We start from the raw sequence: 239,298 nt of genomic DNA on the forward strand, positions 1-239,298 counted from the left end.
GTATGAAAGTGCGTTCGTAGTTCAATTAAAAAGAGGAATTTAATGCAAGATATGTCATTCGATAGTATGGGAAATAACAACATTCGAAATTGTTTAAACGCGTCAAAATAACAGTATTTCTTTTGCAACTGTTCCGTTGACAGGATCATATGATACAGCATATTTGTGCACACGTGTGAGAAGAAGGTACTCGTTCGAGTGTGCTGTAATCAATTACCAGCTTATCCGCACGATTCAATGAAACGTGTGCACATTAGGTGGTCACACAACTGGCCTTTACTTATAGATGATCGAAATTGTTTTTGCGAATTTACTTTATCTCGTCCCTCAGGAAATGGTTGCTGTTTCACGGAAAAGTAATCCTTGCAAAGGTTTAACTCAATCGGATAACGGGTAAAACGTGCCACAAAACCTTTGAAATTTCACAGGCGAAATTAAAAATTATCCATCCACCTGACTACGCGTACTATACGATACTACAAAAAATGAAATAGTGCAAAAGTTGCGAAGGTCGTAGCGCTACGCATTGGTATTTTCGTAAATTGTGTAGAGAGCAGTTGAATAGGAACGGAATACGCAACTGTCTGCAACAAAATTGTCAGCAAATGTGGGAAACAAAGGGGTGCCTTTTAAACGTGAATTTACAATGGTAATGTCGACGTTCCACACGCCCAGGATGCTATTATAATCCCAGTGACATTAACAACGCTATTGCCTAAAGCTCCGCCTCCGTTCTCACCTCCGTCTTCGCTGCCTACTTCGTTCGCTTTGCAATCCTCTTCCATATCCAATTCCATAAACTTCTATGTAACATTCTTACTTGCTTTACTTTTGATCAAAAATATAGTTCAAACCAAGGGCGTAGGAAAATGGGTCATCTAGATTTTAAATACAAGTACAAAATATTTGACTATCTATTCCGCGCGTTGGTCGAGAAAAAATTGTTCTTCACAAAATGGTACTATTCAGAAACTTTATTTTACATATGATGTTCGATCGTTTCTCCCACCGTGCGAGAAGGAAATACGTATCATCTTTCATAATCTTCTTATCGTGCTATTTTGGCTACGCCATCGGTGTATTTTTACCGATTTCTTCACCACACCCACCTCGATTCTTCTCTCCAGTCGTTGCCTCTTTTTTCTTATCTATTGTCCGAATTGCTCCACCTTCTCCCTTAGATCGTCGATACCTCGAACCTGGAAATTTCGACGGTGCAATCAACACGCTTGGACGAAGTTACGAGGACATAACGTTACGTATAGAACGTAAACGTAAAGTGTGGAGCGTAGCACGTAAGTCGTAAAAGCTGGTAGTTTGGTAGAACGCCATCCAATACGAATACAATCGCGTTCGAAGTACGCCTAGGCGTTCTTCCGTCGTTGTGCGCGTCTGTGGACCACATAAAGTTTCCCGAATGTAGAATGGCCGCGGTATTAGAATGTATCGCGAGGAAGGATATTCGGGTTTTATACTCGGGACGTCAGAAGTTAAAGGGTGTTCCGTGCGGAGGATCCTCGAGCTTTGTCAGGAATGCTTGGGCCTCGATCATCGCGCCAACGATAAAATAAAAATGAAACTTTTTAAGTCGAATTTACCGTAATTTCCTTTTTAATTAACATTCTAAAGTCTGATTATACATTTTTGGAAACGTATTCGATATATACCTTGAATCGTTGCAATAATATAAAAAAATACAAAACACCATAATAACTTTTCGATCATTTATTTTGGAGCCAAATCTTATTAGCCTTGTGGATGACTCAAAAGTGACGTAATAAAATTTCGCTTTGTCGTTTTGTGAATTTCAAATGAAATTTTCAAGCAACCCAAGTCCTCGTTGAGCGTTACGAACGATCTATTTCTTTCTTGCGTTAGACGAAGTATGGCGGGAAATGGATATGAAATAATAGAACACCTTTAACGGAAGAATAATCTCTATTTCATGTTAGCTCTTACCTGACGATGGAATAGTGAACCATTTTGAAGGGGATTGGACGTTATGATATTACATTGTCATTTTACGAGTTCGTGCTCGAATCGATGTGTAGCTTACATCCATCTACCACTTTCATCCCCCTTCGTCCTATATACTGCCTCCCTCGAAATTACTCTATCTTCTGAAGATGGTTACCCGGTTTCGTGTTGCAGGTTGCCTTGTGTATCCAATTACCGTTAAATTCCCAATGAATATTAATGCAACGCGCCTGCATTTCTTACGAATCAATTGCTTTCTGTGTACTTCTATCAAAATTCATACAGACATTACGCCTTTCATGTAAAGTCCTTTCGTTTCTATCGAGCGAGTAAACTATTACTTTAACAATATAAAAGTATCACCATTTTCTAGGAAAGTATCTTTATTTTTGGCTATTTGATTTAACAAATAGCATTTTTTTAAACGCTTCTCTCGAAGAACTTACACCAGGAAGTCTCGAGACTTCCTGTCAGAACCTGGGTCGTGAAAATCTCAAATATCCTTTCCAAACTTAGAGGGTACGTTATATTGGACTTTGCTCATAATAAAGTATTAAAAAAGAGAAGAACTTGACGGATTTCTTTTAAGTTTTTAATATCGAGATTTTAATATCGATATCCGCTTTACCTGGAGCATTCGAAGTGAAGTTTCCCGACTTTCGCTCTTATTGGTCATTTCTGGATTCCTAACCCTTTATTAATCACTGTCGAGAACTGTTTAAACCTTTCTTATTTCTTAACCTGATTACCTGTTTTTCTTTTATTTTTATGAATGCTTTCTTACTTTTATTTTTGCTCGTTCGATTTATAATACAATACTTTTTTACATTATTTACCACAATTTTCTGGAAATTCGATTTTGGATAAATGAGTCATTTATTTGAAATTCTTTTATACTTAGAATATTCTCAACCGTGATGTTTCGAGACAATATAGAGAAGATAATAACTCAATTTTAGTTTCAATATTTTTTCAAGGAAGAAAACGTGTCTTTTTCCAAACTTTGTAGGTTTTCTGTTGCCCCAGCCTCCCCTATCGTTCCAAATCCAATCTAAATCCGTTCGCAACGGCGGAAAAATCAAGAAACACCCGGTACATGTTTACACGCGCATGGTCGCAGGACTCGGAGGCAGGCAAAACAATAGAAGTAACGGGGTGGTTTTTGAAATGAGCGATGAAAGAGATGGAGGGGGTGGAGAGTAAGGTGGAGGAGGATTGAGGAGAGACAAAGGGAGAAGGGTAGCTGCAGAGAAGTAAAATAGCAATAAGAGAAATGCGAGGAAAGAAACGACGGGGGAGATTGAGGAAGGGCGAGATTCGGGGAATAAGAAAAGAATTCAGGAAGAGGTAAGAGGGTACGATATAGCGCTGAATCCCTAGGGCGTGTTGCAGTTACGATGGTACCGCGCCACGAGAGGGAAAAAGATACAAACGCTCAAGAATGTGTACTCATACGTGGTCGGGTACACGTGCGTGTTCATGAGCGCAAAGTTACTGCGAATGGAAAGCAGAGGGGGTCGTAAGATAGGTATAAAGCTTCTGGGCAGTATAGCGAGGATGGTACCTGAGGAACAAAGAAAGTTATACTTCGTTTACGATGATGCGGTTTACCGTAGATTCAGATTGGTCCTCGGCGAACGGAAATCGTGAAGTTGCAACGTACGGTGACTCTTCTTCGATATTTTCCCAAATTTTCATTTTATAGTTAGGATTCATATATCATGAGTGTGATTAAACATTGTGAATTTTTCGTCTTCCATTGCACCCTGTATAACGTTCGCTCTTCAATCATAGTATGAAATCAATAAAACTAAATGGAGACAGTTTTGTACAGAATTATATCAGCGTTACTGGAAAATAATTACATACTTCTGTACTTGATAGAAGTTTGAGAACGACTGGAAAGGTCTATAGAAGGCAACATAATTATTCTAAACAACGAATCCTTCAAATGGTCCACGACACCGAAACTTTGTTTCAAAATGTGAATGTCAGAAATGTTTCTGACGTACGAAATCTTTTAATCAATTTAGTTAATTGCCACTGTTCTTGGCCCGTGCATCGGAACGTTAAAAAAACCGTACGATCCCGAAGCGTCGACAGATATTAAAGTTCATCCCCTTCGAGCACCCCCGAGTCTTCTGAAAGTCGCTGGAAACTCAAAGGAGGAAGGAGGGGCCTTCCACGAAAGAAGCACGAGGGTGTTTCAAAGACAGAGGGTTGGTTTGTCAGGATACAAGCCTGGCACCCTTCAAAGAGAGGAGGGAAACTCGACGATTGCTCGGCCCAATTAAGGTGGCGCCTAGCGCTCGGCGATGAGTCGAGTAGTGCGTAGAAATAAAGCCACCACCAAGAAAAAAGAACGGTCGTTGAAGGGGGTGGGCAGGGAGGGAAAGCGTGCAAGAGGTAAGATCGTCCTCTGGTCGAACAACCGGCGTTGCCAGGCGACAGGAGCACAGGCAACCCTCGAAGATGTCATACGAAGTGCATGCAAAGAGGACGAACTTTTGACCTTTTAAGGGTGTCTCCTTGAACCGCAGCTCTAAGGCCTCTGCGAGGGGATGATCGCGTGGACATCCTCGGGGTTAATGCACCCGCTTCCCAGATTTCGGCGAAGCTTAGTCTCGAGAAAGAAGAACTAAGAATAACGAACGTATAATAAAATTTATTCAGGAATACAGGATAACGATTTTAATAAATGATAATTCCTTGTGTGTATAATTTTTACGCCCATAACAAATGAATATTCGCAAGTTTTAAAAGAGAAACAAGACTTAGTTTCGAAATTCAACTTGCAAGAATCTGTTCGAATAGAAGATAATTCCACGAAGTAAGTTAAGATCTTAACCCTGAAGAACGAAACTTGGAATGTATTTGAACCACGCCCAACATCGATTGTTCCATAGTTCTGGCCATCTATTTCAGAAACACCCTGTATGCACGAAGCTTGGATCGGTATTACGAGCTAAAAAGTAGTCAAAAAGCAAAGCGAAGAAGGGGGACAGGAGAACGCCGAGGAAGTTGCCGCCGGGATCAATGAGCAGGTGCATCTTTCTCCCAGTGCGGACAAAGAACACAAAATCCTTTCTTGCTATTTCGTAAGCTCCTCGCTAATAAGTCACCAAATGCTACTGGGTGAAATTCGTGCCCCTGGGCGAATGATTTCATCGTGTCAGTACCTAGGCAACATTCCAAAGGTTCTACATGGAACTTGATGCTTCCAAATTGTGACGATAAATCTCTACGATATGTTTACAAAAATAATGATAGTTTCACCTCGATTACACCACTATGGTTCTAAACGCTTTGCTAACAAACGATAGTGCCATCATCTTTAATTAAATGGAAGACAACCCAAAGGTTTGAAAAATAGTGTTACTTCAAATTACGAATTTTCATCGTGTGCAAACGTATGGGAGCCCTCGAACGCATAAATCAACGTGCATGCGTCTTTATAGCGTATTGAATTTGTATCGGGTCGCAGCTTGCGCCGGAGATCGCGATAAGGTCAGTTTTATTAACGAAGGGAATCGAGGAAACCGGGAAGAAAGAGTCGAAGAGGTTCGCCTCTGATTTCGGACACCTAACCCAGACCACACCTTGCGCGTTTGTTGCTGAGAGGCCGCAGGAAGGGTGGCCCCTTGTCCACCGGGAATTCTCCAGAAAGCTGCTGGCAGATGGCCAACAGATGTGTATCGTCTTGCCCTGATTGTAGGTCCAGACGAACTCGCCCGTGAAAGGTTGGATCGCAGTGCAACGATTCAGTCGCGCCACGATCCTTATCCAACCTATCTTTTCGTACGGACATCGACGATGCCGCGGGAGGGATATCCATCCTGCCGCATGATGATACCCTTTCCCTCGATGATATTTTTGATTAAAGGCATTGCCAGAGGTACGAAGTCCACCGAGCTACGATGAAGATCTCAGCATCGACGGGAAGGCACCATCTGACGTTGGACTTATATCGAACACTAGACTGAAAGTTGACTCTTATCGCGTAGGAGAAGCTGGAACAAAACAGTAGTAAGAAGAAATATGAATAAAATGGAGCCACAGTCTGACGTTGGACTTATATCGAACGCAAGTTTGAAATTGGGCTCTTATGGTGTAGGAGAATCTGAAACAAAATAGTACTAAGGACAAATATAAATAAAATAGAGGCAAAGTTTGACATTGGACTTATATCGAACATCACCTAACCCAGACTGAAAGTGGATTCTTATTGCATAGGAGTAGGTGGGACAAAACAATATTAAAAGGAAATATAAATAAAATGGAGCCACAGTTCAACATTGAACTTATATCGAAGGTAAATTCGAAAGTGAGCTCTTATGGGGCAAGAGAATGTGGAACAAAATAATACTAAGGAGAAATATAAATAAAATGGAGCCACAGTCTGACGTTGGACTTATATCGAAGGTAAATTCGAAAGTGAGCTCTTATGATGCAAAAGAATATGAAACAAAACAGTACTAAAGAGAAATATAAATAAAATTAAACATATTGTATATATAAATACTTAAGAAGATGAATCCTCATGCTAAAAGAAGCAATCAGTGTCATGTGAACGTACGAGTCACAAAATTATTGCCACCAGTATTAAAGCTGGGCATATTATTTATTCACGAATAACATTTTTATTTAACAATTACATATACTAATAATTGACAAGTAAACTTTGCATGTAATTTGGCAACGCAAGTTTTTGTAAATTGTTTTTGTATTTAATATGACGTGAATTTCCTGCTTTATTGTGTGGCCTCTGTTATGTAAATAAATAGAAATAGTCTAGAATGAGATTCCAAGTGAAAAAATGAACTGGCAATGCAGAATAAATATTTTCGTACAGTGATTCATTTTCAAGATAATTGAATTTGAAAATTTGTGGGATACGTCTGACCGCGTCTGATCATTACTGGGCATTTCTACTGAAACTGATGCCCAAGTTGCCTTTTTCCGATTCAAAGTTGATTTCGTCGAAAACAAAGTCTCGTATGTAAAATATTATTCTATATTTCTGACTTATTTTGTGACGTAGAATCATCTTCTTTCCCTTTCTACCATGATTATTGAAACTTTCTGTGTTTAAATTCTATTATCTAGAAAATGAAGCAGCGTATAAAAATATTTTACTCAACATTTTGGATTCATTTTTTTATTCAGAATCGCTCTGTACCAAACATTGCCACCTATTACAGGACACCTTGTATAATATTGCATAACTAGTATGGTAAAATCTCGATTATTCGAACTATTTGGGTAAACAGCTTATACGAGAATAATCGTGGTTCTTTGGAACATCAAGATTACATTTTTACGTATTGGAAGAAAACCTCGGGTGAAAATTTAGCCACTTTATTTCGTTTAACGTTTCTCTTATTCAATACATAGGCTGCCACGACACTCATGTCTGGGTGACATCTGAGTTTCCGCGACAGTCCTGTCACCTATTTCTGGGTGACAGTTTCAGTTACCGAATTAGATGTGAATTTATCAAATATTTATAAGAATCTTGGATAAAAGTAATAATTTATGACAAAAGTAACAGACCAGATTTATTGAAAATAAAATTATTCGGCGTAAAGTTATTGTATATGATATTCTTGGAAACGGTATAGTTGTAACGTTGACATTTCATTTACATTTATTGTTGCTTCCTTTATTTCTTAATACAGCTAACACTCGTCTAACACGATTGTTACTTTGAAAATCTCCTATAGTTGAACACTGTGTTATAAGAAACTACAAATCAGTAAAAAGAAATTTTGTTTAATATAATCATAAGTTTCGAAGATATTCTATTGAGTTGATTTAAATGGGACACCCTAGTTATTCAACATATTATTCGTGGTACAATTGAGCAGGGGCGATTCTTCATGAAAAAATGAATCCAGAAGAAAGAATACAATTTTTTCATACAAAACTTCGTTTTTAAGAAAATCCAGTTCGAAGATTGGAGTTCGTCTTGGGCATCAATGTAAGTAGAAATGACGAATAATAGTCGGCCGCATCAGACAAATCGTATTGAATTCTACGCGTATTCAATAAGTAAAACTATCTCAAAAACGAAGCTTCGTATGAAAAAATGTTATTCTACGTATTCGACTTACACTTCTGTGCTATATTTTTTAAACGAACAAATTCTGACTATATATTTTATTAAGAAGCATTCAGCGTTGGCAACTTTATTTCTCCATGTTTTCCAATATTGGGGATTTTCAAGAAGCAACGAAAACCAAAATTTAAAAACATGGAATGTAAAATACGTATGATAGTACAATAATTGTTATTATAAACAAATATGTGTACATGTGCATAGTAATTTACAGATTGTAGTGTCAAATAAATATATTTATACCTCGTATGTTTCCGAAAAACTTCCATTACATGCATGCATATCAGTGCTTCGCACATTTCCACCGAATAGATGGCCAGTTCCTAAACGAACGATGTTCTAACACATTGATAGAACCTAATCTGCCTAACCTGATCATTTCCTAGATTAAATTCCATCTATGCTATTCTCGATCATAGGTCATCCCATAAATAACACGTTCCTTATCTTCCTGTATATAAACTTTCTTATTTTAGGCGATACTTTTATAAAAATTTCTCCCTACATCTACGAAAGACACCAACTCTAAACCTGTGCGTTTGAAGCAATTAAATAGGTATTTTCCACTTGAACAATAGTTATAAATTAAGTGTCAACTTGATAGAAACTCGAGCTGAACCAAATTTTCTAGTTTTCCAAGTGATTTTTAAAATAAAATAGTGACACTTGGTATCTTTATCGTTTAAATAATGCCCAACTCCGCGAAGCACGAGCAAATAAACAGAATTAATTTCGTGGCTAAAATACCAGTGCCCACGCGTCAACGAACAGAATTAATTTCGCGGTTAAAAATACTGTTCTCCCCGACTTCCGATATGTTTGGCTACCTATTTCAGAAACACCCCGTACAAAGTGCTTGTCACTCTTCAATCAAGATAAAAGATCTGCCGAGGGTTCTATCACTTGATATGCCCGGTGTACGAAGTTCAGTGCACCGCTTACGTCTCTTCCACCCCTACGACAGATCCGCGCAATTACCCTTCGTTGTGCGTGCTGCACTAGGGTGAAATAACGATGAAGTATCTCAAACGACGTGTTCGTCACGGCACCGGTGCTCGACGAAGTGCGTGCACATCGTCGACACGTAGGCACCGTTTAGAAAATTCCTGTTCGTTTGTCGGCGTAGGCGTTCAAAAGGACGTTGACGCGCAGCGGCGCTGCAGCATCGACGATGTTCTTTATGCTCTTGCATGTCTCATCTTCTGAGGATTTTATGGAAATGCCGCGTGGCGCATATTAATATAACGAATATACCAGAGATCGGCGCGAGGAACCCGGACCGTAGACGTTTTTGCAATTTTCTCGCTTCTTTCTGCTGATTTTACACAAATTTTACATCCACAAAACGTGAAAAGAGGACCTTCACGTTGGAAAACCACGATTATGGTCGAAACGGTTGATGCAAGTTTGAACAAACATTCAGCAGACATTTTGTAAAAATCAGAATACAAAATATAGTTGTTGAATATATACGATTGGTCATTTTCTTGAGAAAGTAAGAAATAGTGGATTGTGTATCTTTTGTCTAACAAATATTTATTTATTTATATTTTGCAATTTTATTTTAATTATCGTTGGTCGACGAATTTTATGCAATAATTTGTATTTTTTGTGAATGAGATTTTTTCTCATTCGTTTGCGTAAACGGGTGATATAAATTAGGCTTGACGCCTTGGCGGTCATTGTCGCGTGTGCGTGATTTCAGCAGCCATTTTGTAAAAATCAGAATAAAAAATACAGTCATTTTCTTGAGAAAATAAGAAATAGTGGATAGTGAATTTTTTGCACAGCAAAAATATATTTATTTACATTTTGAAATTTTATGCAATAATTTGTATTTTTTGTGATTGAGATTAACGCTTAGACGGCCATTGTCACGTGTGCGTGATTTCATCAACGAGCCATCGTCGTCATATTGGTCAAAAACAAATTGAAAGGCGAGGAACAAAATGGCGGGTAAAAAAATGGTGACGAGGCAATAGCGGAGCAGGGGATGCGTAACGGGGTAGCAAAAAGGGGCGAGAAGATAAAGATGAAGCGGTGTTATGCCAACGTATACGTATTTGTGCACGTCCATCGAAGGTGTGTCGCGTTTGCATGATGCAGATAGCACGCTCGCGTTTCGTTTACTCGGATTCTTGTGGCCCTGTGTGCGTCTCGCAGTTTCAGCGGGTTTATCGCGAGCCCAACTGGCGTGCTTCCATAAATTACGCTCGTAAAAACTCTGCAGGTTTCCCCCGGCGAGTTTAAAGCTACTGCGGCAGCGTGAAGGTAACCCCGACAGGGAGAACCGGAATTAGGTCCTCCAGCGTGCGCGTACGAACAGATTAACCCGACCGGAAGTCGCTTTCGTCGGCCACGCGCATAGGGGAGGATTCCCTAAATCGGTCCACCCTTGCACGTTTATCTTTAATTCTAATAATTCTTCCAAACAGAAAGTTATATTTACATACTTGCTATTTATTCCATTCATAGAAGCTTTTTACTATTGTCGTATCTACATAGTAATGCTATAATTCAGTGCAAACGTCTGACAATTATTTCATTAGTGTTTGTAATGTCGTATAATTAGGTTGGTTTATTATTATTGGAAATTTACAAGGGAAACATTACGCAGTATTTTTTGATCATAAAGTGTGAGGAAAGGGAACAGAAATATATTGGATATGTGGAACATACGAAACAAAACTGGAGTTGTGTGTCAGAATGTGTATGATACCGTACAATGATTATCTTCAAATTATAAATAATAGTAAAACATAGTGTAAGTTACTATGTCTAGGTTCAATGATGTAGGGCACCCTCTATATTTGTACTTTTCGTTAGAAATATCACAATTTAAGAAAATTTTAGTAGGAGCAACATAAGAACCAGTAGATATATTTTAGAATTGTTTGATCAGAATTTTACAATTTAAGAAGTTTAAGAAAATTCTTCCAAACGTAATTTTTTCCAATCTCCTGGTATTTCTATACTATGACTAGGCCCAGTAGCGTAGAATACTCTATATATTATTATCTTTCATTAAAAATATAAAAATTTAAGACAGTTCTAATAAGAGCAGAATAAGAACCAGTAAAAATATTTTACAGTTGTTTGCTCGAAATTTTACAATCTAAGGAATTTAAGAAAATTCTTCCAAACGTAATTTTTTCCAATCTCCTACTATTTCGACGCTATGACTGGGCCCAGTGGCGTAGAATACCCGGTATATTAATATCTTCCATTAGAAATATCAAAATTTAAGTCCTAACTCGAACAAAATAATCAATGGAAATATATTCGAGCTGTTTACTGGGGATGTTAAAATTCGAGAAAATTGTAAAGGTGGACAAGTTTTGATAACTTCAATCTATATGTAGGTTGAAGGAAGGCGTCACTGGAGGTTACTTAATCAACGTTCCATCGATTCTGGCCAAAGGTTCGCCGCGCGAAAGCGATTGAATAACTTCTAGTGTAGTTGAGTTTTACTCCGTGTCGTTATGGCGGTTGGGAAAGAGTGGTCGCACGAATCCTTGCTCTCCTGCAGCCTCTAAAAATTTTATGCTCTTCCGTCTACTCTTGGGATCAGCGCAGGTAAAGGGACTCCGGCGCGGTAAAGATCCTTTACGATCGAACGAGCCACGTTTCATGCTCACTTTTAATTATCTCTTCGGCCAATTCTATTTCCTTGATTAGCGTTCAACCTCGAAGATGAATTATTTTTAAGCAAACAAAAGCTCGGGTCAATGTTCATCCACGAAGGCAACGATATCGACGCGTTACGGTATCAAACAAATTAATTAAAAAGTTAGTGGTTCGATTATTTTTGCAATTGTGAGTTTTGCATCCTGGACACCAGATTTTGGGGCTAATTTTTCTAATTATTAACAGTATGTACCTCCTGTAAAAATACAATCTGTGATCCACGATCGCTTCGATGCAAAACCAGCATTTTTATAAAACAAATGTCTCTGATTTTTGAAAATTTCTTATGCAAAGCGAGGACAGAAAAGGAAAGGAGGGAGTCTGCTAGTGGACTAATCAGTAAAGCTTCCTAGCAGGCCCTGCCTTAGACTACTGCGATATTGGGAAGTCGTTCGAGTGCTTGTGAGAGCGCGATCCCTCTGGTGGCAAGCACGGGAAGCGACGCCACATGCCCTTAAAGTCGGAACGTAGAGTTGAAATTTGGGACAAATTGCATTCTTTTTAAAATTTATCGAATGGCTCGTTGCAAATTAAATTTGATTTACATAGTTAGCCCTGACAGTATTGTTTCTAAATCGCATCGAAAGCTGTTTATTACATGTACAATGTGTGACGTGGAAATAATTGAATGGAACCGTGCGTTGGACGTCTAAAAGAGAAAAGCTTCTTCGGCGAGCGATAAACGATCGAGAGTAATCGATCGTTCGTAGGCAAGATACAAGGTGGGAGGCTCCGTTTCTATGGCGCGGTAATCGTATAGATTAATCAGCGGAACGAATGCTGCACGGCCGACCGAAATGCAAATTCGGCCACGGCAAATTAAATTAACCACAGCGACGGCGCCAGTCGTGCAATCCCGTCGCAAAAACGTCAGTCGAAATGCTCGAAACGTGTTGTCAGAAGCAATTAAACGTCAAAACGATGAACTACTGGCTCGGATTTCAGCCGTTATTTCTAGTGCCTCTGCAGATACGATTTTAATTAATTTGTTACAGGACATCGATACGTATGCAGAATCTAAGATTTTTACTGCATACATCTAGGAAATATGATGTTTGAAATTATTGAGATTTTATAAAAGAAAGACTATTTAAAATATCAGTTCGGCGCATCTTCCTAAGTTATATAAATTTTTTCATATAAATATACGTAATACGTTTGAAAAATAAAAAACGAGCAAAATTATTAACACGTCTATGAGACTGAATTTGCAAAATTTTCATCAACATTTGGATAAAATTGATGACAACGTTATTTCATATCCACGAAATCGTAAAAGGTTTCGAACGACTCCGCTGTAAAAGTTTCTAACAGTGCTGCGAAGGGCTATAAAAAATAATCCTAAGTTACGTTCGCGGTTCGAGAAAAATCCGTCTGTTCTTCTATAAATTGCGTTTTCATAATAACAACGTTGTTAGTTGCTAGTTTATGCGATATGAAATTCCAATAATCTTTATAAAACAGCTTCAAAAATTTTAATTGCCATATCCGAACTTCATCTAGGGAATTTTTCTGCATCTTTTCTGTCTATCGAATCTCCTACAATCCTACAATCTCTTTTTACTTCCTATTTTCCTATTAAATTGCATAAGTGTTTACTCGCGTCACTGACAGTGAATTAAAACAAAATAGTTCGGAGACGTGTTTCCATTCTCGTATTTGCCCCGGGGCGCCATCTTGCTTTAACACATTTTTCTTGTACCTTCCACGCTCTCGGAGACGTCATGCTGAGCATCATAACGTCGCAGACAGGGAAACTAAATTCATTAAAATTATTCTAAGTGCATTTTATCTTTTCCACTTACACAAATTCTGATATGAAGTCTCTGTTCTCGAAGGACGCGTAGTTCGGGGATTTTCAGCGACAGGAAGATTGAAATTCCACTTTCATTTTGCTGTGTTAGCCTTACGTGATCGTCCTAACAAAGTCGTTGCGGAGAAACAATAGCAAGTATTCGCGTGACGTTATTCACGGCCTCAGAATAGAACTGCCGCGCAATTTTGGCCACTGTCATTATTCATTGCCGTTACTATTAACGCAGACGTCGACCAGACAGAACGACTCTCATTTGTTTGGAGATTTCACGGGAATTCGCCGATCATTTTCGATACATCGCGTCGAATTCTCGTGCGTGACGTAATCGGAACGGTCGATGAACTTCTAAATGACAATAATACGGTAATAAATAATATTAAAATTGAGACAGTGGATGGAAAAAAATATGTGCCTTATTTAGTTTACAAAATGTATGTCATTATAATTAGGATCAATTTACTATCTTGTTTCTTTCATATTTTTTCAGTCAGAGAGAATCGTGAGAAATATTAAAAAATCAATAATTATACTTCGAAGTATCTTTTTCTGAATTATTGACTTTTCTCGTTCATTTTATTCGTTAATTCAAAATGCAAATAAGCTACTCGAAATTCTCAGAAATTCATTTTGATATATTTTTTAAATGCAATGTTAGATATATTACTCTTTCTAAACACACTTTCTGAACAAACATATATATAATCTGTTTTTTTGGAGTCTTTACTTTTAGCAAAAGCCACTTTAGCAGAATGCAATTTTACAAGCGTGGAATTGATCTTTTACTCCTACAAAGAAGAGGCATCCATTGATACTTATGACAGGGGATGTTTAAACCGTACAATTGCTCAAAATATTAACAGACCACGAACTGTTATTAATAATTATGCATTAATAATTATGAAAGTTAACTCTTATCGCGTAGGAGAAGCTGGAACAAAACAGTAGTAAGATAAAATACGAATAAAATGGAAACACAGTCTGACGTTGGACTTATATTGAAGGTAAACTTGAAAGTGGGCTCTTATGGTGCAGGAGAATGTGAAACAAAATACTACTAAGAAGAAATAGAAATAAAATGGAGGCAAATCCTGACGTTGGACTTATATCGAACAGCAGACTGAAAGTGGACTCTTATCGCGTAGGAGAAGGTGGGACAAAAGAATACTAAGGAGAAATATACATAGATAAAATGGAAGCAGGATCTGATATGGATTTGTATCGAACGCAAGTTTGAAAGTGGGTTCTTATGGCGTAGGAGAATCTGAGGCAAAATAGAACTAAAGACAAGTATAAATAAAATGGAGACAAAGTTTGACATTAGACTTATATCGAACACCACCTAACCCAGACAGAAAGTGGATTCTTATCGCATAGGAGTATATGGGACAAAACAATATTAAAGTGAAATATAAATAAAATTGAGCGACAGTCTGACGTTGGACTTATATCGAAGGTAAATTCGAAAGTGAACTCTTATGATGCAAAAGAATATGAAACAAAACAGTACTAAAGAGAAATATAAATAAAATTAAACATATTGTATATATAAATACTTAAGAATGTGAATCCCCACGCTAAAAGAAGCAAACAGTGTCATGTGAACGTACAAGTCACAAAATTATTGCCACCGTTTTATTTACGAATAACATTTTTATTTAACAATCCCAGTAATTGATAAGTAAACTTGCAAAGCAAGTTCTTGTAAATTGTTTTTATACTTGATACGTACACGTTTGAAAAATTATTTGGAATTAAATCGTACGTTAAAGGGTTAATAATCGTAGCGTTGGTATTTACGTACCGCCATAAATGGCGACTGAAAGCGTGCGTGGCAGGAGCCTCGATAAATCCAATATGGCCGACCTGTATATGTACCTACCTGCACGCCTTCCGCTAATCATCTTTTCAGCTCCGCAGCACGATGTTCCGGCAATAGATTGATAAAGCACCAGGCGAAGCAAGAAGTAACGGGCGAGGAAGAAAATCAGCAATTAAGTTTTCCGAGGCTAATCGATCGGTAGGAAGAAGCTCTAGGAACGGCCAGGGTATTTCGTCAGCGTGCAACCGCTCTCGTTCAATCGTCCACTTGGTCGGAGGCCGAGTCCCCGCAAGCGGAACGTCACGGAAATAGTATTACAGACTGCGTCGACGGCCGTTCGTCGGGATATTACGCAACCGGTCGCTCAGTCTGGGTTCGGTTCAGGTGTACATACGTGGGGATTCCTTGTGGCGCCGATCGTCTGGCGCACTATTCACCGCACACACGTACGCGGGTAATTGTGCACTGGCGGACTAGGCGACGACAGACGCGGGATCTGGCACACACGAGAAGCCTGCCACGGCATCCGTGGAATTCGTCGAGCGTGGCTCGACCAAGGTAATTCATCGATTCGTAATAGATCGGAATTGTATCGAAGAAACGCGAACGATCGACGATTATCCCATATGACTGGACATTTTCGTTTAATTCAGTGTTAACGGGGCACTGGTGTCTGGAATCGACGCTGAAGAAAATCGGGACACAGGATATAGGAAATAAATCAAACGAGTTGATATTTTTTAGTAAACATCGTGTGCATTTGCAATATATAAACACGAATGTTTTTTTGTAATAATGCAAAAAATCGAATTAAATCGTTATCGAGCACATCTGGAATTGCCCGATCGATGCTGAAGAAAATCAAGACATAGAATACAGCAAATAAATCAAATCAAAAGAGTAATTTTTTGGTATACATCGTGTGAATTTGCAATATATAAGCACGAATGTTTCTGTGTAATATTGCAAGAAATCAAATTAAAGCACTATCATAAAATACAATCCATAAAATGCAAAATGTGAACGATTAATGACTATTGCATTTGACTGGATATTTCCATTTAATTCAGTGTTAACGGGGCACTGATGTCTGCAATCGACGCTGAAGAAAATTGAGAGACAGGATACAGGAAATAAATCAAACGAGTTGATATTTTTTTATAAACATCGCATGCATTTGCAATATACAGCATTTTTATATTTGCAAAATATAAAAATTTTAATGGACGATTCTAGAGGTAAAAATAAAACGAAAATCAAGAATATTAATTTCTTGACTGAGGCTTCATTAAACAATTATTAATGTTTAAAGTTCCGACCGTACTGAATTTTTTTCTCGAAAATGCGCAAGATTTCGGAGGTATGTCTATTGACCAAAAATGATTGTAATTGACCCCCGCAACCGAAAATAATTTTTTCAGAGTTAATTAAAAATTTTTTTTTTCGTCGAAAAATTTAGGCACCTACCCTCTGTCGATTTTTCTTAAAAATTCCTTTTTCATTTTTAGTAATTTTGTTTGACGCCCTACAGAAAAGTTGTCTAATACTTTTTTGTAGGTACCTATGAACCCTACTTCAGAAAAAAGTTTCATTGAAATATATTCACTATTGTAGGAGTTATGGTCGTTTGAAAATTGGACCATTTTTATGTAGTTTTTCTCATGTTGCGAGGTCAGGGAGCAACTTTTCGAATATTTTTGCGATTTGTACATATTCTCCACCAAAATGCGCGTAGTTTGCTTTTTTAAACATTAAAATCGTCCAAACCGTTCAGAAGTTATGACGTTTTAAAGATTTGCATGAAATTTTAAGGAAGCATTTCTGGCCAGAAATATATTTTCAGTAAATAATTTTTTTCTCTAAATTGCGTAGGATTTCGAGGGTATGTGTATTAACCAAAAATGATTGTAATTGCCCCCTGCAACTGAAAATAATTTTTTTAGAACTATTTGAAAGTCTTTTTTTTCACCCATAATTTTCAGCACTTACTCGAATTTTTTTCTCGAAAGTGGGTAGGATTTCGGGGGTATATATAATGACCAGAAATGATTGTAATTGACCCCCGCAACCGAAAATAATTTTTCCAGAACGATTTGAAATTTTTGTATATGAACGAAAGTTTTTATATAATATTGCAAAAAATCGAATTAAATCGTTATTGTAAAATATGATGCATAGTGCAAAACGCGAACGATTACGTTTGAATTTTAGAATGACCAGAGATCGACGCAAAAGAAAATGGAAACCTGAAATGAAACGATTCAGGGTTGAATTAATTAATAAGTAAATTAAGCACGAGTTTAGGGCACCATAAGAAGGGAACTAGGAGATTCAATCTTGAAAGACAGAGTTCCTGATTTTAACGCGTGTTGAAATCGCGATTAATGGCTGGATTAAAGATCAAGGATCGGAATAACCAAGAACGATCCAGAAGAACAACTCACGATCGAGAACCAACGATACTCATAGTGTTAGGACACGCATGTTCTTGCACCTACAACTTTCTCTCGACTGAAACGTGCAACGCAGATTTACTCACAGAGACGGATCTAACAATTCACTATCAAGCTCTGTTTATAATCTGTTATTTACTATTTTTACTATACGTGTAAGCCTAATCGTAGCGAAGAACCGGAGGAAATGTGCTCTCATGGAATTTATTGACGTGCAAACAGACGAAATAAAATTCTATAGGAATTAATATTATTATTATTATTAACGTCAACGGGGAAATAATACTTTAAATAAAAAGATAAAATTAAAATATGGTCGTGGAAAAATTTAAGTATTTAAAAATACTTGTCATAGTAATTGAACTTGAGTTTATCTAATAAATTACATATAAATGATGATAATGATTTAGGAGAATATCCTGAATTATCTAAAAGAGTTTGCAGACACAATACGATTAAGTGGATCACCATAATGAGACGAAGGAAAATCACAGGTGTTCTGAACGATCTGGATGGAACATAAAGTTTAATTGATTCTAAAAGGAATACACACTCGATTAAGCCATCAATTGCTCTAAATGAGAACATAAGGTTAACGATCCACGTTCCTCGAAGGTTTTTAAGTTGAGGTGTGTCAATATTGGATTATCTTGTATGCTCCAATTTTCGAAAATCTTCGGTGCACATTTTGCAATAACAATATTTATAGTTAGGAAATAGTAGATCAAACAATTGATCCATGTTTCAACAAAAAACAATTTCAAGAATTTACATTTACACCTTGAATTTTCCAGACGAAAAATTCCACTCGAACAGATTTTCAAAAAATTATATTTTTTAAACGAATGGCAAACAGACACTTTTTCTTTTAATCAATAATAAATGTTAAATCGATAAATAAAAAATACGTATATCGTTAAATTCATAAGCAGATTTTTTTTGACTAAAAAAAATATTCTTTTAACGGGCATCGTACGAATTTCTCTTCGACGGATATTTCATTTTCTTTTCTACGTTTTCGTGTCACAGTAATGCGAAACGAACAGTATAGCATAGTTTTCCCTTTTCTAAACGCCACGATTACAACACGCCGCGTTATTGCGCGTACCACGTGTATCTAAATGAAGCAAAACGAGCGAACAATTTTAAATAATTTTTGCTGAGCCAGAGAAAGAGAAAACAACCTCGATGCATTCCAGACAAGGTAGTAACTGGATAAGTTCGCGCGACATGATTGAAATAGAACGGACAATTTACCAACGACATAGTAACCATTAATTCGAGAACCCGTTTTCCTTCGGTACCGCGTGATTTAAAGCAATCGATGGGCTCTTATCCGTCTAATCGCGTTGAAAATAACTCGCAAATATTCCCCGAGCCGTCAACTGACTGCCAATCCTATGTTAAACTTTAAAAAAAATCTATTTGCAACGAAACGTCTAAAATACCAACGTCGTTTTAAATCATAAACTATTTCCATTAACTTCTAACCGACGTATTAAAATGTGACTCTAACAGCTACAAATTATTTAAAAAGAAAGGCAAGAATTCATCTTATTTAAGATAATATGATAACAGCAAAACTACTTCAGCAAATTGATAGAACAAAAAAATTAAACTTGCATATTCGAGGGAAATTACCCTAATTACGATAGAAATTTTTTCTTCATTGCAGAGGATGATATAAATCTGAGATTTCGACTTTTGAATTTCGATATGCCAATCAACACGTTACAAATATCTCATGCGTATTGTGTTTTGTGTTGTTGGAGGGTGGCAAACTCTAGCTACGCCATTGCATGTTTTAAATTGCGTCTATAAATAATACGTGTCCGGAATAAATAGATAAAAACAATGTGACTTTTAACCTAGATCATGTTTAGGAAAAATATAAAAGATACGGTGTGAATTTGTTTGATAAATTTATAAAAAAATAGTTGAATATATTACCGTGTCGGAGAAACGCGGAACCAATATTTAAAAGATAATTTTACAGCGACGTTTTAGTGGTTTCGCCAAAAAAGAGCTGAAGAGTTGTCGAACGTATCGCAGCTGTTCATAAAATTCGGTGGCGCGTTTGAAACATTGCTGTAAGTTATAATATAAAATTCGGCAGGGACTCGCAAGACGGGCTAATAAATTAAAGTTTAAAAATGCGCGATATTTTTTACTCGACGTGCGGTGCACGGTGCGCGTCACAAAAATGCAACAAAGTGGCCAGAACTTGTTCGTGGCCACGCTTTAGACGCGGACCGGCCGACTTGGCCGTATAATTTCGTGAATGGAATCGACGCGATAGCGATCGCCGCGTTACCGAAACCATCATTTTTCCCCCTTGGCGCATGGGGGCTCTCATTAATTCACCGTTGTCCAATCGCCTCGGAATCGGAGAACACACCTGCCCCCTCGACATCCCCGCCGTCGGACTCACTACTGGGACCCTAATTGTAACTACAGAAATCATAATTTGCGGGTAGAACAGCGCGGCGCTTGCCATTTATAAATTACAGGCCTCGTCGACGCGTTGCACGATGCGAGCAACCGAGTATATAAGTACCCGAAACGCGTGTCGAGGACCATAACTCGCAAATCCGTACCTCCAAACCAGATTTATAAATCGCCATCTGACACGGGGCTACCTTTGGGCCGCCGTGTCGGCCGACGACGCCAGAAACGATCTTTTTGCGAGACAAACACGTTCAATTTTTTACGTAGTCCTTTCTCAAGGTCTATATGTAGAAGTATAAACTAGAAGATTACTAAATACTGAGACAATCTTTTTATTTTGGACTTTTACCAGGTCGTACAGTAATGATTCTTTAAATGAACATCGTTCTAGATCGTTGGTATGTTCATCTTTCGTACAGCAGAGATATTCATACAGCCCCTATCAGTTTTTTAAACGTCGCCTTTCGCTGGCACCTCCAGTTGAGAGGGACAGATATGTTTAACTTACGAATCGCGTTTGAGGTTCATTTTAAGAATCGTCACTGTACCTAAAAATGCTAGGATTGTGCAAATCCTCGATCAATCTTTTCATTTCGGACTTCAACCGGGTTGTACAGTAATGATTCTTAAAATGAACATGGTTCTAGGGTTGGAGTGTTCATTTTTCGTACAGTGGAGATATTTATACAGTATTGTTTTTTAAACGTCATCTTTCTCGACAAGTAGTTCACTGGCTGTTCCAGTTGGAAAGGATAGATATGTTCAACTTACGAATTGCGCCTGAAGTTCATTTTAAGAATCATCACCTGTACCTGTAAATACTAGGATTATGCATTTTAAGCAAGTGTGCAGACTTTTAAAAATTTTGTACAATTTATGAGCATGTAAGCTCTAAACTATCCCAACAATTTTAAATAATTGTAACAAAATGTGAGCAACTCTCAAATGTTAGAATAAAGGTACCAGATAAAGCAAAGAATTTTATAAATTTAGTAACAAGAAACACTTCTTCTGATCGAAATAGCTATGCATAAACCTATGGAAGGAACAGTGTTTGTCCCTGATTTTCCGTCTGAGAACAAAAAAGATGGCTTCGGCGTCGTTTAAGGCCGTATAGCCACGGATACTCAAGTTGGAAATATTTTCTACCCCGGATAATCGAGATTCTAACGTGCCTCGATTTACTGTTATTGAATACAAATGTGCGAGCAAACCGCACGATGGAACACGTCGTCGAAGTCGATAGCAATCAAGCAGGAAATCGTTAGGATTAAAACGCACGGTCCTGTAACCCAAGTGGATCGACCACGAAGGAAAGTGGAGAAAATAAAGAGGAAATGGACAGCGCGGACGAGCCACGAAGGATCGTACCGGGAAGGGCAGTGGAAAGGATGAAGAGCAGTCGCAGAAGGCTCGAGGTAAAGCTGCTACGAGACCGATAAAGCGTCAGACCCGTAATAAGAGCTGGCAGAAAGTTAACTGAACCATGAAGTCGAGCCTGAAGAGGGGCCACGACGCCAAGAGTTCCAGGAACGTCCTCTTGAAACTGACTATACTCGACCCGCTGTCTTGTCTTTCTTCGCCTTCCTCCTCTTCTGTCTTTATCCATCCCTGTTCCTCGTCTCTGACGTTCCACTCTCCTGACATCCCACCTTTGACGTCATTTTTTTTTAACCTTCTTACAACTTCTGGTCGCCAGAACAATATCAAACGATTAGGAGGACAAAATCCAATTAAAAAGCCCCTTGGTACGAGTTTCGCTTGATTATTAAGATGTGAACTGGTTGGAGTGGTCTTCGATCGGAGATGGGCACAATTTTACAAATTTTATTTGTTCGTTGCACAATATTTCATTCTGTAATTGGAAAGTTTAATCTCTGTCTCTAATCAACGAGAGGCGGACTTTATTCGAACGACAGACAAATAAAAATTCTATACAGCAATTTATCCGCACTGTTTATTCGTTTGGACGGTTGTATGGGTCAAGATTGTATTTGTTTAACGTGAAACACAATGGTATAATTTAGTTCTCGTTCATTAAAAATTATTTATTTGCTATTCGTTATTCGAAAGGTAGGATTTTATTCAAATAAAAATTCTATACAGCGATGCATCTTAAGCTTCCAATATGGTTGCCATCAACGCTCGTAAGGAAATTGCAATTCGTCCTGGATTTGCTCGAGGAATTAAAGTCAAAAGATTCAAAATAAAAGGTGTATTTGACCAAACTATTTCGAAATCTTGTAATAATTAAATTAAACTAATTATGTACGTTATTCCTTTAAAATAAAAAATTATTCGTACGCACTAATATCGTTATTTCTTCTCCTGTTTCAACTATCGAGAAAAGTAAACATTTCAGCGAATAAAACCGACAAGATTCACAAAAAAAATTAAATTAAATCGAACGAAATAAAAGGTTACATTGGGCCCACGTTTGAAATTTTTACTGTCTTCCAAAACAATCGATCAGTTTGATCCCAGTTGGCCAACGGAATATTATTCAGGGAGTTTCCCAACGCGACATCGTCAAAATGAAAGTCCGGGTATACTATTCACCATCGAGAAAATTCAAACTTCCTTACAAAGATAATTACAAAAATAATTCTACAGATTTCCAGAAGCAACGTAGAATTTTACGCTGTGCTCGCGCGGGTAGCGCATTTCGCATTTCGTTTAATCGTTCCCACTCCGCGGCCTTAAGTATTTTCCCTATTTCCATTTTCATTTACCACCGCCTGTTATCGCATTCCTTTTAACGTCAACGAATAAAAGTATTTTTACAGACGTCGAACCGACCACCGACTGCATTTTAACCCGTGAATAATTGCGCCGGTGAATCCCCCGCAAAAAAAAAGAGAAAGAACGAAGAAAAAAGCAAAACGAGCCGTGGGGAACCTCTGGCTCGCGGTATTAATTAAAAACAAACTGCAACGAAAAATCGTTTCTCCCTTCCATTTGTCCTTTTTACGATCTCGGAGGCACGGACATGGCAATGATTAATCGATAACTCTGTAGGTCGATTAAAATAGATCCCGAGGACAGGATTTCTGGGCGATGCGTGAGCGGAATCGCGATTTGGAAGGACGCCAAAATTGACTGGTTTCAGCTGCGTGAGCAACAAAAGGCCTTGTGCATCGTCGAAACACATCGGGGTGGATCGAAATAGGCAATTTGAGAACGTTAAGAGCTCGGAAAATCCACCGATTGGTCAAATTAATCGCGGCTCGTTCCTTTCGATTCTAAGTTCGTATCTTTCGTCGCCATATTTGTTATTCGTTACGACCGAGGCATTGAAAAAGAATTGGCTGCGATCGGGTCAGGTACATTCTATGGAAATAACAAATCGCGTGGGAGTCGAGTACGTGTGTACTTAATTAATAACATAGACACTCTTTTATCTTTGGAGAAACGTGGAAAGAACAGTTTATTCTAAAAACATCGCTTGTACATTTAAAACAACGAATTATCGTGGATTTTTAACTAATACAAATCTCTAACATGCTATTAATTAATTAATAACTTAGATCTAACACCTTTTCATTCTTGAAGAAACGTGGAAACAATAGTTTATTTTAAAAACTTCCTCGAGTTTTGTACATTTAAAACAACGAATTATCGTGGATTTTGAACTAATACAAATTTCTAACATGCTATTAATTAATTAATGACCTAAACCTAACACCTTTTCATCGTTGGAGAAACGTGGAAAGAATAGTTCATTTTAAAAACATCGCTTGTATATTTAAAACAACGAATGATCGTGGATTTTGAACTAATACAAATCTCTAACATGCTATTAATTAATAAATAACCTAGATCTAACACCTTTTCATCCTTGGAGAAACGTGGAAAGAATAGTTCATTTTAAAAACATCGCTTGTATATTTAAAATAACGAATTGTGGGTTTTGAACTAACACAAATTTTAAACAAATCAACTTTGCATACGAGAGAACGGACATTTTGAACGATATTTTAATTTGATATCGGTATTGATTAAGTCTCCCGCTAAATTTTATTTTCCTCTGCGTTTTAGCGATTTGCAATCGTACGAAATCAAAATTTTGGTAGAAAACTACTGTTTTGGTCTGTCAGTTAACCCGTTAGGATAATACTGGTGCAATAAATGAAAAATTTAATCCGTAAAGTGTAAAATATTTGTATATAAGAATAGATAATTTTGCTAAATAAACAAACGAACCTCGAGCTATTTTATGGTCGAAATTGTTTTTTCACGTGGTCGTAGATCCCGAAGAAGATCGACACCGGACACTTTATAAGGCTCACTCGGGCCGAGCTTGTGGTCCGTGCCTCGCTAATGATTTTAACTTTAGCCGTTTCTGCGAAACGGAACGTTAACCGAGTGCATAGATTGCAGCGACGCACCGGCGATTGCACGTTTGTCATTTTGCCAAAAATCCGTCGTCCTTACGTGCGGCAAAAGTTACGCACACATTTCCGGCGCGCTTGTGCGAGCAGAAATCGCAACCGGAGTGAGCGATCGTGCCAAGCAGAAGGTGCAACAAACGGAGTTTCAGCAAAATTAATGACGTCAATCGTAGAAACGGAAAGTTTAGGCGGTCGGTGACAATCGCGACGCGTTACGTGCAGAGAAACTGCGCACTGTTACGGAAACACATGACCCTAGGACTCGTTTATTTATCCATTTACGGGCGAACCTCTTTCATGCGGTACGGTGAACATAGCGAATCCAAGCACTTGAAAATACAGACCAAATCAAATCAACTGTTCAATTGTTGAACTTGATTATTCAAGTAAAGATAAATACCTCTGTTCACCGTCTTCAATAAAAAGTAATATAGTCCAATCTTTTTGTTGCAAATTTACACGTGTATGTATTTATATTTGCTCGAAATAGAAAAATAACAGTGTTTATATTGACTGATTTTTTAACGAATTAATTATCGTATTATATTTGAACAATAAACTTTGCTTGGAGAAGCTTAGACAAAGTTAAGAGTGCTAGTAATAATTCCAGAACTACCTATTTATTTAAATAACTTAGGGTGGTTTGGGTTAGGTGGTAGGGTTTATATTTTAAAGATGGTTGACATGGGTGATTTATTCGATTGATATTGACTCATTTTTAACAACTAAATTATAGTATTATATTTAAATAATGAAGTTTGCTTGGATACACTTAAAGCATTGGTGATAATTCTAGAAATATTTTATTTAAGTACCTTAGGGTGATTTGTAAGCATGTGATAAATGTTTCTGTGTTGCATTGTACTATTATTAGCAAATAAGGAAAAGCATCGCGAGGAGACGAAGAAAATTACTTTATAATGAAAAGGAAAAGGAAATAAAGAGAAGTTAATGGTAACATCGATTGACTGCGGTCTCGAATGCATCGTAACAGTTTCTAGGAAGAGATGCATCACGCGTCAGAAAGTAATTCTCGCGATTTCGCATCTTTCACATTCTATTGTCATTGTTCACCTTCACCACGCCTGCGTTACATCATGCCTCCATGGTTTGCAATTATTGTTTAACTGTAAATTAAGGAGTTCCACGGAATCAATTAAAAAGCAGTGGAAACTATAAAATGGTTGCCATTGCCACTGCTGAAAGACTTTGTAATCTGAGAATTCATCCTTGAGATATACAATAAAGTACAAAATTTAATCACTAGTAATATGTTACCTAAAAAATAATAATTTATTGCACATATTATTCTACGCTTACTGTGTCTTACAAAATATTTCATGCTTATTAATTTGCCAATTGTAAGAACCACAATTCGGTTGTATTTGTGTTTCAAAAAGTGGATTATCCTGTTTTCTAATTATTTACTTATTTATTCTAAACAAAATTACTTTTCCTGATCACTCAACCAATTTATAAATCCACCATTTGATAGATCTAATTAAAAGGAAGTACCTTTTGTATGAAAATTTGTTTCCTTTTTCGGGGGTTAATTTCAATCTCTTAGAATGAATTCAGATAGCAAAAAAAATTTTTTAAATTGCATATTATATTTAAATAACAAATGAAAGTAAAAAAAACAAACGAAGGTAAAATCAATGAAGTTCTCTGACACATGACAGTCGATTTTAAATTATAAATTCTGTTTTGTCGTGGCGATGGGAACGTCGTAAATACCTTCAGGAAGGAAACATTTCGCGCGCGTAGTAAACGGAGTTTCCCAATGACGCGAGTAGCGAAACGCGAAGTAGACGAAACGCGACGATGAATCATGGCCGTCGGCGTAGCGAACTCTTACTAGAAAGGTAATGTTAGCTCTGTAAACTACTAAAACCTTGGAACTAAAGGAGAAATACGACTGGTGCGCTGTTAAAAACTATGAATTACATCCCCGTGGCTGTTTAACGTGTCTCTGTATTCTCAAATTATAGTTACAGGTGAAAGAAAGTGCCGACTTAAGCGTCGTTGGCGCCCTAATGCACCCTTCAATCAGGGATGCACCAAACACGATCTCATTTTTCATTTACAATTGTAATTTAAAAGCAACCAATTCAGTAATTACACGGGTATCGTTGTACGATTACTTTGAAGTCACAGTCGAAAATAAACAATCACATTACAAATGTATTGCTCCACTCGCCTTTTAATATCTGTCTCACCTTACAAATGAAAAATGAGCGAAACCATGAATTTTTATGTTTAAAGTAACACGTATCCAACAGGGTATATTATTGTACAAATTACTGTCAAGCGTAAATACAGTCATTTAAATTTTTTAAAACCCTTTTTAAGCTTCGTGGTAACACGATCTAAATTAACCAAACAAACTAATAAAATTTTAATCATAACACGTCACTTGTGGAAACTCAACCAAACAAACGAATGAAATCGTAATTATAACATGCCACTTCTGGAAACTATGAATTACACACATACGAATGAAAAATAAATGTAACCAGTCTTCAAATCAGAAAAAATATTGATCGAACAGTCTTACGTGCAACATGACTCAATTGTTATTAAATTTCCCAGATCTATTTCCAAATATGGTACCTAAATATTTTAAATATTTTTACGAACGTAACTAGTCGTTGTTAATTAAAAGACAAGTGTTGTTTACTTTTTATTCGTCATTGATTCGATCTTAATTTTTATCCGGTGAAAGAAATTTGCTTGCTTCTGGTTGGCTTCCACTTAAAACAGGCTACGAGTGAAAGATAGATCTGCTGTCTTGTACCTTCAAATCCGGTAGTGCACTTAACTCGACGCTTCGTGCAATTGTATAATGATCTCGTAATACCTGTTTCTCTTCTATCGTTATTAACTTTCGTCCAGCACGCCTTAATTACATAAGATTCACCCGGATAGCTCGGTGAATTATGCGATACAGTAAGCTGAATTTAAAACTAATTGCACGTTATGAATTCTTCAAAGGCCGCACGGAATTATCATAACCAATTAATTTCATGCTCCGTACTTAAATTATGTTCATAAATTATTGTACACTCATTGAATTCGTACGACCGCATTAACAAAAGGCTCTATTATGTGTCGCGGGTTGGTGAATACCACAATGCAATTGGACAAGCATCGATGGTTTTTTTTTTAACCGAGGGGGGAAGAAATATGTGAAAGTATAATTGTGAAATTCTTTTGCAATCTATTTAATAATATTGGAATTATTATTATTTGTTTACACGAGTGGATACTCTAGAAAATTTATAGAATACATTTTGTACATATTCTCATATTTCATTATCATATTTACCTCAGTTTTTGACCACTTTCGTGATAAAATAGCACTGGATAAAATGTTTACGTATTGTGTTTAATGAACCACAAATTCGCGTTTATTTTCATTTTTGCAAATGTACACAAATAAGAGAAGAAAGGTTGTTTTCTTCAATACAGTCAAATGGAAACTTTTAAATATGTTGACTAAGACAATGACGTGAGTAGTATATTGAGGAATACGTTGAGATATTAAATAATCAGAGTGAAAGAAAAAGAAAACAAAGATAAGCTTTATGCAAAAAGAAAATGTGATGAATAGAAGCTATAAAAGTTATAACTCAAAAAAAACATGAACCAATGGACGAAGTACCTCAACGTTAAGTTTAAATAACCACAAAATTTAGCAAATTGTTATTTTCGTGATGAATAGTAAACAGACTTGGAATTTATTAAAAAGAAATGCTTTCTCCATCCCTATGGGCCGTATTATGTTTAATTAACTGCAAAATCGTGCTTATTTTCATTTTTGTTGATTGCAAATGTACACGAATAAGAGAAGAAACTTTCTTTTTACTATTACACAACTCAATTTACAATTAATTCCATTGGAGAATTATGTTGACTAAGACAATGACGTGAGTAGTATATTGAGGAATACGTTGAGATATTAAATAATCAGAGTGAAAGAAAAACAAAACAAAGATAAGCTTTATGCAAAAAGAAAATGTGATGAATAGAAGCTATAAAAGTTATAACTCAAAAAAAACATGAACCAATGGACGAAGTACCTCAACGTTAAGTTTAAATAACCACAAAATTTAGCAAATTGTTATTTTCGTGATGAATAGTAAACAGACTTGGAATTTATTAAAAAGAAATGCTTTCTCCATCCCTATGGGCCACGTCGATGTCTTCTTCGTGGCGAACACTCTATTTCGCTTTCGAATAGTTTATGGCTTGGACAAGGGCTGAATGGGGGCCTTGACATAAACCATACATCCTCGTGGCTGGGCGCCAAGCGAAAGCTAACGACTTGCAGTCGCTTAGTTATCGAGTGTCGGATGGCATGTTTGGAAAAGATTCGAGCGTCGCGTTGCTGAAGAATAGGGATTCTGTTCGTACAGGATCTGAACTCGGAGTGGGGGAGTGTACCTTCTGGCAGGAGGACTGCAAGGAATCGTATAACACTTATCACAGAACTCTCGAGAACGCGATGTGTGCTCGTTGTAAAATAAAAGTTTTCGAATCAGTGTCTCCGCGATGTTAAAAGTGTAAAAATACGACTGTGATCGAAGAAACCATCCAAGGAGACCATTTTTATTAAAATCGCTGCACGGTGCTTTGAAAATTACTGTGTTTAGTTCTCCCATGGTGTGGATCAGTGAATTAAAATTACTGATTTTAGTAATTTGGTCTAATAATAAATTTCTTCCAATAACTGCTTATTTTTTGTTGAGATACGAGAGTCGTTTTGAATTTGTTTTTCCTTACGTTTCGATGAAGAAAATTCTGCGTATGAAAGCACTATACACCCTGTATAATAGCAATATTTTAGAAGAATAATCTAAAAGTGAAAATAATAAAAAAATCTTGTACGAAGATTTGCTTGTAAACGATTTATTACAAAGTCAATATGTGATATGCGAACATCGTTAACACTAGATTTACGGAAGCCGTCAATTTGACGGATGTCAGTTCCATATTTAAAATTGCAGAGCGCGTAAATATTATTTTTTAACAACTTATGTTGAATTTGTTTGATGCAATGACATGAATACATATTCTAATTAAAAGAAAAATCGTATTTTAAGGTATCAATGAATATACGTGCGATCAATGCCCGTAAATCTAGTATTAATAATTTTTATACCGTTTCAAAATGATCACTACCTACATCGATTTGATACGGAACTTATTTCTCCGTATATTTTTAACGATTCCCATAAATAAATATCCAAGAAACAAGAAACACCGTGAAAGTAGAAACAAAGTAAACACGTGCAACATGCTGCATAATAAAGCTCTCAATATATTAAGATCACGTTAAATACTTACTTATAACTTATTAATAAAGCAATCACAAGCAAACTTCGTATAACATTTTTTTATTATTTCTAGATTATTCTCCTAAAATATTGCCGTTAGATTAGGGGATATTGTTGGAAATTCCGACACTTTCCCCCTAAACATAGGGCACGACGAGAGGCAAGGCGTCGCGTAAGCAAGCGGGCCCCAGCGACGAGCGCCAGGCCCGGTCATAAACCACCCCCGAAGGCCCTTGAAAGGCCTTCGTCAAGAGGACTGCATGGGGACTTTGGCCAGACCGGGAAATATTCTTCGTTCGGAGTTATTAACGGCGACACATAGTGCGCAGCACAGCAATATAACGATATTATTATTATATTTTTAGTCCTCTTTCTTACATATCTTGTATAATATTAAAATAAGTTTCTTATCGGAAAACATTCGATCAATTTTATTTATATGTTAGCGTCAACGTATTTTGGGAGTGTTTCGAACGTGGTTAGGCCTTTGTTATTCGCCATAGGATGATGGCTTGCACGTGGCTCGAAAGAATGTTTGTATGAATGGAACCCGAGACTCTCGTCGATGGAAAAAACACATGGGAAAGTTTCGAAGGGGACCCTCTGGCAAAAAGACTAATTTACTTCACAGTATTTATCTCAGAATCTTTAATACAATCTGGTTTCGATATATTTTTAACAAATAAACTAAGAATTTATAAGAAATTTATTTTAATAATATCTCAATAATCATATGTTTTAGGCCATATATACTAGAATATTTTTTTAACGATTTATCGAAATTTAATAGCATAACCAAAAGAGAACAAGGACGAACGCACACTTCTAGTTTATAACTATTTGATAAAACTGCATTACATAAGTTAAAATAAGACGATCATTTAAATTTGAAAATGTTTATAATAACTAATGTGGCATTTGTTTAAAATGTACAAACGACTACTCCTCGGTAGTATAGTGGTCAGTATCCCCGCCTGTCACGCGGGAGACCGGGGTTCGATTCCCCGCCGGGGAGAGGATTATTTTTTTCTTTTTTTTACATTTTATTTTACTGTAACTCCATTATTTAATTTTAACACGGGCATAATTGACTGCCCATAACACTGCGTTCCCATATTTTATAATTATTTCTCTTCTGTATATATGTATTGCGTATCTCATGTGATAAGATATCAATCAATGAAATAGAATAAAATACTTATTTAATGCGATATTAAACTTTAAATAAAAGAAACGAAGATGTCTGCTTTCAATTATCGCACTTTTGAGTCGATTTTCTGCCTTTGGGGACTGGCCTATAGAATAGTTTATGGTTGCAGGCTTGTAAAACGTTTCGAGTGGTGGACGAGAGTTGGAAAGACATTTGTCAGTGACCCGTAGACCCCGTGTCGAATTTCGATAATAGTTATGCTGTCAGAATGGCCTCGAATTATAACCGCAACGAGTGTAAAACTGCCACGAATAAAAAGGATGACAATATTGTAAAAAATGTCGATTTAATAATTCTTTCAAACCTTGTATTCCTAATTATCTGTTACCCTTTCCATTGCTGACTTAATTCCATTTTTATTTACGTTACTGTTCATAACTTCGTAGAACCGGAAGTCACAGTCGATAGTTCATAAGAGTACTATATATGAAACTACAATATTTATCTTTCTTCTAAATCAATCATAAATAAAATTAACGATGACAACATTTTAGAAGATTTTATGCATCTACTACAGTTTTAACTGAGAAATAAAATACTATAAAAACCTTTCGCGTAATTATGAACGTTTTATTAATTGTGGTACTCGAATAAAGCATTTACGAGGTATAACAAATAATATAGTAAAGAATAATAACGAAAATACAGCCGGCAGGTCTTAAATGGGGGGGGAAAAGAAGTCAACGAGTCAAAAACTTAGATAAAACGTGAAATATTGCGATAGAGATACGTACGAAGATAAAAAAACATGTGCAACGATATTCGTAACTTGTTCATAGTATATCACACTCTCAATTTGGTTAGTTTAACCTTGTTGTTATCGTTTTCTGTTACAACCATTCATTAAGTATTTTGAACGGTGTTATTCGCGCCTGATTAACTGTTTATTATTCATAACTTATTACACGCTTGAAAGGAGGAAGTCCCGTTCATAAGGAAAGAGAGCATCGTTGACGACCCGTTTCCTTTCTTCGAAGCGTATAAAAAGAACGTCTCCAAACGGAAGTGAGTTTTCCATTCGATCGATCATTGCTACCAATAAAATATATCGCGTGCACGAAGATTGCGAAACGACAGGTTAGAAATCGTGCATTTCTTGTTAACTGACAACGAAATTAATTGATGCATCGATTACTCGCTTCGTGAAATCTAAAATTATAGAAATTAAAGATGCGTTCAACGTACTTCCTATCGCGATCGTAACGAGTTTCAACGTGCTTTCGTTTCTAAATAAATCGTTTTTAAGAATGTCTGTTTTGTGGAGCGATTCGGAGGTTATGCAGTCTTCAAGTATAGGTTTCTAATAATTATGAGATATTAAGCGATTCAAAAGTTGAATCAGAGGATGACTAGTAATTTTAAGCAACCTGTCTGTAATTAACTATAATCGCGTGTAATAGACTCTTATCAGTCTATAATTTATAGTTAATGAATCTAATATTCGCACCTATTAGCTCTATTACTTAGTCGATGCTTTTAGTTGGGGATTTTTTATTCTTAATTGACTTTCGATTTTTTTTATCGATTCTTTTGGTCAAGAATCTAGACCATCGTTCCCTAATACGAGAATTTCGATTTTCAGTTTGTTCGCCGCGAATTTCGAATAGATTTTGTTTCTTTTTTCTAAAATAGAAACAATTATTTGCGATTTATAGAATTTCCCTTGAAATAAATATTTTGAATATTCAGGACATTACGTATTAAGCATGCCCAAAGATATTAACACATTAACGACGGAGCATTTTTATTAAAACTTTGCTATAGGATGATTTTAATAATGTAGAATTCTTTCAACATGTGTATACTAAAAATGTGATAAGTGTTTTTGTAATTAATATAGTTTATTAAAATTTTCAGAAGTTATACGTGGATAATAGAATTTTTTTATTGTATTGTCGGAGGAATTACTATAAAAACACACATTTGTCGAAAAACGGAAATACTCGTTTCTCGTCGGTAATGTGTTAACATATTAAAATATTTAGTACCAAATACGAGGAAATCTAAGATGCGATATCTTTTGTTTCGACTCGTTCGCGCCTTGTTGCGAATTTCTCGGCGCGAGCACGAGCGGATAAAACTAGATTGTCCCGTAAATACTCAACAACCATCCTCGAAGTGTTTACTTTATTCTAGCAATGGTAAAATTCGATGACGAATCGTGTGAACGGCCGAAACCGTAAACATTCGCGATCTCCGAACGGGACGCTAGTTTTAAAGGTCGAGAATGTTTACGTAAAAACGATCGTTGTCACGAACGATCGACTCGATCCGATGGCCTCGATCGATGGCCAAACGCGAGCATCTATGACGTATATATAGGCGTCTAGCATTTCGACAGGTGGGCCAATGGGAACAATTGTCCCCACTTTTTGACTGTCGCGAAAGACGCTAAGAGTCGAAGCTAATTGCCAATAGAGGTGGAGAAATATCGATCGTTATCGATATAGCTTCTGCTGTCGAAAGGTATCGATGTATTTTTAACGATTATCGATGGTTCTGCTACTTTATTATTACTTATTATTAGACAGGATTTTTATGCAAATTCATATTTTTGTTGATAGATTTAATGAAATGGGAGCTTTGTGGTCTCAACCCCTAATTATAATGATTCTTATATTTTTGTATATTAAGTGCATACTGTAGTTTTTTGGAAATTAAAATTTTCTATAAATGCATAAACATCCGTAATCTACTTATTATGAATTGTATAATACATGTTAGTTTACATATTTCCATTTGTTAATGTACAGTTAACTATTAACTTTAACGCTCACATTTTTTCTAATCCATTAAAAATGATTAGTTTTTTTTACTTTTTTTTAATTTATTTCTAGGCTACGTAACAATGTGTTTTTTGTTAACACTTTGACGGCCGCTGTCACGTATACGTGACTATGCGACCTAGCAGACGTTGGCCACTGTCACGTATGCGTGATCTACTGTATCAGTCACCATTTCATCATACATTCAACTTATTACGTTTGTTGAGGTTACATTTATAATAATATTCCTAGCATCTTCGTGTATCTCACTTAAGTCTACAATATCAGTGACGGACAACGGTCTTCGCGCGATACGTGCGGCCATTAAAGTGTTAATTACTATATTGTATCTCATGTTTTAATACAGAATTTTTAACGTAGCGTAGATAATGAAGGAAAACGATTTTTAAGGGGTGATTCATAAAATAAATATTGAAGAGCACTTGACGTGCAGTGGAGACGAAAAGGGAGACACGATGGACGTCAGTGATGTCGTAACAGTTTTTGCAAATGGTGTTTAATGGGGGTTGATGTCATGCGTTACTCATTGCGAGCGTAGTAGGTGAAACAAGTTCGGCGGGAGACGCGTATTGTCATAAATGCTAGATTAGCCGCTGATGTCATAAACGCATAGCGTGGAGGGGTCTTCCGAGCTCGAGCACGCGTTTCCTTCCCATTATCCTTGATGATTCAGAGAACCTATTCGTTTTCGTTTCTTTCGAACATGGCCCCGCTTGTTCTCGCCTATAGGTCAAACCGTGAAGCGTCAGCAACGTTGGATTTACAAATCTCTCGTCGAAGTAACCCTTATGTCACTAATGTTTTCCATACTTTTCTGGACATTTGTACTTTGATAGACAATCAATTATCGAAATACAAAATGAAACACACGAATATGGAATTATAAGACGCTAACGCTACTTGTATTATGAAAATCTGTATTTGTCTCGCAAATATTAAACGTAAACAGATAATTAGAATCACACGTTTTGTTTATACTATGAGTGTAAAGAAGTGAAAAGAAGTTTTGGAAACAGTTTCTATAATAGTTTAACTATAGATAACTTTGGGAAGTCCACAATTGTCGAAATTAAACATTGTAGACCAAAATTATTTGAATTTACAGACATTGTTTTTATGAGGGCTTTATAGGGTGCCTGATTTCGAGATTAATATTTTTAATATTTGTATTCTTCATTTTTATTTTCTGGTTTCCCATGTCAATTTTGAATCGAAAGTTAATCCCAATATTTTCTTTTATTTTACTATATCGAATGGTTGATTGTTTAGGTAAGATCCTCAAGTATGATGGTCCGTTGATGATTATATACGACGTTTCCTTTTTGGGAAATTTGAATCCTGATGTTGGAGACTATTTTGGGCAAACTTTCCGAATTCTTTTATATCTCTTTTATATTACAGTTAAATCGTTTGCAAATAGGAAAATTTTCCAAGTGTTTTTACTCCTAGAATAGTGTCATTAATCCTCAGAAAAATGGCTTTAATTACTGAATCTTAAGTTTCTTTTATAAGGTCTATGATAACAGAGTGTTCATTGATCATTTTCACCATGTAAAATGTTTTAAAATAGGAAAACTTGCCAAGTGTTTTACCTCCTAGAAAGGTTTCGTTAATCCCAAGAAAAATGGCGGACTCATTATTGAATTTTAAGTCCCGTTTATAGGGCCTACGATTTTAAAGCGTTCATTGATCATTTCAACCATATAAAAAGTTTTAAAATAGAAAAACTTGTCAAGTGTTCTACCTTCTAGAATAATTTCTTTAACCTCAAGAAAAATGGCGGTCTCATTACTGAATCTTGAGTCCCGATAATAAGGCCCCTGATTTCAGAGCATTCATTGATCATTTCCACCATGTAAAAAGTTTTAAAACAGGAAAATTTGCCAAATGTTTTACTTCCTAGAATAGTTTCGTTGATCCCAAGAAAAATGGCGGACTCATTATTGAATTTTAAGTCCCGTTTATAGGGCCTACGATTTTAAAGCGTTCATTGATCATTTCAACCATGTAAAAAGTTTTGAAATAAGAAAACTGACCAAGTGTTTTACCTCCTACAATAGTTTCGTTTAATCTTTAAAAAAATGGCGGACTCATTACTAAACCTTGAGCCCCATTTATAAGGCCCCCGATTTCAGAGCATTCATTGACCATTTCCACCATGTAAAAGGTTTTGAAATAGGAAAACTGATCAAGTGTTTTACCTTCTAGGATAGTTTCATTAATCCCAAGAAAAATGGCGGCCTTATTATTGAATCTTAAGTCCCGTTTATAGGGCCTACGATTTTAAAGCGTTCATTGATCATTTCAACCATGTAAAAAGTTTTGAAATAAGAAAACTGACCAAGTGTTTTACCTCCTACAATAGTTTCGTTTAATCTTTAAAAAAATGGCGGACTCATTACTAAACCTTGAATCCTATTTATAAGGCCCACGATTTCAGAGCGTTCATTAATCATTTCGACCAAGTAAAAAGTTTTGGACAAACGCCATCGATATTATTCAATTTTTGCAAGCATAAAATTGCATTTTCACATCGTTTCCGACTTTTCGATGTCCAATGAGGAAAATGAAATTCCCCCAACACGACTTTTCGTCTAGTTTTTCCGAAACAGGCGGACCAATAACGACCGATCGTACGGGAAACACAGTTCGAACGCAGGGAAAGAGCTTTCCGGGGCTGTAAGCGGAGGAGGGGCCAAGATAACGAAAGAAGAGACGCGTTCCCCGCAATTTTGAAGTCAGGCTGGCAGCGTGCCATACCCTCTCGCGGCATCTCAGCGCCGGGAGAGCGTGGGAGTGGAATTCCCTGATTGTTACGAGCCTTATTTTGGGAGCGGACGGCCACAGCCGCCCGGAAGCGGGACTTACGAATTTGGAGCGGTGGCCCATTTTTTAACGCCGCTCCTACGCTCGGCCTGGCTCAACCGAATTCACCGGGCGATTCTTGGAACCGGTCCTCCCGCACCTTCAGAGTCGCCTTTCCCGTCTTGGCTTCGGTTTCCTCGAACTTTAGTTCCCTTCTGTCTCCCACGAATCGCAGCTTTTCGTCTGGACCAAGCTTTTATTTATCTTATAAAACGATTCGTGAGGAGAAGGTAATTTTTCTTCGAATTAGTTTCGAAATTAACTTACGAAATATCCTCTTCGAAGGGACGTTCGAAAGAAGATCTAATTAATCAATTTGTGCAACAAACGATGCATTGGTATTGACAAACTTAAACTGATCTTTTTCATTTGTGGGAAATTTAAATCTTTAAAAAACTAGAAAATGTACTTAATATGCGAAAATATAAGGAAATGAAAGTGAGATACGAATTATTATATTTAGGGGTTGAGACAACCCTCTACAAAGCTCCCATTTCGTTAATTCTATTAATAAAAATCCGCAGTCTAATAATAACTGAGAATATTTTAAATTCAACCTATAAAATAGTACTGTACAAAAAAATAGTATGAAGTTTCCTGAGATTTGTAATAATATTTTCCGAAATTAATGCAACCTAATGATTCAATTCGATTATATTTTCTGATAACCGAGGTCTCCAAGATCACCATTGCATGAGTAATAGTTAAATAAACAAACTCTAACCTACGTTTGATAACCTCGAGTGTTTAGTATAAACATACAAACTTTCAGCTTCCAATATGAATTTCTAACACTTAATATAATTCCAACTTGACGTTATCAGAGTCCAATTGTTCCCAAAGTTGGAGTTATTGATAAGTCAACAGTTTTAAAAATTCGTGGAGAATCAATGAATATTGCACAAACAAGAGACCTGGTGCAATAAAATTTTATAATTTTATAAAGTTTTAAAACATTTTCTCTCTCTTTAAATATTGTATAACGTCGCTGCATAATAAGGAAAGGAGATATTCGAGGCAAACACAATAATAACCCACTGTTCACGGTTCAAGCTAGTTCACGCGACACAGGGTTAAACAATCCTAGAAATCTAACTAACAAAGGGAGGTCATGACCTGTCAATCTGGGATTTGAACGAAATTTGGCAGAGTTGTAGGGGGCTGGTGTCCAAACGCAATCTGTAAAATACTAGACGTTTATAGCTAGTCGTTTGTTTAAAAAATGGCTTTAAAGTGTAAAGTTTCGAATTCGTCGGAACGACGTTTTTTTTTTTTAAGTTGTAGGTATCGACGAGTGGAATGCAAAAGTCGAATACATTTTTGTCGTAACATCAATAGTTTAAACAAAAATTTGAGTTTTTGTAACTCCGCGGATGGTTCGTGGCGTGCTCTCCTTTTTATCGCGTGTAACTTGGGCCAAATATTTGACAAGATTAAGACTAAACTTGGCAAATGTTGTGACGTTCGAACAGTGCTCGAAGGGAGCTAACGAGCACTCGCGTTTTCGGTGACTCGAAATCTGTGTACTTTGAAGGTGTACGCTTTTGGAGCTTCTCAGACGAACGAAGAGCAAATCATTGTAAATAATAGCGCGGCCAGGATGATTAGTTCCGAAAATAAGGATTGTCCGCGTCGACGGTTTCGGAATCGGCGCGAAAAGGACCTGGCATGTTTTCAGCTGACGTTAATCGCCGGTTACTCCGCGTCAACTGACCACCGAAATATTTTTCTGGATCTATTTTAAAACGTGCTCGATCTCCCTATAGTCGAGTAAGCTTCATTAAAGAGAAATTAAATTTTCGATTCAATTTCATTGTAACCTCGTCGATTAGCAAATAGAATCACGTTTAACGACTGCGAAAACGAAGATTTATTCTTGGAATTTCGTTACGGTAATCGTTGTGTCAATAACCGGGTATCCATTTCGAACATTTGCTCGTTGAAATATCGCAAAACCGCTTTGGATTATTTGGGCAATTCTGCCCTAATTTATGGTTGCACAGTAAACATGTGTGCACGGAGTTTTCGGTACTAAAATTTCAAACTTATTTGCACGTTTATTTACCAGCAGAATTATTGCCACGCTTCGTGCATTGTATTTTCTAAGTATTTTACAAAAATTTTCAAACATTTTTCTTTTGCTCCTTTCACTACAGAATGTTTTCTCGGTGCGTTTAAAATTTCTTTTTTTTTGCCACGGTGATACTTGACCATTACTTTTTCTTTATTTTGACGTTTTTAATAGCGATGAAAGCTCCTCCCCATTATTTTATCAATTTTTCTATGAGATTTTCCATTTTTCGTGAAATTACAATATTTCTCGCTTCTGCATTTCATTTTATACTTTCGTCCGCCATTGTTGTATAATATTATAATACAATGTGATTAATATAAATTCGTTAACTATAACGAAAATTTCCACCAGTCAATTATTCAAACCAAAATTATTCAGAACAAAAGCACCCTGTCTTTACAGAAAACAGACAATGCTAATAATTTTCTAAAATCGAAGAACCACATCCTATGTTACATTTACTTGTTTACAGTAACCATTTCTACCCTCTTGCTAATTATTTAATTAACCCTTTCTTTTTAAACTATATTTTGTGGCTCACTGTACGTTCGTTAGTAGTTGTATGAATTGCATACACGTTGTTAATAAAACAAAAAATTTTAGGCGACGTCCGTTCGGTGAAAATGAGTTCAAACACGGCCCCTTTCGGACGAATAATAATTTAAAAATTTCTGAATAGAAATCTCTCGCGTGGTCGTTTAATTTTTCGCGTAAATCCGCGATTTCTTTAACGAGGTTAGTAAATGTCCGGAGTGGAAAAGATCGCGGAAAACAACGCTACTATCTAATTCAAAATAGTCCGATCGAGGCCGTGTTTGGACTCATTTTTATCAGGAAGGTCTCGACAACTTAGTAAAATCCCTCTCATCGAGATAAGATAAAAACGATAAAAATTTCAGTTTTTATACATCGTTGATTCATCGTTGCGCCAACCGACATGCGCAGACAGCTAGAAACGTACGGTTGTTTCACTCTTTCCTATTGTCTGTCGCTTTCGTTCGTCTGTCGCGGGACTCTCTATAGCATGATTCGAGCTCGACAAGTTCTTGGAAACGAATCTTGCCACGTTTCCGTTAGTTGCGTGTCACCGAACTCGTGCTGCGCGCAGTGATCGAGATCTCGCTGAAATTTATCGCTCGCTGGGATTCGTGAATCGAGATAACCCGAATTTTGCCCTCTCCGACGTTCAATTAAACGAGCAAGACCGATTATTACTTTCGAGGAGTTCGTAATATGCGGATACAAGCTACAGAAAAAATTTCGGAAATTCCAGAAACCTCAAAATTAAAATTCCCTGAAATTATTATACGATCGATATTCAGAAAATCTATGAACACGTAAACATTGATCGAAATAAAATTTTCGGATTTATAATACTTTAATTTACATTCGTTTACGGTTTTGGTCAGGGTTTATGAATATTAAGAAAATTATAAATACGTAGATATTAAACTACATTTTCTTGACATTCTGAGATCGACGAGGATAAAATTTGTAACTCACTAGGAAATAAACAGATAATTTTAATCGTATTAACATCAATAACATAGAAATTTAAAAAAAAAATTGTTAACTCAACGAAACTTTCTTGATCGTGTGATTGCACGAATATTTTCTTCTAAGTCTATTTTTGACAAATCTAGTGCCACCAATTTTAACTCCATTTGTCCACCAAAATTCTAAAACATTACTAAAACACGTACAAATAAACCTTGTAAATTTGACTGCGAAAGGTGTTATAGTTTCTCTGCAAAAAATTCCCAAATTTTTCACTATTCTGCTGTGTGTAGCAAACGTGTTCAAATCTTTATAAACCTTCAATATTTCAACGAATTGGAGTGGTTTTGCACACATATGTACAGAGTGTTCGGCCACTCCTGGGAAAAATTTTAATGGAAGATTTTAGAAAACAAAATACGTCGAAAATCAAGGATACTAATTTGTTGATTGAGGCTTCGTTAAAAAGTTATTAAAAAACTAAATTAAAAAATTTCAAACCATTCACGGAAAAATTATTTTCGGTTGCGGTGGTCAATTATAATCATTTTTAGTGAATATACATACCCTCGAAATACTACGCACTTTCGAGAAAAAAATTCGAGTAAATGCTGAAAGTTATGGGTGAAAAAAGACTTTCGAATCGTCCTAGAAAAATTATTTTTAGTCGCAGGGGTCAATTGCAAACATTTTTGGTGAATAGACATACCCCCGAAATCCTACTCAGTTTCGAGAAAAAAATTTCTTACCAAAAATATAATTTCTGGCCAGAAATGTCTGCCCGAATTTTCATGCGAATCTTTAAAACGTCATAACTTCTAAACGGATTGGACGATTTTAATGTTTAAAAAAGCAAACTACGCGTATTTTGGTGGAGAATATGTATAAATCGCAAAAATATTCGAAAAGTTGCTCCCTGACCTCGCAACATGAGAAAAACTACATAAAAATGGTCCAATTTTTAAACAGTCATAACTCCTACAATAGTGAATATATTTCAATGAAACTTTTTTCTGAAGTAGAGCTTATGGGTACCTATAAAAAAGTATTAGAAAACTTTTTTGTAGGGCGTCAAACAAATTTATTAAAAATAAAAAACGAATTTTGAAGAAAAATCGATAGAGGGTAGGTGCCTAAATTTTTCGGCGAAATTGAAAAATTTCAAATCATTCTGGAAAAATTATTTTCAATTATAGGGGTCAATTATAACCATTTTTGGTGAACAGATATGTACTCGAAATTCTACGCACTTTCGAGAAAAAAATTCATTACTGAAAATATAATTTCTGGCCAGAAATGCTTCCTTGAAATTTCATGCAAAAGTTTAAAATGTCATAACTTCTGAACGGATTGGACGATTTTAAAGTTTCAAACGGCAAAGAACGCGTATTTTAATGAAGAATATGTAGACATTCCGAAAATATTCGAAAAGGTGTTCCTTGACCCCGTAAAATAAGAAAAACCCTATAAAAATGGTCCAATTTTCAAACGGCCATAACTCCTACAATAGTCAATGGATTTCATTGAAATTTAGTATGGAAGTAGAGCTCATGGATACCTACAAAAAAGTACTGAACAACTTTTTCATACAGCGTCAACCGAATTAATTAAAAATGAAAAACGAATTTAAAAAATATATCGAATAGTGTAAGTGCTAAAATTTTTCGACAAAATTAAAAAATTTCAAATCGTTCTGGAAAAATTATTTTTGCTTGCGGGGGTCAATTACAATCATTTTTGGTGAATACACATACCCCAAAAATCCTACCCACTTTCGAAAAAAAAATTCTTTACCGAAAATATACTGTATGGCCGGAAATGTTTCTATTACTTTTGAACGAAGCCTCAATCAACAAATCAGTATCCTTGATTTTCGTCTTATTTTGGCCTCTAGAATCTCCCATTAAAATTTTTCCCGGTGGCCGAACACCCTGTACATTTTGCCCGAAGGAAATGAACCGAGAAAAGATAGACATTGTGAAATTTTAATCCAGAGTGTCTTGATTCAGGAGTGGCAACACGTAGAGATACGTTACAAGTCCGGAGCTCCTGTCACCGGTGACAATCATGGCAGTCAACGTGTTAATGAAGATTGCATGTTGAACACAGATCCGTTTAGTGACAGTCTGCTTAGGAATGTCGTTACTTCCCGGTGAGAGATCACACGAAGGTTGTCGTGCTACCATTTCCTGCCTGCACGGTCGCTACGACTGGGAATAGTCGGGCGCTGCAGCCTGGCATGATTGCTATCGAACCGTTAGCTATTCGTTCGATCGTCGCAACTGCCCGTTCGCCAGCGGTGCGTTCGCCCTAACGAGTAAGAGAAGAGCATGATTGCGCGTAGGTGTTCGCTACACTTTGCCACGAGCGCAGAACTTTTCCCATAACGGTTCTGCTAGGAACATTTTCCAAGTACGGTAAACTCCTTATCGATGGCGCGGCCAGCCATGCGATATGAAAAAGGCGTTAAGCTTGATTCCCACCAGCGTTCTCGACTAACGCTTACGCGATGCACACACATCGAGCAGAAGAAACTATTAGGTCGTCCCATGAGTTCGTGCTATTCCATGTTCTGATACTCACGTGGATTGTAATTTAATCGAAAACGAACGAAATTTGTCGTTTCAAGGGATTTCTGAAGTTTTGAGCTTTCTTCGATGCTGACATCATTATAATATACAGGGTGTTCCGCATTTTTCCGTACACACTTCAGCAGTGTGTCCTACAAGTAAATCTAAGACTAAAATGTTATGTAACAAAAAATGTATAAATGTTTTGTTAAGAAGTTATAACAAAAATATGAACTATGAAACTCGGTTGAGATTCGAGACATCAGGAATTTATAATAAAATAGAATCAATATTTTGCAAGCACTCGATATCGTGAGTTTCTTTCCAATTTACTTGAACAATAGTTCAAAATTTTATGGCAACAAAAAGTTATCATTGAAGAAAGAATACTTCAGTTCCTAAGATAAATGATAGAAACTAAACTCGGATAAAAAAATGTTTAAGTCATCCACATAATTCTACGTTAAAAATATTTTTTCGTGCCTCAACTAGCAGTTGCTCTCTTTAAGCAAAATTTTACCAAATTTGTTTGTTTAGTAAATAAAAAACATCACATTTCATATTTTTGTCGTAACTTCTTAACAAAGCATTTATGAATTTTTTGTTATACAGGGTGTCCCAGCATCGGTGGTGCAAGCGGGAAGGAGGTGATTTTACACGAAGAAACAAATCGAAAATAAAAAATGAAATTTTGTTCGTTTGAGGTTTCGTTGTCGAGAAAATCAACTGTGAATATTTACAGGATTTAAATGAAAATAAGGTAATTAACTTATTAAACTAACTTAATTAATACAAAAATTGTTGAAAATTGTTTATTGTGATGCATACACAACTATACTTTCTGAATTATATTTGTATGAACATACATTCTAATGTATTCTCTGTCTTTAAATTTTCAAATACCAAATGATTCCCACTTTTAATTGAGGAAGGCTTAAAATATTCCTCATACACTTTCGTTTTAACATGGCCCCATAGATAAAAATCAAGGAGTATCAAATCTGGAGACCATGATTAGTCAAAACCAAAGATAATAACGTACTAACAATAAGACAACAAATAAAATTGTGATACATGCTCAGGAGGTTTTATCAACACGTGTGTATAGAAGTGCAGAAAACACAATAAAAGTCTGTATTGAGATTTATCCGAAATAGTTAAATGTACACATACTCAGTGAATATTCAAAATCAATTTTACCAACAACAAAGCCCCTAATGAACAAATTTTATTCTTTAATTTTGATTTGTTCTTTCATGTAGAATAACCCCCTGATGCTGGGACACCCTGTATAACACTTTAGTCTTATTTATAGAACACACTATTGAAGCGTGTAAAAATGCGGAACACCCTGTATAATAATTCATAGAAATTTGAAAGAAATAGATATTGTGTCTACTATGTTTGGAATTCACACTGACTTACGGAACGAAATTTTCTTGATCGAGTGTGATTACGTGAATATTTTTGTTAGCATATGATAAAACCGAACCTCATAAGTAAATTGTGGATGTGTTATATATTTATGAGAAATATTAATTCTCAAAAAACTACAGAATGCAAAAATATAAGAAATACTTGAAGTGAGATACGAATTATTATATTTAGGGGGTTGAGACAACCATCTACACAGCTCCCATTTCATTAATTCTATTAACAAAAATATGAATTTGCATAAAAATCCGCAGTCTACTTATAAGAAATAAAATACAACGATCCCCGGGTTTATTAGTGGGTAAACAATTTGAAAATTTTAAGGTTTTAATGAAAAACATAGAACTACATTTTAATAAAGAAGTTTTGTAGCGACGATATAATAACTTTGACAAAGGGAAGGGAGTTGTTGAACGGAAAGAGGTTTACTGTTTTTCCAGTATAAAATTCCATTATATGATTGTAATAAAATTTTTTAAGTTGCAGCACAAAACGAACATATGAGACAATCTAATATAGAATCGTTTTGGAACCGGAAGAGACGCTTGGATTACTTTAACCGCTCCGTTGATCCTTTGTTAGGGGTAAGTTTGACTGATTTATCACAGAATTGCATATTTCATGAATTTTTATAATATTATACACGATGCATCTATGTTAAATGGCTAAACATAGTAGTTTTTATAAAATGATCAGATATCTATTCCCCATTCTTTCAACCTCCTCAAAAAAAAAGAAAATCATTAAACAGATTTGTGAAAATATTCTAGTAGATGGTTGCAAAGTTCAAAGGGAAATAAGTACCAATAATAACATTAAGAAATTATTAAATTGAACGTTATTTATAGTTATTTAATTAGGTTATTCCTCGACTGTTATTTGTTTCTTAACCAACCTTACAATTAGACTATGGATGTTTATGTATTTATGGGAAATTTGAATTTTTAGAAAACTACAGAATGCACTTAATATGTAAAAATATAAGAAATACGTAAAGTTAAAATAATCCTCTACACAATTTCCATTTCATTAATTCTATTAATAAAAATATGAATTTGTATAAAAATCCACAGCCTATTTATCGTACACCAGCCACTATTACCAACACTTACATATCCTTACAAACTCAATCAACTCCAATTACCAATATATCAATGTCCACACAAATGCAGGACAATTAGGGACGTCACTTTATGCTCATCCAATATAAGATAAGATTAATCAAAATCTTTCTCAACTCGTCTAATATTGCTTGTCACTTATTTCTGCGAGTTCTAGGCCCCGAATGTATCCGTAAGGATTCTTGTTGCTCCCGAGAAAAAAAGGTACTTTGTAAATATACGTTCGCCAGGTGAGGAAGGGTGGCAGAGGATATTTCTCGGAGTCGTTGAAGTTCCAGGAACGTTTCGTTCGATCCAACCTTTGCAAATCCGTCTCTTTCTTTTTCCCCATGGTCACCAATACGTTTCTCTCCTCTCTTCTCCTTCATTCACTTCTACGAAACTTTCATAATGCCACTGGTAGCGCGTTGCTGGAAGTTTCAATCAGGAAAGATTGCGGTGTAAAAGCATTCCTTCCCGATTCGTGTATTTTCCATGAAAAGCATTCGTTTCGATAGAAAGCTCGTGCGTTCCTATTCTAAACAAACTCGACTGTATTGTTTTTCCCAAAAGCTATTTATATAATCGATAATTAGCATCTGTTACTTTCTTACGCCAATTCACGATTACGAGATTTTTAATCCTTAAGTGAACTCTAAATCTCAAATGAATTATTGTACTTAATGTTGATTTTTACCAGACTGGTAAATAGAAATCAACTTTAAAGCATTTAAAAAATAATGAACTAATGGAGGATACATAAATTTTCGAATAATCACATTTACATATATTAAATAGTTATATATATGTATAATCCACGTTAAAGAGTTAAAAATTCATGAAATCAGAGAAGCTTTAGTCTCGAATATTTCATAAACTAATCGGGTACCATTAGCTTCAGTGTCTTAACACCTACGACTATGTAAAAGCTGATCAAAAAATGAGAGCTTCAGATTTTGGGACGTTTTCTTCTAAGAGCTCTAGGGCTGTTTGACTCTATTTGAGTTTTATCTACTCTCTGACCTCTAAGGGAGTTTGGATCCAGAATTTCTAGCTCTCTTCATGCTTAGAATCATCGAAGAAAGGTACTTAAATGACACCTTAATTCTAAACGCAATTGCAAGCGAGGACCTTTTTTCTTGGGTCTCTTTTTGGTCCCTTAAACATGGAAAACAATTAGTGTGGCTCCACGTATTATAGTGTATTTAGGCTCTATTGAACTGTATCATACAATCTATCTCTTAAAATACTTTCTCTCCTTTTTTTCAGGTTAACAAAACAGGTAACATTGTCTTAGCTACGAGAGCACTTTTTGACATCTCGTTCAATTTGCATTATTTTTCATAAAAAAATATCGTGTACACTTAAAATATTACAAAATATATGAAATCCCAGTTTAAAATCTTTTTTTAAAAAAATAACAAGATTTGAAAGATGCACATCTGGATTGGAACTAGAAAAATTAATTCTCGAATTGAGACGTTGAACAAAATAGTACGAAACAAATTTTAAATTATGTATTTTATAATGGTCTAAATTAAAAATTGACTTAACCTAACTCAGACCTGACCCAGAATTTCTAGCTCTCTTCATGCTTAGAATCATCGAAGAAAGGTACTTAAATGACACCTTAATTCTAAACGCAATTGCAAGCGAGGACTTTTCTTGGGTCTCTTTTTGGTCCCTTAAACATGGAAAACAATTAGTGTTGCTCCACGTATCATAGTATTTAGACTCTATTGAATTGTTTCATACAATCTGCCTCTTAAGATACTTTTTCTCCTTTTTTTCAGGTTAACAAAACAGGTAACATTGTCTTAGCTACGAGAGCACTTTTTGACATCTCGTTCAATTTGCATTATTTTTCATAAAAAAATATCGTGTACACTTAGAATATTACAAAATATATGAAACCCCAATTTATGATCTGTTCTTTAAAAAATAACAAGGCCCAAAAATTACACATCTGAACAAAATAAATTTGGTTAAGAAACGTGAATTTTATCAAGGTTACAAAAATAAGTACCGAAACAAATTTTATGTTACGTAATTTACAATGGTCCAAAATCAAAATTTTACTGTTAATATCATACTATCTTAATCTGACTACGAACGCGATAAATGAAACTTTTTTGCCTCCAAGAAATTTGCAAATAAGGCCCTCTTTTCTTGGGGCCTCTTCTAACTGGCCCAAGTCTGTAATATTCCAGCGAGCGATCCAGGACCCGGAAACATCGAGGACAAAGAGCCAGTTCGGGCTCGACGGGGCACAAATTCTGGGTACTGTTTCGGGACAGTCGCGAAAGAGTTGGAACGTCGCCCGGCCGACAAAAGGCCCTTCGCAGCAATTTCTGCCCGTAAGTCCGCAGGCGGCGGGGCCCGATTCGCGGAGCTCCCGGCGCAAATCTCAATGCTGGAAAGCGCGCGGGGTCCCCGGGGCACCGCGAAATCACCGGAATGCCTGAACTGGTCGATGGAATCCGTGTAAAGGCGATTGCCGGGGCAGCGAATCGGGACAAAATCGGGCCCCCGCCCGTCGCGAAAGAAAGAAGATATTCCCCGCGCGTCAGGATTTGCTCTGGAATCCCGTTCGGTAATTCATGGAGACAAAATCGTACGATCGGATGGCTCTTCCACGAAAAGGATGTTCTCTCCGCTCGGAGGCGGGTAACCGAAAGCACGACACAGTCGTTTTAGAAGCCGTCCGGCGGTGCTTTGGTAGCTTCACCTAACTGGCTCTTCCTCTTTCGTATCACGATTTTCTTTTTTCAGTCAACGAGAGTTTGGAATCTCGATGCAATTGTGATTAAAATGTAGACCTAGGCACGATACGTTCACGAAAGATTTCGTTCAAGCGTGTTATCGTGATTTTTCTTGGGGGTCAAATTCAACGTTACAGCCCTGAGAAAAGGAGGACACGGATCGATTTCGATTTTAATATGCTATTGCAGAATGAGGTGCTGGTACTGGACGATTTTTAAGATATAAATAATTGAAGTTACATGTATGGATTTCAATATCACTCGAGCTAGATCTTTTAAGAGATACATTGATACTATCATATACAAAATATACAAAACTTATGCAGGGTGTTCGGCCACTTTTGAGACAAATTTTAATGGGAGATTATAGAGGATAAAATAAGATGAAAATCAAGAATACCAATTTGTTGATTGTGGCTTCGTTAAAAAGTTATTAACGTTTAAAGTTCCGTCTGTAGAATGGCAATCTGCGAACAGCTGCGTGCGTACGACAGTGGTTCTCACTCGGCATGAGAAACTCTACTTACTGACGTATCGACAGCCATACAGTTTTGCGAGTGAAAACCACTATCACGCGTATGCAGCTACAGACGGAACTATAAACGTTAGTAACTTTTTAACGAAGCCTCAATTAACAAATTGGTATTCTTAACTTTCGTCTTATTTTGGTCTCTAAAATTTTCCATTAAAATTTTTCCCAGGTGTGGCAGAACACCCTGTATATGTAATTTTTGATACACTGATGGACTCAACTCGTCATTCTCTATAAGAAATTACACAGGTAATTGTATCGAGAAACCTTTACTTTAGGAGATATTTTAATTTAAATATTGCAGAGTACTGGTACAACTGCAGCCATGTTTTTATATATTAACGTCATATCGATATCTATTCTTGTTTTTACTAGTTTTTTTTAAGGTTTTGATAGATTATTATTATCGAAAATAATGTTGTGTATTTTTTATATATAATCATTTGTTTTATATTTGCATTCTAGTACTATTCTTTTATTGGTATTTCTCACTACTATCATAAAAAGTATTCAAATATGGTCCTGTTTGGTATCATTTCCATTGGAAAAAGCTCAGCAATACCATTAAAATAATCTCATAATTGCAAGTTGGAAAATAAAAAAATTATATTTTTGTTTTTTCGGTGACTCATTTGTAATCGCTAATGACACCACGAAAAATATCGAGGAAAAAAATAGCAAACATTAACGAGGGACCACTGGAATACTATTCTTTCCTCCTCCTAAGTTTCACTTTTTCGATATTTGGTGATAAGAATTTTTGGTTACGTCGTGTATCTTTGACTTTTTAGACGTGCTCCACTTCCTCGTTCCTCTCTGACGTTAATATTCTCATGATTTACAAGCTCTTAGCGTGCCATTAGGATCTCTATTTCATTCAGTAGGAGTGCTGTTGCTTCCTCAGCGTCGACATCTCCTTCGTTTTCGGCTATCTGCTTCTTTACCCAGGGGATGGTTATATTTTTTCTCTCGACTGGCAAGTTCACCGTAGACGGTTACTATACTTCTCATTTCATTTTTTTCTTTTCTTGAAATCTCTAATCTCCCCCATAGTTCCTTCAATTTTTTAATTACATCGAATGACAACACCCTAGAAACTACTCAAGTTTTATCTGAGCCCTTTTTCAATACAACCAGCAGTTTTGAAAATATTTCAACTTCCAGTCTTAGGCCACTCACCCTGTATATACACACGTGTTTGGATTCGAGTTATTTTTAACCTCTTGACATATGATTTAATTCCAAATAATTTTTCAAGCCTACACTATTTAATTTTGTTTACATTTATTCGTCCAAGGAATACCCACAAAAAGAATAGATTTATATTACGAATACATCGTGAATATAAAAGTGTGTTGATTTTAATACAGGATAACCAGCGCACAGTGGGGTATTTGCCCCAAAAAGCCGTACATAAGACGATTTTTAAAATTTGACGTAAACTACAATATTTTTACTGTCTGAGATAGTTGAATATGTGAGGAGCATTGTATCAACATTCTTTTTTTTATTTGTGCACTCATAAACTGCTATGCATTGTCGAAAATTAAAGAGATTTTATGGTACACGTTTCTACCTTAACCATTCTCTGAAAAACTGTTCGTTTATTAGCAATTTTTACATATTCTAAAGAAGTTGTATAAACATTTCCATTATGGAAGCTTTTCAGATAAGTACATATACAGGGTGTTCGACCACGCCTGGAAAAAATTTTAATGGGAAATTCTAGAGGCCAAAATAAGACGAAAATCAAGGATACTAATTTGTTGATTGAGGCTTCGTTCAAAAGTTATAGAAACATTTCCGGCCAAACAGTATATTCTCGGCAAATAATTTTTTTTCTTGAAAGTGCGTAGGATTTCGGGGGTATGTGTATTCACCAAAAAAGATTGTAATTGACCCCTGCAACTAAATATAATTTTTCTCGAATGATTAGAAATTTTTTAATTTCGCCGAAAAATTTCAGTACCTACCCCTGTCGATTTTTCTTAAAAATTCGGTTTTGATTTTTAGTAATTTTGTTTAACGCCCTACAGAAAAGTTGTCTAATACTTTTTTGTAGGTACGCATGAGCTTTACTTCAGGAAAAAGTTTCATTGAAATATATTCACTATTGTAGAAGTTATGGCTGTTTGAAAATTGGACCATTTTTATGAGGTCTTTCTTATTTTGCGGGGTCAAGGAACAACTTTTCGAATATTTTTGCGATTTGTACATATTCTCCACCAAAATACGCGTAGTTTGCTTTTTTAAACATTAAAATTCTTCTATCCGTTCAGGAGTTATGACGTTTTAAAGATTCACATGAAATTTTGAGGTAACATTTCCGGGCAGAAATTATATTTTCGGTGAGGAATTTTTTTCTCGAAAATGCGTAGGATTTCGGATGTATGTCTATTGACCAAAAATGATTGTAATTGATCCCTGCAACTAAAAATATTTTTTTTAAGATGATTTGAAACTTTTTAATTTCACCGAAACATTTGTCCAGTTTCCGGAATTTTTTTTCTCGAAAGTGCGTAGAATTTCGGGGGTATGTTTATTCAACAAAAATGATTGCAATTGACCCCTGCAACCAAATATAATTTTTTTCGAATGATTGGAAATTTTTCAATTTCGTCGAAAAATTTGTCCAGTTTTCGGAATTTTTTCCTCGAAAGTGCGAAGAATTTCGGGGGTATGTATATTGACCAAAAATGATTTTATTTAACTCCCGCAACCGAAAATAATTTTTCCGAAACGATTTGAAACTTTTTAATTAAATTTTTTAATAACTTTTTAACGAAGCCTCAATCAATAAATTGATATTCTCGATTTTCGTCTTATTTTGCACTCTAAAATCTCACATTAAAATTTTTCCCAGGGTTGGCCGAACACTCTGTATATTAGTAATAAATTGATTAGTGATAATAAATTCATACATATGTACGTTATGAACAAGAAATATTATAGATAAACAAATTTTACTACGTTTTTAACTTCACTGGAACTAAGATTCGTTGATTAAAATATTAGAAAAACACTAAGAAAATCATGCTTTTTTCGACAAGCTTCGACTAAAAGCTATCTTAAAACTATCCTAAAAGCAAATGATTATATCTTTTGATAGTATGCATTCATAAAAATTGCAAAATATATTGTTTACCATTACCTGTATTTGATAAATATCAAGAAAATTGTAGAATTTGACACATTCACTTTTAAGGGCGGATTTTATCTCCTGGACACTCGTTTCAATAAAATTAGGATAAAGCAGTGTTTCTCAAACTGGGTTCCATGATGGTTAATTTTGGGGTTCCGCGAGACAAGTTGTGATATAACATTAAAATAAGATTAGCTGCAATATTTTCATAGAAACGCATTAAAATATTAACAAACTACTATTATTAAAAACAATTACATCCTTCGCACTGAACTTGTGTTTTTTAATTAAAAACATTTCTTTGCAATTTATTACAACACTTAACCTAGTTACAACGTTTTATACGAATAAATAAAATGACATCATGATTTTTATTTTATTTAATATCTATGATAGTATTCTAGACACTGAAGTTCATGTTAGCATCGGTGTTTTCGGTCACTGGACTTTGTATTGGAAACGCTATGTACACGAAAATCACTCAGATGTCTACACCGATGTCAACGCTAATATCTCTGCTTAGAAGTTTAGGTATGGCAAGGGTTCCATGATCCGTAAAAAGTTTGGGAAACCCTGGTGTAAACTATCCAAAAATGGAAAGTTTAAATTTCAATGATCAAATTTCAATGAATATTAACGAAATTATGGGAGTTTGACTGTGCGTCGTCCCCGTATGAAAGATTTTGGATTTCCCTGCGTGTAACCCGATCGAGGGGAGTCGACGCCCACATGGACGAAAGCCGGTCGATTAGCGGCGTCGTTCGACGAAGATCCCCGAGGAACGAGAGCCGGTGTACGCTTCCAGGGATCAACACCTCCCTCGAAAAAGCAGCGGGGACGGTGAACGGGAAGAAAGGGAATGGGGACGGAGCCGTATCAATCGCACGCGTCCGTCGAGGGAACGTCGAACCGCGGCGAGTAAGAGAAATAGAGCAAAGAGAGCAACCCGGGGGTCTTCTCGCAGAAGGGAAACGATCTCCTCCATTCAACAGGCGGCAGGTACGATTTCCAATCGGGGGACCGCTTCCTTGAAACGGGTACCCCTTCTGCGGGATCCTGAACGACGGCACGGGGAGGCCGCAGCTCGGAATACTGGTTCTAACCGTGGCTCCATTCAAGCGTTCTTGCGCCGTTGGCATCCCCTCGATTGCTTACCAAGAAACTCCTTGATATTCCGCCGTTGAACCGATCCAGTTCGTCCGCGAGCGTTGATAATGCCGACCGGGGCGAAATAAAATAACGAGAAACTACAGTTTGGGGAGGAACGAGAAGCAACTCGGGGGAGGTTACGACGGAATCGGAAATTCGCGACGTCCTTTGTCTCTTTCGACGACTGGATGTTCGATTCATTTTTTCATCTATTGGGTTGTTTGGAAAGTAGTTTCGTTTTCTTACCGATGGACGCGTCAATTGTATTTTTAACCAACTTCTTTCTAAACCGTATTCTCATTAGATATTTTTACAGCTGACATTTCAAGGCTTGTTTGTAAAAAATTTTGTTTTCTTTGGTGTCCTGTAAAATATGAAAATGGGAAGCTGCATTTTCGGCATATTTTGCGTTTTTATTACCGAAAAGGTATGAATGCTGTTCGAGAAAGAATAAAATTATGTGACGTGTATGGAGATGATGTTTTAACAGAATGGCAGTGCCGACACTCGTTCACAAAATTTCATTCCCGCAATTTTGATATGGAAGATACCCCAGGTTTTGGATGGCTAGTTAAAGCCGACGAAGACAAAATAAAGGTATTGGTTGACGCAAATCGATGAATAACAACACGAGAAATCGTTGAGAGGTTAAATTTGTCGAATTCGATCGTTTGTGATCACATGAAAGACTTGATTTCGTTTCAAAGCTCGACATTTGGGTTCCACCATGATAATGCCAGACCTCACGCAAGTTTAGTAACTCGTCAGAAGTTATTGCAGTTTGGATGGGTTGTGCTACCACACCCACCATATTCCCCAGATCCGGCACTATCGGATTATTACTTATTCATCACTTGCATCAGTTTTTTATAAATAAAGCATGGAATGGAATCATGCTACTACCAGGAAGATGGCAAAAGGTGTTGGACCAAAATGGCCAATACATAATTCAATAAAATGTTTATATATTATAAGAAAATTGTTCCTTTCCACGAAGAAGAAAAACGAAATTACTTTCCGAACAATCCAAAAGAATTACCGTGTTGCTGTTCGTGGAAAACTGAACGTGCCTATTATGAAAGTTCAATCTTCAAACTCCCATAACTTCGTTAATAGTCGTTGAAATTTTTATGAGAAAGAAAGTATTTTAAAGTTTGAACTTCTTATTTTTTAGATACTTTGCACCAGTTTTTCGAAGCGGGTTCCCAGGAGATAAAATCTGCCCTGAAAAATGTCAAATTGTACTTTCTTGATATTTATCAATCACAGATAAGAGTAAACAATACATTTTGCAATTTTAATAAATGTATACTATCAAAAGATATAATCATTCGCTTTTAGTTCAAGCTTGTCGAAAAAAGCATGGTATTCTTAGTGTTTTTCTAATATTTTAATCAACGATTCTTAGTTCCAGTGAAGTTAATAACATAGTAAAATTTGTTTATCTATAATATTTCTTGTTCATAACATACATATGTATGAACTTATTATCACTAATTAATTTATTACTAATATACAGGGGGTTCGGCCAATCCTGGGAAAAATTGTAATGGGAGATTCTAGGAGCCAAAGTAGGACGAAAATCAAGAATAACATTTTGTTGATCAAGACTTCGTTAAAAAGTTATTAACGTTTAAAGTTCCGTCCGTACTGAATTTTTTTCTCGAAAATGCGCAGGATTTCGGGGGTATGTATATTCACCAAAACTGATTGCAATTGACCCCTGCAACTGAAAATAATTTTTCCAGAACAATTTGAAATTTTTTAATTTCATCGAAAAATTTAGGCACCTACCCCCTGTCGATTTTTCTTACAAATTAGTTTTTGATTTTTAGTAATTTTGTTTGACGCTCTACAGAAAAGTTGTCTAATACTTTTTTGTAGGTGCCCATGAGCTTTATTTCAGGAAAAAGTTTCATTGAAATATATTCACCATTGTAGGTATTATGGCTGTTTGAAAGTTGGACCATTTTTATGGGGTCTTTCTTATTTTGCGGGGTCAAGGAACAATTTTTTCAATATTCTTAGGATTTCTACATATTCTTCACGAAAATACGCGTTGTTTGCCGTTTGAAACATTAATATCGTCCAATCCGTTCAGAAGTTATGACGTTTTAAAGATACGCAAGAAATTTTCGAGTAAGATTTCTGGTCGGAAATTGTATTTTCAGTAAGGAATTTTTTTCTCGAAAGTGCGTAGGATTTAGGGGTGTATCTATTCATCAAAAATGTTTGTAATTGACCCCTGTAACTAAATATAATTTTTTTAGTATGATTTGAAATTTTTTAATTTCGTCTAAAAGTTTTAGTACCTGTTTGAATTTTTTTCTCGAAAATGGATAGGATTTCTTGGGTATGTCTATTGACCAAAAATAATTGTAATCGACCCCTGCAATCGAAAATAATTTATTTAGGAAGATTTAAAATTTTTTAATTTAATTTTTTAATAACTTTTTAACGAAGCCCTGGCAAGTAATTGATATTCTTGATTTTCGTTTTATTTTAGTCTCTAAAACATCCCATTAAAATTTTTCCGAGGTGTGGCCGAACACCCTGTATATTGTTATATAACACCCACTAAATACATACTGATATTAATACAGGATAAGTATAGACTAAAACCGAAATAACATTTAAACTTAATAAAATGAAGGAGAAACTTATTTATATCGTATAAGAATGTAAAAAACGCTATGAATATTACGCCGTGTCGTCTCTGATCCCACTGTTTCAACTGAATGCAGACAGACAGTAGAGGATTTAGTCTAAGACTTATCTACAGCATAACGTAAACATCTTTTTCAGCTATAATCTAAACAATTTCTTCGAAGAGTTTTTTAATAGCTCATGGAGGGAGTACGTACGACACGCTTCAACACTCGATTTCCGTATTACTAATTTCGCTATAAAACTTCAAACCGGACGAATCCGGAACCAATTTTTCTAGGATTGTGATTATAAATCTTTCTAGAATATAATGACACAAGAACGATCAAAGGGACTCACCCTGAAGTACAACAAAATCGTTAATGAAATCAAATAATCGTAAAGAACATTACTAAATTATTCGCTATTTTCAAATATTAATAACTGTACAATTACATACGATGAAAAAGTAAAAACTGTTCAAAAGTGTAGTATATATTTATCTGAAAAGCTTCCATAATGGAAATGTTTATACAACTTCTTTAGAATACGTAAGCTTCTCTTTACGTTTCCATAATGTTTCAAACTATCTAGACGAGCAAAGCTACAAGCTAAAGCTTGTTTAAAAACGAATCAGAAATGTTTATTAGCTTCGTGCTCTCCGATAAAGGGGTCCCGACTCTGGGACGCCATTTAAAATCGACGAATTTCCTAAATGGGCGAATCGCGGGGCACGTGGACGGGGAACGGGCTCTCCAGAAATGCACCATGATCTCATTATAGGGCCCCGGATGACGCGTTGCTCGCGTACAGATACGCGGGGCGTTCTCCGTTGGCGAAAGAAGCCCAGTGGGCAGACGGTGATCGTCGGATAACAGGGGATATCGAATCGGACAGAAGCACGAACGGAAACGAAGAACGGAGCGGATGATCCCGCGCAGCGGCCGAGAAAAAAGGAGAATCTCGGTTCGGAAGGTGGAAGGGAGGCACGCAGTAGTTCAGAGGCTGTGTCAATGTGTCAGAGAGACGGTCTCCGTGCCCGGGGTTGCCTTTTATGTCCACGTAATGTGGGACCCCGGAGGGACTCCCGGGAGAAGGAAGTGGGGGGCCCTGAAACCCGACCCTCTCTACCCATTCTAACCACCGGTCCCCGTCGCCCTTTCCCCCTCCCCTGGACCGCGACGGGCCCCGAGCGTACGAGATTTTTCGTCTTCATCCACGTGGCCCCACCTATATTTACGAGCATAAAGTAAAATTGTTTTCTTTTCACCTGTTCCACTGCGCGCGCGAGCGACGTTGATCGCAATAGCTGGTGTCCATTTTCTCAGACAGCTGTGCACTCGGAGAAATCGAAAATATTTGTGATATTAGATTCACTGGGAAAATTCTGACTGTTTTCTTTTTGAATAAAATAATAAATCTGTTCGGTGATTATTAATGTAAGTTTCGACTATACTTTTAAGCATCTCGATGGGAAACAAAGAACACTTCCTTGAGTAAACTAGAATTTTTAATTGGGAAAAATATATTTCCTAAGTGGAACGTAATGAATAATTTTGAGGGAAAATTGCTGGAGAGTTTTATCAATTATTGTAAATAACTCTCGTGCTTGGAGTTAAGGTGTTATTTAAGTACCATTCCTCGATGATTCTAAGCATGGAGGGAGCTAGAAATTTTTGGTCCAAACTACCTTAGAGGTCAGATAGATAAAACAAATAGAGTGAAATAGCCCTAGAGACCCATGAATTTTGATCGATTGTTCTAAAACAAAGTGTGTACCTTCCTGTGCAAGGTTCACACAGTAAAAATGAAATTATTGTAATATTATTTTAGAGAAGCAGAAATATAAACTGCAAAAACAGATTTCTAAGAAGAATAGAAACGTTGAGTTTCTGAGTAAAAATTAACGTATTTAAACAATTTCTAGGGGTAAATAGTGTTTCAAATGAAGATTCTCGAAGATTTATAAACATAATGACTGATTGGAAATGGTCAAAAATTGGACTTTTTCGCGTCTAAATCGCCATTTTCGAACACTGCGTCTTTCCAAATTGTCGCACAGTGGGGTATTTGCCACGAAAAGCCGGACATAAGAGGATGTTAAAAATTTGACGTAAACTACAGTATTTTTGCCATCTGAGGTAGTTGATTATGAACATTCTTTTTTTCATTTGTGCACTCATAAACTGCTTTTGAAATTTTATAGCACACGTTTCTACCTTGACCATTTTCTGAAACACTGTTCGCTTATTAGCAATTTTTACATGTTCCAAAGAAATTGTATAAACCTTTCCATTATGGAAGCTTTTCAGATAAGTATACAGGGTGTTCGGCCACACCTAGGAAAAATTTTAATGGGAGATTCTAGAGGCCAAAATAAGACGAAAATCAAGAATACCAATTTGTTGATGAAGGCTTTGTTAAACAGTTATTAACATTTAAAGTTCCGACCGTACTGAATTTTTTTCTCAAAAATGCGCAAGATTTCTAGGGTATGTCTGTTCACCAAAAATGATTGTAATTGACCCCCGCAACTGAAAATAATTTTTCCAAAACGATTTGAAATTTTTTTTTCCGTCGAAAAATTTCACACCTTCTCGAATTTTTTTCTAAAACGTGGGTAGGATTTCGGGGGTATGTCTATTCACCAAAAATGATTGTAATTGACCTCTGCAACTAAATATAATTTTTTTCGAACGATTAGAAATTTTTTAATTTCGTCGAAAAATTTAAGCACTACCCCCTGTCGATTTTTCTTACAAATTCCTTTTTCATTTTTAGTAATTTTGTTTAACGCCCTACAGAAAAGTTGTCTAATACTGTTTTGTAGGTACCCATGAGCTCTACTTCAGAGAAAAGTTTCATTGAAATATATTCACAATTGTAGGAGTTATGGCTGTTTGTAAATTGGACCATTTTTATGGGGTTTTTCTCATTTTGTGAAGTCAAGGACCAACTTCTCGAATATTTTTGCGATTTGTACATATTCTCTACCAAAATACGCGTAGTTTACTTTTTTAAACATTAAAATCGTCCAATCCGTTCAGAAGTTATGACGTTTTAAAGATTCGCATGAAAATTCGGGCATACATTTCCGGCCAGAAATTATATTTTCGGCAAGGAATTTTTTTCTCGAAACTGAGTAGGATTTCGGGGGTATGTCTGTTGACCAAAAATACTTGCAATGGACCCCTGCAACCGAAAATAATTTTTCCAGAACGATTTGAAATTTTTGAATTTAATTGTTAATAACTTTTTAACGAAGCCTCCATCAACAAATTAGCATTCTTGATTTCCGTCTTATTTTGGCCTCTAGAATCCTCTATTAAAATTTTGCCCAGAGGTGGCTGAACACCCTGTATACTACGCTTCTGAACAGTTTTTACTTTTTCATCGTATATATTTGTATAATTATTAATATTTGAAACTAGCCAATAATTCAGTAATGTTCTTTACGATTATTCCATTTCATTAAATAATTTTTAACCCCTTGACGTATGATTTAATTCCAAATAATTTTTCAAACCTACACTATTTAATTTTGTTTGAATTTACTCGTCCAAGGAGTGACCACGAAATAGGATAGATTTGTTATACGAAAACATCGTGAATGTACAATATTTTTACCGTCTAAGGTAGTCGAATATGCGAGGAACGTTGTATCAACATTCGCAAAGAGTAAATTGAAAAAAAAACCGGCACCCTAATGATCGTGAACGTTCAGCCGAAAATTCTGGTGTTCGTTAGGCGAAAACTCGATAGCACGGCGGCTTAGGGACGATGAACGGCGTCCCGATCAGGTGAGAACCGGGAACGGAAGGAGCGACAGAATAAGAGCATAGAGGGGAAGAAAGAGAGGCAGACGAGGCAAGGTGAGAGACGAGGTTGCTCGGTCTGCGAGGTTTAACCGTCCAACGAGTAAAAAGCATGAATGGACGCCATCACGGCGCCGTACATTATCTTGCCTCCTTGTCTCTTTATTATTATTCTCTTGGCTCCTTTTATCATCCCCCCCTCTGCCCCGTCCGCTCTCTCGCCGACTCTAACGTCTCTCCTTTTCCATCCCACGCGACTCGAGGCGCTCTTTCCACGGATCATGCTCCGACGCTAGGCTTATCTTGTTCTCTGTCGCTCTCACCCTCCTCCCCAGTGCCTCTTGTTCGCTCTGATATCTTGTTTGCAATGGAGGGAGATCAGGTTCACCGTACACTGGCAAGATCATGTAACCTGCTTCCACGGGTGTACGGGATTGGACCCGGGGACCTGTTGATATTCTCTGAACCCGATACGACCACGCTGCACGAGCTTTCGCCGAATCCTCGAGGAAATCCTTCGGAACGCGATTCTTTTCCCGGGGATTTCGTCCCCGCGACGTCTCGCGAGATTTCGCGCCACATTGTCGACAGGGTTGGGACCCAGAAGTCAGGAAGGACGAAATTTTCACGCTTTCACGGTGGCTAACAGAGGTATTGGAACGCTCAGATTTTTGGGATTTTTGGCGTAACAAATGTTCACAGCCATGCCTTGGAAATTCGACAAATTCTCTAGATCGGATGTTAAACAAAATAAATCTAGATAGGACTGTTGAATTTTATCTGTAAAATCTGTGACTTTTGAGCGCTAGTTTTCAATTTTCTGAAAACAAAGCTCCGTTTTCGTGGGCAATTTGAGGTACTTGGTCTGGCAGACGTGTTAAATTTTGACCAGTTTCGAATTTAGTTGAAGTATGTTTTTATTTTAAATAAATTCGACTGTATTAATATAAAATTGTTATGGTTTTGGCAATAAATAATAATCCCCCTCTCTAAAACTTGTAAACCAAGACGAATATGTATCGTATCGGTACCATATTCGACCGACTTTTAACAACGAAGAAACAAAAGTGGAACACTTAGAATCCACTCGAGATAATCAAGGTTACGAAAATAGAAATAAAAATCCCTTTGAGCAGCGAATATTTTCCAAAAAACAAAAAATTATCAGCGCCAGTGTATCGAAAGAGCAGTATTTCCGTAAACTTTTGAGAGACGGTGTGCACAGTAAAGCAAACACGAGGGAAGTTTAACGAGAAACATCTTGAAACGGCATTTTTACGGCGCGTCGATAAGAAAGATACGAAATGGCTGTCCGATCGATGCCTAAGGCAACGATTGATAAGTTCCATCGACGGATTAGAGCGACGATGACACGTCTAGCGAATCCCGTAGTTACATGTTGACCAGTCCATTAAGAGAGTAACCGAAAAAAAAGTAATAAACCGGATACGATAATTGATATCGCATTGCCAGCCTGTTCTTTATCGTGCCACGTGGGTGGAATTGCTTTCCATTCATTCGCTTTCCTCTGCCAGCGGATATTGTGCAAAATTAATACATAATGCATATGCGCGTGATTAATTCTACGCTTATATTGGATCGATACGTTGCCCAAGAGCCACGATAACGCCGTGATTTACGTCTCTTGTTACGTGTAATTTTCTTTCACCGGAATTCATAATGGTCTTTCCTCGCCCGTTGCCTTGAGTGAAGATTACGTTCGCAGCTGCGTCGTCGAAGCACGCGAGACCACGGAGAAAATCGCGCACATAAATCATCGATCAAAGACAAAGTTTGATACCCCGCCCGTATCGGTGTGGACCAGTTTGATTTAATCTGGTTATCAAAGCGACGTTGGACTTTCCGCGAAAAACAGATTCGACGACCGTACGACTCGAGAAAGTGATTTTTGACAAAGCGGGCTCGCCTTTGTCGTCGTTTTCGAGACATTCGTCACGCGTGTATTTAGTTTTTTGGTTTGTTCTGCTATTTATATTTCGAGAAGATCGAAACAATAAACGAAATTTCATGTATTTGTTCTTAACACTAGGTTTACGGTACGCGTCAATTTGACGCATTCAGATTCTAAACTTAACATTATAGGACTCATAAATATTATTTGTTAGCAATTTATGTTGAATTGAATTGATGTAATGATATGGATGTATACTCTAATTAAAAGAAAAACTGCATTTTAATGCAACTGTCAACGTAATAATAAAAATATGCGCAACGAGTGTCCGTAAACCTAGTGTTAATAGGACCAGAATAAGATTCACAGGATTTTCCACCGAAGAACTAAGCAAATTAATTTCTAAGCTTATTGTAGACGTTAAAGAAAATAAGTCTGAATAGAACTTGTGAATTTCAACGATGTTACAGAAGTGAATATTATAACAATGTTAAATTAATTCCCCGTTATCGAAAAATAAAATTGTTGAATTTAACTTGGTGATATTTGTTTCATATATTTTGTGATTGTTTTCGATGTTACTCTTTGGGTACTTATCGTTGTCTTTGTTTTTGGTCAGCCATATTAAGTGGGTAAATACAAGGATCATTTAAGGGGACCTTTAGTGTGAAGCGCGTTTTTCTAGGTTTTCTTGGAGAATTTTTTGTGAATAAACTATAGGACCTTTTGCAGTCAAATTTACAGGGTTCATTTATACATATTTTAGTGACATTTAAACATTTTTTGACCGAGAAAATGATAAAATTGATGACATTGCATACTCTCAAACGTAGTCGCTTTTAAAAAAGATCGTCTCACGATGTCCATGATCCTAACCACTCTGTTTGAAATGAAAAAAACGTGAAAGATTCTTAATTAGTATGAATTTGGCTGTAGCTAGTAGCAAAATAAAGTAACAAAATCGATAATTAAAGAAATGGCAACACTTTGAAATCAGATTAACGATTTTTTCATGTTGTTTTTTAACTTCGGGGGCCCAAAAGAACATAAAAAATAAAAATTTTGAGTTGATTTTGGTAAAGATCATAGCACTACATGTACTGAATGTGTATATTAAATTTCAAACCAATTGGTCAAGTAGATTTTGCTATATCGTGGACACCGTTTTGGAAAACAGTTTCGAGAAAAAGTTTTTAAAGCTTTTAAAGTTTTGTATCCCTATAACAATGTCGTGGACCATTGCGTCTTTAAACAGCCATAACTTCGTTAATTTTAGGAATTTAGGCATAAAGTTTTGTAGATACATTTTTCAAATTATATTCTCTAAAAAAATGTAAAAAAAAGAAATCGATTTTTTCAAAGGTTCACCCAAAAAACCCCCTCAATAACAGTAGTTTTTGATCATAAAAATCCTAAGAATCATAGCCATCTCAGTTTGATAAAAGCTCTTCTGAGTACCTAACAATATTAATATCCAATTATTTCAATAAGACATAATCATCCAACTATCTTGTCACGCATAATAAACACGAATAATTTGTATTTGATTAACCATATTAACACATTGACTGCCACGTTATCCATGTATGGGTGTCATGAATTTTCACTGATGAGTTAAAAAAATTATTTCTCAAGATTAGATTTTAAAGAAAATAAATCTTGATAGAACACATAAATTTTAAAGAGGCTGTAAAAATAAGTTCTACGACAAATTGTGAATATGCTAGGTTCTAGTTGTCTAAAAAAAGAGTATCGTTTTCATGGACAATTTGAGGAGTTTGGTTTGGCAGTCAACGTGTTAAGAGATTAAATACAGATCAATATTTGTTACAGAAGAACTGTAAAAGAGTTAACAAAAAGGACAAATAATGAACCAACGAGACATGTAAGTGAAACAAACATCTACTACTACTTCTCTGAGTACCTAACAATATTAATATGCAATTATTCGAATAGGACATAATCATCAAACTATTTTGTCATGCGTAATAAACACGAATAATTTGTATTCGATTAGCCATATTAAAAGGGTAAATGAAGATCAATGTGTTTTACAGAAGAACTGTAAAAGAGTTAACCAAAAAGGACAAATAATGAACCAACGAGACATGAAATTGAAACAAACATCTACTACTACTTTCCTGAGTACCTAACAATATTAATATGCAATTATTCGAATAGGACATAATCATCAAACTATTTTATCATGCGTAATAAACACGAATAATTTGTATTCGATTAGCCATACTAAGATGATAAATAAAGATCAATGTGTTTTACAGAAGAACTGTAAAAGAGTTAACCAAAAAGGACAAATAATGAACCAACGAGACATGTAATTGAAACAAACATCTACCCAATTAAAATGAATCTGCAACACTTAACAAATGTTTCAATCCCAATATCCGAAAGATCGATGTTTACAACTATGACGATTCAACGATCGAAAGTGCCCCCGATTATCGAGCAACCGTGACTTTTTGGTCCTCGACAAAAGTTCCGGACAAGAATTCTGTCCTTTCGCAAAGAGTTAAGTCCACGTTCGATTACACGATTACGCGAGATTTGCTATCTCCAAAAATAATTGCGATGGGAGTTCGTAAAAACTACAGCGCGTAACAGACACGCCATTAAAGGATCCTTTTCCAAGAACAATGGATCTAGCACTTTTCCCTCGACTCCGGTTCTACGTCGTAGAACTTTTCCACCGGAAATTGACGGAAACGACGACTCACCCTGACACTGGAGTTCCTCGACGTTGGACGTTCGACGTACCCAGAGAGACACTTCGTCCTTCTTTATTTTTGTTTCGCCGCAAATTCGTCGTTCGTCCTTGTTCCACGTCTGGTGACGGTCCTTTGCTACTTTTCTGCCCGTTCCCGACCCGCGAGACCGGCCAAAGCCCTGAGAGACCGAACTGATCCATACTTCGAAGACCGACCCGCCCCGATACCATCGACATCACCGCTTTCCCCGGCAATTTACGACTCTTTTGTCTCAAAGATCTATCCTGAGCCGGTAGAACCGAGCCCACCGTCGAATAAAGGGACCCCCGACTTTTTCTTCGATTTCCTTCATCCGTGATTTTCCTCGCGCTGGGCGCCCGGGCAGGACCGAATTCGTAAATTCAGTGGATGAAATATCGATACTTACAGCTTTTTTTTTATTGAATGCTGTGTAACCCTCTACAGGATTATTAGCAACGCATATAACTGCGTAATACAAATAGGATATATCTACATTGGGATTATCTGTATACAGTTAACGATACAAAATTATAAATTACAGAAAATCAGCAGCTGATTTAGATTAAATATATATACATCTCTAGGAATTTGAAGATAACCATTAGCGAGGAGATACTTGGTCGAAAAAGAAAAGTGTTAACCGTGTAAGGGGGGAAAAAATTTAATGAAGATACTTACAGCTAAAAATGTATTTATTCCATAACGAAAATCTCACGAACTAGGGAACGTAAATAAACTGTGTTCTCGTTTTAGAATCTGAAATTTTATGCCGCTGATCGGTGAAAAGATTAATTTAGATGGACCGGATGGTTATCAGGTATTATCGGATTCAGAGTTTGACTTCAATTTTCGAACAAGTAAAAATGTTAGACCTGTTAGCTTCGCTCGTCTGAATATTGGTATAAAAAATTTATCGACAGACTCAAATTTACAAATTTTATAATTCGTTATTTGGGAATAAAATTTGCCCAACCCTGATCGACAGGATTTGAGAATAGAAACGAGATTTGGGATGTATTTAAAACCGACTATAATCTTCAGTCACTTTTGTAACCACTCATTGTAATTCAGAATAATACTAATAATTAACAAACAGAAGTTTATAAGCGATAAATGATCGGTGTCCTGGCGTTTGTTATCATACTTAATTTCTGAAAATATTTATGTTTACATGTTTTTGTTACATGAAAAGAAAGATCTGATAGCGTGTTTGAAAAAAGGTTCGTGAGATCATGATTTTAGAAGAGGAGGAAGTTGTAATAATGGTGGAAGATAAGCCTAACAATTAGATCTGAAATGTATGTATTTGGAATTATAATAAAGTGGAGTTTAAATAGATGGCTGTGAACGGGTAAAATGAGAATTAACGAAGCGGTATGAAAGATTTGTATGGATGAGATTGATAAGATAAGAAGGAGAAGCGTTAAGGATCTTGCAAACGAAGCAGCGAAATTTGGAGATTAGTGTTTGTTTTTCTTCCAATCCGAATATTTAAATGTATTCTTTTTCTCAAACTTCACAAATGTAGTCGATGTACATCATTTTCAAGAAAATTCTTTATTAAAATGATTTAAAATTTACGTTTATGATATGATTATTTATTTGCATTAAATTGCAAAACAACTTTATTCACTAAACCTGAACCTTTTGTACACTTTGTTTCATTTTTAAATAAAATCACTAACTAAATAAAAAATAAAAAAGATAGAGCAGTTATTAATTGCGTACAAATTTAGAATTTCAACATACACCCTATGAGTCTATAATTAACTTTAGAAATACTTTGCAAAAATAATATTATTAAATAAATAACAAAATTGAGTATTAATTAATTCTGTAAAAATTTTCCAGAATTTCATAGATTGAGTCGCATAAATCTATAAACACTATCTTATCTTATAGAAAATTATTCGATTAATAGTAATTAACTTTGGAAATAATATTTATTAAACTATCTTCTAAGAAATCATTAATAAAAATTGAATACAACGTCACGGAATTTCAAGTTAAATTTTTAGAAGTACATTATCGCGTGTAAAAATTGTTACTATAATTATACAGACAAATATTTTGTTGGACCTTCGTGGTAAACATAACATATGACAGCTTGCATCCTTACTCTGGCTGTTCATATCACGTTTGATGGGTGTACGTAAACTTACACGACTGACCGTATTATATTTAGAAAACGCGTCAACGTGTTGATGTTTATAAGACAGTAAAAGTTCCAAAATTATATATATAACTTCTACATTCCTTGATCTTGCGCAAGAAAATATTTCGTAAGAAAATTCTTGGTGATCGAAGATTTACTCCAATATCGTTTTATTCGAACAACAACGAGGATTACTGGAAAATAATAAAATACATCACGGAGGAAAGTCTGTCAAAAAATTTTCAAAACTCTAACACATTCGAGAATGATAATAATCGTTTAGTAAAAAGTAAATAATCTTACTCACGCTGTATTAATATTATCAATGTGGGCTTGGTTAAATATATTATCCTGCTATTTCAAGTACGTATTAAAAACTTTCGAATTTTAATTATGTCGTCTTTGTACGAAAAACAAGCAATCGGTGTACAAAAGCAAATCGTATCGGCCCATAGATTGGTCGTACGCGCAATCTCTTTTATTATCTTATTTGCAGGTGATTTTGCCAAATTACGATGAGTCATCGAGCTTCTTGTTGAGATTCGTGGCTTGATATCATTTCGTGAAATTCAAGATAAAAGCCCTGAACGCCGTCTGTTTCGAAAATACTTCGATACACACGGTTAAATTCAATTAAAGGCCGCTTCTCTTTTAAAATAAACGCTATTCGATCGATGCCTATTGGAAAGACAAACTTTCAACGGCTAAAGATCCGAGTTAATCGCTCGTTTGCTGCAACGGACATTTTCAGACTACGAAAAACAAATTTTAATGTCATTAATCGTTCGAATTTTTAATCGAGACAATAATATTATAACATCGTTATAAATTTAATAAGCGTGATTTTTGATTCGTCTATTATCGTGAGTAACTTAACTATACAATCTTTAAAATCTGTAATATAACTAGTAACTTGAAACATGTTTGTTTATACCATGCTGAGACGGTTAAAGTAGTTACAATTGTTTCCAACTTTTTAAAAAGTAATTTATACGATACGAAAAACCTTTCCTTAAGAATTGATTTATAACAAAATTAATGTTAACGAAGAGAACTCACTTTGGTAAACGTACAGCAATGGCGTGCATAACCGTTGATATCTTTTCGGAGGCGATAAACGAGTGATTTTCTGATCCTCCTTGTATCTTCGCGATTTAGTCGTGAGCTAACAACAAGCTCTATATAATTTATGGACTTTCTGTAGTTAAAGTCGTTCGAAAGTAATATTGTCAGCAGTGGATGAGCTCGTCTCAACGCTTTATAGCCGCAACAGCGTAAAAACAAACATATATGGCATTTAAAAAAAAAACAATCTCGAAACATCTTAAGCAGCAATCTCGAGGAAAAAGCGATCTATGATCTACGAGCATATTATACTGAAGGGTATAAAAGTTTCTTTTGTTTTGATTTCTTTTTTCTAACGTTGATTCCTTGTTGTTTATTTTTGTATATTGCGTTAAAATTCAATACAAATTTTCTGTTGGATCTAAGTCTGAAGAACTCGAGGGTCACTTCGTTTATAAACAAACATATATGACATTTAAAAAAAAATCTCGAAATATCTTGAGGGGGGATTCTCGTCTAACAGGTGTCAAAATTAAAGTTTCCTTTTTAATTTTTTCCGTAAAGAATTAAAAGTTCTATTGTTCTAGACTTTTACGAACATGAAGAGAGACCCTTAAACTATACGAAAACATTTTTTTAGACTATTTCTTATTATCTTTTATAATAAGCAACAAACGAAAGATTTTCTTAAAGCTGTTTGAAAAATTTTTAAAACTATATAACATTTTGAAGAAGAAATTTTTATTTTGTACGAAAATTTTTTACAAATGTAAAAAGGAAAGAGAATCCCCCTTAAGGAATAATTTTAAGGAAAAAGCAATCTACGATCTACGAGCATACTATATTGAGCAATGCAAAATTTTCTTTTGTTTCGATATCTCTTCTTTAACGTTGGTTTATTGACCCCTATTTTTGCATATTGCGTTAAAATTTCCTGTTAGATCTAGGTGGAGGGAACTCGAGGCTGGTTCGTAAGTTGTTAACGTTTTAGCGTTTCTTAGAATTTCGTTCACGATTTGTCGATCACTCGAGAACAGGAGCGTCTCTTTAAAATGGCCACGGCTACGGTCAGAAGGGACACCCAGCCCTCCTCATCCCTCCTCCCACCCTCGTCACCCTGTTTTACCATACAACCCTCCTTCTTGTCCTCATTCTTTCCGTTACCTGCCAGAACTTTCGTTCCGTGAGACGCGAACCGGGTTGTTCGCTCTACAGATGCCACGCTTCGACGAAGACAAAGACCCCTATAAGGTGGCGTTGCAGCTGCCCCGGAGAAGTGTCCCGAAAAAATTTCAAGATTTTTCCAAGAACTACCTGCCTGGCAGACTACGATGAGACAGACGGACGGACGGCCTTTTTGTCGATCATCCCGCTCGGGGTAGAGGACCAAAGAATTTCTGTCTTTCCAGAAACACAATGCTCGGGGATTATTCCTACCAGAATCCAACGAAACGTCATTAACCCTCTGCAGCCCAAATTATGAATAAAATTATATCACCATTGACAAATACTAAGAGATATAAATTGGGAAGAGTAAAAGACACAAATTCTCTATTACCTTAACCGATACACATTGATATCAGAATTAAAGAATGGATTATAGAGGGTTGTCAACTCGAACTCTGTTTCTTCTAAATCATTACTTTAATCTAATAAGACATCTACTATTATGTAGCACAAAATATAAATGATTATAACTTGTTTCAGAGGTTTCAAATTAAAATACCTCTGTTACAACTACAACCAGAACTATTGATTACGGCACGAAATCTTGTCGAGCGAACGTTTCAGAAATTTCTGAGCAGCTTTTGGCGCAGATTGGATAACTTTCCTCGCGTAATCTCCGTTCGCGCGAATTAGGTTTTTTTCCGTAACGCTGGAAGAAAAAACATACATTCTATTCCGCGTTCCCTAAAAGCTGGGTGATCTCTTATCGGTCACAACCGAGTATTGTGAAACGAATGATATTTCTCCTGGCCTTCGACACACGTAATTATACGCGATTCTATTTTTATTTCGCGTCGGTTCATACGTCGTTAACTTGGTAAATTGCATATTCCCAAGTACGCGTCGATGAGGATCGCGCGGCACAATATTTTGTTGCAACGGAATAAATTTTAATTCTCTCTATGGATGCGCGTGGTTTTGTCTATGCGTGCGTGTATATGTGTACACACGGTTTAATGCGAGAGGCGATAGAAAAAGTTGGCGTTTGAAATGAAATCACTGATAAGTATAAAAACTAACTCCTATCGCTTTCGCCATAAATAGATCATGGGTTAAAGTTGCAAAGTTTTGATGTCGGCTTTCTCTAATCTCGGAAATTCCGTCACGTCCGCAGAATAAACTCACGAGGACAGAATCAGACACGGAGACACGGTTTTTTAATGAGTCACACCTCGGCGCAGACGTGGACAAGTTAATCGTACGAGAAGAATCACACTTTGTCGATTCAACAATTCGTTACATAAACACACGTTCTAGGAATCTAATTTATATTTCGTATATACACGTCTAAGCTCGATTAAATATTCTTGTTAGATCCGAACGTCCATTTTTAATATTTTCATCTTATCGCTAGGAAAGTCCCGGTTATCGAACACTTGGGATTCTCTTTCTTCGTCCAAGCATTTCTGGCGATAAAAAGTCAAGTAAGCGTTGATATAAGAGTAATTTCCTAATTTCAATTTCATTTCTGTAGGAGATTTGTATTGAATATTTGTGCCACGCTGTAGTTTTGTTGAATGTTAATTTATGTGCAAAAGGGTTGAAAGTGTTTTGTTCAAGAAGGAATGGGTAACTAGTGCCAGCGAGACAACAGGGAGTATGAAACGAGTGATTGTGAAAGACGGACGTGATTATAATTTGTGTTGTCAATTAATGTGATTTTAATTTGTGTGTTTTAAATTTGTTTATTATAATTGTATGATTTGTACATTTGTTCCATAAATAAATTCTCTTCGTTAAATCCTACATTTATTTAAAGAAAATTTAAAAGTAGAAGTCTATAATTCCTGCAAGAGATATTCAATTTCTTTACTTTTTCGAATAAGCTTTGATAAAAAGTCAAGGTTGTTTCGATATAAGAACTGAATCAGAAATATTATGTGAATATTTCCCTGAGAAAAATTTTAATGGGAAATTCTAGAGGCCAAAATAAAACGAAGATCAAGAATATTAATTTCTTGACTGAGGCACCGTTAAAAAGTTATTAAAAAATTCAATTAAAAAATTTCAAATCGTTCTAAAAAAATTATTTTTAACTAGGGGGGTCAATTACAATCAGTTTTTGTCATTATACATACCCACAAAATCTTACGCACTTTCGAGAAAAAAATTCATTACCGATAACATAATTTCTGGCCAGAAATGTTTCCCCTTTCATGCAAATCTTGAAAACATCATAACTCCTGAACGGATTGGACGATTTTAATGTTTAAAAAGGCAAACGACGCGTATTTTAATGCAGAATATGTAGAAATTCTAAAAATATTAAAAAAGTTGTTCGTTGACCCCATAAAGTTAGAAAAACTCCATAAAAATGATCAAATTTTCAAACGACCATAACTCCTACAATAGTGAATATATTTCAATGAAACTTTTTTCTGAAGTAGGGTTCATAGGTACCTACAAAAAAGTATTAGACAATTTTTCTATAGGGCGTGAAATAAAATTACTAAAAATAAAAAACGAAGTTTTAAGAAAAATCGACAGGGGTTAAGCTGCTTAAATTTTTCAACGAAATTAGAAAATTTCAAATCGTTCTGGAAAAATTATTTTCGGTTGCGAGAGTCAATTACAATCATTTTTGGTGAATAGACATACTTCCAAATTCCTGCGCATTTTCGAGAAAAAAATTCAGTACGTGCGGAACTTTAAAGTAACTTTTTAACAAAGCCTCCATCAACAAATTGGTATTCTTGATTTTCGTCCTATTTTGGCCTTTAGAATCTCCCATTACAATTATTCCCTGGGTTGGCCGAACACCCTGTATACAAACTATGTTATAATATTTCTTTTCTTTATAATTATTAACGTCTTATTCCCAGATTCGAAATGCAACTGAAGGTAGACTTCCCAGTAAACAGAAATACGAGAAATGGAATTTTACTGAAACATTAAACACGATGATTTTCGTGCATGACGGATGATTATTGCAATAGATCTCGGAATTATATTACGGGTAATTACTGACTCACTATTGCAAAACGGGGCTGCACGCTTCTATGAGTAACTCTGCATAGGTTTCCACGAATATGACAATTCTGACCATAGTTTCTGTTTCTTTCATCTTCGATGCAAATGTCGTTACCCCTGCGTGCTCGAGTTACAAGAAGAGGGTTCCGCGAAGAGCTAAGTGTACAGCGGAGAGAAAATGAGGGGTGACGTTTCGAAAGACGAAGACTTTCGTATTTTATTGCCACAGAGTTACATCGACTTGGCTCGTCAACATTTTCGAATCGTTCGTAGATTTCTTTTAACGTTAGTAAATTTTTGTGGACGAAATATCCACTTCCAGCAAAACAAATTAAAATTTTTAACTTGAATGTTAGTTTGTTTTTGTATAATAAATTCATCTACTATTAGAGGTTCGTAATATTTGTGCTATTTATTTATGATTTTCGTTTGTTTTTTTTTTTAATTTGAAGCTAGCAAAATTACTACGAGGCTCGTTAAAAACTTACAACACAATTTTATACTGTAACAATGGTAGCTAAATTTTGTCGTACTAGGAACAATATATTGATTAATAGAAATTATCAAGAGCCGCATCATTTATTAGAAAAATGTATATAGTGGAAATATTATACTAAATAGAATTATTATGATAGGTTGAGAATGCATATGTAGGCATGTAAAAAAGACTAGTCGAAAAAGAAGAAATGTAAATTAATTTCTTCCTTAATTCTGTACTCCACAGGAACAACAAAATGACCAATGGGAGTTTTTAGGCCATGAAATAGATAACCAAATGCGGTTGATTCGACTTATACTGTGATTCAGCGTGTAATGACAAAGGTACACCATTTCTATCACAAATTAATGTAATCGGGCCGAATTTAAATGGACGAGTTACGTCGCGACTAGTGATGAGATCAGACGTATAGCAAATAGTATCACAACCATATGATATAGGGTGTTCGGCCACCCTTGGAGAAAATTTTAATGGGGGATTCTAGAGGCCAAAATAAGACGAAAATCAAGAATACTAATTTGTTGATGAAGGCTTTGTTAAACAGTTATTAACATTTAAAGTTCCGCCCGTACTGAATTTTTTTCTCGAAAATCCGCAAGATTTCGGGGGTATGTCTATTCACCAAAAATGATTGCAATTGACCCCCGCAACCGAAAATAATTTTTCCAAAACGATTTGAAATTTTTGAAATTAATTGTTAATAACTTTTCAACGAAGCCTCCATCAACAAATTGGTATTCTTGATTTTCGTCTTATTTTGACCTCTAGAATCCTGACACCCTGTATATCTTCGAATCCCGTACGAGTACACCGAAGAATGAAAACTGTGCTTAATTGACTATACTTAAATTTTACTAGAATATATTTGAATCTCGTATAAGTAGTATGATTGGACCAGTATAAGTAAAATCGAATACTATTAAAATTTGTCTAAACCTAATATACGTATCTGGAAAAATTGGTAGTCATAAATAAAATTGAATGATAATAAAACATATTCGAGTCCCGTATGAAAGAATAACTAATACTCGCCAAAATAACTCCAAAATCAAATATATCAACAATATACTATGAATACCTGGAAGAATAGTAGTCGTTCTTATAAATAGATTCAAACTGTACGAATACTTGGAAGAATTCTAACCGTACTCAGAAGTAGAATTCAGTATTACATAGTAAATTACGTTCGAAGCTTACACGTTTGAAAGAATACAAACAAGTAGAATTGAATTCCAATGGAACATTTCTTAGAAAAAGAAACAAACTTTACTAGAATGTGTTTGATCCATACATGAGTGAAAGAATTATAAAATTCGAATTCCAATTGAGTACGTAAATAAATTCTATTGATTTATAAAAACAAACTATATCACATACAGTTTTTAGAAATATATGTAAATGGCAAACAATCCTGATGGTATAATTCCTAATAGAGAAGATAACAACAGTCGTTTGAAACTGGTAATATTTCGAGAGAAATCGATAGTCCAATAACAATTTGAAAGATTTAAGCTAATAGCAATTTTAGCAAATTGCAATGCAATAAATGCAACGTTCATGTACCATTTTAAAACGATACACTTTACCGTTTCGTTTTCCTTCAATTTTCACAATAATTTTCGCAAGCTATTCGAAGCGTACCAGCATCGTTATACATTATTTATGACTTTTGTAAATTCACTTCGAAACACTCGGCTGCGAATCGATGGATACTTCAGAGACCAGTTTATTCTCGTGGAAACAGAGTTAAAATTTGATATTTGTATTATTGATTTTAAAGAAGAAAACCACTTATCCGATATCGCGTACAATGCATTGCATAATTTTGCAAACTCTTGGTTATAAAAACCGTTCTTATCAATCATAAATCTAGCTACGCCGACCTAATAAAATAAGGAATTACTTTTTAAATAACTTGACTTTAGGTACTTCGAATATGAATCTTATGAAACTTGTTATTAGTTTCGTCGTATAAAACTTGGAATAAATGTTTGAAATATTAAATTTCCAAAATTTAGACGTAACCTAATTGTGTTACTTATCGTCCACTTTTTTACTTATACATTCACAACCTATTATAATAATTTTATTTAGTATAATATTTAAACTATATACAGGGTGTTTGGCCACCCCTGGGAAAAATTTTAGTGGGAGATTCTAGAGGCCAAAATAAGACCAAAATTAAGGATACTATTATAGGATACTTTATAGAAACATTTCCGGCCACACAGTATATTTTCGGTAAAGAATTTTTTTCTCGAAAGTACGTAGGATTTCGGGGGTATGACTATTGACCAAAAATAATTTTAACCGACTCCTACAATCGAAAATAATTTTTTTAAAACGATTTGAAAAAATTTTATTTCTCTGAAAAATTTCAGCGCCTATCCGAATTTTTTTCTCGAAAGTGCGTAGGATTTCGGGGATGTATGTATTGACTAAAAATGATTGTAATTGATCACCACAAACGAAAATAATTTTTTCAGAACGATTTGAAATTTTTTAATATTCTCGAAAAATTTAGGCACCTACCCCCCGTCGATTTATCTTAAAAACTTGTTTTTGATGTTTAATAATTTTGTTTGACGTCCTATAGAAAAGTTGTCTAATACTTTCTTGTAAGTATCCATGAGCTCTACTTCAGAAAAAAGTTTCATTGAAATACATTCACTATTGTAGGAGTTATGGTTGTTGAAAATTGGACCACTTTTATGGGGTTTTTCACATTTTACGGGATCAAGGAGCAACTTTTCCAATATTTTTAGAATTTCTACATATTCTCTACTAAAATACGCGTTGATTGTTTTTTTAAACATTAAAATTCTTCTATCCGTTCAGAAGTTATGATGTTTTAAAGATCTGTATGAAATTTCTGGGGAACATTTCTGGCCACATATTACATTTTTGTTTAGAAATTATTTTCTCGAAAATACGTAGGATTTCGGGGGTATGTCTATTGACCAAAAATGATTGTAATCGACCTCTGCAACAGAAAATAATTTTTCCAGAACGATTTGAAATTTTTTAATATTGTCAAAAAATTTGTCCAACTTTCAGAATTTTTTTCTCGAAAGTGCGTAGGGTTTTGAGGGTATGTCTATTCACCAAAAATGATTGCAATTGGTCCCCACAACTGAAAATAATTTTTTTAAAAGAATTGGAAATATTTTTTTTGTCAAAAAATTTAAACACCTGCTCCCTTGTCGATTTTTTTTAAAAATTCGTTTTTCATTTTTAATAAATTTGTTTGACGTCCTACGGAAATTTTGATTCGTACTTTTTTGTAGGTATTCATGAGCTCTACTACCATACTAAATTTCATTAAGATACGTTTACTATTGTAAAAGTTATGGTCGTTTGAACTTTAGACCACTTTTATCGAGTTTTTGTCATTTTACGGTGTTAAGGAACACCTTTTCGATTATTCTTGGAATTTCTACATATTCTTCATTAAAATACGCGTTATTTGCATTTTCAAACATTAAAATCCGCCAAGTTATGCCATTTTAAAGATTCACATGAAATTTCAGGGAAGTATTTCTGGCCTTACATTAGATTTTCGGTAATAAATTTTTTTCTCGAAAGTGCGTAGGATTTTGGGGGTATGTCTACTGACCAAAAATGATTGTAATCGACCTCTGCAACAGAAAATAATTTTTCCAGAATGATTTGAAATTTTTTAATTTAATAATTTAATAACTTTTTAACAAAGCCTCAATCAACAAACTGATATTCTTGATTTTCGTCTTATTTTAGCCTCTAGAATCTCCCTGTAAAATTTTTCCCAGAGGTGGCCGAACACCTTGTATATTGTTCTAATAAACGATGCGACTTTTGATCATTTTTAACAATAAATATTGTTTCTAGTACGTCAAAATTTAGCTACCACTGTTAAAGTATAAAATTGTGTTGTAAATTTTAAACGAACCTCGTTGTAAGTTTGCTAGTTTCAAATTTAAAAAAGTAAACAAAAACCACAAATAAATAACAAACACTATAAATGTCTAATAGTAGATGAATATAATTTAACACTTATCGTAGGAAACTCTCCACAAAAACAAAATACGTGTTTTATTATCTAAAAATATTAGTATATTTTATTTCTATATAAAAAATATATTTGTACAGCTATTCTTTTCCCAAGTTGAATTAATTCGTCCATCAAGAATGATACAATACATAGTGACCGTAGATTTTATAGACCTCGAAGGGGATGGTAAATAATTCTCCCTTACAAAACATGAACAGAAATAATATTTAAATTCAGAATTCCCATTAAAATAGTGCTAATATTTGGTTCCAAAGGGCTCAAAACCCTGTATCAAGACATTTACGGTAGAGTGTAATCTCTTTAGTTAACGCATCCTCGAACGTTAGAGAAAATCGCCTCGATGTTCTAAGAACCATCCACGCGCCACGTTACATATTAATGAAGCTCCCGGATGATCGATCTTCCGATCGTCCGTTTTGCGAGAACCATCGGTTCGAACGGTCAATTTTCAACGGTGCATCTCGCCGTTCGAATGATTACCCGAATCGGTTACGATTCCGGTGGCGTCTGTCGCTTGTCACTTCGCTGTCCAATTATCCTGTTCAGGAGGACCGAGAACGGAGTTCAACGAATTCCTCGGAAGAACTGGAGCGCCAAGAACGATGCCAGGACGAAAATAGGAGACGTAGGATGTTACATGAATACTTTACCGACGCCTCTATCTGCAAAAGTTCTCGCCGTTATCCGCATTATGGCGTCCCAATGAGAGGGGTCTTAAATAAATTGAACCGAGTCGCGCAAGTACGCGTGGCCGCCATTGTTTTACCTTCATCTTTGACCGTGCTATCGTACAATCATTAAAAATTACTATTCGATACAATGACTTGTGTTATCGGCCAGGCGTTTCGTGAATATGATTATTTTCGTTGTTAGAACGAAGAGGAGCTACGCGATACACGTGGAACGATTTTCCATAACGTGTGTGTACTATCGTGGGAATCTATCGAGCATAAAAAGAAAACATAGCAACGTGTATATTTTGGTGGAAACACTTCGATGTGTTTGAATAAGTTTCATAATATTTTTTTTTATTGAAGTTTAGAGTCGCATTAACAACTCAGGTCGTGAGCGACTTGGTACATTTACATTCTCATTTTTCTAGCATTTTTCAATCGCGTCGCACAGTGGGAATACAATGTGTTTGTGTGTAAGTACAAGCTTGCTTTTTAAATAGAATATTGTTGTCTGCATTTTGTAAGAAATATTCTGGTGACTTTGAAATTCAGAAAATTTTATGTTAAATTCCAGCCAAAGCTCGTGGGTAAATGTCTTTTTATCACAGGAATACGAGAACATTCATAGCGTTAAAAAATTATTTAAAATAACCTGTTACGTCTAAGACGAGAATTGTATTTGGAACAAATGAATCTTTTTACGCAAATTAGTATGATAATCACGTCTGTCTTTCACAACCACTCGTTTCGTTCTCCCTGTTGTCTCTGGTTACCCATTCCTTCTCGAACAAAATACTTTCAACCCTTTTGCACATAAATTAGCATTCAACAAAACTACAACGGGGCACAAATATTCAATACAAATCTCCTACATTAGCAATAATAGAAATTGATTTATATCAAATCTGTGGTTACCAGAATACCTATGCTCAGTTCGACAAATATTCACGAATAAATATTACAGTTTTTAAATTAACTCGTAAATTTATCGAATATCTGAAAAATTTGTTAATTTTCCAATGAATTTAAAAAGGGCACGTTTCGTCTATCGTCTTCCATAGAAATTTCGTACGTGTTTATTTTCGTATGGAATTTCGCGGGAACGATTTCGACGGAGGAAGACAGGGTCTATTGGGGCTTCCGGTCACGGAGGAAGCGCGAAAGAAACGCTCTGTTGGGAGTTCCACGCCGGGAGTCGGACTTTGGCGCAAAAGTCGCCGAACGATTCATTTTCGTGGAATTTGTTCGATAATAGGGACGTGAGATTCGTGTGCAATACGGCGTATCGCGCGCGGAGGATCTTGCAAATTCGACGAGCATCGATTCCGTTTGTCGCTCGAGTATGTTTGTCGCGTGACTCATCCGGAGATACGAGCAAACGAAATTGCGCTCGGTGCGCGGGCACTCGAATCGCGAAAGGGAGGGGAAAAAAAGAACGCAGGATACGCGATTGGCCGCGTAATCGAAAACTGTCGAGACACCGTGTGCACGAGGACGACGAACGAAAATACTCGACGACGATTTCTGCCCGGGGATTTCTCCTTTCTTGCAGAGGAATCCACCACGGTGACGCTCGGATGAGGCAACCGAAGCTTGCGTCACGTATCGCGATTTTTAACTGATAACGACGCTGATATGGAAATTAACTCCAATTTTTGGTGCACCCAACTTCGCACATTATCGGTCAATTTACGTAGAAAATATATTGTTAAATGATTTGTCCAAAGAATAGATAATTGTGAAATATATTTATCTGGTACATAGTTAGAGAAATTCTAGCATGGGACTCAGGAGAAATTAGTTTTTTAAATGGATGTTTCAGAGTACAATGTTCGTTTTCAGATTATAATCAGAGGTTGTGTGATTATAATTCGAAAATGGCTTGTTAAGTATATTAACTTCCATTTAGGGGATTAAGACCCAACAAAAGACATTCACATGTTGAATTTTGAACTTTTTCTCTGTGTTCTCTATCCTTTTTAATAATGTAATAAAGAATTTTCATAAGCACGTGATTTTTAACTGATAACGACGCTGATATGGGAATTAAGAGTATTCCAATTTTTGGTGCACCCAACTTCGCGCATTATCGGTCAATTTATGTAAAAAATATATTGTTAAATGATTTGTTCAAAGAATACACAATTGTGAAATATATTTATCTGGTACATAGTTAAAGAAATTCTAGCATGGGACTCAGGAGAAATTAGTTTTTTAAATGGATGTTTCAGAGTACAAGGTTCGTTTCCAGATTATAATCAGAGTTTGTGTGTTTTTGAATGGAAACGGTTATCTTCGAAAATGATTTGTTAAATGTTTTAATTTCCTGTTAGGGGATTAAGACTCGACAAAAGACATTTACATATTGCATTTAAAATTTTTCCTTTGTGTTCTCTACTCTTTTTGCACTTAATAATATAATATAGAATTTTCATAAGCAGGCAAACGTAATTTGGAGTTCAATGTTCTTCTTGAAATCTTATTTTTTAAACTAGCTTCCATATCTCAAGATCTAATTGACTAATTGAATTCATATTTGATACACTTTCATAGTCAGGACTAGAGATTCTTAAAAATATTGATATCTACTATTTTTTTTTACCAAGCTGAATACAAGAAAAAGCTAGGAAATATAAATTCAGGATATGAAGTTTCGCCATGTTGTTATTTATCGAGATGTTGACGTCTCCCTAGTTCCTGCTATAAGTACATCTTCCATAACGATGATACTTTCTATCCCCCTAAATCAGATTAGCATTCTTTTTAAAAGATATACAGTAATGATTCTTAAAATGAACATCGTTTCATGGTTGGCATATTCATCTTTCCTATAACGAATAAGAAATTCGACACTAACAGATACTTACACATAATGCTATAGAAATGTTCAATTTACGAATCACGGTGTTCATTTTAAGAAACATTACTGCAACAACCACAATTTTTAATATTTTAGGATGGGAAAAAAGCTGTACGTACTTATGAGAGAAAGAAACATATCTGGATAATCTCGACACAAACAAGCCTACCAACCATTAAAATATAAATGACAAAAAATGGAAATCTAAATTCATTTTAAGAAACATTACTGTAACAACCACAATTTTTAATATTTTTGTATGAAAAAAATACTGTACATACGTATGTGCCAAAAAAACATATCTGGAGAATTTCAACACAAACAAGCCTACCAACCATTAAAATAAAAATGACAAAAAATAAAAATCTAAATTCATTGTAAGAAACATTACTGTACTATCCACAATTTTTCATACTTTTGAATGAAAAAGATACTGTACATACTTATGAGCCAAAGAAACATATCTGTAGAATCTCGATGCAATATGGCCTACCAACCATTAAAATAAAAATGACAACAAATGAGAATCTTAATTCATTTTAAGAAACATTACTGTACTATCCACAATTGTTAATATTTTTGGATGGAAAAAATACTGTACATACTTATGAGCCAAAGAAGCATATTTGGAGAATCTCGACGCAAGATGGCCTGCCAACCATTAAAATAAAAATGACAAAGAATGAGAATCTAAATTCATTTTAAGAAACATTACTGTAACAACCACAATTTCTAATATTTTTGTATGAAAAAAATACTGTACATACGTATGTGTCAAAAAAACATATCTGGAGAATTTCAACACCAACAAGCCTACCAACCATTAAAATAAAAATGACAAAAAATAAAAATCTAAATTCATTGTAAGAAACATTACTGTACTATCCACAATTTTTCATACTTTTGAATGAAAAAGATACTGTACATACTTATGAGCCAAAGAAACATATCTGAAGAATCTCGATGCAATATGGCCTGCCAACCATTAAAAAAAAAATAACAGAAAAACTGAAAATCTATACAGTAATACGTTAGCTTTCCAAGCAATTGAATACTTATGAACGGTAGTGTACCTACTCCGAATCGCAGGATCCTAAGTTCGCGAGACGAACAAGGAATTCCCTGAAGACGGACGGCCAGCAGGTGTACAGAAAGCGGTGCAGGAGAGGATCCGTTCCACCTGCGGTTTCCACGCTTCAAGGTCCTCCCGAGGAGCATAAACGGCCGTTCTCGCGATTTCGCCTAACGTCAACACAACAGGTAAACGGGTACGAGCCGATAATCGCAGACGGTTCCGCGCGTCTAGCAAGAAGGTGGCTCAATTAATCTCGAGCGTCGTATAACGACCGTTTAGAATCCATAACACGAACTCGTCTGACTCGAACTCTTAATAAAGAACATTCCCGAGAAACTGGGAATGCCGCGAATGTCTTCATTCCGTTTGATTCCGACCGGTTTCCATGCTCATTAGGTCACCTATAGTAGGTCAGAATTTTTCAAGCAATGGCTCCCGCAGTGTCCAGAGAGGAGCTTCGTAAAAGCGTGCTACGTATTCGGGACGTGACGCGAACGACGACGCCGCGGCTTTAAATCGAAATTCTTATATCGGACACGAGCGGAATACAACACTCGTGGAATCCGCTGTTCGTCGAGTTTTTCCACGACGAGCCGACGAAACGGCCGGAACAAGGGTGCAAGTCCTATCGTCACAGGGAACGAAGGGTGATAAAGTGTGATCAAGATTCTGGAGTGCAACGTAAAAATATGGAGCATCTGGAACCATTTAATTTTCCTTTACGATCGTCCACATCTCCGGCGCATACGCAAAGCTTGGTAACCTCTACTTATGTATAATTAATTCTGATGTTATTAAAATTGGAGTATCGACCGTCAACGTTTTTGCAATTCTCACATGTAGGACGAATATTAGGTGAGTATGGAGAGAACAATAATAAGTATGAAATACCACTTATAAAACTGGCTTATTTAAAACACGAAACGTGGTATATTTTAAAACAGAATTTGCTTTTATTCTTGTAAATTAGGCCTGAAAAAGCTAGTTTCTGTGAAAACAATTTTTTAGGTGATGTGGGAACATTGAAGTTTTAATTTATTGCTCCTTAAATGTTTGATGTGCCAAATTTTGTATAGTCTTAAGGTGAAAATAATAAAATTCTAAAGATTCTAGAAATAATGTGTAATGACGTAAGATTAAATACCATTATAAAAGATAACTTTTGCTTACTGTTAAAAGTTATGAATTATACAAAAATATCTGCCTCTATATTTCGTTCCTCGTACACTCGGGTCAACGAGACGAGTCAGTGAAGAAAAACAAAGTGTTCGATGTGGTCGAAGCTGCGGCTACAATCATTGGCTGCCAGAGGACACGTACGAATTACATTTGTTTTCATTTGCAGACTCGTCTCGTTGACCCAAGTATAGCGTACAACCAGTAGAGAAGTACAAATATTGAAAGCACTGAATTTTTACAAGCAAATGAATATAAAATTCTTCTTAATAACAATAAAATTAAAGATGGAGGCAATAATCAAAATCTTATATTGTTTATTTGTGGAAATGCTATATCTGGAGCACCAATTATTAAAGGAATTAATCATTTGAGAAAATTTGATGAAGAAATATGTTGAGCCGTTCATAATCTCGCGGCCAAAGTGGCGATTCCCGTGTCTTTTGTTCGAGGCGCATGGTCGACATTACTGTATTTTATGTTTAACTATGTAATATCTGATAAATAATTAAAGTGTTTAATATTTAAATATTGTCTATCTATAGTTATTTAATCAGTTCCTATAAAAGGGGACCTGATATTTTTCAACAAAATAAAAATCTGTCGATATAATTTGGCGTTTCTCGATAGAACGCGAAAGATGAAACATTTTCAGCGAAGATTCGTGATTGAGACAACGAAATTTGACAATCGGTTTTATAAAAATATATTTGACCATTTCTGACGTACGTCAGTTCATTGTAAAAGTGTCAGATTCTCGTTTGGATAATTGCATTCACGCTTTTAATATAGAAATATGTATGCACAATGAGTTTACTGTTTAAAAATTCTGAGGAGCTTTAAAATTTGGACAATTTTATTTTATTATTCAAATCGATCTAATACCAGGAATTTTATTATATTAAATGGACAGAAAGCGATAATATTAAATTGTTCTATGCTACAAATGCAATGTTTCTAGTATAAAAAATTGCACCCCCTCCAAAAAGGAAAACAAACTGAGCAATAAGGGGAAGCGAAGAAATTCGAAGAAGAGGATCAGAAAAGCAAAAATAGAGCGACGAAGAGGGCTGAAATAGTAAAAATAGAAGTTCACGAGAAATGGAGAGCAAGAAAAAAATGGATGTGCACGAGACAAAGAGGGACTAATGAAGAAACAGAAGCAGGACGGAAAGATCGATGGGAAAGAAATAGAACGAAAAGAGTGGGAAATGATAAACGCAAAATAAAAACGATTAAAAGAATATAGAAATAGAGAGGAGAAAAAAGAGTCGTAAAAAGCGTGTCGGAAGATGATGAAGAACGGTGATGAGAACAAAGGACGAAGAAAGGCCAAGAAAGAGAGGGGGAGGGAGGCTGGAAGAGATAGTATGAACTCTGACAAGGGAGTTTACGATTCGGACGAACGCTTTCCGAACAGGACCAAGCTCCTATTCGAAGAACCTGTAAGGAAGAAAAACAAACTATATAAAATAACAGCTGTATTTAACCAAATATTTTTTTAAAAGGTTGAACGAAACTCTAAAATTTCAACGACCTCCGCAAAACATAAAAAACTGAAACGTGCCATGATAGATTCGTAATTAAAATATTCTAGGCTCGAATTTCGAATTTAGTTTCTTAAGATTATTTCAAACATCAGTTCTTTTGCAAATTGTTGTTCACTTAGCCACTTTCTTTCCCAACACTGTATACGAATTGCAAACTTGAATTTGTTATTTGTAATATTCGTCGTGTAATATTGTAAATTATAATACCATACTTTAATATTACTCATATTTTTGTTTGTAACAAATACTACGAATAGGAAGACACGAATAACCATAGTCCATTGCTCCATAATTCGTATCGTTGAGAAGCGGAAAAGTAGAAAAGCAATTTGAAAACCAAAGGATAGGAAGTAAAATATTTCTTGAAAAAGTTGTCTACAGTTTTTGATAAATCGTAAATGCATTTGCCTAATATGGTACTTGAACAATAATACTAAATCGATACGCGTCAGTCGTGTACTACGGACTCGAGTCTGTTATGTTATGCACTGCTCATTTCTCGATTAAATTGTTTTGTTTTACTTGCGTTGCACGCGTACTAGTTTTAATCATTATTTACGATTTGTCAGTTGAACTACTCTTTCATTTTTGCCTTGATTGCGTTTTTTCTTCGTTATTGTTTTAAAAATACTGCTCGCTGCTACGCTCACGTATACATATACATTCGATCACACGCACGAGAGTTGATATATTTTTGTAAACGTTTGTTACATATACCCAAAATATAAGGACAAATAAAAAAAAAGGCTTTCTCGAAATTGATTTAACTTTGAATAACTCGATAAATTAATCGATTTTCGTTGAAAAACTACCAAAGCAAAATAAATGAATTAAACGAGAAAAAATATAAAACGATACAGAAGTTTGTTTTGTTAAAAGTAACTGTTTAGGTATAATCGTCAGTCGATCATTTGCTCTATAGACAGATGTTTTACATTATAATTAAAGAAGAATTTCGGTTTAGAATTTTTGCAGGAAAAATGATAGCAAACTGAAAGAATAAACAATTACGAAATTTAAAACTGAAATTTTGAGTTATGAAAAAGTGAACTAACATACTTAATATTGATTATATTCATTTCATAAATAATAGTTGAAATATTACAGGAATTAATTTACCATAAACATGACACCGAAAGCGTATAATTAAAATAGCCCTTTTGCACCTGTCTCATCACGTATCCGACAGGGAAGCGAGTAAACGAAGTTGCCACATTCTGTAAGTCGATATCTCGGGGAAAAGTTAGTTCTTAAAAAAGATGGCTGATCAGACGAACCAGATAAAGTTCTAGAATTTCAGTCTTGCCCCGTTAGAAAAAAAAAAACGTCCCATCCGGACGGGGTGCTGCCCTGGCGAGCAAAACGGACGGTTGATTGTCAAGCTGCACACCATGGCACGCGCAAATTGAACAAGCCTGTAGAGGCGAATAACCAACCAACCAACCCAACCAGTCAGGCCAGAAGACTCGAGGCCTGTGCTCGATCGGAGTTCCGGAGGAGTCCGACTGTTGTTCGCCCGAGACGACGGGACATTCCACGAAATGCCCAGCCGTTCTACCCCTCCCTGCTCGTCCCTTCTTCCTTTACACTGCTCGATTTCCCCTCGAAGGCCCAACGTCCCGAGGGCCGCAAGGGGACGCGTACTCCACGCGTCTAGCGATGGGACCGATCCGTCGTCGTTACAAAATCCACTACGCGCCTCTCGAGTTGAACGGTTCTGCTCACACTAGAACTTTGCTTGGGTCTCGTGCGGCGCCTGGCGCGTTCCGGCCTCCTATTGGCTTCCACCTTCCACCAATCGGAAGCCGGGACGCGGCACATCGAGGACTTACATACCTTTAGAGGTCTTAAGGGGTTAGGTAACTCTAGCGGTATGGAAAACAAGGCAACTTTTTAAGTTACAATGAAGAAAAAGTAAGCAGTCAATTATCCTGAGACTTTGCACTGTATTTAGGTATAACAAATATTGAAAAAAATCCTTGGCAATGTTTAAAAAATATTTATAATTAAGCCTACACAGCGCCATGTTCCCAAGCTACTTCATTTTTTGATGCCTAACTGGTGTGCAAGATTATGGTAAAATGGTTGTTGTCTACAACAAAAACCGAAATATTCCATTAACTATGACAAAAGTCCTTAGCATTGACGATGAGACATTTCCATTTGTATAAAAATGAACAATATGGCAGATATTTGCAACCTAAAATCGAATTTGATCGAAAATCGAGTTTTTATTACTAATATTTTGCAGAATTATTAGACAATTTTAAAAAAACGGATCGTCAATGCTTAATAAATATAATAGTAAAGATAACTGTAAATGTTCAAAGCAATTGATTAATTAGAATTGCATGCATTTAAAATTTGATATACGCAGATATAAGCAGATATACGTCATTGTTTGAGGCTCTAAATTGTCAGCAAAAACATTGTTCCGACACTGGGACCTTTCGTATAATGATTTTAAGGCTTCAAACTATTATTTAAGCCAAAAAACAAAATATTGAATTTTTCAAAATTTTAGAGTTACCTAACCCCTTAAGAATAGGTCGAAATTAAGAAATTTTTATGTTTTTTCTTTAAACTAAAAACCATTGCTTATACAAGATAGTGTTAACAATATTCACAAAAAGTTTCAGAACATGTTCGTCGATACGATTTCTACAGATGTTTTCCTGAACACTGTTTTTGAAAACAATGTTTTCTGACAATTGTGATCTGAATTAAAGAATAAAAATTACACGTTAAACTAGATGAATAAAACTAGTGCTTATCATACTCGATATTAAAAATATTGATTATTTCAGAAGTTGCAAATGTCTGCAGCTAAAACTGTGGTGTCAGGTCTTAAAATATGCTTTCTTTTATTTATGAAAAAAAAAACTAATTCACAAATTTAAAAAGTCGTATAACAAGCACTACATTATTGTATCGAGATTGTTAGAAAACCAACTGGCCAGAAACTTTCGCGCGCTACTGCATTTTGTTCGAGCGTGGAAAGAACCCGTTAAAAATTCGAAAGTAATCTGGAAATAATTTTACATTTAGGAAAAGAGGCAGGCCCGAGAAATCGAACAGTATAACGATTGATTCGATCCCGCTCGCCTCGGGAGCGACTTATTGCTTATCATAGTTTTTTCAGCCGAGTCTATTGAAGTTCTTTCTAAACACCAAGAAGAACGAGCAATTAGGAACAGTAAATAGTTTGCTCTTCGCCGGTCAAGTAATTGGTATCACGCAAAATTGCTAGAAGCGATGAACTTATCCCATTAGCGACTACAATCGACGCAATAAGAACACTTCGAGGCAATAATTAACAGTTTAGACGCTGCAATGCGAACGAATAGTATCGAACACTCGTTGCAGGTTAATTATCACCTAAGACGCTTCCAGCAATTGATTTATACGTTTCCATGACCACCACGATGGAGAGATTAAAATTGCACCGAGTCCGGCAAAATATTACAAGGGACTGTTCGGCCTCCGATGCAATTAGCAGTTAATATACTATCATTATCGTGGCTTATCATTCAAGGACAATCGGATGAAGGTATATAATTAATGATCGTATCGCGTAGACCATAGGCAAGCTTCTAGTTATGTGAGTTTATCGATCATATCAGATACCTAACGCCACTCGACTATATAGTTTTTACGCGGCCAATCAACTGTACGAATTGATTCCGTAATGCAACAAGTCACTTAGTTTTACTCATTGATTCAACCTCGGAGTTTACCATTCAATCTGAGGCTCTTGAATTTTACCGCGTCTTCCGCAGAGTCATACTGTGACGCATACGATAACGCGACTGCGATAAAAATCGAGCTGCAAACTCTATCAAACTCATCGAGACCGTAGGAAATCGGCTGCTCGTGAAATATCTGTTCGGAGAAAACAATGCGAGTTTCTGGTGTTTCGCGGAACCGGTATTTTTAATTTTATTTGATCGAAAAATAAATAACAGAAATAGAATCGTGGAATGGCAAAAGAACACCTCGAATAGTATACAATTTAATAAGAGAACGATCTGTTTTTAGTCGAGCTTCTAATTGTGACCTTCTAAAATAAAAATGAAAAATATCTTAATAATAAGATAAGTCATAAGAGTACAATTTATGGAAAGATTCTATACAAACAAAATTAATTCATTGTGTTAAATACCCATATGGTTTCGGATTATGGATTTTTTAAGGACATATTGTTAAAACTCAAATTAGTAAACGTATATTATTGGCAAAAACGAGTTACCAACTCTTATTAAATACATTATTCTTGAATTGTACTGCAAAAATTACCAACTGAAAATGTAATATTAAGAATTTTCACATTCATCATGAAGAATGATTATCATATACCTTTCTGTCTGGAATAATTAAATAGATATTGGAGAAAATACAATCGTCGACGTGAGAATGTTTTTTGACGTCTTCCAAACACAATTTGATTAATTCTAATAGGAGAATACGACCATTGAAATTTTCATTTATATGCCAGGAAAGCTTATATTTTTGAATCATCGACCTACTTTCTATATTAATTTTTCTGTATGTTTTATCAGATCTATGAAATACTATTTATCCAAAAATCATGTTTCTTTGACGTAATTCTTGGTTCAATAGCTTTGCAATTAATCGATAAGCAAGTTAAACAACAAAATTATAAATCACATGGTGTAAAATAGGGTTCGAAGCGTTAATAATAAGCAAAAATTAGCTTCTATTTTTATCAGAGTTTCGATTGTTCAATATTTTAGTTACAAATCTACCTCGCTAAGGGTAAAATTCCGAATTTAGAACTCCGAAACGGTAACCGGAATCCTACCATCTGACGTTATTTCCGTTTCAGCTGCTGATTTAATTCGCTGCTACTAGCAAGATCCAACGTAAGAATCTACTTCACGAGCACGGAATAATTATCTTCGTTGAAAAATCATACGTAACTACGTGTGTGTTCCTGTTCTCCAAATCAATACGTTCGACTTAGTGTTTTATCATACAAAGCGTGTAGATAACGAGATACAAGCCCAAAATACTTTTATAAAAATATTTTACGCAGTATATTTTGGAGTAACGTACTTTATAAATATTATATTTGTCGTATAGTGAGATTAGGTTTCAAGAACAATATTTCAATTTAAACCTTGTCTCTTAAACTAACATTATTCTTTTTCATTTTATAAATCTGTGAAGTTATTTTCAATTTTAAATTGGATGCAATTTTGCAAATTTTTTGCTAATAAGGAATTTAAACGAGTAAGAGAGTCCCTTTTATCTTAATTTAACATTATTAATATACACTTTATACTTTCCATCAATAATAATTCTTTGAATACATAATTAACAGACTATTAAATTATAATAATATTTCAGTTTAAACCTTGTCTCCTAAGAACTAACATTATTCTTTTTTATTTTATAAATCTGTCAAGTTATTTTCAATTTTAAATTGCTTGCAATTTCGCAAATTTTTTGCTAATAAGGAATTTAAACGAGTAAGAGAGTCCCTTTTATCTTAATTTAACATTATTAATATACACTTTATACTTTCCATCAATAATAATTATTTGAATCCATAATTAACAGACTATTACATTATAACAATATTTCAGTTTAAACCTTGTCTCTTAAGAACTAACATTATTCTTTTTTATTTTATAAATCTGTCAAGTTATTTTCAATTTTAAATTTCTTGCAATTTCGCAAATTTTTTGCTAATAAGGAATTTAAACGAGTAATAGAGTCCCTTTTATCTTAATTTAACATTATTAATATACACTCTATACTTTTCATCAATAATAATTCTTTGAATCCATAATTAACAGACTATTACATTATAACAATATTTCAGTTTAAACCTTGTCTCTTAAGAACTAACATTATTCTTTTTTATTTTATAAATCTGTCAAGTTATTTTCAATTTTAAATTGCTTGCAATTTCGCAAATTTTTTGCTAATAAGGAATTTAAACGAGTAATAGAGTCCCATTTATCTTAATTTAACATTATTAATATATACTTTGTACTTTCCATCAATAATAATTCTTTGAATCCATAATTAACAGACTATTACATTATAACAATATTTCAGTTTAAACCTTGTCTCTTAAGAACTAACATTATTCTTTTTTATTTTATAAATCTGTCAAGTTATTTTCAATTTTAAATTGCTTGCAATTTCGCAGATTTTTTGCTACTAAGGAATTTAAACGAATAAGAGAGTCCCTTTTATCTTAATTTAACATTATTAATATACACTTTATACTTTCTATCAATAATAATTCTTTGAATCTATAATTAACAGACTATTAAATTGAATTCAGTTGTTTATTATTGAATTTTTCTTACTAAACTGAATTAAAACAGAAAATACTTGTTATTTCCGCAGTGGACCAACAACCTTTGACCGAAAAGTTGAAATTGTAGGAGAAATATTTAAAATGATGAAAATGATGTGGCGATGTAAGAAAATAATTATAGGAGAACTGATTTCACTAATTAAATGTAACTTCTGCAGTCTATAAGCGTTCCTTTATTGTTCGATTTAGACTTTGTCAACAGTTCAGAAGCAAAAACCAAAACGTCCTCTCTGCGCGGAGAGAGGGGGGCTTTGTGTACACCGTACAGTAGCGATGTACCGAGTATACGAAATATAAATTTAAAAAGACGGTTTAACGCTTACAAAATAAAAAATTGCGAGAATGTTCAATAGCGTAGACTCGTTATTGTCACTTTCAAGATTCCAATTGTTATTTGAGTACAGGTAGCCCTCCTACAACACGGCATCCTATAACACGGTTTCGCTTTAACACGATAAGAAAATTGCGAAAACCGTTGTACAACACTGTACTTCTACAGCACTGGATAATATGATTATTGCTTAACATATTTAAAAGCTAAATTTCCTCAAAATATATAAACAAATTATAATTTATTAAATTAAGGTTGTGCTGAATTAAAATAATATCTTTTATTTTTTTTGTTTGTTTTGCATTATACTGTTGTTATATTGGAATACAATGTTGGTACCACTTGTAAGAGCGTCAATTTTGACAGCACTGTTACAAACTGTTTAAAAAGTACGTTATAAATTGATACCGAAAAACGTGTCTGACTGTGTGAAATTCTTCTACATCCACGTATATAAATATCGAGTGCATATTCTAAACTATCATATACATACATTTACATTTTTCATAAAAATTAAGTTGCTTATGTAGAATTAAAATAAAATATTTGTTTTTAATAAGCTTTCGGAACGTAACCCTCCTTTTTGTACTAGCTTTCGGTCTCATATAACACGGTTTCACACAACACGGCATTTTCTAGGAATCTGTCTACCATGTTATAGGAGGGTTACTTGTAACTTGTACACTTGTATCAATTCGGATCTAATCTCAAGTTGCAAATACTTTGTTTAAGCAGTCAGGAAATTTAATAAGTAACCTGAACCGCGAATAAGAGGTACATCGATATCCACGAACCAACCGCTCCTTTCCGTTTCCTGCTCACTTTCATGATTAGTATTTTCTTCCGATCGTCTTCCCCAAAGGAGCGGCCGTTTCGCAGAGGTCAATTCCCCGAAGGCCGTCCTTCCGGGACTGGCAGACGCGTGAGAAGAAGGTTGTATGTATCTGCGAGATAACAGAGTCCCCCTTGCAAGAGCCTCGAGCAGGGAAGACGAAACACAGCCGTGGCGACACCAAGGAAGACTTCGTCTGCCCTTGGCTTTTACAGATCCGGAATAGATAAGCCAGATTATCGCACAGGGATTCCTGTTTGTCTACCGATTTTCCTACTTTCCTATCCGATCCTTATAACAGAAAGCATTTCGAACGTCTTTCCCAAAAGTATCAAAAAGATTCGGTGTAATCACGTTTCTCCTCCTCCGAAAGAAACGTGTTAAAATTGTTCAGTAACGAAGCAGAACAGCAGCAGTTTTAAAAATATCAGTTTACAAAGTAGAATTCATTAAAAATACATACCGTTGTTACGAAAGTATCTAGCCATCGAAATTAATAATACTTTATCGATTTACTTCTAATTTATTTTACATTTCGAATTAGTACTCTACAATTTCTGGAAATAATCTTCAACATCGTGTATAATACAGATCAGAAACGAAGAAATAATTTCCAAAGAACGGAGTACCATCTCGCGTATAACTCGAACTGACAAGCCGACCTTAATTCACAGTCGATCGTATGTACAATGTTCTTAGTAATTAATTGTACGCGACGTCGGTGTTTGCATGTGTTTCGAGCGTTTGTGTTATAACAACGGGTATAGACGTCGTTTGTGGTCGTGTGGGCAGGATGGTTGGTGTATCATAACGCGATTAAGCGACGGAAAACATGGAGATTTATAAAAAGTCGCTTTCAATTGTAAAGGAATTATGCATCTCATTCATTGTTTATGCGATGACGGCGAAGAAAAGTCCAACGAATAGCGCATCAGGAAATCCGCGTGACGTAAGAAGCCGCGATGCCGAACGAAGGTATTTTCTCGATTTTCCATTTAACATGCTGCAGCGGCCACAAGGCCACGGTTAAAAGCCTCATTATCGTCTTCAAATATGAGGCATAGACAAGAGAGAGCCGTAGTAGAGTGCGTCCCTGAGGATTCTGGCTGAATATCGCTAACTTTGTCTCTCCGCAGGCTTGAACTTTCTCGTGTCGAGCTACGTTAAAGCCTATCCACACGACCTGGCTTGTTTAGATATGTTTTAACACTTGACTGCCACGTCAGTTCACCATACTCGGAAATGTCCACCATGTTTAAATCGCAACGCGACGAATAGAAATATTCGATAATTGCACCAATTCTACTGATTTTAACATTCTGATGAGAGTACCATATTTAATATTAAATAGAAATCAGAAATGTTAAAAGTGCAAGTCCTAATAAAAAAGTGTAGCTCAAAGTAACCTAACAGAAAGTTAATATGAAAGGGTAGTATAATTTAAGAAGGTTCAGATATCAGGTCGTCTCAAAATTCTTTAAAGTCACAGAAAATATTGGAACGTGTAAAATGTTATTATTCCTAAATTTCATAATATTATATCTGGCTAGAAAGTATACTTATAAGGTGATTATTATAAATTAGGTTGGTTCGGTAGTCAAGAATTCTGTATTAATGATGCACAGCAGTGGTTCGTAACCTTTTCTTTTTGTGAGAAGAGAAATATGTTAAAATTGCTCGGTAACGAAATAGAGTAGCAGCAGTTTTAAAAATATTAGTTTGTAAAGTAGAAATCATTAAAAATACAAACCGTTGGTACGAAAGTATCTAGCCATCGAAATTAGCAATACTTCGTCGATTTATTCCTAATTTATTTCTGGAAATAGTCTTTAATTTCGTGAATAATTGCTATTGAAATGAATGAAAGTTTGCGAGATTTAAAATGCGGTATCGAAAATAAAGAATACTAAAAGTCTTTGTTTAACAATAAAGCTTGCAATCAATTAATCTACAATTTTTTATTTTTATCTTGAATATTGAAAGATCAAATCTGTTTCTAGTCAATCTAAGTACCAAGATAGTTGATTTTGAGACTCCATATTATTTGCTGATTGGCAATTTTTCTTTCTCAAAAGCTTTCCGTAAATCTAGTATAATACCACGATTATTCTTTTCTCAATTAATTCAAATTGGCTAAATAGTTAATTGGTCTGTACTGTTTTTATCTGGCTTTATATGAACTAAAACTTTAGCATTTTTCCAGTGTCTTGGGGAATATGGTGTGTACGCTTGTTTGATTGCATAGTATAATTTGATTATTTGTTTCTTTGGGAAATATTTTAATCGAGCTTTGCTTGTTTAATCTTTCCTAAAGGCTTTACTTAATTTTTGTTTCCATCATGATCATGAAATGTTAGAATTAAATATAGCCTGTGACTATGGCACGATCGACTCCATCGTAATTAAAATATTTTATTCACACATTATATTTAGTCATTACATTCCATAATTATCCATTAACACTAGATTTACGGACATTAATTGCACGTATTTTTATTAGAACTCTTTATTAGCTCACAATACAGCATTGGCCGCTTTAATGTAAAAAGTTGGAAAGCCAGTAGTTAAATTCTAGCGTGTTAACGTATATTTTCAGAGAATCGACTCCAGTATCTGAGTAATTACAATAGTAGTGTTAAATGTTAAATGATCGAGACCGAACGTGGACACTTAAACGGACAGATTCGTGGACAATTAAGCGGGCATCACTGTAACTTGATACATAATTTGTATATTCTAACACAACTGATCCGATTTGCATCATACTTGGACTCATTTTAATTGGAAAAACCTCAGCAGTCCATTGATACTAGTTTCATAACTAACTTGACGTATATACATAATTTGTATGTTTTACTATAATTGATCCGATTTGCATCGTGCTTGGACTCATTTTAATCGGGAAAACCTCAGCAATCCATTGGTACTAATTTGATAACTAATTTGACGTATATACATAATTTGTATGTTTCACTATAATTGACCCGATTTGCATCGTGTTTGGACTCATTTTAATCGGGAAAACCTCAAGAATCCATTGGTACTAGTTTGACAACTAATTTGACTTATATACACAATTTGTATGTTTGACTATAACTGATCCGATTTGCATCGTGTTTGGACTCATTTTAATCGGGAAAACCTCAGCAGTCCGTTGATACTAGTTTCATAACTAATTTGACGTATATACATAATTTGTATGTTTTACTATAACTGATCCGATTTGCATCGTGTTTGGACTCATTTTAATCGGGAAGACCTCAGCAATCCATTAATACTGGTTTCACAAGCCTACGACAAAATTAACAAAAACCGAGATTTTCGTTATTGCTTGACAATTTCTTTGACTCGCGACGACCCTTTAAAGTGCCCGGTCTATCTCTACCTCGCTTTCTACCATTAGATCTATTTTCTGTCCTTTGCTTAGAGTTAGACGTCGAATCTACGGCCTAGTGGGGACGGTTCGTTTAGCCGTACGCGATCAAGTTTCGTTACATCAAAGCGGACACCGTTGCTCCAAGTTCCATCGCTAGTAGGAGCGTTCGTAACGAGTAAGCGCGTGTGGACGGGGCTTTACGCTCGTCTGAGCGTCGTGTCCGTTCCCCTCTCGTCCCTGTAGGATCCCCCACCCCGATGGTCGGCGTCCATCCCTTCAGTGGCTCGGGAGCGCGCGTTCGATACACGGAATCGCCTCGTGGTTCTCGGAAGGCAGTAGACTGTCGTCAGCCACGCCAGACGGCGCACTGCTCGCACACTCACTGCTCTTTCGGAGATACTCGCCCACTGGCTCACCCACGGCTGGCTGTTACCTCGCTGTCGCGACCTCTCTCTCTCCGGCTGCTGGCAGCAGCAGACTCGGCTTAGCGGGCCGCCAGTTACGCAACAATAACAACGCTGTCAGGAGGTGTAGCATGCGCGTGCTGTGCCACCTATACGCCGACGAACGACCCTGGAACGACGAGCTACCGATTCGTCGTCGTCGCCGCCGCCGCTTCTGCTGTTACTGCTACTGCGATCACTTGTTGAAAACCCGGTAGGAGAGCGCACATCCGTTTCGCAACGCACGCCACACGCTACCGACGATACTTCATTTGGTGGGAACAGACTGTGGCCGACGGTAGTGGTGGCGATCAAGGAGGAGCATGGAAAGTGCGTGCAGTGCCGTCGAACGGGAATTATGTTGCAGGAAGAGTGATGAGTTGTAACGGAGTAAACGTGGTGGGAAGCGATTTAGAGTACACGGTGCGGTGCGAGTGGCGCGGATCGAACGCTCGATACGCGACACGCGTCCAGAGATCCGAACTTATGGATGATCGTGTCGATTCCCTGACGACCAGGTTGACGATGAATGAGCGAGAAATCGTAACGTTACGGTGCAACACAGCTGTCCGCTCGGAGCGCCGTCTCTGTTGGCTCTAGACCCCGACGATCGCACCGAGGAAACTGATTTCTTGCCACGACGGGGGAAACGAGGAAGGAAAAAAGAAACGGAGTAGGATACTTGTTGAAGCGAGACCGCCCGAAATACGGTTCGAGGTGACGTCTTTGTCCACGGGATCCGCGCGAGAGGAAAGGAGGATCGAGGAAAGATCTATCGTTTGGAGCGAGCCACGAGGTGTACGTCCGACAGAAGTACGCGAAGAAGTGGTACGCGAAATACGTCGCGATTAGGCGCCAATGACGTCAGGCAAGAGTCGCGAAGACGCGTAAGAGTCGCAAGGGGAATTCGTTTGTGGAGTTTGCGGTGCGTTTACCGACACGGTTCGAGCGTCGGTGTGTTGGTGATATTACTGCTGGCAGTAGTAACAACACCAGTATCTGTCAGTAGTATTGGTGATGGTAACGGTTGTGTAGTGGGCTTGGTATCGGTGTTGCCGAACAGTAGTGGGGCTAAAGGAGACCCCGTGTGGAATTGCTGCGTGGTCCGTCGTGGTAGCCAATTATATTTTCTACGTGTGTGCTTCGCGGGCAATGACTAACTGCTCGCCGTTAAATGTGTTAGTAGGAGATATCGTCGACGGACCCGTTTCTGCGTTGGTGTTGCCGTCTACGTCAGCACCGGTCGGACGGGATTTGCATAGCAAACAGATTGACGCGCTGGTAAGTGGATAACGAGAGAGGAGTCGCGACTCTGTGTCCCACCACGTACCAAAGAGAAAAAGATAGTGCGTGTGCGTCTCTCCGTGTTGGCCGTACGGCTCCGTAAGAAAAGAAGAAAGAGCGAGTAGAGCCAAGAGACGCAGACGACGGGGCAAGTGTGGAGCTTAAAATAGAAGAGTGACTTCGGCTTAAGTACAAGCCAGGGGGACGGGCAAATAAAGAGTAACCGGAGAGGGTGTCTCCTTTCCGATTTTCTTCCAAACAAAATGATTATTGTGCTTCTTCTGTGATACGTTTCTATATCCGGGAGTAATCGTGGTCCGTGATTCGAAAGCAGGCAACACACGCATACACACACACATATATATATATACGTATAGGATATAGGTGATAGAGTGAAACGGCGAATGAAAACAAATCTCGAACGGACGGGGATCGGTTATCGCATCGGGAAAATCGGTAGTAAGTGTTTCTGTGATAACAACGTGGTGCAAGCAGGAGGGGGGGTGGAAACGAGCCGCGATTCTCTCCCACCTATATCCCCCCCTCCCCGTCGGTCTGACATCTTTTCATTCTCGGCGGAGACTGCGGATTATTGTAAGAGAGAAGCTTCTGCATCACGGTCTCTCCTACGATGGATCGTGACTCGCGTTCGTATTCTTGCGGAGGCTGCGAGAGGACCGAGGGTCGAGCTATGCCGATGGAGTAACAAGTGAGCGGCGAAGCGGCGTTGCCATGACGACAGGTGAACCATGAGCTACTCCTCTCTCCTCTCTAGTAATCTATCTCTCTTTCTCCCCCCCACTCCACATTTTACCCTTTTTATCCTTTCTTTCCTTTTTATCAATCCCTCTCCCCGGCCGTCTCTTTCCCGCGTATGAATTCTTTCCTCTCTCGGAATCTCCTGCTCGCTGTCCCTTTCCATTCTTTCACGCTTCTCCGTTTCCCTCTTGTTTCTCTCCCCCCCCTCTACGGTACGTCTTCGGGCCGATTCTCGCAATTGTGTCCCTCTTCCCGTCTCTGACCTCGTATATTTACAAGATACCGTGCGACAACAGTGTCGTTCGTCTTTTAACTTCCCGCCATAAACCGCATTTATCTACCTGTCTCCGCTCCCCGGCCGGCCCTTACTCCCCTCCCGGAATATATATCTTTTATCTTTCTCCGTATTCGAGCGCTCCGTTTCTTTCTTTTTTCCACGGACGGTCTTCCCTCGTACGTAGCCGATCCCCTACCACCGCGAACGAGTCGTGTAATCTCTCGCGCTCGCTCGCACTCGCTCACGCTTGGCGAGAGCGCTCGTTGAACGCCGTTGTAGCATGCTTAACGCGTAGGCCGCACGATATTCCAAGTACGCTTGGCTATTTTCATGCTACACCAGAAAGACACCTAGCGACGCGCCGCGCCGCGCCAACCCGAGTCACGCCGAGCCGAGCCGAGCTTATAGCTGACTCCGAAACGCCCCGAACGACGTATAAATCCGAAATCGGACGATCGGACCGACCGGTCGGAATCCCTGGAATTTATTCTCGATTTGTCCCGGCCCTCCAGCGCAACGGGCATCCACCGAACCCGCTCACAATTTTTCTCTCGCCGGTCACCAAAATGTTCGGACACCATCTTGACGTTTCATCTTAACGCACTCCGATTCCGGGAGATCCGTGCTCCAAACGTACGCTACTAGTTACATGCTACCACGGTTCATCGAAGTCGATGTTTGGAACTGTTCCGGAATGAGAATTGGATACAGGAAAACCACTTGCACATTCTATCTATTTGCTTTGACTGTAATGTAATAATTGCTATAGAGAACTGTTTCTCCACAACTTTATTTTTTTGAGACAACTTCCACAAAAAGAAAATAGACAACTTTGTTGAGGTTTTAAGAAAATCCAAATTTCTGTCCAAAATGGTGTGAAATAGTTGTTAATAATCAAACTTAAAAATTTTAAAACTGTGGAAAATACACAATCTTCGTGGGTTAGGTCTGGGTTAACCACTCGCACATTCTATCCATTTGCTCTGACTGTAATGTAATAATTGCTATAGAGAACTGTTTCTCCACAACTTTATTTTTTTGAGACAGCTTCTACAAAAAAAAAATATACAACTTTGTTAAGATTCTAAGAACATCCAAATTTCTGTCCAAAATGGTGTGAAATAGTTGTTAATAATCAAACTTTAAAACTCAGTGGAAAAACACAATTTTCCTAGGGTCATTTTGAAGGTTGAAAAATTTGGAAAATTTGCTACGTTATTACAGCAACCATAAATTTGAAGATTGAAACCTTTTACAACGACCCCCTAAAAAATTTATTCTATTTCATATGGGGAACTGGTGTATCCAACGATCAATAAGTACCAAAACTTATATTTTTATGAAATGAGATTTTTATCTTTATTTTCTGATTTTTATGAAAGTAATCAACTTCTAACTCATGTTCCAGAGTAAATGTGCAACATTTTTCACTGTTATTCCTTACAGGATAAATGCTCCATGCGTATTCCAATGCAGATGTTCCTCGTTTAAAGTGGAATAAAACATCAACTTATAACGTCGTCGTTGTAGAAAGGTTTTAATCTTTAAATTCATGGTGGTTTTAGTTGCTCCAAAAATGTGAAAAACTTTCCTCATGGATGTATAATTATTTACATCAAATAAATGTTTATTATAAACATTGAAATGCTCGAACGAAATAGTTTCTCATTAATTTTCCCCCCAATTAGAGGCCCCCAATGTTTTTAGTAATCGTTGAAAAGGGACGTGGAATATTCATTTGTTTTGACTCTTTGTTACACAAAATATGTAACATTATACGTGTAAACATTCATTTGCCGTGAGAGACGAGATGCAAGAAAATAAAGTGTGCACAGTGACGAGGTGTAGCCGAAGTGCTATTTCTAAACTCAACCTCAGGATCGTAAATTTCTTCGACGTTTCATATTATAGAGTCGCGATGTTATAGTTGCCAATTGTTTCCTATCGATGCAACGCATTCAACGTGAGAAACAATTCTGTTATTGGTGATATTGCAATAATAAAAACGTACAGAAAATTTCAATTCACCCGAACATTGGAGTAAAACATATTTTCAAGTATGAATTTTGGAGCAGAAACGTTTATCAGACATGTTTTTGCTTATTACTCGTTGCTAATATACAGGGTGTTCGGCCACCCCTGTGAAAAATTTTAATGGGGGATTCTAGAGGCCAAAATAAGACGAAAATCAAGGATACCAATTTCTTAACTGCGGCTTCCTTAAAAAGTTATTAACGTTTAAAGTTCCGCTCGTACTGAATTTTTTTCTCGAAAATGCGCAAGATTTCGGGGGTATGTCTATTCACCAAAAATGATTGTAATTGACCCCTGCAACCGAAAATAATTTTTCCAGAACGATTTGAAATTTTTTTTCATCGAAAATTTAGACACCTAATTAGATTTTCGGTAAGGAATTTTTTTCTCGAAAGTGCGTAGGATTTCGAGGGTATGTCTAATGACCAAAAATTATTCTAATCGACCCCTGCAATCGAAAATAATTTTTCCAAGACGATTCGAAAGTCTTTTTTTTTCACCCAAAACTTTCAGCACTTACTCGAATTTTTTTCTCGAAAGTGAGTAGGATTTCGGAAGTATGTGTATTCACCAAAAATGATTGTAATTGACCCCCGCAACCGAAAATAATTTTTTCAGAATTAATTAAAAATTTTTTTTTTCGTCGAAAAATTTAGGCACCTACCCCTGTCGATTTTTCTTAAAAATTCCTTTTTCATTTTTAGTAATTTTGTTTGACGCCCTATAGAAAAGTTGTCTAATACTTTTTTGTAGGTACCCATGAGCTCTACTTCAGAAAAAAGTTTCATTGAAATATATTCACAATTGTAGGAGTTATGGCTGTTTGAAAATTGGACCAGTTTTATGGGGTCTTTCTCATTTTGCGGGGTCAAGGACCAACTTTTCGAATATTTTTGCGATTTGTACATATTCTCTACCAAAATACGCGTAGTTTGCTTTTTTAAACATTAAAATCGTCCAATCCGTTTAGAAGTTATGACGTTTTAAAGATTCGCATGAAAATTTGGGCAGACATTTCTGGCCAGAAATTAGATTTTCGGTAAGGAATTTTTTTCTCGAAACTGAGTAAGATTTCGGGGGTATATCTGTTGACCAAAAATGCTTGCAATTGACCCCTGCAACTAAAAATAATTTTTCCAAGACGACTCGAAAGTCTTTTTTTTCAACGAAAAATTACACACATTCTCGAATTTTTTTCTCGAAAGTGAGTAGGATTTCGAAGACATGTATATTCATAAAAAATGATTGTAATTGACCCCCGCAACCGAAAATAATTTTTCCAGAACGATTTGAAATTTTTGAATTTAATTGTTAATAACTTTTTAACGAAGCCTCCATCAACAAATTGGTATTCTCGATTTTCGTCTTATTTTGGCCTCTAGAATCCCCCATTAAAATTTTTCCCAGGGATGGCCGAACACCCTGTATACATATCATTATTATTAGGAATTGTGACACAATGAGAAAGTTTTTTATGTCGAATGTCGTTAAAGAATTCTAGAAATTTTCTGCGATTATAACAGACGATTAATCATCGCGTTGTTTGTATCCTGTAGGTCTTATGTAAAACACAGTAGCTATGGTTCAGTCATAAATTCGGAGCAGGTTTCCTATACGGAACCTATTTCTTCCTGGTGACAACCATAAGAGCACATAGATCTCGATCCAAATACTTTCGAGCATCAAAATTTATTTAAAACTCGTTTACTCCAATGTTTATCTAATATCAAAAATTGGTCATTCGTCACTCGACATAAAAAATTTAATCAATCTTATCGATTATTTGTTATTCGAATAAAATTTTCCCCATTTCTGGCTTTAAACAGATACAGATGTACGAAAATTCTTCGTTTGCTCGTGATCGATAGTATCTGAAAGCTGTGTAAAATTTGATTAAAATTATATCGTTAATTGTTACTTCATATATTTATTGTTATTTGAAAAACAATACTTAAAAATTTGTTTCTCAAATAACAGAATGAGTAAGATATAATAGTGTTACTAATGTATCAATATCTTATTGCAATAAACTATAAGTGAAAACATAATAACAGTACATTAGAAAATTTGTTTTAGCTTTTAACAGAATTCGTTCTTCGAGTATTTCCTTTTTTAGCAATCGAAATTTTAGAGTATTGGTAAGAAATAATAAAATCAATTATCATAACTAACTAATAAGTAACAATTATTCAATTGCAAATAGATTTATCTGCTTTTCATACGAAATACTTCACAGTATTATATCAAAAATAGATTATTTCTTAAGTAACCCAGTAATTTAAAAATTTGATTTGAAATTGCGGAAAATTAGAAGCGCAACGATACGTCAACGTTTGGACATCGAGGCTCCAATCATCCAGAATCGCATGTTCGCGGAAACGGAGAACAAAAGAAAAGCATTCTTCGAGAAGTTCCAGCGCGATAAATCTCGTATACGTAGTGGAAGGCAGAGGAGTTTCCCCAAGTTCCATTACGTCGACGCAAATACACGTGTCATAGATCTTCTAAGAACAAATTCCATTCGGTATTTATAGGTTCGGGAAGCAGAAGAAATTTTTCTGTTCCAAGTTCCTCGGCGTGTTTCAGCGCACGATTATTCGTATCGAAGAAACGAGGCAAAGAAAGTCGATTAAAGTCGCGATACTGTTTCTTCTCGATAATTCTGAATGAATGCGATTTGTTGACGGATCGTTCATTGAGTACCAGGAACGCGCGCATTGCGTGCACGAAATTCCACGCGATCTTTTTTGCCCCGACGATCTATTAAAGGAATTCGATTAATGCGTTCCGATAATTGTCTATAGTTGCGCGAAATCGAGGGAATTCTCGTTAATGATTAGTAACTTCCGCGAAGTTTCGCCGTTGTTTTCGACGTGACGCGCTCGCGGGAAGAAGTTTCGGAAAATCGTTCGTGGAAATTCGCGTGGCAGCTGCGAAACGTCGAGATAAGAGTGTGTACTACGAGGATTTCACGTATCGTCGCCTACTTTAAGGAGCGTCGCTTTCACGGAATATTATACAACGTAAATAGTCGAAAATTATACCTCGAAAATCTGTTTTCTTAAAAATCTAAACGAATATGCAAGAATTTTAATTTTAAATTGATAAATACTCTCAAGTACGTTTAGACAAATTTCATAGAGCTGATTACATAACAGGAAAATTAAAAAAAATATTGTATATCGTGTCTAAAATATTGCATCTAGACATTTTTATTTAATTCTTAATTTAGAAATATTTGAAATTTAATAATAGAGATTTTATCGATGGTTGTGGGGGAATAAAAATTTCTACATAGTTCGTTAATTGGAGGTAGAAACTCTGCTAATTTTCCAAGACTTTTTTCGAAGCTTCCGGGTATTTAACTCACAGTATCCTGTACTAATTTTAATTTTAAATAGAGAGACATTCTCAAACATACAATGTAGACACTGCAACGTGAAGTCGATAATTAACATCGAGTAAATACAGAATCCTTAATCGTGTACTGTGTTTTATATATTACATCCAGAAATTTTTATTCGTTTTGTACGGTGGAAACGTTTCAAATTTATTTTTCCTCTATGTTCAGGAGGTTTATAAGAGAATAAAAGTGCCAACATCGTTCGTTAATTCAAAGCAGAAGCTTTATTTATTTTCTGTAACTTCTGGATACTCAACACATTGTACCATATATTAATTTTAATTTTAGGCAGAAAAATGTTCTCCACTTTGTTTCAAATATTACATTCAAGAGTTTTTATTTATTTCACGCACAACAATTTGTTATTAAAGCCTACTTTGATAACTAAATATGTGCTTTATAGTTTCTTTTGTTTAAAAGTTCACAAAGTTTGAAGGAACACATATTCTAAGACTTTACAAGTTAGAAAATATTATTCACAGTTTATTGGAGTAAAATCAATAGAAACACTAATAATCTTTTCTTTACTTCGTAATTAAAATTTTATTATCATTGATAATAGAATTTTTAGAATATCTATTACTCTGAAAATAAATATCGAAGACAATTATTACGAATTTATTTCCAGTGTTACTCAATATAGGACAAAATTCAACAGACGAATTTGAAAGGGATTTTCGTTTAGAAATCCAAGAATTCTTCTTCATTTCGTAATTAAAATTTTACTATCATTAATGATAGAATTTTTAGAATATCTATTACCCTGAAAATAAATATCGAGGACAATTATTACGAATTTATTTCCAGTGTTACTCAATATAGGACAAAATTCAATCAATCGAATTTGAAAGGGATTTTCGTATAAGAATACAAGAATTCTTCTTTATTTCGTAATTAAAATTTTATTATCATTAATAATGGAATTTTTAGAATATCTATTACCCTGAAAATAAATATGGAAGACAATTATTACGAATTTATTTCCAGTGTTACCCAATATAAGACAAAATTTATCAGGCGAATTTGAAAGGGATTTTCGTTTAAAAATACAACTTCAAATCGATATAATTTATTTTACCAGCTAAATACACACGTGTCTCGTAATTTTTTATAACGACATCTACAAGCACTATTATTCGAAAAATAAATGTGAAACGTTGATTCCGAATGGGAATAACAGTGGTTCGAGCCTGTTAGAAGAGAAGTAGGTTATAATAACTTTAATGTGTGACAATTTTAAGCCACTTAAGTTATTACGGAACGATAAAAGTAATTTTCCCCGAAAATAAACGGCCCGTTATAAATTCACCCGTCGAGACGCGAAATTAACGTCGACGTTGACGAAGCAATCGAATTTATTTGACCCGATGTTAAAATTTACTTCAACGGCCGAGGGGACCGCGTCATAAATCTAGAGAACTTCATTACATTCGTTCAGTGATACCATAAAGCGGTTACGGCCTTGTAATAAGCTTAAAAGGATTGAATGCACTCGCTTTTCTCGTCGAAACTACTTTCGATCTTGTAACTTTGGCGGCTTCAACGGACCGGCACAATTCTCATTTTGCTGCTGTAGTTCAGCTTCAACGATAAGCGATATTACGCACACGTTGCGTAGAAAGGTAAATTACAGCTACGTCTATCACTCCTTATCTCTCGTTTTCTCGTTTCAACGAGGACGCTATCGTTTCGACTCCGTATTATTTTCATCGCGGATGATCAACAATGGCGCCAAACAAAATTCTCTCTTGGACGATCGATCTACTGACCGACGTCGGGCTAATATTATTACGGAAATCGATCGCGCGAACCTTTTCTATCAAGAGTACGTGCTTTCACGTTAAATTATTCTCAATCTCGTCAACGATTAAGAATTATTTTTGGAACGATTGATTGAGAAGTAGAAACGATTTAAGCCATCGAGTTTCTTCAATTACTCGACTTTATCTAATAACATTTAAAATAACACTGAAGTCTCGTTTCATCATCTATTTCTATTACATTACTATTATATTCTACTATTTGAAAACTCTACTATCTAGTTCGAATATTAAACAATAATCATTCACTGTATCAGTAGCAAGTTAACACACCCATTTCTTTTTCTCAACAAGTCGACGAAAAGATAGAATCAAAAATAATAATATACACTTAATATTGAATGCATGGGTTTAAAATTGATAACAAATAAATATGTTTAGTCACTTTTCTTCGATGATATGATATTAAAAAAGCATATTATTACATTCAAATGTAAAGTTGTTAAAAGGCACCTTTTGGTCGAAAGAGTATTAATAATAAATATTCTACAAATTCATAGACATTCAGCAGTTATAAGCGGCCAAGAATTTCTCTAAAATTAAATCCCGTCCCTCCAGTGTCGACGACGTTGAAATTGCTCGGTGGAAAGTTTTAATAATTTGAACGATCGAGGAACAAAGTCTTCCGTTCAAATGTCACGGTATTTCCCATAACGTATTTCAAACGATAAAGCCGTTGCACGTATTAAGAGAAAGGCAAATGAAAGATGCCTTTCATTTACGACGATAACGAGTAAATTACTCGTAAACAATGAACGATTCTCGACGGTGAATGTCCTGCGATATTCTGCGCGCGGGACTCGTGACCTAATCACCCATTCACAAGTAGTACCTACTTCGTCATTACCGTGCATTGAATGCTATTAAGCCGCGAACAAACCGGAGATTTGTCGTGAAAATCGTTAATGATTATCCAGAGGAGCCGCTATGGTCGGGTCGAATACAATCGGTCGAACCAAGGCCACTTCCCTAACTCTTTGAGCCACGCGAAACGCGACTCCCTGTTTTAAAAATGGAGGACGCGTGTCCGCATATTTACGCGAACTGTCGGGAGATAGAGCCACCGAGTAGCCAAAAGATGGCGGGCAAACCTTATCGTTCAAGTCTAACAAAGTTAAAAATTTGTAAAAAAAATGGGTATTAATTTTCAAATCGATTCTGTAAAACAGGGATTAGAAACATGTAGGATTGTTTAGTCGAATCGAGCATTTTGTCGTAAATGTAAAACGTTTTCGACTGTTTCATTTGAGCCATTTTTAGTGTATTTGAAATAAAAGATTAAATTAATTGCATATCTTTTTCGATGATGTTAGTTATTGTTATTGGAAATATTAACTCCTTTTCGAAAACGTTCGACACTTACAATGAAATTGACTCGATTGAAGTAATATAATTAACTTAAAATTGGTCGGATAGCTTAAATAATTCTGATGCTTGACACGTTGACTGACAGATTAAAAGTGTAAAATTTTCTGTGAGCTTAAAACTACAATTTTAGACAATTGTAATAGTCTAAAATTTGTTATAGAATTTATTTTTGTAAAATCGAATGAAATATTTTTTAGTTCTATAGTGAAAAATACTGCCAAAGAGTGAAAGAAAGGCTGCACGGTACTAAACGAACGTGTGAAAATTCATTAAATAAACGAGTCTGTTACGAAAGAGTGATTTCTATATTTGGCACATTTCATAACATTCCACTGGAACGTTCCTTGGTAATTTCGCATGATCGACGGTGTTCTACTTGCGATATATAATTTTATAACGGTGAAAAACTGACCGCTACTCCCGTTGTCGAAGACTAGGAATAAAGAGCAAAGTTTTTTAAGGTGCACGTATATCTTTGGAGTATCTCTGTGACGTTTAGCAGTACATAATCTTCAAGCGTACTTCAGTTTATCATGGAAATTTCCTGGTAAACTCTGTCTTTGTGCTGGTCTCTAATGGCGCTTATGTTCACAGTAAATTGCAAACTCGCAAAAATTCTCACCGTTGATCGGAAAATTCGTTAAACTTAAGACAGAGATTGAAAAAATTCCGAGAATAATTGTTTCAAACTCTTATACATCGGTTCTAATTATAAAAAACCTCAAAAATATCGTCAATATGGGGTAAATGGGGCACTTACCCCGTTCTTGCTACTTATAAATAAGTTCAACTAATTTTGGGCAAAAAATGGTCGAAAAGTGGCGTCGAAAAAGATGGAAAATCGCAAGCATTTGATCCCACATTGATTAAATGTTATATATTATATTAAAAAATAAGTAACAAAAATCGACAGATCATCCTCCTCCTATTCTTTGCAGTGTTACAAATCAGATAATATTAGTAATTTATTAGATGTCTCGGTATTCCAAATATGCTGCACCTCCTCAGCCTAAGTGGAAACAGTGGGCAGTGGACAGACACGTCAGACTTATTTGCGTACCCAAGAAACTTTCAAATCCAATTATCTCGAAAACGAAGCCCCAAATGAACAAATTTTATTCTTAATTTTCGATTTGTTTTTTTATATAGAATCATTCCTCTTCTCGATTTTTACATAGGGATATAATATAGTAATATAAACAGTGTTCCTTTGTTAGCAATATATGAAAAAATTGCAAACTGGTTTGAAAACTAAGTACTTGCTTAGGTCACAACGATCAGATATTATATCTGTTTAATTTGACCGTTTCAGGGATGATAATAATTGTTCTCCTTCAAATTGTATATTAGAAACGTAAGATTGTAATTAACAAAAATCACGTTGTGTCTAAGAAGAAATGTAATAAAGCTGATTATTCTTGACTCTCTTCAGGAGGTAAAAAATGTGGACATTAAGGGGTTATTATTATAATATCAAAAGGGGCAATAATATTGTTGAGTATACGAGTGCTGAAGTATTAATATTTGGTCAATGAAGCAATCGAATTCCGAAACCGATCTGACTGTTTTCAACCCCTGGTCGAAGATTTTTTAAAAAGAATGATCGAAATTTGTTCGAAAGGGGGAAGCGTGGTCGCCCACGTTAAAGCGTTCCGCGCGGAGTTGCGAAAGTCGCTTATTCCGGGGCGGCGATTAGGTTGGAAACCGCGACAGAGAATGGTTGGTAATAATAGGTAGCGCGGCGATCGGTGGCTCTCAAAAACAACAGGGGGATTCCGTGGATACACGGCCGTGAACGGCCTAGGGCACGTAGACGCACGGGGTGCGTGACCTAATCACCCGTTCACCGCTCCATCGGAGCGGCGCAAGTCGAACGACGCGAATCTGCGTCGAGTTTACTGCTTCTGCTGTTCTCTGTTGGAGGGGGGAGGAACGGCGGCGACGGGAGGCGGGAGGACAAAGAGATGAGGGCAAGTGCGGAGCGGAGGGCCTCGGGGTTTCCTCGTGGCTAGCAAGGCGAGCCGAGCCAAGTCGAGCCGTGTCGACTCGTGGAGACGCAGCGGGGAACCGACGACCGTCTCCGTGTTCGCTTTTGCTACGGGGAAGACGCTCGCGGGGAGGGTGTTGGCACTTCGTCAGACCGGAGAGGATGAGAGAGGCGCTTCGTCAGACGCGCGAGCCTAGCCGCACGCGTGACTCACTTGCCTATCGCGGGGATCTCCCGTTTCTCTGCCGGGTGGCAGCACTGTACGTAACCGTCGACAGCGACGCTTCGCGAGGACGCGTGAAGAAAGTTTCGCAATCGCGTCGAACGTTGTTCGAAACTAGGCCTGAGGGACTACAGTCGGGGACAAAAAGATTAACACCAGAACTAACGAAGCGCTCCAAAAGACTCGCAATTTCTAATAAAAATTGTCACAAATTTACTAGATCATATCTACCGTTTTAATTTCTGCGGTACAAATAAATACACCATAATTGTCGGTAGTTCTAGCACTTTATGTTAAATTTATTTCTAAACTTTTAAATGTTTCACATTTCATTGTAACCAAAGCACTTCAAGGCAAACATAAAATGATGATTGTGTTTCCATGCTTTTCCTAAATTCTTTTCTGACCCATGATGCACCACGTGCTACAGTGGCGCCCGCTTAAGTGTTCAACGATCGTGACCGGGCGCGGACATTTAAACGGGGAGGTTCGTTCCAGAAATTGACCAACTATAGTTCATACTGTCACGCGTAAATAATGCTGTCTATTGATGCAGATCGTAGATAACGCCGAGGTTCGACTCGAGCAAGGAATTCTAAGAAATGGTGGGGATAACTGGTGGACATTTAAGCAGACATCACTGTATTTTAAAAGATTACGACAAAAGAATATTTACAATTGATGAGGGAGAGTTCAGCATAGATTCTTTCGATTTTATGCATACTAATCAGACCGTTCCATGACATTTAATGATCATGAATGCTCCACGATACTCAATGAGGTTAGACACGTTGCAAACGAAAGCTTTGTTTCTAATTTAATTAGCAATCGTACTGATTGTTCGTCTCTGCTCGAGTAAATTAATTTCTACTCTCTGACAAGTAAGCTTGGATTTAGGTCGTGTATTATTTTTGAAATTACTGTCGCTTTTGCTCGATTACATTGTTTCAACAACCTAACAATTTTATATAATATTTAAGTCCGGCGATTTGGCACGTTACACGTACTGAGATTAGCCAAATAACACGTGGATAATTGCACTATATTAACACGTCGCTTCACATTGTCGAAGAATCAATTTTCCTACAAAGTGGTCAGGTTTCGATCGAACGTAACACGATCAGTTGCCCAAGTGTTAAGAAGTCACGCGGGGAGGTAAATTTACTATTCCATCGGTGGAGGTAGATTTACTTCACTTACCTCGCGTTTACCGTTAACTTTTTCTTGGCTTTGTGGTCAGAATCTACTTTCTACGAGTCATTCTTTTCCAGACCTCACCTACGTCGAATTAGAATTAAAAAAATGTCCTCCATTTCCAAAGGAAAATACATTCACCATCTGACGACACCTTTTGTTAATACGTTTTGGTGTCTCGTGATATCGTGAAACATTCAAAATTTTCTAACTTTATGGTATTCGAAGGTTTGCAAAAAAGAAAATTGAATGTCCGCCGCTGGTTACTGCGGTTCATTCCAAGCCCAGCGCTTCTCGTCCAGAAATAGGTTGCAGACCGATGCAGCTTGTTCATCTTTCTTTTACCACGGTGCGGTGGACCAAAAATGTTCTCGACACACTCTTCTGGGATTTAGAAATATTTAACTGGGAATTAAAGCTCCTTGATATCGATCCGTAGTATCGTAAACATCGGACACCACATTTCTAATTTTATTATATCGTTGAACAGAAATTTATAAAAAGAATCGTTGCTTGGTTCTCAAATTATTAAGATTTATTCCTGAAATGACACACTGATTCCAGCAAAATGTTCTGTACAAATAAATAAACAGTGATTTATTTTAGGAGCCATCATTTTGTAAAACAACTTGGCACTGATATGTATAATTTAGGTAAACGTGACGACGAAATATAAGCTGAATTTTAAACAATACAAAGTTCAAATCAATGGAGAACACAGAAGACCCCAACTCTATAGGAATATGAAACCTTTTTCAAAATTAATCTTGTACACAAAAATTGAAATAAAATATATAAATCAGTGAAAAATTATTTAAAGACCAATTTCTCAACTTTACTAAGTATTCAATTAATGATTTTTTTATTCTAGAAACCTTTATTTCCAGAATTTAATAGATTTTCCAGAAAAACTATATATTTTGTTTAAATTGAAAAGAATTGGAGTACGTTAAAAATTGATCCACTAGATTTTGAGTTATCCAAAAACAAACACAAAAAGTTTAAAAACTTGTAATTCAGTTCACGTATCCTATGAATTATGCGTCTAAAAATATAACGAATAGAAAATTTAAGTTCGTGTTTATACAGGGTGTTCGGCCACCCCTGGGAAAAATTTTGATAGAGGATTCTTCTTAAAAATTATTAACAATTAAATACAAAAATTTCAAATCGTTCTGGAAAAATTATTTTCGGTTGCGGGGGTCAATTACAATCATTTTTGGTGAATACACATACTTCCGAAATCCTACCCACTTTCGAGAAAAAAATTCGAGTAAGTGCTGAAAGTTTTGGGTGAAAAAAAAGACTTTCGAATCGTCTTGAAAAAATTATTTTCGGTTGCGGGGGTCAATTGCAAGCATTTTTGGTCAATAGACATACCCCCGAAATCCTACTCAGTTTCGAGAAAAAAATTCCTTACCGAAAATATAATTTCTGGCCAGAAATGTCTGCCCGAATTTTCATGCGAATCTTTAAAACGTCATAACTTCTGAACGGATTGGACGATTTTAATGTTTAAAAAAGCAAACTACGCGTATTTTGGTGGAGAATATGTACAAATCGCAAAAATATTCGAAAAGTTGGTCCTTGACCCCGCAAAATGAGAAAAACCCCATAAAACTGGTCCAATTTTCAAACAGCCATAACTCCTACAATTGTGAATATATTTCAATGAAACTTTTTTCTGAAGTAGAGTTCATGGGTACCTACAGAAAAGTATTAGACAACTTTTCTGTAGGGCGTCAAACAAAATTACTAAAAATGAAGAAGGAATTTTTAAGAAAAATCGACCAGGGTGTAGGTGCCTAAATTTTTCGACGAAATTACAAAATTTCAAATCGTTCTAAAAAAATTATTTTCGGTTGCGGAGGTTAATTACAATCATTTTTGGTGAATAGACATAACCCCTAAATCCTTTACACTTTCTAGAAAAAAATTCAGAAAGGTGGACAAATTTTGCGACGAAATTAAAAAATTTCGAACCTTTTTAAAAAAATTATTTTTAGTTGCAGGGGTTGTTTACAATAATTTTTGGTGAATAGACATACCCTCGAAATCCTACGTACTTTCTAGAAAAAAATTCGAGAATGTGTGCAATTTTTCGACGCAAAAAAAAAATTTCAAATCGTTTTGGAAAAATTATTTTCGGTTGCGTGGGTCAATTACAATAATTTTTGGTGAATAGCCATACCCTCGAAATCTTGCGCATTTTCGAGAAAAAAATTCAGTACGATCGGAACTTTAAACGTTAATAACTGTTTAACGAAGCCTTCATCAACAAATTGGTATTCTTGATTTTCGTCTCATTTTGGCCTCTAGAATCCCCCATTAAAATTTTTCCCAAGGTTGGCCGAACGCCCTGTATAAACTTGCATGTTAATATTTGTAATATCACGTACATTCATAACACGCGTAAATATACTAATTTTTGTTGTTTTCCCAACTAAGAATGTTAAGCGTAGATATGTTTCAAGTACGCGATCACTATAATCGCCCGTTATTGTTGCTTTTTTGCCATTGAACAGTTCCAGCTGTTAACGACGTCGTCCCTGCGTCCCTATTTATCATTCGTATGTCCCGCTTTTTTAACCTTTAACCCCTCGACGGTTCAACGTCGAGAGTGACCAAGAAGATTTCGGTGTTCTGATTGTGGCGTTATTTATCGAGACGCGACCATTAAATACTTAAGTTTGTGTAATATCGAAAATCACAAACGTATCGTTTCCAAATATTCTAGTTACTCCAGTTATAAAATGTCTGCTTTGTCCAAGAGTGTTTGTTTTAGTATTCAACAACAGTTCGACGGTCTATTAAACGATGAGATCATATTAAAAAATAATATGTATTACGTTTTCTAGTTCCCTCCAGCTGAACATGAAAGTTTAAACAAATTCTTCGTTCGAAAGACACAATGAAAAATATGGAGAAATATATCACTCTAGTTTTGTAATAATACAGTATCATACTTCAACTTCGTGCTGGGGGCCGATGAATCATGCATCGCTTCGATAAATTTTCCTCCACTCAAGCATCTCATAAATAAATGATTGTATTGTACAAACTTACTAATATAAAACTTACAGTATTCTTAGACTGTTTATCGCTTGTTTTGACTTGTTTTTAAATTCATATTTCGTTCGAGATCTAATCGTTGCAATTACATGGCTCCCCGATCGACGAGCATTCAATTTATTGGCATAGAAATTTTTCTGACGCAAAGACCAACGTTATTGGACAAAATTATTTTCCAATATTTCGATCTACGTTGAAAGCCATTTGTACCGTCCATATAAAACCACTTTAAAAGCCTTCTACATTCGTTTTTGTATTATTAATTGTTATGTACCGCCCCTGTGAAAACCACAAATCCCGGGGAATAAAAAATATTCGATGAAACAAATCGACATAATATTTCTCGATTAATCCTTTCGAAAACAAATATAAAACACTATTGTGCATTTGTAAAAGTAATACAATGAAAGTGGAAGAAACATCGTCGTTTGAACAAAAATATTCACACGGAAACATATATTTTCATTTATTCGTGAAACAGAAATAACTGCGGAAGGAAATTTCAATATTTACCTTTTTATGTATACTCTGTTTTTTAATTTATAAAACTCAAATAAAATTGTTACGAAATGTTACAGTTTTAATTCCCTGTGCAGAGAGGACTTTTTAACTTTAATTTACATGTTTTCATGGCAAAATATGATGGAGCAGCAATTTATAATTTTTTCAAAGGCTTTGCATTAAAAAACGAAAAATTTTGTACCTGAAATTTATGGATAAAGAGTATTTGTTATATTTTATTTTCATTGATTTAAAATTAAGTCGTTTTAATTTACTAAAAATAATAAATACTTAAATCCCTCCTTTTTATTAGAAAAATACGTTTATTGGAAAATTAAATTTCAGAATAAAAATATTAAAGTACATCCATTCTAAAATTAATAATCTCCAAAATATTCTGAGATATCTTATTACGTAGATTCTGATTAACTAATTTATTGAGGTTTTTTTCTAAGATGAATATTCAAGCGAATTGCGTAGAATCTTTGTAATATTCATCTCGGATAAATTAAAACACGCTACATTTACGTGCGAAGAATTAGCGAATGGATGATTCATGCACGCAACACTGACGTTACACAATAAGAAGACCGTCTGCCATTAAGGTGTTAATAATCCATTTAGTTTTCCGTTGCGTAACGCTTGTCCATTTTTCTTTTTCGCCACGCGCGTGCTTCTTTTCGTAGAACGTTTAAAAATATTTTATTAAAATAATTCCTTCGTTTGAATTGCGGTCTCGAATATTCCATTAATGGACGGTGAGTATAATAAAACGATGAATTCATTAACATCTTTAAGAGTTAAAAATTTTTTGTACAGTGTTTAGAATAGAATTTTTACTGGGATTCAATGACTTGACCGGAATAGTAATTTTTCACGCGTTTAAACGAACAAAGTCGATAAGCACATACAAGAGAACTTATTACACATAAGGAAGGAAAAATAATTGGTATAACGAGGTCTATACACTTATGACCCATTTTCTTCGTAAACGCGTCGATGCACCTGCAAACTTTTTAAATCGAGCCACGTTTTATATTCAGATAAATGCCCGCCATTTTAGAGAAGTTCATATTAAGCGTTCAAATAGTGAAAGTGAAACTTTTTTAAAAATTAGGAGTACCAAATTGATTTGGATACTTTTTACAGGCTTAATAAATAATAAAAATTTTCTTAACATAAACTGTTTTGTTTACATTGAGTGAGTAACTCTGACGCTTTTTCGAATATTTCTAAAACGCACAATTCGTACTCCACAAGACTCCAAACTATCGATTTACGGGGAAAGAGCAATTATACCTTTAAATGGCGTTAGATCCTCGTTAGTGCGATAAGAAAAATTGAGCAAAACGAAAACGACGAACGCGACAAATTCAAGCGAAGTTCGAGGACCGTTGGACAAACGTTTAACAGAGCTAACGCGTCCGGCATAAAACGGTTAACAAATTACAAGGCCTGGCCAGTGGCTCGATGCACAATAGTCTGAACGGACTATTCATGGCTCGTAATTGATCGTTTGTCGTGCGAGTTACGCTTCATTTCTTGGACTCTAGCGTTATCTTAGAGCCGCAGCCTTCGTTTGTCACTGGGCACTGTTTGGCGCGCGATACTCGTGATACTACAACCCGGGAGTATGCGAGTTTAGCGCAGATAATTTTCATGGAAAAGTGCCAACGCGAGTCAAATAGATCGAGTAACTCTCTGCGGTCTGTTATAGTAGCGGACAAAAAGTTTCACGCGACTTAACTTTATCTTTTCGATGGATAATAGCAAATGAGTCGTAGGTCTTAGGATCGTGTGTATGCTTGGACCCTATTTATGATGTAGCAACTTTCGAAACGTAAACAGTACTTGGAATTACATTCGAACACGATGGCGCCTCGATAATAAGTTCAATTAAATGAACGAATAACTTTCACGGAAAGTGCCAACGCGAGTCAAATAGATCGAGTAACTCTCTGTGGTCTGTTATAGTAGCGGACAAAAAGTTTCACGCGACTTAACTTTATCTTTTCGATGGATAATAGCAAATGAGTCGTAGGTCTTAGGATCGTGTGTACGCTTGGACCCTATTTATGATGTAGCAACTTTCGAAACGTAAACAGTACTTGGAATTACATTCGAACACGATGGCGCCTCGATAATAAGTTCAATTAAATGAACGAATAACTTTCACGGAAAGTGCCAACGCGAGTCAAATAGATCGAGTAACTCTCTGTGGTCTGTTATAGTAGCGGACAAAAAGTTTCACGCGACTTAACTTTATCTTTTCGATGGATAATAGCAAATGAGTCGTAGGTCTTAGGATCGTGTGTACGCTTGGACCCTATTTATGATGTAGCAACTTTCGAAACGTAAACAGTACTTGGAATTACATTCGAACACGATGGCGCCTCGATAATAAGTTCAATTAAATGAACGAATAATTTTCACGCAAAGTGCCAACGCGAGTCAAATAGATCGAGTAACTCTCTGCGGTCTGTTATAGTAGCGGACAAAAAGTTTCACACGACTTAACTTTATCTTTTCGACAGATAATAGCAAATGAGTCGTAGGTCTTAGGATCGTGTGTACGCTTGGACTCTATTTGTGATGTAGCAACTTTCGAAACGTAAACAGTACTTGGAATTACGTTCGAACACGATGGCGCCTCGATAATAAGTTCAATTAAATGAACGAATAACTTTCACGCAAAGTGCCAACGCGAGTCAAATAGATCGAGTAACTCTCTGTGGTCTGTTATAGTAGCGGACAAAAAGTTTCACGCGACTTAAGGAGTTATTGCTGTCTAAACTGTCAATTTCACGGTCCTTTTTGTGATTTTTTTTCTAATGATAGGTAGGCTGTTTTGTACTGAGACTTTGTAGATATATTTATTCATCTTATAAGCACGTACAATATTTTTTTCATAGAAAAATATTAAAAATCGTGGGAATTATAACTTCTTATTCAATGGCTCTTTTGGAAAAGGTGCTCCAATGGCTTCCAGGATTCCAGATAATTTAAAACAGAGGGGGTTAAAGTATTTTCATAAGAAAGATTGTAGTTATAGCAGGAACTAGGGAGAAGTCAAAATCCTGACAACTAAAGAAATGGCGACGCTTCAAGTTTCGAATTTCTATTTGTTAATAGTTCTTTTGTCTTTAGCGTATCAAAAAAAATAGTAAAACTATATATTTTTTTAAATCTCTAGTTCCAGCTATAAAGGCGTGTCTGCTGAATATTCTCTCCAAATATGAAGTAAATCGGTCTGCTAGATCTTGAAATATCATGTAAGCCAGTTTAAACACGTTTTTTTAAACAAGAAGCTATAACTCTCGCAATTTTTAATATTTTTTGATGAAAAAAATACTGTACATACCTATAAGACGAATAAATATTTCTGCAAAATGTCAGTACAAAACAACCTACCTGTTGTTAAAAAAAAATCACAAAGAAAGGCCGAATAAATGACAGCCTAGACAGCAATACTCCCTTAACTTTATCTTTTCGATGGATAATAGCAAATGAGTCGTGGGTCTTAGGATCATGTGTACGCTTGGATTCTATTTGTGATGTAGCAACTTTCGAAACGTAAACAATACTTGGAATTACGTTCGATCACGATGGCGCCTCGATAATAAGTTCAATTAACACAATATAGTAAATTTATAATAAAAAGATTTATGTGGAAAACATCGATAAAGCTAGCAGTCTACGCCCAGAACATAGAGATTGTTGTATCGCTATGCAAGGAGAAAATATTATTGGAAAATTTGAATCTCAAACAAGTTAGGAAATAAAAATTAATTGCTCGACGTTTAGTCGAAAAGTTAACTTTCCTATCGATGTGCAATAGCGAAATTTTCTCTTACGATGCTTCGTTTTCCAGGTATTGGCGTATGAAAATTTGTTGTATACGCGTCTGTTCATCACTCACTGTATCTACTTACGAACAGATATTTTTAAACTCGATTTTCTCGAAAACGAAGCATCCTACGAGACGAATTTTAAAGTATTACGAATAAAGGAACACTCTGATCACGCCAATTTGATATTTTCCGTTTCCTTATCCGTTTCATGGTAAGTTTGGAACAGCGATTTCCCGTGCTTTCCACCGGAATTATCAGACTAGAATAATTGCAAGTTGAACGACTTCGACAGCGAACGGCTCTATTATTAACGCGACAGTCGAACGTTGCTAATTGATCGAACGTTTCATTGTTACAGCCGCGATTGTTTGTAACGATAAAACGAGGCATCCTTGGGTAATGCTCGTGGATGCAGTTCGCGGTCGTTGATGCGAGCATTTCGATTCGCAGAATACGAAAAGGCGATCGAATTAGTATCGAACGGAATCGGTGAATATAGAACAAACTAGTGAGATGATTTCTTGAACCACTTTAAACATCAGAATTAACGGAAAAGGCTCGTAAATATAATTACATTGATTCAGAGTACGAGCAAAATTATGTATTGTATAAAAATATTAACAACTTTGAGCAAATTCTAGGGAATCTCTAAAAATGGAAAATTTGAGGGCAGTTGTTTTGTTTTCTTTTAGAGTTTAATATGTGTTATGTCAAGAATCTAGAGCATTTCTAAAAATGGAAAATTAATAGCGAAAAAAATAGTATTCCTATTTGAAAAGCAACCGTTAGTAAAAACAATGATTTATTTTTTAAATTAATCATTGTCGATTCTTAGAATAATATTTTGTAAGTTGGGAACAGTACTTTCCACTAAGAATAAAAGCAATAATTGCCATTTACAGTAGAAATTCAAAGTTATTCATCGACTCAAGCTAAAGTTTGACATAAACATTCACTCGGTCCCCCCTTTTGTTATTTAAATAAATTCTATCACTCTCACAGTATTAACAAATTAATAAAATTGTACATATGGTAATGTGCGTATGAAGTAATAATTTTATAATTTAAAATTCCTCTTGCTATGCAGGGTGTTCGGCCACACCTGGGAAAAATTTTAATGAGAGATTTTAGAGGCCAAAATAAGACGAAAATCAAGAACGCCAGTTTGTTGATTGAAGCTTTGTTAAACAGTTATTAATAAAATTATTGTTAAAAATGATTAATAAAATTTATCTACCTACACGAATTTTTTTCTCGAAAGTACGTAGGATTTCGAGGGTATGTCTATTCACCAAAAATGATTGTAAACAACCCCTGCAACTAAAAATAATTTTTTTAAAAAGGTTCGAAATTTTTTAATTTCGTCGCAAAATTTGTCCACCTTTCTGAATTTTTTTCTCGAAAGTGCGAAGGATTTCGGGGTTATGTCTATTCACCAAAAATGATTGTAATTAACCTCCGCAACCGAAAATAATTTTTTTAGAACGATTTGAAATTTTGTAATTTCGTCGAAAAATTTAGGCACCTACCCCCTGACGATTTTTCTTAAAAATTCCTTTTTCATTTTTAGTAATTTTGTTTGACCCGCTACGGAAATTTTGTTTAATACTTTTTTGTAGGTACCTATGAGCACTAGTTCAGAAAAAAATTTCATTGAAATATATTCATTATTATAGGAGTTATGGCTGTTTGAAAATTGGACCATTTTTATGGGGTTTTTCTAACATTGCGGGTTTAAGGACCAACTTTTCGAATATTTTTGGAATTTCTACGTATTCTTCACTAAAATACGCGTCGTTTGCATTTTGAAACATTAAAATCGTCCAACCCGTTCAGGAGTTATGATATTTTAAAGATTTACATGAAATTACGGACAAACATTTCTGGCCAGAAATTATATTTTCGGTGAGGAATTTTTTTCTCGAAAGTGCGTAGGAATTCGGGGGTATATCTAATGACAAAAAATAATTGTAATTAACCCCCGCAGCCAAAAATATTTTTTTGAAAACGATTTGAAATTTCTTTTTTCGCCAAAAAAACGTTAATAACTTGTTAACAAAGCCTCAATCTACAAATTGGTATTCTTGATTTTCGTCTTATTTTGGCCTCTAGAATCTCCCATTAAAATTTTTCCCATAGTTGGCCGAACACCTTGTATAGTCCTAACTCGATAGTCAGAACTGTTTTTATCCTTCGTTTTAAAAATTAGTTTTCAAATCTATCCACGGATGCAATTACAATTATATTGATGTCAATTATGTTTTCGTTGAAACCACTCACAGAAATTTCTAAGCGGGATTGGAAAATGAACGAAGGGGGATGGCTCTCGGTACGTTGGGGATTTATTTCGATATTCTCGATAAATATGGAGGAATCACGCGAGAGATGCACGATGATCGAGAGCAACGGTTCACGTTGAAGCAAACGCATTATTTACGCATACGCGTGTCCGTTCCACTCCGCTCGGCAATTTCAATTTTCAACTTACGACTGTTGGTTCGAGGTCCGCGCGGCATTGATTTTATTGGTCTAACAATAACCACAGTTGTCTGTCCGATAACGCGGCAGGCATGCGCGACGAAAGCCTCGAAACAAACAGCGCGGAGAAAGCAAGAAATTTTTCGAAACCCGCGTCTGCCGACGAAACATGATGAAACATAGAAGTCTCGCGGAGACGAGCACGAAAACCTGACGTCTGACGAGTAAAAAGAAGAGCAAAAAGGGGGACGGGGGGTACGAGGTCACGGTGTGAACTATCGAGATAGAGAGCAAACAATAATAACACCAATGCGTCATGAAAACGCTCTATTTTACGTAATGCACTATAGTCCGTCAAAGATGAGACCAGTACTATATTTTACCCCTTTTGCATCATTGGCGTGTTGCATAAACTCCACGTTGGGGGTTGGAATTTACGTAGAAAGTGATTTACCAATTTTTTATGCAGATAAATTTAGATTATACACGAAGATATTTTCTATTTTTCACGTGGAATCTTAATCAGTGGTTTGAGTAGTTAAAAACAATATAAATAGTGCTCTTTCGGTAAGAATAAAACATTCCTAAACTAGTCAAGGTAAATAAACAGTTTTCAGATAAGAGTCATCCCTTTAAACTAGATCTGTTATTCAGAAAATAATTTACCAATTTTTTAAGTAGTTAAATTTAGATTATGAATGAAAATTTTTTGAAACTTTTTATTTTTCACTTGGAATCTTAATCAGTGATTTGAGTAATTAAAAACAATATAAATAGTGCTCTTTCGGTAAGAATAAAACATTCCCAAACTGGTGAAGGTAGACAAACAGTTTTCAGATAAAAGTCATCCCTTTAAACTAGATCTGTCATTTAGAAAATAATTTACCACTTGTTTAAGTAGTTAAATTTAGATTATGAATGAAAATTTTTTGAAACTTTTTATTTTTCACTTGGAATTTTAATCAGTGATTTGAGTAATTAAAAACAATATAAATAGTGCTCTTTCGGTAAGAATAAAACATTCCCAAACTGGTGAAGGTAGACAAACAGTTTTCAGATAAAAGTCATCCCTTTAAACTAGATCTGTCATTTAGAAAATAATTTACCACTTTTTTAAGTAGTTAAATTTAGATTATGAATGAAAATTTTCTGAAACTTTTTATTTTTCACTTGGAATCTTAATCAGTGGTTTGAGTAATTAAAAACAATATAAATAATGCTCTTTTTGTAAAACATTCCTAAACTAATCAAGGTAGACAAACAGTTTTCAAATAAAAGTCATCCCTTTAACCCCTCAACGTTCATGCTCGAGTTTAACTGCTTTGAAAAACGATATTTGTTTAACCTAATGGTTTAAAGGATGATAATATTTATTTTCTTTCAAATTATACGTTGGATACAACATTGTAAGTAACAAAAACCGCATTTTTAGAAACAAATTCAATAAAGAAAACTGATCATTCTTGGTTAACCCGAAAAATATGAGCGTTAAGGGGTTAAACTAGATCTGTCATTTAGTAAATGATTTTCCAATTTTGTAAACAACTGAATTTAGATTATAAGTGAAGATATTTTTGTCTAGTTTGTATTATTACGATAAAGGTGTATTTTGTTTATTTTCGTACAATATAAATGAATTGAACAGAATGAAAACGAATCACAATCCATTTCCGTGTCCCATAGGTGTAATTGCATTCGACTACAGAGGAACTCGACCTGAAAAAGCACGAGCTTCGCGATGTTTGTAAACGTAAAACGGCAAATAGACCGAATTTCCATTCGGCCACTGTAACTGACACGACGTTGGAATAACAAAATGACCCGGTCGCGTGACTTCGCGAGCGATCGTTCGCAGAAAATCCCGAAATCGGAAGTTCTATTTCGGAAAAATAACGCGTCAAAGTTGAAATAAAGCGGCAGAGTTGCCGTCAGTAGCAGTTGTTTGCTTCAAATATTTACGGTTGCATAAAAAATATTCAGTTCTTGTTTCGCTCGTAACAGTTCTGTTTCGAAAAAAGCGATGTTTACTAAATTTGACACACAAAAAATGTTAACGAAAGTAATAAAGGAACGATTTGTAATGACTGATAGACGCTGTAGTGAAACTGTTGATACAGTAATCTCCAGATAAGTGAAACGAACTTTACGTTTCTTTATTGCGAACGTAATTATCGCACGTGGGTCGAATTTCGTGTTGTAAACTACGATTTTTGTAAACATTATTATTATCGATGGACTAATAATGTTTTCATGGTGGAAATGAATCCAAAAACGCCCATATTCGGACTATTTTCAATTATACGTAATTGAAAATTTTTTAGAAATTCGAGTTACAGATTATTAATAGTAGTAGGAACAATGTCGTATTTGAGAAAACCTTGCCAATCTGCTGATGGTATTCTCATTAAGATGTAATTAACAATATTTCTGGAATAAATTGACTTATTAGATATGTGGTGATTACTGTAAAAAGTATAAACAGAAAAAGAAGTCTATTACTTTTAACCACTTAATAAAGTCATTTCACTGTTTTCAAATGCTTCTAATAAAAATGTATCATTTTATAATCTGTCACAGTTATCTACTGTACTTAAATAAACCATGCCTTATATTTTCGAAACTACAGCCAAATAAAATTCTTTTCTCTCTCGTTTCCGAACTCAACGTACGTAAATACATGTGAACAAAAAAAGCTTGATAATAAAGAATACAAATTGCTGTTTAAATTTGTGAAAGTGTCCTGAAAGTTTCATAAAAATGGGAGACCAGAAAAAAAGCTGTACGGCGCCAGGCCAGGAAAACCAGGGGGCTCTGAATTGTAAATATTGAATTTTTTAAAAATCGTGGACTTCCTGGATCGATCTGATACCCCGCGAAATCGATGGTGCGTTTACTCGCGACACTTTGAACGTAGATTGTACGGTGAAAAAATAAGGCTTCCTGTGATAATTCCACGTTGATATCGCGCGTTCCCGGAACAGTAGGATTTCATCGGAACGAGTACAACGAAGAGTGCCGTCACTGTCGTTTCATTCATTTCTGTGGATTTCCTGTTCGAGGATCCAATAAAGTCGTAAAGCGCCGTTTGTTCCACATAACTTCAGAGACTTGGTTATCCATTTACAAAGGGGCTTCCTCGTATTCAATGAATCTGTTATACACAAGGGTTGCGAAATTGCATTAACCTCGTCGCTTCTTCCGTTTTTAATTGGCACGATACGGTTTTACGCGACCTGTTTCGTATCGGTTTATCGGTTTCTGCGTATTTCTTGCCCGGCTCTCGATTCCACTTTCATAATCTTCCCTCGTTACCGGCGAGATCCTTGTCGCGAGATTATATTAACGACTCGGAATCTGCGAGGCAAATTACGGGGGAAAACTTTTCGAAAAATTATACCGTACCTGGAAACTCCATGGACGGTTGCAAAGACAACAAAGCACAGTCGTTATTTTATCTTATTCGAAATATACTCAACTATTGATTATTCAACAGTGGACGAAAGTTCTTTAACCCCTTTAATTTTGTTGTTCGTACAAGAAATGACCACGAGAAAGAGTAGATTCGTTTCACGAATACCTCCTGAATGTAAAAACATCTTGATTTTAATAGACAATACTTGATGACGAGTGAGTAGCCTCATGATTGTGAAACATGTCATCAAGAACAAGAGTCAGACTCGTCATTGCATGGCAAGGGGTTAAGAACACTGTTTTGAATAAACAGAACTTTGATAACAATATTAAAGAAATAACGAAAAGCAGGAAACCCAATGCACAGAATTTAAACACAGTATTTTATTTCTGTAATAACCGATACATTACTGTTTAAAATTTCAAAAATCTGAATTCGTATTCTTAGTTCCCTTTTTTTTGTTTCTCGTCTACTTTCAATGAACTTTGCTTTACAAGCAAGCCTATAGCTTGGTCCATTTTGTAGCTGTGGACTCACCAAAAACCCTCACTTATCACGTCCAGTATAGTGTGTTAGGCAAACAGTAGCGCCGCGTTAATTGACTGCGACTCGAGAGCATGTATCGAGGGACGCGCTTCCAGGGACTCCCAAACGCTTTCTTTGTTCGTTGACCGACTAAAATATTCGAAAATGAAATTATTCGAATAGCCCAAGCCTCGCTTAGTATCGCAACGAGCCTCCGAGGAATGCTTCCGTCGACAAAGCAGGTTGGCTCTCGTTCTGCCAGTCTCTCTCGTCCTCGTCCTCGTCCTCTTTCTCTTTCTCTTCGCGTCTTTCCGGCATCTCGCTTGCCGCGTATAAATAGCACGATCCGAAATTACCAACAGTCCGGCAGGCAGCGCCGCAGAAGACGACGTCATCGAAGAAAAGTCCCTGCGCCGAATGCGTCGACCATAGCCGGGGAAAACGCGTGGGGGTTGCTGAAGTTTTGCACGCTTATGCACCGAGACCAACGCGAACGACGACCATAAACAGCGGGACGAAAAATAGCACGCCTCTAAATCAATCTAATCTTTGCTAAGAGATTTCAATTTCTCCTATACAGAATACTCCTTTGAAAACTTTTCATTTAAATATCTTGAAATGCATTCTCAGGGAAAACAAAACTCTCCTCGGAGGTGAAATACAACAGACTTTTGGGGGAAAAAAGATAACTTGTATACAAAACCATTTTTTTTATTAGACTTCTAAATCGATCTAATCTTTGCTAAGAGATTTCAATTGTAAGTTGGGAACAGTACTTTCCACTAAAAATAAAAGCAATAATTGTCATTTACAGTAGAAATCCAAAGTTATTTCTCGGTCTCCCCTTTTGTTATTTAAACAAATTCTATCATTATCACAGTATTAACAAATTAATAAAATTGTACATGTGGTAATGTACGTATTTAGTAATAATTTTGTAATTTGAAATTCCTCTTGCTATGCAGGGTGTTCGGCCACACCTGGGAAAAATTTTAATGAGAGATTTTAGAGACCAAAATAAGACGAAAATCAAGAATGCCAGTTTGTTGATTGAAGCTTTGTTAAACAGTTATTAATAAAATTATTGTTAAAAATGATTAATAAAATTTATCTACCTACACGAATTTTTTTCTCGAAAGTACGTAGGATTTCGAGGGTATGTCTATTCATCAAAAATGATTGTAATCGACCCCCGCAACCGAGAATAATTCTTTTAAAACAACTTGAAATTTTTTAATTTCGTCGCAAAATTTGTCCACCTTCCTGAATTTTTTTCTCGAAACTGTGTAGGATTTCGGGGTTATGTCTATTCACCAAAAATGTTTGCAAGTGAACCCGGAAACCGAAAATAATTTTTTTAGAACGATTTGAAATTTTTTAATTTCGTCGCAAAATTTGTCCACCTTCCTGAATTTTTTTCTCGAAACTGTGTAGGATTTCGGGGTTATGTCTGTTCACCAAAAATGATTGTAATTGACCCCCGCAACCGAGAATAATTTTTTTAGAACGATATGAAACTTTTTTTTTTCGTCGAAAAATTTAGGCACCTACACCTGTCGATTTTTCTTAAAAATTCGTTTTTCATTTTTAATAAATTTATTTGATGCTGTACGGAAATTTTGTCTAATACTTTTTTGTAGGTACCCATGAGCTCTACTTCAGAAAAAAGTTTCATTGAAATATATTCACAATTGTAGGAGTTATGACTGTTTGAAAATTGGACCATTTTTATGGGGTTTTTCTCATTTTGCAGGGTCAAGGACCAACTTTTCGAATATTTTTGCGATTTGTACATATTCTCCACCAAAATACGCGTAGTTTGCTTTTTTAAACATTAAAATCGTCCAAACCGTTCAGAAGTTATGACGTTTTAAAGATTTGCATGAAATTTTAAGGAAGCATTTCTGGCCAGAAATATATTTTCAGTAAAGAATTTTTTTCTCCAAAGTGCGTAGGATTTCGAGGGTATGTGTATTAACCAAAAATGATTGTAATTGCCCCCTGCAACTGAAAATAATTTTTTTAGAACTATTTGAAATTTTTTTTTTCGCCGGAAAATTTCACACCTACTTGAATTTTTTTCTCGAAAGTGGATAGGATTTCGAAAACATGTGTATTCACCAAAAATGATTGTAATTGACCCCCGCAGCCAAAAACATTTTTTTCAGAACGATTTGAAATTTCTTTTTTCCCCAAAAATTTTCCAGTCGGTATGGAACTTTAAACGTTAATAACTTTTTAACGAAGCCTCAATCTACAAATTAGTCTTTGTTGTTTTTTTTTTTAATAGAAATGTGTGTTTCTATTTACAAACTTTTGTTCTACTGGGGAAAAAAAGATAACTTGTATACGAAACCATTTTTTTATTAGATTTCTTTAATAAAATAAGGATGTGCATCGACTAAATTACACAAAGAATTTTCTTTAGAATTTTTTAATTAAGTTACTTTTTATATTGATAAAATTTTGAATACTTGGAATGAAATTTTTCAGTGATGTAACACAGCCATGTTATAAAATTACTATTATATTATAGTACTTATTGAAAATTTCAACGATCACTGCCATGCAATAATATCAAAAGTATAAGAATTGAGGAAAATCGCAAATTGTAAAGAAACGTTCTTCATTGATGAACTATTTTGAATTGCAATGTTCTTCGTAGCAATAAATATAACAGACTCGCTTAACGTCAGAGCGCTTTACGCGTTCGTTATATAGATTTTGTAATTAACATAACGTCAACATTAATACGTGTCGCAAAATATTAACGACAGCAAACAGGAGCATTTCTAAGAATAAATGCTTCAACGTCGACAATGATCACCATGTAATGTAACGATACGTCATTTTCCGGTATTAGACGTCATCTTATCAACACGAGAAACGAACGCGTTTAAGTTACATTATGAAGCAACGCTTTCGCATATTGCAGAATTGATCATTGATTATTATTGAAAGCAAACAACTATAATTCTAAGAATGACACACACCGCGTCTGCTACGCAATGACGCGTAAATTCAAAGCAACTTTGTAAAGGAAATGTGCTGCTGGTGCCGAGTACATAATTTTTCGTATAAAATTCATACATAAACCACGGAACGTGGGAATAAACAACACGTGTGTACCTTTTTGCATTCCCCGTTCAATGACAATTCTACATTCGAGTTTCCTCGATGTTAGTAAACAATTCCAAGAAGACTGTGAAACATAGTTATTCCGAATAGGATTTCTCATAATTCGTGAAAAGCAGAATGCTTGAAAATACGATTCCCAAAGTTGTATTTGACATGATTCAAATGTCGATTCTCAACTTTTTAAAGAACAATGATTTCGAGGTTGGATTATTAACCCCTTAAGGAGGTATTGCTGTCTAGACTGTCAATTTCACGGCCCCTTTTGTGATTTTTTTTCTAATGATAGGTAGGCTGTTTTGTACTGAGACTTTGTAGATATATTTATTCATCTTATAAGCACGTACAATATTTTTTTCATGGGAAAATATTAAAAATCGTGGGAATTATAACTTCTTATTTAATGGCTCTTTTGGAAAAGGTGCTCCAATGGCTTTCAGGATTCCAGATAATTTGAAACAGAGGGGGTTAAAGTATCTTCATAAGGAAGGTTGTAGTTATAGCAGGAACCAGGGAGAAGTCAAAATCCTGATAAATAAAGAAATGGCGACGCTTCAAGTTTCGAATTTCTATTTGTTAATCGTTCTTTTGTCTTTAGCGTATCAAAAAAAATAGTAAAACTCAATATTTTTTTTAAATCTCTAGTTCCAGCTATAAAGGCGTGTCTGCAGAATATTCTCTCCAAATTTGAAGTCAATCGGTCTGCTAGATTTTGAAATATCATGTAAGCCAGTTTAAATGCGTTTTTTTAAAACAAGAAGCTATAACTCTCGCAATTTTTAATATTTTTTGATGAAAAAAATACTGTACATACCTATAAGACGAATAAATATATCTGTAAAATGTCACCACAAAACAACCTACCTGTCGTTAAAAAAAAAATCACAAAGAAAGGCCGAATAAATGACAGCCTAGACAGCAATACTCCCTTAACGTTCGTGCTCGAGTTTGATTGCTTTGAAAAATGATATTTGTTTAATCTAATGGTTTAAAGGATGATAATATTTATTTTCTTTCAAATTATACGTTGGATACAACATTGTAAGTAATAAAAACCGCATTTTTAGAAACAAATCCAATGAAGAAAACTGATCATTCTTGGTTAACCCGAAAAATATGAGCGTTAAGGGGTTAAAAGACGCGTAACGGCAATATAAATCAACGGACATTGGAAAAATTAATTTTAATCAATAGACTGAGCGTTCATTATGTCTGAGAATTTTCTCGATAACGAGGATTTTTTTTCGCGTTTGGCCACGAGCCTTAATTGCTTACAAATGGAAATCCGAACGAAGGAAAGTTCTATTCGCGCGCAAACCGACGACCGACTGATCTGAACTGTTGAACTTGCCTCCTTCCGCTTTCGTAATGTAATTCTCGCATAAAACCGTAAGAATGACCTTCCAGGCCTTGAATATTAAGCGATCTGATAAATGCGCATTAAACGTGCACGTCTAGGCTGTCGTTCGATCCGACTAATCGAAACTGATAGTTGTTTTAGCACGAGCATCGCGTTTTACAGTTTCCTTTACGCTACGCGACAAAATAATAGGACGACTTTGAAATTTTTCCTGTTTCTCCAAACTACGTAGTAAGATATCCTTGACTATGATAAGTCGCTAATAACCCCGATATCGGTACGACTCTAAACTCGAACAAAACAAACAGAATACGTAAAAAGGTTTTGTCCACTCGTCAATTTAATAGGCAAACTACGAAACGAATCGAAAAAAAGTTATTAATCGTTAATAGAACGTAATTCGAAAGATACTTCAAAGCTACTATGTTACTATTCTCCGTTTTATCGAATCTGTTTTTCGTATAAGTAGAAATAATTACTGGAAAGCTGCGTGAATAATGGTTTCTTCGTACGTTACTAAAAAAGGAACATTATTCATACTTTTATACAAGGTATCCTAGTATCGATGGTTAAATCGAGAAGAGGGGATGATTCTACATGAAGAAACAAATCGAGAACGAAGTATAAAATTTGTTCGTTCGAGGCTTCGTTTTCGAGATACACAATTGAATTTGAACAAGAGTTTGATCATGTCTGTCCACTATCCACTGTTTCTACTTACGCTGAAACACTTGCTAATTTAGTATACCGAAGTATCTACTAAACTACTGATATTATTTAATTTGTAAGATTGCAAATAATAGGGACAAATTACCTGCTGACTGATGACATTTATCCTGTAATTATAACATTTCCGTTTCTTCGAAGTAAAAAAATGTCATGTTGAAAAAGCTATACGTACTTCTAAAACGGTAAAAGGTACAAAAACATGTCATTGAGCAAAATTAAATGGTATTGAACATAATTATATTAATTTTCATGCGATGGAATTCTATAATTTGGATTACACTGTTTAACCTAATCGTTCAAGAGTCATAACATATTAAAGTTTACTGAATTATTTCAATGTACCACTGTTCATTTTTGAACATACTGTTACACATTAGAATATTTGTAAACAAGAGTTTACGTCTAATATCAATCAATTTCTTTGTTGATAACTCTGTGGCATATACGAGTAGTGAAAAAAATGTATTTATTTTGTTTATTAAATGTAATTAAAATGGATGTGGTCGTGTAAAATTGTATACAGGAACGTATCCTCGTCAAAAACAAGTTTCATATATCTATAAATGAATTCTACAAACATAAACACTAATAAACAGCCGTGTATCAACATATATAATTTATTTTTCTTTGACTTTTCATAAAACATACAAAATAGTTTTATCTTTCTTTTAAAAGTATGTCCTTTTAATATTAATGGTTTCTTAAAGCAAGACAAGGTTACCATTTATATTTGTCTATAGTAATAATTGCTTGAGCTAATAGTTCCTTAGAACCAAATAATACTCGTACAATAAAAAACCCAACTTTTCCACTGCTTTTACAAAAGAAATTCTCATCCAACTCGAATTTCTGAATCGACGAAACAAATTTGTCGGTATAAGATCAAACAAAAAGCGCTTGGATATTTCCCACATGCAACGGGTGCAGTTAAATAATCGAATGAATATTCTTATCGTAGCTCGAGCTTGCTTATAACATTATGTAGGTACTTGTTTACTCGTTCGTTATATCTGCGACATATTTTAATGAGATCGTTATGAAGAAATCGGGAATTGTACTCGTTTCTTGCGCGTATTTTTTTAAACTGCAGTTTATGTAGGTATGTTTTGCCCATTATTAACATCATATATTTAATTATTTCGTTATGAAACATCCTGTTAAGACGTTGGCTTATTTTCACATGGAAGATTTTATATCTTCGACGTCGAGTAAGAAACTGTTAAATCCCGATTGTAAAAAGCGCTCCATTGCGCGTCGCATGAAAAAAGCACGAAGATAAAACGATTGCTTCACTCGATGAGACATTACGCACGAAACAAGACGATACGTTTACTTGGAATTTTTTCGACAGTAAACTTTTTACGGGTACGGTAATCTTCCTATAACACGAGTCATTTGAATGAAATTCTCGCGCGAGTAACCTTTTATTCCAACAATTTCTTGTTAAGATAAATCCTTATCCATATAGAAATTTATTCGTCTAGACAAATAAACTGTTATTCCCAATTTCTATCCGTTACCCGAATAAAATTTTCCCTCCACTATGGTGTCGCGAACGCGATCGATAAAACGTGTGTATATTTTGTTTGCAGAGACTCATACTGTGGCGATGACAGACCCACAGTTGTCGAACAATAACAATAATAACAACAACAATAACAACGATGGCGAGCCAAAGTACCTGCACAAAAAGTTCAAGAAGATGGCGACGACGGAGGTTGCGCCAAAGCTGGAGCCAAAGAAGGACACCGCGGCCAACAACGGTTCTCCAGAGGCACCCAAGAAGAAGGATTCGGCCAAAGACTCCAGAGAGTCGCTCAAAGATCCGATCAAGGTCGAGGCCTCTCCGGAACCGGGGGATGGAGAGCCGACGGAGTCCAGGAAAAGCGGCTACGTGTGTCCTTATTGCAGGCTATCGTGCGCCAAACCGAGCGTCCTGCAGAAACACATACGAGCCCACACGAACGAGAGACCGTATCCTTGCGTGCCTTGCGGTTTCGCGTTCAAGACGAAGTCGAATCTCTACAAACACTGCAGGTCCCGTGCTCACGCCCTGAAGATGGAGGGTGGCGATGCCAGCAAGGTACATATTCGCTGAATTGTAAAAAATCGAAAAAAGAAGCAACAAACTGAAGAGAGATCACCAAACTGAAACTCTGAACAGTGGTAGATTTCGACATCTCTTTTACAGTAATACAGGGTTAGAAACACGACGTAGTTTAAATTTGGTTTGCATTCTCTTTGAAAAGTCCTTTAAAATTAGTTTTTATCGTCCCTTATAGATCGAATAACTGTATGTCGTAATTATGTATTTTAGAAGGTTAGTTTGGTCTAAAACTTAACAACAAATCGATCTGTTGTCGCGTTGCTTCGAAGTTGTACGAAGAACGAATTATCAGACGGAATCAATTTTCTTAATATTAAAAAAGATGAGTTTGTACCTTCGATAAGGCTCGATTGGGCGAATGTTCGCAGGTATCGGAGGACTCGGACATAAGCCTATCAGACAGCGCGAGCAACGGAACCGGGACACCGCCGCCCCCGCCATCATCGACGCCGACGTCGACCATGTCTAGCATAAAAACGATCAGGACCGGGAAAATCTACAAGCCAAAATTCCACACGGCGCTCCAGTGCGTCAACAACGACACCGAAACGTCTTCCCTTTCATCCGTTTCTTCCAATAACAGTTCTTCCTCGACTGCTGTCGCCACTTCCAAGCCCAATCCAGAGCAAGTACAAGAGCACATCGACAAAATCATCACCGATAACCAGGCGATCGTCGACGCGGTGGATCCGCGTCTGCACAAGCTGATGCAAAGGCAACAGAGTCTCGTCGAGACGAAACAGTGTGATCAGCCGTTGAATCTCTCTTCCATCGAGGAGTCCGCCTCGAGGAAACGATGCTACAGCGAGAGCTTTATCCGCGAGGGCAAGGACTGCCCGAACAGCTCGGACGGTTCGTTGATCAAGGATCTCCTCCTGAACAATCCGAACACGTGCCAAGAGGGGGAGAACGAGAATTACCGGTGTCCGTCTTGCAGCATGCACTATTTGAGCATCGAGGACCTCGAGGCTCACCGGAGATATTCTTGCAAGGGCATCGCGAGCCCCCACAGGGAGTGCCAACTGGACATGGAGAAGAGAGAGTCCGATTTCGAATCAAAGTCTTCCGATTATTACAATACGCTGCAACCCTTGCCCTCCCCGGGGCCACTGTTGGGTAACACGAGGCTCGTGGACGCGTACGCACCGCCCGCGAAGAAGCAACGCTCGGAGTCCGTGCCCACGACGCTGCGATCGCTCGAGGAGTTGAGCAAATACCCGCGACCGAATTCGCTACAGATGTTCGGCGGGGAGGTGAGGATCCTGGACAACACCGGTGAGACGAAGACGATGAGGATCGAGCCGCGGCAAACGAACTCGCCCACCAGCGAGCAGCACATCGTGAGCAGCAAGTGCGTCACCTCGGAGACCGCGTCGATCGTGGTCAGATCGGGTCTCCATTCGGGGGGTACGATGGTGCACAAGCCACCGGGCACGCCAGCCAGCACACCCAGTTCCTCCATATCTTTGCCCAACACGCCGCAGATGTTGGCGCCGATCATGCCGAACATATCAACTCCGAACATAGCCCCCAGCATGTCGTGCTACAATTACCTGGAACCCCACCTGAACCCCCTGACCAGCATCACTGCCTACAATCCGTTGACATTGCCCCAGCCGGGCATCACGAATATCCTACACGGCGGCAAAGTTATACCGTACGTGCCCGGCATGCCCGGACCCCACACCCTCACGCCAGCCATAGACATATCTTCGAGCATAGCGACGAGCAACACCGGTTACAAAGTGATACCAGGCTTGCCCGGCCTCCACATGATTCCCCAGCCCCTGGACCTCGCCAGTCCGGTGAAGATCCAAACACCAAGCGTACCTGGTATCCCGGGGCCGATGTCCAGTGGACATACCACGATGATGGGCCAGCCACTGGACCTCGCCAGCCCGGCCAAGGACTCGAAACTCGGCTTCAAGACACCCAACAGCGATGCCTCGAAGCCCGGGTTCACGAGTCCGAAAGTTCCTAGCGTTAAGATTGAGACTTCCACGGACAAGTACCGCAGGGTGCCGCTCGCGGGGGAGATCGCCAAGGTGGAGCTTGACCGTCATATCAAGAATAGCGTGGCCATGAAGTACAAGGCTATGGAGAGTCCGCGGGAGAGGCGAGAGTTCACGTACGACAGGAGCCCCAAAGCCGAGAAGGCGTTCGGGTACGCGAATGGCGTCGATCCGAGCAACTCCTATAGCAAGCTGAGATACTCGCCGAAGGAGTCGTCGTCCGAGAGCAGGAAGAGGCTGTCGACGTGGAACGTCAGCGAGCTGGAGTCCGGCAAGACACCCGTTGACCCTTTGGGGTACAACGCGGGTAAATACGATTCGCCGCCGCCCGTGGAGAACGGCCGCGTGAAGACGAGTTTCGTCGACAGTCGGGGCAAATCAATCGAGAGCTACGGCGCGGTGAACGGCGCGAAGACGAAGCCCGATTCCGTGGCGCCGATGGTACTCGTCAACTTGGACGCCTCGAAGACGGACGCGCCAAGCAAAGCTTCCGTAGATTTAATCGTTAAAGTAGACAAGCCTGAGGCGAGATCCCCGAAGAACGGCGACGCCACCAAAGAGGAGATAAACTCGAGCAAATTTCTAAGGCCCACGTCCTTGCCGCTGAAGCCTGGCACCTTCACGCCGAAGAAGCATCATGGCATCACGCCCACGGCGAACACGCTGCCGCTGATCAGCCCGGAGACCCCGCGACCAAAGAAATCCTACGGGCAGCTTTACCTGAACGGACACGCCTACACATATCTAGGCCTCAAGTGCTCCACCAGGGTGTTTTACTGCACCCTGAACCGACCCCAGCCGATGTACGTCACCCAGCAGCACGGTTTATCCATGTACTCGAACTGGAAGATATGCAAAGAAGCGCCGCCCGACGTCGACATGGCCCATTACGATTCGAGGCACAGGCCTCTAAATTACACCACCGCCTCCAAGAAGCAGGAGGACATTTTGACGCATTCCTCGCAGAGGCCCACTACGCCGACGAATCCCGACAACGGATCGGACAGTGACATGCAGGAGAAAGCGAAGAGGGTCAAGATATTCGATGGCGGCTTCGAGAGCAACGAGGACTACACCTACGTTAGGGGCAGAGGTGAGGAAACTATATCTCTTTCTGTGAATTCCATGTTGTAAACTGATTCGACGTTAGGTGTTTATTGTAAAGAATTTTACGGAGTGCTAGGGGTACCAGCTTTGAAATGGTTCCAAGATTTTAGGGCTATGAAAATTAGAAGTTTTGAAGGTTTAGATAGATTTGAGAGTCAAGAACCACTGCTGTATTTTATAAATAGTTTCCTTTTAACTACACCATCGTTTTGCATAATTAAAAATGTAAATTTCTTTGTTATGTCAGGTCGGGGTCGATACGTTTGCGAGGAATGCGGCATTCGCTGTAAAAAGCCGTCTATGTTAAAGAAACATATCAGAACGCACACAGACGTGAGACCGTACACGTGCAAGCACTGTGCTTTTAGGTAAGATTTTGAACATTCGAATTTAGTACACTTAAACTTAAACTACATACAGTAAAATTCCGATTATACGGTATACTCGGGACTGGGGCAATGTCGAAATTCAAATATGCCAGATAATTGAACTATACCTACATACGAAGTGATAAACACGAGGAATATAATCGCAAACGAGTTATACGAGTAGACCTTACATCCAATGTATTTTTTCGGCCCAATTTTTTGGGACTCTAGAGCCCCATTACCATTTATGTGTCACTCGCAACATTACCAACAGGTTGCAGAAATGAACACAAGAGGAAGTGAAGCAGAAAATGAAACTATAGAAACATTTCTAGCCACACACTATATTTTCGGTAAAGAATTTTTTTCTCGGAAGTGCGTAGGAATTCGAAGATATGTATTCGTCGAAAAATTTCTCCACCTGTCCCTTGTCGATTTTTCTTAAAAATTTGTTTGTGATTTTTAACAAACAACTATGGGTAATGTAGTAATACAATTTATTAATAAAGAATAAAATATATAAAATTCCTACGCTCTATTCGTCAACTGTTTAGTATCCACTGCCAAGATAAATATGCCAATTATTCAGACATTCCGGATAACCAGATGTTGAATAATCAAAACTCTACTATACTTCAAAATGTTTCATTAAATTTTTACAGAATTTGTTGTGAGTTCAAAATGTGCGCGGATCGCGGTAAACCTGAAAGCCCTCATTGTATCGAATTAATGTCGAATTAATATTGTCCATCAAAAACGGTTAATATTCTATTATCTGTTTCCATTCATCGTGTCCCGCATTTCTAACTAATATATTCATTATTCAATCATTCTAATCAAATTATATTCACCGCGTATAGTTTCAAAACCAAAGGCAACCTGACGAAGCACATGAAATCGAAGGCTCATTACAAGAAGTGCGTCGAGCTGGGCGTCGTTCCCGTCCCCACGTCGGTCTGCGACGAAAACATCGACAAGGACGCCATTGCTCGACTGGCCGCGGGTGGAAACACCGAAGAATCCTCGGAGGAGGAGGATGAGAGCGACGGGGACGAGAGCGAGGAGTCGGGAAGCGAGGAACAGGAAGCCGCGCAGAGTCTGCTGAGCCTCTCTCAACGGAACACGAACAGATTCCCAGGACTGCTTCCGTCCGGAAGACCCACGACCTACCCTTACACCCTGACATTTCCAACGACCTCTACGTCGTCGACCGTGTCGGTAGCCGTGAGCAACTCGCCTCTGAGCAGCCAAGGTTGCGTCAGCACACAGGCAACCACCCTCGTTCGAAACGAGTTGCCCTATCGATATTATTTCCCCTCGAGCCGTAGCGCTCCGGAGGAATCAAGGACGACCGTGATTCAATCGTCCAAGAAGGAAACCGCCGACGTGGAAGTGGACGAGGTAGACGGGGACTCGCGTAACAGTTTGCCTCAACCCATGGATCTCACAACGAAGCCGGCCGTGCAACCCTTGCCGTCGCCCATCTTGCAAAGGGCCAAGCCAGCCGACATTTTGACCCCCGTCTCCGAGCCGGTGCTGCTCCAAACGATCGTCCAAACGATGGAAAGACTGCCGATACAGGGAAGGGAATGGAAACCGGATGCCGAGGGCCACATGTTGCAAGCGTATCTGACCGAGAGGCACGTGATGGACAGCAAAATCAAGCAACAGTACCGAGTCGGGAATACGAAGATGGATAAGCATCCGAAGGACAGAGACTTCTACCTGAGGCAGTTGTCACCTAAGTCGAGGAACATGGAGCCGAACAACGTGTCCACGGTGACGTACACCGACCCCAGCAAGATGCAACAGACCGTGATGGATTCTAGGATCAAGCACGTGTCGAAGCATACCACGGATGAAATCAAGATGGAGATCAGGGAGAAGATTTATCAGAACAACGTCGCGGTGGAACGACGGTCCTTCGACATCGAGTCGATACACAGGGACAAGGAGCAAGGCCGGACGATCGTCGAGAGAGATAATTACGAGCATGGGTTGATCAATCCCGTCAGTTCGAAGACCAGCATGGAGTACGGTATGCCTAAGAGTAACAATTGCGTAGAGAGATCCAGCTATTCCGTGGAGTCGCCTAACAGGAGTACGCCGCAGAGCGTGGACTGCCATTCGCCCAAGTCGTTCAACGCCGACGTCAACAATCGGCTGTTGTCGATACCGCATCTGAACAACGACATCGAGCGAAACTCGGTATTCGGTTCGATGAAAGCGATGAACGAGTTGGAAAGGGCGCGGGAATGTCACGCGGCGAATCAGGAAATCAGGCAAACGGGTCACGAGATCAGGGTCGCGACGACGGATCATCGAATGCAGAGCCAGAGTCCGCGTAATTTGGACATGAGGCCGCCCAGCAGAGAAATGCGTACGCCGAGCCAGGACTACAGAAGCCAGATGCAAGAATTGCGGCCACCCGGCCAGGACTACAAACTCTGCAGGCAAGAATTGAGGCCCCCCAGTCGGGAATTCAAGCCACTGGTCCACGATATACGCTCTGGTCAAGAGATGGTGGCCATGAACAGCATGGAGATCAGACAGAGCAACGTGGACAACCGTCCGCCCAGCAGGGACATGATCCTGTTGTCGGAATACAGGCACGCGCAGCCTCAGGAATCGAGGGTGAACTTCGAGATGATGCCGTTGGCCATGCACGAGGCCACCAAGATGCAAGATGTCTCGAGGCCGCAGATCGTGGACATGAGAAACGTGGATCGCGTCGAAATGAAACATCCAGAGATGACGAAACAGAGTTTGGCCGAGAGCATCAAGCACACGGTGGCGCGGAAAATGGTCGTCGGAGGACCAGGTTTTAGATCTCCCTCGCCTACAGCGGGGAATCTCAAGCCGCAAGCAGAGTTCTTGCAGCCCTCTAGCGGACCTGCGCCCAATTATGTTAGGTGAGCTACGCACGAACAAGCTTTTGTTGATTGTCTTATACTACTATGATCGCTAGAGGATCATTTACAGGGGTGGAACGCAACAATAACTTTTAAATTATTTCTTCTTCGTTTTAATATCATTTTTACCGTGATTTTATGCATACCTATTTCGACCAGAAGGGTGGAAATAATTATTATTGAGTTATTGTATTTTTAATATGGTGTTATTTGGAGGAAAATAATTTTAAGTTACTATTATATTTTCTAGCTATTTAGCTCTCATTTTGCTCGTTAAATATTAAATGATAACTATGATAAAAGGACGTTTCGAGCATGATCTATGATCTGTCATCGTTCTGAAAAACTTGCATTCCTTTGCAACGCCGTGCTGGTTCTTTGAATACAAAAAACTATGCATATTCGCGTTTTATGTCGTCATCATAATTCTTGAATCATCTCCCACTCGAAAAATACGCAATTACTCTGAAAAGGTAATAGTCAAACGGAACGAAGTCCAGATTGTACACTGAGTGAATTACAGATTCAATAATAAAAATATGGTTTCGAATCAAAATAAATGAAAACGCAGACAAATGGAAGATATATTTTCTTAATCGAAAGAAATTTCCCTACAATTTATTAATATCTATCCTTTGTTTCGATGAAAAATTTAAAAATAACCAGAAAGTTAAAAGTTGCCTAAAATAAGCAATATATTCTGGGATGCACTAATTTTATCTCTTATGAAAAGTCCTATATGAATAATAAGAAACTAAACACCTGAATATTGAATTCCAAGACATATAAAAATACACAGAACATAAGACGATAAAAAAGTAAGAAAAAATTTGTTTAGAATTGCGAACAAATACTTCCATTTATATTTTATCTGAATACAAGCTCGCTACTAATTAATTCCACGATTATTCGTTAGTTACACCACTAGTCGATACTTTTTCTTTTAAAATCGATTTCTTCGGTGTTCGACGGAGGGTGAATTATCGGATTTTCCAGAGCAATGCAATTTTCGATTGTCAATAGTTTGAAATATAATAATTCGAAAGTTTCGTCTTGTAACTTTTCGTGACTTCACGAAGGGTCTATAGACTATAAATCCCTAACTCTTGAAGGGGTGCTTCAGAAGTTACGAAACGAAACGTCGAATATTATAATATTTCACTTCATCGACCAATCGAAAACGAAATATTACTGTGGAAAGTCTAGTAACGAACCTTTCTCGAATTATTTTTAAAATAAGGATCTCTTTGTTGTTTCGTTCGAATGTCGATATAGCGTTGGTCGAAAGAACTGAATCTACCGAATATAGTTACAGTGTGACCGAAGATGGGAGAAGCGTCTGTGGGATTTGTAACAAGGTGTTCAACAAACCTAGTCAGTTACGGTTGCATATCAACATTCATTACTTCGAGAGACCATTTAGATGCGAAAGTTGCGCAGTTTCATTCCGAACCAAGGGTCATCTGACAAAACACGAAAGATCTGTTTCTCATCACAATAAGGTAATTTAATTATGTCATTCTATCGGGATGAAATGTTTACTAAGTAATCGTTCAAATAAATGTTAATCGAACGTTTATATTACAGGTCAGTATGACTTCTACGTTCGGAGCAGCAACTACCAGCAATCCTAGACCATTCAAGTGCACCGACTGTAAAATAGCGTTCAGAATACACGGTCACTTGGCGAAACATCTTCGTAGCAAGATGCATATTATGAAATTAGAATGTTTAGGTAAATTACCGTTCGGAACGTATGCTGAAATGGAGAGGTCCGGCGTCAATTTGAACGACATTGATACTACCGACTGTGATAATAGTCTTACTAGTCTTCAGGTACGTAACCCGGTCATTTAATTATTCTTTAACAAAATTAAAATAGATTTTAATCTGTCTCGAGGAGGCATTCAAGCTCAAAATGTTTTGAATTCTATTTATTATGACTAATTCGATCAGAATCCTTGTACTGGAAATAATAATATTCAGCTTCGGTTCAAAATGTACCCGGAGCCTACCGTTCAACCAGTCATACAAAAAATAAATAATTCTTTGCGACTAAACTTAAAAAATGAATCGAAGTTATATAATTTTGAAGTGTATAAGTTGAAAAAACACAGTCTTGAAGAAATTAATCAAATATAAAATACCATAATGATGCACTGATACAATAAGAATTCTGTCTATTTTTGTATACGTGCAGGGTGTTCGGTCACCCCTGGGAAAAATTTTAATGACGTATTCTAGAGGCCAAAATAAGACGAAAATCAAGAATAGCAATTTGTTGATTGAGGCTTCGTTAAAAAGTTATTAACGTTCAAAGATGCGCCTGTAGATAGGCAACTTGCGTACGCAGCTGTTCGCAGATTGACGTTCTACAAGCGGAACTTTAAACGTTAATAACTTTTTAACGAAGCCTCAGTTAAGAAATTGATATTCTTGATTTTCGTCTTATTTTGGCCTCTAGAATCTCCCATTAAAATTTTTCTCTGTTTTACAAATAGAATTTTCTAATTATTTTCGTACGATACCGATATTGTAGAGGATGAATTTCTTTCGGCAGATGCTGGCTCAGAGACTTTGCGAGAAGGATCCTAGTAAAATAGGGCAATGGGATTCGGAGGCGATTCCAAGCCAAGTAATCAGTGGAGGTGAGACTTCGTCGGACGAGGGTGAGCCTATACCGCAGCATGCGATGCATCCGTGCCCTGTAAAAGTAACAGCAGACGCAAATATGTCTCGATCATATCATGTGCCAATCATCGAAGATCCAAAGTCTGATGTTCACATTGGGAATTCACAATTTAAGCAACAGGGACGCGAGTACGGCGGTAAAGAGAGGCAAAATCAGCCTTCATTTCCGGTGGACGATGCGAGGTCGGATGAAAGCATGCAATTATACAAGTGCCAAATTTGCACGGTGTCTATGCGTACTATGAACGAGTTACAAGTACATTGTTTTGTTGAACATAATATCGAATCGGAGTCTAGTACAAATATACATGGGGATAGGGGTGTGGACAAGTGTAGAGAGAAAGAGAATACTCAGAAGAAAGTTGCGGACGAGTCTGTAATAAAGGAAGATCACAATAGACAAAAAGTTGAAGACACATAGTGCCAAAATGATACAGTGAACCAGGAAATCAGCGGTGAAGTTGTTCGAATGAATTCGTTGCCGTGCCGATAAAATAGTTATAGTAAATATATGCCATCACGTTTCGAAGGAAAGCTGCCCCGAATCGAGGATATTTTTCAACGCTCGTTGTTGCCAATCGAGAATTGTAATAATCTTCCAAGTATTAAAAAGGTAATTATAACAAACTTCGTTAAATAAAGTTGTGCGTTACGACGATGTACAGCAAATGTTGGTAGCAATAAGGGTTTGCTACTTTTATTATATAAATCTGATTTATTTAATATTTTAGTTTGTGCATTTACTGACCAGTAAATCTCGTGCACATCGAAAAAAAAAGAACTTTATAAAATTAAATCATCGAAACAGTGACACTTGACGTCTTGAACATATTTTTTAAATAACTACAACTTTATTGTAAAAAGGGAATCAGAATTCTATTTTTTTTTTAACAATATGTTTAACTGTTTTTTCAATTTCACCCGGTAATGTTTAATAAAAGGTTGCCCTTTGATTTAGTTTTAATGTCATGAAAATTTATAATGTTAAGTTCAAAAATCAGTCTTCCCTATTATATAAAATCTGTTCCTTTGGTTCTGTTTTTAGTGTTGTTTTGTATTTAGTCTTTCCAATAGACATAAGGTTACCAGTAAATTTTGTTTAAAATGTCATTGCTACAAAAATGGCGGTTTCTTCCTTGTTCTTCCTGTAAAGAAACACAACAGACCAACCACAAAGAAAGTATGATTTTTAAATTCAGCATAATGTGTACTACAATGCAACAATAATAAAAATGTATATATCGATTTATACCAGTAAAGCATACAAAATATAGAGTAGATAATATTTAAAACTAGTAAATACTAGAATACGCAATGCGTTTCTCTATTTAAATTTAATTAATTTCTTTTTTAATTTTGTTGAATCTCATTTTTCTTTTTTTTTCCTGTTTTATTGTTAATCAATATCGTTACTAAAGAATCACAGAAAAGGAATTTCCGTCTTCGTACGCGTTCTTCACATTGTTATAGCGTTCAATGCAATAGATATTTAATTGTTGTTCGTATTGTTTAAAAATACATAATGACAATGTATATTTGATATCACCGAATTCTCGCTTCCGATTGTTGTTGTACCTCAAAGCCAGTGTTGAAAGTTCGAATTTAAAACTTGTTAAGCTTTCCTTCGAAAATTGATGGAATGTAACTTATAAGAGCATAGTTCTCATACGTAGTAAAAATATGATATTTATATACAATAGTCTTGTATCAGCATGAGGTGCAATGGACTGGCATGTGATTCTGTATTTAAAGTGCAACTGTTGCGTTCAACATTGAAGAGTATTCTAACATTAAAAATTAATATTATATCTTAATTATTGGTACATGAAGTATACACGAAACACACGCACACGTACACACATACACGCAAACATTGAGCGAGAGAGGGGTGAGTCAGCTGAAACTAAAATTATAAATATCCCTGTTGGTTTTGGTGGTACGAAAAAATTCACCTTGAATTATTAAAGAGTGCAACCTTGAAAAAAATGATTTTTTTACGTACTGTATGTTGTTGCTTCGAATCGATCATTTTCTTCTTCGAACCTCGGATCACCAAAAGCAACAAGTACATTTACAATTTTAATCTCAGATAACTCATCCTGTATATACTTGTATGATATTAGTATGAGCAATTACGAGAATCATTGTTGACATAAGAGAAGATGTGTTTGTATATATTTATGTGTAATATAATGAAACCATGTTAGTCTTTATTATAATTTTAAGTGATCCATAATGGGGAACAGAATCGGTTATTCGGTCATTATTGTACATTTTGTTAATTTCAATGTATCATCTTTGTGCCCTGCAATCCTCCTATTCGTCTTTCTGGGATACGTATGTATTTCAACTCTTCAAAAACAGAGTTAGATAAGATTTGGCAACTTTCTTCGTAAATGAAATTACTGCAAATTGGTGGAAATAATTTCGTATCGATGGGAAAAAAAAGAAATGTACAAATACCGATAATTCAAAATTCCATCTTCAATTTGTATAAACAACCATACAAACGCCCTGATGCAAACAAAAATATTTTATAACTTTGTGTACCAGTGCCAACGAAAAGTTCTGTCAGCTTATATGTATCAATATTGTTGTAAGTTAAAACAAAAAAAAAAAAATAAGTTCAGCGATAGAAGTAGAACTTAACAAACAACTGAGGTTTGTTGTATACATATTTTTGCTAATTTCATAAATTCTGAGGATAAGATAAACGAATAGCGAATAAAATCGTAGCGGTAATGAAAATCATTATTCAAATAATATTTTGCTAACTATTAAATACGATTATTTCCTAACTCTGTTAACGATTGGTATGAAACATTATACTTTCTAGTAAATTTAAGCGAACTCGACCGATAAGATCAACGATCGTTATCGACAAGCTGGATAACCGATTTCCTGATCTTGCTTAAAACAGTTAAGGAGCAACATACCTTCCACGAGAGACAGCTATTCTATCTTATAATTATCTATCTAGTATACAGCACCCAGTTTTTAACATCTCATTCAAGCACGACATGTCTTTCCTACTGCATAATCAGATTTGAATTATCATAATTTGTACCTAGATGTGCTTGAGACAGAGTAGTAGACGAATAGACCGCACAATCGTATACATTTGAGGTCCAGTTGAAGTGATTGTCGCCAAACAATATCAATGTAGTATAATTTAATATAGCATTTGGTGTATATTCATTCTAATGCTATCGACTCGGATTACAAAAAAAACCATGTATGAATTTCCAAAGCGTGCACGTGTGTATGTCCATAATGGCCAAGCCAACGATGTTTGTATTTTGGAAGAAACGACGAGACAAGCAAACAGAAAAAAAAATAACTTTTGCATTGAAATTAATATTTGATAAGGTATATTAGAAGGGAAAAAAAAAGAATTCCACGGAAGAAGAATATTTTGGAACGTAGCTAAAGCCAAATTTCGTACGGTGTAATATTTATCTCTTTGCTATCTTGTATGTGATTACCAAGGTAGTTCTTTCAGATTATGATTCTGGATATATTTTCGAAACGATTGTTTTTTCTAGAAGTATCGCATACTTTCACGAGCATACATAACAAACCATCATTTACATATCAAATCAATTGATTTAGATTAAGGGACAATGAATACGATCACTTTTCATCATTTGTATCCTACAGTAGAGAACAAACAATTCGATATAAAATAAATTTATATTATATTGAAAAGCCAACTTAATTTTATCTAAGGCGTTGCAGGTGTATTGAACGTCGTTGTTCGATCGAAAATATTTTTTTATAACTTACACAGATGTTCGGTTAAACCGCAAATAGAAAGTTTTTACGAACAATTAAATATATGATATTAAAGTTCATTTATATATTATACGTTCATTAGAACTGATAATCGAAGAAATCGTGTAAATGTTATTTTAAAGTTGAATAGGATATAAAATTAACAGAGAAGAAACTATAAACAAATTTTAAAGTACTTGATACGAGCAAAGCATTTATCATCTAAAATAACTCATATTCTACGAGAACTATTAAGTCGTAAAATGAAAGAAATTCTTTGTTACAATCGACACTTTCTTACTTTAAAGATATCTACTTATAAATAACGAATATGCTACTTTACACAATCTGTAATTTTTCAAGAATTTCTGTATAAGATGACCATACAATTATCTTCCATTAGTATTCTAAGTATCGATCCATAGATCTTCATCGACCAGTGAATTCAGAAATTTCTTTAAAAGTATTTTACATACGTAATTATACATTGTTATTTAAATGTTTAGATACTTCAGCCTTTTAAGCGCGAAGAAGCCAAATTCTATTGTCTTCCATTTTCACGAAAATTTCAAGACTCCCAACATTTTCAGGATTTTTGAAATGAAAATATATATCTCGTTAATTGAGAATATTTGTATTAGGTGTTTTAAAATATAAAATCGCACTCCTAAACGAAAGTACCTAATATTACACAGAGAGCTTTATATCGTTTAACTAATTTTAACGAGTCAATTTAACAAACGATATTTGTTATTTCTTTTAAAGCACAAACGATCTTAAAGTTTAAAATAATGTGTAAGAAAGAGAATCGATGCTGCGTAATATTCTCTTTAAATTTCATACTTTTTCGACCAAAGAGAAAAAAAAGACGAGTTATTATAGATGATAAATTGTTTTGCCTTGCATATTATCGTATTGAAAAATTCTGTAAGAAGTTGGCTTGGCTCCTTCCAAACTCAGTATTAGAAATCTTAAGGACAAGCAGGATTAAAGTCACGATGCGTGAATTATTTTTAATCGAACTGTTTTACATGAAAATACTTCCAAAATTATCAGCTTTTGTCATCTTGTTTAAGTTGAATTTCTGAAACGGCCCCTACCTTTTTACTGTTTTATAATAAATATTGACGGTAAGGCAAACAGTTGGCAGGTTGGTATTTTACATATATTATAAACGATGTAGGCCATTAAAATTGTATAAATAATTTTCTGAGCGCGTAATCTAAATTGTGCTCGTATACCGTTCTATCGTATGCTTTTGTAATCAGTTGCTAGATTATTAAAATATTTCGGGTTTGAGAAGTTAATTGATGAGAAAAAAAAAAAGAAACAAAGGGTACTTTAACAGAAACCAATCGAGCGTCTGCTCGTAAATATCAAATAATGGGACCGGAGTAAGATTTTATAAAATGTACACAGAAACGTAAGAACATTGGCTTTTATGAAGTGTGAGAATGCCAACACTTTGCTAGTGTCACTGTCACTTTTCTTCCTGATTCTGTGACTCTGTTGAACTACTGATGAAAATGTAATTTATTTATTGTAAATAAAAAACATATATTGCTTAAAATGTTTTATATTACATGATCTGCATTGATAGATAATCGACGAAATTTTGGTGAACAATGTGAGAAGAAAAAAAAAAATAATCGATTTAAAAGTTTATAAAGAGCTATGAAATATATTTGGATTAATATTGTTATAATTTTCTAAGGTAATATTGCAAGCATAAAAGTACAATTTTATGAATAATGTGGGATGGGAATAAATATTTAATTTGCAATAACATTGTGTATTTTTTTATTAAAAAATATGACCTTTACATTAAACGTTAATATATACATAATACTAAAACATTCTTCAAAGTTGCAGCATCTTCTTTGTTTACATCCTTAATTTTATAACATTTGCTTACATATTACCGGGCATCAAATACAACAACTAAGAACCATTATTAAGGAAAATAAATAGTTCGTTGATCTTATTCAGTATGCATAGACGATTAGGTATTTTATTAGCTAAACTTTATTAATAAAAGGATACGTCTCTTGGTACGTTTCTTGTACATAATTCTGTATCCACACTCCCTACATCGAATTGGATCCCTGGGACGTATTTCATTGTCGTGATGACATTCTACGAGTATAGAAATTTTTTGTTTATTATCAACATTTTTCTAATTTAACACAACACGTATAACGTTTGTATTTTCATATGTATACTATATGTATATACAGGGTGTACGGCCACCCCTGGGAAAAATTTTAATGGGGGATTCTAGAGGCCAAAATAAGGCGAAAATCAAGAATACCAATTTGTTGATGAAAGCTTCGTTAAACAGTTATTAACGTTTAAAGTTCCAACCGTAATAAATTTTTTTCTTGAAAATGCGTAAGATTTCGGGGGTATGGCTATTGACCAAAAATGATTGTAATTGACTCCCGCAACCGAAAATAATTTTTCCAAAACGATTTGAAATTTTTTTTTTTCCGTCGAAAAATTTCACACCTCGAATTTTTTTCTAGAAAGTGGGTAAGATTTTGAGGGTATGTCTATTTACCAAAAATGATTATAATTGACCCCAGCAATCAAAAATAATTTTTTTAGAACGATTTGAAATTTTTTTTTTCGCCGAAAAATTTAGGCAGCTACCCCCTTATCGATTTTTCTTAAAAATTCGTTTCTCATTTTTAATAAATTTGTTTGACGCTGTACAGAAATTTTGTCTAATACTTTTTTATAGGTACCCATGAGCTCTACTTCAGAAAAAAGTTTCATTGAAATATATTCACAATTGTAGGAGTTATGGCTGTTTGAAAATTGGACCATTTTTATGTGGTTTTTCTCATTTTGCGGGGTCAAGGAACAACTTTTCGAATATTTTTATAATTGCTACATATTCTACACTAAAATACGCGGCGTTTGGCTTTTTGAACATTAAAATCGTCCAATCCGTTCAGAAGTTATGACGTTTTAAAGATTCGCATGAAAATTCGGGCAGACATTTCTGGCCAAAAATTATATTTTCGGTAAGGAATTTTTTTCTCGAATCTGAGTAGGATTTCGGGGGTATGTCTGTTGACCAAAAATGCTTGCAAGTGACCCCTGCAACTAAAAATAATTTTTCCAAGACGATTCGAAAGTCTTTTTTTTTCACCCAAAACTTTCAGCACTTAATCGAATTTTTTTCTCGAAAGTGAGTAGGATTTCGGAAGTATGTGTATTCACCAAAAATGATTGTAATTGACCCCCGCAACCGAAAATAATTTTTCCAAAACGATTTGAAATTTTTGAATTTAATTGTTAATAACTTTTTAACGAAGCCTCCACCAACAAATTGGTATTCTTGATTTTCGTCTTAGTTTGGCCTCTAGAATCCCCCATTAAAATTTTTCCCAGGGGTGGCCAAACACCCTGTATATGGTTTGTAAATATAATTATTGCATTTTACTCTATACTTATTATTATTTCCGGTAAATAAGAAACACTGTCTCCTTTTTCGGCTTTCTGTTTTATTATTTTTCGCGTGTAAAATGGATCTGAACGGACTCAGATGCAACTGTCAAAGCATTAATCATTAATATTATACTGGTAACATTTAAATATAAATATATATTATTACTGGGTCAAAATGATCTAATTCTGATTGTACAAGGTTTAAATTAACACATGGATTAGAAATAATCAAGGGTAGTTACTAAGAGTAAAAAAATTGATAAGAAATATCAATTTTAAATCAACTATATTTAACGCCTGAAAACAATGTATCCAGCACCTTCAGGAGCCATTTATTCTTTTTATGCGAATAGAAAGCCACAAACTTCTGTACCAACCAAGATGCCTGCTCAAAAAATACAGAATCTTGGTTGGTACTAGAATTGGTAACTTTCTATACACTTAGAAACAATTAAAAGACCCTAGTAGTGACTGAGATGCATTCTTCTCAAAATGCACCAACTATAGTTGGACTATACTTCTGAAAATATAAATCAAAATTAACCTGTTAGAAGAGATCTATCATAAATTTCTTTCTTAATTATGGATATGTTAAATCCTGGGAATATCAATCATGTCACATTATATTTAATTATACAAAAAGTTATTGCATTACAAATTATAGAACTGAATATCTAAAAAACAATTAATTTGTGGCTCTGTGTTTATTTAAACTTTTCTATTTTGTTATGTAACTGGGATAATACTTACATTTTTAAAAACACAATTACATACAAATCTCTGAAAATATAACACAGACAAAAATATTTTTGCATCACACTAGAAACACTAGAAACGTATTATGCACTGCCTTCATAAAAAAAATTCTTTTCTTGCGTACAACACTATTTCGAAATTTTTGTATGAATCAAATTATCTTTATAAAAATAAAGGTAAATTTAATTTGGTGTTACTTGCACAGTATTGTAATATTCAAAGTTACTTAAAACATATAATTAGCAATTTACGAAACTGCGTCGTCATGAAGCTTAAAAGACGGATTTATATTATTCGTTGACGTATCATTTAAAAACATTTATAACAAATTAAATTATAATAAATTTGACAATGTAATATCTACACATTTTCGTTAACGATATTGTCATTTTATAACGTTTTGTTTTGACGGAAGATTTCATGTTTATGTATACAAAGAAGGAAAAAGTGAGGTTAAAAGTGGCTATCTGCAATTTTAATCATACCTCCGCAAATATACACCATAGCTTGTTTTGGGGTTGAGTCTGATTTACTAGATTCCATTTTTAAGTGAATTCTCGTATGTTATCGCACAATATTTTAAATGAACATCAAATAACTATTTATGTATCACCTGAACACGTGCAAACTTGATAATGTCGTATTGACGATCAAGTTAGTGTCCATACAAAATGACACAACTAGTCAAATGAATGTTTCGAGCTTTTGATTATTGACCGAGTTTTATATACTACTTTATCAACAAATTATCCAAGATAATTTAATCATACCATAATACGATAATATTTATTAATATTACTCCTAACAAATTGTTAATATTTTTAAATTCTTTTATGGATTTTCGAAATTCTTCTACATCTTATAAACGCATAAAATAACTAACTTTTGCATTTATCTATGGTTTTTTCGACTGTTACCTCATGAAAGTAATAAAGAGTTGTATTGAAATAATATTTTGTTTTTTGTTCAAAGTAACTGATTCCGGATTTATAAATATTAGTTACTGGACTTTTGAAATATACACACAATACAATTAAATGAAAAATAATTATCGCTATCATTGCATGGTTATCTTCAAGCATTTATTGTAAAATAAATTAATTTATTGTAATAAATTACTTTTAATAAACTCACTTTTAGACTAGTGAGGTGTTTTATTCGAGGTTTTGATGTACACTATAATTCTGCATTATAAAAAATACACATATGTTATTGTGCAACAAAATGGCGACCAAAAAATCGGAAAAAAATTACCTCGAGAGAGAAAAAACATGAATCATAATATTCTTAGCTGTAAACCAAACAAGTTTGTCCTGACATATTTTTTCGTATCGCAAAAAAATAACGAAGATATTAAGATATGTATATGCATATATGATTTCAACATATAATAAAGAAATTTCATTAATATTACAAAGCAAGAATACATATGATATCACATTATCGAAAAGAAAATGGAAATTATTTAATAAATAGTTTAGACATATTATGCTTAAAATTCTATTCACAAAACATTTATCATTGAAATATGCATAAGAAATAATCATAACCACTTATAGAATGACAATGCATTCGATATTAGCGTGATGGCTTCAATAATGTATACATTAACATTTCGAAAGTACATATTCAAAATCGAAGTTTCTAAAAACTTTTAACTATTTACATATGTAACAAGTTTTCTAAGAATTCATGCAGAATGTAAAAGACTGTTTCAAATTTCAAGTACGTTACGATCTTTTCGTTGGAGTTCCGGCAAGTCGGGAATTTTCTACGCAACAAACAGCATCCGGAAAAACATATGTCACTATGTAATATATCATTCTGCGCCTCTCCAAGTGAAATATTATTGACTTTAAAATGTTGTCGCAAAGGCAGTCGTGTTAAGAAGTGGCTCCAATTAGTTTCTTGCAAAAGATACGTTGATTGTAAAGAAATCGCGAGGAAAATGAACGACTATTGTGACACTCGCAAATTTCAACGCTTCCCCGTGAGCGCGCTACGAAAGAGAAACGAGGAACCAAGAAAGTCTCCCCAGCAACAGAATTCGATAAGTCAAACGATGGCCGATAGGGGCGCCAACGTCGTAAATGCAGCTAACAACTTTGGGCCAATAGCAGTGCTTGGCAACGAACGGCGGGATGAAACGGGCCAGTCGATTGGTCGGGCAATCGCCAAGGGAGCCACGGTGGGACAACGGATAAACAGATTTCAAAGTTTCGAAGTGCTCGCAGCGGAAGAACACACAGAGAGAGAGAGTTAATGCCCGCGTACGCACGTTTCCTACGAATCCTCGTTTCGGGTCCTTGGATCGCGAATATTAATAATTTTAGATCAAGCGAATCCGTTTGTCGATAAATATTAAACGTTTTACAGGAAATGTCATGCGGTAATAACAGTGACAAGTGAAAGACGAGAAAATACCGAGCGTTGTTTTTCTTCCCTCCGCCGAACAGTGGCTTTTGTTTACGAAGAGGAGGGGTGACTTCCACGATCGGCGAGGATTCTCGAACAGATGCTGCCCGCGAGGCAGTTTCCCGCGCGACGCACGTGAGCGTAGCGAGTGGGGCGATACGAGAGGCATGGACGAAACTCGTGACTTAAACTCTGAAGACAGATGTGATGCGTAGAAAGTGGTTGAAACGTCAACGCGGGAAAACGTGCACGAACAGTTACGATTTTGTTTACGTTGGTGAATTGGAAGAAAGGAAACTAATTATGCTGCTTATCAGGACGCGTTTGATCGAGTGTAAGAAGAGGTAGTTCGATTGGTATTTGTCAACAGATTATTCTCCGATAGAAACATGGAGATAGACGAGATGGAGAGCATAAATATTGGCGAAACGCCTCACAGTACAATAAATGCAAGCAATCGTAGTTCTCACGACAGTGTAGATAGTGGTTACTTCGCCCTTACTCCTCATTCTGGCGCGTACACGCCGGTAATCTCGGGATGCAGGTCCAGGGTGTCTTGTATATCGTCGAAAAGGCATCACCGTGTCAGGTTGGATCCTCTTCAGTCGGAACGAGCCCACCGGCATCGATCGAAATTAAATCATATGTTAAATGCATCCGAATCCGATTACTTCGTATCCGAGTGTTCGGAACTCGAAAGTTTGCTCGAAGACAAGTCGAGTTTCGGCGGCAATCATAAGAGTCTGTCCCTCGAGCATTCGAGCGCCGAATTAATTAATCAAAGCACGGAATGCCGAGAATGTAATGCCGGTTATCGGGGTAGAACACGTCGAAGTTTGAGGACGACGGTCCCCATTACGCCAGCTTCGACGAAGTTGCAACTTCTTTCGCCACCACCATCGCCGGCGGTGCCTTCTTCTTCGTTTGTCGCCTCCGAACCTATCGAAGACGATGTAGAAATGAAGCTAGTCATCGTGCCACAGAGCACACCCGAGATAACCAATGCACTTAAACGCAAACCGCCGCTCCAACCGCCTCCACGTATCGTTATTTCACCAGCCTGTAGAAAAGCTAGTCCTGCAATCAGTTCAGCAGATAACCGGAAATTAAGCCAGCTCTCTATCACGGATCTTGCTGCCATTGCAGAGATCAAGCCAAAGAGGCTGGACTTCAGTCAAAATGCCTTTCCTTTAGCGTGCCATCGTACCAGAGCTAATCCAGATTACACGGGTAAAGAAACCGTGGACATGTTAGCCCTATTCGGCGACAAGAGCAACAACTGGTGTATAGTTTCCAAAATCCTATCCTACCTCGGACCTCAGGATCTGTGTTCTGTCAGTATGGTGTCCAAAACGTGGAGGAGGATCTGCTTGAACGACTTCAGGGCCAATACTAGAAGACTGACCCACGTAATACTCAGACAGAATGCTAAAGAAAACTTGAAACTAATCAAAAAGTCAAAGATAGAAGGAGATATTCAGTCCAGTCCTAAGAGTAGATATGCCAGAAAGGGCTACTTATTGCAGGTTCAGAACCTTCTCCAAGAACCCAGAAAGCAACGGCAACCAAGCAGCCCGCCTGTTTCCCCCAGTAAAGTAAAATTCCACTCCTTCGTTAAGGTAAGCGACATCAGAAATTTCTATCTTTTAAATTGTATAGAGCATGAACTTTTGTATCACTATTGATTTTTAATGTATTTTCTAATATCTTATATTGGATGCAAAGATAGAGAGGAAGCAGAAGTCGTTTTGATCCAATTGATCTGTATATTTAATAATATTAATTCACAGAAATGAAATTAGATTAGTTAGGCATCGATTTCATTGACCTTATTGTCTCTTTGGCGAACGTGAGAAAATGTTCGACGAGTTAATCTGACCGGTGCGAAGGTACGCGTTCAAACGGTACACAAAGTTTCTCGCAGGGGATCGTATTTGATACCAGTAAAGAAAGTAATTTATGTTACACACCACTGGGAATCATGTTCCCCGCTGTTATCGTGCCGCGGCAGACACTCGAGCGGTGCAGCCAAATTCCCATGTTCAGTACCTCATTGTCGGTACCAAAGTCGTACAGTTACATTTTTATTATCGAAAAATGTATTTCCTGTTGTCCGTTTGCAATTATAATTTTGTAACATTTGTCTATATTAAAACGTGGTCGTTGCTTGGTAATCTTGAATATACCGCTCTCGACGATCCAGACGCAACTAACTACATTGTGGTTTGCGGTTTGAAAACGTAGTAGTTAATATTCCTCGCGGTAGTAAGGGAATAGAGTGAAACAAAAATATTTGTACCCTGAACGTGGTTTCTCTTTAATTGACTAATAATGATCTACGCTTCGGTGCTCGTTTCATAAACGAGGAGATTGTGTAGGTGTGCAAAAAAGATATTCGATATGAAATATAGCAATGCTTCTCAACCATTTTAAATCATGATAACTTTACTTGATATTATACAAAGTAATCCTCTCCCAAATTTTGATTACATAATACTGTTGACCGGATTTATATCTTCTTTAAAATTTTATGTCTATGTCGGTACATTCTGTTCCTGAAAATTTACTGAGTATGTAAAAAAATAACGCAAAGCTTGTTTTTAATTTTTAAGATTCAGGGGTGATGACGAAAGTCGCGACCCACAGGTTGAGAGACACTAGATCCTAGTATGGCATATCTAAACCTATAATTAGGTTGCTGATTTTTTTCTCTCATTAGGTATCGGTGCCTATAGTTTTTATGGGCAGAAACGCGGAGAATAATTAGGCAGTGGTAATCGTCTACGACCCGATAGCTCACGATTTCTTTCAACAGTTACGCGTTTGTATATGTTTCGCCCCCCTTTTCCTCTCTGAGGCATAATTTGCACAGAGCCGAACTCTCCTCGACGCACGGAAAATAATTGTTTCGTTCTTAATATCGCCTCTTTGACGTTGATTTATCGTGATTTCTTCTTTGAAACGCCGCTAGTCGACGACCACGCGAAGTAATTCAGATTGAAAAATTGCCCTGGCGATGTTTGCGCTGCTTTAATTGCAACAAATTCTGTGTTCCGTAGTAATTTCTTCTCCGTTGTATAATTACTTTGCACAGTATGCTTTCGAATATAGAATGCCATTTAATTTGCTTGTCGTCGCAATTAAGACAAATATTAAGAGAAAACAATGTTACGAAAAAGGTTTCCATTTTCTACGGTAAGTGATTCGATTATTGATTGTAATTGGACGATCGTTATTTTATATAATAGAAATATATTATTTTTCGCATAAAATAATACAGGGTGTTCGGTCACCCTTGGGAAAAATTTTAATGGGAGAGTCTAGAGGCTAAAATAAGACGAAAATCAAGAATATCAATTTTTTGACTGAGGCTTCGTTAAAAAGTTATTAAAAAATTAAATTAAAAAATTTCGAATCTTTTTAAAAAAATTATTTTTACTTACAGGGGTCGTTTACAATTATTTTTGGTGAATACACATACCCCCGAAATCCTACCCACTCTCGAGAAAAAAATTCAGGAAGGTACTTAAATTTTTCGGCGAAAAAGAAATTTTTCAAACCGTTAAAAAAAAATTATTGTTGGTTGCAAGGGTCGATTACAATCATTTTTGGTCATTACACATACCCTCGAAATCCTACGCATTTTCGAGAAAAAAATTCCTTACCAAAAATCTAATGTGAGGGCCAAGAAATGCTTCCCTGAAATTTCATGCGAATCTTTAAAATGTCATAACTTCTGAACGGATTGGGCGATTTTAATGTTTCAAAAGGCAAACAACGCGTATTTTAGTGAAGAATATGTAGAAATTCCAAAAATATTCGAAAAGTTGTTTCTTGACCACGTAAAGTAAGAAAAACCCCATAAAAATGGTCAAATTTTCAAACGACCATAACTCCTAGAATAGTGAATATATTTCAATGAAACTTTTTTCTGAAGTAGAGCTCATGGGTACCTACAAAAAAGTATTAGACAACTTTTCTGTACAGCGTCAAAGAAATTTATGAAAAATGAAAAACCAATTTTTAAGAAAAATCGATAGGGGGTAGGTACCTAAATTTTTCGACGAAAAAAAAAATTTCGAATCATTCTAGAAAAATTATTTTTAGTTGCCGGGGTCGATTACAATCATTTTTGGTGAATAGATATATCCCCGAAATTCTACGCACTTTCGAGAAAAAAATTCAGGATGGTGGCTAAATTTTTCGGTGAAAAAAAAAATTTCAAATCGTTCTGAAAAAATTATTTCTAGGTTTTGGGGTCAAATACAACCATTTTTGGCGAATACACATACCCCTGAAATCCTACGCACTTTCGAGAAAAAAAATTCTGGAAGGTGGACAAATTTTTCGGCGAAAAAAAAATTTCAAATCGTTTTGAAGTCTCCATCAGCAAATTGGTATTTTTGATTTTCGTCTTATTTTGGCCTCTAGAATCTTCCATTAAAAGTTTTCCCAGAGGTGGTCGAACACCCTGTATATGGGAAGACACTATTTCATACATGTTTTTATAATAATAGTAATGTTTTATGCAAATACTCTGGGGACAAAATATCAATGTTTGAATGCTCGATAGTGTTTGAAATTACATATGGTAAATAATAATGATGGCGAAATTGTAGCTCATGAGCCACACGTGACTCTTCTAAACCGTTATCGTAGCTCCTGAATACTAAAGTAATTAATATGGAATACAATTACTGAATACGATCTGAATTTTAAACAGTCAGTGACCCAACTACAAACCCACAAATAATAAAATAACAAAATTTATATACATATTTATACCAAAAGAAAAGAAATTAATTTATAATATACCTATTTTCTCAAAAAGATATTTTCCTAATCAGTTATTTTTTACATACTGATCTAAACGTACATTCTTAATTTAACATAACAGTAATATATAATATTCTCGTAACTGTACACATAAAATATCGTTCCAATAGAGGATGTGGATCACAGGAATATTAGCGATAAGTGAATTATGTCTCCTATCATGACAAGATTTGGCCACCACTGGTGTATACCTTCTGTTGTTCGACACAGTTAGGTGTATTTCTTTCTCTTGTAAGAATATTCTCATATAACGGTTACAGTTAAATTCCGTTCAGAATAATATTGGCGTCAGAACGGAAAAGTGTAGCACACAAGTGGTGGTCAAACTTCTTCGCGATAGGATTTACAATTCTTATAGTATAACAAAATACTATAGGCAAAGATATCTCGATTAAAACCAAGTTTAATTTAAAATCAAAAATAGATGTAGACTAGCTTTTTGAGTCAGAGGCCCTCTTCTACCCGCGCTTTATGTTTTTTAAAATGAGGTAAGCAATTATATCTAATCTAATTCTCAGAGTGCAGTAGTTCGAAATAATTACTTTTACAGAACAAGGAAAAATTAAAAAATTCGAACGCTTTCTTACCAAAATAATGATTAACTACATTAGTTCCTCGACCACCCCTGATCAATATTTTCTTCTATTGAAAAAAAATAGAATAATGTTTTTGAAAAACTGGAGCCACGATTAAAATTGGAAAACATCGCTGAACTGCAAAATTTGAGAGATTCCTGTTCGAATGAGAGTTGTACCCTTCTCGTCTCTCGAGGAATGCTGCACGCGACGGTAAATCAAGGATCGAAGCAAAAAGGGTAGATTCCTGAAGTGATGTCGTCTACTATAGTTAAAAGCAGGCTCCGGTTGGTTACTTTTATCGCGGAATCGCTGTATTTGGAATGATGACTACGAGACGCTCGCTTTCATTCATCCGTGGAAGGTAACGACGCGAAACAACGGTTACACGCGCGAGTATGCCGACTACCTGCCATTTGCACCTTGAGCTTTCACCGGTGTGCATTTCTACTCGCGCTAAATTGCGATAGCGATAGATTACAGAGTAGACGTTTGCTTTGTTATCGCCGTGTGCGCAACAAAGCTTTTCTCGAGGTATGTTTGCCGGTATTTCAAGGTCTCTCTTTGCTTGCGCCGCGATAACACCCGGGTACAGTCGTCGATATCTTAGCGAAATGAACTGCTGCTTTAATTCAGGCATGCATAAAATGTGCCTCACAAAATAAAGTTAGAAACTAGTTTCGAAATTTTTAATTATTTAACGCATTTGTGTGGTGACCACCCGGTGCTTGGCTCTTCAAATTTCCTACAATTTTAGAATTATAACATACCCCAATATTTGTTGAGATTACTGTCGTCAGAGCTAATAATTCTGTGATCCACTGTGTATTATTTATTGTTATTATAATATCCGTTATGGATATGAATTATTTACACTTTTCGAAAATAACAATTTTTATAGGGCTTATTTCTTTTTATATTTAAAATACATGGTTTTGTATTTATAGACGATTATAAGTTATAGCTTATGGGTATCAGCTGTTTTTCTGCTTTCTTCGACCCTCTTGGCTTGAGAATAAAAACTAGCTAAGAGAAACCTAAGATAAACCTATGATCGGTTTAAAAATTTGTTCGAGGGACAATTTTATAATTTCACATCGTGTAAGATTTTGCATATTGCTTTTGACTCAAAGTTTAAAATGACTTTTACAATTTTGTATTGTTTTCCAGAATTTTCGTTATGTTAATTATTAATATCAGAATCTAGATTCGTAAAATTATATTAAACCTAACGTTTCGGCCTCTTTTGTAGGACTTTTTAAAATAATTATAAAATCATTTATAGATGGTATTAAAGAAGAGTTACCATGCAAAATACAAAAATTTTAATTTAAATTGAATTCAAATTTAACAATATACTATTTAAAATACGCCAATAAGACGGTTTTAAAATACACTTTTATTAGTCGTATATTTTATTCTGTTTTTACGTACAGGTATTTTGAATGAAAATAAATACAAAAATAAGAGCTATAAAGAATTTTTTCGATGGTTATAAATGTCCGTATACGAAATGGCGTACTGTTGCCATACTTATGGTCAACACTGTACGTATATGTATACCTTTTGGTACCCTGAAGCGTTTTGGACGATTATGTGCGCTCATACAGTTGAACATTGGGAGTGCTATGGACCCCTTTACACGCTCTTCGTATTTATAATACAAAATAACATTTCGCCAACGAGTTTCCTTACAACTTTCAAACAGCCGCTCAAAAACTATTTCTGAAGATATTTTTCTAATTACGAAACTCTGAAATAGCATAAAAACAATTTTCTTTCAATAAATATATACGGAATATATTCGTCAAAATAGAAAATTAACGCAGCCCTCAAACGATGTAAATTTAATTCAGATTTAAATATTTTATGATTAAGTACAAAACAAATTATTATTTAATTTGTTTTTAATTCTCTAACGTTTAACTGATACACCTTACTATTACACTAATGGTACTAGGTTGAATTTTCACTCACACACTATAATTATATTATTGTTTAACACGTTCACTGCCAGACGAAAACCGTGCAATTTTCTGCAAGACTAAAATTTTGATTTTAAACCATCGTAAACTGCATAATTTAAAATTTGTTTCGCTACATATTTTTGTAAGTTTACTAAAATTCGCAAACCCTATTCAAATTTATTTACCTCGATATCTCAACTTGAGAATTAATTTTTCTAGTTTCACAGTTAAATTGTAATGGAAATACAATTAAAACTATATTCTCTTTAAAACACAAGTTTATCTAAAAAATTAAATACGCTAAAATTGAACTAATAAAACGGTATATCAAAATTTCTCTCGGATCTTTATCCATGGTACCCATTAAGGGCTAATTAATTATTTAAGCGGTTTTTTGTTTTAAACAATTTTATTATACTGGGTGTTCGGCCATTCCTGGGAAAAGCTTTAATGGGAGATTCTAGAAAATAAGACGAAAATCAAGAATTTATTGATTGAGGCTTCGTTAAAAAGTTATTAAAAAATTAAATTAAAAAATTTCAAATCATTCACGGAAAAATTATTCTCGGTTGCGGGGGTCAATTACAATCATTTTTGGTGAATACACATACTCCCGAAATCCTACGCATTTTCGAGAAAAAAATTCTTCGCCGAAAATATAATTTCTGCCCAGAAATGCTTACTCGAAATTACATGCAAATGTTTAAAACATCATAACTTCTGAACGGATTGGACGATTTTAATGTTTCAAAAAGCAAACAACGCGTATTTCGGTGAAGAATATGTAGAAATTCCAAAAATATTCGAAAACGTGTTCCTTGACCACGTAAAATAAGAAAAACCCTATAAAAATGGTCCAATTTACAAACGGTCGTAACTTTTACAATAGTGAAGGGATCTCATTGAAATTTAATCTAGAAGTAGAGCTCGTGGATACCTACAAAAAAGTATTAAACAACTTTTCTGCACAGCGTCAAACTAATTTATTAAAAATGAAAAACGAATTTTTAAGAAAAATCGATAGGGGGTAGCTACTGAAATTTTTCGGGGAAAAAAAAAATTTTGAATCTTTTTAAAAAAATTATATTTGATTGCAAGAGTCAATTACAATCATTTGTGGTCAATACATATACCTCCGAAATCCTTCACACTTTCGAGAAAAAAATTCAGGAAGGACAAATTTCTCGACAAGATTAAAAAATTTCAAATCGATCTAAAAAAATTATTTTCGGTTGAGGGGGTCAATTACAATCATTTTTGGTAAATAAACACACCCCCGAAATCCTACGTACTTTCGAGAAAAAAATTCTTTACCGAAAATATATTGTGTGGTCGGAAATGTTTCTATAACTTTTTAACGAAGCTTCAATCAACAAATTAGTATCCTTGATTTTCGTCTGATTTTGGCCTCTAAAATCTGCCGTCAAAATTTTTCCCAGGATTGGCCGAAACACTTCCGTTGATTACTTTGTCAATGCCTCTAAAAGATGTCTTCGTATCCTGCATAACAAGTTTCATTTTGAACGACAAAAGATCGCGATATTTTTCGTAAAATCCTATATTCGAAACGTCCTGAATTCTGGTAGACAATTCGGTAGGAACTCGTGGGACGACCTAGTATCGGGGCACGCGGTCCTTCGAATAGTCGGAGATAAATGCGTACAGACTCCCTGGAACGACCAGAATGAGACGTTATATTAATCGATGGACGTCTAATCGGTTTTGCATAATTGACAAGAAACTCGCGCTACCGCGGTCCCTTCTAAACGATCGCGATCTCACCGCGAGGACTGGCGTATAAATATATTTTGCGCCCCCGCGATGGGGTAGTAGTGCTTGTTAACATTTTCATGGGAATATACAACGGCGTCGTTTAACGTTCCCGAAAATAAAGCAAATCGAGCGGGCCCGATACGTCCACGGCGAAGGGACTCCTTTCCTTCTGCATCTGCGACGCAACGAATCTTCTCCTTTGGAGGGCACAGGCCGCCGCTAGCCCTCGGGCAAAAACCGGCCGCTGAGAACAATGCGAATATATTACAGTATTCCATGCTACAACCAAGAACCGCGCCGTTCTTTTCTTTGTCTTTTACGATGGGGTTGTGTGGGGATGAGACGCGCCAAAACTACCCGTGGTTAACCGAACTCGGTTCCACGAAAATCGACCCGCAAAAAATTCGATTCTTCCTCGACGGAACCCATTTCTAACTCGAAGCTACGGCCTAAATCGTGCACCGAATTTAACGCTCTACGCTCGATGGTACATGCTATATTTTTATAGGGGACAAACGTCGGGGAATATAGAAACTTACAAATATTAAATTCAGTCGAACGAAAATAAAATTGATGCATTGGATAAAGTAATTTCTAGCCACAAGTTAGTTTCCTTCGTTTCTCGTTTGCGATCCAAAATGTCCGTTCTTAAAGAATTAATAGTCCAAGCAGATAAATATGGAAGCTTGAAGATTATTTGCTATAAATGTGGGCGATTAACTGGTAAAAATTTCATCTTGCAAAGTGTAATTTCTGCATTTCGGATCTCAGATAAAATGGCGGCTGACAATGAGGCCCTACAAGTGCTTCTAATTGTACCTTAACGTGTCTAACAAGTTATACATTGGCGGTAAAATATAGGGAATAATTTAATTATTGAATAAATTTGTAAGTATAATTACTGCAAAATAAATTGCAAAATTTATTAAAAAGATAAGAAATATACTCAAATCGAAAAAGTTTTTATTATCGAAATGTAGAAGACTTATTTGACCCGATAATCTCTTAAAATATTGGAACGTGTTGCTTATGGTTAGTGTTTGCTTCGTTACAGGAAGCGTGAAACTGTTTAAATCGAAGGTGACACAACAAGAGATCGTTTCATTGCAATATTCGTTTATGCATTCCTCGGATCGCCCCCGATTGCTTCAACCTCGTACAATCTTGCAGGATACCGTAGAAAGTTTTTATTCGTGGTGAGAAATCAAGACACCAATCTCTGCGAAAAAAAAGTCTCGGATACTTTTCACTTTTCTTTTTAAGGTTTCGTTACCCTAAAACTGGAACATCGTGAGAATTTTGTCCAGTGTAAACTTATACTTCAGAATCTTGCTTTCGTTCCCACGTTCTCCTTTTTTTTTATACAGTCAGAAATTTGCAATTGAATAATTAAAGAGCTCGTTTTTTGGTATGTATATTTAAACAAATAATGAATGCAATAGAAATATAATTGCTCCTTTATTCGAAGTAAAATAAAAGGTGTTAAATAACATGAATTTTATTTACTATCTAGTTCAATGACTAGTTGAAATGATTACAAATTTGGATATAGAAAATTATTTTTTCTAGAATTTGTTTTTCATCTAGTATTCAATTGTAAATTAAAAATATGGACTAATGTGTTAATTTTGCGAATTCAATATCCATATGGTAGAATTATTTTCGAGGTCATATACTATCAGAAAATCTAGTCTATTCTATTCTGGTTTAGAATACTTCTTTAAATAATAAATTTATTTCAACCATTTTGGTACTTTCGATCTAAAATATTTGTTAAAAGTCTGTCTCAGTTCGTAAGCGATCCAGCGGTTTGAGATAATGCTTTAGAAATCCTACGAGAACGAAAGATAATTTTAAGGAAGAGGAACGTTTCAAAGGAAGGGAGGAAGTAGTTTCATAATTAGCAACGGACAGGGAGAGCCGTTGAGTAGCCGTGTAACAGTTGGTGCGGGTAATTTCCTGCCTTCGTAAGGAAGTCTCCTTCCAAGTTCGTTTTCCGGTGGATGCATCGAAATTTCAGGTGACATGGTCACGTCCTTTTCTACCGGATTTCTCCTTTCCATTTGATCGTTTGATCGGTGCAGAAATTAACTACGTCGAAAAAGTTCGCGAGGAAGTTGACTAAACCTAAATTTTTCGAAGCATTGTATCCAATTTAAACGAATTCCACCATCATTAAATCACACTTCAAAGTACAAAGAACAATACAAATTAACAAAAAAAGAACTGATTACAAAACTATTAAATCGTAGCTTAAATTTGACTTTTATTGATTCGAATGGTTTTAAATTTAATTCTTTTACACCCAGAAACAAAATGTGTTTTCTCTTGAATTCTCTTTAAAATTGATTCGTGACAGTAATCGATAAATGCCTTGAATGATCTATATCCGTACAAATGCTTTGTTCTATTTAATGGTTTATTCGATAAGTCACAGATAACACACACAGTAGCAATTCTTATGCAATTAAATACTCGCGATTGAAATTGTTTTGGAGCTCCGAAAATAATAATATTGAACAGCACGTTTATTAAAACTTTTTTGATGGTTTCGACTAGTGTTTAGAAATTGGTATCGACTTTCTGAAACTGCTGCTTTGTTCTATTTAATGGTTTATTCGATAAGTCGCAGATAAACACACAGTAGCAATTCTTATGCAATAAAATTGTTTTGCTCCGAAATTAATAATATTGGATAGCACGTTTATTAAGACTTTTTTGATCGTTTCGACTAGTGTTTAGAGATTGGTACCGACTTTCTGAAACGCCCTGTACATGTTGTGAAACGGTTTATTTCCTTGGGGTTTTCTTTTGCTGTGTGCAACGGTGGTGCAGCATTATCACGTGCGCGTATTGACCCAGTGGTACGACGAACCACCTGGCCAGGTGTACTCCTCGTTTCTCGGTGTTTCATGAAGCGTAAAGTGGTTCTGGTAACGGTCGAGATCTTCTTATATATAGAGAAACGAGCAAAATAAACGTCGTGAATGAGCTAGCTTTGCACAAGAAATAATTTCACTACGATTACGGGTGTATCCGTTCCTCCGGATGATTCATGAAAATCCACGAGGCGCACGTTTTCACTCCAGACTCGTTCAATCTCAATTAGAAACGCTATTGCGCCACCGTTTGTACGATATTTACCGCGCTAATTAATGCGTGCCGATCTCGCGAATCAATTCAATTAACCGTTCGCGATCCACATATAAAACGATACGCTTCGTTTAATCGTTTAACTATAACTCTTTTTCTCACACGGTACAATTTACTATATTATTTCGATATTATACTTTCTTGGAAACCTTTTAAAAATAAGAATTTCTACGTTCAAAGTACATAGACAATTTTCAAATTTTTTTGAACACACAATATTGTTAACAATTTTATTATACAATCCTTAAGAAAACTTTTTCTGCACTCGAGATACACAAATAATTCAGGTGGCATTTATTTTAATTCGAAAATAAATTGTCTTTACTCGTTTCTATCGATCGAATTGTTTAATACAAAAAATTACTTATATTGATTTCTGAAAATTAAACGATGTTATACTTTCTTGGAATCCTTTTAAAAATAAGAATTTCTACGTCCAAAGTACATAAACAATTTTCAAATTTTTTCGAACACACAATTTACTATATTTCACAAATAATTCAGGTAGCATTTATTTTAATTCGAAAATAAATTGCCTTTACTCGTTTCTATCGATCGAATTGTTTAATACAAAAAGTTACTTCCCCCCAAAAAATCAACCCCTTTGAAAATATTTTTTGTTTTAATATGCACGCGACGTTGGTTTCTGAAAATTAAACGATGTTATACTTTCTTGGAAACCTTTTAAAAATAAGAATTTCTACGTTCAAAGTACATAAACAATTTTCAAATTCTTTCGAACACACAATTTACTATATTTCACAAATAATTCAGGTAGCATTTATTTTAATTCGAAAATAAATTGTCTTTACTCGTTTCTATCGAACGAATTGTTTAATACAAAAAGTTACTTCCCCAAAAAAATCAACCCCTTTGAAAATATTTTTCTTTTAAAATGCACGCGACGTTGGTGTCTGAAAATTAAACGATGTTATACTTTCTTGGAAACCTTTTAAAAATAAGAATTTCTACGTTCAAAGTACATAGACAATTTTTAAATTTTTTCGAACACACAATTTACTATATTTCACAAATAATTCAGGTAGCATTTATTTTAATTCGAAAATAAATTGTCTTTACTCGTTTCTATCGATCGAATTGTTTAATACAAAAAGTTACTTCCCCTCAAAAAATCAACCCCTTTTCACTTTGAAAATATTTTTCTTTTAAAATGCACGCGACGTTGGTTTCTGAAAATTAAACGATGTTATATTTTCTTGGAAACCTTTTAAAAATAAGAATTTCTACGTCCAAAGTACATAGACAATTTTTAAATTTTTTCGAACACACAATTTACTATATTTCACAAATAATTCAGGTAGCATTTATTTTAATTCGAAAATAAATTGTCTTTACTCGTTTCTATCGATCGAATTGTTTAATACAAAAAATTACTTCCCCAAAAAAATCAACCCCTTTGAAAATATTTTTCTTTTAAAATGCACGCGACGTTGGTTTCTGAAAATTAAACGATGTTATACTTTCTTGGAAACCTTTTAAAAATAAGAATTTCTACGTTCAAAGTACATAGACAATTTTCAAATTTTTTCGAACACACAATTTACTATATTTCACAAATAATTCAGGTAGCATTTATTTTAATTCGAAAATAAATTGTCTTTACTCGTTTCTATCGATCGAATTGTTTAATACAAAAAATTACTTCCCCAAAAAAATCAACCCCTTTGAAAATATTTTTCTTTTAAAATGCACGCGACGTTGGTTTCTGAAAATTAAACGATGTTATACTTTCTTGGAAACCTTTTAAAAATAAGAATTTCTACGTTCAAAGTACATAGACAATTTTCAAATTTTTTCGAACACACAATTTACTATATTTCACAAATAATTCAGGTAGCATTTATTTTAATTCGAAAATAAATTGTCTTTACTCGTTTCTATCGATCGAATTGTTTAATACAAAAAGTTACTTCCCCAAAAAAATCAACCCCTTTGAAAATATTTTTCTTTTAAAATGCACGCGACGTTGGTTTCTGAAAATTAAACGATGTTCGTTTTCTAAGTGATCTGCGAAGGAATATTTGCCAAGGGAACGTGCCTGTTAAATTGACGAAACTGTTAAGAACGCGCGACGTCCGGTTGTGGAAAATCAAATAAATTTGTATGCAACGGGGAGGGAAAAACTATAGAATCCAACTACACGCGGGGAATGAGAAACTAATTTGTAAAAGAATTCGCGCGTCTCCTTGGCCGCAAATAACGAAGAAGGCGATACAAAGAAATAATTATGCATTCATGAAATTCAAGAAGGATGCACATTTGTAAGCGAGACGTAAGCACCATCCGACACGCAGCGCCGTTCCTGCAACCCAATGAAACTTCTATCGTTTACAAAAAGGATAAGCAACGTTAAACGGTTAGAAGGATTTCGCGGAATTCACGAGGTGTCCCTTAAGGGCATATCGGAGGAAGTGTACAATGTATATTCCGCGAGTTGATAACGCGAGCCTCTCGAGTAGCGATAGCAAGGTGTTACAATGTTTGCAGTTACGAACGCCAACGTATTTTGTACGTTAGAATATTATTACGCCATTCGTTCCAGGAATTATTTCGCTTTTAACACCTTAACTGCCATGTCATCCATATATGGGTGACAGAACTTTTAATCACGGAACTAAAACAATTAATTCTCAAGTTGAAATGTAAACAAAAATAAATTTGAATGAATAAGCTTCGTAAATTTTAGTTACGAAAGTACTACGACAGGTTTTAAGTTAGTTTACAATTGTCCAAAATCGAAGTTTTGGTCTCGTAAACAATTTTAGGATTTTAGGCTGGCAGTCAACGTGTTAATACGAACATCATCATTTCTTCCTTGTTTTTCATTTGTAATGAAATGATTGAGGGACTAAAAGTTGGAAAATTTTGTGTTTTTTTTAATATATTGCCAATCGGAGAGCTCCATCTTTGAACCGTGTATAATAAGCTTATATTAATTTTATGAAACCTAAAATTATGGGTAACAGATTGGAAGAATAACGTTCAAATGTTTAAGACATGAAAAATCTAGCTTAACAGTAATAGAAAGAATTCATGCTTGCTTTAAGAAAATGACGACAGAATTATTAATTTCGTAGAGTATTCTGTATCTAACTCAAAGATTGAAAATCTGACTTTTAATGTTCCAAAATAAACAACGAAACGATAAATCCTTTTCGCTGGAAAACTGTTTTTTGTCTAAAAGAAAAAGTAGCATATAATTCTATAAAGCAGAGAATTTTTCGCAAAAAAATCGCTATCCAGAGTTTTAGTTTTGTTTTAAAAATAGAGCAAATTTGAAATAGCATTTCAGTCTTCTATCGCCCTGAATAATACTCGAAACGAAATAAAACAAAATATATTTCAAATAACAAGAATTTCAGATGACGGAACCATTTAATTATTTATCATTTCGAGCACTGACGTAGAAATAACGTTTTTAAAATTATTGTGTGTTCGTCCTAGTTCAACCATACATAGAAGTGAAACAAAGTACATACTCTCGTACCTTTGTGTGGAGAGAACATTAATTATGTATTAACGATACTTTATTCGCCGTAACGCCTCAAGGTCACACTGGAACTGACTAACAATTACGCGTAACGGCCCGAAGGGTTAACGAGGAATGAAATTATAATTGCACAGTAGTTGTCGCTGTACCTTCGAGTACGGTACACGTAATAATAATAATATCAGTAAACCGTGGAAAATATTCGAGAAGCTTTCTTCGCCCATTAAGTACCAAATTATTGTCTTTACAAAATTAATATTCAATTTCCGCATGTTGCGTCGAAAAATACTTCATTAAATGGGGAAAATACAATTCTCGATCGAAATAAATTATTCTCAAAGATCATTCAAGAATTAACCGTATTCTTATTCATTCTGAATTACTTCTCACGAAGATTAATATATTTTTCTTTTTGTGCAATCAATTCCATTGGGGAATTTTTAGTAAATATATTGACTAAGACAATGGCATGAATATTGGTGAGTGCACAGCTTGAGATATTAAATAATAAGGGTGAAAAAGTTTAATATATTAAAATCGACAAAACGATTCTTTTTAAATAGAATAAATTTGAACGTTAAAAATACTCGATCGCCGACACGGGGGGAGGGGGTTGAAGAAAAGGAGGGAAGAAAAATGTTTCGCGAAATTTTCGTAAGTGGATCGCAGACGGGAGCGCCTTTAACGGAAATTCGTGTTGAAAAAGGGGTAAAAAGGGCGGGGGGTGGGTTCGAAACGAGCGTGGAACGATGGCTCCCCACGCGATTTAATGCGTTTACCGAGGTATCGAGGCATTCCTGATCTTTTTGCGCGCGGCTGTTGCTCCGAGAATCGTGGGACCAGAGCTCGCTCGTTACACGCATACCAGCAGCCCTCCCTGCTCCAGCCCTCCCTGCATCAGCAGCCCTTAGGTTCCACCTTTCGATCCTCCGCATCCCGTGTACGTGTGCGCCACGCGAAGAAACGAGGAGCAAGTGGAGAGAACAAAGACCGCGATTACAATCCCGATACCGATCGATCTTTCGACCCTACGAGTAGCGACAACAGTGCGTTCAGCCGATGCCTTTGTTTTATTAATGTTTAATTGGAAGACTCGATATCGAATCCCCCGTCAGGTCTGTACGCTTCCACGATTTATCGTCGCCGATAATATTTCGAAATTAACAAAAATTTATCGAAATCACAGAACCTTTCTTCGCCCTTTGCATTCGTCAAACTCGAAAGTCTTTCGTTTACATTGCACGAAAGAACAAATAAAGGGATGGAAAGTATGCTTAAATATACGTAAGAGAATATCAGAGACGAAGATAGCCATAAAGAGCGATTCTAAATGAAGGGTAGTTCTCCTTTTAAATCATTTGCGTGGAAAACGACGAATTATATTAAAGTTCTAGTGTTTCGAAAATTCGAAATTGAGACGATAATAAAATCGCACAGCAGGTTTTCTGTTTACATTACGAAAGTTTTAATAAACTTATTACGTTTTTATCAGTTAATGTAGGACACATGTTTTACAAGGAATAATGTTACATTTTTTAATAATAAAATATCAACGAATAGGAAACAGAATATTGCAAAAATGGATGTTAAAGCGTATATAGTGGGCAAAATTGTTTGTACGTTTATAGGCGTTAATATTTGGTTGTAAACGTAACTTAGAGCAACGTGCATCCTCACTTTGGAGTTTCATATCACATTTGATGGGTGTATGTAGATTTATATGGCCGACTGTAGGTCGTAACGCGCTTAATTTGTGTATGAAACGTATTTGAAACGCTTCTAGAAATACATTCAGGTGGGGATAGTTTATCTGTGCCTATAAACCGAGAAATATAAACGTATACATATTGATTGAAGTATCTCGAGAAACGTGCATAGAGATAAGTTCTTATTGGGAACACCGACTAGATTTTATTCGATTCGGATATGTTAGTATGAAACGGTTAGAGCTTTGCAACGACTTTCTGTTTCGTAATCATTTAATAATTCTTTAGTTTCACTAATAAAAGTTAATATTAGGTTTTTAATATTGTGATTGTGAAAGGGAATTACAAGGATTTATTTTACAATTTTATTTTTTCACTCAGGTCCCATAGTTTTATAGTATTTCAACAAATTGAAGTATTTATAGCTATTATTTTGAATTTGGAAATTTTATTTGTGCTTTGAAAAATCTAAAATTGCCTAAATGTAACGATTTGTTACAATTAAACACTCATGATGAATATAAATCTTCTTTATATTTTTTTTTTTAATATAACACTAGTAACAAAATAAATGGAATGGTCGAAAGTAAAATTACTTAAAATATTTAAAAATATATTTTCTATTTCGTTATGGAGGCCGGTATGGTTCGAACGATGATTTTTTTAATTCGTATACTACTTGAAATAATGAATAAAGTATGTGTATGTTGTTCATAATTCAACGGGAAGAGTAGTTGGTTAAATTGATGCTCGAACGAAAAATGTAGTTTCATCAGTTTCGCGTCCGAGGCTCTTGAGTTGCAATTCGGTGCAACCTGCAATTACAGTGCATCGACCCCGCCTGTGGTTTCGGCATTCTAAGAACAAATTTCGGGGAGAAAAAGAACACGTCTTGGGGCCTCGATAAACCCACTAAATTGCACGAGGGGGCACCTGTGGATGATTGCTTCGGGTTTTTTCGTCATAAAATCACATGGCGGGGAATTGATAAAAATGCTGCTCGTCACAAGAGTTTAAAAAAGTATTCAAATAAAAGAAATTCGTAAATTTATATAAAAATCCCAGTCAAAATATTAAAATGCGAAACTAGTTCAACGAGAATTAATAATAAAGTTAACGTACGTGTACTATAAAACTAGATTCTCATTTAATTTTTTAGTTTAAATCTTGTGTTAGCTTTAAAAAAAAATTTTCAAAAAAATGTAAGTCTCAATTTAATACATATTCTTGCTCGATCTGATGCCTATTTATCAATTTTTCTCTTCCTCGTTTAATTAATTGCTTCATTTCTAATATATTTTACTTTCGATCTTGTTACTGTCTCCTTAATTAAAAATCAAGTGTATTAATTATGGGGTTTTTTACTCTTGTGACCTGAAAATATTTTAGTATGGTATAAATAACTAAGTTACATTATACGAGAACGTTTGAAGAAGATTCCATCATTTAGAAATTCATTACTAATTTTATTTACGTAACAATAAATTTAATGTAAATATTCGATAGATTAATATTGTTTCCATCGGTTTAAGGATCCGTTCTCGTGCGAATATTGTTGTCTCTTCCTTTCAAGTTGCTTCCACGATTGAAATGGGCACGATTTACGAACCATTTGAAATCAATTCAGCATATAAGTAGTGAAAACAAGGTTCTGACAACGCGAAACGAGATCATTAACGAATGATGGAAAGCGTAGACGGTTCATAAATGTAGTTGCCGCAATCTTGACAACGAGGGGACAGATGTCTCGATGTTTGCAACAGAGCATAATCAAGTCGGAGAAAATGTTACTGGCTGCACCTGCCCGTGATAAATTGTAATTCCATAGACGTCAGGAAGCAATTCACGTTAACCAGTCAAGTTCAGTAACATAAAAGTAATGAGCTTTTCAATCTTCGAGGCAGTGCAATTTGTAAAACATGTCATTCTCTAAGTGGAGCAAAACCTTCATTACTTTTCTAAGTTTTATATTTCATATTTTGAGAGAAATAACATGATAATAATGAGAGTTAGGAAAATTACACGAATAACGAATAAAAATTGAATCATTTTGCAAATTAACACGTGGCGTGCATTGTGGTTCATTTTTTTTAGAACATTTACAACGAATGAATCTTTATATTAGTAAACTTTTAATTATCACCGCTACCACTAGAAATGTCCTAAAAGAACAAGTATTCGATCGAATTACTGAATATTTGGGTTTTTCATTGAACGATTTTGAGAAATATTCAGGAGAGTTTTAAACATGGAAAACATAACTTTCATTTACGAAACGAAAGTAGAAGATTATTATGCAGAAGTGAAGATAAGTGTAAGTGTAATACAAAGACGAGATTCGATTATATGTTAATATTAATTTGATTTTCTATACAAATACCAATAGCAAATGAAAAATAATTGTCTTAGTAATGGCATAGTTCCGATCAAAAAAAGAAGAAACAAAAGAAATTAGTATGAGATACAATTTTTAATATGAATTCAAACCAAATATCGTATGGAATTCTTACAAAATTCGAAAGAAAATAACGAAATAAATAAATAAAGAAATTAGTAGGAGATACAATTTTTAATATGAATTCAAACCAAATATTGTATGGAATTCTTGCAAAATTCGAAAAAAAAATAACGAAATAAATAAATAAAGAAATTAGTAGGAGGTACAATTTTTATTATAAATTCAAACCAAATATTGTATGGAATTCTTGCAAAATTCGAAAAAAAAAACAATGAACTCTGTTTTTACATAAAATAAAATAGCTAATAAAATAAATGATAATATTATTTATATATAGATTATCGATTCCGTAGAATGTGCAGGTGTTCGCCGGGTGTGCGTTTGTGCAAAAGGAACATTCATCCCTAATTTGCAAGAATATGCAGGTAGGGACTTTCCAAAGGTTCTACGCGTAGCCATTGTAGGAATTGAATGCGCAGGTGTTCGTTTCCCCGTAAATGTCCAGAAACGAATGAAAAGCTTCCTTCGTGGTAAACCACCTTGTGTCTTGAAATAAATCTTACCCGAACAATATTTGTCTTCCTCCGTTTAGAAATTCGAATCGAATTCTGGTTAATAAATATCATAGAATGTACGTAAAAAAAATCAATAGAAAAATTTGCAGCAAGCATCGAAAGTTTGCCAAATTTTCATAACGCGATACAGTTGTGCAATTAGGGTTGACGCAAGTAGGGACCACCTGCTGTTAATATTCATTTCGTTATATTCAACAAAACGAAAAAAATACTTCGCTGTATTTTATTTATGGCATTCCGTGACACGTCCATTTAAATGAAAGATTTTTATTTGCGTCTGAGAAAGTTGCATCATTCCGCTGCACTTTTTTTTTAACAAAATATAAAACCATATCTGGGGCAGTATTTCAAGTACTTTAGTTGGAAAATTAGTTTCAAAATAATTTTTGTTACCGTATTTAATAGTGGAATTAAAGTGTTTTATTGTTCACGTTTTATTTGACGTATTAACATTATGTTGACATAATATTTCATATATTAATATTAAATTATCTTGCTCGATGAAGAGCACCCTCTCGTTAAATCTCTGGGAGCGCCACTGATGGAATAGTATAATTTTTGTCGAAATTCGAAAGTTCTGTCTTGCAAGGAAATAAAATATTCAAACTGTGGAAGATCCTCGAAGGACAGAAAATATTGTGAGGCACCCAGAGGGCTGAAAAGTTGACCTGAATCGGGAAAGAGAGGGGGTGTTCATCGTCCCGTGGCGTCTCGAAGGAACCGAACTGACCGCAAGGGAGGAAATGAAAAAAATTGAACCCTCGAGTCTCACGGTTCAGGAAGAAAACCATTCTACTTCATTATAACATTTAGTTATTATCCTTTTGTCTGTTTAAGGTTTGTTAGTGGTCAGAATAAACGAAAGTAACTGCATAAAGTAAACGAATGTTATTGAATGGCAATAATAACATCCTTTATAAAATTATTAGTATACTGAGTGGAATAAGTCTCTTCAAATATTATACGATATTTGGAAATATTTGATAACGAGTTTTTGGTATAGTACTGTCATTTTGGCTTCATATTCAACTATTTTAAATACTAGTATTGGCCTCTGAAATGTATCTATTTTAAAACAAAAAATTCGTTATGTGTGTAGGGGTACAAATCAATGATAGAAAACGAAAAACAGTTAAAATAGCGCATAAAATTAATTTACTTGTCCCTTACTTAAATAAGGGACACATTGTAGATTGCAAAGATTACATTTAGTTGCAATTAGTTTTACAGAAAATTTATTTAATTAAAAGTGTGATTGGTTTTAAGAATTATTGTCAATTGCGAATTTTGCGAATCGCGAAATATCTATTTTCAAACTGTTTAGTAAAAATGCTTTCTCATAAAATTTGTCGAGGATGGGTAGATCGAAAAAGGTTGGGTGGACACTGTGTCGAAGATATGGTTTTAAAACGACAGGTTTCCGACTTGAAATTACCGAACAAATTAATAACACAGATTCATGGAATAACTTCAATGTTATCAATAATTCGATATTTTAGCGTAGAATTCTTCCCTTCGTCGCCGTCCAGCCGCCCTCTCACTGTCCCTACGTTTCCTATAGTGAAAATTCAACGAACGTGTTTAGCAAGGTGTGTGTTCGGTAGACCCTTGAAATGGGGAAAACCTGAAACGCAGGATGCAGCAATGGTGAAGTGGTTAGGAACAGGGAGCTGTTACCATGCTGGAATATTTCAAACGACAGAAAATACAGTAAATAAACGATTCCGAAATACTAATTAAAGCAATAATATTAAAAATGCAGTTAAACCAATAACAATTTTTAATTTTAACACGCTTAACAAATTTTACTTCACTTAATACAGGCCTTGACATTATTATTACAATATTAAATTATCGTTTCTGAACAGAACTCATTTTAATGATAAATAATTTTCTAAAATTAATTTTTGTTACATTTCTATTTAGCTCAAGAGCAGGGGTAAACGTATGCAAAATATACTTCCCATACTTATACAGGGTGTTCGGCCACCCCTGGGAAAAATTTTAATGGGGGATTCTAGAGGCCAAAATAAGATGAAAATCAAGAATACCAATTTGTTGATAGAGGCTTCGTTAAAAAGTTATTAACAATTAAATTCAAAAATTTCAAATCGTTCTGGAAAAATTATTTTCGGTTGCGGGGGTCAATTACAATCATTTTTTATGAATAGACATCCCCCCGAAATCCTACCTACTTTCTAGAAAAAAATTCGAGAAGGTGTGAGATTTTTCGACGGTAAAAAAAAATTTCAAATCGTACTGAAAAAATTATTTTCAGTTGCGGGGGTCAGTTACAATCATTTTTGGTGAATAGACATACCCCCGAAATCCTGCGCATTTTCGAGAAAAAAATTCAATACGGGCAGAACTTTAAACGTTAATAACTTTTTAACAAAGCCTCCATCAACAAATTGGTATTCTTAATTTTCATCTTATTTTAGCCTCTATAATCTCCAAATTAAAATTTTTCCCAGGGTGGCCGAACACCCTGTATAATAATATTAATATATTATTTTATGCACACATCCTGCCACACGCGCGGCATCTGTTTTCCATGTTTGCGTACGTTGTAAATGCATCGAATTTGCAGTTTATTTATCATAATTCTCGTACGATTTGCATAAGCCTTCCCGATCGTTTCTGATGCATTCAATGGACTGCGTGGTTGCGTTTCGTTCGTGTCGAATTTCATTGCCGTACGCGGCCGTTATTCGCTTGCCCTAATACAAACGAATTTCTTCCATTGTGCCTCGTTTGGTCGCGTTGCAACGGCTGCTATTCAGGATGTGCATCGTTTTGTTCTCATTAGAATTTCTCACCGCGATTTCATACATTTTATTACACTTAGTTCTCGTTCGTCAACCCTTCTGTTACACGTTCCCTCCTTCGAGCGTTACACGTTTCTTTTCGCTTCGTTTTCCATTTGCTCTTTCGAAACGGTCTTCTTAGAAGCTGATTTGCTCGCCAGTGAATCAAAATCGTGAAATCTAATTATGCAAGTTTCCTCGAAAGCGGTTCGTTTCGAATCCGTTTATCGTAAAAATATAAACGCGTAATAATTAACACGTACGACGTTTTTATGTACCACAGTTCCACGAATCAGTAAATATTGGGTATCAATTATGCAACCGAGACAGAGTCCGTGAGTCTGGAAGTATGTGTTTCGAACGGGAGACGCAGCCGTGGCCCAAGGGTCGACTACTTCCGGCGGAGATACGAATTGAGTCCCCGTTCTAATCTCCAAGGATTTTATCTCGCGTAGTAACGGACGGAGATCGCGTATATTACTGCTGAAACCCTTTAACCCTTCCGAGAACAGATAGCAACGACTGCACCGTCGATGAAAATCTGTAAAGTAACGCGCGTAAACGCGTTGCACGATTCTGCCAACATCCTTGCCACAGAGTGACTCGCCAGACATTTTTTAAAACCATTAAAAATTAAATCATAGTCTGAAACTTAAAAATATTCGATAATTTACCACGCGTTAAAAATCAAAACTTCACGACTCTGAAATAAACGCAGGGGTCCAAATTGACCCAGAGGGCGAGGCTGGTCGGCTGGACGAGGATTAATTTAATTATCATAGGTCAGCCAAATAGCGAATATTCCTTGAACTTGCTTGGCTGACTATTGTTTTTGCATTTGAAATTTTTTTTTTTTTTTTTTTTTTAAAAAAAAAGCAGCTTGGTAATAAAATATTTAGGCGTCATATTTGACCCCTCGAAACAGGTCAAACCGCGTCTAGAATATTTCTCCATATTCTTAGAACCGAGGAAGTTACTCAGGTGTTCTTGTTTTGTTAGATCATCCCTAAAAAGGTGATTTTAAATTCCTATTATACAGTGTCTGTTCTTTGCATTAATTTATCATCGTCAAACGACAATTTATCTTCACGGATTCGCCATTTTCCACTTTATTTTTCCTTTCGTTCTGTGCAGTTTTATTCGTTATAAAATAAAATCAGTCGACAAGTAGAGATTTTAATGCTTGAAACGTAGAGCTTCCGTTGATCACGCTTGACGTGGCAAGCAGAGAATTCAAGAGACTCTGCGAGTGGTTAACAAGAAATGAAGAATTAGGAGGGGTCTGTCACCAAGATAAATCTACGTTGTAACGTCTGCCTAGAATTTGAACTAAGTGGCTTGCAGCAATGTTGTAGGAGACACTCTGTCCAGAATCTAAATGAAATTTGTGCAACGAGGTGCTTTTTTTCCATGTAGACAAAAAGAACTACATTTAGGCTTAAAATTACTTTTCTCAAATTATTGTAAATATAAAAATAATTTCTGTTTGCGATTTAAATCGAATTAAATATTTAAAAATTTATTTCTGTTAAACGTGTCTCTACTTTGAAGTCATTATTTTTCCAATTTAATGTATTCGGATCAAATTTTACAGTAAAATTTCAGAGTAATTTTATTAAAATTTAATTAAAGTTATTTACAATTTTACAAGTATCAAGTAAGGTTTAAAGTGCCATAAGTAGGACCAATACGATTGAAAGTGTATCGGAAAGGCTTGTGTTGGAGGGTTGATGTATGGTCGTGCCCGAAACGGGTCCAACTTCTCCCATAGATTTTCTGTCCGCGATCCCCGGCCATTGATTATTTCTGACAGCGCGCAAGAGAATCCAAGAGAATAAAAGAACGGGCAATAATGGTGTAGAAGAAAAGTTTAGGGCTGCTGTGTGTAGTTAGGGAGAGAAAGGAGGGGCGAGAAAAAGATACGGACGCAGGAATGCACACCATCTGCCCCTATACCCATGAGTTTGCTTTTGAAACCCCGACGATGGCGTCTAACGAAAGATAGCGACTCCTATATGCTGCTGTGGAACGAGAGAAAGAGAGGGAAGAGGGCAGCTGGAGCTTAAATAAATTTTACGCGAATAATTATGTAACAATTTTTATCTTGCATCTGCTTGAATTTGTACGCGGCGTCGGGGCCAGTTTGATGAATCATGCACTTTACGGGCTCGCTCGTTTGTCAAGCATTTCTTTATGCACGGATAAAATACTATTTCAGTTAGTAAATAAATATTTTATTTACACGTTACAGAAGATATTAAAATTTCCAATATCGATAGAATATTTTCAAAACGAGAATACGAACTCCATAAATAGTGAAAGAATAATTCTGTGTATATTTATACAGGATATAATATTCGATTCAACGTATATAGGGTGTTCGGACACTCCTGGAAAATGTTTTAATGGGAGATTCTAGAGACCAAAATAAGACGAAAATTGAGAATATCAATTTGTTGATTGAGGCTTCGTAAAAAGTTATTAAAAAATTTCAAATCATTCACAGAAAAATTATTTTTGGTTATGAGGGTCAATTGCAATCATTTTTGGTGAATACACATACCTCCGAAATCCTACCCACTTTCGGGAAAAAAATTCTTCACCGAAAATATAATTTCTGGCCAGAAATACTTCCCTGAAATTTCATGCGTTCTTCAAAACGTCATAACTTCTGAACGGATTGGACGATTTTAATGTTTAAAAAGCCAAACAACGCGTATTTTAGAGGAGAATATGTAGAAATTGCAAAAATATTCGAAAAATTGATCCTTGATCCCGTAAAATGAGAAAAATCCCATAAAAATGGTCCAATTTTCAAACCACCATAACTCCTAGAATAGTGAATATATTTCAATGAAACTTTTTTCTGAAGTAGAGCACATGGATACCTACAAAAAAGTATTAGACAAAATTTCCGTACAGCGTCAAACAAATTTATTAAAAATGAAAAACGTATTTTTAAGAAAAATCGACAGGGGGTAGGTGCCTAAATTTTTCGGCGAAATTGAAAAATTTCAAATCATTCTAGAAAAATTACTTTCAGTTGCAGAGATCAATTACAATCATTTTTGGTGGATACACATACCTCCGAAATCCTATGTATTTTCAAGAAAAAAATTGTTCACCGAAAATATAATTTCTGGCCAGAAATGCTTCCCTGAAATTTCATGCGAATCTTTAAAACGTCATAACTTCTGAACGGATTGGACGATTTTAATGTTCAAAAAGCCAAACAACGCGTATTTTAGAGGAGAATATGTAGAAATTGGAAAAATATTCGAAAAATTGATCCTTGACCCCGTAAAATGAGAAAAATCCCATAAAAATGGTCCAATTTTCAAACGACCATAACTCCTAGAATAGTGAATATATTTCAATGAAACTTTTTTCTGAAGTAGAGCTCATGAATACCTACAAAAAAGTATTAGACAAAATTTCCGTACAGCGTCAAACAAATTTATTAAAAATGAAAACCGTATTTTTAAGAAAAATCGACAGAGGGTAGCTGCCTAAATTTTTCGGCGAAAAAAAAAATTTCAAATCGTTCTAAAAAAATTATTTTTAATTGCAGGGGTCAATTATAATTATTTTTGGTTAATAGACATACCCCCGAAATTTTATCCACTTTCGAGAAAAAAATTCGAGTAGGTGCTGAAATTCTTCGACGAAATTAAAAAATTTCTAATCATTCTAAAAAAATTATTATTAGTTGCAGGGATCAATTACAATCATTTTTGGTGAATAGACATACACCCGAAATCCTACCCATTTTCGAGAAAAAAAATTCTTTACCGAAAATATACTGTGTGGCCGAAAATGTTTCTACAACTTTTTAACGAAGCCTCAATCAACAAATTGATATTCTTGATTTTCGTTTTATTTTGGCCTCTAGAATCTCCTATTAAATTTTTTCCCAGGAGTGGTCGAACATCCTGTATATGAAGACCAACTTTGAGTTCGAAAATAATTCCTTGCGCGTTTGATATTCGATGTTATTCGCAATGCCCGTTATAAATGGCCCAGATGCAGAGGAAAGTGGTGGTAAGAGAAACATAATTGGTGGAAAGAGAAACGGTACAGACGGGCATACGAGAGAAGAGAGCAAGTAGAGGGAGAAACCTCCCCTGCTTAGAATGATAAACCTCGCTAGAGGAGCGGCAGCTGTGCCCAGAAAACGTTTTTGTCCACGTTTTCTTTCTCCTTTTCTTTTTTCATTTGCATAGTCACCGCCCCCGTTTTTTTTCATATATCACGGTCTTATCTAAAAACCGGCTGATCCGTTTTTAATCTATTCGAGTCGAATACTCTTTACTGTGATCCTTCGCAGACGTCGACTTTTTCCACCGAATTTAGAGAATTTTATTAGGAACAATTATTTCAAACATTATTTAGTCCGCATATAATTTACGATTCTTTTTCGTGGAACAAAATTTCCGATATGCTTCAGTACTTTTATTACTATATAAAAATAAATGTTCCAATGCGTTCTAAATATTCCAAATATAATTTCACTGTCTAGATGAAGTTAATATTCATGAAAGTTACATTTTTCATTTATCAAAAAATATCAAGTCACATCGGTGCTCTATGTATACAGGGTGTTCGGCCAATGTTTTCTGCCCAATTTTTAATTGGACAAATTCTGCTTAATAATCTTTCTCTAATTCTCCAAACTCCATAATCTTGCATTTACTCAACCTACACAAACACTCCATTTTATCCTATATGAATAATTGAATCAGGATCATAAGAATAAAAATTGATGGCTTGAAATAAATTCGAAGGAAATAATTTAGCTCGAAATATAACATTTTTTAAACTTATGATACAAAATACTCAATTCTTAATTGGACAAACAATTTTTCATGTATTCAGTCTACACAAACACTCCATTTTACCTACATAAATAATTAAAATAATCAGGACCATGAGGATAAAAATAACATAGTGGTTTGAAATAAATTCAAAAGAAATAATTTAGCTCGAAATACGACATTTTTTAATACTAATTTTAAATCAAACGACAATTCAAATTTATTAATTAAAATAATTGGTTATAGTTTCCCAGATTCGCTAAGTTTTATACAGGGTGTTCGGCCACCCCTGGGAAAAATTTTAATGGGGAATTCTAGAGGCCAAAATAAGACGAAAATCAAGAATACTAATTTGTTGATGAAGGCTTCGTTAAAAAGTTATTAACGTTTAAAGTTTCGCCCGTACTGAATTTTTTTCTAGAAAGTGGGTAAGATTTCGGGGGTAGGTATATTCATAAAAAATTATTGTAATTGACCCTAGCAACTAAAACTAATTTTTTTAGAACGATTTGAAAAAATTTTTTTTCGCAAAAAAATTTAAGCACCTACCCCCTGTCGATTTTTCTTAAAAATTCCCTTTTCATTTTTAGTAATTTTGTTTGACGCCCTATAGAAAAGTTGTCTAATACTTTTTTGTAGGTACCCATAGGCTCTACTTCAGAAAAAAGTTTCATTGAAATATATTCACTATTGTACGAGTTATGGTCGTTTGAAAATTGCACCACTTTTATGGGGTTTTTCTCATTTTGCGGGGACAAGGACCAACTTTTCGAATATTTTTGCTATTTATACATATTCTCCATCAAAATACGCGTAGTTTGCTTTTTTAAACATTAAAATCGCCCAATCCGTTCAGAAGTTATGACGTTTTAAAGATTCGCTTGAAAATGTGGGGCAACATTTCTGGCCAGAAATTATATTTTCGGTAAGGAATTTTTTTCTCTAAACTGAGTAGGATTTCGGGGGTATGTCTGTTGACCGAAAATGCTTGCAATTGACCCCTGCAACTAAAAATAATTTTTCCAAGACGATTCGAAAGTCTTTTTTTCCACCCAAAACTTTCAGCACTTACTTGAATTTTTTTCTCGAAACTGGGTAGGATTTCGGGGGTATGTGTATTCACCAAAAATGATTGTAATTGACCCCCGCAACCGAAAATAATTTTTCCAGAACGATTTGAAATTTTTGAGTTTAATTGTTAATAACTTTTTAACGAAGCCTCCATCAACAAATTGGTATTCTTGATTTTCGTCTTATTTTGGCATCTAGAGTCCCCCATTAAAATTTTTCCCAGGGGTGTTCGAACACCCTGTATACAAATACTAAAAAAGTTGTAATAATTATAACTCGAACAGGGGTAGTTTATATAAAAGTTTGAACCCTTAATTTCCTCTTTAGTACAACGTTATCGATCGTTTAATTCGCAGAAATATGCAAGTATATATTGTCAAATTTAAAAATGCATTTAAATGATAAATTTATAAAATAAACTAGGCTTCTCGGGTCTATGATTATTACGTTTGTTTCGAAACGGATCTGGTTTAACGAGCTAGACGGTGGTAGAGTCTCCGTGGCTTTGTTTGCCATAACACGCGCGCACATACGCATATTTGCATACTAAATAACGCGAGAGCAGACCGGACGACGAATCATAATTTAAAACGAAATTCTAATGCGATCGTCGGGTAAGTTTATCCAGAAAAATCGGAATACCGCGCCAGACACCCAAACATTATAATCGTTCGTCTCGTTTTCTAGCGTACGGTTACGGTTTCCATATTAAATTCTGATAACGCGCGGATACGCTGTTATATGTTTGCCCGGCGCACACGAACTTTTGAAACGGAGTCGACGGATTATCTGGCGGCTTTTATCTCTGATAATTTGTAAAAAAGAGTTCATTCACATTCCATTCATACGCGTTGCATCTTCGGAACGACCAAATATTAGAAAGTGATGTTACGTGTACCTTTGGCAAATAGTGAAATACGAGTATCTATGGTACACCTATGAACACTAGATTGATAAAGATAACAATACAGGGAGCGATAGCGTCGATAATGATGGTGATTATGCGTGTCGTACACGGGATAAAAGGATTCCGTTGAAAGGTATAACGAGGGCCATTTAAACTAGGAGGCTCTGTATTGTAACAAATTTTAATGAAAATAGGACATAATATAAGATACAATACCAAGTTAAGCTATTCCATATTTTAACTTAGTTTAAAACAGTCTGTTTGTATGGTTCGATGTAGAAAAATTTGGTAGTCGCTAGCGTTTAAAAAAAATATTCTCTTCCATGATGATTCTGATTCTCGCGCGTGATAGTAAGAGAAACGTAAAAGATTGTCGTTAGAAACTGAATTGATAATCGACGATTAACGGCATCTCCGGTTTCTGCGATTTCACTCTTGTCAATGCGGAGCTGTTTCGTTGCTAAATCGTGTGAAATACCACGTTTCTCTTCCGAGAAGACGAAAGATCCCACGAAAATTTCTATTCGATTTAGCAGGTAGAAAAGACTGGTGCTAACTGGAGGCGCACACGCGAAGATCTATATTCGAATAACCGACTACACGTACGAATTGTCCGGTTGGCCGGTCGTTACTTCTCTCGGTTCAAAATATTTTGCTAGCCCTCGACGTTGCTTGTATCCGTTGCAGCCACAGAAAACCTTCTTTTTTACAAAAAACAAAATAACCTAAACTTTTGAAACTAAAGCTTCTTAAATTAGCTATCTTTATTTTAAGGTATTTGAGAACATTGTCAAGCACGTGAATAAAGACTGTGCTAAATTTAGGGTAGACAGTTCGAGAAATGGTCTTTCTTTCGTACAGCTTCGGCCACATCAAACGAGTCTATAAATTATGCGATTATTAATTGCGGCAAAGGGTACAGATTTTTAGAACTTTGTCCCAGTTTAATCAAAGGATAGCGACATCGGGGAACGTATTCAAATTCGTCTATACCTGCGGTACCAGAAAGTTTCGTCATAAAGTGTGAAATATTAGGTGAGATATTACAGTTTATTTCCTTTTTTAGGCGAAAGTAAAATAATAAATTCATAGCGTGTTATTTTTTACAATGGAAGAACCCTGATATTTATAAAATTGCAAATAAAACTACTTTAATGAGAAATGCTGTAAAATAACAAATATTTAATTATTGAACATTAGAATTTAAATTTTCGAGGACATCTCTAGACACGAAAAACAAACATGTTAAGTTATAAAATGTCTGAAGGAAAGGAGTTAATAGAATTCGAATAAGGTCGGATAAATGTGAAACGGGAAGCCGGTTATAGTAATTGATAAATTGCGAGAGAAGTCAACCGTTTGATAATGTATTCATCGAATTCCACAAAATCTAGCAACGAGATGAAAGGACAGTCGAATTTAATAAATCTCAAACGGTTAGGAGAATTTTAACAAAACGATTAGAAACGAGAAAAGTACTACATTTGGAAAATGTCTGTTTTACTTTTTTCTTTAATTTTAATTTGCAAAAAAAATTCAGTTTAGGTGAACCCAGTTTCCGTCCGTATGGATATGATACACGGATAATAGATTTATTTTTCGACGCGTAATTTCGGCGAAGGCAGTATAATGGACAACTTTTAAGCTGCCAATTGCTTTTATCACCACCAGGATGAATAGTGAGGAATATGAAAGAGTCTTAGAAACACATTTACTCCCATACATTAAAGAACATTTTTCCAGCAGGTTCTAATGCCTCTATCCGTCGTAGTGCGAATACTTAAGCGTGGTTTAGAGACCACTGTATTCCAAGTTTAATATGGCCGGTAGATTCCCCGGATATGTGTAAATCCCATTGAAGATGTACGAAGAATTCTCGTTAAACGAATATGTCGAAACAATTGAAAATATTCTGGACAAATTAAAAATAGTAATTGTTGTTTTAGAAAAGGCATTATTTAATGAAAAGTTATATAATAACAAAGAAGTTTTCTAAGGTACACCCTTAAACGTATTGGAAACAAAGGCCATGATTTGACGATCTTTGGGATAACGTTTGAAAAATTGGTTTACGTGCCCCTTTTTCATAAACGAGATAATATTATAAAGAAGTTCCATTCTTTGTTCCCTAAATTCATTTAATAATTTATTACAAACTCTGTGTTGCTTTAAAAATAAAACTAATTTGCTATTCTTTTATTTTGCTATGCCTTTTCTTTATTAGTTTTCAAACTGAATAACAAGAATATTTTTAAATTAATTTTTATTATACATTTCTTTGCTTATGCAAATGTTATAAAACCTCTATATTTTTATAGTTACAACCATAACTTTAAACGAGTTAAAGCGAATTTACAATTTAGGCCATTAGCAGTGTATACAAGGTGTTCGACCACCTCTGTGAAAAATTTGAATGGAAGATTCTAGAGGCCAAAATAAGACGAAAATCAAGAACACCAATTTTTTGATTGAGGCTTCCTTAAAAACTTATTTAAAGTTCCATATCGACCAGAAATTTTTTCGGCGAAATTACAAAATTTCAAATCGTTCTGGAAAAAATATTTTCAGTTGCAGGGGTCAATTACAAGCATTTTTGGTCAAAAGACATACCCTCGAAATCCTCCCCACTCTCGAGAAAAAAATTTGGGTATGTGCTGAAATTTTTCAAATCGTTTAAAAAAAATTATTGTCGATTGCAAGGGTCGATTACAATCATTTTTGGTCATTATACATACCCTCGAAATCCTACGCATTTTCGAGAAAAAAATTCCTTACCGGAAACATAGTTTCTGGCCCGAAATTTCATACGAATCTTTAAAACGTCATAACTTCTGAACGGATTGAAAGATTTTAATGTTTCAAAAGGCAAACTACGCGTATTTTAGTGGAGAATATGTAGGAATTCTAACAATATTAAAAAAGTTGTTCCTTGACACCGTAAAATGAGAAAACCCTATAAAAAAGGTCCAATATTTAAACGGTCTTAACTTCTACAATAATGAATATATTTCAATGAAACTTTTTTCTGGACTAGAACTCATGGGTGTCTACAAAAAAGTATTAGACAAAATTTCCGTACATCGCCAAACAAAATTACTAAAAATGAAAAATGAATTTTTAAGAAAAATCGACAGGGGGTAGCTGCCTACATTTTTCGACGAAACAAAAAGTTTCAAATCGTTCTAAAAAAATTATATTTGGTTCCGGGGGTCAATTACAATCATTTTTGGTAAATAGACATACCCCCAAAATCGTACGCACTTGCAAAAAAAAAATTCATGTAGGTGGACAAATTTTATTAACAATTTTGTTAATAACTTTTTAACGAAGCCTCAATCGACAAATTGGTATTCTTGATTTTCGTCTTATTTTGGCATCCAGAATCCCCCATCAAAATTTTTCCCAGGGGTAGCCAACCACCCTGTATCATAAATAACATATACTGAGTGGAGTATGAAGAGTAAAAGAAACGATAAAGAATTTTTGATCGCCTTTCGATTTGAAAAATATAATATTCATACCATGAAAATTACATTTATTTTAACATCCATATTTTTCTGAAAATTAATTATTACTTCCACGTTTTTCTTTGTTCCTCGATTTTCATTCGCCGCGCATATTTCGCAACATATCAGCAACATATAAGAAATACAATACCCCGCGTATCTCACTTTTCCGTTAGTTTGCATTTACGGTTTTTTCGTCGTTTTGCAACGGGAGAATAATCATCGTGTTATCCCGCGTGTCTTTCATGGCTATATTCAGTTTACATCCTTTCGCGTTGTTTTGTTTTCTTTCGGTCCATTGTCATCTTTATTCCTTCGGCTAGGTTTTTCCAGTTTCCTCCGAAGTCCTTTGTACTTTTATTCTTCTGTTCCTCTATCGTCGTCCCTTCCCTGTGTCCTCCTCTTCGACGGAGATTCTGTCAGCCGCTCTTTCTGCGTCCGTTTATGCTCCTCTCTTCTTTCCTCCCCCATTCGTCGTGCTCTTTCTCTCGATTCGGAGTGTTTAGTCCTTTACCTCCTCTCTCTTGTTGCTGGGATGCCGTCTGTCCTCTCCAGCCTCGTGTGGCCGGGCCTCCGGCCGTACGCGGGAGGGAAAGAGAAAACGGTCGTTGTTGCTATGCAGCGGTCGACAAGGAGACCTCGCAAGAGGGAACGAGAGGATCAACGAAACTGAAAGAGCAGGAGGGCGACCCCTATGATTATTATTCGCAGGCCGAATAACCAGTGCGCCGCGGCCCTCTGGGGAAGAGGCCGCGTGCTTCGCCGTTCTCGTTGCTGCTCGGCCACTTTTTTACTCCCTCTCGTTTCATTTCCAAGGCTCTCTCGTCGCTCTCCTTCTTCCTCGATATCACTCTGTTATCGGTTGCCTCTGTATACTTTTAGGGCACGCGAAATTCCCAGCGTCGATTTTATTCAGCCCATCTAGCAACCACGCTAAAAACTTTCACCTTCGTATTTTCATTCAAAATTCTCATTTTCTCTACATCCTACTAAGCAATATTTTATCGACAATTTCAGACGCGGGTAAATGGAATATTTCACGGAGTTTTTCGTTAAACGATTATTGGCCTGTTTATAAACTTTCAAAATAAATATCGAAGCGTAACAAAGGGATTAAGATAATTATTCACGCTGGGTAAAGGTTAATACGTATCCAGAATTCAAACGTATCGAAACGGTCGCGCCAGTTAGTATATCTGAGAGCAAGCCTTCGATCCTGGCGATAGAGAGATAAAGATAGGAGGAACAGGCACGAGCTTTGAGAGTTGGCACACCACCAACCAGGCTAGACACCACCCAGGGGCCCTGATGACGTAACATTATTTACTTTCGAGCCTTCCGTTAGCAACAGGTCGTTTTCCGCGGTTCTAAGATGAGAAGATGATTATAAAATGGAGAAAAAGAGAGAGATCGACCGGTATATCTGTTGATCGACGTACAAAAAGTATGCTCGACCTTCTATACAACTTCGATTCGTTTCGAATTAATTCAGATACTTGGAATACTTTTCTAACGAGAATCGATAAAACGCAAAGAAAGTCTTCTAAATACTATAAAAATTAATGCTTACAGTAATATTTGTATAATTCTCCTTGGTAGAGATTTGCTTCCAAAAAGCTGTTCCTTCGTCTATTGCGTTTAAAAAAGAATTCGTGTGTATTGAATCTGTAATATTCGATTTTCTTAAAAGTTGCATGTGGCGGTGCATGCTTTTGTGCCGACGGAATGTGTTTTCACAAGTGAAAGTCTCTTATGCAAGCATACATCGTGAAGAAATTCCAATATCAGTACTCGCGAAACGAATTTTCGATTTTTCGTAGCGACAGTACGTTAATTCGCTTTTCACGAAGGTCCAAGTCGTGTTTCTTTCGTTTCGAAATAGGCCCTAGTCTCTTCGAGTCGATTAAAAAATTATTAAATAAAATCAAATTTCTATTATCTTAAGGGTTTTAAAGTATCCTTGGAACGAAAATACTGAAGGTCCAAGTCGTGTTTCTTTCGTTTCGAAATAGGCCCTTGTCTTTACGAATCGATTAATACTAGAACTACCAACAATTATGGTGTATTTATTTGGACCAAAGAAATTAAAACTATAGAAACTTAAAGAAATGTATAATGCAATGGAAATAAATATTCATCCGTTCTCGTTATAGAAAATTGTGATTTTGCAAAAATCCAGTCGAATAAAGTTTTTACAATTTTTATTCAAAATTACGAATGGGTCATTTTGACTACTTCGGTAGTTCTAGTGTTAAAAAATATTTTATCATTAAATAAAATCAAATTTCTATTATTTTAAGGGTTTTACAGTATCCTTGGAATGTGAAAATACTGAAGGTCCAAGTAGTGTTAGGCGCTGGTCTTTTCGAATTGATTAAAAAATCATTAAATAAAATCAAATTTCTATTATTTTAAGGGTTTTACAGTATCCTTGGAACGAAAATATTTGTAAAGCCCCACCGAGTACAAATGTCATGTGATTGGAACAAGTAACAAATATGGCGACTGTAGCGTTTATAAATTCCGTCGCTCTAATTCGAAAACCCTATGCAAATGCAGTTTAATTTCGATCAGTTTGTTTCGAAAAGGGAATATCGTTTCTGTAGAACCGATTAACGTCGCGGCAGGCGCCCCAGTGTCTATAAACTGATTTCTCACGGCCCTCGGACGCGGCTGTTCGCGTCTCTCGGATTCCTAACGCCTCCTCTACGCCTTCGGTCTTGCACGACCTAGACAACACGCGGTAACCAACTCCATGTAGGATAAAATGTGCTCTGAACGTCCTTGACTTCTCCGGTTCGCTAAGCCGATGTGCAGCGGGGATGCACCGTTGGAACCGTTGTTGCCTCGTTTTCCGTTACAATTTTTGATTAATTCAGTCGCACGAGGTATTTAAATCTTTTTGCCCGGGTACTCACGCGGAAAGGTAGCTCCTACCTTTACTCAGAATTCCTTCATATTCCCCCCCTGCCACAAATGGCGAAATAACGAGGAAAACACTGGAGGAAGAAATCAGACGTTTGAGTACGAATTACACGCTCGTGATTTCCTTAATAGGATATTTCAGAGAATAGGGTGGAAAAGATATTTTATACAAATATAAATATGAATAAAAAAAATAAAACCTGACGTATATGTTTTGTAACTAGCAAAGAAAGTAACAGTGATGCATATTTTAATTTTTACATTTGTATGAAATTCTATATTTTTTACAATTAAATCAATTGCATCTGCATTTTAAAACAGCCAGCTTAAAAAGTGTTTAATCTTTTTTCACTGTTTTTATTCAATCGCGTAGCTAATGTTTTCATGTTAGTTCGATAGTGTGATTTTCGTTTGCACACATATGAGTCTATTTGATTTTTCGTTTCTCGATATTTTCAGCGTTACCGTCGCGTTTTGTACGTTCGTAGCTCGCCGCGACGAAAAAATTAACCGTAATGTCTTACATGCGTTTAACGCGATTACTGAACGTGAATGAACTGCGATACACTGGGTCGCCTATTAAAGTAGTTAAGTTATTCGCTTCACGAATCGAGGCCCCATAAAAGTGTTACGGCGCATTTTACTGCTGGACAATTATAAGACGACGGGACACCGTTCGAAGATAATAGTCGTATACGAGTTCATGCTTGTGTTACACGTATTGTTTCCTCTTGTCTGTACAAATCAAGTCTGCCTACTAATGAGAGGTGCAACAAACGAGCGTCTGCGTAAATATAATTAGAGAACCGTTTACGTAGTATCAAATTCCATAAATTGTTTCCAATTCGAAGTAGCTAAAAATTCAGCAACTGTCGATACATTTCCAAACAATTGCCTTCCCTTAGATTTTTTTTGCAATTTTGTATTCCTGATAATCGTGATATACAGGATGTTCGGCCAAACCTGGGAAAAATTTTAATGGGAGATTCTAGAGGCCAAAATAAGACGAAAATCAAGAATATCAATTTGTTGATTGAGGCTTCGTTAAAAAGTTGTAGAAACATTTTTGGTCACACAGTATATTTTCGGTAAATAATTTTTTTCTCGAGAGTGCGTAGGATTTCGGGAATATGTGTATTCACCAAAAATGATTGTAATTGAACCCTGCGATCAAAAATAATTTTTTTAGAACGATTTGAAATTTTTTTTTTCGCCGAGGAATTTAGACAGCTACCCCCTGTCGATTTTTCTTATAAATTCGTTTTTGATTTTTAGTAATTTTGTTTGGCGATGTACAGACATTTTGTCTAATACTTTTTTGTAGGTACGCATGAGCTCTACTTCAGAAAAAAGTTTCATTGAAATATATTCACTATTCTAAGAGTTATGGCTGTTTGAAAATTGGATCATTTTTATGGAGTTTTTCTCATTTTGCGGGGTTAAGGATCAACTTTTCGAATATTTTTGCGATTTCTACACATTCTTCACCTAAATACGCGTTGTTTACCGTTTGAAACATTAAAATCGTCCAATCCGTTCAGGAGTTGTGCCTTTTTTAAGATTTGCATGAAATTTTGGAGTGAATTTCTAGCCTGAAATTACATTTTCGGTAAGGAATTTTTTTCTCGAAAATGCGTAGGAATTCGAGGGTATGTGTATCGATAATAAATGATCGTAATCGACCCCTGCAACCGAAAATAATTTTTTTAGAATGATTTGAAATTTTTTAATTTAATTTTTTAATAACTTTTTAAGAAAGCCTCAGTCAAGAAATTGATATTCTTGATTTTCGTTTTATTTTGTCTTCTAGAATTTCCCATTACAATTTTTCCAGGGTGGCTCAACACCCTGTATAAATCTATTCGTAATTGGAATGGTGAAACCTGTGTTTTTCCAAAAATAATGAAGACGTTTGTTTATTTTAAAATAAGAAGTTCGATATTTATGGGATGTGATGGTAATTTTAATAAATATACTTTGGCAATTTTAATGAGACGTTCGTACGAGGAATGTGAGGGTATAGCGACGAGATGAGAAACGGAGAGGCTCTTCGTGGTTTTATCGATCAATGAACGTCCTTGCACAGCACGAAGACACTCAAGGTCGAAGCTCGACTCGATGCGTGTTAGAAATTCCCAAACGTACAGTCGTTGGGAATGTACATTCGCGTTTCGCCTTGTGGAATATCTGGCATATTACGTATTTTGGGTATATCAATATCCCTGCTATTTGTCTTGCAAATTTCGAGTTTGGTCATTAACATATCTGGTAGCGGTCTTAAACACAAGTGTAATTTGTGTACCGAGATTGCCTCGGATCACTAATCGATAATATTTTATTAGATTCGAAGCAAAACATCATATAACTATTTTTCATACCTTCAAAAATAAAAGACATCTTCGACAAAGTCAAAATTAAAAAAAAAATTGAAATTTTATTCTTCACGAATTTTTAATAATTAGCACATCATTATTTTCCAGATATAAAATGGTTCAGGTAAATCAATTTTCTGAAATTAAAATATCAAAAATTTTATCTCAATATTAATATTCGTTTCTCTAATTCGTGTTTCTAAAATAAAATTTGCTGTTTCTTGGCGTATGTCATTCTTTAAATCGTAGTTTTGAAAATAATCTTGAGGTTCTGAAAAGAATTAAATAAATTTTTTAAAAACAATACAGTCGAATTTATATAAAATAAAAACACACAGTTTCTTGGTGTATGTCATTCCTTAGATACATCGTAGTTTTGAAAATGATCTTGAGGTTCTGAAAAGAATTAAATAAATTTTTTAAAAACAATACAGTCGAATTTATATAAAATAAAAACACACAGTTTCTTGGTGTATGTCATTCCTTAGATACATCGTAGTTTTGAAAATGATCTTGAGGTTCTGAAAAGAATTAAATAAATTTTGTAAACACAGTACTGTCGAATTTATATAAAATAGAAACACACAGTTTCTTGGTGTGTGTTATTCTTCAGATACGTCGTAGGTTTGAAAATGATCTTGAGGTTCTGAAAAGCATTAAATAAATTTTTTAAAAACAGTACTGTCGAATTTATATAAAATAAAAACTCACGTACTTTTCGATCAAATATATACAAGAGTTTGGTACCAGATTTCTACAACTATTATTCAAATTAGTAAAATAATTATAGTGTTGTTAATAAAAGAGTTTGGTACCAGATTTCCACAACTATTATTCAAATTAGTAAAATAATTATAGTGTTGTTAATATATACAAGAGTTTGGTACCAGATTTGTACAACTATTATTCAAATTAGTAAAATAATTATAGTGTTGTTAATATATACAAGAGTTTGGTACCAGATTTGTACAACTATTATTCAAATTAGTAAAATAATTATAGTGTTGTTAATAAGAGTTTGGTACCAGATTTCCACAAATATTATTCAAATTAGTAAAATAATTATAGTGTTCTTAATATGTATAAGAGTTTGGTACCAGATTTCTATAACTATTATTCAAATTAGTAAAATAATTATAGTGTTTTTAGAGTGATGCAACTGTGAGTGAAACGTTTAAGGTTTCTCGCGTGCTAGAGTGCGAAAATGGTAATTGTTGATGGTATCAGGCGCCCCGTTGTGAAGTCCGGTAATTTCATTAAGAAAACCAGAACTCCAGTTAATAGGCGTAATTGAAAGTTATCAAAGAGGCGATAGCGATACTTGTAGTGCATAACTACCGTGTAATGTTAGTGCTGGCGCTAGTGGCAGATAAAACCGGCCGAGCTTAATCGCGTCCAGTGCTCGATAACTTTTACCTGACCGGCTCCTCCTGCATCCGGTTTGTTCGTTCATTCATCGCTTGTTCTTTCAATGAAACGTCTAGCTCTGGGCGTACGTAGGTAAGTCGGTCAACGGATTCCTCCCTCCCTCCATTGATTACATTAGATTATCAAAGTAATTGCATACTGTTACGCGCAAGATTTATTACTCGTTCAAGGAAGATATAACGCGGCACGTGCGCGGAATACACACGTTCCCCATCGGGATTTCCGTAAACTATCCAACCATTAAATAATTGCACCTTACACAAATTTCTTAACACTAGATTCCCGAAAACTTAATTTTTAGATTTGATTTTTAAAATCATAGAAATCGTAAATATTATTTTAAGCATAAAATAATTGCAACTAATACAAATTTCTTAACACTAGATTCCCTAAAATTTAACTTTCAGATTTTATTTTTAAAATCACAGAAATCGTAAATATTATTTTAAGCATAAAATAATTGCAACTAATACAAATTTCTTAACACTAGATTCCCTAAAACTTAACTTTCAGATTTTATTTTTAAGATCACAGGAATCGTAAATATTATTTTAAGCATAAAATAATTGCAACTAACACAAATTTCTTAACACCAGATTCTCTAAAACTTAGCTTTCAGATTTCGTTTTTAAAATCATAGAAATCGTAAATATTATTTTAAACATAAAATAATTGCACCTTAGACAAATTTCTTAACACTAGATTTTCTAAAATTTGACTTTCAGATTTCATTTTTAAAATAACAGGAATCGTAAATATTATTTTAAATATAAAATAATTGCACCTTACACAAATTTCTTAACACTAGATTCCCGAAAACTTAACTTTTAGATTTTATTTTTAAAATCACAGAAATCGTAAATATTATTTTAAGCATAAAATAATTGCACCTTACACAAATTTCTTAACACTAGATTCCCTAAAATTTAACTTACAGATTTTATTTTTAAAATTACAGAAATCGTAAATATTATTTTAAGCATAAAATAATTGCAACTAACACAAATTTCTTAACACCAGATTCTCTAAAACTTAGCTTTCAGATTTCGTTTTTAAAATCATAGGAATCGTAAATATTATTTTTCCTAATTTCTGCGTCGACCATATTTTTAGCAAGCAAAATATAATATATTCTTAATTTGAACATTTAAAGAGTATACAAATTCAAATATTGATTTATTTAGTACCTTTTTAAATTGTGGTAATGTTCAAAACAAACAAGTTCATGCAATGGTAGACCACGCAATTTGCAAACATTTACTTCGCATACATTCTGGCTGGATTAACTTATTATCACTGACAGTAATCTTCTAAGCCGTTATAACAATAATTTTTATTGTTTCTCGATATTTTTATGGGAACTGTTTATACTGATTCCGATATTGCTTGTTTTTAAATACTAAAAATTCAATTTTCTAAAAATTCAAAATGCACTTAACGAACTCCAAGTGATTCCAGATTCGAGGTAATTGAAATCAAAACAAAATAAAAAATAAAATAGGAAATTTCAAATAAATTAAAATATCAAATGTATTCGCAATTAACATAATAACCGCTGCCGAACGAAACGTTTTACACAAATTAGGAATTAAGCTCGTAGTATCGAATGGAGTCGTAACAAGTCATTTATTATTCGCGTTAAATGTTTGTAGCGACCTTCAGGATTATCAAGACAAGATAATCTACATTAATACCTTGACTGTCACATTTAAGAATCTGTTCAACATTCGTTGAAATTTTCTGTGAAAAACAGAAATATTCAATAATTTAACGATATACTTATCACTTTATACCGTTTCTAACATTATTCAAAAGTATCAGAATTTATTCGTTATAAATGTTAGGAAGAAAAAGTAACCCATTCACAACGAACAAACTAATTTTCATTAAATATTAACTAACATTACAATTGTGAGGAATACTCCAAAATAGGAAGTGTACAGGGAAAAGATTTAATGGGAGATACTAGAGGCCAAAATAAGACGAAAATCAAGAATATCAATTTGTTGATTGAGCCTTCGTTAAAAAATTAAAAGTTATTAAAAAATGAAATTAAAAAATTTCAAATCATTCACGGAAAAATTATTTTCGGTTGTAGGGGTCAATTACAATCATTTTTGGTCAATAGATATACCCTCGAATTCCTAACCATTTTCGAGAAAAAAATTCCTTACCGAAAATATAATTTCAGGCTTCCCTGAAATTTCATGCGAATCTTTAAAACGTCATAACTTCTGAACGGATTGAAGGATTTTAATGTTTAAAAAGCCAAACAACGCGTATTTTAGAGGAAAATATGTAGAAGTTGCAAAAATATTCGAAAAATTGATCCTTGACCCCGTAAAATGAGAAAACCCCCATAAAAATGCTCCAATTTTCAAACGACCATAACTCTTAAAATAGTGAATATATTTCAATGAAACTTTTTTCTGAAGTAGAGCTTATGGCTACCTACAAAAAAGTATTAGACAACTTTTCTGTAGGGTGTCAAACAAAATTATTAAAAATAAGAAACGAATTTTTAAGAAAAATCGACAGGGGGTAGGTGCCTATATTCTTCGGTGAAAAAAAAAATTTCAAATCGTTCTGGAAAAATTATTTTCGGTTTCGGGGATCGATAACAATCATTTTTGGTCATTAGACATACCTTCGAATTTCTACGCACTTCCGCGAAAAAAATTCCTTACCGAAAATCTAATGTGAGGCCAGAAATGCTTCCCTGAAATTTCATGCGAATCTTTAAAACGTCATAACTTCTGAACGGATTGAAGGATTTTAATGTTTAAAAAGCCAAACAACGCGTATTTTAGAGGAGAATGTGTAGAAATTGCAAAAATATTCGAAAAATTGCTCCTTGACCCCGTAAAATGAGAAAAACCCCATAAAACTGCTCCAATTTTCAAATAGCCGTAACTCCTAGAATAGCGAATATATTTCAATGAAATTTTTTTCTGAAGTAGAGCTCATAGGTACCTACAAAAAAGTATTAAACAACATTTCCGTACAGCGTCAAATAAATTTATTAAAAATGGAAAACGAATTTTTAAGAAAAATCGACAAGGGGGTAGCTGCTGAAATTTTTCGGCGAAATTGAAAAGTTTCAAATCATTCTAGAAAAATTATTTTCAGTTGCAGGGGTCAATTACAATAATTTTTGGCGAATACACATACCCCCGAAATCCTACGTACTTCAGAGAAAAAAAATTCTTTACCGAAAATATACTGTATGGCTGGAAATGATTCTATAACTTTTTAACGAAGCCTCAATCAACAAATCAGTATCCTTGATTTTCGTCTTATTTTAGCCTCTAGAATCTTCCATTAAAAATTTTCCCAGGGTTGGCCGTACCCCCTGTATACGTTGAATCGAATATTTCTATTTTGAAGGCGCGTTGGTTAACGCGTTAATATATTGTCAAAGACACGGAGAACTCGCTGGAAGAGGCAGACGAAAGCCAGTTTGTCTCAGGACGCGTTAATCAATGTTCCCACAGATGACTATAGCACAACTGGTTACTTGAGTCGCGCGCGAACTTCAAGGAAAGCCTGGGCATTCCGTGTGTCATGAAAGATGCGAGCATTTTGCGCTCGTCGAAGGAAAGACGCAATTAGTGGTTCCTCGGAGAGCGGGCCCGGATCTTCCACTTCGTTGTAGGTAATGAAAGCGAAGGTGGCCCGATCTGCTAACAGGTACGAGGTCAGAGTTCACGGCTAACGACGATCCGATAATGAGGTAGAGATAAGGCTAAGGTGGGTGTTCCTACGGTGTCAGGTTCGGAAGGCCATATCTTGTGCCAAGGTCTAAAGATTACCCCCTGAAACGAAAGGCGAAAGGGCACATTGTTCGGGAATATATGCTGGGCCCAGGTATGAACTCCGAACTGGGCGAACTCGGCATTTTGCCTTCCATTCTGCAAGTAATTGTCTGACTGCGGAAATGAAAATTCCACTTTGCTTTTGAAGACTAGTCTACCTGTTGTATACAAAAAATCAATTGTAATTATAACATACTGCACTGGGAAGCCAGTTATCACTTGTGAGCTTCGTTTGGCATCGTACACAACTTTTCAATATAATATTTTACCTATAATGAGAGAGTATCTTACTCTAACTCGAAAATACCGAAGGAAAGCTCGTTGTGTAGATGTAGTTTAGGAGCTTGGTATGTTACAAAATCAGTTACGAATGGGAAATTGTAAGAAGTGCATTATTGTTGACGTCGATGGTGTTTAGGCTAAGGTCGAGTACGTTGAGGTGTTTAGGTTTAAGCTGAAATGCGTTCGGGGGTCTGCTCCTCGAACGTGCGTTTGTTTAGAATATTATGAAGATAGGAATGGAGAAGGTTCGACTTTGACTGTAGAAAGTCACTCTGCGTCGAACTCTGGTCGAGAGTAGTCACTTATGGTTTTTTAAAATAGTTTTAGTAATAAATAATATAGTTTACATCGTCAAGTTTAGTGTCCGTGTATTTGAATCCTACCACACATCTCTGATCATCCTTGACAATTCTTACAAAATATGCCAGATTCTACTGTCTACATAATAATTATTTCCATTTCATAACAAAGTAATGATTTTGAGAGGTACGCGTGGAAGGGTTGATGGTCATGCTGTATTAAGAACAGGAAGCTGGTAACGCGTGAAAATAAAATGGTGCCTCGACGGTTGAAGCAATTCGAGGAACGTTTCAACCTGTTGGTTATCTTTTGTCCCGCCTCGGAGTTTCCACGTTAATTTAGATAAGCCATATTGCAGGGGTAAGAAGGAACGTGTGGCAGACGTTGTAAATTCTTCGGCCACGCGGCTCTTTTGCTTGCCGAGATTTTCTGTAAGTGCCGTTCAGGGTCCGTGGATTAGCAATTTACCGTCGTAAAACGTAGCTTGTGTTCGGGACGGATTTACTGGTCATCTCGAGGGTACGTTTCCTTGCACTAATGCCATCTGCTATTCGTATTTCTCGGCTGGGTCAGGCAACCGTCGACCCCAACGTGCAACGAGAATCAAAGTTAGCGACCCATTGTCGGAACACTTTGCCTCCTCTTTTCACGCGTCTCGACAATTTCTGCAACTTCATATTTCGAAGTTACCATCAACGGTGTACCATCGAAAAATTAAGAATAACGTTAATTTAGTTGATCCAATCTCTCGAAAAACTATTCCCTCGTGTACGTTGAACGATCCAAGCAGCTGCTTTCCATACGAAAGGAACGGGCATCGGTAATACGAAGGCCAACGCGAAGTGGCACGGTCGTGTCTTCAAATGTTACTAATTACTATTGAATATTAAATTACCGGAAGTGAAAGATTACCAACGGACGTGTGAACATTAGACTCGAGGACCGTACACGCCGTTTGCAAACGTTTCTGGGAAAAGATGTTACACCTCAAATATCCACCACTGTCGCATGACTTTTATTTTTGTGGTTAGGTTCGTGCGTGTCTAATTGTACAACCGTGAAAGCGTTTAAGACATTCGCGTTTGAAGGATACCGACCCAACGTACGACTCGACTCAAAAGGAAAGGGTGGAGTTTAGTGCAAATAAGTGTGGCGAATTTTAAAATTAATATTCGTTGAAGCTTCAGGGAAATTCGTTGCAAATACAAGTAGACGCTTCGTTTGTTTTTCTTCCGTCGAAGGCGTCATTGCACTTCGTTCATAAGAAGAATTAATTTGTACAGTTCTGATGATTTCAAATATTATTGATGCAATTAATTATTTTTCTAAAACACTATGCAAAAGTAATGGATGCAGACAAATACCCGAGTACTGAGTATAGCTTAATTTTGTTCGTCGAAAAAATCACAAGACATTGCTGCATAATAATTATATATTATTCCTTTTTCTTTTTATTGTAGAATACTAAATTTTTCCCATGAATTTTCTAATAAAAGAAATACTATTTTCTCATTCTTTACTAATCACTAGAAGAACAAGTCAGTAATATTTTCTGAAAACACTATGCAAAAGTAATGGATGCAAATACCCGAGTACTGAGTATAGTTTAATTTTGTTCGTCGAAAAAATCACAAGACATTGTTGCATAATAATTATATATTATTCCTTTTTCTTTTTATTGTAGAATACTAAATTTTTCCCATGAATTTTCTTAGAAAAAAAATACTACTTTATAGTTTTATTAGGAATAGCAAGTCAGTAATATTTTCTAAAATATTTTGTACTTAGATTTAATTTCAGAATATTTGACGATGAGGGAATATTTCAAAATACAAAAGTGGATATAACTTTTGAACTACTAAGTTTAGGGCATGAGTATTTTAATACTTTTTTGTAGAGATTGAAAAACTGCGTCGAATGGCGCGATAAAATTATAGGGTTCCATTTAGAAGAAGGACGCATTCGAATAAAAATGAATAAAACTGCATTGCGATGAAACTTCGGCCCCAAATTGTTTCGTAGCCACAAGTGTTATTTAAAAATCGATCCATATTATTCAGTGCAATTGGTGAAAAGTATGCGATTGGGAGTGTCGACGAGATTCTAGTCGCGTGTTTAGAAACTTGGTGTGACCCAAGTGCGTTGGCGCGGAGAGCGCATTCGGGCGCGTCGCGCGAAATTGGATGCAATTTGGTCGTCTGCACCATTTTTGCGGCAAGTTCGTTGACCATAGCAAAACACATTCCGTTAGGCAGCGCACTCGCCCGATGTTCGGTGGTCCGAGTTGCCGAAAAGGCACCGAAAAGAACTGTCGGTTTGTGCCACCGACTTCTCCCCGTCGCGTTGTTAACGAGCAACGAGAAAGCGACGGACGTGCTCGCCCAGGAACTGTAGAAAACAGAAACAGCCAGGATCAAACAGAGAGGACGACAATGATATTAGCGAAAGTTGAAGCGAAACAGACGAACGGCCGAAAGAGAGAGGCTGAAACAGGTCCTGTTGCCGGGTCCCTGTTGCTACGCGGTTACGGTGCATCGTGCTGAATTCGCAACGAGACTTTTTGGTGATTGCGTTGAATAATGTATGTATAATAGACGCGTGGCTCTGGTTGGCAATGATTTTTTACACTAGCAGACACCTTTCTACCGTACGGCCTTCGTGATACACAGGACGAATAATGGCCTCGAACGGGTCACACGTCATCGGACAGATATCCTGCATCCTGAACCTTGGTCACTCGATCGATCGTAACTGCGTAGATTCTCCGATCCTGATGGGGACTCCGTGCCTCCAACGACCTTTCGACGTTTCTGTACCATCGCCGTTCGCCATCTTTTCGAAACCGGACGATCCTGCGTGTACAAACGTTTTCTTGTGCAATGAGGGTGTCGATGAAGAGTAACAAAAAATTTTAAAAATCGCCATTGCAATTCACAAATTTTTCAATATCCACTTTCCTTCTTTTTGTTTAGAAATATAGTGTCATTTTCAAAACTATATAAAATTTCAAATTACAAGTGCCAATTTTGGAGAAAACAAAAGTAAAAACAAAGACAATATATACCAGTCAATTTAAATTTTGTCTCGATATTCGAGAAATACTGGAAAAAAAATAAATATGAAAATTATCTATCAAATCAAAAACTTTGTAATTACAATACGAGCAAACACGGAAGAAGTTGTGGTAAAGCTACCGTTTAAAGTGATTCGTGCAAGGGGGGAAAAGCATTTAATAAACGGTCGTGTTACAAAAACGTGAAACAGCAACGACGAGTTGCTAAACATGGACATGTTTGTAGAAGGTATTTTTATAATTAGCAAGTGATCCTTGGAACGCCTTTTTAAGACAATCGTGAAGAAAATAGACCGCAGAGGTGAACAACTTTTTTACAATCCACGAAATTCTGTATACGCTCGTGTGAATTCACTATTTATCACTTCGTCTCCGTTAATTGCATCCTGGTGATAATGTCGAGTTTCGTGAGGCTTTCTCGTCATTTGCTGCACGAATGCGCGTACAAACTCGTTTAACGAGGTTTAGTTCTTTTTTCGGAAATGACGCGAGAATTGATCGCCATAGTCGCATGAAAAAGATGATAATGCATACCAGTTGTTGGCGGCGGGATCTCCGGAATTCCGAGAACGATGACTGGCGCGTATGGTAACACGTCATTTCGTTAATAGTTTGAAATAGCAACTAATAAATTGATTGGGTGCAGCCAAATGGCAAGTTTGGTCCCCCTTGATGACTTAATGGTCACTTTTCGGAAAGATATTCGTTAATCACTTGAAATCGATACTTTCACTCTACTCTTTTTTAATACTAATAAAAGTATTTCTCAACACTTAAATGGTGGTCACTGGTGATATTCATAAAGTTGTGACTCTAATTATATCTGTACTTCACACTATGTAATTTATCAAATTTCGAGGATGTTTTTAGACATAGGAGTTAATTGAAATTAATAGGTAAATGATGATAAAGTAATCACAAAACATTAAGACGAAATCATGGTGGTCACTGATAATATTTGTAAAATTGTAATTCTAATTAGGCATGCTGTAAAATAATCAAACATATCTATACTTCTCAAAATTTGTATTCATAAAACATTAAGACGAAACAATTTATTAAATAAAATGTGTTGAAAAAAAACATTCGAAATCCCGAATTTTCAAACAAATTCATTTTAAACTAGCACATAGTTTTTAAATAACATAAATCGCAATTTCTCAGGTGTTTACCCCCAAAATATTTTTTACGCTGAAGAAAAACTACTGTTTGGTAGGAAGAACGTGCGATACCACGTGGTCCCACCATTTTCCCGCGCGATTGGCCGCGCACCTTTCACGAAAAGCGCCTCCAAGGTCAGGAGGATCTTAATGGACGCTAAAGAAGCGTCTCGTTGGCAGTCTGTCTCGCCTTTGTACAACGAAGGACACCTTAAATCATCGAACGCGGTCGCGTACGCGAAAATTGAACGAAAACGAGGAACGGTTGAAAATAATCGTGAACCTTTCGTTAAATAAAATGTCGAAATCGCGAGGAGGAACAGGTTACGGTTCACAAATTTCGTCGGTGATACGATTGGTTTTTTGCGTGGCAAAATTTCTTCGTTACGGTCCAGCGGGCAGAAAAAAAGTACGGTGAACATCCCCCGGGAAAAGAAAACTGCAAAATGTTTCGCGTTCGGTGGGGAGGAACGAAATTCGTTGAAGAGTCTCGCGGTCTCACGTCCACGTGCTGTTGGTTGTTATTGTTGTTGTTGCCGTCCTCGTCTCCGGCCTGGCTCGCGGTTCTTATCCCTTTCTATGTCTGACCTGGTCTCTTTCTTCCTTGTAGACGTTTTTCTGTCCTCTTTCCTCGGACGTTTCCTTTTCCGTTCGACCGTCTCCTTCCCGCCTGTTCGTCTGTCTTTCTCCCCGCCCCACGGCTGGCGTCACGAAAGGCGCGTTGGCGTCACGTGGTGGGGATCCCGATTAACGGACTCTAATTGCATAGCAACAGTGAGGCTGAGATAATGATACATCTGACGTGCGTTGCCGGCGGGCATCTGGCCCACTTCGAAGCCAACCGATCCTGGACCCTGCACATACACGTTCAAATCGCGCGTGTAACTGTGCGCAAAGCCCTCTTGGCTCGCACGCAACTCGCGTCTGGAAATTCAAGCCGCCAACTTTTGGCGCGAACCTCTCCCGGCCAGATATTTCCTAAACTCAACCGCCCCGGATGCTCGCGAAACGTTCCCATGACTCGTCCAACGCCGATTCCAGGTTTCCAATACGCTCGTTCCGCCAATAACTTATCGCAATAATAGTAAATATACCTAGAAAAATTATGGATATATTATTTTCGAATGATTTTTATTTAATTTAAGGGCTGAAGATAATTGTTTCAATTCACGTTCTATGCTTGGGTTTCGTGCATATTTGGGGAAAGATTTTTACTAAATGGCTTGCAGAGTCGATGATCGAAGATTGCTGCCCAAATAACTTATTGCAATAATATTAAATATACCCCGAAAAATTATGAATTTTTATTTAATTTAAGGGCTGAAGATAATTGTTTCAATTCACGTTCTATGTTTTGGGTTTCGTGCGTATTTGGGGAAAGATTTTTACTAAATGGCTTGGAGAATCGATGGTCGAAGATTGCTGCCCAAATAACTTATTGCAATAATATTAAATATACCCTGAAAAATTATGGATGTTTATTTAATTTAAGGGCTGAAGATAATTGTTTCAATTCACGTTCTATGTTTTGGGTTTCGTGCATATTTGGAGAAAGGTTTTTAGTAAATGGCTTAGAGAGTCGATGATCGAAGATTGCTGCCCAAATAACTTATTGCAATAATATTAAATATACCCCGAAAAATTATGGATTTTTATTTTATTTAATGGTTGAAAATAATTGTTTCAATTCACGTTCTATGTTTGGGTTTCGTGCATATTTGGAGAAAGGTTTTTAGTAAATGGCTTAGAGAGTCGGTGATCGAAGATTGTCGCCCAAATTTCTCTGTTTTGAATATTCTAACGTGAAAAGATCTTCGAACGTTACAAACGATACACGATTCTCTGTGCCCATTCCTTGATCAAGTTTATGAAACGGTATTGACAAGGTTACCAATACTCTGATCTAAAATCATAATAGTAAAGTACTTCTAGCATACAATTTTACATTTTCTTCGTATTTAATATGACCTTAAAGAAACATTAACACATTGACTGGCACGTCACCCATGTACAGATGACATTGTTTTTCATAAATCAAAACATTAATTCTCAAGATTAAATGTTATAGAAAATAAATCTAAATAAATCTAGAATTTTAACAAGACTGTGAAAATAAGTTCTGTGACAAATTATGGCTCTGCTAGTTTCCAATTGTCTAAAAACAAAGTTTCGTTTTCGTGGAGAATTTGAGGGATTAGGTCTGGCAATCAACGTGTTAAGTGATAAGGATATGGACGAAAAGATTTCTTAAAATTCTTTAACCGTGTTTCTCTTATAATAATTATAAGTAACTATTGTCACTGGCAAATAATTCAAATGTAATTACAGCTGCTTTCGTTGCGCTATTTCGTTTTTATTTCTTCTCTTTTTGCAAGATGGGGCTTCGACATATATCTTCGTGACTTCCAGTCGATTCTTCGAAATTTCACTATTCTTGATTTTCAAAGGAGCTATTTCGGGAGTCCCCTTTTGAGTCCTTACTTGTACAAGTTCTACCTGAGTACAAACTCGTCGAGGGGGTGTATACCTGTGTCCACAGTAGTGTACCTTGGGTCTTACGGTCCCGTAACCCGAGACCTGTCTCATGGTTGAACACAGCTCCGATTGGACCGAAAATATTCGTCTTTTGGCCGACGGAAATCGTGCATTCGGCGGAGAACAAACGTGGATTGCGTTACCCGACTGCGTATCGGCTTCTTTCTTTTTCAATGACCCTCTTAACATTTCGTTAACCCAATCGTCTGCAATGCCATTCACTCTTCTGACCATTTCGTAATGTCTTCTAATTTTTGTATTCCTGTAGAATAATATAAATATCAAATTAACAAATCGCTGCATACGAATACTAGATAGTGCAATTGTAGAGTAGATAGTTAACACCCACATTACATTATTAGTACCAGTTAAATTATTTATTTAATTTTCCTCATATCTTTTATTTTGTCTCGGTTCTTTTTCTCGTATCTGCAGCTATACGGTTTATTCTTTATCTTTGATCATTTAAAAAGGCAAACACCGATATTTGACTTTGTAGAGTTTTGTGGAGTACCGATCCCGGTCAGAAGAAATAAAATATTCCCATCTGTTGATCGTAACACAACGAGACTATTGAAAGTGTTCGAGATATGCGTTTAGAATATTTAATACACACAAGCGTTTGATTGGTTATCGCATAGAAAGAAATAAACGGCAATTGTATATGAGAACTAAAGTGAATGAGACGCTGGACGCGACCTTGAGCGAGTCAATCTCCTCAAGTTTCATCTATCACTTTAGGCGGGATTCGGAATGTATAATTCATTAGGTTCCGATAAACAATTTCTGTCAATCCCCTTTTCATTATAGTAATGGGGTTTTAATCGCGGCCCGTCCTTTTCAATTTTGATTTAAGGAATTTCGAATTCGAGTGTCCTGCGTTCAACGATTAAAAGAAATTTATTCATGTTATGGACCCGTCGGTGGAACTTGCGTCTCTGACGTTTAAAGGAATCTCAATGACAGCACGTGGCTACGGCGGCACATTTGCTTTCAATGAGGATTACAATTGTTAATGTTTCCTTGAAGCAAATGACTGACATTTCTTTCTTTTCAGAGGGAGAAATAAAAGGAACGTTCTTGAATGGGTTCTTTTATTAAAAATCAAAGAAACCGTCGATGTTGCAAATTTATTCGGACGGTTGAAGGTTCACAGACCTTTCAAGGCTGTTTCGTAGCTATTCGCATTCGTAAAATTCATATTTTACAAGGCTCGTTAAACAGTCGTCGCTCAATGACATTGAACGACCTTCGAACGACCTTGACGTCCTGGGTATCTAGGTGAATCGATTAACCGATTATAGTAGATAAAAGTAATGTCTTGCCAAGGGCGAGGTCAAGGGTACCTGCATTGTATGCCTATTACCGATCATTTTCATGGGTAACGAGACATAACGAGGTGCCGTTTCTGTTGGCAAATCACCGCCAAGTGCAAAAGAAATATTTGCCGTAGTCTTCACGCATACACATTTTATTAAATGAGCCTGAGGAAAGGATTAATTTAATTATTTTATATAAAATTTCTCTTTAAAATTTATTTAATGTTTTTCAAAATTTTTACACGTACTAAATTTGTGTTAAAACTGAGAATTAACCATCAGTATCCTCGCAATTATTTAAAAATCCTAAGATGGAAAAATAAAATTTCATTAAAGCCAATTTAGGTAGAATCGTGATAAAGAAAATATATTCTAGGTCTCTATATCGGCAACTCTATTTCTTAAACTAAAATTTCTCTTTAAAATTTACTTAATATGTTTTCCAAAATTTTTACACGTACTAAATTTGTGTTAAAACTGAGAATTAACCATCAGTATCCTCGCAATTATTTAAAAATCCTAAAATGGAAGAATAAAATTTCATTAAAGTCTGTTTAGATAGAATTGTGATAAAAAAAATATATTCTAGGTCTCTATATCGACAACTCTACTTCTTAAACTAAAATTTCTCTTTAAAATTTACTTAATATGTTTTTCAAAATTTTTACACGTACTAAATTTGTGTTAAAACTTCATAAAACTTCATAAACTTCTTAAAATTTCATTAAAGTTCATTTAGGTAGAATCGTGATAAAAAAAATATATTCTAGGTCTCTATATTGACAACTCTATTTAGTTTCTTAAACTAAAATTTCTGTTTAAGATTTACTTAATATGTTTTTCAAAATTTTTACACATACTAAATTTGTATTAAAACTAAGAATTAACCATCAGTATTCTCCCAATTATTTAAAAATCCTAAAATGGAAGAATAAAATTTCATTGGAGCCTATTTAGGTAGAATCGTGATAAAGAAAATATATTCTAGGTCTCTATATCGGCAACTCTATTTCTTAAACTAAAATTTCTCTTTAAGATTTACTTAATATGTTTTTCAAAATTTTTACACATACCAAACTGAGAATTAACCATCGATATCCTCGTAAACCAATTTTTAAAAAATCCTAAGATGGAAGAATAAAATTTCATTAAAGTCCATTTAGTTAGAATTGTGATAAAAATATATTCTAGGACTCTATATCGACAACTCTATTTCTTAAACTAAAATTTCTCTTTAAAATTTACTTAATGTTTTTCAAAATTTTTACACGTACTAAATTTGTGTTAAAACTGAGAATTAACCATCAGTATCCTCGCAATTTTTAAAAAATCCTAAGATGGAAGAATAAAATTTCATTAAAGTCCATTTAGTTAGAATTGTGATAAAAATATATTCTAGGACTCTATATCGACAACTCTATTTCTTAAACTAAAATTTCTCTTTAAAATTTACTTAATGTTTTTCAAAATTTTTACACGTACTAAATTTCTATTAAAACTAAGAATTAACCATCAGTATCCTCCCAATTATTTAAAAATCCTAAAATGGAAGAATAAAATTTCATTGGAGCCTATTTAGGTAGAATCGTGATAAAAATATATTCTAGGTGTCTACATATATCGACAACTCTATTTAGTTTCTTAAATTACGCCGTCATTTAATTCTTTAGCGGTCGGTAGAAATTTGCTTCCCCTTGACTAATGGCCGAGATGCATAACTGAAATATAGTCGAAGCTGAAGTCTTAGTATTTTTTTCGTTGGAAGTATTCTGTTGGTAACAGGAACATCTGGTAGGCGTGGCCCGTATCCAAAAGGATCATTACTTATTGCAGATTTAATGCTCCTGTAATCCTTTGTGTTGTTGATTAAGAAGGGTATTTTAATTTAACAGGAACGATTTCTCTCGGGCGCACCACCGGTAATTACGAAACTCAATTTTGACAAAAATATTGCCAATTTCTCGAGGCACTGGCAAAACGTTTTCATTATCGAAGGGTCTCGAATTTCTTTGGTAACGTATTACAGTAGATATTACAATTGCAAAATTTCCATTTGCAAGTGAGTAGGACGTTCCGACCTGATCCAATTTCGAAAAAAGAATTAAAGCGGAGATCGAACCACGAAACCTGATATTTAATTTTATATCCACTATTAGGGCCATCTTGTTTTCCTCGCTAAATCTCAGATTAGAAAGGTAAACGGATCGTAAAGAAAAAAAATTGCAACCATAATAAAAATTTATTCGAATAACGTCCAACTAAACAATCCACTAAAATGTTAAATTTTGACATGTCATTGAATATTAACACTAGATTTACGGGCTAAGCCAATTTGACTTAAATATTATTTTTTTTAAACATGTTGGTTTTTAGTTATTAATTAATATAATTTTATAAAATCAAGTTTTTGCCAAATAATTTCGTCTAAGAATATAGGAAGTTTTTTACAAAAAAAAATATAAATTTCTTTATTTTGACAGTTTGCATATTTATTTATTTATGTTTCACGAATGTTTATAATTTTTTTCAAGTGAAAATAATCGATACTAACTGAATTATACATCATTGAATAAAGACGACTAAAATTCTTAGAAGTTGATTTAGATTGAGTTTGACGTTTCATTTTATTGGTTTGTTTAGGAATTTTTTTTACAAAGAAAGAATATAAATTTCATCATTTTGACAGTTTGCATATTTATTTATTTATGTTTCACGACTGTTCACAATTTTTTTCAAGCGAAAATAATCGAAACTAACTGAATTATACATCATTGAACAAAGACGACTAAAATTCTTAGAAGTTGATTTAGATTGAGTTTGACGTTTCATTTTATTGGTTTGTTTAGGAATTTTTTTTACAAAGAAAGAATATAAATTTCATCATTCTGACAGTTTGCATATTTATTTATTTATGTTTCACGACTGTTCGCAATTTTTTTCAAGCGAAAATAATCGAAACTAACTGAATTATACATCATTGAACAAAGACGACTAAAATTCTTAGAAGTTGATTTAGATTGAGTTTGGCGTTTCATTTTTTTTCGTCTTTTTAGGAATTTTTTTACAAAAAAAATATAAATTTCTTTATTTTAACAATTTTCATATTTATTTATTTATGTTTCACGAATGTCCATAATTTTTTTCAAGTGAAAATAATCGAAACTAACTGAATTATACATCATTGAATAAGGACGACTAAAATTTTCAGAAGTTGATTTAGCTTGAGTTTCACGTTTCATTCTTTTGGTTTCTTTAGGAATTTTGTTTACAAAAAAAAAATATAAATTTCATCATTATGACAGTTTGCATATTTATTTATGTTTCACGACTGTTCATAATTTTTTTCAAATGAAAATAATTGAAACTAACTGAATTATACATCAATAAATAAGGACGAATAAAATTCTCAGAAGTTGATTTAGATTGAGTTTGACGTTTAATTTTTTTGATTTGTTTAGGAATTTTTTTTTACAAAAAAAAAAAATATAAATTTCATCATTCTGTCAGTTGCATATTTATTTATTTATGTTTCACGAATATTCATAATTTTTTTCAAGCGAAAATAATCGAAACTAACTAAATTATATGTCATTGAATAAGGACTAAGATTCTTGTACCTATTTGGTACAAGGTAATTTCGATATTTGTAAAAGTTATTTCAATTGCTATTTATTTTACATCTAATTACGTAGGGCTGCCATCGTTGGAAAAAATCAGAAAAAATTTCTTTTACCAAATGCATTTTGAAAACAGAATATATACGTAAAAAATGTTTCCATTGAAATTTTTAACAATAAATCTTTCATTTAAATTGATTTTGAACTATTTGTTTTGCAAACAACTTCAATCTGCATCAGTCAATTTGGCTCACATCAGTAAAAACAGGTATCAACATCCGCAAATCTAGTGTTAATATTATTATTTACAATTAATTCTGTTATACTATAATATTGATTAATGTATCTACATATGTTTGAGATTTCAAACAGAATTTATTGACTGCAAAAAATCGAAGGAAACAAATATAGTTTCCATAAAATCTAGAGAAACGTTGCGTCCACAGTTCCGGGACCAAGATAAAAATCAGTTTTGTCGCCGCGAGAAATTAAACGACAATGACGGCGTATTGGTACCATAATTCTCGTACAGTAGGCTGACCGATCGAACGTCTTTTAGCGAGAAGTTAACGAAAACTTTCTCGGACATCGGTACGAAACTCGAGACAGTGGCACAAAGCGAGAGATAAAAATCGTTGATCCATCCCAACTACGATTTGTCACGAACCGAGGTAAAGAAGGGAAGTCAGAATTTCGGGCAACCGTAAACGGGGAAAACGCCTCGTGCACGTTGGGCAGGATTAATCGAACCGAGATCTAATTTGACAGAATCAAAGTTCGAAATTCGACACCAAGCTAGCGCGTTTAATGGAGATATTGGATTACTGCTACACCTTAATTCGACGCGATAGGCGAAACGACCGAGACAAATGGTCCGAATTTCTCGAAGCCCCTGGTCACGCCAACAATAGGGACTCCCGACTGGATTCTCTGATTATAAAAAATTATTTTCATAATTTCCGTGGCTGCAACGAGTCCGGGGATATTTTTGGTTCTCGATCGGTAAGCGATCAGAAATAATATGCTGTCACTTGCGTTTTATTAACTTACTTGTACATCTATGGACCAATCTTTTAACAGAATTATTAGCATAAGAATTGGCATCGTTTATCAAAACCTGCAACTTGTTTGCGTACCGGGAACATTAATTCTTTCCATACATTTTTCACTCGCCCTCTTCTATTAACACCACGATCTCCCAGATTTTATCTTGACGTCTTTATTAATAATTGATTTTGCAATGGAAGTCGGATACATAAATGTAAAAGTCGTGTTTAAATACATCCTGCAGAAAATTTCATAACACAATATTCAATTTTATTTACTTTGCCAATTTTAACTGTGTAATTAATTTGAAGTTTCAATAAATAGTACAATGATTGCAGCGAGTAGGAGAATTCGTACTAATTTTATTTCCAAGCTGATTTAATTAAATACAATTAAACAGAGATGTTAAATTTGCTTCGCTGAAATTGCTAATCAATTTGTTCGAATTGAAGTATAAAATCTCATACATATTGTATTTCCTGCAGAATTTATTTGTAACGTATGGAAGGCTATCAAGAATCTACTACTTCCGGTTTAAAATGATCCGAGTTGCTTCCTGAAGTTATCGCACTTGTATCGCGCAAACGTATTTTTAAATACGAATAAAAATGTTTTTATACTTTCGTTACAGATTGATTATGCTCGAAATTTAATCGGCTCTCGAGATGAGTGTATAAAACACAAAATTTTAAAACGTGTTTTTCTCTGAAAAAAATGTTTCCAATTGCTTTTCCTTTTTACAGATCGGAAAATAAAAATAAGACAAGGTTGATTTTTCGTGGGAAAAATGTGAAAAGAGTTTGGAAAATTTGAAGTTTGAGGGAAATCGTGAAAACTTCTCTCCTCTATCTTGCATTTTATCTATTTTCCACGTTGTAACGTTTGGAGGAAATCGTGAAAAGTTTCTTCTGTATCTACCATTTTATTTGCTTTTTACGTTATGACGTTTGTCCGTAGCGAACCTTTATCGACTCTACTTCGTTGATCCCTGCATTGCAGACCTAAACACATACGTGCAGTATCGTAAAAAGGCAGCCACACGTGTCGCCAGAACGAAAAACTAACACGAACTATACAATGACACTTTTGATCCTCCATTCAACATTGTGGCAGACCGTTGCCGAGAAAAACGTTTTATCTTCGTTCCAAGAAGTTCTAGGGGCGGTACTCTGTAACATTGTGTGGGTCTGTTCCCACGTGACCTTACTTTGTGGCTGCCACAGCCCACAAGACCCCTACATGGTTGAACGAATGTTTCCAACCACAATATGTCTTCGTCCAAAAAATTTCCATCGACATTTCGAAATATCCTAACATTGTATCAGTACAGTTTCTATAAAAACAATTTGTAAAATTTCTTAGATTACCAATCTTCAATCACGAATTTTATTTTCTATTTTAATGATACGTATCGATATCCTTTTTGCCATTTGAATTTGGTAAATATTTTATTTTACTAAATTGATATGTGAATCGGAGTCACATCTCGTTTGTTGCCCTCCCAAAACAATTAAAGAATGAAAATATAAATTTCATGATAGAAATACCTGTGTATTTAATAATATTCTTTATTCTAATACTTTAAATATTCAATTTAGATAGCACGATGAACTTTTGAAGTGTTTATGAGTGTTTTATTTAATGATAAACTATATTATTACATCCCTTTTACCATTTGAATTTAATAAATATTTAATTTCTCTAATTTAGTATGTAAATCAAAGTCACATCTCGGTTGACGCCCCCCCAAAACACTTAAAGACTGAAACTCTAAATTTCACGATAGAAACAACTATGTATTTAATAATATTCTTCATTCTAATACTCTAAATACTCAATTTAGATAGCATAATGAACTTTTGAAGTGTTTGTGGATGTTCTATTTAATGATAACCTCGGTAGAATAAATAATCGTTTTGTGATTGAAACTGCTGGTACGTTTGTGTAATAGAGAATCGTAGAAGGAAGAGTTCCAGCCTTAAAATAAATGTTTTCTTCATGCTATCTACCGAAGAGAATCTTCATCTTCGTTGCAGGAAGTGTGTAAAGACCGTACCCCGAGATATTTAGGGACCCGTTACGACATCGACTTTTTTTGTAGATGTGTACGTGCGTGTGGCACAATGTTGCTTTAGCCGCTTGCTACATTGTAAGGAAAGGGCGTTCGTTAGACCCAACCATAATTTTCTACATTTCTGAAGTCTGTTCCCATAGAGGCGATATTTCTTTAAACGACCGTTACGTTACGAAATATCGCTGCGATGTTTTCAACCTTTTTCCATTCCGTTGGCCCATTAAGTAACGAAGTTTAAATTACTGCCTTTTCAAAATTCGTGTCCATTCACGTTATTGTCTGAGCATTTTATTTAACAGGAAAAATAACCATTTCGTGAAGTATTTAATTATTACATTTTTAAAATTTCTTCATGGAAACTTTCTTCACGACAAATATTATGTTTTGTACATTTTTTTTTTTAGTGGTGAATGGTAATAAAATAAGATATATATAATATTTCGTATAATATTTTTGTAATTCATAATTATTATAGACAAGGTTAAAGCAATATTACAGGATTTTATTTAATAGGAAAAATAACCCTTTCATTAAATATTTAATTATTACAGAGTGAGGACAGAAATAGTTCTCCGAAATTTCATGCGTATGTTTGAAACATTCATAACAACGTGTATTTAGTGAAGAATATATAGAGATTCGAACAATATTGGAAAAGTTGTTCCTTGACCCCGTAAAGTGAGAAAAACGTCATAAAAATGATAAAATGTTAAAACAGCCATAACTGCTAGAATAGTGAATATATTTCAATGAAACTTTTTTCTGAAGTAGAGCTCATGGGTACCTACAAAAAAGTATTAAACAACATTTCCGTACAGCTTCAATCAAATTTATTAAAAATGAAGAACGAATGTTTACAAATCGACAGAGCGTAGGTGTCTAAAGGTGAAAATGAAAAGTTTCAAATCATTCTAAAAAAATTATTTTTAATTGCAGGGGTTAATTACGATCATTTTTGGTGAATATACATACCCCCGAAATCCTTCGCACTTTCGAGAAAAAAATTCAAGAGGTGCCTAAATTTTTCGGTAAAAATAAAAAATTACAAATCGTCCTAAAAAAATTATTTTCAGTTGCAGGGGTCCATTATAATCATTTTTGGTGAATAGACATACCCTCAAAATCCTACGTACTCTCGAGAAAAAAATTCCTTACCGAAAATATAATTTCAGGCCAGAAATGTCACTCAAAAATTTCGTGCATATCTTTAAAACGTCATAATTTCTGAACGGATTGAAGGATTTTAATGTTTCAAAGGGCAAATAACGCGTAATTCAGTGAAGAATATCTAGAAATTCTAACAATATTGGAAAAGTTGTTCCTCAACCCCATAAAATGAGAAAAACCCCATAAAAATAGTCCAATTTTAAAACAGCCATAACTCCTAGAATAGTGAACATATTTCAATGAAACTTTTTTCTGAAGTAGAGCTCATGGATACCGACAAAAAAGTATTAGACAACATTTTCGTACAGCGTCAAACAAAATTACAAAAAATAAAAAACTAATTTTTAAGGAAAATCGACAAAGCTTAGGTGTCTAAAGGCGAAAATGAAAAGTTTCAAATCATTCTAGAAAAATTATTTTTAGTTGCAGGGGTCCATTATAATCATTTTTAGTGAATAGACATACCCTCAAAATCCTACGCACTCTCGAGAAAAAAATTCTTTACCGAAAATATAATTTCAGGCCAGAAATGTCACTCAAAAATTTCGTGCATATCTTTAAAACGTCATAACTTCTGAACGGATTGAAGGATTTTAATGTTTCAAAGGGCAAATAACGCGTAATTCAGTGAAGAATATCTAGAAATTCTAACAATATTAGAAAAGTTGTTCCTCGACCCCATAAAATGAGACAACCCCCCAAAAAATGGTCCAATTTTAAAACAGCCGTAGCTCTTAGAATAGTAAACATATTTCAATGAAACTTTTTTCTGAAGTAGAGCTCATGGGTACCTACAAAAAAGTATTAAACAACATTTCCGTACAGCGTCAAACAAAATTACTAAAAATAAAAAACGAATTTTTAAGGAAAATCGACAGGGGGCAAACTATTTATCTTTATAACTTTCTTAATTTACAATCTTACGCGATAAAAGTTGTTCGTTGCAAAAAGATGTTCAAAATTCGTGGGTGTAATCGGGCTCAAAGAATGGCGTCGGTCCCGTAACGAAGTAAGACGAAGATAACATCAGATATTCGTCCATCTGTGCCTTAACCAGTATGGCCCACCTTTCCCGCCAGAAATTCTGGCGCCAACGTTTCGTTCGGATTCGTTAACTGGAATCCGTTCGGTTGCTAGGGACCGGACATTCGAGCGACACATAGCCGTAAATTACACGAGGCTCGAAAGCGCGCGATTTTTCAGCGTGCGTCGGGTACAGGAAAAGGATCGCTCGTTCCGATAATTTTCGATCTGGCCTCGCATATTCGATCGTTGAAATTTTCTCACGCATTTTCTGCCGCGCTAATTACCAATGCACGACAGATGCTCGATAACTCGCGTCGACAACGTTGTTCGTTGTTCGTGACGCTATGTCGAATTGTGAATACGTACGATAAGTACGTACGTCTATCTTGTATAGGTTATTCACCCATAAATCGTCCTTTGCGTACTTTATATACCCATAGTCCTGTACAGTGATTTTTTTAACACGCTTCGTTTACATTCCAGGACTGTTCAGAATTCTACTACTTGTAAAGCGTGTTAAGATAAGATGACAAATAAGTCTCGACACAGAAATTTATTCCATCGAGTTATTCATCATAAATTTATTCTACGATTTAAACAGTACTTTCAAAATTAGTTTACCTTTTACTTATTCGATGTTTTTACGTAGATACAAATTTTGTTTGTCTTTTCTCGTGAATGTTGTACATCGAAAATTTGAAATATATGATAAATAAGTCTCGTCACAGAAATTTATTCGATCGAGGTATTTATCATAGATTGATTCTACGATTTAAACAGTAATTTCAAAATTAATTTACCTTTTACTTATTCGATGTTTTTACGTAGGTACAAATTTCATTTAACTTTGTTTACAAGCGTTAAATATTCATTAAATTTTGTTTGTCTTTTCTCGCGAATGTTATACATCAAAAATTTGAAATAGATGATAAATAAATCTCGTCACAGAAATTTATTCGATCGAGTTATTCATCATAGATTGATTCTACAATTTAAACAGTAATTTCAAAATTAATTTACCTTTTACTTATCCGATGTTTTTACGTAGATACAAATTTCGCTCATCTTTGCTTACAAGTGTTAAATATTCGTTAAATTTTATTTGTCTTTTCTCACAAATGTTGTACATTGAGAATTTGAAATAGATGATAAATAAGTCTCGTCACAGAAATTTATTCAATAGAGTTATTCATCATAAATTTATTCTACGATTTAAACAGTAATTTCAAAATTAATTTACCTTTTACTTATTCGATGTTTTTACGTAGATACAAATTTCGCTCATCTTTGCTTACAAGTGTTAAATATTCGTTAAATTTTATTTGTCTTTTCTCACAAATGTTGTACATTGAGAATTTGAAATAGATGATAAATAAGTCTCGTCACAGAAATTTATTCAATAGAGTTATTCATCATAAATTTATTCTACGATTTAAACAGTAATTTCAAAATTAATTTACCTTTTACTTATTCGATGTTTTTACGTAGGTACAAATTTCGTTCAACTTTGCTTACAAGCGTTAAATATTCATTAAATTTTATTTGCCTTTCTCACGAATGTTATACATCGAAAATTTGAAATAGATGATAAATAAGTCTCGTCACAGAAATCTATTCGATCGAGTTATTCATCATAAATTTATTCTACGATTTAAACAGTAATTTCAAAATTAATTTACCTTTTACTTATTCGATGTTTTTACGTAGATACAAATTTCGCTCATCTTTGCTTACAAGCGTTAAATCTTCGTTAAATTTTGTTTGTCTTTTCTCGCAAATGTTGTACATCGAAAATTTGAAATAGATGATAAATAAGTCTCGTCACAGAAATTTATTCGATCGAGTTATTCATCATAAATTTATTCTACGATTTAAACAGTAATTTCAAAATTAGTTTACTTTTTACTTATTCGATGTTTTTACGTAGGTATAAATTTCGTTCAACTTTGCTTACAAGTGTTAAATATTCGTTAAATTTTATTTGTCTTTTCTCACAAATGTTGTACATTGAGAATTTGAAATAGATGATAAATAAGTCTCGTCACAGAAATTTATTCAATAGAGTTATTCATCATAAATTTATTCTACGATTTAAACAGTAATTTCAAAATTAATTTACCTTTTACTTATTCGATGTTTTTACGTAGGTACAAATTTCGTTCATCTTTGCTTACAAGCGTTAAATATTCATTAAATTTTATTTGTCTTTTCTCACGAATGTTATACATCGAAAATTTGAAATAGATGATAAATAAGTCTCGTCACAGAAATTTATTCGATCGAGTTATTCATCATAAATTGATTCTACAATTTAAACAGTAATTTCAAAATTAGTTTACTTTTTACTTATTCGATGTTTTTACGTAGGTACAAATTTCGTTCATCTTTGCTTACAAGCGTTAAATATTCATTAAATTTTATTTGTCTTTTCTCACGAATGTTATACATCGAAAATTTGAAATAGATGATAAATAAGTCTCGTCACAGAAATTTATTCGATCGAGTTATTCATCATAGATTGATTCTACAATTTAAACAGTAATTTCAAAATTAATTTACCTTTTACTTATTCGATGTTTTTACGTAGGTACAAATTTCGTTCATCTTTGCTTACAAGCGTTAAATATTCATTAAATTTTATTTGTCTTTTCTCACGAATGTTATACATCGAAAATTTGAAATAGATGATAAATAAGTCTCGTCACAGAAATTTATTCGATCGAGTTATTTATCATAGATTGATTCTACAATTTAAACAGTAATTTCAAAATTAATTTACCTTTTATTTATTCGATGTTTTTACGTAGATACAAATTTCGTTCAACTTTGCTTACAAGTGTTAAATATTCGTTAAATTTTGTTTGTCTTTTCTCACGAATGTTATACATCGAAAATTTGAAATAGATGATAAATAAGTCTCGTCACAGAAATTTATTCGATCGAGTTATTCATCATAGATTGATTCTACGATTTAAACAGTAATTTCAAAATTAGTTTACTTTTTACTTATTCGATATTTTTACGTAGATACAAATTTCGTTCATCTTTGCTTACAAGCGTTAAATCTTCGTTAAATTTCGTTTGCCTTTTCTCGCGAATGTTGTACATCGAAAATTTGAAATACATGATAAATAAGTCTCATCACAGAAATTTATTCGATAGAGTTATTCATCATAAATTTATTCTACGATTTAAACAGTAATTTCAAAATTAGTTTATCTTTTACTTATTCGATGTTTTTACGTAGGTACAAATTTCGTTCAACTTTGCTTACAAGCGTTAAATATTCATTCAATTTTATTTGTCTTTTCTCACGAATGTTATACATCGAAAATTTGAAATAGATGATAAATAAGTCTCGTCACAGAAATTTATTCAATAGAGTTATTCATCATAAATTGATTCTACGATTTAAACAGTAATTTCAAAATTAGTTTACCTTTTACTTATCTTTGCTTACAAGCGTTGTACATTGAAAATGTGAATGTTCGTTAAATTTTGTTTATCTTTTCTGACGAATGTGAAAATTTGAAATTCCATCGGTTGCTCGTGCATCGCGACACTTGTGGAAATGTATGCAGGCAGGTGAATCCCCGTGTAATCCTCGGTGTTAGTGTACAGCTCAACGCTCCTTTCACCTCGCGTTACTGCAATAAGTCATCCCCACGCGAACAGGTGCAACTTGTCGTGGCTAATCCGATTAATTATCGTACCGCGGAAAAGGGACCGGAAAACCGACAGTTTTGGGTTTGCTCGCTAATTGCTTCACATTTTTGGCGATTAAGTAAATAGAAAGCCGACCACCTACATTATCTGGAGGTAGATACACACGAACCCGAGATAAAGGAAATGCGGAGACGGGTTAATGGGCACTCTTCACACTTGCTGGAGCTAACAGTCTTTTTTGCTTTCATAGTAAAAGCATTAATGGATGATTAACGATACCGGGCAGACATGAAAGTGCACAGTTGCGCAACGTTGCACCATTTATTTATATTCTATACTTTTGTCGGAATTTATATTGTAATTAAATTCGTTTGCATCGTTATATTTTTTTATAATTGTTCGGCATTGTAATCTCTGCAGTTTTTACGTAAATGTTTAGCTTTGAGGATCTCGACAAAATTTATAAATCTGGAGAGAATTTCAATATAGAAATTAGGTGGAATTGTAGAGTGTAATTTTTCTTTTTTTTATAGGATTTTGTAATTTTGTGTAGGATGTGTTTGTTATATAGAATTCTGTAATAATAGTGTTACAGTAAAGTCAGTATGAAAATACGATCGCAGCGCCGACGTCTTACTCTCGAGCAGTCGGTAAAAAACGAACCTACTCTTCCAGCTGCTGACTTTATATATTCTCGTACCAGTTGAGAAAAAGTTCATCTTAGCACGAACGAGTTACACGAGTAGACCTTACATATTATGGACTTTCGTGGCCCAATCTGACTGCCATACCGACCTGAAATTTATTTATGCAGTAAAGCTCGTGGATACCAACAAAAAAGTATTAAACAATATTTCCGTAGAGCGTTAAATTTATTATAAATGAAAAACGAATTTTTAAGAAAATTAACAGGAGCTAGGAGCAAAAATCTTTTGACGAAATTAAAAAATTTCAAATCATTCTGAAAAAATTATTTTTGATTGCGGGAATCAGTTACAATCATTTTTTGTGAATACACATACACTCGAATTCCTACGCACTTTCGAGAAAAAAATTCGAGTAGATGATGAAATTTTTCGACAAAATTAAAAACTTTGAAATCGTTCTAAAAAAAATTATTTTTGGTTGAAGGGGTTAATTACAATCATTTTTTGTCGATACACTTACCCTTGAAATCCTACACACTTTCGAGAAAAAAATTCAGGAAGATGGACATATTTTTCGGCGAAATTGAAAAATTTCGAATCGTTCTGAAAAAATTATTTTTAGTTGCAGGGGTCGATTACAATCATTTTTGATGAATTGGTATACCCACGAATTCCTACCCATTTTCGAGAAAAAAATTCCTTACCGAAAATATAATTTCTGGCCAGAAATGTCAGCCCGAATTTTCATGCGAATCTTTAAAACGTCATAACTTCTGAACGGATTGGACGATTTTAATGTTTAAAAAAGCAAACTACTCGTATTTTGGTGGAGAATATGTACAAATCGCAAAAATATTCGAAAAGTTGGTCCTTGACCCCGCAAAATGAGAAAAACTCCATAAAAATGGTCCAATTTTCAAACAGCCATAACTCCTACAATAATGAATATATTTCAATGAAACTTTTTTCTGAAGTAGAGCTCATGGGTACCTACAAAAAAGTATTAGGCAACTTTTCTGCAGGGCGTCAAACAAATTTATTAAAAATGAAAAACGAATTTTTAATAAAAATCGACAGGGGGTAGGTGCCTATATTCTTCGGCGAAAAAAAAAAATTTCAAATCGTTCTGGAAAAATTATTTTCATTTCCAGGAGTCAATTACAATCTTTTTTTATGAGTAGACATACCCCCGAAATCCTACCCATTTTTGAGAAAAAAATTCTGTAAAAATCGGTAGGTGCAAACATTTTTCAACGAAATTAAAAAATTTCAAATCATTTTGAAAAAATTATTTTTAGTTGTGGGGATCAATTACAATCATTTTTGGTGAATAGGCATACCCCCGAAATCCTACCCACTTTCGAGAAAAAAATTCTTTAAAAATCAGTAGGTCCAAAAATTGTCGACGAAATTAAAAACTTTCAAATCATTTTGGAAAAATTATTTTTTGTTGCGTTGAATACACGTACCCCCGAAATTCTGTGCACTTTCGAGAAAAAAAATTCATTACCAATAATATAATGGTCAGAAATGTTTATTTGATATAAGTGCTCCAATATAGAATTTCAGAATGATTGAGAGTCCATTATGACTGAAACAAATAACTGTAATAGTTAATAAATAACGGATGTGATACTATAACCGAGAGATTAATTGTTTCTCTTCCAATTCTTCTGTTCCAGGCTAGTCGTACACTCGCACCCTGGGAACATTTGTTGTCCTGTCCGAACTGTTCTTTCCCATGTCACGTGGACGGCGAGAAGAACGTGGGAACGTGTTCGAGACAAGGTTGCTTGATGGAATTTTGCACCTCGTGTTCGTCGAGGCCGCACACCGGTCCTTGTAAAACACCCCTGTTAGCCACGCCGACCAAGAGGAACAAACGCCTAATCGTTGGCTCAAGACAGAGCAAACGGAACCTCAGGAGATTATAAGCATTTTCATCGGGAAACGTCCATCGTCGAACAGAGTTTTACCAGAAGAAGGTTTTTCTTCGACCGTAGCCACGTATCTTAAGAAACGTTAACGTACAGTCCTTCAGCTGGGTGGACAGAAGTTCTGGTTCGTAACTGAAACGAGCCATCCTCCAAAGAATCGTAAAATGAAAGTGCCAGATGGATTGCTAAGTACCAACGTCAGACATCGATTTTTCCATAATTCTACACGAGTCAGTAGTTAAACACAAAGTATTTAACATCGTTCGACTTGCCAAACTTCTCTTCTCTTCGTAGTACCAAGTAAAACGGTTATCTCCGTAACTGAACACATTGCACTTAGCTCCGTCGGTAACTTCAATTCTACAATTCGTCGGTAAGGTAGAAGTTCAAAGGAATGCGCTGTCACGAGTAATCGTCAATTCGAATCTGTTTTATCGATTCAATCCGGTCAGGACTGCGATGCAAACGGAGTCTTTCGGAGTGTAGCAAAAAATTCGTCCAAGTTTCGGTCCGCTCCCTCGTCGAAGCTCGTTGTTTATTCGACGTCGCGTTAGCGCCGAGTTTATGGTGTTTCGGGAAACCGTTTGTTCGCCAGTTCGCTTAATTTCCCGTTCGTAAATTTGCACGATGCAAAATAAACGATTCCTCTAAGAGTTATAAATTTGTTATATTGCAATCGTCAGGGCTTTTAAGCGCGCCTTAAATTTCGTAATCGAGTCGGTGCAACCGAGTTTCGACGTTCTCCCAGAGTCTGAACGGCGGGAGACAAGAGGGAGATGGCCGAAGATCGCCGATTAACAGCACGGACAAGAAACGAAGAGAGAAAGAGAGAATATGAGAAACCATAAAGGCCGACTCGTAAAACCTTTAAGGGGTATGGGCCCGACACTTCGCGTCGACCACTTTTTACTTGCTCGAAGCCATCGTGCATCGCGGACTAATGAAGCTAGCACGGGAAAGACGGTTACTATACCGGGTGTGTCACGCACTGAAAATGATTCGACAGCTCCTTTAACGCGTGTACCCTGTTTCCTGTTTCTTCGACATACCTATCATTTAAAAGCTTCCTAAAAGAAAGGTTTTAAGTAAAAACTACCCTGATCCATGCGTGGGTCAATTGGACGGTAAGCTTATTAAACGTTGATCTAAAAACAATTCTATTTAATTCTTGCACGACAATAACTTAATTTTTTTTTAAATTTAGTGATTTTTACAAAAATTTTCTCGAAACTCAGAAGTCAAGAACGTCGTGGAAAGACTATGATGAATATGATGCTTGAAACGATTGCAGAACATTTAATTTGTTTCGGCGCAAGCATCGGTCGATTTTTGTTATGCTGTTTTGAAGATTTCAAGATCACCCTGAGTCTTTTAACCTATTAGCCTGCGAATTGGTTCCGCGACTGCCATGAACGACGTGGCATTCGATTCTGCACGTTGTTCCAGCTCACGCGTTAAAAATTAATTTCAGTAATCCTTTATAATCCAGCGGGACTTTGAAGGATCGTATCTAGATCTTTGTAACCTGATTTAAGCATACTATCAATATGTATGAATTTGGGGGCTCGAAGTAACGGTATGAGCTATAAACAATTTCTTTCGTTTTCGAAAATTTACATTTATTAAAATTTATAAATTACTAGCTTTTATCATTGGCATATTTTCCCCCAGAAGCAAAATATAATGTGGATTATAGTGAATGTTATACAAATTTATTTAAAAACAGAGGGGAATATTAAAAGTATCTTAGATACAGTGCAAGATGAAGCTGAAAATTTCTAGAAAAATAAAATTAGTAAAAAGAATAGGCTTTGTAAAATTAGTAATGGAAAGTTTGGTAGAAGGTGTTAATTAACAAAAGTTCTAGATGATATTGGAGCAAGTTCACCAGTGTTAAGTAATAATAGTTCTGGAATAGTTAAATAGTTAAAAATGCTGGTGTGAAATGTGATCTCGTAATATAGTATTTAATTATGTATTCGACTTCGGTATTTCGAGATATCGTGGCCACCGTGTAGACACTTGGTAAGTAAATAATAGAAGCAAGACCATCATTGTAGCAATAGACAGAAGGTGTCTTACGACGATAGTCTTCTGTATACTTCATTCGAATGAGGTGTCTAGACGTTGAGATATGAAAGGTCGAGTATATCTATCGGTTGAATTTGTTTAAATGTCGTTCGACGAACGCATTGTTTAACCTTTTATAACCCCAAGCGACACCGAGGTCGTGCACCCATGTATCTATATTTTCAAAATCTGATTCACTGTGGCATTAAAACACTAATGTAGCCAACTATTTTTTTACAAGACAGTTTAATAGGTTTATTAAAAATTACTTTCTACTATCAGATTTGAACAGTACCCCATTTTACAAATTTTATCAGAAGCACAAATATGGCCAGCAATTTTTTTTTTATAAGATAGTTTAATACTAGTTACAAGCTTTCATAGTTAATTGAAAATGATTCAAAGATTTTTCTAATTTATTAAAAGTTATCAATTTACATTCCATCATCAAACTTTAACAATATTCCCTCTTATAAATTTTATCAGAAGCATCGATGTGGACAGCAATTTTTTTTTTATAAGATTATTACTAGTTACAAGTTTTCATAGCTAGTTGAAAACAATTCAAAGAGTTTTCTGATTTATTAAAAGTTATCAATTTACATTCCATCATCAAACTTTAACAATGTCCCATTTTATAAATTTTGTCAGCAGCTAAAAACAGAGTGGATTATAAAGGATTAACATGGTTGAATTTTTTTTTACTATTATACACAATTTTTTCATGGAACGAAATATAACTTATGCTTAAAAGAGAATGCTGAAAGTTGCCTTGAAATTTTAAAAACTAAAAACAAGAGAAAAGTGATCTGCCTTATACAAAGTGTGTCTCATAATTAGTAGCGCGACAAAAAATGATTCTGCATACAAAAATAAATAGGAAACGTGAACAAATTTTTAAAATCGATAAAATCAATTTTGAAGATTCGTTGCACCAAACATAATATCAAATTAATTGCTTAAAAATAATATTTCTGGTTATAAAATTGTTTCCAAATGTTACAAATTTAGTTTGTAATCAGATTCATTACATCGAAATTTTAATTGTGCGCGTGCTCCAAACAGAGACGGGTACAATTTTATTCGACGAATAAAAACTTGGAATATTTAATCGTGACGTTATTCAAGTAAGTTTTTATTCGTTCAACTCGGAAACTCCATTCTGTAACTCAAATTTTAATTTTCTACTCAACGCATAAAAATAGTTCATATTCTATATTCGTCATTTTTATCTACATAAGAGTTTTTCAGATCAATTCTCTCAGAAACAAAGACTCGAGTGTACTAATTTCCTTCCACGTTCTCGATCTATTTTTCATCATAGTCTTTTTTAGGGAACGCCCTGTATAGAAACGAAACCGCTGCAACCCTTCTTACCAGCTGACCTCCTTTATCGCGCAAAGATCGTCTCGTGCAACGATAACTGTCCAACAAACTGCTCTTCACGGCGACTCGATTCATCGAGCATTACTTTTTCTCGACGAAGCATGCCAGTTAGTCCCTCGTTCTTTTCTCCCGGTGGCCGTTTCGTTCGCTGAATTAATTTGCGTTCATTTTTAATTCCGTACCAATAACGGCGACAAAAACCTTTCGAACTTGATCGACAATCGTCGACGTTTCGATTCCTCCGCGAATCCAAATTTAATCTTTTTACCATTTTCTCCCAACCTTGGTGTTTTCTCATCGAGAAAACGGTTTTTAATTCTCTGGTAATCCCTCGTGGAATCGTTTCAGCGTTTTCGAATTTGCTGGACGGCAGGGGCGTTCCCGCGTTATTATTTTAAAAGATGGCGAGTAATCGCCGGAGAAACAGAGACCCAGTTCGCGCGATTTAATCGTCGTCTTACCTCATTGTTCGCAGAATCGCAGACACACGATGCGTTCTCTTTTTCTCTCTTTGTCTGTCCACTGGCGAATGACGCTATATTCTCTGTCGAAAGGGAACAAAGAAAATGTTTTGCCTCGCGCCACGTATTGCTCCTAGTCTCATAAAATACGAGATCGAAAAAGAGGATTGCCGTGACTCGTAAGGGGGTCGGTCTAAAAGTATTATCGAAGTATGTATAGTCGTACGGAATAATAAGGTAGAAAGAAGCGTGTAATGCGAGGGCAGAAAAGTTTGCAGAGACGGAAAATAGCCGGGTGGCAATGACAAAAACTTTCACGCGAGAAGAAACCTATTCCAAACAACATTTTGCGCGCGTTGCAAGTTCGCAACCGATACTTGAAAATTCATTTTACATCATAGCTGAACGATTCAACCCGGTGGTACCAGAAAAAGTCGATCTAGAACCCTTTTAACTACAGTCCCCTGGGTAAAAGACTATAAAAGATAAGCAAACCAACGAAAAGATAACTTTCACTCATTTTCTTGTGCCGATAAATAGGGGTTGAAGTGATACTCATGAATAAAACGTTTCTATGTTGGTTCTGAAATGATTCTGATGCGTTCTTATGTCAATTTTGCATCGTTTCTGCATTCTGCCACAAATGAAAAATATATCAATTTCTTCAGAATGTTGCCTTGGGTATTTTCAATTCATATTAGTGCTTTGTTATTGCGTTTTATATAATAGTAAATAAATCATACATAGCTTTACGCTTGTACAATAAGTACAAATGGATAAAGCGATAGAACTTAATAAAATCGTTTAATAATTGATATAGAACATAGAATCGTTTCAGAACTGATATAGAATAGCTTAGAAACCATGATCATTATTATATCACTTCGATTTTTAAGGGGGTATTTCCATTTGGGGACGTCGATTTTATATTGAAAAGAATTTCACAATATTATTTCGAACAGATATCGAAGTTTGGAGAACTGATGTGGTAAAGCTAAAATTGGGGATTGATATGGGCTTTCCCTTATAATATCGACAAATTAAATAATTTTTTAAACACTGTCGAATAGTAACACCAATTTTAAAACTTTGTCTTTGTGCACAAAATTCTCATGACTGTAGTTAAGGGTTGACACAAGCATCGACTACTGTTAACCCTAATCCTACCAGTATATGGCTTTAAATTTGTAGAGTCTGCAACTTAATTTGTATAACAATGAAGTTTCACGTATTTTATTAGTTGATAATAAACTCATCGACAGAAAAAATCACTTAGAAATTAGATGCGCAACAAACGACATTTCGACATCTCAAGAACTTACAGTTATAAATAGATCAGGAATAGATCATTACTTATGGACCAGTATATGGTTTTAAATTTGTAGAGTCTGCAACTTAATTTGTATAACAATGAAGGAATTTCTTTCCCATATAATATCGACAAATTAAATAGTTTTTCAACACTGTCGAATAGTAACACCAATTTTAAAGTCTCGTCTTTGTGCACAAAATTCTCATGACTGTAGTTAAGGGTTGACACAAGCATCGACTACTGTTAACCCTAATCCTACCAGTATATGGCTTTAAATTTGTAGAGTCTGCAACTTAGTTTGTATAACAATAAAGTTTCACGTATTTTATTACTTGATAATAAATTTATTCACTTAGAAATTAGATGCACAACAAACGTCATTTCGACATCTCAAGAACTTACAGCTATAAATACATCAGGAATAGATCATTATTTACCTAAAGTGGTTGTAAATTATTTCTTAAATTTCGTTTCAACCAAACAAATCTGTTTCGTAATATAATAATACAAAATTTTATCTATAAATTTCTTTACAAATACTATAGCTTCTCACATTCTGACCTAAAGTCGTATCCTGGTAGGATTGGAGTTAAAGAAACCCCCCAAAAAGTATTAACTACAGTATTAATCGAGCGTGTATCGCGTTTCGAAAGTATCCCGTGAATCCTGAATATACTTTTCCGTTTTATCAGGTTCCCGTCGTTGCGATTTCGATTTTGCGTAATTCTGATCGTGGACTATGGACGTTCGTTTCCTGAAAAATGTTTTCGCCAACATTGCTCTCGGGTTCTCGAGATTCTTAGCCGGTACAAAATAAAACAAAAAATAAAAAAAAAAGGGAAGAATACACTTCTGTGCCATTGTGTAATTTACGCCATAAGAATTGCCATAACGTATTTCGTTTTAGTGCTCTAGGCAAAGGAAAAGGAAGAGAGCATCGCTGCAGCGCAACAAGATGGCGACGCTTCTCTTCCTTTTCTTTGGTCACTCTCCTCGGGAGCCATACTTTATTTTTTACATTGTTTTTAGCATCTAGTACGCCGCGTCGATTGTACGCACACTCGTTTTTACAGTTTCGGCGAAACGCGAGTTTCTTTTAGTTTCATTTTTTATTATTATTATTATTTCACGTTCAAACGTTATTTTTGTACCGGTGTATGCTGGATCGCAAAAGACTGCATGTAAATAACCAGTGCATAGTAATATATTTGTATTTGCTTGGACTTTCCTGATCAATATTCCCCCTTCGCTCGGTTCTCTTCATTTTTGTGTATCCGCACGGTTTTCGTTTTTTTCCTTTTTAATTGATGGTTTTTTTAAGAAAATATTTTCCTCGTTTTACGCGTGACGAGTTAATCGTTTGGCTTGTTTAATTTTTATTTTTGGCGAGTATGGTATTTAAAAAAAAAAAATTCAGGAACAAGCTGAGCGCTTAAAAATAAGGAAAATTAAATAAAATATGTATCTTACGAAAACCAGTGACGATTAAAGCTGAGCAAAACATGTCTCATCGGTATAGGGCCGGATATATTGATCGTGAAATGTCCATTTTGTAAAGAAAGAAGTTTAAAGCTTATTGATGCGTCTCTCTAAGCGAAAATCTAAATATTTTCTATGAAATGTCGTGACAAGTTCTGTGTTCCGTTACTTCTACATGTTTCCGGTCACCGTTTTACCGTTTGGTTAAGTGTTTATTTATTGCAACGCATCGTTTAAAATTTATGCCGTGAAATTGGGAAATATTGTATCGTTTAAACTCCATTTTCCAGTCTACGAGAAAATTCGAGAACTGGTTAAATATATACTTATACTTTAATATGATTATTTATATTATAATATAAATATATATTTCTAACTGTGCGAGAGTATGATGCTCTGATAAAATTATTAAATATTTCAAGCATTGTCCACCCTAAACGAAGCAATAATTATCAGAAGATCGTATGCTCGTGTTGTGTCTCAATTTTCCGCATGCTACTCGAAAAATCATTACAAATATTTTAATTAAAAATGATCCAATAATTAAATAATATTTTCCATGAAAAAATTCGAGAAATTATCGTTTGAAATTTATTAACGATTACGATAAAGAATAAGTTAGACAAATGTCTCGCTCGAAGTCGCTTGAAACCAATATGGCGGCGGTCGAGCGAAGTTCCCAACATTTCGCGGCACAGGTTTTCGAACGATGTCTACGTTTTAACGAACAGAAAGACTACGAGCCTATTTATTGTACGTTCTTAGCATAATCAGCCTGACAATTACCACAAAATTCGATTACCGTATCAACGAACAAAATCTCGAAATAATTTTAAGTGAATGGGTGCAAACGAGCACGCGCGACATTTCTGTGATATGGGACAATATCATTCCAGTGTACGTAGTGTTTTAAATAATCGTTAGACGATCATTACGCTCAAAGACTTAATCAAAAGAACGATTACGTTGTAGATATATCGTTAGGTGTATTTTTTTTTTTAGATCAAACGATAGAAATTCGATTTTAATTGTTATTATAGTATTACGTATCGTCGCCCCCGAAAACGGCGGCAAAATTAAATCGTAAAAGATGTCCAGCGAGGGTCGCGTGGATTGTTTTGTGAAAGTTGGGAAAAAAGATATTTTTTGCTGGCATGCGAATAAGTCGTGGCTCGATGGTGGCCCTGCTGGACAATATTTTTTTATTTAGTATTGCGCGACGGTGCCTTACGCGTAAAATTAAATTAAGGTTAGCTGTTAAGCGATTAACCATCGTCTATCACTTATACCAGAAGAATAATGTGCCTTATATAAAATAGTATATAGATTTTAGATATCTTGACTTTTTGAAGGATCGATACGGGACGATTAATTTCGTGGATAATGAAACAGAAGTATGAAAAGTTTTTGAAATTCAAAGTTGATACAAGTAAATTATATTCAAAATAAAAAATTTGTGAAAGAAATGCGATAAAATGAATTCCGACGTTTTCTGGTCCATCGTGGTACGAGATTATAAACAGATAAAAAGTCCCGTTTCGATCGTTTTACTAAAAGTAACAAAACATTTGCTTTTTTTTATTTACCAACGTATATTATAATGCACACAAGGATGATACGTAGTGTGTTTCTCTCGTCTGTTCAGAAACGGGTGTATTTTTAGGTCAGTCCTGTCGAATGTTCAATCGTTACCAGGATCCAAACTACTTAAAGTGCCAGCTTTTTAATACGTTCGTTCTTTATTGCCGATAAGATAAAGAAAGACATTATTAATTTTTCGTCTAATACGTCGGTTCGAGGTAACATGAATAGTTAGACGAAGAACGAATAATAAATTATATTCATTAAAAGAATAACGTTTAGTATGTCTTTTTTATGTATTATAGTAACGATAGATGGAAAAGTTATAACAACGGTAAAGCGAAAGAAGAATAATTTAAAATATTAGATCGCTGGAACAAGCGAATGAAATTGAAAATTTTATTGATATTGGCGACTTTGAAGCTCTGTTCTTTTATTTTCAAAATTAAACAAAACGTTTTTTACACGCAGCACATTTTCACATTTTTATTATTCTGAACTTAAAAAGGATAAAGCTTAAAAAAAAAAAATGAAAATATTCATTGGCCAAGAAATCCGATTGTTTGCAGGCTTCGAGATTCGTTTTAAATATTTGCAAGTAATTATTTCGTCACTTTTAACTTGTTATATATTTTCAGCCGCGGATTTGAATACTCAGGAGATACTAAGGCAGGAACCACATGCGTTTTTAGATTAAGCTATATTTTAACGGAAAGCAAATCCTTAACATTGAGAAGGTTGATACCAAATAAAAGAGTAGTTAATGCAATAAATTAAGAGGTTTGTATTTTTTTAGCGAATATGAATATTTTAGTACCTAGCTAGTAAGTGTTCTCTCTTTTTTTATCCCTTATTTTATAATTACGATTTTTTTTATTTCAAACATGTACTAATTCGAGAATGCTCAATGTTCTCCTTCCCCCGTGCTCTCTCTTTCTTCTGTATTATTTTAGTTTTATTAGTTTCGAATGCATCGAGTAAGTTAAATTATGTTTGGTATTATCGTTCGAATGAAAAATAATTATTAGCATATCTGCGTCGTTCTAACGAAATTTTGTAAGCCCCTTTGGGGCAGGTTCCTGTATTTTGTCAATTGAAATATACTTAACTAATTATTTATCGCCGTTTCCTTCCTTTTATTTAAAGTACAAACCAGAACACGACGGACTGCCGCTATGCTCATGAACAAGGTGATCTCTTAATTGTATTTATTTACAATACAAGCAAATTATTATTCCTATACCACTAGAAACTTCCATAATAGTCTGAGAATCACAGCGAGAAAAATGGCCATGATTGCTGCTATCCTGTATTTCGATGGCTTCATTTCTATAGGTATCCCGGACACGGTTCCTTTTGGTAAACACGGTTTCAACGAAGGAGAGATACCTTTGCTGACCGGTATACCCTTCATAGAATACTTCGTCGTTTCTACGATTTCCACTTTAACCATTTTCCCTAAGTATTCCTTCCTCAAGGGCACCAACACCTGCTCGTAGGATTTGTTGTGTCCAACGTAATGCTTCTTATCGTGAGATACTTCCGTGACTAGCACGTCCTGGACGAGCCCCACTTTACCATCGTACGGCGAATAGGACTGAAAGAACTCCGATAATCTTTTCGTTCGTTTCTTCACCTGTTGCGCGGGCACGCTCTGCATTCGGGCAGCGGGCGTGCCGGGTCTGGGAAAGAACTGATTGATGAACAAACTCGGGAACTTGTACTTCTGGCAAAGCTTCATCGTTTCCTCGAAATCGTCCTCCGTCTCTGTGGGAAAGCCGCAGATGATGTCCGTGGCCACGGTTAGTCCCGGGACACGTTCGCGCAGAAAATTGACAACGTGCTCGAAGTTGGCGCGCGTGTACTCTCGTTTCATGTCTGCCAGCACCTGGTCGCTGCCCGATTGCACGGGGATGTGGAGGAAACTGTAGACCTTCGGGTGTCTCAGGATCTTGCTCATCTCCTCCAGGTGTTCCATAATGTACGGTGGGTTGGTCATTCCTACGCGGATCATACATCCGTCAGGAACCACTTGGACGAGTTTCCATAGCAATTCCGGCAAACTGGTGCCAATGTCTCTGCCGTAAGTGCCCGTGTCTTCCGACGTTAACCACAATTCGCAGACCCCCTCCTCGAACGCCTGCGTTGCTCTCTCGATGATCTGTTCCGGCGTGTAACTTCCCAGCTCGCCTCTCGCGTGTTTTGTCTTGCAGTAAGTGCACTGATTCAGACATCCTGTATTTATAGCGATGATCTCGATCAACGGATTCCTGCGCACCTTAGGAAGACTCAGAGAAGCGCCGCCGATTTTCTTACCGGCCTCCTTTTTCTGTTGCAGGAACCGGACCGTGTTTCCTTTTAACGTTTCCTCGACCACTTCCACGACACGATCGATTTGCTGCACGCCGATCATGCTCAATCCTTGCAGGAAAGATGATTTCGGCGCGCCCTGCGGTACGCATCTGGGAAGATATTAGGTTCTGTCATTGATAAAATAAAGGATCAGATACATTTGCATCAATAAATTTTCTGTATTAATTAGCCGGGACAATTGGATTGGATATTGATTCAATCTGGAAGATTACTCTTAGGCATACAAGATTTAAAAATTACTATTTTCTTAAATAATTTATGTAATTATCATAGGTATAAGAAAGAAGTAACTATATATGCAACATTCGTAGGAAGAACATGTCTTATAGTAGAATACTAAATTAGATGTTTTCAGTTAACGTTTATCTCATAGGAAATAGGAATTATATATAAAACATTATACCCAGCAACCACAACGTGTTTTCCCTGTTTCTTTCCAGCCTCGATTTCATTTCTAAAATGGTCCTCCGCAGGACTCTTCACTGTACAGGAGTTTAACACCCACAAGTCTGCCTCATTCCTATTTTCTGTTAACTTGTATCCATACGTAGCAAGCTGGCCTGCCATATATTCGCTATCAGAATTATTATGCGTGCATCCCCAGGTTTTTAAATAAATTGTCTGAGTCCCTGGCACAATGCTATTGAAAATTGGAGGTTCTGGAAACTCTGGTGTAAATTGTTTACGCTTAGAACGAATGGTAATATTTTTTCGTGTACTATATCGTTCTTTCGGCGTAATGTCTTGCGAAGATATTAAATCTTCTATATCGTCGATAATATCCACGCACGGTGCTGGCATTCTAAAAACTAAATTGCATAACCTATTTTTAGGTTAATTTCACGCTGAATGAAGTCTGTTAATTGTTACTTACTTTTCAAACTACTTTCGTCAAATTCTTTTCGCGTCCTTACGTTTGAATAAAACCATTAATAAAATATGGTAGGACACGTAAAAAGTAAGGTTAGAAAGAATTGTATAGGTTATGTTTTAGAATGCTTGTCAACATATGTGTCTTTCAAATCTTAACAGCAACGATTTCTATTGGATACGAAAATTAAGTGCAACATGTTCTAATTGGTCCAATTTATTCTACAACTAGCTGTAGCATTTAAAAATTCTGTACGAGTTTTTCATAAAATATTTAAAGTATTAAATAACAATAAATTGTAGTGATAGAATTTGATTGCATAGCGTATGATATAAGTATTTCATCGTACGAAAGTTGGTATCACACAAACTAAAATTCCTATCCGTAAAATACTAGTGATTTTTGGGTGATCTCTTCGTTTAAAAATGGTAATTTCGAGGACTATATTTAATCGAACAACACTAAAATTGTATTTCCACTTACATATAAAATCAATTAGAGTAAGTAGAAAGTTCAGAATGAATGAGAAACGGTTACGAGAGGAGGGGAGGAGGGCTTTAAAAGTTTTACTTCTAACGTGGGGACGAAATATCTGAAAGTATATTTTTAAACTTTCTTTTGATCGAAAATCAATTGACTTTATTATTGGGATTGGTCGAAGGTTATTCTTTATGTTTTTGTTATAATGTGTATATTTTAAAAAATTTTTAATTCAACGTTCAATCTAACCATTCAAATAGTCAATGTTATATTACAAAGCAGAGGTTGGCGACCTTTTTATGCCTATTAAAGTATTATACTAAACTAAAAACAAGAAAAATATACTTACCACAACTTCATTTAACTTACTTGTGAGTAGTACTAGCAGTTGGCGGATCATTCTTCTGCAATTCGGATTAGGTATCGGAATGTTTTCTGCATTTCTCTTTCTTCGTTATTTGGGCACTGTTTTTCGCAATTATCACACGTTTACATAACCGACCATTCTCTGCTCTGTTCGAGAGACTCATTGTTTCGCGTTTTTTCGATTTAATGTTATAAACAATTTGAAGAATATTCGACACTTGAACGTTTCACATACGCGGGCACTCGAATACTAACGTCGCTGATTTCAGATCACGCATGTGCATTGCGTGCAGTTGTTTTGGCACCACTGATGCTGGATGAATTTGAAATAGTTTTCCGTTGTAGTTTATCATTGTGAGTAGTTTGTGCGGGACGTTGAATTTTAAGTTCATTTACGCGTAATATAATGTCATCGCGTCAACAAAAGTATAAACAGATACCTATCGGTTTTGGTAACATAAAAGAGGGTCGTGCTATTCGTAGTAAGGAACAAAATGAATTGCGCAAATATCGCAGGGCGGAGATTGTAACGTATAATAGAAATGGATTGGATACATGTGCTTCTGTATCGCAGAATACAGGTTTGTAAAGCCACTTCTGTTTAATTATTCTGCACCATATTTTTGACATCCATACAATGTAAAGGCCCTGGAAATACGTTGAATCTATTTACATTTATGTGGTGGTTATATTTTATTTTCAGAAACAGAGGTACCTGGTAATGTACAAAAACGTACAGTTAAACTTCTAACGTGGAAAACTGAACGCGATAAACGTAAAAGGATGGAGGAAGCAAAGAAGGTACGTCCATTTGTTGTTGGTTCTGTGCATCATAAAGTATATTCTCCAGTGACCATAGATGAAGGTACATCGATTGTAAAGGTACAGAAACAGACTGTACCGTTGATACCTAACCTTCCTCCGAAAAGAATTACTAAAGCTACAGATGAAGGTACATCGATTGTAAAGGTACAGAAACAGACTGTACCGTTGATACCTAACCCCCCTCCGAAAAGAATTACTAAAGCCACAGAAAAGAGGTTGTTGTATAAAGCACAAGCAAAGAATGTAACTTCTTCAATAGGTTTTAATATTAATGGCACTAAGGAACAAAAAGTTCAAAAAGAAAAGGAGCAGATAACTGTAAAGAAACAGAAGCCAAAAACTGTAAAGAAACAGGAGCTGAAAACTGTAAAGAAACAGGAGCAGAAAATTGTAAAGAAACAGGACCATTTCCATGCCTCGTCTAATTATAATTTGAAGCATTCAACAGGATCCCACCAGAGGTTACCGTTTGGTAGAACAGGCATACCATTACCTATTGCAACGAAGAAAGACGCTTCCCCATCTTTGAAAACAACAAGGGGAAGTAGAACTAGTACTACCAAATTTATCGTAGGTGAGAATCATGATCAAAAACACAATGTGTTAGCAAAGGTTGATGTGGAAAAAGATACGAATGATTCGGATGAAAGTTCTATCGAAACCATAAAATTAAATATTTCATCGGATGAAAATGAAACATTTAGTATATCGAATGATAACGACAGCAAGAAAAATATTGTTACAAATGATAATGAAAATAGTAACAAGGAAGAAGAAGAACATGATAAATCATGTAATAACAGTGTTAAAGAGTCTCAAATAATACTTGATAATAATGCTAAAGTAACACCGTCTTCGTCAAATAATAATACACCTACATCAGCCGACGCCGATTCCCTTAACGAACCGGTGTTCTTTTCACCATATGTAGTTACCAGTCGTGGGAAAAGTAATGCTAGGAAAGAGCAACAGTTGAAACGTGGTTTCAGTCTTAACTCTTCGGGAAACGACAACATTCCTACAAAAGATACCGTTATGAAAAATTTAAATATCTCGATCGAAGAGGAAGAACGCACTGCACAGTATTTTCAATTTCTTCTAAACAAGGAAATAGATAGATTAAGAGAATTATGCGAGAAATGGGAAAAGGTGAAAACTGAGACAACAGAAATCACGGAAGATGCACAATACCAAATTATTCAGGCTATTGGGCAAACGAATTTGCTAATAACTAAAAAGTTTGAAAGATTTCGCGGTTTAGTTTCCGATTGCGAGACGGGAAAAGGAGAAATGTTAGTCACGTGTAAAGATTTACAAGGATTTTGGGACATGATGTACATGGAAGTAAAGAATTGTGATTTGAGGTTTGAAAAATTGGAACAACTCTGTTCGCGAAACTGGGAAGAAGAGGAACCGCCTGCAATTATCAAGCCGCTTGTTAAAAACAAGAAAAAGGTCGCGAACAAAAGATTTGTGCCTACAAAGTCAAGTTCAATCAGGGCATTTTTGGCAAGAAATAGAAGGAAACAAGAAAGAAGCGTTGAAAACAGTATAAAAGCGGCCAAAATTATAAGTAATGAAGAATCAATCAATAAACATAGACTGAATGGAAGCAGCCCTAATGTAAAATTAAAAACAAGAAGATATAAATCAATGGATTTTAATAGCCACAAACGTTCATCTGTTAAACGCAATGGATTAAGTCTGTTACGAGAAGTACAATTATCCGAAACCAGAAAACCTCGATTTTCTGTAGCTGCAACGAAAGTATCCTGGTTTAACGATACTATAACACCCGGGAAAAGTATACTAAAACAACCAAAGAATTCAGTTAAAATGGAATCCAATACGAAAACAACTCATAAAGTGAACTTCAATGATACCGTAGAATTAAATGAAGTTCCGGTCGATGAAGAAACGCAAAGAAAGATGGATTTAGCTACAGCATTTGCTAGAATAGACAGTCTTGACTTTGACTATCCCGAAGAAAGCGAAACAATTCATGCAGAAAGGAAATTAGATTTTACTAATAGCAGTTTTCTTGAAACGCAAGATTCTGAAAAAGAAAACGCGTTAGTTCCAACTAAACAAATACAATCTGCAACACCGTTGCAGGTATCTGTATTAAATAATAATTTAAACACGTCGTCACGAAGGGTAGACTTCAGGAGACAACATGCTATTGATGAAAATGACGAAACATTTGATGAAACTGATAAAGTATTCGATGAAGCTGACAAAATATCTGAAGAAACTGACAAAATATCTCATGAAACTCCATTGCTGGACACTACAATTTCCATACCATTTATAGAAATCACTGACGTTGCAGATTTAAATGTATTGAAAGAAAAGTCGGAGAATGACGAGCCTGTAAATGATAAAGAAGAAGTAGATAATGCCAATGAAAGTATAAGAGTTTTGAGAACTAGAACTGTTATTGCAGGAAATACACCTCAGCGTAACAGAAGACATTCGCGGAAATTATCTCTAAGTGTAAACGAATCGGAGCATAAAGAAAATAAAACTCCTTTGGAAACGAGAAGAAGTTCTTTGAGAATCAGGGCCAAAAATAATGAGAAGATTAATTCGAAGATAAATTTACAGGTTGCTACGGATAATTTGAACTTAAGTGAAAAAGTTGGGAAGAGGAGGTCTAAGAGAAACGTCAAATTTTTAGGTAACGTATAAACGATTATTAATAAAAAAAATATTTAAGTGATAAATCAAGAGGGAATCCCGATTTATTAAAAGAAAATTCGCGTTACACCTAAGATATAATAAATAAAAAGATTGATGTGGCCTTTTGGAATATTTATTGGAAACATAAATGTGACTTATCACTGGAGCTCCGTCTAGTAGATTTTGGTTTATGGGGGTCATAAACATAATGATTCTAGCTGCAGTAGTTGTATAATAATTTCGAATGGCCATTCAGCGCGATTACATCGTACAACAGATTTTAAAACAGTCTCATATATTTAAAATAATTAAATTTATAGCCCCTATTAGATGCGATTAACAGTTCAACCGATTTTTGTTCATCAAACGAGATCAAACATGACCGTATTCAGACTATTTTTAATTGTAGGTAGTTTTTAAAAAATTATTCAAATAATTTCCAACTATAAATGCCCTAATCAGATCGTGTTTAATTCATTTTTGTCGGAGAAATTTTATTTAAAAAATGTTAAGAAACAGTGGGGAGATGATAATCATTTTCACTTGAAATTGGGGACAAAGTGAATATTATAGATAGTCGAATGTGTGAAGATTGATGAATGATTTATAAGTGATATTCGGTTCAATAAATATTTCGTAGACTCCAGTGAGACTACAGAAAATGAACCAGTATTTCCTATGACTCCACACGTTCGACGAAGTAAAGCACAGTCTACTGAAACAAGACGAAAAAGTACACATACAGAAGACGATGCATCAGTACAAACTCCAGAGAAAGGTAACCATCAGTTTTATACTTTTCATATTTTATTTATACATGCCATCGGTGGTATTTGAATCTGAAGTTAAAAAATTTAGACAATTAAAGTTAGAACATCAAACAGGGAGATATGGTAAAAATATAAAAACACAAACGATTATTTTACGATCGTTGATATAGAATTATCCTTTTTCATTTATTCTGGTAAAGCTATATCATTAGTCCTTGCTGGCTGGAAGTTAATAACGAAATTAGTGAAAAATTCAGAGATTATTTACATAGACTAAATCATTTTTCAAGAACAAATATTTTTCTTCTGTGTTTTCGAGTAGTAATTAAAATAGAAAACGACAAATAGAATCGTGGATTACAATGGGGAGGGAGGAGATAAGAGCTACAAAGCTTTATTAATTTCACGGTAGGTTTAGCTTTGTATACATTTAAATATGAATACAATTTTTATTTTAGTTCCTGCACGGGTTAGACGATCACGAAATAAAAAGGCATCGTCCGTGGATAAAAACTAATTTAATCGTACAACAATTTTTTGAAAAGTTTGTTACAATTATATAGTGATGTTTAATTTTCTTAATTTAAATTTTTTCTAAGTTTTTGTTTTCATTGTAAATACTTTTTTGATAGTTTAAACGGGAGTGCCTGGTAACGTGTAAATAATTTATCAATAAACAACGTATTTTATTCGTGGATTGGATTTTAAAAACTGTATGTACCTGTATGATATTTGTAGAAATAAAGTTGATTTATTTAATACAGTACAAAATGCGTTTTTCAATACGAATGATACTATTCTTTACAACATAATTGATAGACAGTTGGATTTCGGTTAGGTTGATTAATTTGTTTACACTCATATATACAGGGTGTTTGGCCACTCTGGGAAAAATTTTTATGGGAGATTCTAGAGGCCAAAATAAGACGAAAATCAAGAATACTAATTTGTTGATAGAGGCTTCGTTAAAAAGTTATTAACGTTTAAAGTTCCGCCCGTACTTAATTTTTTTCTAACAAGTGGGTAGGATTTCAGGGGTAGGTTTATTCACCAAAAATTATTGTAATTGACCCCCACAACCGAAGATAATTTTTCCAGAACGTTTTGAAATTTTTTAATTTTGTCGAAAAATTTCACACCTTGAATTTTTTTCTCGAAAGTGCCTTTGTCCATATTTCTTAAAAATTTGTTTTTCATTTTTAAGAAATTTGTTTGACACTCTATAGAAAAGTTGTCTAATACTTTTTTGTAGGTACCCATGGGCTTTGCTTCAGGAAAAAGTTTCATTGAAATATATTCACTATTATAAAAATTATGGCTGTTTGAAAGTTAGACCATTTTTATGGGGGTTTTCTAACTTTACGGGGTCAAGGAACAACTTTTTTAGTATTGTTAGAATTCCTACATATTCTCCACTAAAATACGCGTTATTTGCATTTTTAAACATTAAAATCCTCCAATTCGTTCAGGAATTATGACATTTTTAAGATTCGCATGAAATTTCGGGGCAACATTTCTGGCCTCACATTAGATTTTCGTTAAAGAATTTTTTTCTCGAAAGTGTGTAGAATTTCGGGGGTATGTGTATTCATCAAAAATGATTGTAATTGCTCCCCGCAACCGAAAATAATTTTTTCAGATGATTTGAAACTTTTTAATTTGATTTTTTTATAAATTTTTAATGAAGCCTCAATCAAGAAATTGATATTCATGATTTTCGTTTTATTTTGGCCTCTAGAATCTCCCATTAAAATTTTTCCCAGGGGTGGCCGAACACCCTGTATATTTGCAAAGTACTATGTGCGCAACGTTTTTAAATAAACGTTGAATTTAGTTTAAATTTTTGCACTCTATTATAAAATGTGTTCTTTAATATAGAATAATTAAAATACTATAAGAATAGTTAAGTACAAATAATAAATTGTATAAATGCTTGTGTGAAATATAAATCTAAATATTTTGGAAACGCAGTAAAACACTGAGTGGCGCATCTCCCTACACCGTCCCTGTAATTTTAAGAAAACGAAAAAACGGACACAGAATATTGAAACATATTTTTATATTATTTGTGAACCCGGGGGATCGAGTTTGCAAAATAAAAACAGTTTTTTTACGAAGGCAGTTTTCCTAATAATCGATGAAGACTGCCAACTCCGATGATTGCGTAAACTGTTAATATTTTATATCGAACAAAACCCCTGATATCGAGTACAAAAGTGATCTCGTCCCTACAATTTTAGGAAATCGAAAAAACGGACACAGAATATTGAAACATATTTTTGTATTATTTGTGAACCCGGGGGATTGAGTTTGCAAAGTAAAAACAGTTTTTTTTACGAAGGCAGTTATCCTAATAATTGATGAAGACTGCCAACTCCGATGATTGCGTAAACTGTTAATATTTTATATCGAACAAAACCCCTGATATCGAGTACAAAAGTGATCTCGTCCCTACAATTTTAGGAAATCGAAAAAACGGACACAGAATATTGAAACATTATTTTGTATTATTTGTGAACCCGGGGGATTGAGTTTGCAAAGTAAAAACAGTTTTTTTACGAAGGAAGTTTTCCTAATAATCGATGAAGACTGCCAACTCCGATGATTGCGTAAACTGTTAATATTTTAAATCGAACAAAACCTCTGATATCGAGTACAAAAGTGATCTCGTCCCTACAATTTTAGGAAATCGAAAAAACGGACACAGAATATTGAAACATATTTTTGTATTATTTGTGAACCCGAGGGATTGAGTTTGCAAAGTAAAAACAGTTTTTTTTACGAAGGCAGTTATCCTAATAATTGATGAAGACTGCCAACTCCGATGATTGCGTAAACTGTTAATATTTTATATCGAACAAAACCTCTGATATCGAGTACAAAAGTGATCTCGTCTTGTGGGCTTGTCCGAGCGTCGTTCGCGATACCGCGGTCGCATATGGACTGTGCAGAGTTGAAAAGAATATGAGCGGAAGTGAAGTATGATAAGCCGTAGTGGATTAGTGACACTCCCATGCTCACATTTTTTTGGTTATTATTGGTCGAAACGGTCACATACGTTAAACTCGGACCTACTTCTATGTCAAAGCATACCATCAAGGACCAAATTGTGGTGGTTGAAGGTCAAAGGTACAATTTTCTTGCTCCTTATCTTTTAAGTTTTGCTTAGAACCAAGTTTAACCAAAGAGTAACCGTAAGATCTGTAAATAAATTTATAAACTAATAACATTTTATTTATTATTAGATTATGAACTACATCGAGGGTGGCGAATTTCTTTGCCGAGAGCTACGAGAGTCTCATTAGTTAGGTGATTAGAGGATAAAGAGAATAAAGTAAATAAAGATTTAAATTAATTTTACAATGCTTGATAAAACCAAGTAATATGTAATTTCCTTACTAAGTTCTTGTACTTGTGAATGAAGGGTAGAGAGAGGATTCTGTGTAATTGATAATGACGATAATAATAGTAGTGATAATTTATTGTACGGGTAACATCATCTGAGTATACATTTATGTAGGAGATTTGTATTGAATATTTGTGCCATGCTGTAATTTTGTTGAATGTTAATTTATGTGCAAAAGGGTTGAAAGTGCTTTGTTCAAGATGGAATGGGTAACTAGGGACAGCGGGACAACAGGGAGTATGAAACAAGTGATTGTGAAAGACAGACGTGTTTACAATTTGTGTTGTCAATTAATGTGATTTTAATTTATGTGTTTTAAATTCGTTTATTATAATTATATGATTTGTACATTTCTTCCTCAAATAAATTCTCTTCGTTAAATCCTACATTTAATATACTACAGAAATATAAAACGATAAGAAATACAATAATGTTAACAAATTTTTTCTGAACTGGCTCGATGAATTTGAAAGAATGTCTAACGTAGCGGAAATAAAATTTGCTATTATGCAGATTGTAGTTAGTGGATCGAAATTTACATATTTAGAAGTATAAATCGGTGGCCTAGAATAAAAATAAAAATCTCTTCTGATTAAATTGCAAAGAAAAGTTATTTCTTACTTATAACTTGTCCTGCTTTAAATGCAATAAAACAGGAATTTATGTTACATACTTTTTATCATCTATTTATGTTTGATTAGGTTGGTTGACCATATAACTGATGCATACTCAAGCTGTCACCTCACAAGTAAGCAGTAAAGCAATCGAATGCAACATATATTGGTAAGTAATTAATTATTATTATTCTGAACACGATGTTACCACAAACGAGGTATACGAGTAAACCATACACCTTATAAACAATATTATCCGATATACAGTGTGTTTGGCCAATCCTGGGAAAAATTTTAATGAGAGATTCTAGAGGCCAAAATAAGACGAAAATCAAGAATACCAATTTCTTGATTGAGGCTTCGTTAAAAAGTTATTAAAAAATTAAATTAGAAAAATTTCAAATCATTCGGGAAAAATTATTTTCGGTTGCGGTGGTCAATTACAATCATTTTTGATGAATAGGCATACCCCTGAATTCCTACGCAGTTTCGAGAAAAAAATTGTTTACCGAAAATACAATGTCTGACCCTGACATTCCGATTCCCCTGAAATTTCAAAAAGTTTCAAATTATGCGGTAAAAATTATTTTTGATTACGGTGGTCAATTACAATCATTTTTGGTGAATAGGCATAC

At 35.4% G+C, this 239,298-nt stretch overlaps 5 protein-coding genes and 1 non-coding gene across 11 annotated transcripts; 4 read left to right on the plus strand and 2 right to left on the minus strand.

Moving 5' to 3' along the window:
* The first annotated feature begins 30,991 nt into the window (after positions 1–30,991).
* Positions 30,992–31,063, plus strand: Trnad-guc (transfer RNA aspartic acid (anticodon GUC)). Its single transcript has one exon. It is a non-coding gene; the product is annotated as a tRNA-Asp (tRNA).
* Positions 31,064–94,809: 63,746 nt separating this feature from the next.
* Positions 94,810–145,097, plus strand: LOC143348511 (uncharacterized). Of its 3 annotated transcripts, none has more exons than XM_076778795.1 (8): positions 94,810–96,954; positions 129,933–130,423; positions 130,816–133,552; positions 133,814–133,934; positions 134,795–136,846; positions 138,156–138,348; positions 138,434–138,682; positions 139,407–145,097. In XM_076778795.1, exons 1-8 carry the CDS (start codon positions 96,945–96,947, stop codon positions 139,956–139,958), a joined length of 6,405 nt encoding a protein of 2,134 aa, XP_076634910.1. In that variant the 5' UTR covers positions 94,810–96,944; the 3' UTR covers positions 139,959–145,097. The 3 variants fall into 3 exon arrangements, with proteins under 3 accessions (XP_076634910.1, XP_076634919.1, XP_076634928.1); XM_076778804.1 differs by having other exon boundaries at positions 138,162–138,348; XM_076778813.1 differs by having other exon boundaries at positions 94,810–96,209.
* Rpb12 (DNA-directed RNA polymerases I, II, and III subunit Rpb12) lies at positions 145,095–148,198 on the minus strand. The gene is made up of 3 exons (XM_076779792.1): positions 148,009–148,198; positions 145,355–145,447; positions 145,095–145,252 (listed from the first exon to the last, which is right to left on the minus strand). The coding sequence occupies exons 1-3, from the start codon at positions 148,064–148,066 to the stop codon at positions 145,230–145,232; spliced, it is 174 nt and encodes a 57-aa protein (XP_076635907.1). The 5' UTR covers positions 148,067–148,198; the 3' UTR covers positions 145,095–145,229.
* Positions 148,199–149,882: 1,684 nt separating this feature from the next.
* LOC143348811 (uncharacterized) lies at positions 149,883–219,100 on the plus strand. Its single transcript, XM_076779436.1, has 2 exons — positions 149,883–151,557; positions 217,733–219,100. The coding sequence occupies exons 1-2, from the start codon at positions 150,328–150,330 to the stop codon at positions 217,982–217,984; spliced, it is 1,482 nt and encodes a 493-aa protein (XP_076635551.1). The 5' UTR covers positions 149,883–150,327; the 3' UTR covers positions 217,985–219,100.
* Positions 219,101–227,253: 8,153 nt separating this feature from the next.
* On the minus strand, positions 227,254–229,686 carry LOC143351459 (threonylcarbamoyladenosine tRNA methylthiotransferase). 3 transcript variants are annotated; one of them, XM_076782961.1, is made up of 3 exons: positions 229,524–229,686; positions 229,053–229,451; positions 227,254–228,738 (listed from the first exon to the last, which is right to left on the minus strand). In XM_076782961.1, exons 2-3 carry the CDS (start codon positions 229,448–229,450, stop codon positions 227,514–227,516), a joined length of 1,623 nt encoding a protein of 540 aa, XP_076639076.1. In that variant the 5' UTR covers position 229,451; positions 229,524–229,686; the 3' UTR covers positions 227,254–227,513. The 3 variants fall into 3 exon arrangements, with proteins under 3 accessions (XP_076639076.1, XP_076639075.1, XP_076639074.1); XM_076782960.1 differs by having other exon boundaries at positions 229,053–229,458; XM_076782959.1 differs by having other exon boundaries at positions 229,053–229,472.
* A 1,039-nt stretch (positions 229,687–230,725) lies between these two features.
* On the plus strand, positions 230,726–235,359 carry LOC143346638 (uncharacterized). 2 transcript variants are annotated; one of them, XM_076774945.1, is made up of 5 exons: positions 230,726–230,947; positions 231,070–231,231; positions 231,319–233,871; positions 234,514–234,651; positions 235,102–235,359. In XM_076774945.1, exons 1-5 carry the CDS (start codon positions 230,773–230,775, stop codon positions 235,158–235,160), a joined length of 3,087 nt encoding a protein of 1,028 aa, XP_076631060.1. In that variant the 5' UTR covers positions 230,726–230,772; the 3' UTR covers positions 235,161–235,359. The 2 variants fall into 2 exon arrangements, with proteins under 2 accessions (XP_076631060.1, XP_076631049.1); XM_076774934.1 differs by having other exon boundaries at positions 231,070–233,871.
* Positions 235,360–239,298: the final 3,939 nt, after the last annotated feature.

Source organism: Colletes latitarsis, chromosome 2 (genome assembly GCF_051014445.1).
Source record: "Colletes latitarsis isolate SP2378_abdomen chromosome 2, iyColLati1, whole genome shotgun sequence".
Taxonomy (NCBI): Eukaryota; Metazoa; Arthropoda; class Insecta; order Hymenoptera; family Colletidae; genus Colletes; species Colletes latitarsis.

Excerpts from the sequence above, each read along its gene's own strand:
- LOC143348511 (XM_076778795.1), top strand. Across the intron at positions 133,553-133,813 it reads CACCTACGTTAGGGGCAGAG|GTCGGGGTCGATACGTTTGC; the intron begins GTGAGGAAACTA and ends TTGTTATGTCAG. Across the intron at positions 133,935-134,794 it reads TGCAAGCACTGTGCTTTTAG|TTTCAAAACCAAAGGCAACC; the intron begins GTAAGATTTTGA and ends CACCGCGTATAG.
- Rpb12 (XM_076779792.1), bottom strand. The coding sequence starts at position 148,066 with ATGGAATCTAGTAAATCAGACTCAACCCCAAAACAAGCTATGGTGTAT. Across the intron at positions 145,448-148,008 it reads TATGGTGTATATTTGCGGAG|AATGTCATCACGACAATGAA; the intron begins GTATGATTAAAA and ends CTATACTCGTAG. Across the intron at positions 145,253-145,354 it reads CAAGAAACGTACCAAGAGAC|TTGTTGTATTTGATGCCCGG; the intron begins GTATCCTTTTAT and ends AATGGTTCTTAG.
- LOC143348811 (XM_076779436.1), top strand. The coding sequence starts at position 150,328 with ATGGAGATAGACGAGATGGAGAGCATAAATATTGGCGAAACGCCTCAC. Across the intron at positions 151,558-217,732 it reads AATTCCACTCCTTCGTTAAG|GCTAGTCGTACACTCGCACC; the intron begins GTAAGCGACATC and ends CTTCTGTTCCAG.
- LOC143351459 (XM_076782961.1), bottom strand. The coding sequence starts at position 229,450 with ATGCCAGCACCGTGCGTGGATATTATCGACGATATAGAAGATTTAATA. Across the intron at positions 228,739-229,052 it reads AAACACGTTGTGGTTGCTGG|ATGCGTACCGCAGGGCGCGC; the intron begins GTATAATGTTTT and ends ATATCTTCCCAG.
- LOC143346638 (XM_076774934.1), top strand. The coding sequence starts at position 230,773 with ATGTCATCGCGTCAACAAAAGTATAAACAGATACCTATCGGTTTTGGT. Across the intron at positions 230,948-231,069 it reads TTCTGTATCGCAGAATACAG|AAACAGAGGTACCTGGTAAT; the intron begins GTTTGTAAAGCC and ends TTTTATTTTCAG. Across the intron at positions 233,872-234,513 it reads GAGAAACGTCAAATTTTTAG|ACTCCAGTGAGACTACAGAA; the intron begins GTAACGTATAAA and ends AATATTTCGTAG.